The 219,561-nt window shown below is 44.0% G+C and overlaps 2 protein-coding genes, 1 long non-coding RNA gene and 1 pseudogene across 5 annotated transcripts; 1 reads left to right on the top strand and 3 right to left on the bottom strand.

The window, feature by feature from the left end:
* Positions 1-24,752: 24,752 nt before the first annotated feature.
* On the bottom strand, positions 24,753-163,492 carry Uggt1 (UDP-glucose glycoprotein glucosyltransferase 1). 2 transcript variants are annotated; one of them, XR_008219918.1, is made up of 42 exons: positions 163,260-163,492; positions 154,357-154,492; positions 149,139-149,221; positions 146,370-146,500; positions 131,024-131,136; positions 127,070-127,244; positions 121,347-121,443; positions 119,425-119,503; positions 118,255-118,355; positions 115,861-115,960; positions 114,733-114,793; positions 110,768-110,859; positions 107,993-108,143; positions 104,566-104,685; positions 99,313-99,398; positions 91,760-91,895; positions 89,577-89,708; positions 87,113-87,277; positions 82,283-82,403; positions 75,287-75,385; positions 74,488-74,511; positions 73,916-74,010; positions 70,784-70,990; positions 69,954-70,085; positions 69,256-69,386; positions 66,010-66,105; positions 61,875-61,977; positions 60,672-60,751; positions 59,663-59,852; positions 57,876-58,034; positions 57,166-57,251; positions 55,322-55,406; positions 53,487-53,575; positions 52,868-52,969; positions 51,626-51,710; positions 50,447-50,629; positions 44,254-44,414; positions 42,732-42,846; positions 33,275-33,391; positions 32,715-32,868; positions 25,397-29,573; positions 24,753-25,364 (listed from the first exon to the last, which is right to left on the bottom strand). XR_008219918.1 is itself a non-coding variant. In XM_052745175.1 (41 exons), the coding sequence occupies exons 1-41, from the start codon at positions 163,333-163,335 to the stop codon at positions 29,548-29,550; spliced, it is 4,674 nt and encodes a 1,557-aa protein (XP_052601135.1). In that variant the 5' UTR covers positions 163,336-163,492; the 3' UTR covers positions 24,753-29,547. The 2 variants fall into 2 exon arrangements, 1 of the variants encoding a protein (XP_052601135.1); XM_052745175.1 differs by having other exon boundaries at positions 24,753-29,573.
* LOC128114170 (RNA polymerase II elongation factor ELL2-like) lies at positions 79,812-81,966 on the bottom strand (annotated as a pseudogene).
* A 23,521-nt stretch (positions 163,493-187,013) lies between the features above and the next one.
* On the bottom strand, positions 187,014-195,057 carry Neurl3 (neuralized E3 ubiquitin protein ligase 3). The gene is made up of 4 exons (XM_052745174.1): positions 194,117-195,057; positions 189,531-190,019; positions 188,936-188,989; positions 187,014-187,602 (listed from the first exon to the last, which is right to left on the bottom strand). Exons 1-4 carry the CDS (start codon positions 194,142-194,144, stop codon positions 187,409-187,411), a joined length of 765 nt encoding a protein of 254 aa, XP_052601134.1. The 5' UTR covers positions 194,145-195,057; the 3' UTR covers positions 187,014-187,408.
* LOC128114850 (uncharacterized) lies at positions 191,127-197,948 on the top strand. 2 transcript variants are annotated; one of them, XR_008219917.1, is made up of 2 exons: positions 191,127-191,928; positions 195,051-197,948. It is a non-coding gene; the product is annotated as an uncharacterized LOC128114850 (long non-coding RNA). The 2 variants fall into 2 exon arrangements; XR_008219916.1 differs by having other exon boundaries at positions 192,156-197,948.
* The last annotated feature ends 21,613 nt before the right edge of the window (positions 197,949-219,561 follow it).

The raw sequence follows: 219,561 nt of genomic DNA, 5'->3' as shown, positions 1-219,561 counted from the left end.
TTTCTTCCCAGAGCATGGGTAGGAGGTTATTTACTGGAACAGGACAACTTCACAGTAGCTACATCTCTAAAGAAAATGTCACCCCCTCTGCCAGCAACCTTTAACTGCCAATAGCTAACAGTCCCTCAGAGAGGGGTGGGGCCTGGTGGTCTCCTTCCATCCATGATGAAGTGGTGATGGATGTCATTTTGTACAGGTCTTGTGCCGACAGCCACAGCTGCAGTGGGTTAATTCTGCTCATTAAAGCAAACAAGCAAACAAACAAATAAAATAAAGACATAATGCTTTGCGGCAGTTTTAAGCTCACAATAAAGTGAAGAGAGGGTAGTAAGTCTCCCCGAATCTGCTGGCCACCCCCACCCCTACCCCCCACCCACACCCCCACACCCCTACCCCACACCCCGTCTGCCTCCTACACGCCCCACAGGCTACCTGTTACAGCTGCTGAGCTCAAAAGGTGAGGTCATCAGCCAAGAATCCAGCCATCCTCTAGGGTTGAAGCTTGGTGCTGGGTCCTGTTGATATGTATCATAGGAAATGTTTTCGCTGTTGTCACAATCCCTAAGGCTCTGCCTCTTCCCCTCCACCCCATCCCTTGGCTGGCTGTCACCCATCTGTCATCCCTGAGCTCAGGTCTCCTTCTCCAGCATGTCTGCAGCCTGGCCAGCCCAGCCTCTCTCCTTTACTCTCTGCATTTAAGTTTCCTCCATGTCCTTGTTCTTGTGGATATGTTTATGTGTGTGCATATGCACATGTGCACACCTGTGGGGGTCAGAGGTCAGCCCTGGTGGTGGTCTTCAAGAACCAGCCACCTTATTTAGTCTTTCACTGAACCTGCAACTCATCAGTTAGGCTAGGCTGGCTGACCAGTGAGTTCCCAGCATTCACCTGCCCCTTCCTTCTCGGTGCTGGGATTACAAGCACACACCTCCACACCCAGCCCAGCTTTTGTTTTGTTTTGTTTTGCTTTGTTTTTCATGACAAGGTTTCTCTGTGTAACAGTCCTGGTTGTCCTGGAATTCACTTTTGTAGACCAGGCTGGCCTCAAACTCACAGAGATCCTCCTGCCTCTACCTCCTGAGTGCTGGGATTAAAGGCATGCACCACCACCACCACCTGGCTCACATTCAGCTTTTTTATGAGGGCTTGCGAATCTAACTCACTGAGCTGTCTCCCCGACCTCCTGCACATCTCTTTGTGGCTTCACTGCATATTTCTTTTGTGTGTGTTCGGTGATATTCCATTGTCTGGAATCACATAGCGTGTTCTTCCAGTCCTCAGCTGCAGAGCATCTCAGCGTTCCCAAGTCCTGACAGTAACAGGGACAGTTGGATTGGAAACGCTATGGCAGCATCAGTGCTGGTTCGGGACTTCTCATTCTTAGCCTTTTGATGTGATGAGTTCTATCACTTGGCCACTGGCGTTCACGGTGTGTGTTGGTATGGCTGGATTGACGTTCATGCTCTTAGTCGCCATTTCCATTTGTTCTCCTCAGTCTTCTTTCCTTTTTCTGCTCTCTCTCTCTCTCTCTCTCTCTCTCTCTCTCTCTCTCTCTCTCTCTCTCTCTCTCGTGTGTGTACCCACATGCACATGTTCCTGTGTGTAGAGGTCAGAGGACAACCTCTCACGCCAGTCCTCACCTCCCTCTTGTCTGAGGTAGGGTCTCACTGTGGAGACCAGGCTAGCTGGCCTACAGGCTTCCAGATATTAGAAAGAGGCAGGGGTCACAAGAGCTTAAGTATGTCCACAGGATTTTACTTCTGCTGAAGTGTTTGTAGTCGTGACAAGTTCTGGCAAGCACGCACATTAAGTGGGAATTCTGCTGGGTTTTGTTCCTCACGTGAGTGTTCTGTGCCTTTACTCTGCTCACATTATTAAACTGTTGGCTAATCCAGATGGTGTAGCACAGTGTAGGGAGTAGACATTTCTGGGGGCAGGCAAGACTCAGGAGAACCAAAACTTATATTCTCAGAACTAGAAACTAGAGATGTACGTGTGTGGAGGCAGTTTGCAAAATGGTGTTTTCCTGAGATGCAATCATCCTGGCTTAGCTAATCCTTAAGTTATTTTAATTATTTATTATTGTGGAATATTAGTTAAAGATGTGCTACATTCATTTATGCTGTGGAACAATATGTTTAATGGTGCAAAGATGTGTTTCATTCTTTTATGTTGCATTTGTTTAATTCTGTGAAGCTGTGTTACTGTGCCTGTCTAAAACACCTGATTGGTCTAATAAAGAGCTGAACAGCCAATAGCTAGGCAGGAGAGAGAAATAGGTGGGGCTGGCAGGCAGAGAGGATAAATAAGAAAAAAGAAGGAAGAGGAGAGAGAGAAGGAGAAGGAGAGAGGACACCAGGGGCCAGCCACCTAGTCACACTGAGTAAGAAGGAAGGAAAGATATATAGAATAAAGAAAGGTAAAAAGCCCAGAGGCAAAACACAGTCAAAGAGAAACAGGATAATTTAAGAAAAGCTGGCTAGAAACAAGCCAAGCTAAGCCCGGGCATTCATAAGTAAGAATAAGTCTCCATGCATTTATCTGGGAGCTGGGTGATTAGGCTCCCAAAGAGCAGAGAGTAAAAAAAAAACCAACAACAAGTTATTTAAATGTCTTATTACTTTTCTATTGCTGTGAAGAGAAACCACAGCCAAGACAGCTAATGAAAGAAAATGTTGATTGGGGCTCACAGTTCCAGAGGGTTAGAGTCCATGACCATCATGGAGGGGAGCATGGCAGCAGGCAGGCAGACATGATGCTGGAGCAGTCGCTGAGAGCTTGCATCCTGGTCCACAGGGACAAGGCAGAGAGAGAGAGAGAGCTAGTTGGAATAGTGTGGGACTTTTGAAACCACAAAGCCCACCTCCAGTGACACACCTGCTCCAGCAAGGCCACACCTCCTAATCCTTCCCAAACAATTCCACCAACTGGGGACCAAGCATTCAAATACATGAGCCTATGGGGGCCATTCTCATTCAAACCACTACCGTTCAGTGTTTTGTCTCCATGTACATCTGTGTATCATATGCATAGCTGGTACCCCAAGAGATCAGAGAAGGATGTCCAATTGTTGCTGGAGTTAGGGTTTCAGTGGGGTAGACTGCCTGCACAGGTGTCCGGCTTCTTTCCCAAGATGAACAAAGAGTTGACTGCCCAGGGGCCAAAAAAGAGAGACTCAGAAAAGGTGGAAATGGGGATTTTTTCAGGAAGAAGGCCAAGAGCAGAAGTCCCCCTGTTGGGAAGAGTGGGGACTTCAGAGCTAGAGGACTTGCAAGTGGTGTCTGAGCTGTTCTTTCAAGAAGCCTCCAGACCCTTCGGTCTCCTCTCTCATTTGCTGCTTCCTTTGTGCAAACTGAAAATAAGCTCCTTACAGACAGCATTGTTTGACTAAAATAGTCAGCAAAATACAAGTCATTGTCCAAAAAACGGCCTTGATTTGATCGATGGCCCTGGTTGATGGATGGCCTTGTTTGTCGAGCCCATTCCAGAGCTTGTGTGGGAGGTTACCTCCTTCCCTTCCCTTCCCTTCCCTTCCTGGTGGGAATGTTTTTCTCTTCCATATGAATATTATCTTTTCTCCTCTGACCTTTTGCTGACTCCTCACCCGATCCCCTGAGACTGGAGTTACAGACAGTGGTGAGCTGCCAGGTAGGTGCTGGAAAATGAATTTGAATCCTCTAGAAGAACACCTCTCAACTGCTGCGCCTTCTCTCCAGCCCCTCAGCTGACCTTCGGGTGCTTCTCACATGGGGATCCTCGTGTCTCTAACCCCCACCTTCTCGTAGGAATACTAGTACACATGCCGCCAGGCCCAGCTGTACCAGCTTCTGGGGAGTCAAACTTGGGTCATCACACTTGCTGGCAAATGCTTCCCCCACCAAGCCATTTCCCAAGCCCTCTTCTGTGGCTTTTAGCTGAGCACCGTTTCCCAGGCTGTATTTGGCCTTTTACCCTCTTGAAGAAAAGTTCCCAGTTTTCATAGCGTCTCAGTTCAGTCTTCGTTTATTTTCTGGTTACCGTGTCAGGGTCTTTTTGCCCAAGGACATGGAAACCCAAGTGCAGCGTGACACCTGCAGAACGGTTCCTTAAAAAGGACGAGGCCCCCTTTCCTCTGACCTACTGCCGAAAGTTCACACGACGGTTGGAACACTAACATCCAAGTTAAACAACCCAGCAGCCTAAGACCACAAAACCCACAAGACTGGAAGAAGCTGACACACCATGATTCAATACTAACCCTGAACTGTCTACTTCCAGATTACTGTATGTAATGCAGGAGACTTCTAGAATTCAGGGCTTTGTTCCTCACAACACAGTCATAGCTAAAAAAATTTTCTTTCATAAAGAAAAATTCAAGCCAGGTGTGGTGGCACACACCTTTAATCCCAGTACTTGAGAGGCAGAGGCAGACACATTTCTGTGAGTTGGAGGCCAGCCTGGTCTACAAAACAAGTGTCGGGACAGCCAAGGCTACACAGAGAAACCCTGTCTTGAAAAACAAAATAAAACAAAAAGATCCAGCCAAAAGGGAAGGATGAAAACAAGACACCTCCTTCAAGGCTCACCTCCACTGACTTACTTCCTCTAGCAGGGCTCCACTGCCTTGCATCCCGTTCAGCTCTGACCACATCAATGGGTTCATCTATTCCTGAAGCTAACACCTTTGTTACCCAGGCAACTGTCGGTGGTAGCATCACTTCTGGGGACCAGGCCTCTGATACAGGAACATTCATTTCAGTTCATGTTCTGAGTCAGGGTCTCACGAAACCCTGACTGGCCTTGAACTTGCTCGATGGCTAAGGATGACCTCAAACATTTGACTTCCCTGCTTATTCTCCAAGTGCAGGGGTTACAGGCATACAGTTTACCTGGGGCTCTGTACAGGCTGGTGGTTAGGAGATAGGGGCTGCACCTCGTTCTTGTATGGGGACTAATGCGTGTCTCCCGGAGGGAATCGATCTCATGAGAGCTGGTTGTTCTAGAGTGAGGCCACCCATGAGTTTGTCCCTTCTGCACACAGCCATGGCTCCACCATGCTGTCTGTCCTGCGGTCAGGGCCTGGCGCTCATCAGAGGTCAACCAGATGGGACCACTGATTTTGAATTTTCAATCTCTGAAAGTGTGACCTCGATAAACCTTGTTGGTATTTATGTGTGTCACCTCAACACAAAACAAATGAATAGAAAGAGCCAGTTAAGGTTAAATCAAGTCAGAAGGGGGCGGGCAAACCCAGGAAGGACCACTGTCCTCATAGGAGGAAGTGGGAAGGGGTTGTGCAGATGGATGGTTTAGTCTGTAGAACACTTGCCGTGTAAGCATGGTAACCTGAGTATGACCCCTGTATCCACGTAAAAGCCAGCTGTGGTGGTGTATGCTTGCAATCCCAGTACTAGGCAGGCAGAGACAGACAGAAGCCCTGGGTTCAGGAGCCAACCAGCCAGCCTAACTAGCAAACCCATAAAGAGACCCTCTCTCAAAAAAGATGGTAGAGAGCCAGTGAGAGGGCTCAGCAGGGAATGTTCGTGTCCCCAAGTCTGATGACCTGAGTTCCCTCGCCTGGGTTCACACACACACGGAGGAAGGAAGTGACCAGCTCCAGCAAGTCATCCGGTGACCTTCCAACTAGAACCATGACACACACGCACACACGCACAGAGTCTTCCTAGGTTGTAAGAGCGCTGACCTGATCAACTATAGCCTGCTAAATCATTGCAAACTTTGATGAGCCACACTGGTGGGTGGCGAGGAAGGTGAGGCCTAACTGGAAAGTAGGAAGTGGAGCTCAGTTGCAGAATGGAGGCCACTTGGCGGGCAGCATCCTTCAGCACTGTATTAGTTATTTTCCTGTTGCTGTGATCAAATACTTGGACAAAAAGCAACTTGGAAGAGAGAGGCCTTATCTTGGCCCAGGGTTCCAGAGGAGACACAGTCCATCTGTCACTGCAGGAAGGCACAATGACAAGCCTGAAGCCAGCCAGGCAGTCTGGAAGTAGAGAATGAGCCGGGCTGTAAACCCTCAAGGCCCACCCCCTGTGATGTCCTTCCTCCGCAAGACTCCCCAAACAGCGCCACCTGCTGGGAAACCAAACACATGTGCCTGTGGAGGACAAGTCCTATTCAAAGCCCAGGGGGTGCGGGGGGGGGGGGTGGGGGGGGTGGGGGTGGTGGTGGTGGTGATGATTTGGATTTTATTTTGTTGTGGGTGGGTTTGTTTGTTGGTTGGTCATTATTTGACAATGTTTCTAGCCCAGGCTGGACCAGAATCCCCTTTGTAGGTGAGGATCATCTTCCACTTCTGATCCTCCTGCCCCTCCCCCCTGAATGCTGGGACTATACAGACCTGGGTACGGGAGACTGAGCCAAGGGCTTCCTGGATCCAGTACTCTACCAACTGAGCCGCATTCCCAGCCCAGCGGCTGCAATTTAACCCAGACCCTCCCAGCGCCCCCTTTTTTTATCCCCTTCCTGTTTTCCAAGAAGACTCTGTTCTGCCACATGCTCCAGCTGCCACGAGGCTGCAGCCAAGCGCATGGGGCCAAGTGACCACAGAGTGAACCCTCTGAAAGGCTGAGTCACAGTCTTTCCTCTGCCTTCAGGTTGCTCCCATCAGGTGGCTCACAATGACGAGAACATAATTAATACGGTTTTAAAGAGGAGATTCACTGAGCGAGTTCCACTACAAAGGAAATTGGAATCTCACTGTGGAAATGGAGTCAAACTAAATGAGAAAAGCAGAGGCACTAGGCAAGAAGCCTGGAGCCACCTCTGGTGTTTCAGCAGAGGATGAAATGTGGGCAGGTGGATGGCGGAAAAGGACAGTCCTGGTACACACTGACTGGAGGCTGCTCACCCGGGGACACTGGACATGACTACTTAGAAGCAGGGTCTCCTGTGTGATTAGTTAAGTGAGCATATTTGACCTCAGATGGGTGCTAAGTTGGGAGAGAAAAACTATGGAAGCTGGCAGTTACTGCCAGTTCCTGGCTGCCTGGACTCCTTTAGCAATCAGTTTCTTGGGACAAAGGCTGGAGATTGTGGCCTGACTTCCTTCAAGTCTGATTTACAGAAGTCTGGAGAGAAAGGCAAAATCCTAGCTAACCAGCAGAACAGAACACTGGACCTAAGTAAGGTTCAATGGTGACAGGAAGTGAATCACGAGCTTGAGTTGCAAACTCCTTAGCTTCCTTTTTATTTATGCATTTTTATTTTTCTTTTAATGAGCAAGTGCCCCGAGGTCAGGAATTGGCCAGCTGTGGCTTGTCTAATCGGGACACTTCCAACACTGTGCTCCAGGGAACCACAGAGTGCCATGCTCCCTGACCCCTCTGTATAATCACAGCCTTGGCGCCTCTGCCTGGAGACACTCACTTCCCTCTTGACTACAATTGTTCAGCCACCCTGTCGTACAAGATCGTGACCGGCTCAGCACTCACTCCTGCAGCCCCTTAGCCACGACCCCATGTCAGTGACTGTTCTCACTGCCTTAAGAAAATGCCTGATAAAGGCAACTTTAAGGATGGGTTTATCTCAGCTCATGGTCTGAGGATACTGTCCATAATGATGGGGAAAGCAGGGTACCAGGAAGTGAGGCAGCAGCTCACATTGTATCAGCAATCAGGAAGCAGAGAGACGAATGCTGGGGCTCTGCTCACTTTTTCCTATTTATTCAGTGCAAGACCCCCCAGCCTGAGAATGATGCCACCTACCCCTGGAGTGACTCTATCTCCTAGATTACTAGCTTCCCTCTGTGCCCCTCCAATGGTCCTGTTACAACAGAGCCAGGCCAGGTTACTTTTTCAGTCGTGACCCTCCAGCATTCTCTATGTTGCTCAGTCTATGACTGTAAACCAAAGGCCCAACTATGGCCTATGAGGGGCCGTAGCAGCAGCTTGCACACTAGAGTTCATTGGAACACTTCCTCCCACATTTGCTATGACTCACAGCTGCCTGCTTGCTAATAGTGATCCATCTGGGACCACATCAGCTCTGGCCACAGAGATGCAAGCCGTTGCAGAGATAAGACAAAGCAGCTGCATGCTGCTAGTCAGGAACACACATCTTGGAGCAGGCCTTGCTGCCTAGGCCAGCCTTCTGGTGCCAGTGGCCCCAGCTGCCATCTAAGAGCAAGAGTAGCCTGCCCAGCTGAGCCTGTCCTGTGGGAGCTGGGCTTTTAAAGGGTTCCTATGAGGAGGAGAAAGGGATAAGAAACTTTTAGATAGAAAGATAGTGAAGAGGAGAAAGACAAAAGCATAGGATAGCTTCAGGAGGACCCGGATCAAAACCCAGTGGCCCCTTCTGCCTCTTCAAAATAGCTTTTTATAACAATGCTAGATCAATGCACACCCCACAGCCAAGTGTAGAACCTTCCAAACACCTGGTAACCATGCCTGTAGTCAAATCATCTCATTATGCAGCTTTGCTGGGTAAAGCAAGCTCAGATTCTCAGACCCTGAGTAAGTTCTCACTAGGAAACCTCTGTGGGTCTCTACAGCTCCCCCTTCTTAATATATTAAAGGGCCCCTCAGGCCCCTCAGATATACTGTGCCTGCCTTAGGACATCTTCTTCATTAATCAGCCTTACCCATCATGGAGATACACTTTCCATCAAGCATACTTTGCCTTAGGTTGGCAGTTAGCAAGAAGGGCTTTACCCATTTCTGACTACCAGCCTCTGGCAGGAGAAAGTACAGAGCTTAACTCAGCTCTGACTCAGGTCCCTACTAAGAGCATGCAGGTAGCTGGAACAACCACAGCAATCCCTATGGCTGCTACATCCCCCAATAAAGGAGTAGAGGATGACCAAGATGGAATGTCCTTTTTGAATGGGTCAACGATGTCTATAACAGCCTTAGCTGCACCAGGCCCCTTTTTAAATCAATAAACTCTTGATGCAACTGAATCAAACCTAAAGACTCCCTTAGCTTCACCAAACCATGGCTCATCAACATCAACAGGTTAACATAATTCTAGCATATTACTATACATATTTACAATTCTTACAAACTTACATTCAAAAGCAAACTCTCAATAGGACTATTTCTACTTTACAAACTTTAGCAAACATTCAAAAGTGATCTCTTAACAGAACTATTTACATTTTCTTCTAAGAAGACAGAGGGAACATGAATTGTGAGTCACCACAGTTAAAATTGTAGGTGAACTCAAAACTGTTTCATTTCTGAGGTTTGCAAAAGTTCAACAAAGTCAGTTCTAATAATAATCTTAAAGTTCCACTGATAGCCCAAGATCAGGGCCTGGCTCATCAGCCGCCCTGAAGTCCCTTTTAGCAGTCCAAGTCATAATGACTTTTAGGCAAACAGTTCCAAATATGAGGAGTCCTGAATTTGTTGCAGCTCCCCTGAATGCAACAACTCAGCTTAGTTCAAACAAGCATCTCTGAAGCTTCACTCTCAGCCACAAAAGCACTTTCAGTTAGCTTTCCCTAGGAGAGCTACCCTAGGGCAAAGGTGGAATTACCATACTGAGCTGCTGTAACTCTGAGAAAAGCTTTCTGCTCAGCTAGTAGGAATCAGCAACTGTCTCTTAAAGGAGCCACACATTGGTTTGCCACTAGCAAGCAGAAGTGGTATGGCTCTAGGCTACATTTTCACAGTCTGTACTTGTACTGAAAGATCAAGTGAGCTTTTGCACTTCTGTTCCACAGGAGGTTTCTATCCTCCCTGAGCTCGTCTTAAGACACCTGCATTACCATATAACAAGTGTACCACCCCAGTCAAACTCCCCACCTGGCACTGTCTGATGAGAATCCTTGAAACAAGAGCCTTTTCAGAGAGATCCTCTCCCAGATAGATCTCCTTTGTCCCTGCTTGTCCCCTCTCCCAAGATGCAGAGTCCCTAATGCTGCTGCCACTCCTGCTCAGGCCCTCTGCTAGCTGCTTCTCCAATACTAGCTTGAAGGGGAGACACAGGACTAGCCATGTTCTGGGAGGTTTTTGAACCAGGGCAATTACAGGTGACTTTGCCATTATGATAGATGACCCCCACCAGGTGAGTCTAATTCCACCTCTACAGAAGTAAGAAGAGTACCCCTCTGAGAAGGAGAGACCCGAAGAGCCTCCAGTTTTTGAGAAAGAGAAATTACTAAGCCTTTCAAGGTCTTCAGTTCCTCCCTTGTCTCATCCCAAGACTTCTGTTCCTTAAACTCAGCTTCATGGCCAAGAGGGAACAGATTCTGATTGAACTATTTTGTAAAAATGCCCCCATCTAGCCTCAGCTCTAGTGGAGCAGAGGGTTTTGTCTCAACTGTATCTGCCTCAGGGAAAATCCCCCCTGCTGCTCAGTACTCAGATCTAAACTGCCCCAAATTAGTGCCCACAGGCCAAAAGCTTTCACTGGAATCTTTTCTGGTCCATGTTCCTCATATTGTTGCATTTCACCCTAATTCTCCCCCATGAGTCTGCATCCAGAGTCCCATAGTCAGAAAACCAAGGGCACAGTTCCTCTATGAACTCCAAGAACCTCTGCACTCATGCTGTTCTATCTTAACTCCCCTAGTTTTCAAACTCTCTACAAGTGAAGATTCAAACATCTGATTACTATTTCCCTACCCCATTTTGACTTTTCTTTCTCTGACTGCTAAGTCCACAGTGGCTGCTTGTTCCTGAATGCTGTTTTCTGTGTGCCAGGTCTAGCGCTAGGGAAATTCTACTCTTACCCTAAATTCCTTCCTATTAAGCCTACGCAATATCCATATACCTAACCCTATATTTTTACCTAATTTAATAGATAGAAATTGAGAAAGAGAAAAAGAGAAACCTAGACAGAGAGAGATACTTACTGCAGCCTAACTTTTCTATGTACAGTTTTTACTCCTGAAGAATAAAATACCACCGCCTAATCCTTTTGTAACTCATAACCAGACACACCCAACTGCTTCCACGGTACTTCCTCTCTCACTTACTTCCTATGCACCTAAGTTCTGGTGTCATCTGTGGGAGGCCAGCTCCCACCTTTTAAAGAGTTCCTATGAGGAGGAGAAAGGGATAAGAAACTCTTAGATGAAAGACAGTGAAGAGGAGAAAGACAGAAACACAGGATAACTTCAGGAGGGTCTGGGTCAATACACAACAGTTTCATTTTTTATTGAAAAGGACTTTTTTATAATATGCCAAAGGGGAAAGGCAAAAGCCCTCCCCCTAGTAAGATCAAAGCACACCGCACAGCCAAGTATAGACCCTTCCAAACACCTGGTAACCACACATGTGGTCACATTAACCCCTTATGCAGCCCTGCTGGGTAAAGCAAGCTCAGATTCTCCGACCCTGAGTAAGTTCTCACTAGGAAACCTCTGTGGATCTCAACACTGCCCCAACAGTCTGGCACAGTATGACCACAGCACATAGCTGTTTTAGGCCACAGTTCATGTGTATATGCATGCATGTGCTTGCATGTGTGCACTTGTGTACATTTATGCGTGTCTGCATATATTTGCATGGGTAATTGCATCTACACATGCATGCATGCATGAGTGTGTTTATACATGCATGTGTATACATGTGTGTTTGCTAGAATGTGTATTTACATACATGTGTGTGCCTTTATGTGGTGGTGGTGAGGGTATGGGTCCTTACACTGCAAAATCCATGCTTTCCCCCTGAGCCTTACCCCGGCCATTGTCCTTTTTACTTGAATCCACACTACCCCTTCTATTTACCTGTTGGCTCTCCATGACCCTGAACTTTCTATCCTCCTGCCTCAGCCTCTCCATAGTGGGATTATAGGCCTGCAATTATGCACATCTTTACCTCTTTGTCTTAACATATCCCATAATAACAACTTAATTCAGGGACTACATACTGTCTATGATTTCCTCTATACTCACATAGTAATAGCAAAGCACACATGTGCATATTGGTACACGGACACACATGTAGAGGGTTTTGGTTTGGGTTACAAAGTAGGACCCTACGCCAAGGTCTTCTACTTCTTGATTTCCTCATTCAGGGATGCCTTGTAGAAAGCTCTATGGAACCCTCAGATCCCACCCCCTCCTGGTCTTTTCATGGCTGCATAATATTCCACGGCATTGGCAATAGTGATTTACTCATCCAGTTCTTGATAATGAGTTATCCTTAGCTATTAGTTTGGGGCAGGGATGAGTTAGGGTCAGAGCTTGGGCCCTGGCAGCCTCCCTAATAAGTCAGGTTTGGCCACTTGTTCTCAGAAAGTCAACTAAAGCCAGATGGTGGTGGCGCACGCCTTTACTCCCAGCACTTGGGAGTCAGAGGCAGGCAGACAGATCTCTGTGAGTTCGAGGCCAGCCTGGTTTACAGAGCAAGTTCTAGGACAGCCAGAACTGTTACTGTTACACAGAGAAAACCTGTCTGGTAAAAGAAAAGAAAAAAAAAAGGAAGAAAATAAAAGAAGGTCAATTAAATGAGAAACATTTATTCAATGTGGTCACATTGGTAAGAGGAACAAAGAGACCCAGTGAGAGTCCCATGTCCATATGTGGGATCCAGACAGGATGTTTAGGGTTAAATAGAGCAAGACGTAGTAGGGTCAAGACACGGCCCCGCCCACTATTGTCTCTGCTGCAGTCTTTCTTGCAAAGTGACCTGATAAACTGTAACTCTTTCAGAGGCAAATCGTCCTCTGGCTGGCCCAGGCCCCAGGCTTTTTCTTTTCCCAGCGTGAGATTCCTGGAGAAACTGCAGTTTCTGGGCGCCCCTTATCTCAACAATCTGGTAGCTGAAGGTCTTTAGCATAAGTTCGCTCCTGCCGGGACATCCCACCTGCCTCGCCTCCTTGGGCGTTGCATCCAGAAGCAGCTGCCCCACGGGAGCTGCTCTGTCTGAAGACAGATGCCCCTTCAATTTTAACAGGTGTTGCGGAGACACTTGCCAGGGCGTCCGACATCCAGCCAAGGCAAGACTTAGGCTAAAAACTGTCACTAGTTCAAGGGTCCCCCGCACTCGGCACAGCTCACTGCAACGCCCTCTACACAGCCGCCACTTGTCTCTATCACGTCCACCGGCGCAGCTAAACTCCAGGGCTCCTCAGCTCCGCTTCCATCTAAATAAAATCTCACCTGAATTTCCTTTGCTAGCTCCAGCAGGCTAAGGCAGGGAGGAGCACGCCGGCCGTCCACCCGTCCGGTTCCTACTTTTCCAACAGGGCCTGCCTGGCCACAGGCATGCATCCCGTCCTGAGGACAAATAATGCTTTATGTATGGGTCAGGGAGGGCCCACTAGGGAGGGCAGCCGAGGTGCCACATTTTCACTTAGCCCTAGTATCTAGTGTCTCAGAAAATGTCAGGCTTTAGGACCCAGGAAGCGACCAGAGGCAAATGTTAAGTAGTTTGGTCCACTGCACTTAGTGAACACATTGCTAAACTAATAACATCGTCCTAATAGGTGCGGAAGGAAGCCTTGGGCACAGCTGAAAGAGAGCTGACATGCCTGAGGCCTGAAGGATTTCTGAACCCGGACGCCTCCAGGCGTAGCGGAGCCGAGTGGACCCAGAAGCGCCGCAGTCAGCAAGGGGGGGACTGCGGAGGAGCAGCCGCTGGGAAGGGAAGAGGTGCCCTCCAGGCCCCAGCGGCTGCCAGGATGATCGGTCATCAGCATTAAAACCCAGAGGGCAGAATGCACTGTGAAGTGAGGAACAGGCCAGGCAGAGTCCAAGGTGACCAGGCAAAAAGCGAGTCCCGTGCTGGGTGGGACCACACCTGGCCGCAGCTGTGTGCAAGACCACACTCTCGCCCCCATGGTCCATGCGATGCTTGAGGCTGCCAGCCTCACTGAGGCAGGGGGCTGGGGACATGTAAAAGGTGATAGTATCTCCAAGCATCAGTATAAAAAGCCAACCACAGGAGAGGGCATAGAGAGACACTTTGAGGCTCAAGTGTGGAGTGGGGGTGGGGTAAGGAGATATTAGGGAAAGATGCCCTAACACAAAGGGCAGGACAAAGGGAGCTTGTCTGTCTGTCTGTCTGTCGTCTGTCTATGTGGGTTTGTGACATGGCTCAGCCAGTAAAGGTACTTGCCACCAAGACTGACAACCCTGAGTTCAATTCCTGGGACCCACACTCCTAAGGAGTGTGAGAACCAGCCTTGGCAAATTGTTCTCTGACCTCTACATACATGCTGCGATCCATGGCGTGCACACACACTGCCCCTCACACAAATGTAATTTAATTTTTAAAATTATTTTTTAACTTTTATTTTATGTGTACGAATATTCCGCTTACATATATGTCTGTGTATTACTTGTGTGAAGTGTCCGCGGATGACCGAAGAAGGCACCTGATCCCCTAGAACTGAAGTTACAGACAGTGTAGAGCCACCAAGTGGGTGCTGGGATTTGAACCCTAGACCTCCAGAAAAGCAGTCAGCATTTTCAACCACTGAACGATCTCTCCAGCCCCCTCGTTTTTGTTTTTTTTAAATAATTGTCTGTATTAAAATTAAGTTCTAGTAGGGAGCGATAATGGATGCCGGAAAGGAGGGCCAGCTAGATGTTCCCCAGGTGAAAGGGCTTCCTGTGCAAGCCTGAGAAGCTGGTTTTGGTCCCGGGGCTCACAGTGGAAAGGAAGGACCATCTCTAACAGCAGTCCTCTCTCCTCCACACGCTTACCTCGGGTGGCATTGTGTGCCTGCGTACACACCACACACACACACACACACACACACACACACGCACACACACACACACATCCATGTATACACCATAGTAATCAAAGAAGGGGCATAAGCCTGGATATTGATCTCTTATCAAGGACGTGATTTATGAGTATTTTTTTTCTGATTCAGTTCCTCTCAAGCTGGTGCCCTTTTGATGTATTATGTTCTTTCCCGTTTTTTATGTTAATGGGTTTTTTGTTTTGTTTTGTTTTGGTTTGGTTTTTCATTTTTGCTTTTGTTTGTGGGCTCCCTTTCTGGGGTGAGTGGATGTGTGTATGTTGTGTCTCCCCAGGAAAAGTCTGCCACACAACAGCCTGACAACTGGGGTTTCCGTATGGTGCAAGGACAGAAACGACACCCACAAGTTGTCCTGGCCACACACGGGCCACGATACACATGTACCCCACACATGAGCACACCCACACACAAACCTATCAACTAAGCAGAGATGTGAGAGTTTATTTCAGGGTTCTGTGTTCCTTACAAAAAGAGGAGGAGCATCAGAAGGTCTATGGAAAGACAGAGCCAAGGGTAGACCTCGAGAGACCTTCCTTCACCTGGCTCCCCATTCTACTTTGCAATGATGCTGTCATCTTATGAGTCCGTGGAGGGGTTCGTTTGCTCATGGTGTCAGAGACCTCACAGCCTAAGCGTCTCTGGAAACGCATTCACAGGTGAACAAAAGCCTGTGCTTCACCAATCTATCAGGTGTCTCAGTTTCTTTTCCTGTTACTGAGATAAAATAACCCGACAAAAGCAATTTGGGGGAGAGAGGGTTTCTTCAGCTCAAAATTCCACCTGAGAGCCCATCGCGGTGGCGGGAACTTCAAGCAACTGGTCGTGTCACATCCACAGCGTGGAGCAGAGAATGAGGAATTCATTCGTGCCCTTATGCTTGTCCTCAGCTAACTCTTTTTCATTCAGTTGAAGACCTCGACCTCACCCCTGAAACGGTGTCACCCACATTCAGGGAGGACCTCCCACCTCAATTCACTCAATTAAGAGAATCCCTCACAACCTCTCGTACAGGTTAACGTCATCACATAACCCCTCACTGAGACTGATTCTAGATTGAGTTGACTATTATAACTAACCACATACTAGGTGTTTGGTTTTTTTTTAATACTAACCACATACTAGGTGTGTTTTGTGTGTGTGTATGTGTGTATGAGCACCCTCATAAGTGCATGTATGGAGACTCAAGTGTGGGTATGTTGGGGAGGGGGCCAGACAACTTTATGGAGTGGTTCCTCCCCTCCTACCTTTCCATGGGTTCCAGAGATCAAATTCCGGTCTCAGGCTTGCACAACAGTGCTTTTACTCACTGAGTCATTGGTCCTCCTGCATGCTTCGTAATCCAATCAAAATTACCCATCATGGAAACATTTCGATGAGGATTTTTGCATTATTTTAAGATACACTGGTTCAATCTTCTTTGTGATAGGTCCTGCCTGATTCTCTCTCTCTCTCTCTCTCTCTCTCTCTCTCTCTCTCAGTTTTGATAGTTTTCGTATTTATAGGAATTTGTTTCTGCAACTGTCGGTGTATAAACTTTTTTTGGTCAGGGAGGGGAGTTTCAAGACAGAGTTTCTCTGTGTAACAGCCCTGGCTGTCCTGGAACTTGCTTTGTAGCCCAGACTGGCCTCAAATTCTCAGAGATCCGCTTGCCTCTGCCTCCCAAGTGCTGGGATTAAAGGCATGCAGTTTATACTTCTTTAAAAAGTAGGTGGTAGGAATTGGAGAGCTGGCTCAGCGGTGAATTTGCTGCTCTTCCAGGGCACTGGAGTTAGTTCCCAGTGGTGGGTGGTTCACAACTTCCTGTTACCTCCAGCTTCAGAGGGTCTAATGCCCTCTTCTGGCTTTCATGGGTACTACTCTCATGCATGGCATACAGTCCCACATACATACACAGATACATAATAAAAAATAAATCTTTTAAAAATAGGTGGTAATGTCTCCATTTCTACTTTTGATAATTTGAATATTCTCTCTCTCTCTCTCTCTCTCTCTCTCTCTCTCTCCACACCCCCATTACTCTACTAAGGGCTTCTCAATTTTGTTGATACTTTCTAAGAAGTAATTTTGGTTTTATTGATGTTTATTCCTCCCTTTGGCATTTTATAATTATTTCATTAAGATTGTCAACTGAGTAACGAACTTGAGACTTTTATCTTCCAAGCTGAGGACTGACTCCAGAGACTCGTACCTGCCAGGCAAGTGCTCTGCCGCTGAGACCCACCAGCTCTCTTCATTTTTAACATAGGCATTTATGTCTATCTGTTTTGTTAATCCCAGAGATGGGAAGAGAAAGACCACAGACCCAAATCATCACGGCCAAATCAATTAAAGCAGGAAATGAATTAAAGCAAGCTTTTTTATTTCATGTTCACGGACTGCCTCCCCCTAAGGCAGGGTTCAAGAGGTCAGCATTGGATGTGAGGACGACAAGACTTTTATGGCTCAGGGGTAGGGGTTTTCCAAACGGGGGATTTGGATGGTAAAATAGGTGGGGTTACAAAACATAAGCATCCTGAAAGAAAGACTTGGTTGCAAGGTGGGCCTAACAAGGTAGTCATAACAACAGGTACTCATAACAACCTTTTGAAACAAAGGTAGGGTTGCAAGATGGTTATAAACAACTTTTTTTTGTTGTTGTTGTTTTTTGTTTTTTTTGTTTTTCGAGACAGGGTTTCTCTGTGTAGCTTTGCGCCTTTCCTGGAACTCACTTGGTAGCCCAGGCTGGCCTCGAACTCACAGAGATCCGCCTGGCTCTGCCTCCCTAAACAACTTTTTGAAACCAAGACATGGCTGCTGTTTCCTGGAACAGAAAGTACAGAACTATTTGTAGTTCAGGTTACAGGTGGGGCATGGCCCAGTCCTTGAGAAGCAGAGGTTTAATCATAAACAGGAATGAACCTAGTTTGCTTTTACTATAAGATGGCTTTTAAGCCTAAGATGGACGCGGGCTGGTTCATTTTCCCTCTTAGAGATGCATTCTAAGAGTTTCACATGCTGTATTTTCATTTTAAATATATCAAAGTATTTCCAAATTTCCCTTTTGATTTTTTTTTTATTTGTTGGAAAAGAATATGTTGTTGCTCGGTGCTCAGGATGTATCCTGAAGTCCCAGCTGGTAAGGAAACTGAGGCAGGAGGACCACTCCAAAGACAACACAGAGACTAATTAAGTAACCTGGAGCTTTTCTTGGATTGTGGTACCCAACCCCCCTCTCCTAACAATGCACTTGGGAGCCTAGCTCCGTCTGCATTGACTATATGCACACACAGCCCCCTCCAAACGATGAACCTGGCTTCTTCAGAACCTCCTTGAGCACACACCTTCAAAAAGCTATATGTACTCTCTGAAAAATAGTACAGATTTCTCACTCCTAATGCAATCAAGTTTGGACAGTTTCTAGTTAACTTTCTTCTCAGTGTAAACAGTGGGAAGAAGAGAAGGGCTGGGTTCCAGAGCGTGTACAGTGAGCCACACTGTGTCTGTCAAGTGAATGTTGAGGTAGATTCCCCCTATCTACCATCCTATGCCTGTGTGTAATTGTCATGAATATGATTAAAATAATATGCATTATGAGAAGGAGCACTGCAGTATGAAAAATGAATATGTGACCTAGTCTATCAGTCAAACTAAGGAGTCACCCAAACTCCACCCTTTAGTAACTATCCCCTCCTTCCTAGACCCCCAGACAAAGAGGGCCTGGGCTGCAGCTCCGGCCCGTGAGTGCCCTCACCCACAGGACCCATCGGTCTTGATAGCCCGACTGTAACTTTCACTCTTGCTTACCTTGAATAAAGCTCTTTTGCTGCTTCTACAAACCTTCACGGGCCCTTATGTCCAGTACTTTGGATAAGTGGCCAAGACCCTAGAAACTTCGGCTCTGACCACGGGCATTAGCTTCAGTCCAGGATGTCAAGGGCAGTCAGAGTAAGGTAGAAAAGGAACCATCTCAAAACAGATCATAATAATTTTCACTTTGGGTTGAAACTTCCAGTTTTCCTTCTATTGTTGATTTCTAGTTCCATTCCATTTTGATTGAAATATACTTCACATAATTTCAATTCTTGTTTTGTTTGGCTGAGACAAGACCTGGTGTATTCCGGGCTAGCCTTAAACTTGCTCAATAGCCATAGCTGACCTTAAAAATGCCGGATCCTCTTGCCTCTACTTCCCCAAGCACTGACATTATAGGTGTACACAACCACACTTGGCTGATTTGGTGTTGGGGATGGAACTCAAAACTCCATGCATGTTCCGCAAGCATAGTATTAACCATGCCACAGATCAGTCAGTTCAACTTTTTGAAATGCACAGAACCTTTAGAATTTGAAGAGATGTTCAGTGGTTAAGTGCACTGGCTGCTCTTGCAGAGGACCCAGGTTCAGTCCACCACATCCATCTGGCAGTTCACACTGTCTGTGACTCCAGTTCCAGGGCATCTGATGCCCTATCTGGCCTCTTTGGGTACTGTTCTGGATACTTGTGTGTCAACTTGACACAAGCTAAAGTCATCTGAGAGGAGGGAACCTCAAGCATTAAGAAAATGCTTCCATAAGATTGGGCTGTAGACAAGCCACTAATATATTTTCTTTAGTGATTAATGGAGGAGGGCCCCGCCCATTGTGGCTGGTGCCATCCCTGGGCTGGTGATCCTGGGTTCTATATTAAAGCAGGCTGAGCAAGCTATGAGGAGCAAGCCAGTAAGCAGCAACCGTCCATGGCCTCTGCATCAGCTCCTGGCTCCAGGTTCCTGCCCTGTGTGAGTTCCTGTCCTGACTTCCTTTGATGATGAGCTGTGATGTGGAAGCATACGCTGAATAAACCCTTTCCTCTCCAAGTTGCTTTGGTCATGGCATTTTATCACAGCAATAAAAATCCTAAGAGAAGTACTGCACATACATGTGGAACATACATATAAGTGGGCAAACCATTCATACATAAACTAAAAAATAAGTCTTAAACACACACACACACACACACACACACACACACACACACACACACACACACACACGTTCTGAGAAGCAGAGGGCTCTGTGTTTGCTCTGTCTAAGTAGCTTTTACTCAGTCCTTCTGGACCCAATAGACCGTCTACAGATCTTCCGCCTGGATATTCTACTCAGTTTTGAAAATAGGATATTGAAGTACTCAGTTATTATTCAACTCTGTCTCCCTTGGATTCTGTTCATTTTTTGCTCTGTATATTTTGGTGCTCTGCTGTTAGGGGTAAATCTATGACCTCACACATGCTAGGCAAGCATTTGGCTGCTGCTCACACCCTCCAGCCAGTTGAATTTTTTAACTATACCATTTGATTCCTTTATTTCCTTTCCTGTAAATTCTTTTGGGGTTGTTTTTATTCTTTTTCAAGACAGGGCCCTACTTGTGCAGCTGCCTTGAACTCACTACGTAGCTGAAGATGGCCTTGAACTCACACTTCTCCCCCATGCCTCCACCTCTCAAGTGCTGATATCACAGCAGTGTACCACCATATCCAACTCCTTCACTGTATATTTTATCACTTCATTCCCCTCCTCCTTTCTGTTTACAACAGGGTCTCACTCCAGCCCCAACTGGCTCAAACGTGAAAGCGTCCTGCCTTAGCCTCCTAATGCTGGCCCTGCAGGCCTGCCCCACCAAGCTGGGCTCATCTCTCTAGACCTTCCGACAGATGGCATCAGAGCATGGCACTGCCATCATTGGTGGTACTGTTGAACAAAGGTAAGTGCCTTTGGTTTCTCAGGGTCCAGCCAAAACCTGCTAAAATACACCAAGCTACATTTTTTCGGGTCACCAGTGTCCACTCCAGCACCAGAATGCAGACCAATGTCCCTGCACCTACAAGGCATTCGAGACTAAGGTAGATCCTTGCACCCCTCTCACAGAAAATGTCAGGAGTGTTTTGGGGTGGGGTACAATATTTGTTGCGTGGCATGGTGACATGAGTTCAAATCCCCTTTGCACGTGTAAAGGCTGACTCAGTCTGGAACTCAGTGCTCTGATGGGGATATGTGAGAGAGAGAGAGAGATAAGAGAATCCTGAGAAGTTCCTGGTCCAGCAAGCAGCAGCAGCAACAGAGTGTCTCAAATGAGGAAGAAGGTGACGGACAAGACTCAAGGTCGTCCTCTGACCTCCACATGGATGTGCACATACAAATGAGCGCGCGCGCACACACACACACACACACACACACACACACACACACACACACACACGCAGAAACACAGAAAAAAGAGAGAAAGCAAAGCATTACCAGTCTATCCTTTCACGAAGCTCCCCCTAGTGGTCACCAGCGCAGGAGCCGCTCCAGCGCTGCACTTGAGTCCCCTTATCTTGCCTGGTCAGCAGGTGGTGCAGCACACTGAGCACCCTGGGATTTTTCACGCTTGTATATGGCAGATCATCACTCCACGCATTTTTGGTTTTTAATTTTATGTGTATGAGTGTTTTGCCTGCATGTATGTCTGTGTGCCACGTGTATACCTGGTTCCAGCGGAGGCCAGGAGAAGGCATCAGATTCTCCGGAAAGTGTGAGCCACGATGTGGGTGCTGGGAATCGAACTGAGGACCTCTGGAAGAGCAGCCAGCGCTCTTAACCACTGAGCCATCTCTTCAGCTTCCTCCTCCACATATTTTTAACATGTCACAGGTGACATGTAATGACCCAGTGAGATCATACTGTCTGTGGTGCTGACTTTGTCTTGGGCTGTTAAAGTACACTCTAATTTTTGCACAATCACAAAATCACCTAACAACTTTTTTTTTTTTTGAGACAGCATCTGGCCTTGAACTCGCTATATAGCTGAGGCTGACCCTAAACTTCTGATCATCCTGCCTCCACACCCAGAGTGTTGGCTAGGATTGCAGATGTGCACTACCACACCTGGTATGTATGTGCCGAGGAACAAGTCCAGGGCCTTGTGTATACGAGGTAAGCACCCAGGCATCTGAGAGGTAATTTTTCAGAACGTATCCTCATTCTTTTTTTTTTTTTTTTTTTAGGTTTTTCGAGACAGGGTTTCTCTGTGTAGCTTTTGGTGCCTGTCCTGGAACTCGCTCTGTAGTCCAGGCTGGCCTCAAACTCACAGAGATCCACCTGCCTCTGCCACCCAGGCACTGGGATTAAAGGCGTGCACCTGGAGTATCCTTATTCTTAAGCAGCATCCAATTTCTAATGAATTCTTGATAATTTAACTTTTATCATCATAAACTACACCTGCTCTGGTATTATTTGCAGTCTCGAAACAGAGTTCACTCTATTTTAACAGAGCCATACACCGGCTTCCTTATTATTAGTGGGACAGTATCTTCCTATGTAACCCAGGCTGTCCTCAAATTCATGACTCCCCCCTCCCCTTTGCCTCAGATACCTAAGTACTGAGATTCTGGGTGTGTGCCACTCTGTGTCATATATTTTTTTTCCAACATATTTTCATTAATATTCTTCTTTAAAATGTACCTATTTATATATGAGTGCACATGTGTCCGTGTGTGCATGTGTGTCTATCTGTGTCTGTGTGTCTGTGGGCTCCTGTGGAAGTCAGAGGACAACCTTTGGGCTTGCTGGCTGCCAGGCCCATCTGCAATGTGGGACCCCAGAATCAAATCAGGTTTGGCGGCAAGCATCTTACCCACTGAGCCACCTCACTGGCCTAATATCCATCTTTAGCAAACTGATTCTCAGAACCCAGTCTGGAAATGTTGTTTCTAATCAGTGTTTAAGACCAGTAACACGTAATGCAATTTTAATTTTTTTTTCATTTTAATGGTTACTATTTAACTATTTGTTTCCAATTCTTTCCCTTTGTTCTTTTGCTTCTTTTTTTTTCATGCCTATTATTTTTGTTTGGAATTTAGAATATTTTATTTTTATTTTAAAGTATGCGCACGTGTGTGCAGGTCCCCTCGGGTCCAGGAGAGGGCACTGATCTCGTGAAGCTGGAGTTACAGGTGGTTATGTACTGCCTACATGTGGGTGATGGCAATCAAATGTAGGTCCCATGCAAGAGCATTGGCCACTCTACAGTTGCTGAGCTCTCTCTCCAGCCTTTGGGGATGGGGAGGAGTCACCAAAGCCCTTTGACCTAGGACATGGAACTGGAAAGATGAGTTTCCCCTGTGGGTTTCAGTCTTTGTATTTTCTGACCATGCTGATCCCTCCTTCTAAAACAGTAATGTATGTTCTGTACCACCATCTGTTGGAAGTTATAACCTGCCTTTGATTTCACAGGGGGTGGGTTACACATTGCCTTGTGTCTCAGAAGAGACTTTCAAACAATGCTGAGACTGTTCTGTCTATGGGGACTTCTAAAGTTGAGCTACATGCATTTTGCACTTTGATGTGAGGCTATGGGGCCAGGGGATGGAATGTGGTGGTTGGAATGGGACCCCACAATCAGTCTCTGTTTGGTGATGCTGTCCAGGGAGTCTTATGATTGGGGTCTTGTGGGAGGAAGTGCCACTGAAGGCGGGCTTTGAGAGTTTAAAGGCTTGCACCATTTTTAGTTCTTGCTCTGTGTTTCCTGTCTGCAGCTAAAGATGCGAGTCCTCAGCTTCCGCTGCAGCTGCTGCTTGTGGCCATGCTTCCCTGCCATGACAGACTCGTACCCCTATTGAACAGCAAGCCCAAACAAACGCTTCCTTTTAGAAGTTGCTTCTATCACAGCAATAGAAAAGTAACTAATACACATGATAAAATACCAAACAATGTCTTCAAACAAATTTACAATTTATTATCAATAAATGTCTGGTGTATGTACCTATTTTCAATACCCAGGGCCAAATAAATATTTCTCGGAGGAAAAGTCTAGAATGAAAAAAGTTTGAGAAGCTCTGAGTTAGAGGCAAGTTAGAGTAATGGAGGATGCCAATCAGAGGATGGACTTCCAGCTGGAAGACCCATCTCTGAGGTCTAATGGTGATAGGGGTGACAGGTATCATACACTCATGGTAATCATCAATATATTTGTATTTCAAATCTTCACACTGTGGACCCTGAGTACACGTACATTTATAAATTAAAACTTTAGGATAAAAATATAAAAGTAGAACACATTAAGAGTAGTAAGGGGGGCTGGAGAGATGGCTCAGAGGTTAAGAGCACCAACTGCTCTTCCAGAGGTGCTGAGTTCAATTCCCAGCACCCACATGGTGGCTCACAACCATCTCTAATGAGATCTGGCGCCCTCCTCTGTGTACATAATAAATAAATAAATCTTTAAAAAAAAGTAGTAAGGAATCAAGTTCAGCCCAAGAGGCCGAGCCGGGCCGACTCCTACCTAGCTAGGGATTGCTAACTAGCTTACGCGCTGAGTTCTATACTATGAGAACTTGTCTCAAACAGAAAAGTAGATGACTCTCAAGGAATAGCAGGTGAGGGTGTCCTTACACACACACACACACACACACACACACCCCAAACAAAAACCCAGGTCAAGTCGGAATCCAATTTAAAGGTCCAGGACTCTCCTATTCCCAGATGAGTCTCAGCCCGACTGCTCAGTGTGATGCACACATACTCCCGAGTTCCCAGAGTTCCCAGAGCAACACAGGAGCGCTCCCACTTCCATGCTGGGAGCTTCTCTTTGAGCATCATTCCCTGTAGAAGCTGCTTCTGCCCTCCAAATCTCTCTTCCTCACAGGCACCAGGTCCTCTTGATCGCCACCTCAGCAAGGACACTTGGCACACCAGTCTGAAGTGTGCACCGATTACGGAGTGGCATGATGTGCTCAGAGAACGGGCAGGGGGCAGAACCCACATGGCTCCTGAGGAACTCAGTGAGGAGGTCTGCCAGCACTCTGAGGCTTCACCCCTCTGCCTCTCATGGCCGGCACTGCCAAGGCTGCTTGTCATCCAGAGCGTTAGGGGCAGGTCCCAGAGTTGGGGGCCTGGCTGCTGGGCCAGGATCTGAAGGACTAGCTATGGCCAGATCATCAGGGTTTGTGACCTCTGACAGGTGAAGGGTTAGACTGTCCTCTACCAATCTACCCTTCCCACTCCCCCCCCCCCCTCTCTCTCTCTCACACACACACACACACACACACACACACACACACACACACACACAGAGCTTAATGACAACCACACAACTAAAGAGAGGAGAAGTTTATTGTGTTGAGCAGAGCTTACTCTCATGGTAACACCAGCATTCCTTTGGACTAAAGACATTCACGGACATTAACCTCACACCATGCGAGGTGTTGGCTTGAATGGAAAAGGAGGACACGGTTTCTTTAAAAACCGAAGCTTTGTCTCCATTTTCCCATTTCTGGCTGGAAAACAGAGTGCTTGGTGGTCTTTTGTTCCAAAGTGCCAACCTTCAGGTAGTGCATCTGGTTAAGGGAACGGTGCCCGTTCCTCGGCTGAGCTCAACGGGGACAAGTAAGGCAGCGCAGAGAGCATGGGGGGGGGGGGGGGGGAGCATGGCTCCAAGCCCTGCCCAGGAGTCACAGCCTCCACACTGCTGGGGACCCAGGAGTCACAGCCCTCCACACTGCTGGGGACCCAGGAGTCACAGCCCCCTACACTGCTGGGGACCCAGGAGTCACAGCCCCCTACACTGCTGGGGACCCAGGAGTCACAGCCCCCTACACTGCTGGGGACCCAGGAGTCACAGCCCCCTACACTGCTGGGGACCCAGGAGTCACAGTCCTCTACACTGCTGGGGACCCAGGAGTCACAGCCCTCTACACTGCTGGGGACCTGGAGTCACAGCCCTCCACACTGCTGGGGACCCAGGAGTCACAGCCCTCTACACTGCTGGGGACCTGGAGTCACAGCCCTCCACACTGCTGGGGACCCAGGAGACTCAGGAGGGATCTCCTGCTTTCTGTCCCCAACGTCCTGGACTTCCCTGTAGCATGCTGATGCTTGGCGCTGACTCTATCACATGCTGCCCTCAGTGACACGCAAGGAGAGTCCCTACCCAGTTCACAGACTCACCACTCCTATGGAACACAGAAGGGCCCTTTCTGCTGTTACATGGAAAGACAAAATACCAGCAATGAATGGGAAACGAGAAAGAACCTTCCAGACAGTTGGACATTTCAGTAACTTCCTGAGTGACAATGTTTAATGTGCTTGAACTCATCCGGCATGTGAGAAGTCCTCATTAAGACTTTCTCCGTTACCTTAAGGCAGAGAAAACAGGAGCTCATGAAATTCAACAACAAAAAATGCTTTCTAAACAAGAAACATGATGAGCCATTGGATCGGCTGGTCATCACACAATAGTCCCAGAAAGTCAAGTGTGCAACAACTCACTAAAAAGACGGAGCCCTGAAAGTCACATTTAGGAATTGTGCATAAATCATAATCCATATCACCAGGACATTTCCCACTGGACAGCTTTTCGTGAAATCTATCCAGCAAAGTGGATCAGAGCTCCCTCTCAACTCCTCAGGCAAATCATGTCTTTTAATCATGCAGGTCTAAGAAGAACAATTTCAGAAAAAGATTTAGTCATGGAGGAGACAGGGACAAGAGGAGTGACGTCGCACTCCTGACCATGTGAGGGCTGCCTGACCCGGTCTAAATTACTGTCAAGTTTACTTCCTGTTTTCTTCTCCCTTCTTTACAACCGGGCTCTTTACTACGGTGCATCATTCATGGACTCAGCCTAAAACCAGGTAACATACATCAGGCAGAGCCTTACCAAGGTTCAGAACATAAAGTTTCCAGGCGAGCAGAGGAAATCCAGCTCTGCCATGGAGCCTGCTTCTGACCAGATAGGCCCAGCACAATGCACGTGTACCTGGAGACAAAACATGTTCAATCGGAAACGTAGCTTCTGCCAGACTATCAATGTCAACTACCTTATGAAACCAACACACCATCCCTCTCAACTTCTGACTAAACCCAGGATGCTGGAAAGCTGTGCCTGAAAGCTCCAGATGCCCAGCAAGCGCCACTTTCCACAGAACAGAGACTGACTCACACTGGTGCATCTAATTCTGACATGTCACAGTTCACACGACCCTACTGGTTCAGAAAAGAATCTTTCTACTACTATATGACAAGAGGTTAAAAACAAAAACAAAAACCAACCAACCAATAAACAAACAAACAAACAAAAAATTATATATACCCATGCCAAGAACAACAGTGAACTTTCCAGAAGCTTGGACAATCTGTGTGATCAGTTTTTTCCTGCTTCTTGGAAAATATTTCACCTCTCTTTTCAGTTACAGTATGCTTTTTTCATGGTGGAGATATCTGATGAAACCAACAGAGACACCCTTCCTGGGGCACTTAATAGTAGCATCACTTATGGGGCTTTTGCTTCATTTGTAGAGATGATCAATCCACAGAAAGCAAGGACCAAGCTGACAAAGGACAGGCTTGGACAACTTCAGAAGCAAGCTGGGTCTGACCTACCTACCCAGCATCAACTATTAATGTGACTTACGTCAGGGAGGTGACACACGAGGGCCGAAGGATCACAGAGGGCATGATCTGCACCTTCCTTTTCCACAGAGGATGCACTAATGACTTGGTAGAAAGAAGGAAACTGGCCAGGCAGTGGTGGCGCATCTCTGTGAGTTTGAGGCTAGCCTGGTCTACAGAGTGAGTTCCAGGACAGCCAGGACTACACAGAGAAACCCTGTCTGGAAAAAAGGAAACTGGCCACTAGGACCAACATTTAAAAGCACATCCCTGTAACCTGACTATTTCCTGCTCATCACAGGCTCCCAGGACACTGGGAACACTGTTTCTGCCTACAGTTGAGGACGGCAGCAGTGGTATCCCTGAAAGCTTAATGCATGTGGACATGAAGCCTGAACGGAGGCTGGCTCTAAGTTAACTTTAGGACTCGAAAATGGGGAGGAAATTTATTACTTGATGTATGTGTGGTGAAGTTTTCATTTTAAACATTCATGTTGTAATGTACAGTGTGTTGATGTCATGTGCTAGCTAAGAAGCTGGCTATGGGACATGTTTATCTCAAAGTGTCTCACAAGGCTCTTTGTCTGGGGATGTGAGCCCCTCTAACTTTATGACAAAACAGTTCAATAGTTCAAGAGTCAAAATATGACATCCTTGAACACAGCTGGGAGCAATTCATCCCCAGACACCTTCCCAAGGTCAGAGGACTCAGCCACTGCTTGGCCCCGCTATGGAAGTGCCACAGTGGGTAGGGAGGCTGCAAGCTTGGAGAAAGGGAACTCCAGCTGACTGTTTCAGCTTCCCTGGCTGGTTTCTGCAGGATGTTGTGAGCACCGAATTTGATGATGGTATTTTTAGTTTTGCTATTTGTTCTTTTACTTGGAAGCCTTACCTGAGGGAACACTCTGCTCTGCTCAAGATGCTCACTGGGGAACTCTAGCTGGCTGAGTTAAGGGGTTTCTTCGGGCTGCGTGGGTTTCGATGATGTTTTGCTGTCTCTCACTATTTATTACTTAGTAACTGCCCATTCAAATTCCAGCTATGGCTACTGTAGGTCATTCTTCCTTGAAAACACACGTATTACCTAGCTTAGATGGGCAAGGTCTTATCCATGTGCACTCACTCATCATATTCACTTTTGCTTCTTCTTTTTTGAGGTGGGGATGCAATGCTGGGATGGAACACAGGGCCTTGAGCCACACCCCAGCTCCCTTCTTATTTTAAAGGCAGGTTAAAGAGGGAAGAACAGCCCATGACTGAGGCAGGCCAGTGCCAGCAACACTCTGTAACTCTTCACTGAAGATGCCCAAATCCTGGACAGCCAGGTTAACAACATGTCCCAGGCTCACAGCCCAGGCTGCTCCTGACAAGGTGAGACTGGGCTGTGGCTGTGGACACACACAACGCAGCAGTGACCTTAGAACTGGACCAGGCCTTGGGCAAGTCTCAAAAGCCAAAGGCAACCCACAGAGCCAAAGTAAAAGGGAAAAAGACAGAGCACAGGAAACTGAGTTCCAGAGACAGCCATTCCTGGTCATTGGTCTGAGAGCATCTGGGGAAGAAAAGACCAAGGACAGTCTCCTGGGTCTGAGAGAAGACTGGACAAGGGCAAGGGCAGACAGCATGGTGGTCATCCAGATGGAGGCCGAGTACACAGAGATGGACCACTGAGGGAGGGACTCAGTACGCCTGTGCCCAGCCAGGAAATTCAGAACCAACCGTTTTTTAGAAAGTAGGAAGAAAAAGCAAACATTTTCATAAATATAAAAATTGTTTACAAAACAATTATGTAGAAAGTTCACTGGTAATAGAATAAAGCTTCCGTTAAATTCAGCCACACAGATTGGAAGAGAATGGCCAATTTCTGTCTTCTTCCTTTGACACCAGAAAACTCTCCTCTGCCTGTCGTTTCCACCACCCCAGTTCTCCTGAAGACTGATTTCTTAGCAACTGAGCCAACCCTGAAGCCACATGATTATCGGTTGGGCTCAATTCCACAGTGAGCCTGATACCGGGGGAGAGAATGTGGGGCACGGGATGTGAGAAGTGTATTGGCATAGACCTTGAGGCTTGGACCTTGGATGAAGCATCTGCCCACCTGACCTGGTACAGGGTGGGCATCTGCAGTGCAGCAGGGCTGCAGGTAAACTGAGGTAAGGAAGGACATGGTGGCTTTTCTGGCAGCTTCGGAGCCAGTGCAGCAATGTGTGCTCTTGCGGGTGGGCACAAAGGACGTGGCTTCTCTCAGTTGCTGCCACCATTTCTCCCTCTGGTGTGCAGACAGTCCCAGAAGATCAGCCACTTGTCTTCCTCTGAGGTACAAATCCAACAGAGCCTTAGCCCCAAAGATGCGGCACCCCCTAGGGTGCAGTAGTCTAAATCAATAGGTGTGGTACACCTGCCCCATCGGTTTATCAGCAGTTGTATCGACAGATCAGAAAAAACTAGCATTTAGTACAAAAACTGTCAGATGGTGGGATTTCCTATCTTCTTCCAGAGATCATAATTCTTCATGTTTCTGAGATCCTATGGAAAAGAACAAAATATAAGACTTAAGTGTGAGCATCGTCCACAGCACATTCCACTGTATGTCTCAGATGGAGTTATAGGAGCTTGGGGCTTGGTATTTTGTATTAAGGTTTGAAAGCAAACATAAGAGAAAGAACACATATTTAGTTTTAAGAACCACTGACTGGCACTGTGGCTACACTGTTTCACCAGGGCAGTACTGGCTCTCAGCCAACCTACTTTCCAGAGCTCTTCTGCACTTGTACATTTATTCGTGTGTCTGGGTAGCTGTTTTCTTTGATCCTTAAACTGTTTTAATGTTACTAATTGATATGTAACAGTAAAGTAAGTTTCTTCATGTGGATTTTTTCCCTTGTATTGAACTATTTAAGATGCATTCTTTTTTTTTTTTTTTTTGGTTTTTTCGAGACAGGGTTTCTCTGTGTAGCTTTGCGCCTTTCCTGGAACTCACTTGGTAGCCCAGGCTGGCCTCGAACTCACAGAGATCCGCCTGGCTCTGCCTCCCGAGTGCTGGGATTAAAGGCGTGCGCCACCACCGCCCGGCCTTAAGATGCATTCTTAACAGAGGAATTGCTGAAGACAGAATCATTTTCTTTCATAGTATATTTTATTTATTACCATTATTGTGTGCACATTCCATGGTGCACATGTGTAGGTCAGAGGACAACTGTGTGAGGACAATAAAAACTCCTTCACTTTTACATGGGTTCTGGGTTCAGACTCAGGTCATCATCAGGCTGTGTCCGCTGTGCACCTTGCCCACTGAGCCCAGTGCACAGGACTTTAGAGCCTCTTGGTAACAGATCTATACAGATCTATACAGCTTCAGCAAGGCTCCTGCACCAGAGTCTCACCAGTGTCTCCTTATGCGCAGCATTATCAATAAGTACATCGGCTTTTTTTGATATAGCAGACACTAATGGTGACTCTAACTTGACTTCTGTCTCCTTCCTATACATCGGCCTTTTTTGATATAGCAGACACTAATGGTGACTCTAACTTGACTTCTGTGCTTTTGAACCATCTCTCCCGCTGCAAATGTGGGTTACACAGTTATGGTGACTGTGTAACCTTCTAGCTATGATTCTTACTACCCTGGCAGTCTCCAGAATAGACTGTCAAGTCACTCAAGACCTAAGCTCTGCATTTGCTTCTTAGGATAAGTTTAAAGTAGGAGAAATATTAAGATCCAGAGCCCAATTTATTCACTGTTTTTTTGGCTGGTCTCAAACTCACTATGTGGCTAAAAAATGAGTTTAACTCTTGATCCTCTCGCTTCTTAGCCTTGAGTAAACTGTTAAGACTTGTATGGGCTGGGCGGGCGGTAGTGCATGCCTTTAATTCCAGCACTCAGGAGGCAGAGGCAGAGGCAGGCCTACCTCTGTGAGTACAAAGCCAGCCTGGTCTATAGCGAGAGATCCAGGACAGGCACCAAAACTACACGGATAAACCCTGTCTCAAAAAAAAGAAAAAAAAAAAAAAAAAAAGACTGGTATGGATGGGCAAAGGCACTAAACATTTATTTGTAAGTTTTAGTAGCTTCCAAAACAAAACACCTAATTTGACTGGTAAACAATATAAAAGTATTTTGTACAGAGATCCATGTCTAGCCTTGGAAGTGGTAGGGATGGTACCCAGGGTCTTACACATGCTAGGTAAGTGTTCTACCACTGAACTACATATCCAGCCTTCATAAAGACTTGAAAAAAGCTTTCAGCTTGCTGCTACCCAATTAAAATAACATTGCATGTGTGTTTGGTTTTTTAAATTTGTTTTTTTTTTTTTAAGATTTATTTATTATGTACACAGTATTCTGTCTGCATGTATGCCTGCTGGCCAGAAGAGGGTGCCAGATCTCATTACAGATAGCTGTGAGCCACCATGTGGTTGCTGGGAATTGAACTCAGGACCTTTGGAAGAGCAGCTAGTGCCCTTAACCACTGAGCCATCTCTCCAGCCCATTGTTTGTTGTTTTGAGACAGGATCTCACTATGTTTCCTTGACTGGCCTGGACTCACTACGTAATTAGGCTGACCTCAAACTCAGAGATCCACCTCTCTCTGTCTCCATAGTGTGTGGTGATATTGTGTTCCCCAAAATATTGTGCACCCTAATAAACTTATCTGGGGTCAGAGAACAGAACAGTCACTAGATATAGAGGCCAGAAAATGGTGGCGCACACGCCTTTAATCCTATCACTTGGGAGGCAGAGATCCATTCGGATCTCTGTGAGTTTAAAGCCACATTGGAAACAGCCAGGCATGGTGACTCACGCTTTTAATCCCAGGAAGTGAGCCTTTAATCCCAGGAAGTGATGGCAGAAAGCAGAAAGGTATATAAGGCGTGAGGACCAGGAACTAGGCTGGTTAAGCTTTTAGGTTTTTGAGCAGCACAGTTCAGTTGAGATCCATTTGGATGAGGACTCAAAGGCTTTCAGTCTGAGGAAACAGGATCAGCTGAGAAACTGGCAAGGTGAGGTGGCTGTGGCTTGTTCTACTTCTCTGATCTTCCAGCATTCACCCCAATACCTGGCACCGGGTTTGTTTTTATTACTAAGACCTTTAAGATTCGTGCTACAACAATGCTGAGATTGAGGCATGTGCTGCCATGCCCAGTGATGTGTGCCCCCCTCTAAATAATAAATGAACGAATTATGAAGTTGTAGTAAAATGATATGAAAGTTGAAATTTTATGTAAAAAAGACTGGTATCTTTTATCTTCAATTTAAATACACTCCATCCTCACTCCAATATGCCTGTTTTATACTATTTACTTTCAAATAAATATATATTTTGTCTTGACCTAAATTTATTCATTGTCTAGTACCATGGCAGATTTAATGACCACACACACACACACACACTAAAAAATACACGTATTAAAAATTTCTTTAAAAAGCATCTCTTCTTCCTTTGACCAAAACAAGAAAGTGTGTATATGTGCTGAGTGGAGGACTGCAAAACTTCATTGAGAGTGCTATTTTGAGGGCTGGCCGAAGGGGCAAAATGAAAAACAGAACTTAGTTGAGGTCAAGATCAAGGGAAAGGCATCCCTCTCCCCCTTATATTCCTTATTCTGTTGTCCTGACAACGGATGGGAAACAAGGAGTTACTTATCCACAGCCAGGCTCACACTCACCTTCCTGCGTCTTCTCCTCACGAAGGGTCCCCATCTCCTTCTCCTCCTGGAAGAGGAGCTGCAGCTGCTTGATCTCCTGATCATAGTCCTGCCACTCGGGGACGATCCGCACGGCAGCCTCCAGTTTGGGCTCCTTAGTCATGGGATTATTACACTGAAACACAACACACACACAGCTCAGCGGAGCCACAGCAAAGGCACACTGTACAGATTCAAAGGGGCGTCCAGAGGGCATGGGGAGACTGAGGCAAGAGGAGCGGGACTTCCAGGTTAGGCCAGCTCACAGTGAGATACTCTCAGACCCAGAAGGCAGCAAAGGTTCCAGGCTAAAGGAAAACCTTCCAGGCACAGGGACGGAATGGAAGACAAGTAGTGACTCAGCAGAAAGCGCCTCTGCCAGTGCACAGGGACCTGGCTTCCTGCGGCAAGCGGAGAAGAGCCTGCTGAAATGACCAGGACATGCTGTGCAGCTCCAACCCCAACTCAGACAGAGTCAAGTGGACCCAGCACCAGCAAGCACCCAGGCACTGTCACGGGTCACAGCAGGGAAGGCCGCTCACCAGGTCAATCGTCTTTGCCCTCTTCTTAGAAGCATCATCGCACCACGTTTCACACCAAAGCCACTCTTGAGGGAGAGATTTGATTGGCACCTGATGAATCATGTTATTGGGTAAATCCTGTTGGGTAAAGAAAATAAAACACAAGGATCAAAAACTCAGAAAGAAATTTAAATAAGCAACCAAAAAAGTGTTAGCTTAAAATTCAACCAGAGGACTGGAGTCCAGTTCCCAGAACCCAAGGTGGGCAGCTCACAACCACCTGTAACTTCAGCTCTGGTGATCTGATGCCCCTTTCTGGCCTCTGCAGGCACCCACACACATATGCACATACCCACACTCAGACATGCACACACGTAAATAAAAGTCAAAAACAAAAACAAAAAACTTACAAAAACAAACAATAACACTACCTCAACTGGGGGCCCAAGGAGGGAACTACGAAGTTAAGAGCATTAGCAGCTTTTACAGAGAACCCAAGTTGGTTCCCACCAACTGTATGGCAGCTCACAACCATCTGTATCTCCAGTTCCAGGGGACCTCATGCCCTCTTATGGCCTCCTCCAGTACTGGGCAAACATATGGTACATATACACCCATGTAGGCAAACACTTATACACATAAAAAACCAAAAACAACACAAACAAAATTCAACTACACTTTCCTGTATGAAGGTAAATTTAAAAAAAAAAAAAAAAATCCTATTCTTTTGTTTTTGTTGAGACAGTATCTCACTTGCCCAGGCTGGTCTGGGCCTTGTGAAGTCCTCCTGCCTGGCCTCTCATGTGTTGAGATTACAGTTGTGAATCCCCATGCCTGGCCTCTGTTCACTTCTGAAGTTCAACTGGGGAGAAGAGATAGTTCTCAAAATTTATACTTTTCAGAAGAGAAGCTCCTGTCTGAGCTCTGCTCCCAAATGCAGGATCCCATTATGTCTCCCACAATAAAATGTTCCATTATCCTAACACGCTGGAAAAAATCCAACATATCAATGAAATAAAATGCACACAAATGATTGACTATGGTGCTTGTAAAGAATGATGTAGTGTAGTCAACTGAGTGTAGTGGTATACAACTGCAATCCTAGCACTCTGGAGGCAAAGGCAGAAGAGCTGACAGTCACTGAGTTCCAGGCCAGCCTGGCCATGTGAGAGATCCTGTCTTCAAACAAGAGCAAGTCAGACCAAACAGTATATTGCAAGCAACAACCACTCACACCCTTGTGTTACATGGGACAAGATAAATGATTCCTATGGTGGTCTGAATGAGAATGCCCACACAGGCTCATAGGTTTGAATACTTGATCCCCAGTTGGTGGAACTGTTCCCACAAACCGTATGGCAGCTCACGACCGACCGTCTGTATTGGGAAGGATTAGGAGGTGTGGCCTTGTTGGAGGAGGTGTGTTCCTGAGGGCAGCTTTGAGGTTTCAAAAGACTCACACCAGTGTCTCTTCCTCCCACTTGTAGTCAAGATGTGAGCTCTCAGCTGTTCCTGCCACCATGGTTTTTGCCCCACCATCAAGGACTCTAACCCTCTGAAAATGTAGGCCTAATTAAACGCTTATCAATTGCCTTGGTCATGGTGCTTTGTCACAGAAAAAGAAAAGTAACTGAGACAATCCCCTTTACAAACCTGTCAACAAAGTAAACATTAAACTTAAATTATCAAATATCAATCTTGATGTATCCGAGTTTAGTTTTAGACACTGCTGCACTGGAACTACTGCAATACACAGAACAGTGTGTCCACTTAATTTTATATTCTGCGGGAAGGGCAAATTCTACCTCTGAAATGGTAGACAAGGTAAATGAGACTAACTTGAATCCTGAAGACAATTGAGAAGCTCAGTGATATTATGAAAAACACATGCTTAAGGCTGAGAGTGTGGTTCAGTGAAGTGTGTGTTCTGTGTAAATGAGGCCTAGTTCAATCACTATTACCACCACCACCCAAAACAAAAGAAAAGCATATGCATGAAGGCATCAAAGAGCAAATGAGAGAATAAATTATTAGGCCTGAGAACAGTGGCCCAGAAAGAAAACTGCGGAATCTGGGGCTCTTTCTCTAGCATCACAAGCTGCTAAGTAATGCTTTCCAACGATTTCAACAACCAATCTACTTCAGTAACAAAGAGTCACATATAAAGCAAGGAGACTAGCTTTGGATACTAAAAGAACATACCCACAACTTCAGAGTGAACAATGGTGGTGGTCTGAACTAGAATTTCCCTCATCGGCTCAGGTACTTGCACACCACGATCCCCAGTTGATGGGGCTGTATGGGAAGGTGTGGCCTCTCTGGAGGAAGTACATCAGTAGAGGGAGGCTTTGAGAGTGCACTGCCCAGCCCCACTCTTTGCTTGGAGTTTGCAATTGAAAGTGTGAGCTCTCAGCTTCCTGGTCTGAGAGCCTATTGTCATGCCTCCCCCACCATTGTGGACTCTCCCTTAGGAACTAGAAGCCCAAATTAACTCTTCCTTAAGTTGCTCTTGGTCATGGTGTTCTATCATGGCCACAGAAAAGTACTGTATATATCAACTAACAGGCCCACCAAAGGCTGTAGATCAAATCACAGAGAGCCTAAAACTGGACTCAAATAATCCTGGATAGCAGAACTACTAGGCTCCTGACAAGAAGGAATAAAATCTGTCAGAAGATACTATTCTTAACTTCAAATTTCTACAAATAACATTACTAAAACAACATCTCAGACACTGCAGAAAATAAACAGAAATATTGGGGGAGCCACAGCCCCAACTGGACATCTCTTGTCACCAAATGAAGCTTCTAGTACTGAGGGTGGGTTACATCTAATTGAGTTGTTAGCCAAAGAAGTCCAATAGGAACCCCAAACAACCCAGGCTGTTGTCAAGACTATAGGTTGCTCTCCACAAACTGTCAGTAAGACCCTATTGCTGAAGACAACACCCAACTTGTTAAACATGGAGACGTCGAGTTGGTGCATATGTAGAGCCTTCACCCCTAAATGCTCGCATCTGTGGTATAGGAAGGTATTCTGCATGCTACCAAAGGAGAAATGAAAACACCAGCCAGCCACAAACACTCTGCTCTACAATGGTGTCCTGCCTGCAAGATATGCTAGTGCACTGGTGGCCCAAAGCCTGTGGGAGTAACAAACCAATATCTGGTTTGACTTAAGGCCCACTCCACAAGATGGAACCCATACCCAACACTGCCTGGGTGACCAAGAACCTGAGACTAGATAGCGAAGGGATCTAGGCAAAACCAAATACTACTGTCCTTTAAAAACAAAAAACATGGCAATAAAATGATTCCTAATGGCATTCTGTTGCACTCATAGATCAGTGCCTTGCTCAGCCATCATCAGAGAAGCTTCCTCCTGCAGCAGATGGGAACAAATACAGAGACCCACAGCCAGACATTACGCAGAGTGGGAGCCCTTGGAACACTGAGCCTTAAAGGGGATGTCTCCACCAAATCCCTCCCACTTAGGGCTTAGGGAACTCCAAGGCAGAGGAGGAGGAAAAAGTGTAAGAGCCAGAGGAGATGGAGGACACCAAGAAGACAAGGCCCTCTAAATCAACAGGATCACCTCACACATGAACTCACAGAGACTGAAGCAGCTCGCACAGGGCTTGCATAGGTGTGCACCAGCTGAGGTTCTAGGACTGAAAGGAAAAGTGGAAACATGCCCCCATCCTAGCCCAGAAGCTATCTCCAACTGATATCCACTTGCAAATGAAATTTTAGTTTTCTCCAAGGAAGTCTCACTGGGGAAATAAACTCTCTATACCCACCCCACCCCCACCCCTACCCACCCCCGCCGAGTCAAGGTTTCTCTGTGTAGCTTTGGAGCCTGTCCTGGACTCGCTCTGTAGCCCAGGCTGGCCTCGAACTCACAGAGATCCACCTGCCTCTGCCTCCCGAGTGCTGGGATTAAAGGCGTGAGCAACCATTGCCAGGCTTAAACTCTCTACTCTTAAGGGTAGGCAGTATGCCCTGAAGGAGATGGCCAACAGAAAATGAACTCATTGGCATCTTTGGAGGTTCCTTGTTTCATAATATGATGTCAGGGCTTTTTCTTTTTAATTTTATTTTACTTTTTATTTTGTATATATATATACACACACAAATACATATACATACACACACACACATTTTAACCCCACAGGTCCTTTGCATATATACTTTGACTTCCAGTTTAGTGTTTTTATGAAATTATTGAATGTCAAATGAGTCTCTAACTCTTGTGCCTTTTCTTGGGCTCTTTTCCTTCTGTTTGTTTTGTCCAATTTCAATGTGTTAGTTTTTTGTTTTATCTGTTTACATTTTATTTTATTATTATCCTGTTTATTTTCTAATGAGAGACAGAAAGTGAGGGGATTCAGATGTGAGGGAGGTAGGGAGGAAGTGGGAGAAACAGAGGGATTGGAAACTGCAATCAGGATATAGCGTGTGAGGGGAAAATCTATTTTCAATAAAAGAAAAAAAAAACAGCTGAGAGAAAACATAAACAAAAAAATGACAAATAAGACCCACAGTAGCTGTATAGATGAGAGCTAGCAGGTGGTAAAAAGACTTTAAAGTCAATATGGTCACTCTACATAAGCCTATTTTAAAAAATAAAGGGTAGACAATTTCAGCACAGAACTGAAAACAAAAAATATTAAAATGGAGACAAACCAAAACATCTTAATTCAAATTAAGAGCAAACAGAAGGCTAAACCAATTAGATAGGAAACCCCAGGAACAAAGACAAAAGACTAAAATAGAGGATTAAACCCGAGAGAGCACTGGATAAAGGAGGTGGCTGCAGGAAGAACTCTGCAGGGTACTGCTTAAAGAGAGCCGAAGAATGCCTGGCGGTGGTGGCGCACGCCTTTAATCCCAGCACTCGGGAGGCAGAGCCAGGTGGATCTCTGTGAGTTCGAGGCCAGCCTGGTCTCCAAAGCGAGTACCAGGAAAGGCGCAAAGCTACACAGAGAAACCCTGTCTCGAAAAACCAAAAAAAAAAAAAAGAGCCGAAGAATAAAGTCACAAATTAGAGGAAAACCCACAAACCCTGCTAACACCTAGCAAGAAAGACCAAAATGAACACACAAGTGTCCAGTAGAGGGTCTGTCAAAACTAAGTATGAAGTATGGCTATGGGGGCACATGCCTGTACACTGAGCACACGGGAAACTGAGGCAGGGGGATCACTGTTGGAAGACTGCAGGCCAGCCTCAACTACAGTGTGAGAGAGACCCTGTCTTAAAAAATCAAAACCCGCCGGGCGGTGGTGGCACACACCTTTAATCCCAGCACTCAGGAGGCAGAGGCAGGCAGATCTCTGTGAGTTCAAGGCCAGCCTGGGCTACAGAGCGAGATCCAGGAAAGGCGTAAAGCTACATAGAGAAACCCTGCCTCGAAAAACCAAAAATAAATAAATAAATAAATAAAATAAAATCAATAAATCAAAACCCACAACCAGCTGGGTGGCTACTTCGTTGCAATACAAATCCTTTTTTTTTTTTTAAAGGATTACAAGATTGTTTTATTAGACCTGAAGACTTGCAGTAGATGGAATGTTCAGTTTGAATTTCTGAACACAGAAGCAGAAGCCCTGCCTCGGCAACTCTGGGAATTGTACGCAATACAAATCTTAAACACAGCAAGAAACTAAACATAAAATAAAATCATCAGGGCAGCAGGTAACAGCTCAACTGAAACATCAGAAACCAAAAGACCGTGAAAGAGAAACGGCATGAAAACTTCTAAAAGAAATAACTGCCGGACTGGAGAGCTGGCTCAGAGGTTAAGAGCACTGGCTGTTCTTCCAGAGGACCTGAGTTCAACTAGCAGCCACATGGTGGCTCACAACCATCTGTAATGAGATCTGGTGTCCTTCTGGTGTGCAGGCAGACATGCAGACTGAACACTGTATACATAATAATAAATAAATCTTAAAAAAAAGAAGAAGAACTGCCAAGTGGCCAGTTTAAATTCACTGAATATATACTTCAAGTATAGGGAACTGGGGGTATAGTTCAGTGGTGGAGGGCTGCCTAGCAATATGAGGTCCTGGGTTAAATCCATAGAATGATGCCCTTCCCAAAAGAAATGAGTATAAATATGAAAGAATGAAGATGGACCCCTACCTTACACTATCTGCAAATCAACCAAACTGTAGCAAAGACCTCAAAGTGTAAAACTCTCGAAGAAAGCACAGGGGAACCCCTAGGATGGTGGACTTGTGTATGGACTCCAGCGTAGGACAGCAGAAAAGCACAGGTAACAAGAAAGGGAGAATGGGAGGAAATGTTAGCCTCTTATCTGGTGATGAATTACTGTTCATAACACACAAAGAACTCTTGAAACTTAGTAACAAATAACTCTAAAATGGGCAACTGGCTGAAACAGCCCTTTTCCACATATAACATATAAATGACCACACAGAAAGACAGCAACATCATCTGTCAAAAAAGAAAAGAAAAAAAAGAAACCACAATGAGAACCAAGCATGGAAACCCAAGCTTATAATCAAAACACAAGGAAGACTGGACAGGAAGACCACGGAGTTTGAGGCTAGCCTGGACCACAGATTCCCCCACACACTAAGAGTCTCCTTCAGGTCCACTAGGCCAGCCATTTTTTAAATTTACTTTGTGTATGCGCGTGTTTGTGCGCATGCGTTTGCACCATGTGTAGAGGTCAGAGGACAAATTGCAAAAGCCAGGTGTCTCTTTTCACTACATGGGATCTGGGGCTCAAACTCCGTCAAGTATGGTGGTGGCAAGCACCTTTACCTGCTTTGCCATTTTGTTGACCCTGTTTTCTTTTTTTTGAGAGAGCCCGGCTATCCAGTCCTGGCTGCTCCAGAACTCCCTATACAGATTGAAATGGCCTGGAACTTGCAGTGACCCTCTTGTCTCTGCTTCTGGAGCTCTGGGGCCACAGTGTGCAACCACACCTGGCCAGGGTAACTTTTAAGAAATAAGTTAGAGCCGGGCGGTGGTGGCGCACGCCTTTAATCCCAGCACTCGGGAGGCAGAGCCAGGCGGATCTCTGTGAGTTCGAGGCCAGCCTGGTCTCCAAAGCGAGTTCCAGGAAAGGCGCAAAGCTACACAGAGAAACCCTGTCTCGAAAAACCAAAAAAAAAAAAAAAAAAAAAAAAAGAAATAAGTTAGAAATGCAGATAGGGCCAGAGATGGCTCTGTGAGAGAAGGCACTTGCTGCCAGACCTGACAACCCGAACCGGATCTCTGAGAAAACAAGTTCTTACGGTTGCCATCTAACTTCCACATGAATGTTATGACGTGAGTGTGCACCTGAGAATCTGCAGCAAATGGAGTCCTGTGCATAACTAACTGGAATGTAAAATGTGCCAGCATTGTGACAAGTTTGGTGGCTCCTCAAACAGTAAATACTGAGTGCTGGTATGAACCAGCACTTCTACTTCTTGGCATCTACCTGAAAGGACTGAAAGAAAGAACTCATGTACTTGTCTAATAATGTCCACAGTAATTGCATACACCCGTCAGTGCGGAAATAAGTCAAATACCCCTAGACAGATAACTTTAAACATATACTATTAAAGTGACACACTAGAAAAATAAAGTAAATGTAGGATTGAAGAAAAGAAAAGATGCAATACAATGGTACAAGGAATAAACAGGAAATATCAGGTGTATATTCTGCCTCACTAACAATTACAGCAAACACAAATGGATTGAATTCTCCAATTGGAAGCTATGATGGGAACTCAGCTCACCTAGAGTAAACAGACTGACCATGAAGTATTGATCAAAACATAAGCAATAACATTTCTCACAGTGCTGATGGAAGAGCCAACTAGAATCACACTAAAAAGCTGTTTGAGTGGCTGGAGAAATGGCTCAGTGGTTAACAGTAGCGGCTACTCTTCCAGAGGACCTGAGTTTGGTTCCTAGCACCCATGCTGGGTGGCTCACAACTGCCTATAACTTCAGCCCCAGAGATCTGACACCTTCTTCTGACCTCTGAGGGCTGTACTCTCATGCACATACCGCCCTCGTATTTTATATATATATATATAAAATTATCTAGAAATGGTAGTACAGACACAAATAATGGATGACCTAGTACTCCCACCTAGAGACACATATGCATACACAAGTGCTCACAGTGGCATTATCCACATAAGTAAAAGACTGAAAATACGCCAGGCTTGGGAGGTATGAGTTTGCAGTGCCAGCTTCTCAGGAGGCTTAGGCAAAAGGACTCCTTGCATCTAGGAGTTCAAGGGTAGTTTGGAGAACATATCTCAAAACCTTTTGTTTTGTTTTGAAACAGGATTTCTCTTTGCAGCCCTGGCTGTCCTGGAACTCAATATACAGGCCAGGCTGGCTTCTGTCTCCAGAATGCTAGAACTGAAAGTGTGCTCCACCATGCCCAACTAAAAGGAAAGAAGAGAACAAGAGAAGGAGGAAGGGAGAAATGCAAATGAAGAACAGCTAAGTAAAATGCATAACAAAACTGCAAACAAACAAAAAACAAAAAAAAAACCCCAAAACAACAACAACAACAAAACACGTGAGTAGAAGGACCACACTCCAAGACAAGATAAGAGGACAAGAGAAAACAGAAGCACATGACCTAGGCAGGACCACAGGCTCAGACTGAGTCTACGGAGAAGCAAGTGGACTGACTCCCGTCAGAGTCAGGGGGAAGGGAGCAGTGTGATGGCAGTAATGATGTACTCCTGAGTAAGGTTCTGGTTATGGACTTTGCTTTGTAGTGACTCCTTGATATACTCTATGATGTAGATTTTAATGGATAATAAACAACTAAAAAATTTCAAGAAAGGTAGGTGGATCAAGACCAGCCTTGTCTACAAGTCAAGTGATACCTAGTCTTAAAACAAGGAAGGAAGGAAGAGAGGGAGGGAGGGAGAGATTGATTGACAGTAGATATCTAAAAATACCTAAAACTATAATTTGGGGCTGGAGAGAAGGCTCAGAGGGTAGGAACACTGGCTGCTCTTCCACAGGACCCAGTGTGGTACCTGACAACTGTCTGTTACCCCAGTTCCAGGGGATCAGATTTCCTCTTCTGGACTGAGTGTACTGCACACACGGTACATAGACATACATGCAGGTAAAACACCCATATACATAAAAAAATAAAATAAAAAACAAACCCAAATAACATAAACCCATAACTTTACTTCTGAAAATGCTTGCTATGTGAAATTGTTATTCAGCAAACCTTCCTAAAAGTTTCTGACCTGGGGAGGAAGGTCAGGGTTAGGAAAAGTTTAATACTATATTATGTAAATGCCAAGCTATTTGACAGTCTCAGTTCTCTTGAGATCAGATATAAATCACACACACACACACACACACACACACACACACACACACACACACACTTTCCATGAACAAACAGTTCAGTTCTAAAAGAGTACTGAGACACAAAATGGCATGACTGTATGTGAAACAGTCAACGGTCACTTACTTGATCAAGATTTGAAAGACTGTTGGGATCTTGACTCAGACCTTGGTACTGTCCCCTGAGTCTGTCACCAGCAGCTATTTTCCGAAACTTCTTCAGATCCACAACATACAATGCGCTGAGCAGAGGAGAGACATGTGTTACAGCCAAACCATGGATTTATGTCAACAACAAACCAAACTGAACGACAGGTCATGAGCCAGACGCTGCAAGTGTCACTGAGAGGGTGAACTGGAGGATGGCAGCAGAGGAGTGTGCATCCTTCAGAGAGGACACGTCCTGAAGGCCATGCTCTGCTGTAAGAGCTCACTCTAGCTAGCCTTTTATTTTGTTGTCTTACAAGGAAATTAATTCCTGAGGTAAGATTTCTAGCTAACTCAGAAGGTTTAGTAATAAAAATCATTGAAACTGATAAATAATAACGCTTTACCAAAGCTATCCTGATGATCTCTTAAATGGGGGTGGAGGCAGTGTTATAATTTTTTCAGGCCAGGAAACAAAGTATAAACTGAAATCACTGTACTTCATCATTCTTCATCTCTGTATGTGTTTTTTTGTTTTTTGTTTTTTTTTTTTTAAAGGATTTATTTAGGGAGCAAGAGACTTGACTCAGAGTGAAAAACACTGTCTACTCTTCCAGAGGACCAGGGTTTGGTTCCCAACATTCACATAGTGGCTCACAACCACCTGTAACTCCAGTTTCAGAGGATCTGACATCTTCTAGCCTTCATGCAGACAAAACACTTATACACATAAAATAAGTACATCTTTTCTTTTTAAAATTCATTTTTACATGTAGGGGTGTTTTAACTGCATCTATGTCTGTGTATCAAATGCATGCAGTACCTACACAGGCCAAAGGCCCGAAGATGCCTTGGAACTGGAGTTATAGACAGTGGTGTGCCACACGCGAGTGCTGGGAACTGAACCGAGGCCCAGTGGAAGAGCAGCCAGTGCTGTTCACCTCGGAGCTGTCTGTCTCTCCAGCCCTGTATTATTTCTTGTATGTGCCCTAGCCTCCAAATCTTCCAAACACACTTCTTCCAGAAGATATGGGTTGCCCATTAGAAATAATAAATGCATATATTGGTTGTTGGTGGTAGGTATTTTGTTTTGTTTTGTTTTTTTTGAGACAGGGTCTCACTTTGTAGCTCTGGCTATCCTGGAACTCACTCTGTAGACCAGGCTGGCCTCAAACACATACAGAGATCTGCCTGCCCTGCCTCCCCAGTGCTGGGATTAAAGGCATGTGCTACCATGCCCAGCCTATACACTGACCCAAGAAGTTACAAATATGCTTGAAATAGACAAAACAAAATGTATTTCATAAATTATGCATCAGGACACACTGTAACAGGGAAACTATGAACAACACACTGCAGTATACGCAGCTAAGCAAAGGAATAAAGTCTCTCTTTATAACACGACATTCTTAGAATTTAAGAATTTTTCTTTAAGCCATACTAATATACTATCTATTCACTGATTCAGCAAAGTTGAATTGTAGGGAGCACTCTTTCAGTACCTGATATGATACTTCCGACCAGCCAAATGACTGGCCCAGTACCCTGACTTCCAGAACCGGTAGCCATCCATTTCTCTTCTGCTATCGCAGAAAGGCGTGTAGCCGTAAGGGGCGCCATCCAAATTGAAATCCCTTAACTCTTTCAGATCTGTTCGTACAATCTGCAGTAAAGAAAGTCAAAATACTTGTTAGCCAACATACAGATAACTCTAGGGCATTCCTGAAAGGAGAACACACTGCACAAGGCAGCAGGAAGGCAGCTCGATGAGTCACAGCACAGGCTCTAGAATACGAGCCTGGATTCCTCCACTGTCCGCTTTAATCTGAAACGGTCCCCACAGACTCGTGTTTTGAGCAGTTGGTCCCCAACTGGTGGGTGGGGCTCTTCTGAAGGCTGTGGAGCTTTTTTGGAGGTTGGGCCTGGCTGGTGAAAGGCTCTAGGGACAGGCCTTTGAAGCTTGCAGCCTGGCATTGCCCCAGCTTCTATTCTCTACCCCTGGTCTGCTGTCATAGAGACAAGCAGTCACAACAGGCACTCCTGCCCCCCTGGTCCATCATTTCCTTTCCCTGCCAGGCCAGGCTGTACCCTCTGAGACTACAAGCCCAGACAGAGCTCTCCTCCCTTGATCCGCTCCTGTCAGGGGTTTGGTCGGAGCAATGAGACAAGTATCTAGTACAGGAAACTGATACTGAGGCACACACTGGAGTGACAGAACCTGACCAGCGGCTTGCAGATCTCAAGCTGGTTTGTGGGAAGCATGTGGAGGAGTTTGCAGATGCAGGCTAGAGAAGCCCTACAGTGCCATAAGCAGAGCTTCGAGGGCCACTCTGGTGGGAGTGCCCAAGACCAGAATGTCAGACGTGTAGACAGTAAAGACTGTGCTGACGGGGGTTCAGATGGGAGTGAGGACCCTACGTTCAGACAAACTGAGTTAGGGTGAATTCAAAAGCAATGAACCTGTTTAACACGGAATTTCAAGACTGCCTTATTTTCAGGCTGTGGCTTGGTTAATAAGCTGCCTGCTTTGAGTCAGATGTCTAGTGAGGAGGATCAACAGGAGAAGAGAAGGCTAACAAAAGGCTAGTTTAGCAGTGAGGAGAAAGCAGCTGTAATTGTTAGAAAGATCGGCATCACCGTGGAGAAGGTATGACAGAGAAGTATCTGCAGCATTCCTGTCCTAAGAACCAAGCATCTCCCATGAACTTCATTTATCACCCGTGCCATAACACTTATCCTAGCTGGATGTGGCAGCACAGGCCTGGAGTCCTAGCATTCGAGAGGCAGAGGCAGAAGAACAACTTGGACATCAGAGAAAGGCTGCTCCAAATGTCAATGAAGGGACAGATGATAAAGTACCTAACATTTGGGCAGATAACTGGACACAGTGACCAAGTGATACTAAACATTCATTTTTTAATTCTTGGTATTTATGTTAAATGAACCAAGTAAAACACAGGACTGCACACACAATAGAGTAGCTGTATTTAAGACAAGATGAAAATGAGATGTGCCAGGAAGCCAAAGACTCAGGGCCAATCCTGAACTTAGGTGAGGCCTACTGGTGTATAGGGAGCTTCACATCTACAAACAGCTTCACAAGAAGCTGCGGATGCAGGGTGGGGACTGGACTGACTCCAAATTAGAACCACAAGCTTATCAGAAGTCTCACATCTTGCAGTGGCTTCAGTGGAAGCTGTGGACTCACAACAGGAACCAGATTTTACTCTGGGAGTTTCACAACTCACAGAGGAAGCTGCAGACCCAAGCAGGATGCCCCCACTCACATAGGACAGTACCTGACCCTCAGAGGAAGACTTTTGCTAGAGATCATGTCCCTACACACTTGTCCTACACAGAAGGAAACAATTTAGTCCTCTCCTGAACACCACAAACACCACCACTGAAAGAAGATAAAAGGTGATTTGAATTTAAACAATGAAAAATAGAAAAGAAAGGAAAACTCAACTAGTAAACTAACTCCAGATGTGTAAGGCCCAGGGCAGAAACAAAAACAAAACCAAGATAACAAGTCTCCTTCAAAGATTACTAATCCCATTGCTATAGCTCCTAATAAAGATGGCTAGGAAGAACTTACAAGCCAAAGAATTTAAGAGAATAAATATATCTATGTCCAAACAACTTAAAGACAAGAATACATTCTGAGAACAAAACAAAAAGAGCTGAATGAAATAAGGAAGTCAACCCAAGACATGAAAATTGAATTGGGAGATGGAAAGAGAGACAGAGACAAAGGGAAATGCTGAAGAAAAACCAAACTGATGCTGGAATAAAAAATTCAGTTAGCCAAATAAAGGCTCAGCTGGAAAGCCTCACAAACAGAATGGATCTTGTGGAAAACAGAGTGTCAGGGCATAAAGTCAAGACAGAGGAATCAAATCATGCAGCAAAGGTCAATGATAAATGGTTGGGGGAAGGGAGGGATGTAGCAGGAATCTTAAAAGTTCTTATTAATAAAATCAAACCTGAGGCCAGTTATTGGGGTGAACTCTGGAAGATCAGAGAGACAGAACAAGCCACAGCTAACCTCACCTGGCCAACTTCTCAGCTGATCTTGTTTCCTCAGACTGGAAGCCTCTGTGTCCCCATATCCAAATGGCTCCCAGCTGAACTGTGTTGCTCAAAACCTAAAAGCTTGAATGCTTAACCAGCCAAATGGTTCTAGTTTCTGGTCCTCATGCCTTATATACCTTTCTGCTTTCTACCACCACTCCCTGGGATTAAAGGCTTGCTTTCTGGGATTAAAGGCTTGAGTCACCATGCCTGGCCGTTTCCAATGTGGCCTTGAACTCACAGAGATCCAGAGGGATTTCTACCTCTGGAGTGCTAGGATTAAAGGTGTGAGTGCCATCATTTTCTAGCCTTTGTATCTAGTGGCTGTTCTGTCTCTGACCCCAGATAAGTTTATTAGGGTGCACAATATTTTGGGGAACACAATATCACCACAGAGGGAGTTCGATGGGAGAGATCTGGGACACCATGGAAAGACCAAAAGACCAAATCTTCTAATTACAGGCACAGAAGAAGCAGGATGCTATACCAAAAGCACCATGTTTTTAATAAAATCATAGAAGAAATTTCCCCAAATCTAGAGAAAAAGATGCCCAGCAGGCTATAAGAAGCTACAGAATTCCCAATTAGACAGGACCAGAAAAGAAACTCCCAACATATTATACCTAAAATACTAAAAACACAAAATAAAGAAAGGGTATTCAAAGCTTCAAGAGAGAAAGGTCGTGCTATCTATAAAGGCAGAACCATCAGAATAAGACCTGGTTATTCAACAGAAACACTTAAAGCCAAAAGGAAAGATATAGTCCAAGCTCTAAAAGAACACAACTGCCAACCAAGACTACTATACCCAGTAAAACTCTCTACTAAAATCGAAGGATAGTGGGATAGAGCTTAGTGGTTAAGAGCCCTGGCTATTCATCCGGAGGACCCAGGTGTGAGTCCCGACTCCCACATGGCAGCTCACAACTGTCCATAACTCAGGTTCCAGTGGATTCTCTGGAGAGTTGTACCAGAACTTCAAAGAACTAATACCAATACTATTCAAATTGTTCCATAAACTAGAAAAGGAAGTCTTCTGAGCTCTTTTTATGAAGGTAGTATTACCCTGACACCAAAATCAAATAAAGACAATCCACAACAACAAAAAGAAAATTACAGGCCAATCTCCTTGATAAACATAGATGTAAAAAAAAACGCAATAAAATCCTAACAGAATTCAACTTTACATTAAAAATATCATTCATCATGACCAAGTTGGCTTTATTTCAGTGAATGCAGGAGCGGCATATCAATAAGTAAGATTCATCACATTAATGGACTAGAGAACAGAAATCATGTTTCTCCCAATCAACACAGAAAAAGTTACTGATAAAAATCTAAGATTCCTTCATGATAAAAACCAAGGAAAGTCTAGGGATGGTGGGCTCATAGCTTAATATAATAAAAACTATATATATATAAAACCAACCTGAAGCCAACATCATACTAAATGGAGAAAATCTCAAAGCTTCTCCCTAAGATCAAAAACAAGACAAGGAACAAGTTCTACTTAATACAGTTCTTGAAGTCTTAGCTTAAACAATCTGACTAGAGAAGGAAATAAGAGGAATACAAATAGGAAAAGAAGTCACAGTATTTCTTTTTGAAGATGATAGTATTTTATACATAACAGATGCTAAAGACTCCAAGGAAGCTGTAGAGCTGACAAATACTTTCAGCAAAGTGACAGATTACAAAATCAACATTAAAAAAAAAAATCAGTAACCTTCCTATATTACAATAGCAGACTGAAAAAGAAACCAGGGAGATCACAGGCACAAGCAAACAAACAAAAACCATCTGGGAATAAACCGAACCAAGTAAACAAGAGACCACAATGAAAATTTTTAGACAACGAAGAAAGAAATCGAGGAAGGTAGAAGATAGAAAGATATCCCGTGCTTGTGGACTAGAGGAATTACTATTGTGAAAATGACCATCCAACCAAAAGCAGTCAACACACTCAAGTGCAATTCCAAAAACAATTCCAAGTCTACTCCTTGTAGATCGAAAAAACATCCAAGATAATTTATACAGAAGCACAAAAGACCAAGGATACCAAAGCAATCTTAATCAAACACAACAGTGCAGGAGGTATCACTGTGTCTGATTTTAAATTATACTAGTAATAAAAAGAACATGGAACTGACACAAAAGTAGACACACAGATCCATGGAATAGAACTGAGGACCCAGATATAAGTCCATATAACTAGTCTTGATTTTTGACAAAAGTATTAAAAAATACACAGTAGAGAAAAGACAATATCTTCAACAAATGGTACTGGGAAAACTGGAATTCAATATGAAACTAGATCCTTATCTCTCACTCTGCACAAACTAAACCCCAATTCGCCAAGAACCTCAACATAAGACCTGATTGACTCTGAAGTTGCCAGACAAAAAAGTAGGGAGCACACTTCAACTTACAGGCACAGGGAGGGTTTTCTGAATAAGACTCCAATAGCAGAGGAAATAAAGTATTCAGTCAACAAACAGGCTCTCATGACCTGAAACGCTTCTGCACAACAAGAGCAACTGTGAAGTGGGTGTATGCACACCCACAGAATGGAGACACTTCACCACTAGTGCAGTGGTGGCGTGACTGCTCTAGGGTAACTACGGGCTTTCTGACTGGATTTGAGGCTTGCACCACAGGAGGGAATTTCATACCTAGTATTGTAATCACGGCCAGAAATGCAGAACTGGGGAAGTCATAAGCCCTAGAGCAGAACCTGCTATTGCTATTTTCCTAAATAGTGATGCTCAAGGTACCTTCTAAACCTGCTCTGTCAGAGAAGCTTCTCTATGCAGTGGGCAGCAGAGAAATACATCACTGGTCAAAGTAATGAGAATAGAGACCGATTGCTCAATGCTAAACAGAATATCGGTATCATCTCCCCTATCTCCCAGCCCTAGTGAACACTGAGGTAGATGAAATGGACAGGATCTAAGAGTCTGAAGATGGGAAGAGTGCTGTGAAATGTCTTCTGGACATGACATGGTTATCATACCATAAACTCACAGTGGCTGTGGCTACCTGCACAAGACCTATACAAGGTCAAGCCAGGCAAAATGCAGTTGGATGGGTGAGATAATAAGCAGGCTCTACCCCTTACTGAGGCATTACTGCCACTGGGTAGTTGCTGAGGAGAATCATTCTTCTTTACAATATGGCTACTGATAGGATTCCCATGCTCCAGTAGATGAATCTATACCCAGGCACCTATGGGCTGCACTAATAGGACATAGTGAGTTAGTTACGGAGGGCATATATGATCAGGTATATATGATCAGGTATATATGATCAGGCATATATGATCAGGTATATATGATCAGGTATATATGATCAGGTATATATGATCAGGTATATATGATCATGTGACCGCATTTTATTGTATACATGCATGAAATGCTCAAGGAAAAAGATATTTAAAGGGAAATGAGCTGATGGAACTTAAATTTAAAAAGTGATAACATCTGGGTGATATCATTTAATATTTCTGAAATACTAATGCAAAATAAACAGGTACTTTTCCCTATCTGAAAATTGTTTTTAAAAAGGAAAAGAAAAGCTGACATATGTAACACAAACCATCAACACCTGGTGTTCAGAGCTCACCTGATCAGCATCTACAAATAGGAACTTGTCAACAACCAGTGGGAAAAGCACGTCCAGAAAGAGGATCTTGTAGCCCCAGATGATCCGCTGCTTCTCTGTCTGCTGATGAAGCCACCGCGGCCATTTGTACTGAACAAGTTCATACTGGAAATTGTATTTGCTGGCCATGTAAGGTATAAACTCCTATTTTTAGACACAGGGAACAATAATTATTCATTCTTGTTAAGAAAATTGATTCTTTAATGTAAGTTAACCACCATTATTACAGTACAACCAAAATACTTACACTAAAACAAGGTCTAGTAAGAAATTTGGCCTTAATTCACTTGACTCACAAGAGCACACATAAACTCTGGTCCAATCCCCATTTCTTGATGACGTCTAGTCACCACATGATGTGACAGAAACCTGCAGGTGAAGGCTTTTAGATTTATAACTCTGTATGTGGGTGCTTAAGACACATAAGCTCTAGGTTCATTTATCTAAATTTGATTTTAGCCAAACACTTTTGAGCTCGATAGTAAGATCTTCCCAAGGCTAAGTCTAACCCAGGGTATTACATGTAAGAGCCAAAACTCTTCAATTTCCTTTCCAATTAACAAGTAAGTCTTCCGTATCTAAGGCACTAGGACCTTCAGGAGATCAGAAGTAACTACTCATCCAAGATGAGTCACCACTGAATATAAAGTTGTTTTTTAAATACTATAGAAAAAAAAAAGGAGGATGCAAGAATACAAGTTAAGAAGGAGACTGTCCAAGTGTGGTTTTCCTTTGGCACAGAGGAAGCATCCCTTTCATTCCTTACTCATGAGAAAATTAATCATTCTCAAAACACACCATCACTGTACTTCTTAAACTAAGGCAAGACATGCATGCCTCCAAGGAAAGGGTTGTTATTTTGCTAAAACATTGTCTCTTAGAAAAGACAAAAACTCTCCTCCTATATTACCTAGCTTCAAACAGGCCACAACTTGGGGTTTAGCTTTACAAAAACTATTACCCCAAATAGAGCAACCTGGAAGAAAAAAAAAAAACCAATATATAGAAATAGACAATGAAATTAGGGTATTCTAATAAAATGGATAAAAAATAAGTGTACAGATAAAACAAAGGTAGAAAAGAATATGTTACAGTGTAAATATTCCCTTAACAAGGTTTTCTTTTTCCCCATGAACAAACCTTAAATGTGGGGGACAAATAATTCTTCAAGAACCAGAATTTCACAGGAGTTTTGGTATTCTTCAGCACTGATAGCATCATTATGCTGCCAAACAAAACAAATAATGATTTTCCAATGCTTTTTAACCTCAACAACATTAAGCAGAGAAAAATCACAAGATTGACAGCAGAGCTAACTCATGGTTCAATTAGGCAAAGAGACCTTCACTAATGGGACAGTGTACATACTGTATTATAAAGATGTCACTGAATGACAGAGACAAGGATTTCCCTGTAAGTATATTCCAAACAGAGAGAGGCAAATGCTAATTATGCTGCATGCTTAAATGAGCCACCTCATGAACTGGAGGTCATGGTCATGACTACATCATTCTCCAGACCCCTGTGCTCAGGCACAGCAACATCTGGTATTAAGCAAACAGTGAGTACATGCACAGCTTCTATCAGCCTAGACAGAGAGCCTCAAGAGGAAGGAGAGCAGGAAAGGGGAAGGGAAACCAGAGGGCATAGGCTCAGGATTCCCAGGCCAAGAAATGCAATGAAGTTATCACCACTGTTATTTTATTTAGCTATTGATTGGAAAAAGAATTGAAAATTACCCAAGTGACATTATTTTTATTATTTCCTTTACCAGATTATTTATAATGAAAACTAAAAGGAAAAGCAGCTCTGAATTGGGACAATGACCTTCAATTAACATGTCTTCAACACTGAGCTCCCCAGACAGTGACAAACTGATCCTGAGACTCTTCCCCCTCTCATAACCACATCAACAAGTTCAAGCAATGGCCTCTTCTGCTTTCAGCTGAATGACCTAGGCAATCCCCTTTCATTTCAGTCTCAGTTTTTCAAGCAAGGGTATTCTCACACAGAACTAAGCTTTGCCTCTAAAGCTGTGTGGGTCTGTAGAAGGTGGCCAAGTGTTACATGTTATGGTCTATTCTATGTCAATTCCCTGGGTTCTGGTTTAAGCAATATTTATGGTGAAGGAACTAACAATTGCCCATAAGGTGTGCATGGATACAAACAGTCTACAGTCTTGTAATATCAACACAGAGGCACTAACTATGTAGCTCAACTTCATGGAAGAACCAGATCAAAACAAATAGAGCTGTACATGGCAAGCTATCCATAGCCCTAGGAGTACTTCATATATATACACACAGTACAACAAGTAAAACCTTTCTCACAAAATAAGAATACTGTAACAAATTCATTTCTATACAAATCACGAAGACTAACCGAAGAAATCTTTCATAGAGATGACCAGATGCAACAGAGAAAATATTGATGATGTCATCTTTCTCTTGCTTTACTTCCTCAGTCTTCTGTCCTGAAAAGCCCCTGTAACAACAGAATTCAAAACAGAACCACTTACAACGCTGAGTAGACACAACCCTTCAGGAGAGGAAAGAGAGAGCACCTGTGTCTTCCTGCTCTAGAGGTAAGGCTTGTTGAAAGTACCATACAGAGAAGCTGGGAAGGGATGAAAAAAGGCCATCTTGCAAAGTAATAATGATGCTCATCAAAAGGCACCATATCATTTAGGAATCCATGGAACACAAGCTGCTCCAAAGACTGCAGTCTGTCCAATAGGAGGTCAGCAGAACAATGACCATCACCTCTCCCTGGATGGCCCCATCCATCAAGAGTGAAGAGTATGCAGCAGAAGTAAACTATGTGAAGAGCACTTCCCCTCTCTTAATCAAGTGGAAACACTCCCCTACTCCAGCTGAAAGGGGACACTCCAGCTGCATGAAGCAGGTCAGAAGCCCCAGAACATTACCAGACTCAAAAGGATGCATGGTCCACACCTCTCAGCTTCCCTTCAAAATCTTAACCCTTCATGATGCCGATTTACCATTTGAAGGAGTCCCAAAATCCGGCTTCGTTCTCACTCGTCCCATCACTCAACAAGTCTTCATTAACCATGTCTGCTTTCTTCTGAACCTGCAATTGTATATGACAGGTCTTACTTCTCCCAAGAGCACTATAGATAAGCACAAACCTGACTTGCACTGATGCACGTGGAGTACTGTCAAGAGGAAACAATCAACCAATTCTCCTATAGGAAAACTCCTTCCAGACTCTCAGTATCCAATGGGAGTATATTTATCAGAATGCCCACGTTAACACCTTCAGGGAGGAGCTAGCAATCTCTTTGAATTGAATAGCAATCAAGCTCAATTTGTACAATGAGCCAAAGACCAAATTCAGCTGCACAGAAACAGAGTGAGTAAACCCAGAAGACTCTTTCTTCTGGCTGACAACTTCTAGCTGGGAAGAACTCAGCCTTCAGGAGCTGCTGGGAGAGGCTTGCTGGGCCACAGCCCAATTTCAGGACTTATTACCACAAAGTATTCTCTGCAGCAGTCTTCTTTCTGTTCCGTGGCTGACTATAGGTTTTACCATGTACGACAGCTCCTTATCCTACAATCATTTCATTTTAAGACAAAGAACTTCAAAATGTTGAGGAGAGACAGCAACAAAAGACAGTAAATAAAATCACCTACTGCTTGTATTTTGTGTTTGTTTTTGGAGACAGGGTCTCATGTCACCCAAGGTGGCCTCAAATTCACTATGCAGTGCAAGCTAACACTGAACTCCTGATCCTTCTGCTTTTAACTCCCTAAGTATTGGGAGTGCCTATAAAAACTATAGTCTTACTTTGGATAGTCACTGGGAGTTCCCACAGTCTTATGAGAATAGAATGATCAATAACACTATGAATTGTGGATATAAAAATGTCAAAGCCAGGGCTAGAAAGATGGCTCAGTGGTTCAGAGCACATACTGCTCTTCCAGAGGACCCGAGTTCAGATCTCAGCACCCACACGGGGTAGCTCACAACTATCTGTAACTCCGGCTCCAAAGGATATCAATGCTCCCTCTTCTGGTCACAGGTACCTGCACGTGTGTGGCATACAGTCATACAAACACACTTACATATACATGAATAAATAAAGCTTTTAAAAAATGGCAAAGCTGGTCCAGGCAAGGTGGTAGATGCCTTTAACTCTAGCATTTGGGAGACAGTCAGACATATCTATGAGTTCAAGGCCAGTCTAGTGTACACAGCAAGTCCCAGGCCAATCAGGGCTACAGTGAGACCTTGTCTTAGAAAAAATAGGGGGCAGGGACAAAGTCTCTGAGGACATGCATGAAATGGGACTAGCATTGTTCTCTGAAATTACAATCTCTTGGCTGAAGAAAACCAGAAGTTTGTCTTCACAAAGACATATTCCTTAAGCAGCATCCCTAGAACTGTTAAAACAATACCAACAAACCCTCCAAATGGAATACTAGACTGACTTCAAAATGTAGTTGTCTTCCTTTATCTGCTGGGAAACATTCCAAGCCCCTAGTGGATGCATGAAATCTGAGACAGTAGAGAACCCTGAATATATACTATAGTTTGCTCATACTACTTACGATAAAGCTTAATCTGTAAATTAGGCAACATAAGATTCACAACAATGACAGTAAAATGGAATATAAAACAACCTTTTAATGAACCAATATGAATGTGCTCTCCTTAGAACAGGCACACAGGTGTCAGTATCTTCAGATAGTGGCTGACCGTGATCACTGAAGCCTTGCCACAGGAGGCACTGCTGTCTGTATCTTCCATGACAACGACTGAATGGGGCTATTTACCAACTATAAACAAGTGGCCGCCAAAGCAGAGCAAACTTACCTTCACTTTGATGATCTTGCTTTTGAAGTTATTGAGGATGACAACAACGTCATTTGCATCAGGAGGAGAATCTGTACCATCGTGGCTAAGAGAGAAAAATAAGACAGAGAATACAAATCACAATCCCCAAAGTGCAATAAATACCCAGACAACAGCTGTTTGTCTATCACCCTTATCATAGAAAATCTTTCTAAAAACCAACAGTTCCTAAAAGAGGAACTTTTTTAAGGACAAAGAAGTGTTCACGGAAATCTCCATCTCCAGGCTAACATGAACTGACTTCCTTCCAGAATCATCCTTCAGATTACCAGCAAACAGTGACAAGTTCTCAGGCAGGGTATGCACATGACAGATCATGAACAACCGTGTATGTTCCTAGGTCTGAGCACTCAGGTCCATCACTGGAGCCACTTCCACCTTGTAACTGGAACAGCTATGTGAAGAAATCTACTCTTGGCTGAATGTGGTGACTCACACCTGTAACCCCAGCAGGAAGCAGCATGGAGACCAACTTGAGAGCAAAGTCAGCCTAGGCTACAATGTGAGAAGAAACAACAAAATTCTACTCTCGCCTTCTGTTGCAAGGCAACACAACCAGTCAAGTTTAGAGCACAGACTCAATTCTGTATCTCTGGTAGAAGACCACAGTACAACCAGCTCTGCTTATAGACACAGGAGCAGTGAAGAACATTTGAAGTACTCTTTTCCTACTAATCATATTTTCCAGTCACTAAATATGAGGAAGTCACTGCATTTGCTGTCACTCAGCAGACAGCAGGGTTCTCAGGCAGGAGGAGGGGAGAAAGCTTAAGGAGAGAAGACTCCACAGACAGGGACTGTCCAATTGGGATGCACACAACCCTAGACAGCAGGAAGAGAGCATGGTACCACCACGCTGGGCAAGGAGGAAGATGGACAAGGGCACACAGAAGAAAGGGAACTCAGAAACATTACAATCTTGTGAAACCTCACCTAAAAAATAACTTCATCAGAGAAAAGCCTACTATTTACAATACAATACAAAACTCTCATAGGTACTGAGTAAGAAATCTGAACTAAACTGGTATGATGATGGCACATGCCTGCGGTCTCAGCTACTCAGGGGACTAAGACAGAAGAATGTTCACTTGAAACAAGTTCAAGCCTAGGCAAGAGAGCAAAAATTCTGCATCAAAACCAAAAACATTAATCCATACTGCTTCTTCATGTTCAAATAAACTCTGATGAAAACCATTCCCTACATAAACTGACACAGAACTTAGGACTAATTTAAACTGTGTTAAACAGAATAGAGACCACAACTTCTAAAATGGTGTTTGGGGATTTGTTCCGTAACTAATGGATGCAGTGAACTTTAAGCCAATTCCTGTCACTGACAGTATGTTCTAGGAGTACATCTATACAACCCCAGCCCAAGGACCAGGTTTGACAGTCAGACTTCATGGTCAAAGCTCATGTGTTCTATGCACATGTAAACTACTCAAGGTCAAGATATATACCTTCCCATCAATGCGCTAAACAGGGCCAAGCCCACTTAGTTTCCAAAAGTCAGACATCATCAAGTATCCAAAGCTGGTGCCTGCTGTCTGCATCACAGGGAAAGAATAACTTCATTCTGATACAGTGTTGACAAAGGGAAGCCAGTGGAGAACAAACCTCACTATAATCAGTATTTATAGCTCTTGTTATCCACTTGCCTCTAAAAGTTCACCCACACTGACGACACTGGAAAGCTCGGTTTGTTACACAGGACTATGAATTAAACACATGATGCCTGGGGTATGGCCAGATAACACCCGATTAGAGCTGAGTCTCTTAAAATGCAGTTGCACCATTTAACCTACCTGTAGATTCTATAGATATCATCAGAGCGCCCCTTCCTTAGTCTGAGAATCCAGGCTCCTGGGTTGGCTTTGAGCTGAAAATATCCCTAGGACACAAAGAAAGTAAAATTTCAATACTCTTTAAAACTTCAAGATGTTGTTCCTAACAGACACTTACTTTTTCTTTGGAAGTGTCAGATCATGTATGCACATGCCTACCTATCTATCTACCCACCTTTCTTTCTTTGTGGGGGGGTCGGGGCTGGGGGGTTGTACTGGGTATTGAACCCAGGGTCTTGCTCCCATGATAATTAAAAAAAAATTAAAGGTAGTTAACAAATCATAGAAAAGTAAAGCAAAAAAATAAAAAAAACCAATCAAATAAACCAGCTAAAGCTCTAGCAGCACAGAGCCTAAGAGCTCTAGCAGCCCAGAGCCAGTGAAGCCGAGAGGCCTGCCTGTTATGCTCCATGGAGGAGAAAGTGTGACGGGAACGTGCTGGGAACTTCCAATGATGGGAACTGCTAGCAGAGCTCTGCAGTATGTTTTGTTGTTTCCCCAGCATATACATGGAACTTCCAAGCTTAACAAAACCAGTGACTTTTCACTGACTACATTTAGTCCATTATTAATTCTTACTTCACTCCACAGTTCAGAATGTTAACTGTTCTGTCATAAATTATAGCATCTAAATTACCGTGACTGAAGCATCTCATAAACTGATTATTTACCAGATTGGCCATCACAATTGTGTCCACAATTGTTGGGTTGGCTGAAGTTCCTAACGTGAACTGTAGTCCTCGAGGGGGCTGGCCTGTGGTGATGTCATAGCAGTGACCTTCTAATAACAGGTATTCCAGCTCATACTCAGCAGCCACTACACTGTCCACCTGAAAGATCAAAATTAAACCACCTGAATATTATACATGCATACTCAAAATGCAATCTGCAGGGGTCGGGGGAGAGTTGAGTGGATAAAAGCTCTTGCCACTGAGGCTGATGGCTTGAGCTTGATCCCCGGATTCTACACAGTAGAGGGAGATCTGATATCCACAGCTGTTCCCTGACCTCCATGTATACAGCAAGGCACTCCCCAAACCCCAAATTAAATAAATAAATAAATGTTTTAAAAATATATATATACATCTTTTATGACTTTAAGACAGTCAAGAGCCGGGCGGTGGTGGCGCACGCCTTTAATCCCAGCACTCGGGAGGCAGAGCCAGGCAGATCTCTGTGAGTTCGAGGCCAGCCTGGGCTACCAAGTGAGTCCCAGGAAAGGCGCAAAGCTACAGAGAAACCCTGTCTCGAAAACCCCCCCCCCCAAAAAAAAAGACAGTCAAGAAAAGGCAAAACTTGATTTTAGAAAGTAGATCAATTCACTGATTGTGGTGGGGCCAGGGGGTAATCTACAAAGGGATAGCAAAGGGATTCTCAGGATAAAATGTTCTAGATCTTGATTGAGATAGTGGCTAATGACTATAATTATAAAAACTTGATTGGAGAGAGAAAGAGGGAAGATAACAAAGTCATTCCAAAAATACAGATGAGAGGATAAGATTCTACAAATTGTTGTGAAAAGCCCTAAATAAAGAAAAAGAATTTTATCCTATGGTAATAGATGGGTACAGCTTGAACACAATATCCACAGCACTATCCTCATAAAACCCAACAATAAAAACAACCCAGTGTTCATCTGTGCACAAGTACACAAAGTACACTATATCCAAACAATAGAATTCTATGTGGCAATCAAACTAAAGTACTGACAGGTCTTATCACATGCATGAACCTTGGAAAACAATTTGTCAAGTGAAACGTCAGTCACTAAAGACCACGTGTTGAATAACTACTCATACACAATGTCAGATAGGAAAGCTCATAGAAACAGAAAGTCCATTACTGCCAGGGGGAATAAGGGGTGAATGTTAATGAGTACTGTGATGATTAATCTTCATTGACAATTTGAATAGATTTAAAAGCATACTTCTGGGCATGGGTGAGGGCCTTCCCAGAGAAGCTCAATTCAGGAGGAAAGACCCACACTAAATGTGGAGCACTGTTCCATGGGCTGGGATCCTGAAATGAGTAAGAAATGAGTAAGAAAGCTACTTGAATTCTCCTTTCTCTGCTCTGGTTAGTGCCATAGACCAGATCACTTCCACTGCCACATCTTCCCTATCACAATGGACCCCACTCTTAGGAGTCAAAATACATCGTTCCTCTCTTACATGCCTTTCTGTCATGCATTTGGATGCAACAAGGAGAAAAGTAACTAATACAGACATGGAGCGGGTTCTGAGGGCGATGAAAGCCAACTAAATTGAGATAGCAAGGACAGCAGCACCCGTCTACACACATGTCAAAACTTTACTATACATGAAGGGCATTTGAATTAAGCTGCTGCTGTAAAAAGAGTACATTAGATGTGAGCAACGATGCCCACTATTCAGTTCAGGCAATCACCACTGACTGAATTACAAACAGATTTTATATTTGGAAACAATGATATTCTTACCTCTTCTAGATAAATATTATCAAGATCATATGGTGTTCTGACAGATTCTACCATCCAACTCTCAGGTGTGTTCAAATTCAAAGTGAAAAGCGGAGACTGTGGCATATCCAGAAACTTTGCTATTGGTCCCTTAGCAAAGCTGTTGTCTGCTGTGAAGGAAATCTCTGGTTCTAAGACATAACGGTAAAAGCTGAAAAGATAATAGGACTGTTAGGCTTTCTTGATGCAATCCCAGTCATAAGAGTCCACACAGGTTAACAAAAAACTAGATTTGGACAGTACCCTTCCAGATCAAGACATGACTAGGCCAAACCATCTTTTGGTCTAGCGATGCCTTCCAGGGTTGCTCTAGAGTTAAGAAAAGAGAGAGAGAGAGGGGAAGAATGCAGAAGATCACCCTTCCATGATCTCTTAAAAATCTGAGCCCTAAAGGGTACTTGTGTTCTCAGGCCATCACTGAAAACATTATGTGTGATAACTAAACAGTTCTTAATGTAAAGCTAACAGTGGAAGCAGGGGCTCTTCATTCTTTGTAAAACTGTTGGGATCCATCTAGATTCTAACTACAGAATTCTGTCCCTCATTGAGGACGACACTTCCCATAGCAAAGCATGTGCTAAGCTACCACTGTCGTTGTGACACTTCTTCCACAAATGGTCATCCCACAACCAAGCCTATCTACCTATCCACTTCCCCAGGATGCATGAGAATGAGTACAGTTAGCTACCTATGGCAGCTAATGGCTACAGTTCTTTTAAAGTGAGACGCAAATGTGCAAGTAGCTTGGATTAATACCACCTAAATGCTTTCCAAGCTCACACTATGTTCTCAGAATGTCTAATTAGAACAAATATAAATAACAAATAACAAATATGACATAACTCAACAGTCAGTAGATGTCCTTTCAAACACAATATCCACCTACCAGCCCACCTGATTCATCAGCATTTAGTAATACCTTTTAGATCTGGTACCACTTAAAAGAAGTGTTCCTTAAATGGCATTTTACCTTTTTAAAGGCATGTCCGAAAGTTTAGATTGGCAATTCATAAATACTCTTAGATTCATGTTAATCAGCTGAGTCAAAACCTAGAAAAGCAAACCAGATGACAAAATATTTAGATTTTCTCTTCAATAACGTATTATTTCACAGTTAGTTAGGAAACAAAACATTTTAACATCTCAAGAAGAGATATAAAGAGAACACCTGTCACTACATCTGCACTGGAGAAGTTTTGAAAATCAGAGCTCCAACGCAGAGTCTACCATACATACTCAAGGCATGGTTCCAATAAGAAGCCGGGAAGGGTGATGAGATGGATGAGCAAGGAAAGGTGCTTGCTGTCAAGCCTTATAACCCAAGTTTGATCCCTGAGACCCAAATGGCAGACAGAAAAAACTAACTTTTTGTTTGTTTGTTTGTTCTTTGAGACAGGGTAGTCCTTTGAAACAGGATAGCTCTGGCTATCCTGGAACTCTCTGTAGACCAAGCTGGCCTCGAACACACAGAGATCCACCTGTCTCTGCCTCCTAAGTGCTGGGATTAAAGGCATGCACCACCACACCCAGCCAGAATTGACTCTTGCAAGATGCCTTCTGATCTCTACCTATGTACTGTGACATTTGTGCATACAGACAAGATACACAGACTGAATGAATGAATGAATGGCTGTTGCAGATCACTGCTCCTCACACAAAGTTTAGCACTCAGTTGTGAGGAAAACAGTAGATAAATGATGAATATTTAGCTACAAAGGAAAACACAACAGCTCTTTGCTTCAATTCACATTAAAAAGCATGAAAAAGACGTATGTATTAACATCTACAGAGAAGAGTAGGTGATCATACTATCCTAAAAAAATCCCAGCTAGGGCTACTAGAGATATACTTCATTTGGGCAGAGTGCCCTCACAGCAAGTGTAAGGCTCAATGTTCAGAATCTAGAATACACACACACACACACACACCCTTAAATGAAATGTTAGGGTGCTGTATTGGTTAACATTTTAAAACATACATCAAAGTATAGCATCTTATACATATCTAAAATACATGATACAATCCATGAAGAAATGAGCCTTTATTAATCCTATGAAAACGATATTGTCCAACTCCTCTAGAAGATGTCTCAGGGACAAAGAAAGTACCCAGAAAATTATAGGGCCTATGACTACTTCATTAAAGATAAGAACCGCCTCCACAGCAGCCCTACCAGGAGCAAGGGGGCGAGCCTCTGTGCTTCTCTTGTGACAGGGTCAACAACAGCTACCACATCATAGTACGTCTCCCCTTCATTGGGCTTCAGTTTAATTGCACTGAAAAAAACCAAAAGAACAAAACTTTAGCACTGAGGAAACCAAGTTAAGTAGGGGTTGGGGGAGATATCAATATGGAATATCAATTCTTCAGCCCTCTTAGCATTTCAAAAACTATACAGATCAGAATCAACAAGCTAAAATGGTCATCACCTATGAGACTAAAGCTATAGAAGGAGCTATACCTAAGTGAGGCTTGTGATTGGTCCTTGTACGAGGCCTGTGATTGGGGAACAGAGCACAAGCATACCAAATCCCCGTTCTGGAGAGATAAGCGTACTCAGCCACCTTTTAGTCTGAAGAGATCTCTCCTGCTCACCACCACTAGCGTTACAGCAGTATGCCCCAGTAAAAGCTCTTACAAATGAAAATGCAAAGGGAAGAAAAGCAGGGACTCCCAAAGGATTAAAACTGCACCCAGTGGTCCAAAATCATGTATTACTTTGTTTGAAGTGGTCCAAGTTTTACAGTGCAAGAACTTTTGCCCCCCTGTGCTAACAGTACAACACAAAGTAGAATATAACCAGAAAACCAGGTAGCAATAGTTTAGATGCAGCTGGTGGTTATTTCAAATTAGATGCTTTGGAAACAGCCATTACTTCAATACAAGATAGTTCTTCTGCAGCTATTCTCAAAAAAAAAAAAAAAAAAAAAAAAAAAAAATCACCCCCATGGGTGCTCACAAGCATCCTGAACTCCAGTTCTAGGGGATCCAATGCCCTTTTCTGCTCTCCATGAACACTGCATGCACAGGTATATACATGGGCATACCGCCCATATGCAAAAAATTAAATTAATTTTTTAAGATCACACCTATATTCTATAACAAGGAAAGGAGGCAAGAAGACTCAAGGAAAGAACAGTCACATGAGAATGGCACAATATAAACCAACAACACCATGTACTTGATGTAGTGGTGAGAGAAAACTCTAGAATGCAGCCAAACATGACAGAAGATCATACATTCCCATTGAGTGAATAGAGCAAATATCCAAGAAAACTATGCCCTCCCAAAGTATGTTCACAGGAATCATTGGGGAATCTTACTAAGAGGCAGATACTGATACTAGAGGTCTGCTGTAAGGCTGAAGATCATTCAGCAGGCTCCTAGACAACACCCTGTTGCGGATGGTCTGAGGCCCACACTAAGGGCACATAGAATTGATGGCATAGTCTTTTTTTTATTTTCCTTATTTTGGTTTTTCAAGACAGGGTCTCACTGTGTAGCCCTGGCAATCCTAGCACTCACTCTGTGGAGCAGGCTGGCCTCGAACTCAGAAATCTACCTACCTCTGCCTCCTGAGTGCTAGGATTAAAGGAACACGTCCCATAGCCTGGCTGCATAGTTTTGTTTTGTTTTGTTTGTTCTGTTTTGTTTTGATTTGGTTTTGGTTTTTTGAGACAGGGTTTCTCTGTGTAGTTTTTTTGGTGCCTGTCCTGGATTTCGCTCTATAGACCAGGCTAGCCTCGAACTCACAGAGATCCGCCTGCTTCTACCTCCCAAGTGCTGGGATTAAAGGCATGTGCCACCACTGCCTGACTGTATAGTCATTTTTATTTGCTGCAGAAATGATAACTATTTTTTATGTAATAATTAAATGGGGTTAATTTGAATAAAGCAAGTTTCAGCATAATGAAAAATTAGAAACAAAGAAAGCTATGTGATAAGCTGAATGGATAAAACCTTTTAATAAAACAGAAAGGAGAAATTTTGATTTACAGGTATCAAATACTTAGCTAACATGACAGCAGTAAGAATTTCTATTGCATCATAACAGAATTTGTAACTATGGCAATTTTAATTATGTAAAACTCAAAGAGCTCACAGGGAAAAGGACGCTCTAGAGCGGGCTCAGGCTTCACTAAGGACCTACTGTCCTGGCTATGAAAGGCAGATGGGACAGCAGATCAATCACTGTCTCCTGTGCTGCTACCTACTTGTTTCTTACAGAGCACAGTGGAGAAGCGAAGAGGAGCATGTGCACAGCATGCTGCTAGTGGCAAACCCCTGGAAGGGGCCACACCGGCCTCCGCCCCCAGTGACACAGAAATCAGAAGGCGGCTGAAGACATAGCTCAAGGGCAGAGTGACTGTTTAGCACGCACAGGTACTAGATTAGAGAGCAGGGTAGGGGTGGGAGGGGGAAGATGGAGATACCAAGCAATCAATAAATGAGGAGACAAGGGCTTGGAGAGATAGCTTAGCAGTTAAGAGTGCATACTGCTTTTGAAAAGGACCTGAATTTGGTTCCCAGCTCCTACACCAGGTATCCCATAACTACCTACAACTCGAGCCCCAGGGGGTTATCCAACAGCCTGAGGCCTCCACAGGCACCTGCACACATGTGCACATATTCACACAGACATATAATTAAAAATAACAAAAGTAAAATTTTTTTTTTTTTTTTTTTTTTTTTTTGTTTTTGTTTTTCGAGACAGGATTTCTCTGTGTAGCTTTGCGCCTTTCCTGGAACTCACTTGGTAGTCCAGGCTGGCCTCGAACTCACAGAGATCCGCCTGGCTCTGCCTCCCGAGTGCTGGGGGGATTAAAGGCGTGCGCCACCACCGCCCGGCCAAAAGTAAAATTTTTAAATGAAAAGAAAGAGCTGGTGTTTTGAGTTTTCCAGAATAACAAACTATTCCAGTCTTAGGGGAATAACCCACATTGTGGGGTTCTAAAGACAATCTGCCTGGGCTCTTTAAAAAGGTCAATGCCATAAAAGAAAAAGGGGGCAGGCAGAGAACTCTTTTAGATTAAAAGAGATTAAAGAGATATGAGTAACTTCAATGTGTGGTCTGGGGACATCAGAGAAAATCTGAACAGAGATTATGTATTAGCATTACTGGATGAAGGTCACATTTCTCAGGTATGTTCATAGTACTGTGGATCAAGTCTCCACATACTGAACGCTTTAGACATGTTATATCATGTCAGCAATGAATTTTCAAATGCTAGAAAAAGAGATGTGAGTACAGGTAATATATGTAATACACAGATGTATGGTGATATTTTATTTGTACTGAAATGTGATTTTATTTGTATGTTAGCAAATAAAGTTGCCTGGGGGTCAGAGCTAATAGCAAGCCATAGCAGAGCTGGGCATTCATGGCGCACGCCTTTAATCCCAGCACTTGGTAGGCAGAGTTAGGTAGATCTCTGTGTGGTCAAGGATACAGCCAGCATTGGAGACACACGCCTTTAATCTCAATACCAACCATAGAAAACCTGGAGGTCTGTACAAACAGGCAATGACGAGGCAGTCATGTGGTTGGGTTTACAACCAATGAGAAGGCAGAACAGAAAGTTTATATAAGACAAACACTCAGGAAGTAGGTCTCTCTTGGCTAAAGAGGATCGCTGAAGCAGGAAGGGTAAGGCTCTTAGCTCTGACCTCTTGGGCTTTTATCTTTACATTGGCTCTGTGTTTCTTATTTAATAAGACGGTTGGTTACATCTACACAGATGCACACACTGAGTTACAGACATGTAGGTTACCAATAGGAGGTACCCAATAAGCATAAATATAGTTACAAATGCATGGTTATTCTTTGCAAGTCTTGCAACTTCATCCATGTTTGAAACTTCAAAACAAAAAACTGAAGAATAAAAAGACAGAGACATCTCCATATCCTAAATACATTTTTATTTATTGGAAACAATGTTTTTTTATAATAATAATAATAAACAAGAGACAAGTATTTACCTAGTATCTAAGCAATCTGGTTACTCCTGGATATCAGGTAATTCCAGCTGTTCTATTTCATTAATAGTTATTTTCATTAAAAAGATATAATCAGAATTACTTCAAGTTTATTTAGAAGTACCACCTTTCATGAAACTGAATTTTATATATGAAGCTTCATTTTATATGTGAACATTAACATACAAAGAAAACCACACACTAACTTCTCATTTCTCTAATGACATATAAGGTTTCTAAAACCTTATATGGAAAACAAAGAATATGAGACAAAGGAAAGCCTAAAAGTTTAATATTCAAGCATGTGCATAAATTCAACATTAATTCTATACCTGTGTTTGTCTTCAAAGAACTGGTAGTCGATCCTTGCCTCTCCTTTGGGTTGCGCTGACAGGAGAGCATCCACCTTCATTACCAAATCACTTGCCCTAAAAGATGGAGTTATGAAATCTTAGCATCACTTTATCTGCAGATTTTCTAATTATTGTTGAACACCATCAGTCCAAACACAGAATTAATGCCAACAAGGTGGTTTAAAAGAGGCATGAACTCAGTACCAAAAGGCATGATTCTGTGATTGGCTTGATCATCTCTGGAATGTTACTTTTCTCCACATATGAAGGACAGGTACTACCTACTTTACAAGGCTGCTGTAAATACCGTGTTAGCTAAACATACTGAGACCTAGCTCAGGGCCTGGTTTAAATAATGCTATTACTTTTTAGGATTACTGCAGCAAAATCTATTAACCACTAACCAGCTATTCAATATTGATGCTGGTTTCTGACTTCAATATTAGAATCAGCATTACAGTATGCAATTAAAAAAAGACCTGTGAACTGCCTAGTATTTCTGGGCTCATTTCTAGCACAGGGAAAAAATAAAACTGTAGTAATATATTTTTATGACAACATCTCTTGACCCCCAAGACTGAACTTTTGGCAAATCTCACAGCAAAGTTAATAATACCCCTTGAGGTCCTCTAAGACAAAGTGTGTAACCTAGTATCCTACTGTGCACTCAGCCCCTTCAGTTTAACCCGCCTTTAAGAGAACGGTGTAACCTTACTAGTCTTGAACTTCCTATGCAATCAGCTTTTACAACCTAAGCTAAGATATAGATTTACTCTTCTATGCCCTTGACCCAAAGGTAGGGGTAGGTATGTGTGTTATGTGTGTGTGTGTCATAGTAATCATTTGCTGAAACAGCTAACAGGTTGAAAGCAACCTTATACAACAAATATCTGACATAAATGTTGGAAACAACATGTGGATATAAGTTGAAAATATTTGCTTATAGTTTTCTATTCTGGATTGGTCAAGTTATCGCTTCCCTTACAAAACTCTTGTTAAAGATTTCTGTAAAGAATCTCATTCTTTCCCATGCCATACTTTCTGTGTTGCATAATAAATACAGAGCAAGCCTTTTGTCAGAGGAAGGTAGATAAAGGGACAAATAGAGACCACACACACACACACACACACACACACACACACACACACACACACACACACACGACAGACTACAGATGGATCAGTAACCACAAACTACATACAGAGAGATGGAAGATACAAGAAAAGAAGTGGAGAATTCAAGTTGGGCTCACCCTTGGTCAAATTAATCCAAGAAGTGCTTTGTTTTCATCCCTTAGTGCAACATCGATCCATTTTGGTGCCTCTGAGGTTCTTTAATGTGTTAACAGACATAAAACAAAACAAAACAAAAACTCCCTGTTTTATCTACCCCCTCTATTTAAAAAAATTTTAGTTACATTTATTTATTTGTGTGTATGTTCGTGTGCTCTCACATGTTGTGGATGTCAGAGAACACCTCAAGGAGCTGGTTATCTCTTTCTATCACATGGGTCCCAGGAACCAAACTGAGGTGGTCAGGTCTGGAGCAGGTACCTTTATTCACTGAGCCATCTTACTGGCCTGCTAACCCCTTCTAAGCTGATTTATAGGAGACCTTGAATTATCTATGTCATAAGCCTAGAGAAGCTAGACTGGAATACAATACCCCAGGTAAGCCATTCAAACCGCTGTGACAGACTTCAACTATAACAAAGTTTACACGTTTTCTCTTTGAACCAATCACATCATAAACTTCCACAATCAACTGTGAACACTTTTGGCACACAGAACAACTTCCTACACATCATAAAGCACCAAGATCAAAGAGTCCACAGCCAAGCTTCAGAAAGCTCTCACTATAACAGGGGACTACCCCAAAACACAGTGGCCCTGGAGATACTAAAACTGTGCAGCATCAGGGAAGTGTTTCACAAGCCAGACAAAAGGGCAACACTCAAAAGCAACTGAGGCTTTTTACCTTGACCTCAGCAGTGAGTCAGATGAAAAGAACTTTTTCTCAGTCTGGGGAAGTAGCTCAGTGGTAGAAAACTTTCCTAGTATATATGAGAATCTAGGTTCCACCATCCACAGCAGCACGCACGCGCACACACACACACACACACACACACACACACACAATCTATATCACATGACCAAGGGACTACTTTGGCAGCTATCAAAGACAACACATCACTAAAAGATGCAGTGTGACAGTACATGAAAAAGATGAAGGAAAAAAGGGAGATCTTCAATTTCTTTGTATACTCCAACTATGAATCAAATGGCATTATTCAAAGGGTCAAAGGGCAGCCAAAGGAAAGATAGGGAACTGACATCCAGAACATAAGGAATGCCCACAATTAAACAAGAAAACCAGAGAACCCGATTTAAAATGATGAAGACTGGAATAGACATTTCCCTAAAGATACTCAATGGCCAGTGTGGATGAGAACTCAAAGATACGATCAAACTATACCGAGTACCACACCATACCCATGAGGATGGCTACTACTTAAACAAACAAACAACAAAACAAAACAAAACAAAAAACCAGGAAGTGCTGGTGAGAATACAGAGACACTGAGACCAGCACGGTTGACAGGAATGGAAAGTGATGAGGCTACTATGGGAAATGGCATAGCAGGTCCTTATTAAACAAATATATCCCCAAATACAAATTCCAGTGACATCTAATGCAGAAAGGACTACTACAACCAGGGGCTTTTGTTACACAGCAAATATATGACCCACTCAATTTAATTCTTGGAAGTGAAACATGCTAAAAGACATTAGCTAATAAAAATACTAAGATAATTAAATCACAAGCCAGCAACATCTAACTTTTCATCCCTCTGCAAGAGAACAGCTTCAGCTCCCACACAGGAAGGTAAAGGAGAAGAAGCATTTGGTGTGCATTTCCTCCCAATACAAAGTCAGCGGACAGTCTCTACACATCCAATAGGGCCCTCTGTTTCTGCATATGTGTGAACTTTTTTCCAGATTCAAAATGGAGAAATAATTCAGAAACATAACTGTCAATTGGAGCATTATTACAGTAAAACTGGAAATAAACCCACTGACTTGGTAATATATTTGACAAAATATAGTCCTCACTTTGACCAATGAGGAGAAATTAATAAAAACTCTGTGACATGATCTAGCTTCTAATTAGAAAACCAGTTTTATCATTTATTATCTAACTAGTTACTAGTTATAAAAACTTACACATCTTCTTCTACACGAAGCTGTTGGATATGAGATTTTATTTTCTGTCCCGATGTTTTCAAGATGATATTTTCTAGGAGGTGGAAATCGTCTTGATTAAAGAGCTCACTCTCCTCCAGCGGCCCAATGATCTGTGAGGTAAAGAGTAGGGACAAGCTGCAGAGGGTGGTCACCAGTTGCTGTGAAGCTTCTGCTAGCCCTGGGATAGCTAACACTCCAAAGTCTGTAGCCCTGGGATAGCTAACACTCCAAAGCGTCTTACAACCCAGCCCTGGAGCACGTCTTAAAATGAATGAAGAATAAAAATAAAGCCTGAGAAACTCAGTTACTGTTTACCTGTTTGTTCGGCGGACAGTTAATTTCTAAGCAAACTGACGTGAAAGAGCAGGTCATCTGCATTAGTTCTCAGCACACAGCAGCAAGACCTACCTTACAGACTGCTACACTGACTTCTGTTCTGACAGCCCCACACTCACTACCTCCCTCATGGTCAAGACACAAATAAACCACAGGGGCCAACAGGGTCTGCATCAGAAGCACACTTTCTTGGAAAGACAGGACAGAGCTTTCTGCACTGGCACTCAGAAGCCTGTCAGCCAACAGGAGGGCAGCTCTAGCGCAGACCATAGACATCTCAAAGGAGAGAGACAGCTTAAAAACCTATTGAAGGCAAGCTTCGCAGCCCAGAAAGTTCTCACCCTTCCGTTGCTGATCACCACTCTCTGTCCCTTCTTCAGCTTCAGGACGTCCCTGCAGTACAGGGCATGAGACAAAATGAAATCCATCTTGGAAGACTCAAAGGCCTCTTTAAAAAGACTGACATCCATGCCCTAGGAAGTAATCAATTTTAAGGAAAGTCACAATTATTAAGCAAACATCATAAATGAATAATAACAATGAGTAAACTATAAAGTGCTTTTGTGAAAAGTAATAACCAAATTTCATAATTAACATTATAACATCTTAATTCTCCATTTTCTCTTCTTTCTTCCCTCTTCATAAACTGCTCATTCCCTTTTCCTATTTTCTACTGATTTGTTTACCTGGCAATCTATTCTCAATAACTTTATTTTGCATTTTTAAATCTTGGTAACCTCAGGTGACAGCCATTTCCTCTAACTGAAACTCAATATATGCATGGCTTTATAAGAAATTTTAAAACTACAAAAACACTGTCAAAAAATAAGTAACACTAGACAAATGAATAAACGCAGGCTTTTATCGGAAAAAAAAGAATGGCTGACTCTCTAACTCATAAACATCTTAAATTTGCTTTTTTGCTTAATATTGTCTTTTAAAGATCATACAAACAAAGCGGCACAAACTTGTATCCTACGCATTTTAAAACTAAAGCAAGTTTAAAAGTAAAGAGTAACATGACAGAATTATTTCTTAAGATTCTAATACAACGACAACAACAAATATCCTGAGACTTAGAAGCAATCACAAACCCAATTCTAACTAGTATACATCAGCCCAGGGGAGAAACATGAATGACCCGGCTAGCCTCAGAACCTGCGAGCCTTACCCCAACAGAGAATTCCCCGATGTCTACTCCTGCGGCCAGGGCCTCTGCCGTCTCCTCTTTGGCCATTTTGGTGATGAAGTTCTTAGCAGAGTTGGAGGTCTGTGTTTGGAGAGCTGCCCAGATTGCTCTGAAGATTGGAGTGTTCGAGTAACTTATCTCCTGGCTGGGATTATTGATCATACTTATCCTAACATTGTTACTGGTTTTCTATTTATAAAAAGGGAGAGAAGAATTATATGATACACGTTAAGAACTTCAAAAAGGCAACACTGACCAGGTATGGTGGTGCATGCATGTCTTTACTCTTTGCACTCAAGAGGCAGAGGCAGGCAGATAGATGTCTGAAAACCAGTCTGGGCTACACAGCCAGAGCAAAGTCACATGGTAAGACCCTGCCTCCAAGGGGGGATGGTGGTGCAGGGCACACAACATTAACATTAGTCATGCTCCATAATAGCAATATCTCTTCTAAACATCTTCAGTAGTTATCTGCAGTCAAAATAAAGTTCAGATGATATGTACGGTTAAGTCTGCCAAATGCAGTATGAACTGGCCCCAGACTTCCTCTCCAACTTCATTTCTATACACACCTGACATCAAGAGTGCTATGTTTCTTCAGTACATTTTATACTCTAACTGCATTCCATCTTTTCTAAAACTCAAACCTTTTTTCAGGTCCCTGCTCACCCATCTTCATTCACATGGCCTTCAGATACCAGCAGCAATGGAACTCCCCATGGGTAAAAGACAAACTATCTAACAAAACCAAAGCATGAATCCACACGGAAGAAGATGGAGGACCATAAAACCAAACAGGGCTTACATCAAGAATGTAAGCTAGCCAGTGATGTGACTTAGCCAATAAAGGTGCTTGTCGCCAATAAAGACCTGAGTTCAATCCCTATGACCCTTAGGGTGGAAGGAAAGTATTTTCTGCTGTGGATGATTGATTGATAAATAAAATGCTGATTGGCCAGTTATAGGCGGGACAAAGAGAGAGGAGAAGGCTGGGAAGTGGAAGGCTGAGGCAGAGAGACGCTGCCAGGCGCTGTAATGAGGAGCAGGATGTAAAGTACCAGTAAGCCACGAGCCACGTGGCAAGGTATAGATTAATAGAAATGGTTAATTTAAGATAGAAGAACTAGATAACAAGAAGCCTGCCACGCCGGGCGGGTGGTGGCACATGCCTTTAATCCCAGCACTCGGGAGGCAGAGCCAGGCGGATCTCTGTGAGTTCGAGGCCAGCCTGGGCTACCAAGCGAGTTCCAGGACAGGCGCAAAGCTACACAGAGAAACCCTGTCTCGAAAAGCCAAAAAAAAAAAAAAAAAAGAAGTCTGCCACTCATAAGTAATATAAGCGTCTGAGTGATTATTTTATAAGTGGGCTGTGGGACTGCGGGGACTTGGCGGGACCTAGAAAGAAACTCTCCAGCTACAACTTTCCCATAAGCTGTCCTCTAACTTCCACAAATGTACCATGCCATGTATGTAAGTATCTCTTCCCATAAATAAATTAAAATGTAGCAAAAAAAAAAAAAAAAAAAAAAGGAGGGGGGATCAGGAGCTGGAGAGATGGCTCAGCTGTTAAGACAACTTGCTGCTCTTTTAGAGAACTCTCATTTGGTTCCCAATACGCACATGACAGCTCACAGCTATCCCTAACAGTTCCGGGGGGCTCTGACGTTCTCTTTGGCCTTCTTGGGCTACAGACATGCATGTGCTGTGTGTGTGTGTGTGTGTGTGTGTGTGTGTGTGTGTGTACGTACATATAGGCACACACACACACACACACACACACACACACACACACACACACACACACGAAAAGAAATCATTTCTTGAAAAAGTCACTGAAATTAAAAAGTCAGCTCACAAAATGTTGAGTAAATGAAGCAGGTACAAGTCTACATTCCAAGATTTCATGATGCAAGTAGAGGGAGGGAAATAGTGGCTTGGGGGCCTTCAGTGACATCATTATTTTCTGATCTGGGTGGTGGACACAGGGACATACTTGCTTGTGACACCAAGTATATGAATACGTACTTCACCTCAATGAAAATATGTATTTAAGAGCTAGAATTCTCATTCCTGGTGTTCCCACCCTGGGACCATGTGAGGAGTTTCTCCCTTCACATTAGGGAGTGCTGGGTGTACATCATTATAAACTATCCTGACTCAACCATCAACTGACCACAGTATCCCATCCAGTGTCTTAAACAGTAAAGATCCTTGGCCCCACAGTGAAAATCCCTGGGTATTTACTTATTTCAGTCAGTCTTCTTGGGGCTCAGGTTAGAAAAGGACACAAAGAGAAATGTGACTTCTAGATGAAACTGCAAAGTGAAACAGGAAGAAGGACCTTTTGTTGTAGTTGTTGTTTGGGTTTTTTGTTTGTTTGTTTGTTTTTCGAGACAGGGTTTCTCTGTGTAGCTTTGCACCTTTCCTGGAATTCACTCTGTAGCCCAGGCTGTCCTCACAGAGATCCACCTGCCTCTGCCTCCCGAGTGCTGGGATTAAAGGCCACCACCACCACCTGGCAGGAAGAATCCACTTCTTCTCAACCACTCTGCATTGCAATGTCTCAACTCTTTTTTTTTTGCACCCCCCCCCCCCCCCCCGAGCTGAGGACCGAACCCACGCCTAGCAAGCGCTCTACCACTGAGCTAAATCCCCAATCCTCTCAACTCTTATTGTACACATACAAATTGACTGGCAGCAGTGATGTGAACACTCCTCTGGGAGCCTGCATCTACTTATGTGGAACACACACCACCTGCTGGCCTGGGAGCTCTCTTGATGTTGCAGTACATGGCAAGATCACTGCAGTAAGGACATGCACAGTCATGCAAGAAAATTCTACACTGAGAATTTCATTATGTTTTCTCTTAGAGAATCTACTCCCTCAAGTGAAGCTAGGCCCTGCAGTCTTTGAACTCTTTTCTTAGGAGCTGACAACTTTGAAGACACTATGCTCATTTCCCTCAGCACACCAAGAAACATTAGAAATGCCAGAATAACCACACTAGCACAGAGGTGATCACAAAGCCAATTGGAGCCTCAGAAACAAGCCAACAAAACCAAAATAAAATACTCCATAACGCCCCACCCCAGAATGAAATCTGAGAAACTTGCCTGATGTTTAATGGCATCATATAACAACTGCCGTCCAGAAGGGCTATCAAAATCCCCAACAATCCAAAAAGTCACTGGCCTAATAAAGGAATCATCTGCAGAAAAACAAAAACAACAAACTGACTAGAAGGAAAAAAAAAGATATTCTTTGTTTCAACATTAAAATTAGGCCAAATAATTTCTGAAAAACATGCAAAATGAAAAATAAGAAAATGACTGGTTTGATAGATACAGAGCAGAAGGTAGTGGAACTTCTCTACTAACAGAAGCAGAGCAATCTTCCAAGCAGCTCAATTAGAAACTAGGAACATGCATTGATTAACTGCCCTGTGGTCTGGGAATCTGTTAGCATAGACAATGAGACATGTGGGCAGCGCAATGTAGTATTTACTCATGTTAATTTACAACTTTCCGAAAGGACTGAAAACATTATATAGTGCATCTATACTCTACTGTTACCCACAGGATTCAGAAACATCACAATGAAATGTCAATAAATTCTGAATAACAACGGTCCTGAAACCATAAATTAATCATGAAAATGAAGGGAACATTCTGGAGTTTTGCGTTACCATAGATTTCCTTGGAGGACATTCCTGGACAGAGGCAAAGAAGAAAAGAGTAGAAGAAAAGAGAACGTCATTTGTGTAATGAAATGCCCATCAGAAGAGTCAGCAGATTACACGGGCTAACAAGGCTGTACTGCTTCCTGCTCTAGCTCCCACCATGCTCAAGCTCTGTCCTAGGACCCCTTAGAGACAAATTCTCTGAGAAACCCAGTGGACTAATGATGTGAACGTAACAGACCCAGGAATCCAGAGGGAAGATCGCAGCAGGGTAAACGGAGCTGTCCTAATGACAACTGGTGCTTTCTGGAGCAGCAAGTAGTATTAGAACGACTCTGGAAGGGTGATCGTGTCAACTCCGTCAGAGGGAAAGGACCTGTCTGCCACTGAGAACTGTCACTTTAGACAAGTGTAGCCTAAGTAACTCTGCATAAAATCACTTTAAAGAATTACACAAGGTTTTCTAGAATCCAGTTTATCCTATAAGTGCTACAATAAAATTAACTCTAAGATGTTATCGAAGAATCAGACAAAATCGTTTTCCTATGTTTTCCATTTTGAACTATGAAGGGCTTTTCCTATCAATTTTAATGATAAACATAAAATTTATAAAGAACATGCTTGAATTTTTAAACACATACATAGAATTACATTTTCAATATGTATTTTCTACATTTACATTATAAGAGAAAATTAATAAAAGGAATTATGGGATCTTTTCCCAAGACAGTAAGATGGAATTATATTTTCAGATACTAAGTAAAGAATGAATATGTTGGATCCCAGACTAGCTCAGATGGGTTACCTTTTTTTGTCAGATAGTTCATACTGTTGGCTATAGCAGCAGTCTTGCCTCTAGAGTCCAAGGAAGAAAATCTGGCAAAATCATCCACAAAAAAGTTATCTGGGGAAAAGAGAAAGAATTTAAACAGATGCATAATTAATAAACCTCAATGCAATTTACCATTTATATTCAATTGATAATCAGCTTTGAGCATAACAGAAGATGCATAAAATGCATGAGTAAAGTATATTAAGTGCTGCTTACTAGGAGGAAGTGGGTTGCTCTTGGAAGGGATACTGGTACCTGTCTTTTTGCTTCCCAGCCACCATAAGTAAGCAGAGCTTTCCCACTGCATGCTCGTGGCTCTAAAACAGAGACACCTGGTCATGGGATCCAATCTCTGAACCCCAACGCCAAACAAAACATTCCTCTTTTAAAGGTGATACTCTCAAGTAGTTTGTCACACAGCAATACAAATCTGACAAAGGCTTCTTAAAAAGGTCCCAAGACAGCAAAGGCCAGAGAAGCAGGCAGGATGACAGTGCCTCTTCACTGACCCCTGCCCTGGCTGAGTGACAGCCAGGAGACCTGCCACTGTAGCACAGAAAGAAATACAATCTAACACACGGCATTGTTGCCATGCTCCTTCAGCACTGTCACTCCAAAGACAACCTTTCACATTTTAAATTTATTTGTTTTGGATTTTCTTTTCCTTTGGTTTTTTGAGACAGGGTTTCTCCATGTAGTTTTGGTGCCTGTCCTGGATCTCGCTCTGTAGACCAGCCTGGCCTCGAACTCACAGAGATCCACCTGGCTCTGCCTCCCGAGTGCTGGGATCAAAGGCGTGCACCACCACCACCCCGCTTCTTTTCATTTTCTTAACTCTCAATCCTCTTGTCCTTTACCTAAGTGCCGGAATTATAGCATGTTCCACCACACTCATCCAGCCTAATACTCCAGCTTAATTAAAAATAATGAAGTTCTGTGTGGTGGTGCATGCACTTGGAAGGCAGAGGCAGGCACTTGCAAGGCAGAGGCACGCACAACTCTGTGGGTTCAAGGCCAACTTGGTCTATAAGTGGCAATTTCCAGGCCAGCTAGGACTATAAATGTGACCCTGTCTTAAGCACACACAGATACACACAGAGAGAGAGACAGAGAGACAGATAAACACAGACACAGAGAACAAAGACTTGGGACAAAACGTTGTGAGACTACTTGCCTCACACTACACTGACTTTTGAAGGTAACGCCTGGCCTGTGGAAGAACTACTCAGTTCACTGTCTGAACAGGTTCTTCACACCCAAATTTATGTGGTACTAGGGAACTGAACTTTGTAGTGCTTTGGGCATGCTAAACAAGCACTCTGATCGACTGAGCTATACCTGAACCCTTTATATCTACATTTTACTTCTGTTTACCTTTTCTTTCCTCCCTCCCCTGCCCAGTACCAGGAACTGAACTCCAGGCTTTGCATATACTAGGCAAGCAATTAATAGCTAAGCCAATCCAAAAAAACAATTTTTTTAAATTTTTATTTCTGAAACAGAGTCTCACTAAATTGCTTATGCTAGCCTTGAACTCATTATGTAGTTCAAGCAGGTCTCGAACTTAAAATCTTTCTGCCTCAGCCTCCCAAGTAGCTATGATTACAGTCTGCATATTTTCGTTATACTGATCTACAATAACAAAGACTTCACTTCATATGCCTTTCCTTCCCTACGGAAGGATCACAGCAGGCAAATCATGAGAAGTCTACCTTATTTCCAAGTGTCTGGTGAAATGCCATTGAGAGTCTGGAACAGACTGCTCATGTGTTCACCGTAACTCTTAAAAGCTAGAGTTCTGGAGAATACCCAAATGTCCATCAACTGATAGTACGGAACAGAATATTTAAGTAACTAAAAGAAATGAAATACTGATATGCTACAAGATGGATGAACTGTAGGAAAAGGCTGAAACATAAATGAGAAGCCATGCACAAAGGCTTCCCAGTTATATGGAATGTCCTGAATAGGGAAATCCACAAATCAGAAAGCAGATAGTAGACAGAAAGGAATGGGGGGGGTGGAATAATGACACAGGGAAACAGGTTTATACGGGTGATGATGTGTCTTAGTACTAGATAATATTGACAACAGCAAAACTTTTGAGAATGAATAAAAAACATCAAATCATGCATTTTTACAAGTTTAGTTTGGTGGGGCTGGAGAGATTGCTAAGAACAGTGACTGTTCCTCTGAAGGATCTGGGTTTGATCCCCAGCATCCACATGGTGGCTCACAATCATCTGTAACTCCAGTTCCTGGGGATCTTCTGGCCTCTGCAGGCACTGGCATGCACATGGTACACACACATACATGAAGGCAAACATCCATACACATAAAATTGGGGCTGGAGTTGTAACTAAGTGGTAAAGCACTATACTTTCTAGCATGCATACGACTCTAGAATGATTAAAGAGAGAATAAAACACAGGTTGTGTTTCATGGCACATGCATTATAGCACAACACCCCTACCCCTTTTGTAATATAGTAAGTTCCAGGGTAGTCTCAGACACACTATATATTGTTCAGTCTGGCCTCAAATTTGTAATCCCCTCCTCGGCTTCCCAAGTGCTAGCACTACAAGCATGTTCTACCCTGCCCAGAAGAAATGACTACTTTTTAAAAAGGTGTCGCTAGGGCTGCAGAGTAAGTCTAGTGGACATAGTCATTGGGTTCTTACTCGGTATTGATGCTACAATGAGAATGAGGAATAAAGAACTAGCTAGTGCTCTATGGCTATAAGGTGGCCAATACAGGTCCACTCTTATCATCTAATCTAATGGCATCATGTATTTGGCATTTAAATGGCACAAGATATTTTTTATGGTTCATAGGTTTTACCTAGAAAAAAATTAATCCCTATTTACTTACCTATTCGTTAGGATTCTGGAGTCAAACATCTTTATTAAAGATAGCACCAAAATTCTGGCAAACATTTCAGCAGATTTGTAAACACAATGCTTCTCTTTTTAACCAGAAGCATTTTGACAAGACAATACCATAAGACTAAACAAACTGAATCAATATTAGTTCAAAAATCCTTTTATTTTTGATCACATAACTTATGTTCCTACATGATCAAACAAATGATAGTTTAAATCAAGGTCGACAGATAAACTCCATGAAATGAAAGTTTGTGCTGTTTCATGAATCATAGTATGTTGTGGTTAAATATATCTATACTCTTTTTTATATTCCTGATATTCAGGATGAAAAAAATCTTTAAATATACATCTCATATAGGTAATAGCTTCTCTGCATATCTCTCTTCAAAAAATACCTTATAGTAGTATATAAATAGGTTGCCTACATATTCAATTTTATAATTTTGCCCCAAAACTATAGATGTTTCATTTTTAATAGCATATCAATTTTTATCCAACATTAATAAAGTTGACAAACTGTTCAAATGGAAATGCTTTTGTCTTCTATATAGAAGCAGCAATTGGACAGAAAAAGACAGACAATACCAGGAACAACCTAGGGGAACTCATCAGCTGTTTAACCTGAGACTGGGAGCAGCAGCTTCATACCTTCATGCAGCTCACATCCACAGCAGCTCTGCAGACATACAAGCTGAACACACACAATCCGACAGTGGTACGCCACCATGTGCTTCCCGTGGCTGTTGTCACTGGGAAGCAGTGTTCTATTGATTAACCACACTCTGTACATGACTTGCTAATACCTTAAGGCAGCCACTGCAACAGGGGTTGAATCTGCAGGGCAGCTTTAACAGTGTAGAGCAAGTCAGCCCATATGCATGAATGTGCATAGAAATCCACACACTCACACACTTCTATTTTTCAACTCTCCACAACATTTGTTTTGATTTTTTTCTTTTTTTGTATTTTGTGCAAATGTCTAAATATTTTACAATTTAAGGCAAAGAGTTTGCATTAAAAAGCATCAGAAAATAGGTTTTTGTTTATCCAAAAGCATTTTACTTTGCACATTAATGTCTTGTTTCAAACATGCCCAACTCTTAAGTGTGAACACCACATACCTGATATCTAAAAACTGATCTCTAATCACAAACACAAGTTTTCAATGAAAAGTTGATTTGAAGTAGATACTAGACTTCCCCAAATTCTTAAAACAACAACAACAACAATTGCTTCTATTAACAAACAAGTCTTGGGGTTGGAGGAAGTTCAGCTTCAAAATGCAAGGATGCAAAGTAAAATAGAGGGGAAATGTAAGCCAAGTTCACTAACACTGAAACTTTCAACAAGCTAAGTTTCCTCTTTTAGAATCTTAAATAAATAAGCTCTAGTTACTTCACATATTCTGGTCCAAGCAGAGTTCTAGTGCCAGGACTGTGCTTGCTGTTAGCCCAATTCCCTGAGCAGTCTTTTCATGTGAGCCAGCTTGTCATGAAGATACTCGAATCTGTGTAATTCTTCATGGTTAACTGGGACTGCCTGATCTTCCTAACTCTTGTGAGACCTTTTCAGGAACATTCTGGTACTCTTTTAAGCTCAGAGAAAGGCCTTTTCACTGTGCATCCATTTTGATAAATCTCCTAGTTACAGTCTCCATCCTGACACACAAAGCCCAGTATTCACCATACTCAGCATTGAAATCACCCTTGTAATTCCAGCGTTCCTCATAGGATACAACAGCAATATAGTTCCTGAGTAATCTGGGAGTTCAATTGTGGAAGAGGCTCCATGCAAGCAGTGCAACCTTCTTCAACTCATTCACTGGGATTAGGAGTGGAGTTACTCAGCTTGGCAGGTTCTTCTCTTTGATGGTCTTCCTCCAATGTCATGTTTTTTTATTTGGTCCTTTTCGTTATGGATTTTAGACTTCGTTTTAGACATTTTTTTTTTTTTTTTTTTTTTTTTTTGGTTTTTCGAGACAGGGTTTCTCTGTGTAGCTTTGCGCCTTTCCTGGAACTCACTTGGTAGTCCAGGCTGGCCTCGAACTCACAGAGATCCGCCTGCCTCTGCCTCCCGAGTGCTGGGATTAAAGGCGTGCGCCACCACCGCCCGGCCGTTTTAGACATTTTATGAAACACTAGATGGTTTTCTTCCATAGGCTTTGGATACTTTAACAGATCTGGAAGTTTCCACACAAGTCCTAAAGGTTTGTTTTTCTTGCTAGTCTTCGAAGATGCTACCATTTTGACTAAACTGTCAACTAGAAGTTCTTGAGTCCACTGGCCTTCTGGGAGCGCTTGGGGAATAGGAGTTGGAATTTCCAGTCTAAGGAGGAGTTGAGACAGGCAGGTGGGTTAGGTGCATGGGGATGGCAGCAGCTGCAGGGAGCAGTAGAAGGTTTGCAAAGATTTTTCACCAGTGAGATTCAAATGGTCACTTAATGCTTGATATCGGTGGGGCTCTTGCTAGTCAGGTAAGATATTCAAGCTTTCTTGTTCATTAAAGGATCAACGAAATCTGAATTCAAAGATTGTTTCTGAAAAGATGAAGCATCTCTGCTGGAACACATGGGAGATTCTGAATGGCTTGTGCCAGCACTCTGAGACAGACTAAGTTTTCTAGAGAGCATTATTAACTCCAATGACCGTCTGTCTGTCTGTCTGTATTCTGGCCAGTCTGCATGATGTTCCTTAAACAAATAATACTTTAAGGCATAGGAGAGGTCCTTAGGGTGCAGAGTAGACACCTGTTGCAGAAGTGCTCCCAAGGAGTTGTTGTTTTGACACCATCTTTCTGTAGTGGAGCAAGCAGTTTTTCTTGCAAGCTTTTAGCTCCAGTAAGTGAATGACCCTGTCCTTACATGGCACTGAGAAACACTGCTGCCACCAAGTATGTGACTTTTGGACTGTATTTGTGGGATTTACGGGAGTTGATATTTTCCTCTTGGGCACCCCCTCTGAGATGGCTTGGGGAACTTTCCAAGTTTGCACTATTTCCCTACGTAGAGTCCACAGGGTTTGATGATGTTTATGCTTTGGTAACGGGATTCCTCCCCTGCCTGGGTCATTCTTTCTCATGTCATTGAATAGGACTCATTTCCTGTACATGTAATTTATCCGGTATAAATGTGAAGCAGTTGAGCTGGGTGGCTTCAGAGCTGGAGAGTGTTCTATCAAAGCTCCCTCAGGGCTATTAGCCCACATTTCACAGAGATAGGGACTTCACTGAGGGACTGTGTTTAGGAAATTCTGACAAGCTAAAGAGACAAACACCCTTGGAGCCCTCAGAACTGAACTGAAGGTCAAAAAGAAATTCTTGTGGCTCTGCAAAGTCTCCAGTGCCCAGATCACGGTCTCTGTAAGTTTCTCAAGCTGCACTGTCCTGCCACAGCCACCCTAGCCCATAATACTGCTGCTCCTGCCAGAGCCCCGCACCCTACCTTAAACTCCCAGGAGTGCCACCCAGGCCCTAGCTCCTACAGTCACCTCCACAACTGTAGCCTTCCTGATGCAGATGTAATGTCACATACCATACCCAGCTAGACTTCCCTCTCTTTTTTAAAAAAGATTTATTTTTATTTTATGTGTACGAGTGTTTTGGTTGCATGTATGTTTGTTTATGTCTGGTACCTTTGGAGGCCAGAAGAGGGAGCTGGATCCCATACCCCAATCCTCTGCATAAGCAGCAAGATTTTTAAGCACTGAGCAATCTCTCTAGTCCCAGTACTTACCTTTTTTAGAGGGAAATTCCTGTGAGTTCAGAAGCATATATCACAATTTGGGTTATCATCTTAATATTATAATCTAATAAATATAAGAATATGAAGCACAGCCAGGCGGTGGTGGCGCACGCCTTTAATCCCAGTACTTGGGAGGCAGAGCCATGCGGATTTCTGTGAGTTCAAGGCCAGCCTAGTCTCCAAAGCGAGTTCCAGGAAAGGCACAAAGCTACACAGAGAAACCTGTCTCGAAAAAACAAAACACACACACACACACACACACACACACACACACACACACAAAACCAAAAAGAATGTAAGGCACAAATCCAAATGCTAAGAGTCGTTACTGAAATGCTCCTTACTGCTTGCCGTTAGGTCCAGATATTCTCGCTTAGCAGTCAAAATCCTAGAATTGATCCGTGGAACAACATTTGGCTGACTCATAATATACTCTACTACGTCTTGATCATGTGGCAGTTCACCCTGTATGAAAAAAGAAACAGAAGGGGCGGGAGTGTTAAAGGAATATCAGCAATAATAATTCACTAGAAATAAAGTTGGTAGCTTTGTAACAGCCTGTTATATGGTAGGAACTATAAGAGCCCAGTAATAGTGTAGACCTATACACATGGTATCTCTAACTCTATCACCACACAGGGGTGCTAGTAACATCCACTGAAAGACAGGAGGCTCAGGAACAAGAAAGCTAGGTCAGCTTTCCCATGGTGGGAGGCACACAACCCCTCCGTGAAGTCACTTCTCTCTGTTCACCTTTACATGGGTTCTAGGAAATCAAACTCAGATTGCTAGATGGCCCAGCAAGCTCCTGACCCACTGAGCCATTTTGTCAGCCCTTGAACTCATTTTTATGTGAGGCATAAAGTAAGGGCCAAATTTTGCTCTGTGGTTAAGTTGATACAGAGTTTTTTTTTCAGTATCATTTGTTTAAAAAGCCAGAAATAAATTTTTATTTATTTTTGGCTTTTCAAAACAGAGTTTCTCTGTGTAGGCCGAGCTGTCCTAGAACTTGCTCTATAGACCAGAACGTTCTTTAATGCAGGGATCTGCCTGCCTTTTGAGGCCTCCCAAGTACTGGGAAAAAAGGTGTGCGCCACCACACCTGGCCAGAAATAAATTTTTATCTATTTTTTTTGGGGGGGGAGGTGAGACAGGATTTCTCTGTGTAACAGTTCTGACTATCTTGGAACTCGTTTTGTAGACCAGACTGGTCTCAAACTCAGGGATCTGTCTGCCTTTTGAGGCCTTCCAAGTGTTGGGATTAAAGGTACACACCACCACTGCCCAGCCAGAAATAAATTTTTAAAATAAGTAGATTTGTTCTAAATGTCAATGTAGTCATACAAAAGTCTTCAGAGACTGGGTGTACTGGTACACACTGTTAATCCCAACTCTCAGGGTTAGATGGATCTCTAAGTTCATAGCCAGCCTGGGCTATCTAGCAAGTTCTAGGCCAGCCAGCGCTACACAGTGAGACCTTGTCTCAAAAATAATTATCAGGGCTGGTGAGATGGCTCAGTGGGTAAGGAGCTTGCTGGGCCAACACGGCAGCCAGAATTTGAATCCCCAGAACCCATGTAAAGGTGGAAAGATCTAAACTCCACAACTGTCCTTTGACTTCCACACATGTATTATGGCATGTACATCCCCCAAACAATAATAAATGTGAAAAAAAAGTATATTAACTCAAAATAGGTCAAAGGTATACCCTAAAGATTTGCAAGCATAAAGGTCTTAGAAGAAAACACCAGCACGGCAGCAGAAAAAAGGCCCAGCACTGGAGCAGTAGCTGAGAGCTTACATCCTTATCTACAGTAGGAGGCAGAAAGATAACTGGGAAAATGGAGTGGGCTTCTGAAATCAAAGCCCACCCCCAGTGACACTCCTCTTCCAATACCTTCTCCACATATCCCAATCCTTCCCCAATAGTTACACCAACTAGCAACCAAGCTTTCAAATATTTCAAACACCTATTGGGGCCATTCTCTTTCAAACCACCACAGCAGGTAGTAGATACAAGTTATAAAAGAGGATATAAAGCTAATAGTTTTTCTAGTTCTAATTCTATCTTGAATTTTTTTGGTGGATAAAAGCATAAAAACATATTCGAGGGGCTGGAGAGATGGCTCAGTGGTTAAAAGCACTGACTGTTCTTCCAGAGGACCTGGGTTCAATTCCCAGCACCCACATGGCAACTCACAACTGTCTGTAACTCCAGTTTCAGGGATTCTGACACCCTCACATAGACAAACATGCAGGCAAAATACCAATGCACATAAAATAAAAGTAATATTTAAAAAATTTTTTAAATATATATTTAATAGTGAAAGTGCAAAATCCAATGTGAAGCGCCATAGCTTCAGAATGGCTTCTAACTATATAAAAGTTCATTGAGATGTAGAATCTTTGGATCTGGTTGATTTTGGTGTGTGATATTCTTTACTTGCAAGTATTTAGTAATAAGATTTTTTAAAAATCAGCTTTTAAAATAACAAAAAATTCCAATATATTTCAACTTAGGGTTACAGGTATATCAATGTTATTTGATATTTAAAATACTATTTGAGGATGACATCAGAAGAAATAATAAAGTAAAAAATCTCCTAATCAAAGAAACTTTGAGATTACACACTCATACACCACCACTAACAACAACAACAAGTTTCCCAAAACTCAGAAAATTAACTAAAGGCTTGCAAAATTCTGAGGGACTTTTACTACAGAAAATGCCTGAATATTAGTAGGAAAGTGGTCTTTATGACATTTTAGCTTGCCCTATCATAGTCTACCTTTCTCTAACTCATAAAACCCTTAATAAAGCACCAGATCACCAAAAGAAGCAACACAGAGTTCCCAGGGTTCTCTTTATTTGAGCTGAGGAACATTTCAATAGCTTTTCCCCTGGGATATTTGCAAATGCAATCAGGATAAATTGTTTGACACCTCAGACAGCCTAAAACAAAGCTGGTCAAACACATAAAGAGCTGGAGAATGAGATGTTCCAGGAGACTATGAATTTCTGACAAAGTCTTCAGAGTCTGAAGCATGATGCCCAGAGTACTGCACATGCCCAGGAAAATCCATAGAAAGCTCCAGACTCTGATAACGAACGTTGATAACCTGAGCAAGCAATAACTGAAGCCAAGGCTGGGGTGTACCATAGTGTTTCCTTAGCATACACAAGGCCTGAGGGTTCAACCTCCAGCACCAAACACACAGACTAAGGCTAAGGACAGTGGTCAACAGCCTAACTGAGTACTCAAGCCAAGTCCCATTGTGAACACAGAGATACCTGGGAAAATACACTTAAGAAAATGTGTTCAGGCCGGGCGATGGTGGCGCACGCCTTTAATCCCAGCACTCGGGAGGCAGAGCCAGGCGGATCTCTGTGAGTTCGAGGCCAGCCTGGACTACCAAGTGAGTTCCAGGAAAGGCACAAAGCTACACAGAGAAACCCTGTCTCGAAAGACCAAAAAAAAAAAAAAAAGAAAAGAAAATGTGTTCACTTACTAGCTATTTAATAAGCTAAATAAGCAGATGCTGCAGAGTTCACACACAACAAAGAATCTACTTAAGAAAGTCATAATAAAACAAGCAACAGCTGTAACAACAACAGCACAAGAATGAACATCTCCCTTGTAGGGTGAAGGTTCAGGTTCAAAGCATTACTACAGCTAAAATGTCCAATTATAACAAAAAAATACTAAAATCATCAAAAAGAAAAAATATACATATACCCAAAACAACAACAAAAAACCAAGTAGCCAATATATACTGTCCTCATAAAAATCCAAACGGTAGACTTAAAACACAAAGAATTTAAATAATATAGTTTAAGTATACTCAAAGACCTAAAAGAAAGCAAGACTAAGAAACTCATTATTACCAAATAAATAATATCAATAAAAATATAAAAATATGTAAAAGGACCAATTAAAAAATTAGAGTTAAGAAAAATAACTGGTGGCACACACCTATAATCCTACTACTGATGGCAGAGGCAGGAGGATTGCCAGTTCTAGGACAGTCTGGGGTACACATGGAGACTTGGTCTCAAGAAACAAAACAAAAAAAGCAGGTCTAGTGGTACTCAGACCACTGAGGCTAGAGATAGGCAACTGGAGGCCAGCCTAGGCTAACACAAAAGCCCTATTTGAATATATACAAAGTGACTGATCCCTAGGAAAGAAAAGGGACACAAAACATTTGTTGTGATTACAGTCCCTGGAACCTCTTAGGCAGAAGCATCTTTGTTATTCACAGTGGGCCTCTCAGATCACATCAAACATAAGGTAACACATGGTAAGTTTAGGTTATGCTAACACAGTAACTCAGGTTTGGAGATAAGAGGACTGAAATATGAAGGAAGATTGTAGCAACCCGGGAGCAGCCAGACCCCTGCAATTCTATCTACAGAGATGTTTACAAGAGTCAAGTCCACAGAATGGAAGCCAGCTGCCAGTGGCTAAGAGAAGGACAAAATGGGATGTGACTCCAACTGGGGAGGGACTCTTCTGGCACTGACAATGCCATCTGCAACTAGAGGTGATAGCTGTACAGCTGTGTGTGTACTCAGGATCACGGACTTACACAAGAAGTGAAGTTGAGAGCTTGGGGTGTAGATCAGTGGTAAGTTTAACTACGCTAGTGTGCATGAGGCCCTGAGTTCCACTCTCAGCACTGCAAGTAAATAGATGAACAAAATAAAAACCAATAAAAAGTTGAGTTTTACATCATGTAAATTACCGCTCCATAACTATTAAGTATATTTATATAGAAGTAAAGCATCTTTCTAAAGTCAGAATTCCTTTTAAACAGAACAAATATCTCTTGGAAATTCCTATAATTTTAATCCTAAAACCAACAAGAGTTTTTATTTCAGTGTTTAAGGGTATTTTCCTCTGAATAAGACTTTCTGAGAATCCGCAAACCAATTACTAGTGGCCTGTAGAAAATAGCACAAATTTTTTTGTTTATTTTGTTTTTTGAGACATGATCTCATTCAGTAGCCCTGGCTGGCCTGAAACTCACAGAGATCCACCTGCCTCCTCCTGAGAACTGAGATTAAAGTCATGTGTCACGATGCCCTGCATAATACAGAATTTTACTGCCTACTAAGAAGCTACAAAGTATAAATCATTCGCTTTCAAAGTTGGCCTGAAAATATCACTCACCAAATACACCGCCCTCTGGAAGAAGGTAGTGGTCTCCAAGATCTTGTGCATTGTAATGGTTTCCAGCTCATCAGGATCTAGCTGTTCCTTTTCAAAGGGCATGCCATTGAACAAGACAACAGGCAGGGGACCAACACCAGTCTGCTCATAGTAGCCTCTCGCTTCCTAGAAAACAAAGGACAAAAAGAAAGCACATGTTCCTCCTCACGGAACACACAGAACAAAATATAGTTTCTTATATGCCTGTTTAAATTTTAAAAAAAGTTAACAGGGCTAGTGAGATGACTGAGTGCGTAAAGACACTTGCTGTGTAAGCCCAGTGACCTGAATTTGATCTCCAGAACCCATGCAACAGGCAACACAAAGTTGTCATCCGACCTCCACAAGCATGCACACAACGATAACAAATAAAAAATGAATTGTTAAAAAGAAAAAAAGAAGGGCTAGAGAGATGACTCAGTCCTTATGAGCATGTGCTGCTCTTGCAGAGCACCTGAGTTCCATTCCCAGCATCCACATGGTGGTTCACTACCTGTAACTGCAGTTCCTCTGAGTCAGACGCCTTCTATTGGCCTCAGTGGTCTCCAGCACACAAATGGAGCACATATATTCACAAATATACAAACAAATAAATAAACCTTTTAAAAAAAATAACAGAACATAGCAAAAGAAATGACTAAAGCTATTTCTTTCTTTTTTAAGTGGTATGGAAACCGGCCACTTTGTAAGTTAATTTTTAAGAAAGTGGTACCATAATTAATATCTTACTTGGTAAATGTGAAATTAAATTACTGAACTTTAAGAAACAAAACCTTTACAGACTAGGGACTGTGTAAATGTTTGTCTATGTGTGTGGACAGTCCTCCAGGCTTCTAAAACTGCATCATGCATACCATGCTCATCATTGTAAAACAAAACTTTCTGCAGTTATTGGGAGCAGATTCTCCACTCCCCAGTACACATTCACATTCAGCCAAGCAGACATGTCTTTACATTTGGACATTCAGGGGCTGCGGAGTCCTAACTGCTGCAGGAAGGAAGAGAAGGAAGATTTCAGAGCCCAGCTGCACAGCTGCTCCTGCTTTCTTCAGAGAAGAACTCTGAAGACCTCAGCGTCCACCTCCTAGCCAGGCTGTTCACTGAGAAGCAAACTGCTCTCAAGAACTGCCAGAGACAGACAGATCTTTCGGCTCCCTGTGCTCACAGCTTCTACCCCAGGCTGGAAACCCACTGCAGCCTGCCTCAAGGAGTCAGCTGCCATTGGCAGGCAGAGGGCTTCTTTCCACATCTTTCCACAGCAGGATGGGCTGTAAAAGGGAACTGATTCTTCCGTTCTTACAGTTGCTTCCAACCTCCAAAGACCTTGTTAACTAAGTTATTAACTTTTATAGCACTTTTTAAAAACCAAAGTACAGCAAAGTATTTCCTAATATTCTCACAGTATAAGAATAAATGTTTTGGTTGTAGGTATGTAAATATGTACAAACTGGTCACAAAGTACTTGGTTTTATATCACATGCCCCTCCCCCAGATAAAACTGAAGTCTTCTCTTCTTTCATCTTTATGTGAGTTGAGTTTGGAGGCTCAAACTCGGGTCACCAGGCTTGTATAGTAAGCATCTATACCAGTAAACAATCTCCCTGGCTCTAGTTATTACATTATTATTTCTTCTTCTTCTTTCTTCTTTCTTTTCTTCTTTCTTCCTCCTTCTTCTTCTTCTTTCTTCTTCCTTCTTCCTCCCTCCTCCTCCTCCTCCTCCTCCTCCTCCTTCTTCTTGTTATTGTTGTTTGAGAAAGAGTTTCTCTGTGTAGCCCTGGATGGTCTGTAATTTGCTCTGTAGACCAGGCTGGTCTTGAACTCAGGGATCACCTGTCTCTGCCTCCAGAGTGCTGGGATTAAAGGTATATACCACCACCACCCTGATAGTTAATATATTTCTTAAAACTGACACATCTGGAGCCTGAACAATGACATAAAGTCAAACGATACATATTGTGCCATACACTACCTCCTGGTTCTATACCTCCAATAGGTTTTATCCAGAACATACTTCATACAAGTACAACTACTGTATGATGAAAAAGTAATTGTTTTCCAATTTAAAAGTTAACATGAAAGTTAAAAAAAAAAGTACTATTTTCTGAAATAGAATCCCTTTCAAAGATTGACAAGTGAGGCCAGGTGTGGTAGCAACATGCCTTTAATCCCAGCACTCATAGGGTAGAGACAGCTGATCTCTATGAGCTCAAGGCCAGTCAAGGGCTACACAGTAAGATCCTGTCTCCAAAGGAGGGGGTGAGTGAGTGAGGGAGGTTGGGGACTAACAGTGGTCTACACTTTGAAATGCCAAGTACTGAGCACTTTCATCAACACCCCGTTATAGACACCATCCAACACAAAAAGGACAGTCCATGCTGCAGTCAAGTTAAAATACCAAGGAAATAAGTTCGAAAGAATGTGTTACCTTCCGGTTCTGATCGTAAGCAGAATCAATGCCCAGAATGCTATTCACTTCGACGTATGGGTATTTCTTCTGCAAGACACTGACCACGTGTTCAACTTTCACTTTTTCTCCAGTCCTTACCTTGTTATAGATCTAAAGAAAGAAAAATAGGTAACCAACTACACTTTTAAATCCAAATTTCAAATGTGATGAAATCTCTAACACATTAGAAAAATAAGACTATTTGTCTTAAAAAGCAAACTGGAACTTTTCAGCAACACTATCATTTCAATATTCCTCATAAGACACCTCTGATGAAGAACTGGAGACCTTTCTTTCTTTCTTTCTTTTTTAGGACAGAATACCATCATGAAGGTCTGGCTAGCTTGGAACTTGCTGTGTAGATCAGGCTGGCTTTGGATTCAAAGACGCCCCTGAGCGCTAGGATTAAAGATTTCTTGAAATGACCTTATCAGTTCATAAACACATTATATCCCAAAAGCGGGGGGGGGGGGGGGGGGGGGGGGGGGGGGGGGGGGGGGATGCTTTAAGAAGTATCAGAAGCCAGCTGTGGTAAAATATGCCTGAGAGAGCCAGCACGTAAGAAGCTGAGGGAAGTAGACGCAGAGTTTTAGGCTAACCTGGGCTATACAGAAAGACCGTATCTCAGAAGAAAAAAAAAAAAGCAACCAGGTGTGGTGCTGCACACCTAACACCCTGCACCGGGAGGTAAAGGCAGGAGAATCAAAAACCCAAGGTCATCTTGAACTACACAGTGTGTTCAAGGTTAGCCCCGGCTATAAGAGTGCCTAAAAAAGGAGAAGGCGGAGGAGGAGGAGGTGGAGGAGGAAAGGGAAGAGGGGACGAGGAGAAAGAAAAGGAGAAGATGAAAAGAAACCATAAGACAGTCTCAAAAGAAAAAAGACTGATAGTAGAGAACTCCACAGTGCCCAAAGGCATTAACTGATGATTTCATATAACCAAAGTGCAGAGTACTCTAACACACTAGCCTGACTCCTAAGGAACCACATCTAATGGCCAGCACTATGACTTAACAAACCTGACAACCAAGTTTGATCCACAGATCCTATGGTAGAAGGAGAGAATCCACTCAGAAGGTCATCCTCTGGACCTCCATACATGTATGGTAGCACACACATGTCCCCCCATAATAAATTCTAAACATTAAAATAAACACAGCAATCTATTACATTCACATCAGTGACTTAAAGTATAAGGAACCCTGAAATATAAAATCCAAGAGTTTACCATGGTCTCCTATTCCTTGTTCTCCCTCTCTGTTGTTGATCCAGCTGGGATCTCCCGCTCCCCCAAGCTCTCTTTCCCTCGACCCTCGCCCTTCACTACCCCCACTCATGTCCAGGCTGTTCATGTAGATCTCATTCCATTTCTCTTGCTAGAGAGGCCCACAGAAATCCACAAAGATACCCCCACAACAGACTGCTGGCAATGGTCGAGATACAGCCCGAACTGACCTACTCTGGTGATGGGATGGCCAAACACCCTAATGGTCGTGCTAGAAACCTCATCCAACTACTGAGGGATCTGGATGCAGAGATCCATGACTAGGCCCCGGGTGGATCTCTGGGAGTCCAATTAGCGAGAATGAGGAGGGTTTATATGAGCGAGAATTGTTGAGACCAAGGTTGGATAAAGCACAGGGACAAATAGCCAAACGAATGGAAACACATGAACTATGAACCAATGGCTGAGGGGTCACCAACTGGATCAGGCCCTCTGAGTGGGTGAGACAGTTGATTGGCCTGATCTGTGTGGGAGGCATCCAGGCAGTGGGACCGGGGGTCCTGTGCTCATTGCATGAGTCGGCTGTTTGAAACCTGGGGCCTATGCAGGATCGCTTGGCTCGGCCTGGGAGGAGGGGACTGGACCTGCCTGGAATGAGTCCACCAGGTTGATCTCAGTCTGTGGGGAAGGCTTTGCCCTGGAGGAGATGGGAATGGGGGGCGGGCTGGGGGGAAGGTGAGGGGAGCGGGAGGGGGGAGAACAAGGGAATCCATGGCTGATATGTAAAACTGAATTGTATTGCAAAATTAAAAAAAAAAAAAAAAATCCAAGAGTTTATGTAAGAACTTACTTTACCTTTTCTTTTTTCGGAAATAGAAAATGTTTTAGAGTAAGTTAACTTTTTTAAAAAGTATTTGCCATTTTGAACAAAAACATACGTGTGTGAGAGTCTGGAAGGCGTGATAACCATCCACTTCTTGGACAACATAATTATACGCTCTCAGAACAGCGACTCCAGCGTCTTGCATCCCATCAACATCTTCCGAGTCATTGACCACAAAGATAAAACCAATCCTGCAGAGAACAAAAAGTGCATCTTAAAGAAAGCAATCAGCTAGAGGCAGGTGGGGCCCCGCTGTCCATTCCTAACCAAGAAGGAAGCCCACATTCCACTCTAAACAGGGGTGGCAAAGGTACACACACCATTTAAAAAACAAAAGTAGGGTCACAAAACAGGTTAGGCTTTTCTACACTTAAAGCTGTTTCAGAGTCTTGAATAGATTTCTTTCTGACATGAAGAGTATTGCTACAGTGATAGGTAGAAACTCTGTTCTGCTTTTAAATTGGAGGACTGGAGAAATAGCTCAACTATTAAGAGCACTAGCTGCTCTTGCAGAGTACCTGGGTTCTGTTCCCAGCACCCACAATCAGATGGCTTGCAAGGGCCTCTAACACCAGTTTCAGAGCATCTGATGTCCAATTCTAGCCTTTGTGGGTACTGCATATGTGTGTGTGTGTGTGTATATATATATATATGTATGTATATGTATGTGTATGTGTGTGTGTGGTGCACATACAGACAAGCAGGCACATACACATAAAGAATAAATAAGTAAATTTAAAAAATCCAGAAATCGGGAGTTGAAAAAAATTTAAATATAACTAAAGCAATATAAAAAGAAGCCAGGATGGCAGTGATTGCCTTTAATCCCAGCACTCAGGAGGTAGAAACAGGTGGATCTCTGAGTTCAAGGCCAGCCTGGTCTATAAGCAGAGCTACATACATAGTGAGACCCTATCTTAAAAAAAAAAAAAAAACCCACACAGAACAAAAACAAAAAATACCTGCTTTGAAAAAAAAGAAAAACAACAACTATCAAGAGAAGGAAATGAAAAACCACAAACTAGCAGAAAATCCTTGAAAAACACACATCTGAAAAAGAACTAGTATCCAAAATATAAAAATGACTCTTGAAACTCAGTATTAAACAAACAACAACATTTAAAAATAGGCTAAAGAAGCTGGGCATGGTAGCACACATTTGTAATCCCAGCACTTGGGAATGCTGAGGCAGAAGGGCAATGTGTTTGAGGGTAACCCAAGCTACAAATTAAGTTTCAGGTCAACCTAGGCTACACGGCAAGGTCCTATCTTAAAAAAGTCCATATAAACAAACAAACAAAGAAGTTTTCTGATTAGATACTCACAAAATAAAACACTAAGATCCTATGCCCTTATACAGTTAAACAGTGGCCTATCGCTATACATCCACTGAAATGGCCAAACACTAAATGCTGATGAGAAGCAACAGGGATTCTCAATTCACTGCTAGGGAAAAGGCAAAATGGTGTAGACACCTTGGAAGTCACTTTGGCTGTTTCTTACAAAACTAAGCATATACTCACCACACAGTCCAGCAACCTTGCCAACAGAACTTTGTCCACATAAAAATCTGTACATGGATATTTATAAGCTTCAGTAATAACTGTTCAAATTTGCAGAAAGCAATATGCAGACTCTGGTTAGTTTTCATCACTTGACACAAATCTAACCGTATCTGGGAAGAGAGAATTCCAACTGAGGAACTGCCTCCATCATATTATCCTGTGTATGTCTTTAGGGTCTTTCCTTCATGAATGATTTATGTGGAAGGACCTGGCCTACTGTGGGTGGCGACCCCTGTTCCTCCATGTTCTCTGCTCCAGTTCCTGCCTGAACTTCTTCCTTGACTGTTCTTCATGCTGTACTGTAAGCTGTAAAATGAAATAAGCCCTTTCCTCCCTGAGTTGGCATGGTGACTATCACCACAGCAGAAAGCAAACTAAAACAGAAATTGGTACTAGGATCATTGGGCATTGCTGTGATAGACCTGGTCATGTGGATTTTGGAAGGCTTGTAGAAGTGCTTGGACCTCTGGACTGGAAAAGTCATTGAGTGTTCAAGTTTAATGGGCTATTCTGTGAAAGCTTGGAAGATAGGACCGTTGAAAGAAATGCCTGGCTATTGAAGTTTCAGAGAGAAGCAAAGACTGTCAGGGATATACATGTAAACATTCTGAATTAAGAATATGTAGTTTCTGATCAGCTAAAGAATCAGCTGTGATTAACAAGAGACCAGCACCACTGAAGTGAAATCTTGGCTTTCCTGGGACAATTAATGTTGATTATCTGAGGCTGAAAGATCAGCTGTGATTACAGGAGATCAGTAGCATTGAGGTAAACTCTTCAAAGTTTCTGAAGAGTCAGCATATAGAGGCTATGCTACAGAGGGGACCAAGGCTGCATCTCAAGCTGGCAGCCAAACAGAAGGATGTGTAAGAGTCTCACACGTGGCACTGGTTTTGAAGGTATGAACGGGTCATAGAGAGCAGCTGAGGCCTGGTGCTGGGAGAAGCTAGGAAAGGCCACTGGGTTAAGGTGCAGCCTCAATTGCAGTGAAGATCCCAGAGGTCATGACGAAGCTGAGGCTTGGCACTGTGGGAAGTTAAAAGGTCACTGGTGAAGATGCAGTCTCAGTTGCAATGACAACCTCAGGATTGAAGGGATAATGGAGAGAAGCTGAGGCTTGGAACCATGTGGCAGCAGGGTCAGGTCCCTGAAGAGAGGGTAGGAGAGGCCACTGAAAATGGTACACCCTCAGCTGCAGTAAAGACTCCAGCATATTGGAGATGACAGGTCTGTGGGAGGACGACTGAGGAAAGCAAGCATGAAGTGAAGCACACCTGAGTCTGTAACACAAGTTGTGTATTGTGGGTGGTGTCCCTAAACAGGTGGGGCTACCCAAGCCCTCTGGAGCTCAGAGAATCTTGAGTCCTAGGTTGACTGAGCTAGTTACACTGCTGGATTTGGGTTTTGTTTTGATCTGGTTCTTTCCTCTTGGAATAAGAAAAATGTACCTTATTTTTTTATTTTCTAGAAGCTCACAGTTGAGAGAGTTTGGATTTTTTAAGAGATGCTAGCTATCCTACAGTGAATGAATTTTTAAAAGTATTTTTAATTATGTATGTGTTTGTGTGTGGGCATGTGAACAACAGTGCGGGTGCCTGCAGAGGCTAGAGGTGTTAGAGCTGGAGTTACAGGGGAGTTACAACTCCCTGTCATGAATGCTGGCAATCAAACTTGGATCCTTTGGAAGAGTTGTATGTGGTCTTAACTGCTGAGATAGCTCTCTAGATCCTGAGACTAAACTTTTAAGGAAAGAATTTCCAAAGACGTAAGAATTTTTAAATGTTGGACTGTGCTTTATGTGATATTAATATTAACATGAGATCTTGAGGACAAAAAAAAAAAAGGTTATGACTTAATAGTGATGTAATTGTGTGTTAAGCTGACAAAGTGCCAGTTGTGTTGTAAGTTTTTATCAACTCAACAGAAACCTAGATATACCTGGGAAGAAAGAATCTCAGTTGAGGAATTACTTCAGTCAGATAATCCTTGAGCATGTCTAGGGGCATTTCCTTGACTCATGATTAATATGGGGGAGCCTAACCCACTCCAGGTAGTGCCCGCCTTGGTAAGTCATCCTGGGTTGTATAAGAAAGCAAACTGAGCAAGACTCCAGGAGCAAGCCAGTAGGCAGCATTCCTCCATGGCTTTTCTTTCAGTCCTTGCCTCCAGGTACCTGCCTGGAGTTTCTGCCCTGACTCCCTTTTCATAATGGACTGTAAACTATAAGATGAAATAAACACTTTTCTGCCCAAGTTGTTTCTGGAAGAAATATTGTTTATCACACCAACAGAAAGCAGACTAAAATAATGCCCTTCAAAGGTGAAAGGACAGACAAAATGTGGTATAATCACATAATGAAATATTACTCGGTGATTAAAAGAAATTAGGAGGCTGGGGGGTAGTAGTACATGCCATGGGAAGCTGAGGCAGGAGAATCAGGAGTTCTAGGCCAGCCTGGATTACATGGATGGATGGATGGATGGATGGATGGATGGATGGATGGATGAATGGATAATGGATAGAAATTTTGTATCAACTATCACAACTAAATAACCTGAATTATTTAGCACATTGCTAAATGAAACAAGTCAGTCTAAAAGGCTACATACTATATAGCTACAATTATATGGCATTCTGAAAAGGGTAGAAAACTATGAGGATAGTTAAAAAATCAGTTGTGTCCAAAGGTTCAAGTTAATGGAGGGAAGGGCAAACATAGAGCATAAAGGATTTTTTATTTATTTATTTATTTATTTTGGTTTTTCGAGACAGGGTTTCTCTGTGTAGCTTTGCGCCTTTCCTGGGACTCACTTGGTAGCCCAGGCTGGCCTCGAACTCACAGAGATTCGCCTGGCTCTGCCTCCCGAGTGCTGGGATTAAAGGCGTGCGCCACCACCACCTGGCGAGCATAGAGGATTTTTAGAGCAGTGATTTTAGTTGGTATGTATAATTTGAACAGTTAATATTCTACCTCTGTCAAAATCCAGAGCATGAGCAATATCAACAATGAACCATAATATATATGATAGAGTTACTTAAAGATATCAATCAATCAACATAGATTTCTGTGGCCCTAGAGATTAAACCTAGAATCTCACCCATGTTAGCCAAGTGCTCTACTACTGAGCTAAACCCCTCAGCCATTTAATCAACAGGATTTATTTTTTGCTTATTGATTTATGAGGTTTCTTTGAGACAGAGTATGTGTAACCTATATTGACCATACTATAAAGCCCAGGCTAGTCTCAAACTCTGCCTCCCAAGTCCTAGGAATTCAGGCCTGTGTCAACAGAATCATATAACTGGGCATCTTTCTTTTTTTGTTTCTCTTATTGTTTTTGGGACAGGGTCTAACTGTGTAGTTCTGGCTGTCCTGGAACTCACTTTGTAGACCAGGCTGTCCTTGAACTCAGAGAAACCTACCTGCCTCTGCCTCCCACATGCTGGGATTAATGACGTGCGCCACAATGCTAGGCTTGATAACTGGGCTTCTAAAAGGCAGTCTACTATAATACAATGGAATTTTATTCAGTCACAAAGAAAAGTAAAATTTGTACAAAATGGGTGGAGCTGAAGATAATGTTAAGCAAAATAAGCCAAACGCAGAAATAAACATGCATGCATATGCACACAGATGTATGCGCAGGTGTGTGCGTATGCACACACACTTGCGTGTACACACACACACACACACACACACAGATGGGAGCCAGACACATAAGAAAACATATATGTGTAAGAGAAGGCTAATCACAGTTGTCAGCTTGACACAACTGGCAAGAGAGAACCTCAATTGAGGAGCTGCCTGCTGGGCTGGACTGTGGACATATCTGTATGGCTTTTTGTGGTTGCTGATTGATACGGGAGGGTCCATCCCACTGTGAGTGGTAACTCGATAGGCAAGTGGGCTAGCTGATATAAAAAAGCCAGCTGAACAAGCCATAAGAATAGCACACCAGCAAGAAGCATTCTTACATGGTCTCTGCTTTAGTTTCTGCTATGGATTTCTGCCTTAGCTTCCCATGACGATGGACTGTAAAACTGAACTAAAGCCTTTCTTCCACAAGTAACTTTGGGTCATGGTGTTTTATCACAGTAACACAAACCAGAAGACACACACATACACAAGAATAACACAAGCAGAAGCAGAAGAAGAGAAGAGGGACACGGAAGAGTGATAGGGGTGAATATGAGCAAAGGATAGTGACATATTACATATGGAAATGTAAAAACTATGAACATATTTATCAACTAAGAACTGTTACTAGCAGGCCTGATGTGGAGGCACACACCTATAATCCCAGAACGATCTCACTGAGTTCTATGTCAGCCTGGTCTTCATAGTGAGACCCTATCTCAAAAAAAAAAAAAGTATCAGTTATCTAGTGATGTGTGTGTGTGTGTGTGTGTGTGTGTGTGTGTGTGTAGACAGAGAGATTTGTTTTCAAGTTAACTTGTTATCTTTTAAAACTTTACTTATGACATAAACCATGTAATTAGAAAAAGTAGACTAAACATCCTTATGTAGGCAAGTTGACACCTAATTACATCACCAGAATCTCATTATCTCTTTATAACTAAGTCCACTTCCCATCTCCAGTTTCTAGTTGGGCATCAGTTTTTTTTTGTTTTTGTTTTTTTTAGGTAAGGCAAAAACTTCAGGCTTTTGTGTCTCCTGGGTACCTCCCTTAATTAGATAGCCCCAGGAGTCCCTCAGGAGTATGCATCCTTTCCACAGCTTGTATCAGTCAGTGTCACAGGGCAGAACCACATTCCCCATACCAAGAGTAAAAAGTCAACCTATCTGCCATTCCCCTTCATGTGCCCAGGGCTCAAGTGCCTTCTTTCCCTACATCTGTCCTCAGCACAATTGTACAAATGTTTAGGGTCCACTGTGTACCATCAACCAACTGACATGTTCTCAGATTTCCTTTTAAACAAAAAATAGCTATGGTTGTAATTTAGCAATTTATTTCTCCATTTCCAGGTGGCATTCAAATTTTAATGAAAAATTTCATTGCACACAACAATCTCTGCTTTTCTGGTCCTCATAGTCCTCCTTTTCTTCAAAGCCCTTGGGAAACTCGGGTCCTCCCCACAGAGCTCCATGTTTCCTAAAGCACTTGATCAAACACATTCTTACAGAGAGTCAAGATATGCAAAAGCTTTGTTCCGAGAAGGCAAACAAGACAGATATCATTCATACCACAACTCAATGCTGGGCTGTGAACACATTGTAATGTTTCTTTTGTCCTTTAGTTTCTTCATTTTTAACAACTCAAATTTAAGGGAACATAGAGTTGCATGCCTTTAAGCCCAGCACTTGGGAGGCAGAGGCAGGTGGATCTCTGAGTTCAACACCAGCCTGGTCTATACAGTGAGTTCCAGGACAGTCAGAGTTACATTATGAGACCCTGTCTTGGAAAAAAATAAATACCTCAAATTCTATCAACATGTAAACTTACCAGAATTATTACAGACTGTAAGGGAAAGTATCTTAACACATATATATGTAACACACATATATGTATTGTTATATATATATATATATATATATATATATATATATATATATATAAAAAATTGTTTATGAAAAGAACAGGGGAAACCCAGCTACCTGGTGTCCAGTTGGTAGACCTGGCAACACAGCTACCATAGATGTATCTGTCTGTCTCTACAGAAAGCTACTTAACATTCTAAAGCATTTAGTCCTTGAAAGTCAAACAAAAGCCACTAGAAGCTCTCTGTTGAAATTAGAAACAGGCTTTTCTATGTGGACATGCATCCAGGAAAACGCCCTTCCAGTAGGAAGCAAGTGAAGACCACAAACTATTTTCACACAGCTAACTGTTAATAATTCAATGGTGGTAAGCTTCTATGTGTTGAGAATGAAATTCTTAGTCCCAAAAGACACAGGCATCTTACCAAGAAGAAGATAAAACTTCCATTAGTGACTCCGACTATTAATTATACTACAATTCAATGAAACCAGACATGTAACCCAAATAACAAACCAAACCTCAGCTAAATGACCCAGTGTTACCTTAATGGTATGTGATTGCTGAGGAACATCTCAGCTATGCTAATCAACTCAGCTGTGGTCTCATGTACAGGATCAACAATAAAAACCTGTCAGAGGAAAAAGAAAAAGAACCCATGAAATGGCATTCAAGCACTCCTGGGCCAAGAGAAATGACACAAATCATCATACATGAGGCCAATCTTTCCCCAAATACTACTGAACCACATATAAAGAGAGTTATGAATAAAAACAGCAGCTGCCACCCTCAACAGTCAAAGAATATGGTAGTGGGAAGAGACGTGATTTTTTTTTCCAGGGATTTGACTGGTGACATCCCATCAGTGTGCCAGACTACTGATGCCTGCCTATTCTACCACACCAAATAAATCTCAGTTTTATCAGCTCTCCCACCTTTTTGTTGTACTTGCTTCTATGGCTCCTGAATGAACAATTCATTGTGAACTCAATTTTTAAATTGTCGCAGTAGCGGTGATGTATAAACTCTTCAGTAAGTGCTAACCAGTTTGTATATGTTCTCTACATGATGAAGTTACTCAGGGTTGAGGCATGACTCATTTGGTCGAGTGTTCAGCAAGCATGCAAGAGGCTCTGGATTGGAACTCCAGCATGGTGATGCATACTGCAGTCCTAGCTCCTGGGAGGTGGAGGCAGGGGATCTGGAGTTCAAAGTCATCCTCAACTGTATGAGTTTAAAGGCCAGCCTGAGGTACGTGAAAATCATCTTAAAAAAAAAAAAAAACTTTTTAAAAACAAAAAATTAAAATTCACTCATATGGTAAGAAAGAGAAAGACCTGAATTTTGAAAGGACTGGCCAGATGGCTTAGTGCCGTGGTTCTCAACCTGCGGGTAGCTCCCCCTTGGGAGGGGGTCAAACATCCCTTTCACAGGGTCACCTAAGGTCATCAGAAAACACAGATATTTACATTACAATTCACAACAATAGCAAAACTACAGTTTATGAAGTAGCAATGAAATAGTTTTACGACTGGAGGTCAACACAGCACGAGGAACTGGGTTAAAGGGTCGCAGCATTAGGAAGATTAAGAACCACTGGCTTAGGGGGTCATGTGTTGCCAATTCTGAAAACAAGTCCACTCTCTGGTCCCATATAGTAGAAGGCAAAAACCAACTCCTGAAGCTTGTCCCTGACTTACGTGCGCACATGCGCACACAGAGAATTAATAGACGAAATAAAAAGCTATGATTGAAAGAGAGAGTACCGAGGGCTGATTCCCATACAAATCTCAAGGCAACCTTGGCTCCCCTGCCCCTCTTCTCCAGCTAAGAGGAAGAGACACGGAAATGACAGGAGAGAGATCTGCTAAGAAACCTCTCTCAGTCTCTTGAAAGCAGGGAAAGGAGGGGGGTGGGGGGGTGAGAAGGGGAATGAAAAGTTAAGAGGTTAAATGCATTACTAAATGTGAGGGATTAAGATATTAGAGCTTGCCGGGCGGTGGTGGCGCACGCCTTTAATCCCAGCACTCGGGAGGCAGAGCCAGGCGGATCTCTGTGAGTTCAAGGCCAGCCTGGGCTACAGAGCGAGATTCAGGAAAGGCGCAAAGCTACACAGAGGAACCCTGTCTTGAAAAACCAAAAAAAAAAAAAAAAAAAAAAAAAAGATAATAGAGCTCAGGAGGCCCTGCCTCTTCCTGAGGGGCTGGAAACAGTTAATGGCTGGTGCGGAAAGGACAGACATTTTCTTAAATAGGTAGCCACTGGAAAGCTGTCCATGCTCCAGTAAAAAATCTTTCATCTATGCTCCTCTAAGTAACCCTACATGCTGTCACCTTGACATAAGCTAGAGTCACTGGGAAGAAGGACCCTCAGTTGAGGAAAAGCCTCCATCAGACTGGTCTGTGGGCTAGTCCCTGGTGCATTTTCTTAATTAACGATTGATGGAGGTGGGTCCAGCACACTGTGGCAAGTGTTGCTGGTGTGAAACACAGCAGACTGAGCAAGCCATAGGAACAAGCTAGTAAGCAGCTGCTTCGGAGCTTCTATTTCAGTTTCTGTCTCCAGGCTCCTGCCCTGCCTCCCTCTCATGGCACACTGTAAGCTGTAAGAGGAAAGCAAACCTTCCTCACAACGTTGGTTTTGGTTACAGTCTCTATTAAAGTAATAGAAAGCAAACTAGGACAGAAATGGAGCTAAGACTGTGACAAATCTGACCATGCTGTTTTGGGGAAGACTGTGGAAGTGTTTGGAACTTTGGGCTGGAAAAGTGCTCAGACTTAAATGAGCCATTATGGGAGCTTGGAAATTTTCCTCAGGCCAGCACACAGACGGTATGGTCCAGAGGAGGCAAGGCTGAACTTCATGCTGGCAGTCAAACTTGTGCTGTTTAAGAGTATCCGACACAGTATTGGTTTTGAAGGCATGAAGAGGTCGTGAAGAGCAGCTGAAGACTGGCACCACAGGAGAGGTCAAGAGAAGCCACTGGTGAAGGTACAGCCTCAGCTGCAGGGAAACCCCAGTATTCAAGGGGGTCATAGAGAGAGGGTGAAGCTTATCATCATGTGCCAAGGTCAGAGTTCCTGAAGAGAGCCAAAGTGAGGCTACTGGTAAAGGTGCCTTGGAGAAAGCAGCATATTGGAGCTTTAAAGACAGTGAGACAGCCACCAAGAAGTGACAGCTGTGGAGTGGACAGGCCTGAGCCTACTAAACAAGGTGCAATGCTACAGACACACAGCTGGGGGAAGGGGGGGTAGCTGCCCACCCCTGGGAGCAGAGGGTCATGATAGCCCAGATACCAAGAACTACACTTGCACACTGCTGAACTTGGGGCTTGATGTGATTGTGACAAGAGTTTACTGTTGGAGACTTTGGACATTTAAAGATATGTTGGATATTCTAAGGAGAGCTCGAACTTTAAAGTGTTTGCATTCTTTAAAGACTGTGGTATGTTTAATAATGTGATATTAGTATTAACATAACATCTTGGGAACAGACAAGAAAGAAAAGCATATGGTTTAATGGTGATGTGTTTGTGTGCCAAGGCGATGACAGGCCAACTGTGTTGGTTACTGTTTTGTCAACTTGACAGAAGCTAGACTAACTAACTTTAGAAGAGGGACCCTCAACTGAAATAAATGCCTCCATCAGACTGGCCTGTAGGCAAATCTATGGGGCGTTTTCTTGATTTACGATTGATGTGGGAGAGCCTAGCCCACTGTGGGGGGTGCTGCCCTGCACAGGTGGTCTCAGGTTGTATAAGAAAACAGGCCGAGGGCTGGAGAGATGGCTCAGAGGTTAAGAGCACTGGCTGCTCTTCCAGAGGTCCTGAGTTCAATTCCCAGCAACCACATGGTGGCTCACAACCATCTGTAATGAGATCTGGTGCCCTCTTCTGGCCTGCAGGCAAACATGCTGTATACATAATAAATAAATAAATCTTTTAAAAAAAAAAAAAGAAAACAGGCCGAGCAAGTCATGGAGAGCAAGGCAGGAAGCAGCATTCCTCTGTGGTCTATTTCAGTTACTGCCTTGAGTTCCATTCACAGTGAACCACAAGCCATAAGAGGAAAGAAACTCTTTCCTTCCCAGTTGCATTCTGGTCATGGAGTTTATCACAGCAATAGGAAGCAAACTAGGGCGCTTTAATTAAACTCAATGGCTCACAGGAAAGAACAAGTGTGTGTGGGGGGGGTTAATACATCACACCAAGAGTACTAACATCAGGACCAAAATATCTCACAACCTCGAGAACTCAGTGAGAAGTACAACTACTTCCACTGAACCAGATACTGATGCACTTACTTCTCAAACGCAATGTCAAGTACCCCACTAGTTTTTATGTTGTCCTCCTTACTTTCACTTAATAAGTTCAAAAAAACCTTTTGAGACAATGATTAAGTTGTAACTTGAAATAAAAAGAAGTCTATTAACACATATACAAATGACATGACAGAAAAACAGTAGCCATGTATCTTTTGAGTTACAAAAAACAAAAAACAGAAAACCAACCACTCTCTTAAAACTTATACAGCACTTCTATAAACCTAAAATTTCTCTAGGAAAATAAAGTCTTAAAACATAAAACCAATTAGGGTGTTTGGCCATCCCATCACCAGAGTAGGTCAGTTCGGGCTGTCTCTCGACCACTGCCAGCAGTCTGTTGTGTGGGTATCTTTGTGGATTTCTGTGGGCCTCTCTAGCACTTTGCTTCTTCCTATTCTCATGTGGTCTTTATTTACCATGGTCTCCTATTCCTTGTTCTCCCTCTCTGTTGTTGATCCAGCTGGGATCTCCCGCTCCCCCAAGCTCTCTTTCCCTCAACCCTCGCCTTTCATTACCCCCACTCATGTCCAGGCTGTTCATGTAGATCTCATTCCATTTCTCTGTCATTGGGTGATCCCTGTATCTTTCTTGGGGTCCTGTTTTCCAGGTAGCCTCCCTGGTGATGTGAGTAGCAGACAAGTCATCCTTGTTTCATGTCTAGTATAGAAACCTCATCCAACTACTGAGGGATCTGGATGCAGAGATCCATGACTAGGCCCCGGGTGGATCTCTGGGAGTCCAATTAGCGAGAATGAGGAGGGTTTATATGAGCGAGAATTGTTGAGACCAAGGTTGGATAAAGCACAGGGACAAATAGCCAAATGAATGGAAACACATGAACTATGAACCAATGGCTGAGGGGTCCCCACTGGATCAGGCCCTCTGAATGGATGAGACAGTTGATTGGCTTGATCTGTTTGGGAGGCATCCAGGCAGTGGGACCAGATCTTGTGCTCATTGCATGAGTTGGCTGTTTGAAACCTGGGGCCTATGCAGGATTGTTTGGCTCGGCCTGGGAGGAGGGGACTAGACCTACCTGGACTGAGTCTACCAGGTTGACCTCAGTCTGTGGGGAAGGCTTTGCCCTGGAGGAGATGGGAATGGGGGGGGGGGGTGTTGGGGGGAAGGTGAGGGGGACGGGAGGGGGGAGAACAAGGGAATCCGTGGCTGATATGTAGAACTGAATTGTATTGCAAAATAAATTAATAAAAAAAAAAAAAACCTAAAAAAAAAAAAAAACCTTAAAAAAAAAAAAAAACATAAAACCATAAAGTGGCCCAGTGTGAACCTTCAGTTATGGATGAGGCACAGGGGTCACACAGCAACACAGGCTGTCACACTGCTGTAACATGAACATATTCTGTCTGAACACTGTGCAGATATAAAGAGAAAACTGAACATTCTACATATGATGGAAAAGAAGAGACAGAGCAAAGAGAAACAGTTACGGGGAAGTGGTAAGGAGTTTTACTTACCATGTTATGCAAGTTTTTCCTGATCTGCCGTATAACACCAGGAAAGGTGGGTCGAAGTAACTCTTGTAAACTAGACGGCCATGAATTGTATCGGCTATCAACCTCTAGGTTGTTCACCCACTTGAATAAAACAAAAAACACAACATGGTACATACACATTAGTCACTGATGAGAAAAAAAAAAGATAATTAATGAGACTTTAAGAATCACATAATAGATGGTCATGGTGGCACATGCCTGTAATCCCAGCACTCGGGAGTTAGAGATGGGAAAATCAGGTATTAAACTGTCCATGGCTATGTACAGTTTGGGCTATACAAGGCCTTGTCTCCACCAAATGCACAGGCATAAGAGATAAGACTACTCTTAATTATACTGAATAGAAAAATATATTGAATAGAAAAATGAATAACTACAACATAGCCATAAAATAGGTAAAATTATTTGCAGTTAACACAATCAACTAAAGACTAGTAGCAACAAATACAATTTTTAAAAAAAATCAAGCAAATGACAAGAAATGAGACAAGAATAAAAATAATAAAACTAAGCTTGACATGGTGACACACATCTTTAATCCCAGCACTCGGGAGACAGAGACAGGCAGATCTCCGAGAGTTTGAAGCTAGCCTGATCTCCAAAGTGAGTTCCAGGACAGCCAGGGCTGTTATACAGAGAAACCCTGTCTCAAAAATATATATATATAAATAATAATAATAATCATAAGTGATCAGTAAATACAACTTCAACCACAATCTGTGAAATGTAAACAAATCCACAAGAAAACTTCACATTCATTAAGTTAGTTTGTCAGTACCTGAGACTAGGCAAAAGCACACTGGAACCCTCAGGCTACAGTGGTGTCTGCCACTCATTTAAAGAAAGATACAATCAAATTGAAGACCTGACTAGAACCACTAAGTAGTCCACATGCAGGTATCCATTCCAATTGAATCTCACGTGTATGTGGAAGGAAAGGACACAGAGAGAGCCAATATGGCGGTATTAACAACAGTAGGAAGCTGAACAACACACCAACAGTAAGCACCTGCTGTTTGGATAAGGAAGAGCAGGGGACATACACAGGTATTTTCCTTGCTTGTGTGAGAGAGTGATCTGGAAGGGTACACAAGCAACTGCTCATGCTACCCACCCCAGGAGTTTGAAAGATGGCTGATGATACAACTTCTACTACATACCTTCTGTGCTGACTAGTCTTATGTCATCCTGACACAAGCTAGCTATCTGAGAGGAGAGACCCTCAATTGAGGAAACGTCTCTCCGTAAGATCCGGCTGAAAGGCATTTTCTTTTGAAAGGCATTTTCTTAAGTAGTGATTGATGGGGGAGGGCCCAGCCCATTGTAGGTGGTGCCACCCCTGGGCCATGGTCCTGGGTTCTGTAGGAAAGCAGGTTGAATAAGCCATGGGAGCAAGCCAATTAGCAGCACTCCTCCATGGCCCCTGCATCAGAGGAACCTCCAGGTTCCTGCCCTTTTTGAGTTCCTGACTTCCTTCAATGATGAATAGTGATTGTGGAAGTGTAAGCCAAATAAACCCTTTCCTCTCTAATTTGTTTTTTGGTCATGATGTTTCACTACAGCAACAGAAACCCTAAGACACCTTCAGTATATCTTAAATTTTCACTATAAAAGTATAAATGATGTTCTTTTAAAAGTAAGTAAAATATTTTTTTTAAAAAAAAATAGAACAGGAACTCTCACACAGTGTTGGTGTCTGGAACTCTCACTCTAGCCTAATGGACCTAATAAAGCTGAAGACCTTCCAATACCACCAAGTACTCCAGCTCTGATGATCTGTACCAGCCTCTCTAAAAGTCTTAAGAAAAATGTTAAGAAAAAAGATTTTCTAACAATGTGAATTTGTTTATTTGTTTTTGTTTGTTTGTTTGAGACAGGTCTCACTATGTAGCCCTGGCTGTCCTGAAATCCACTATGTAGACCAGGCTGGCCTCAAACCCACAGAGATCCTCCTGCCTCAGCCTCCTGAGTACTGGAATTAAAAGCATGTGGCACTATACCCAGCAATATGAATAATTTAAAACCACTATTAAAATGTTTTTAATTACATGATTTAAAGGGACTTTAATAATTATTTGCTATGAGTTCTCTGGGCCCTTGTCATCTTTACAAAGATGTGGAGAATGAAGGCCTAAAAGGTGGTCATAAAAATAAAATTGAGGTTATGGAATGAAAAAGAAATAGATATGAGACACCAACAGACACACCAAACTAAAATATTGAAAATCTCTAAAAGGAAATAAAGGCATAAAATTAGAGACAGGAAGGAATTGTCTGTAGGGAGAAAAGAGGTGTAATAGGAAGGAATACAAAGAGCTTCAACTGAAACATTCTTCCCTCCAAGAAAACAGCAGTTAGTACACAAACTGATTATTTAGAAAGAATGGTGATGAGCCATATGATTATCAATCTCTTTATTATGTTATTTTCTTTATTCTTTATAAGCAAAACTATTTTGTCAGAAATCAAACTATATACATCAAAATATGCAAGTGAGAATGTAAGTAAAGAGAATCTGCAAACAGGCAGGTCCAAGCTCTACATCTATAAATACACTGGGCTGCTCTGGTGGTTATCCTGGGATATATGTGGCCGATAGGCTGCAGGATACACATGCTGATTCACAGTATAGTATCTCTCTTCCAATAAAACGCCTCTAAAATAAATGTAGGACAGAAACCAAGGGGGGGAAAAAGATAATGTGCCACATTCCCCACATTCTTTTTACAGATGACAGAGACGCAGAAATCACACAGCCAATAGTAAGGTCCCTATAAATAAGGTTACTGATTGGAAAAATATGTTCTAATAGTTTTAAGTTATGCATGTTGTCATAAAGTCGCAGAAAACGTAGACACAATTGGGAAAATACAAATCCTCTTTCCCAAGATGTTCATCTGAATCTTGTGAATACAATACAATGGAGAGAATGCTAATATTTTTAAGTTTTTATTATTTTTTAATTATCTGATTTTTTTGTGTGGGTATATGCACATGAGGACAGGTACCCACAGAGGTTAGTCCTGATCCCCTTAGAGTTAGAGTTATAGGTGACTAAAATACCAGATGTGGGTGTTCAGGACTGAACTTGGGAACTCTGCTGGAGAAGTATATGCTCTTAACTGCTGAGCCACCTCTCCAGCCCTGAAAAGAATACTTCTTACTCACAATGGTCAGAAAACAACTTTTTAGACCATGTGAAAACCTATCTTATGCTCAGCATGGTGGCGCATGCCTTTAATCCCAGACAGACAGACAGACAGACAGAGCCTATCTTATTACAAAAACAGTCTCACATAAGCACTTGTAAATCTTTGATAAAACACAAATTAGAAAGCTGTAAGGTGCCCGGGCAGAGGCCTCAGGACCACTCCAAATGAATACTCACTGAAATAGCAGGACTCCTGATGTCTACTGCATAGTCAGTCTCAGAGGGCTGGATGTTGAGCTTCAAAATATTATGTAGAGAGAGGCCTTCTATTCCTAGGCTGTGCAGACCCTCCATTACCCGGGCTTCATTCCTCAATGTATCAAACAGACTGCAGGAAAAACCAAGGTGTCTAATTAAGTGTTGGAGATTATGCCAGATTAGAGTACCTGCCTAGCATATGAGGCCCTGGATCCAATTCACAACATACAACACATGCACACAGCCTGATAGTATTTGTTAGAAAAAAAAAAACCTTAAGAAAGCCTCAACATGAAAATTTTCTATCAGTTCAAAATTCAATGCTAAAGCAAACCGACTGAAGATCCAAAAATGGAGCTCTTCCCCTTGTTTCCTCTACAGACTACACGGACAGTGGCAGGACGTGCTCTCCTGGTCGTTTGTTTAAGTTCTCAGTAGGTGTGTAGGTTGTCTCTCAGTATAAACTTAGATTATTACCTCTTCATGTACACAATGAAATAGCCCTCAATTTATAATGTATAGTGCATGTGAGTGGGGGAGTGTGTATGCATGTGTTCATATGTGCACACTTGTGAGTGAACATGGAGGCCAGCGGTCGGTGTCACTGCTCTCCACTTTATTCTCTGAAGCAGAATCTCTCACTGATCCTGGAGCTTCCTGATCCATCAAGACTACTGGAAGAATGCTCCATGGATCCTCGTCTCCACCTCGCCATCAGCAGGATTACAGGTGTGTGACACAAAACCTAGCACTTTACCTAAGACCTAACATTTCACGACTAAGTCATCTCCTTAGCCCTACACCACATGCTTTACTTGTCTGTTTGGTGTTGTTGTTTAAATAATTTACCTATTTACTAATTACTGGGTGTGCTGTGTGTGAGACATGTGTGCATGCTTCTGCATGAGTGTGAGATCAGAAGACTTTGTGGATTCAGTTCTCTCCTTCCACTTTCACGTGGGTTCCAGGGATTGAACTCGGGTTGTGAGGCTTGCACTACCAAGTGCAAGTGACTTGACCTGCTGAGATATTTCACAGGCCTTATTTATTCATTTATATTTTTTACTGTGAGCAGTACATGTGTGTGTACACATGTAGTTTACATGTTTGCAAATGTACCCATGTGTGGGTAGAGTCCAGAGGTCCACATCAGGTGACTGTTTTTCATGACAGGGTCTCTTCACTCAACTTACAGCTTCAGAGATCAGCCTGTTTCCACCCAACCAGTGCCAGAGTTTCGGGAGTGTGCACTATGCTTGGCTTGTGGGTGAAGGGATCTGAACTCAGGTTCTCATGTTTGCATACAAGCACTTACCAACTAAGCCAGCTTCCTAACCCACCTACTTTAAAAGAAGAGTTAATCTGTATTATATTTTTCATAACGGCAAATGAATCCATAATTATCTTAAAATTTAAAAACCCACAAAAGAGCACATTATATCTTTAATATCAGAGTCAGTTAGCACAGGCTCTCTCTCTCTCTCTCTCTCTCTCACACACACACACACACACACACACACCACACACATAAACACACACGATGATGTTGACAATGGAAAAGTCTTCTGGGAACAAAGAGATGAGAAACTAACAAGATGGCAGGAACTCTACTTTTTAGTTACTATACTCTGTATTATTTAAGATTGTAACAATCAATGTCTTAGTTTGTAGTAATCTGAATGATAGACTGTTTTTAATAAATCACTCAATAAAGTCACATGATGAAATAAATAATAAAATATTCATATTCATTTTACTGACTTATCACTAGGTCTGTGATACAACAAATGGGTATAAAGTTTACCTCAATTAATTCACACAGTAATATTGTGAAACTACTTCTCCTAAAGCATTAACAACTGCATTTATTTTTACTATTATAAAGCCATAGTGACAGGGACTAGAGAGATGGCTCAGTGGTTAAGAGCACTGGCTGCTCTTCCAGAGGACCTAGGTTCAATTCCTAGCACGCACATGCCAGCTCAAGACTATTTATAACTCCAGTTCCAGAGGTTCCAACACCCTCACACTGACATACACACAGGCAAAACACTAATGAACATAATATAAAAATATTTAAAAAGCCACAGTGACAACTGTACTGCTATTAATTCCATGGATAAAATCTGAATTCTACTTGTCCACTGCCCCCAAATGCAGGATGACAGTTTAGACTCCACTGGTCTTTAATTACATTTTAAGAACAATAACAAAAAACAAGTATTGGAAACCACATGTTGAGGTACACATCTGTAATTCCAGCATTTGCCAGGTGGAGGCAGAAGGTTCAGTCAAGATCATCTTCACAAAGTTGGAAGGCCAGCCTGAGCTACTAAGAGCCTGTCTCAAAAACAAAACACAATTTTTTAAAAAGTAAATGTTCAAAAAAATTTTAAAAAGTAATGCTTTGTGGGACAGGAGACAGCACTGTGATTACACCTACTTCACATTTCTCAGAAGCAAAGGAACTCCGCTCTTTTCTATGCTTCTATAGTTAACAGGAAAACTACAACCTCAAAGATACATCTTTTAAAATATTCAAGGCTTGCACACGCACTGTTCAACAGGACAGTGACAAATCATGCTGCCTACCCCAGTGCATCACAGCAGGGGCCGCCTCCACTAAGCCTCATAAGCTATGAGCCTTTGCTCAGGCTACACCAAGGAGAAACATGAACATGAACATGTCAGTTATACAACCTTACAGATAGAGAAAGGGGGGAGGGGAGAATAAAAAGTGTCTATTAGCCATACCTGAATATATCCTGGGTATCTAAATCAATATGAAGTCCATTGATGAAGAGAGCTGAATCTCCAGGCTGCAATCCTATAGTTCCCTTGAAATACTGAAAACACACACACAAATAGCAGTGAGAGTACATTTAGCAAAGCTTGTTGTTCCTAGGCTTCCTTACCCACACAAATCTTAACATTCTGGGGCTCGGTAAGATTCCCTTCTGTACTCTTCCATGGACCCTTCTGAGCATCCATTATAGTGAATGAAGATGCTGCTTTGCTGGGCCTCTACCTCTTTTCCTTTCCTTCTTCCTTCATTCTGATGATGACACAACTACTTCTAGAATATTGAGCATGCAAGGATGCCAAGTGCTAAGAGTCACTTATCAAAAAAGAAAACAGAGTAGCCGAGAAGGTGGCTCAGTGGTTAAAGTGCTTGCCATGCAAGAGAGAGGACTGGAGTTCAGATCCCCAGAGCCCACCCAGGCAGGCAGGCATGGTGATCCACCCATAACCTCAGCACTCTGGAAGAGATGAGATTCCCAAGGAAAAGCTGACTAGCTAGACTAGCTGAATGTGTGAGTCCTAGGTTCAGTCAGAGACCCTGCCTCAGTAAATAAAGTAGAGAGCAATTCAGGAAGACACCTAGCATCATACACTCAAATGCATGTGTACCCACAAAAATGTGTTCCACACACATGCAAACACATACGAATACACACACATCACACACAATAGAATATAAATAGGACTAATTGAACAAATGTTATCTCTATACAATTTTTAAAATAACATGTTTCTTCCTGGCCCACAATACAGTAAGATATTTATTCTTTTGGGTTCCTTTTCCAATAATTCTCTGAACTGACTACAAAGAACGAAAGCTTATAGCTCTGCTTATACAGGACACCAAGGGACTGTACACATTTGTTCACTTCTTTAGTAACAAAGAAACTGAATTATCTCCTTAATATTGAAGGCAGAAGAAAGTAAGCCTGTCTATAATTGGGGTCACAGGAAGATTCTCCCTTCTATCCATCTGTCAAGTTACATAGGCTCTGGAATTTTCCTAACCTCTGTTTGCAAGGGCCAGATTAAAGTGCATAGCTTTGCTTTTCTATGCTTCTGTTGCCTTCCTGATTGTGATGCCAACCAAGGCTGGGCTGGCAACCAGCACAAGGCCCCCGTGATGAAATACAGGGCTGAAAGAAGGCTTTCTAAACATCATGCCCACCCCAGCCTTTAAACTAAAGCACACAAGAAACTGGGCTGTTGTACTGAAGGAAACGCCCCCTCCAGCTGCCTAGGCCAGCAAGGCCTGGTCAGTGGAGTACTTCGTTACTGTGCCCCATAGAGTGGCAGTTCAGTACACTGGTGACCGTGCTGCCCAGTACCTGCCAGAAACACTGATGTGACTGCATTCTGACACTTGGGTTGAATACTACTCTTCTTGTATATCCTACACCACAGGAGGGCTAGACAATACAGTGGAGTACAAAAGGAAGCAAGCAGACACCAAGGACAGAGATACCGCTTACTAACCCTAAGAAGCACCTTCACTTTCCAGTAATCAATGACTAAGGAAAGTATACTTGTCAGCTCCAGCATTGCATGGGAAAACCAAAGAGTGAGGAAGCTGTGTCTCATGCTTCACAGACATGGCAGCATTAAACAGAAAACAAGATGGAGGATAATACAAAAATGTGGAAAACACACATCTATGTATGTAACAATGAAAAAAAAAGCCATAAATCTGAAAAAAACAAGGAGGGGTATACGGAAGGGAAGAAAGGAAAGGAGAAAATGATGCAGTTATATTATAATATCAAAAAATAAAATATATTTTTAAATATGAAAAACAATGAACCCCCTTAAAAACAAATAACCCAACAACAACAAAAACAAAACAAAACAAAAAAACCCGAGAAGATAACGGAGAGCTGAAGCAACTAAGAACTGAAATTTCAAGCCAGGGGGATGGCTGGGCAGGTAGAAAGAAGCACTAGCCCTTCAAGCCAGCTCCAGCCATTCCCTGGAGTCCATGTAAAAAGCAAGATGTGGTAGGGCACATCTATAAACACAGCACTCCTAGAGCGCGACAAGAGGTGGAGACAGAACTGCCAGGAAGCGTGAGGCCAGCTAGCCTGGAGTGCACAGTACAGCAGCAGCAGCAACAAAGACTCTGCCCCAGCAAGGGAGGAGGCTCGCACTGACTCCTGAAAGTTATCCTCTGACCTCCATAGGAGAGCCTGGATATACTCACATGTACACAGAAGCGCATGCAAGCACACGCACACACCATGGTTGTGAGCCACCATGTGGCTGCTGGGAGTTGAACTCAGGACCTCTGGAAGGGCAGCCAGTGCTCTTAACCTCTGAGCCATCTCTCCAGCCCCCTTGGAATTTTCTTAATGGGGCAGTTTCATGCCCACTCTCCTGGGCCTAAGAGGGTAAGAAAATCTAACCCTGAGTTTGTAAATGTCATCCAGCGTAACTCACATTTATTTCTAGACTTGGGACACAAGTGAGTTCACTTTGTGAAAACTCATCACACTAGATGTAAGATGTTGAGCACTTGTACTTCATCTTTATACATTTTTATATGTATGTATTCATGCATTTTTAAATAAAGCGTTTTACTCAAAAAGATTAAGAATCCAAGAGATACTAATATAGCTCACATAATTTAATATTATGCCTCCCCTGGCATGGGTAACTGTCAGAACATGGTCCAAGAATGGAATCGTGAGAGGCAAATTCTGAGTGCTTGTGAGAAATCTCCAAGAAATAAGACGAGAGTCTTGTGACCTCAGTTTCTTCAAAAACAGAATTGTTCTTAGAGTGTATTTTCAAGCCTGTCCCAGGTATAGCAGATATGAGTGCATTTACTTCAGATTATTCGTTACCACTGGCTATTTTTATTTGTCTAAATGCCTCTATGGAAAAACATGTTTTTGTCACATGCGGCTTGCCCTTGTGATTGGACACTTGACTCTTCTTAACCCTCGAGGTATATACTGTCTAATGCTCTGAAAAAAGTTGGCTATTACATGAGACTTTAGTCTGCTTCACTTTTAGGCTCCACTCCCCAGGTCCCACCACCTTTAGAGCAAACCATAAAATTAAACAGGGAAGCATAAAATTAAAGAAATCCCATGCTAGCTTCAAGCTCACTATGTAGCCAAGGATGGCCTTAAAGGTCCAGTTCTCCTGCCTCTACTTCCCACATACAGGGATTACAGGTGTGCAGTACCACACCTGGTAATGTTTTTAACTTAATAAATTCATGTGAAATATTTGGTTTCTTTCTCAAATCTATTTAATTAACTAACAACCTACATATAATGAAATATGGGAGTAAATTGGGTGTGGTGGCACACGCCTTAATCCTAGCACTTGGGAGGCAGAGGGAGGTGAATCTCTGAGCCAACCTGGTCTATATAATGAGTTTCAGGACAGCCAGGTATACACAGAGAAACCCTGTCTCAAAAAGTCAAGAGAAAAATTTTAAAAGGTTAATTGAACACAAGGTTTTCCCCCTATTCCCAACAACTCTAGTGAAATGTCTGTAAGGAGACAGGCCTTTTCTGTTATGAATCCATATGATAAAGAGCACAGACAGAAAAAGGCCAATGGAATCTGGAAGCAGAAGGGATAAGAGCGTCTTGGCAGTCTCCAGAAGCTACATGTGGGGCTGATATGAATGAAGGACAAGAACCCAGCTACTCTGTGGAGTGCATCAAAGGCAGGAATGAAAAAGGTTTAAGGAAAAATTACTTAAACAAGAGGTCCAGACTCCCTGTTGACCCCACCCCCACCCAAGTCAGTCTCCCTTTAAAGAAAAAAGCCACCAACTTTGATATATATAATAATCACTGTATTACTAAAAGTAATACTGTTAGATGCCACTGATTTAATTCAAGTTTCTTCATTGTCTTTAAGAAACAGCACAGGACAGAACGTTTTCTACCAGTTACTAATACCTTCTGGTTCTCTTCCACTTCCGTTCGAAGTTGTGAACTCACAGCTGTTTTTGTTATTGCTCTATAAAACAAAAATATGATCAGTGCTTAGCTTAGCATTCCATATAAAGGCTTCCAATTTCCCTATTCTTAAACACGAAACATATGGTTCAATAAACTATAAAGATAGGAACTAAGTAAACATCACAGCTCTACAACTGGCAAGTGTATTTCACAGACGTACAGATTTCCATTACTGCAAGACAGAAGAACAAAGGCAAGCTGCACAGTGCCAGTACACGCAGCAGGTCCAGTTGCTTCCAAGGTCTTACTCGACTGTGTGGCCCTACTCCTTAAGTGACATTGACTGCCCACAGATAGACAGCATTTAATGCACTAAAGCAGATTGCTGGTCCTACTAAATCCTTCTGGTGCAGGCTGAACCCTACATGTCAATCTTCCAGAAGCATAATGGATTAAGAAATCTTATATAGGCACACTACACAATAAAAAAGGAACTTTACTTATAAAATCCTCAGCCTAGAACTAAGCCAGTGCTTTTTAGTAATTTGAGACAAAGATTAGCAATGACATCTGTTAAAAGTTTCTAAGAATTTGGCTTTTAAATAATGTTGCCGTGCATTCACAGGACAGAGAGTAACATTACAGAATAGACAGTAATGTCAGGTAATTCAGAATATTGTTACTATGAAAGATCAGTCTCTCTGAGCCTCAGTTTCTCTACAAGGATCCTGATCATCCACATCCCTTTCTCTTCCTCTTCTTTTCGGCAGTACTGAGGATTAAACCTGGGGCCTTACTCATATGAGGCCAAGTGGTCTACCATGGAGTCTTAGGCAAAGCCCTTCTTCATCAGGATTCAAAAATGGCAGTCTGGGCCAGACTCTGGATTAGCTGATCTGGCCTAAGTGGGACAGTGCCAACAACATCCAGATCTCTCTCTTCAACCACACAACCAATGGTCTTGTCATCTTCTTAGAAAGAGGACACTAGTCACAACAGTAGTTACAAACAGGTTTCATTTCAAAGCATTTTTACATTTTAGTTACATCATGTTCTATGTAAACATAAAAGTAACTGGGAATAATGTTAAGGAGAGGGATGTACCAAAACCTTACTAGATGTTACCTGGCTTTGGTAGGAAAATTCTGACTAATATCCTTCATCACCACCAAAGCTAACTCCACAGGAGCAGCCAGGATGCGGGCAGCAGTCTGGAAACTGAGATCTGCAACAATGCGAAGTGTCATGTTAGAACATATGAATCTAAAGTAATGACAGTAGACCAAAATCCCCAATTCTACCCACAATTCCCTGACAGTGAAGAATGCCTTAGAATGCAACCATTCCACAGAGTGCCCGTGGTTTATTTGAGATCTCATTCACTTCATGGACCCCTGGAGTTTTTACCCAGTTATTTATGATCTACATCCATAAAATCCTAGGGCGCAAGCTAACACATTTAGCAGAAGCAAACTGGGGCCCAAATCCTGGTGTCTTCTAGATTTACAATATAATCACAAAATACAGGATTAAGATATTTATCAAATTACCTTGGGAAAAATATCTTGAGAATAGTTTGAAACATTTTTAGAACAGAAAAGTACACATATATCGTATGTACCCTTATGTGCCTTTACCATTCTACAGATACTCAGTTTAAGACGTGTACAAATGCATACAGGAGACCCGCTAGATGGCTCAGTGAGTAAAGGTTCTTGCTGCCTACAATTGCAAGTCTGATTAGTTGGATTCAATTTCTTGGAACCCAAATAAAGATGGGAAACCAAACTCCACAGTGGTGTCCTCTAATCACCACATGGGCACCATGGCACACCAGCCTACACATGCACAATGATAATAAATAAATTTTAAAATGCATGCAAGACTGTAGTAGAGTGCATTTCCAATATGTGAGGCCTTAGATCAAACCATCAGCACTATTTTAAAAAAGTACAAATCTAAAATTAGAAACTGACACTTAGATTTTTAAACTGTATGAATAAAGGAATAAAAAATGCAGCTATATATTTGTAGTAATATTATGTATCTGATTCCAAAAAGATTTGTAAGTATCAATGCAACCTAGTATCTGTTTAAAGAGGATTTCCTTTCTTCTCTTAACCATTGTCTTTAAAATCTGCAGTACTCAAATCTTCAAATTATAGGTATGGATGAGAAAAGAATCCCAGATCAATGGCACAGACCAGATCTTCAACAAGATCATAGAAGAAAACTTCCCTAAACTAAGGAAAGAGATAGACACAAATACAAGAAGTACACAGAACAACAAAAAGACAAGACCAGAAAACAAACTCCATGGCATATCATAGTTAAAGCACTGAGTACATATAGAACCAATAGCATTGAAAGCTACAAGAGAAAAAAATCCAAGCCACATATAAAGGAAATCCATCAGAATAACAGCTGACTTCTCAGCAGAAACTTTGAAAGCCAGAAGATCCTGGAGCAATGCAAAGTTCTAAGAGGCCATGGATGGCAAGCTAGACTACTATGTCCAGCCAAAGTATCTGCCATAGTTGAAGGAGAAAGAAAAACTTTCCGTGACATAAAAAGGCTAAGAATTTACAAAAGAATTTACAAAACAAACCCTAAAGATAATCTTGGAAGCAGTAATGTCAGACTGAAGGGAGAAATAATGATACCTAGGAGTCTGTAGAAAGAAAATAAATGATGCCATAATTAATGAAACAAAAAGTACAACTGTGCCGGGCGGTGGTGGCGCACGCCTTTAATCCCAGCACTCGGGAGGCAGAGCCAGGCGGATCTCTGTAAGTTCAAGGCCAGCCTGGACTACCAAGTGAGTTCCAGGAAAGGCGCAAAGCTACACAGAGAAACCCTGTCTCGAAAAACCAGAAAAAAAAAAAAAAAAAAGTACAACTGAGAACATAAACTTTTCGGGGAAAAAAATGACTGTAATCAACACACACCTTTCAATAATAACTTTAAATACATATAAGTATGTGTAAGTATATATGAACATATAAAAAAAATCACAATCTGTGGAACTCTCAGAATCTTGTAAATTTCAATCAAACTCTGCAACCCCCACACCACCACCACCAAGACAAGGTTTCATTCTATAGCACAAGCTGGCCTAGAACTCACGACAATCACCTTTCCTAAAACATAAGTACTGGGATTACAGGCACAGTACAAATCCTAGTTAATGTGGTGCTGGGAATCAACCCAGGGCTCTGTGCATGCTAGACAAGCTCTAACAACTGAGCTATATTCCTAGCCCAAGTTCTGCTCTTTTTTTTTTTTTGTTTTTTTGTTTTTTTGTTTTTTTTCGAGACAAGGTTTCTCTGTGTAGTTTTGGTGCCTGTCCTGGATCTCACTCTGTAGCCCAGGCTGGCCTCAAACTCAGAGATCCACCTGGCTCTGCCTCCCGAGTGCTGGGAATAAAGGCATGTGCCACCTCTGCCCAGTAAGTTCTGCTTTTTTTAATACCACAAAGTATACTGACAAAACTGTCAGTGACCTCTGGGTCTCCATTACCTTGCAGCTGCCAAACTTTCAAGGGTGCCATTTCATTGGTGCTCTCCACAAGATGCTTTCGGAATTCTTTCAATTGTCCTTCCAAGGTGGGATACAGTTCTCTGACAGAAACAGAGTTGGGTTGGTTATTTTCGTTGTGTTCTCTCAGAGTACACTTAGTGAAGGACTCTGATTTTATATTCACAAATTTCCCCTCCAAAACCTAAGAAGATTTCTTCAGTTTGGGCAAGACTTTAAGGCACAACAACTGTCCTCTGAAAGTAAGTTACCCCTGTATATTCTACATGACTCTACAGCAATTTAACTGGAAATGAAAACATTAATGCCTAAACTGGAAACCTGGTTAGACCATGTCATTCAGCCAAACGGCATAGCTGAAGCACATGAAAATGAGCCTAGCATATGTTATTTATTGTCATCTCTTTCTATTTTTTTCCCCTTTGGTTTCGAGACAGGGTTTCTCTGTGTAGTTTTGGTGCCTGTCCTGGAACTCACTCTGTAGACCAGGCTGGCCTCGAACTCACAGAGATCTGCCTGCCTCTGCCTCCCATGTGCTGGGATTAAAGGCGTGCAACACCACCACCTGGATCAATTTTTTTTTTTAAAGGCAGCACACCACAGATGTTCTAACTGAAATTCCCACACAGAGCAGAACTCAGGCTCTGAAAAATTTATCTAGTCGCCAAAGTTCAGAATGATTTTCTGCTATAAATTATAATGTTTTTACAAAATTGTTTGTGAAATTATGAAAGAAATTCCGTTATTAAAAATCATCTGCTGCCAGGCATAACTGCCATACACCTTTGATCTGCACCCAGGAGGCAGAGGCAGGTGGATCTCTGTGAGGTTGAGAGTAGCCTGATCTACATAGAGAATTCCAGGCCAACCAGGGCTACAAAGTAAGACCCTCCTCAAAGGTACCAACAACAAAAACACACTTCCTGTTGGCTGACAGAATGTATTTCTGCTGTGTGTTTTTAAAGTCTTTTCAGGTTCTGCTTAGCTTTGGAGAATGACCCTGGTCACTCTAATTTAAATGACCAACTTTACTATAAATGAAATGGGTTTTCTCCACTGTCGACTACATACATAAAGTGTTAGGATAGCCATAATTCAATGAGAAAGGCACCAGGAATGCAAGGAGGCATCTGCCAACATGAATTAACATACCTTAATTTTCCAAAGAGAAAGCCCTGAACTTCATCAATGGGATCATTTTCACCAATGACTGTGGTATTCACGTCAGTTCCTATAAAGACATAGTAAAGACATGTCTAGTAACTCAGAATACAAATAAAATGTTAACTTCACAAAGTCTGAATGCTAAAAAGAATGTCAAGTCGGGTAGTGGTGGCGCACGCCTTTAATCCCAGCACTCGGAAGGCAGAGCCAGGCGGATCTCTGTGAGTTCGAGGCCAGCCTGGTCTCCAAAGCGAGTTCCAGGAAAGGCGCAAAGCTACACAGAGAAACCCTGTCTCGAAAAACCAAAAAATAAATAAATAAATAAAAAGAATGTCAAATGCTTCAATTAACATTTCACTATAGGCTTTAAACCAACAGTGTTTTAATATTTCTTCTGTTCCTGGACAAAATAAGAATGTATTTTTCTCTAAAGCCTTAGAAAATTTTACATTAAAATTTTCAAGGGGCTGGAGAGACGGCTCAGAGGTTAAGAGCACTGGCTGCTCTTCCAGAGGACCCGGGTTCAATTCACAGCACCCACATGGCTACTCACAACTGTCTATAACTCCAGTTCCAGGGGATCTGACACTTTCATACCAATGCACATAAAATAATTAAATTATTAAAAAAATAATTTTAAAAAATTTCAAAATTAATAGATTTAAATATTACAAAAGACTTCTCACAGTTAAATTATGAAGAATTTAAAGTTAGAAAATCCTAAATATCATTATTTTCCATTTGTTTTACTATTCAAATCAATCATTTTTCTGTTTAAAATGAACTTAGAAAATATAATAGCACACACCATAGTTCCAGCTATTCGGAAAGCTGAGACTGGAGAACCAAATTCAAGACTTGCCTGAACAATTTAGTGTGCCTGGGTAACTTAGTGAAAGCCTGTCTCAAAAGAAACAAACAAACAAAAACATTAAAAAGAACTGTGGATGTAGCTCAGTGGGAGTGTACAGAGTACTTGTATAATATATACAAGACTCTGAGTTCAATACCACATAGTGCAAAAAATATAGAACAAAAGGTGAGTTTTAAAGAAAAAAAAAGGCAGCAGGTAAAACTTGTGGTTGAAAAAATAATTAAGGGCTAGGTGTGATGGTACACTCCTTTAGTCCTAGCACTTGGGAAACAGAGGCAGGAAGATCTCAGTGAGTTCAAGACCTCCTGCTTTACATAGTGAGCTCCAAGACAGCCACGGCTACAGAGCTAGGCCCTGTCTCAAAACAGAAAAAGAAAAAGCAAAAGGAAAAGGAAAAAAAGAAAAGAAAAAATTAACTCAAAACCACATAGTATTATGGCAGGAAGAACCCAGAGTCAACTGTTCCAAGAGCAAAAAATAATAAAAACACGAAAGTATCCATTAAGTCTGGGATATTTAAATTTTCATATTTGAATCACATATTAACACCTATTTATGATGCACATAACATCAACAACAGCTGATAATCCTTACTACATCATTTTATGCAAAAAAAACAAAACAAAACCCTATACTAAACTTTTTGAGCTTTTTGTTTTTGTTTATCCTTGTTTTTATTGTTTTGGGGACAGGGACTTGCTACTCAGGCCAGGTATGCCTTGAACTATAATCCTCCTGCTTTGGTGCTAAGATTGTAAGCATGCACAATATCCACTCCAAATTCGTGACTTACATTATCTTTCTTACTTCTCCTAAATACTTGAAAAATAAGGTATCATTGTCTACATATTACAGAGTATAAAAATCAGGACCAGGAAAATGTGTTGAAGGTCATTTACTCAGATGTAACACAATCAATATGCAAATACTGGCTCATCACACTCCTAAACCTATTCTTTTTCGATATGGGAAGCAATTCCTCATTAATTCATATTTGAAGACAAGAGAACACACTGGTCTTATTTTACAAATTCACCTTTCACCTGAGTATCATCCTTGGCCTTGTACTCCGTGCTCTTAATTGCCAGTTCCACACCATAGCCAGAAAGGTGAACTGGCTCCTTCCTGGGATTCTGCAAATAGAGCAAGAATTCCACCATCACCACCTAGCTCATTATGAGGTACAACAGGTCCCTTCCTTGCTAGAATGTCTCTTGGTTTCGTCCCTGCTCAGGTCATGTTTAAGTAGCCACATCAGTGAAACTTCATGGAAGAGTGCACAATTGATTATCTAATACCAAGTGGCCAGCCCTGAACTACATACGTACAAGTAACATTATATGGACTGAGAAAGTTGTGGGTGTGCATATATATGTGTGTTTATATACAACTGTATGTTTGACAACACAAGAAAAACGGGGATGAATTTGAACCAGACCAAGGTGGGGTATGATCTAATTATACTATAATCTCAAAAAAACTAAAAAATTATTTAGAAATTGAAATATAGTTATTATTTATTCAAGAGAGTTCAGTGAATATCAACAGTAATAGAAGTACTTGCCTACCATGAAAACATTCATCCTGTTTCTGAATAAAATCAATCTATAATTTGTTTCCCTCTTTAGGAAACCCTAGACTCCTTTATATTTTGAATCTTGCCACAACTATGGGAATGAAAATTTCAAGGTAGAAACAAACCTAAGGATATATGAAAAGCCTTATGGAAACCCACTACTCTAAAGCTAATTAAAAAGTATGTATTGTGGGACTGCAGAGCTGGCTCAGTGGTTAAGAGCACTAGCTGTCCTTGCAGAGAACCTGGGTTCAGTTCTCAGCACCCACATAAAACATTCTGTAACTCCAGTTCTAGGGGACTTCTATATCCTGCAAGCACCAGGCACATGCATAGTATACATACTGCACACATGTATGTATATGTATGTATGCAGGCATTCACACATTCACATAAAATAAAAATATATATGTGTCTTTTAAATGGAGGTACCCTGCATGGGTGGACAATGCTGCTCCAAGAAGATACTGGTTATTAAATAAAAATCCCTGTGCCAGGCATGGGATACCTCTCTACGTGTTATTCCTCAGGGTGGCCCCAGAGGCCCCCTAAACAATACAAGCTACCACCACTGCTCTTGGTTGCCTATTGTAACTAGGTATAAAATGCTATTGCTAAAGACAGCAGACACGTTGGTTGCAGGACATAGAAAAAATTAATTCTGGAACTGACCAGTAAGCTTCCCCGCTGCTGGCTAGATCTCACAGTGCTGGAAGGTGCTATGGAGGCCACTAGAGAAGAAAAGACATCAATGGTCTTAGCTGGCGCTAGAGCCTACATGCTACAATACTGACTGCCAGGCAAGACATACCCACTGGTACAATAATGGCAAGACTGTTATGGGGGTAATTTACTGCTTGCTCATTGGACTCAAAATACTTACACCACAGGAGAGAATGAATCCCTGTACACCTGGTCAAAATCCAATGGCTGGGTATGTCATAGGCCCTAAGGGGGAACCTATTATTGCTGTTTTGCTTAATGGTCATATCAAACCGACTTTTACATATTTATATTTAAGTATTTATGTTTATACCCATAGATTAATGCTACTCTCAACTGTGGTCAAAAAAGCTTCTTTTTGCAGTAGACATCAGTTAATAACAGAGACTCCTAACTACTTAAAGTGCTGAGAATGAGTGACTGTGGGTGCTTAGCCTTATACAAGCCATCTGTACTAACTATCCTCCCCAAGGCTCAAGAGCAGTATAGATGGAGACAGAAAGAATGTAAGAAGGGAGCCAGGAGGTGGTGGCGCACACCTTTAATCCTAGCACTTGGGAGGTAGAGGCAGGCGGATCTTTGTGAGTTCGAGGCCAGCCTGGTCTACAGAGTGAGATCCAGGAAAGGCACAAAGCTACACAGAGAAACCCTGTCTGGAAAAACCAAAAAAAAAAAAAAAAAAAAAAAAAAAAAAAAAAAAAAAAGAAGACGACTGTAAGAAGGGAAAGAATGCTATGGAATGTTTTCTGCCCATGGCACAGCTGCTACACTCATGAACTCATGCAGTGGGGTTAACTACAGAAGATCTGCACAAGATCAAGACAGTCAAGACGGAGGAGGGCTCAATTCCTAACTGCTTGCTGAGAAGCTACTGTCCTTGATGGCTGCTGGGAAAGAGTGACTTTCCTTTGGAGGGATAGCCACTGGTAGGTCTCCCATGCTCCAGTGCATGGCCCCAGAACCATGCACATATGAGCAGTACTTGTTGGGAGCCATGTGGCCTAGTTTCCGACCAGCATATGAGTGCTTGTCCAACGAGTCTCCAGATGAGGCAAAAGCCCCCAGGGACAGTCTCACTCAGCAAGGACCAGTGGACTTCAGGACAGCGCAGAGTACTGCTAGGACGATTCGTATTACACGCTCTCTTCTCTCTCATAATATTGATGATTCTCTTGGTGGTTTTAGTGTCATTTTGTCAATCATGCATGGGACAGATGAGATCATTCCTGGAAACTCCATTTTTTTCTTGACTATTTCCCTTAAAATTCTTTCGGAGCTGATGCTTCTCAGGTTTCTTGTCTGGGGGTGCCAGCTGTCACTCCAGACCCCAGGAGCTGTTCTGATTTAGTGCTGACAGGACTGGAGGCAAACACCCTATTTCTGTAAGCATGTTTTGAACGAAATTGTTGTTCTTGAAAATGTGTGCCTTAGTCAATCACATTTTAATTTTGTAAAGACAGGGTGTACCTGGCTTGATATTTGGCCAAGCTAGCAAAATGGTTTAAAGATGTTTTGATGTAAAAGTTGAGAAAAAAAATATTTGACATATTTGTTTTTGCCAGAGGTTAACAGTTGATGTTGGGAAAAACTTGTTTGTTAGCATAGAAAAACATGCTTGTTTTTGATGTATAATGAAGATGGCTGGAGCTATTTGGGGCCAGTCACTTGCGTGAAACTCATCTGGTAGTCAGACAGTTCATTTCTTCATGCTGACACCCCTTCCCCATCTCAGGACCAGAACCCAGGCTGCAGCAAGCACTAACTGGACTTAGTGGGTTATTTTTAAAATAAAATAAATAAATAAAGAGGAGGACATGTAGACAGGAGGAGGGTGTTTAGTGGGGAGTTGGAGAAGAGAAGTAGGAAGTTATAATCAAAGTACATCATTTACATAAATAAAATTCTCAAAGAATAAAAATACTATAGTTTAGGGGGCTGGAGAGATGGCTCAGCGGTTAAGAGCACTGGCTGTACTTCCAGAGGTCCTGAGTTCAATTCCCAGCAACCACGTGGTGGCTCACAACCATCCGTAATGAGATCTAGTGCCCTCTTCTGGCCTGCAGGTGTATATGCAGACAGAACACTGTATACATAATAAATAAATCTTTAAAAAAAAAAAAAAAAAAAAAAATACTATAGTTTAAAAAAATCCATTCCAAAACCTACAGAACAAGGAGAAAACTGGTGAGACCCCAGACACGAACAGTTTGTTGAGACTGTGTGCGTATGTGTGTGTGTTTACTGTACTTGAATGCTTCTGGTGGGAGCTGGAGAGATGGCTCAGCAGTTAAATGCACTGGCTGTTATGGAATAATCTTTTTGTACACTGTGTCTTTGCTAAGGCGCCTTCTGATTGGTTTAATAAAGAGCTAAATGGCCAATAGCTAGGCAGGAAGAGGTTAGGCAGGACTTCCCGGCAGAAAGAAAACAGGAGATGAATCTAGGCACGGGGAAGACTCCAGAGGACATGAAGAGGAAACAGGAGGTGCAAGACATAAGAGAGGTAAAAAGCCATGAGGCAAAACATAGATTAATATAAATGGGTTAATTTAAATTATAAGAGCTAGTAGGACAAGCCTAAGCTATAGGCCAAGCTTTCATAATTAATATTAAGTCTCTGTGTCACGATTTGGGAGCTGGCGGTCTAAGAAAGTCTGCTAAAACTGGCTGCTCTTCCAGAGGACCTGTATTCAATTCTCAACACCCACATAGCATCTTACAACTGTGTGTAATTCCAGGGGCTCTGGCACTCTGCTCTGGCCTCCACAGGCAGCAGGTATGAAAGTGGTGCACAGCGACCCCAGGAGCTGTTCTGATTTAGTGCTGACAGGACTGGAGGCAAACACCCTATTTCTGTAAGTATGTTTTGAACGAAATTGTTGTTCTTGAAAATGTGTGCCTTGTTCAGGGAGACCATGGAGACCCCATCCAGAGAACACTAACCAGTGTCCAATCTACAAAGAGGAGGGTCAATACAAAGGAAAGATTTCCTCACTGCTTCCAAGCAAAGCCATGGTCAAGCAGGCCTCTGACTTAGGCTCACATCCATTAATTAACTGGTAAAGAAGGAGCTAGAAGTTTCTCTCAAGCCCAAGTGACCTACGAACTAGATCCAATGGGGCCAGGTCAATCTCCAGGCCAAAGGGCCAGTTGCAGGATATTTGTACACTGTGTGAAGATGTATTGCTGTAATTGGTTTAATGAAAAGCTGAACGTCAGGCAGGAGAGGTTAGGCAGGACTTCCAGGGAGACAGAAGAATTCAGGGGGATGATTTAGGCATGCAAGAGACGTCAGCAAGACATGGAGCAAGTTGGACGTACAGAATGGAGAAGTAAAAAGCCACATGGAAGAATGTAGATTAATAGAAAAAGGTCAATTTAAGTCATAAGTGAGTTGGGATCAAGCTTAAGCTAAAGACTAAGCTTTTATAATTAATAATAAGTCTCCATATCATTATGTGGGGGCTAGCAGTCCAAAGAAAGTCTGACGAGAAAGACCAACAACAGACCACCCTTGTACTACGGGCTTACCTCACTCAGACTTACTGGGTCAGCTATCACTAAAAAAGGACCCCTTCCCTATAGCAGTTTCTTACTTTAAGATAGGATGGAAAGAGAGCCAACACCACCTTCCTAATGAGTTTGAAAAAGAGAATGTTTAAAATAAGAAGAGGGACTTGTAAGAAACAGTTAATATTAGTCTTTTCCATCACACATGGTAAAACTTGTAACTATAACAAAGATTTAAATATCTACTTCACCTTGTAAGACTTTTAAGAACATGTTTAATCCACCCACTACCACCTCTAACCAGGTTTACACAAAAGCCCTGCTTTCTTGGAACTTAAGTGACTAAAGTGGCTGACCTCTTAGAACCAGCCAACTGGGAAAGATTGTTAGATGGGACCTCAGCCATTGGTGAAGAGACAGTCATGACCTGCATTAGAACAAAAGGGACATTTCCTGCCCCAGTACGCTTACTCTTCTGCTTCTGTGAGGAGCACACCCTCTTGATCAAGAGTCAAGATTTTGTCAAGACACGAGAGAGAGAGAGAGAGAGAGAGAGAGAGAGAGATCAAAAAGAAAATGTAGAGGGTGAAGACAGACTCCTACAAGAGAACACAATTGCACATGCACACCCCCACAAACACATATTCAAATACACATAGAGAATTCAGTAATCAATTCTAGCTAGGATGGTACAGACCCGTGACCACAGCTAGTAGAGAGAGGCTGAGAGGGAGGGAAGAGAGAAGGGGAGGGAAGGAGAGAACGGTAGAAAGAAAGCTGAGTGAGAGTGCAAAGAGAGAAATAGATATCTAATAAAAAGTATTGGATTTCCCCCCCAAAAAGTAGTTCAAAATAAATTATTTTTTAAAGAGGGAAAGAATCAACTCATGTTCTAAGGTCATTTTAGACAAATTAATATTCAAGAAATTATAAAGTAAGTCAATACTTACAGATATATAATGTCTGAATACATAATTAATTTTGCCTTCCTTGCTTTTTGATTTAAGTTGGTGGTGAATATTAGAAAATTCTTCATGGCCAATCTCAGAGTAAAAAATCACCACTGGACTTTCAGGATTTGATGAAGGATATCTGTGATCTCCTTTGAACAATAAAGGTTTAGGCCTGGAAATAAACATTAAAAGCTCAAAATTTTTAATTAAAAAATTTTTAAACAGCCGGGCGGTGGTGGCGCACGCCTTTAATCCCAGCACTCGGGAGGCAGAGCCAGGCGGATCTCTGTGAGTTCGAGGCCAGCCTGGGCTACCGAGTGAGTTCCAGGAAAGGCGCAAAGCTACACAGAGAAACCCTGTCTCGAAAAACCAAAAAAAAAAAAAAAAAAAAAAATTTAAACAAAAACCAGGACAATTTTGACAATGACTTTGAAAACTTGGTCAAGATTTTAAATATCTTAATATAAAGGGCATCACAGTCTTGATCAGTTTTTTCACTTTGAATACTGTCAAGTATACATTTTATTCATTCATGACCATGAAAACTAAATTATATGAATATTAACTATGAAATACTGACTTGGGTTAAATTTTTTTTTTTTTGGTTTTTCGAGACAGGGTTTCTCTGTGTAGCATTGCACCTTTCCTGGAACTCACTCTGTAGCCCAGGCTGGCCTCGAACTCACGGAGATCCGCCTGCCTCTGCCTCCCGAGTGCTGGGATTAAAGGCGTGCGCCACCACTGCCCAGCTGGGTTAAATATTATTATCAATTCCTAAAAAAGGGAAAGGAAGCCAGGATGCATACCAATTCTCACAGCACTAAAGCTGCAGAATATTTTTCTATCATGTGGAGTATGACTGCAATTTTATCTGAAAATATAAGGGCAAATAAGGTGAGCAGCAGATGCTAACTTTGAGCATGTAACTGTAAGCTACAGCAAGTCTCCCTTCTCTGCCCTGTTTGCTAGTGATCGTCCTACTAATGAATTCCACTTTTCAGTTTTCCTCTTTTTAAGCTCATCAAAATACAAACAAAAAAGCCAAAACCACCACACTTCTTAACATTGGCATCAAGACATTAAAAATTCTGATCTCCTGTGGTGGTTTGAGTGAAAAATGCCTCTTACAGGCTCGTGGGTTTGAATACTTGGTCCCCAACTGGTGGCACTGTTTGGAGGGAAGTTATGAAGCTTTGGAACACAGAGACCACCACAGGGGACAGGCTTTTAGAGTTCATAGTCTTGACACACTCCAGCTCCTGCTCTCTGTTCCCTGAGTGCGAATAAGATGTGATCTCTCGGCTTCCTGTTCCTGCCACCATGCTTGCCATCCCTGTCATGATGGACATCGAGCCTCCTGAAATTGTGCTTAGTTTTTTGTCAACTTGACATAAGCTAGAGTTATCTGGAAAAGGGAAACCTCAACTGAGAAAATCCCCCATCAGATTGACCTATAGGCAAGTCTACAGAGCATTTTCTTGATTAATGATTGATGGAGGAGGGCCCAGCACACTATGGGCAGTGCCACCCTTGATGGTCTGGGTTATACAAGAAAGCAGGCTGAGCAAACTAGCATACAACGTTCCTGCATGGTTTCTGCTCCAGTTCCTGCTTCCAGGTTCCTGCCTTTCTTTCCCCTGATAAGACTATAAGCCAAATAAACCCTTCTTTTCCAAAATTGCTTTTGGTCCTGGTGTTTTATCACAGCAATAAAAAGTAGGACAGAAATCTTATGCCAAAATAAATGCTTCATTAACTTGCCTTTATTAATGGTATTCTATCACAGCAACAAAAAAAGTAACACACCCACCAATCCCTATTATAATAAACTATTCAACAGAAGGCAAACACATAAAATATGTTCTTTATAGCAGGAAAGTTCCAAAAATTGGAAATGTCAAAAACCACCAGTAGGATATTTTTACATAAGACAATATGTAGATGTTAAAAAACCGGGCGGTGGTGGCGCACGCCTTTAATCCCAGCACTCAGGAGGCAGAGCCAGGCGGATCTCTGTGAGTTCGAGGCCAGCCTGGACTACCAAGTGAGTTCCAGGAAAGGCGCAAAGCTACACAGAGAAACCCTGTCTCGAAAAAAAAAAAAAAAAAATACTGAAGTGCACATACATGCACTAAATATTTATTTCAACAGAAATAAACCTACCTACTTATACAAATTTAAAACCATAAAAAAGCCTAACAGGATACTATTAAAAGATAGACTATTAAAAGTAGTTCCAACCTCTCAGAAGGAGAGGCACCACTCTTTACATAGGTCTGCATTATTACTCTAACAAACCAAAAATTTGAAGGAACTACAAAGTCACTAATTATGTTTCACTCAAGAAAGCATCACTCGGGGCTGGAGAGATGGCTCAGTGGTTAAGAGCACTGACTGCTCTTCCAGAGGTCCTGAGTTCAATTCCCAGCAACGACATGGTGGCTCATAACCACCTGTAATGAGATCTGGTGCCCTCTCCTGGCCTGCAAGGACACATGCAGACAGAACACTGTATATTTAATAAATAAAAATAAATCTTAAAAAGAAAAAAGCTCTTTAAAAAAAGTATTATATTGAGGCAGAGCCAGGCGGATCTCTGTGAGTTTGAGGCCTCCAAAGCGAGTCCTAGGAAAGGCACAAAGCTACACAGAGAAACCCTGTCTCAAAAGAAAAAAAGAAAAAAAAAAAAAAAAAAAAAAGCATCACTCTACCATGTGGCCACTCTCAAAAGTCCATCCATACCTTGACTCTGAGCTGCCTGCAACATACAGTGAGTTTATTGGTTGTCATCTTGAATAAGAGCTATTAATGCCATTTGTTGGGCAGAAGATAGTACTGGTCTGACAATGTCACTACACAAGACTTATACAACCAAAAATCCCATTAACATTTCTGGTAGAGCGAGCCATCATCACAGTACATTAGAGCAGGTACAGAGAGGCTGCTGCTCCAGCCAGCCACCAAATATGTACTGATTTTAAGTGCCCTCTCCAGGGGACCTTAGCCTCTTTAGGCAAAGAAAACTGATGCATCCATTATTCAAATCAAGCTTTTAATTATCTTTTAAATATTTTCTATTGTTGGTAATAATATCCTAAAACATCATTATCATTAATATCTGCCACTTCAGGTGCTGGCTTTTGTACATACAGTAATATTAAGAAACTAATGACAGGGCTGGAGAGATGGCTCAGAGGTTAAGAGCACTGGCTGCTCTTCCAGAGGTCCTGAGTTCAATTCCCAGCAACCATATGGTGGCTCACAACCATCTGTAATGAGATCTGGTGCCCTCTTCTGGCATGCTGGCATACATGCAGGCAGGACACTGTATACATAATAAATAAATAAATCTTAAAAAAAAAAAAGAAACTAATGACAAAGTCTATATAATCTCTCAGAAAAAAAATCATTATCCAATAAACAGGAATGTCAAATGCTTCTAATTTTGAAACAACAGAAAACAAAGTAATTTACCTAATTTTACAAAACTATTTTAAGTAATGGAGCTAATGTTCATACCTGGTCAGTCCCTAGCCATACTAATAGTACATATATAGATCAGATAAGAAAATCAGAGGAGTCTGATTTTCTGATGATATATATAACATTCATAACCCTAGAACTTGGGAGCTCAGGGCAGGAAGATTGCAAATTCAAGACCACACTGGGCTACAAATCAATACCTTTTCTCAACAAACAAACAAACAAACAAACAGACAAAAAAAAAATATGCCTTTAATCCCAGCACCCTGGAGGAAAGGCAGGTCAATCTTTGTGAGTTTTGAGGCCAGCCTGGTCTACATTTCAAGTTCTAGGTCAGCCAGAACTATATACTGAGACTCTATCTGAAACAAACAAAGAAGAAAACTAAACAAAACTCAACTCCGAGAGGACACACAAGAGAAAAGGCTCAGGCCGTGAACCACACTGAAATGAAGAAATACAACCTACCTGTCGGGCGCAGTTAGTAAAAGGGTTTCCAGAGTATCAAAATCACAGGTCTGCTCCCCATGTACTGAGAAGAACGACTTACATCCTTCTGGTGGAGGCTCATCAACTGCTATCTGTCAGGAAGGCAAAATACACAGTTCTACTCAAAGATCAGACAGAAATCTATGTTTTAGTGAACGTGTGACTAAATGATAATCCACCAGAATCCACCATCACTAAAAGCAGAAACTACCATCTGCTGAACAGCCACTGTGGGCCAAGGTGGTAAGAACACTCCAAGCCAGAACTCTGGCTGGCTATGATACTCAGTTCCTCCCATTTCAGTCCAGGTCAGTACTAGTATTAAAATTCCACAACAGAAAGTTAAAATCCTCTCTATATCAGACGATTGTCAAAAGATACCTAGGAATCTGGGGTATACCTTCAAAACACTCTTAGCTCAAAATGGCAGGGGTTTTGTAAGTGTGCACATGTACGTGTACATGTGCATGTTGATGTCAGCAGTTACCATGGAGTGTCTTTTCTAGATTACTCTTCAAATTTATTTTTTTGAGACAGGTTCTTTCACTGAACCTGAAGCTCAGCAATTCACCTAGGATGAACAGACGGTGGACTTTAGGGGTCTCCCTGTGTCCCCCACCTCCTAGCCCTGGGGTTACAAGTGTAAGCTACCATACCCAGACAGAAAGGCAGTTTACCAACTGAGTCAACCCTTCAGCCCCTTCCAGTGCCAACTGACCACCTAAGCTCAGGGGTCCACACGGTGGAAGGAGACGACTGCTATAAGCTGTCCTCTGATCCACAGCATACCATGGCACATGCACATACGTATGCACACTAGATAACTAAATAAATTAGTGTAAGAAACAGTTCAATGTCAACTCTCAAGAGTACAGTGCATGGCACTGAGTGCGGAGACATGCCAGAACGATAGAAAGGGGCCAACAGAAGGGAGGTGAGACAGAATAACAAACCAGAGATGAACGGGTGGTGTTGAAACACCGGGAAGAGAAAAGTCTACGCAGGTGACAAGGTCAGAAAATCGGGAAGAGGGTGAAAGGAAAAAGGGGTAATCAAAACTAAGGAAATATATAATAAGCCATATGGAAACTGTGAACATACAAGCTTATTTAAAAACTATATTTTTTTAAAAAAAGAATCAAAATGGAGGTGCCCTTCATGGATGGATAGTGCTTCTACCAGAAGTCTTCGGTTATTAAACAAAAATTCCAGTGCTGGGTGTGGGCTACCTCCCTGTGAGTTACTGACCAGAAAGCACAAGAGCCCTTCCCTCCAAACAATATAGGCTATTGCCAATGCTCTTGGCCCCACCAGATCTTGACAGTAGCATTCTATCACAGGAGTTGGAGAGATGGCCCAATGGTTAAGAATCCAAACTGCTCTTGCAGAGAACCCAAATTTAATTATTAGCACCTACATAAAACAGCTCACAACCACCTATAACTCAAGCTCCAGGGTAAGCTGACAATTCTGTCACCATGGAAACCTATATTCATGTGTACCCACATAATTTAAAATTATAAAAAAAAATCCTATTTCTAAACATTGTTTGATCACAGGACATACATAATTAAACTGGAGCTAAGCTAGAAGCTGTCTCCCTACAGGCTAGCCTTCCTTCATACTGCTAGAATATACTATGCAGGCTGCTAAGAAAGAAAAGTCATTAACAGTCTCACTCAGATGTGAATTTTGGGGGCTACAATAATGACCTGCAAGGCAAGATGGGCCCACTGGTGGCATGGATGTCATGAGTAATTAACTACTTTCTGATTGACTGAACCTGAGGCCTGCTCCATAGGCTAAGATAAACCTGGTCAAGAGCACATGGAGTGAGGGTTGGGGGGAACCCTAGGAAACAACCTAATACTACATCTACTACTACTACTTTGACTGTGTCATCAGACAGCTTTCTAAATACTTAGTCATGGTTATAGTCACAGATTAGTGGTGTGTCCAAGCCTTTGCTGGAGATGCTCCTAACTGCACTGAAATAGCAGTTTCCACAGAAAACCATAACTGGCCCCAGTGCCAAGAATAAGGGATGTGAGAGGACTCAGCCCTAAATGGGACAACTATTATCACCTCCTCCAAAGATCAAAGAACAGCGCAGAAAGAATGTAAGAGCCAGAGGCTGGGGAGAGGTGCAGGAAAAAGACATCTTCTGAACATACAGCAGCTTCACTCAAACTCACGCAGCTGTGGTTATCTGCACACAGTCTATACAAGATTAGGTCCTTCAAACTGCATCATGGACAGAAAGAGCCTCACCCCTCACTCCCAGGACTATTGGCAGTTAAAGGTTGCTGGCAGAGGGGGTGACATTTTCTTTAATGATATAGCTACTGTGAAGTTGCCCTGTTCCAGTAAATAACCCCCAACCTATGCTCTGGGAAAAAACTCCAAGTTCAGCGGGCCACATACAAAAACAAGATGTGGAATTAACAGGGAAATTTGTTGAGGAGTGTTCCATATGGAGAAGGAGAATAAAAAGGGGAAATGGAGGTTAAAACAAAAAAAAAAAAACCTAAATTCATTATAAATGTGTGAAACTAGGGCTGCAGAGATGTCTCAGAGGTTAAGAGCACTTCCTCTCTCAGAGAGCCCAGGTTCAATTCTCAGCACTCACATGGCAGTTCACAACCACATATAAATTTAGTTCTAGAGGACCTAACACCTTCCTGTAACCTCTATAGGAACCTGACATGTACATGGTACACAGATATATACATACATATATATATATATGTATGTATGTATGTGAGTAAAACATTCATATACATAAAATAAATGTCAAAAATAAAATGCCAAGGTAGAACTATGCTGTCCAAATTAAAGATGATATGTAAATTAATAGGAAGCTCCTCATTTACCTAAGAATTATATAGAATCTAAAGAAACAAGGCAGGCACAATGGCTCACATCTGCAGTCTCAGTAATCAGAGGGCAGAGGCAAGAATATTGTAAGTCCAAGGATAGCGTAGAAACAAGGAAGTAGGGATCCTGAAAACAGCAAAGCTAAAGAACAGACAATAAGTTTTCACTGGGAAGTATGGTAGGTAGGCCAATGGCTTCTGTCCAAGCTAGCACCAGGAAAGTACCAGGCACCCACAGCAAGTCAAGACTCCCTTCTAGGACAAGGCCCCACATTAAGGAGAAACTTCTTAAAGTAGAAAACTTCAGTAGGACAATGGAAGAAAAAGTCCAAATAAAAGTGTAAGAGTGGGACCTGGAAAGACGGCTCAATGGTTAAGAGCATTGATTGTTCTTCTGGAGGACCAGGGTTCAATTCCCAGCACCCACATGGCAACTAACATCTGTCTGTAATTCCAAGATCTGACCTTACATAGACATACATGCAGGCAAAACACCAATGCAAATAAAATAAAAATAAATTTTTAAAAAAAGTGCAGGATGATGGAGCCAGAGAGATGGCTCTGGAGTTAAGAGTACATATTGCTCTTGCAGAGGATCTGAGGGTGGTTCCCAGCACCAAGATGTCACATGGCTCACAAGCATACACTCACACACAGACACACACATGCACACATAATTTAAAAATAAAAGTAAATCTTTTTTCTTCTCTTTTTCTTTTTTTTTTTTTTAGATACAAGAGAATAAGCAGGAAATCTCAGTAACATACTAATGTATTTCCTTAGCACTGCAGAAATCCAACAGAAGAGGGAGCTATGTCAACCTCTAACAGGTAAGGAAAATTAATCACACATTAAAATGAATATAAATCTCTAGAGGGCTGAGTAATGGGTAAAGCATGAGGGCCAGAGTTCAGATTCCCAGGACCCACCTAAAGAGCCATGTGGACAAAATGGCTCACCTGTAAGCCCGTGTGGGAAAGGTAGTGACAGAAAGGTCCCGAACAAGCTAGCCAGTCAGACTAGCCAAAATGGCCAGCTCCAAGTTCGTAAGCCACTTGACTGGTACAGAAGGTGAGTGTGATTACAGAAGACTCCTGACATCGACCTCAGACACTCATCCACTCACACATACAGAAGCAAAAAGTCTCTACTTCAAAACCCATACTAGGGCTGGAGAGATGGCTCAGAGGTTAAGAGCACTGGCTGTTCTTCCAGAGGTCCTGAGTTCAATTCCCAGCAACCACAAGGTGGTTCACAACCATCTACAATGAGATCTGGTGCCCTCTTCTGGCCTGCAGGCCGAACACTCACTATATACGTAATAAATAAATAAATCTTTAAAAAAAATTACTAAACTAAGTAATTATTAAAAGAAATAAAAAGGACCAGAAATAGCATCTGTATATACCAGTTTCACATACAATAGACATTACATTAGGCACAGAAATCATCTGCAATCAGCCCAAATTTGCAGCCACACGCCACATGTGGCTTCTCAACACTTGAAATACAGCTAGTGCAACTCAAGTAAAGTTTGTGTTTGACTTGAATAGATTTATATTGAAATAGCCTCACCTCTCCAGGAGATAAACAGTAAAGTGCATTGCTTCAGTCGATGAAACCACATCATAAATATACAGCCAGAGTAAAGATAAAAAATGCAATCTAGCCAGGTAGTGGTGGTGGTGGTGGTGGTGGTGGTGGTGGTGGTGGTGGCACACACCTTTAATCCCAGCACTTGGGAGGCTGAGGCAGGTAGAGCTCTGTGAGTTCCAGGCCACCCTGGGCTACAGAGTGAGTTCCAGGAAAGGCACAAAGCTACACAGAGAAACCCTGTCTCAAAAAAAAAAAAAAAAAAAAAAAAAAAAAAATGCAATCTATAGCCAGGTAATGGTGGTGCACAACTTTAATCCTGGCATTTGGGAAGCAGAGGCAGGGGGATCTCTGAGTTCAAGGCCAGTCAGGGCTATACAAAGAAACCCTGTCTCAAACAAACAAACAAACAAAAAGAAATCTATGGGCTGGAAAGATGGCTCACTGGCTCACCAAACGACATTTGGCTCCTAGCACCCATAACACGTGGCTCACAACTGCCTGCAACCCCACCTGAAGGGCATATGATACCTTCTGCTGGACTCCACAGCTACCTGCACCCTCATGCACATTACAACACAAACACACACGACAAAAAAAATTTTTTTTTCTTAATGCAACCTATTAGCCAGACTTTTAATTCCAGTTTCTTGAGTGATTGTGGCAAGAGGATAACAAGTTCAAGACTAGCCTGGGCAACATAGTGAGTTCAAGGTTAGCCTAAGCAACTCAGTGAAACCCTGTTTGAAAATTAAGAAGGCTGGGGATATACCTCAGTGCTAGAGCATTTGCCTAGAATGAGCCACAACTTAGGTTCAGTTTCCATTACAAAGAAACTGAAAGAAAGAAAGAAAGAAAGAAAGAAAGAAAGAAAGAAAGAAAGAAAGAAAGAGAGAGAAACAAAAAGAAAGAAAGAAAGAAAATGGATTATATTTAATATACTAAAGGGAAAAATGCAAATCCATCACATTTCACAATGATTTCTTGTGTATGACAACAGACAGTACAGGCAACCACAACAACAAAGACTAGAAACCAGACATGGTGGTGGATACCTGTTACACCATCACGAGGGTGGTTGAGGCAGGACATCTAGAGAGTTCTAGGATGGTTTGGCTACATAACTGAACCGATGTTTTTGAAAGAAAGAAAGACAGAGAGAGAGAAAAGAAGAAGAAGGAGGAGGAGGAGGAGGAGGAGGAGGAAGAAGAAGAAGAAGAAGAAGAAGAAGGAGGAGGGAAGGAAGGAAGGAAGGAAGGAAGGAAGGAAGGAAGGAAGGAAGGAAGGAAGGAAGGGAAGAAAAGGAAAAGAGGAAGAAATAGAAGGAAAATGTGATGACACAACTCACCCATCAGTGTCCAATATAAAATAAGGAACTGTTGAGGAAGATGTAGGGAAATTAGAACCCTTGTGCATTATGAGTGGGAAGTAAAAATGGGGCAGTCACTGTACACAACAGCTTAGTGCTTCATTAAAATATTAAATACAGGGGCCTAGGGATATAGTTCAACCATAGAGCACCTGCTTAGCATGTGCAAAGTCCCAGGTTCAATCCCCAACCCTGCCAATAAAAGGTAAACCACAGAATTACCACATGGCCCATGTATCCCACACTTACATACAAAAGCAAAAGAACTGAAAGCAGACACTCAACCAGACACACAAACGCCCGTTCTCTACAGCAGTGCTACTGAAAAGAGCCAAAAGGTAGAGACAACCCAAATGTCAGCTAGGGAAAGAATGAATAAACAAAATGGGATATCCACATACAATGGAATATTATCCAGCAAAAAATAACAGTGAGAACCTAGTACACGCTACACATGGAGGAACATGAATAACTGCTTCATGAAACGAACAGGAAAGGACAAACACTGTAAGACTGCACTCATATGAGGTACCGACAATGGGTGTAGTCACAGAAGGAGAAAGAATTCTAGTTGCTAGGGGTGACAGGGGAAGAACGGAAATAAGGAGAGTTAACGTTCTGTAGATTCCTGCAGTTTCAGCTTCGCAATATGAAAAAGCTCTGAAGCGCAAGCATGATGGGGCAACACGTGCAAATTCAGCCCTAGAGAATAGGAGGCGAGGCCGAAAGAGTTCAAGCTCAGTGGCAGCTATACAGCCAACCAAGTTCAAGGCCAGTGTATCAGTTCCTTTTCGATTTCGGTGACAAAACACCACAAGCAAGGCAACTTATAAAAGACAGTGTTTAATTGGGCTTCTGGTTTCAGAGGGTTGGAGCCCACGAAGGCAGAGCAAAGGCATGATGGCAGGAATAGCTGAGAGCTCACATCTCGATCCACAAGCAGTAGACAGAGAAAACTAACTGGAAATGGTCTTTTGAAACCTCAAAGTTCACCCCCCAATGACACACTTCCTTCAACAAGAACAGAACCCCTAATCCTTCCCAAACACTTCTACTAACTGGTGATCAAATATTCAAACATATGAGCGAGCCTATGAGGGCCATTCTCATTCGAACAACTGCAGCCAGGCTGGGCTACAAAAGACATCTTGTCTCAAAAATCCAAGAAAATTCTGAAGATGAATAAATATACTTAATATCATTGAACTGTGTATTTAAAAACAGTTAAGATAATGTTGTCCAGGACTACCCTCCAAGCCAAACAACTGCCATCTTATAGCATTCAGCTGTGCCCACCTGCAAAAGATCATCCCAGCTGCATTGACTGTTTACACCCCGTCACAGACGTGTGGGGAGGTTCCTGAGACCCTTACCAGAGTATTCAGCCACTCCCTACCACCTTTTGTATACAGCTCAGCCCTAACTGCACATGACTTTGGGAGAGGATAGAGTAGGGAAGATTGGGGGTAGGAGATCTCATCTATGCAGTTATGGGGAAGCCATCATCCCTGATGTTAAAGACTTTCCTGTGTGACCTTCTGAAGTAAAATCACCCACAACTCTGTAGGCAACCTCTCACATGCTAGCCCAGACTACTATACCCAGGAAAACTATCAATCACAATCTATGAAGAAAGAAACACATTCCACAATAAAACAATTTTAAGTAATGTTTATCAGTTCTACAAAAGGCACTAGAAAGAAAGGGTCAGTCTAAAGAGGCTAAACACACTGAAGAAGACACAAGGAATAAATAATCCCAGAACATTAAATCAAGGGGGTGGGGCTACACTATAACAACAAAACAAATGGAATCAATAAACATTCCTCATTTATAAACTCTCAGTATCAATAAATTGATTGTACAAGGTCCTTGTGCTCACAGATAAGCATTAGGGAAACCAGGAATGTCAATCATCAGGGTTCATCTTCAAAGGAGATACATAACCTGTCTTCCACGCAGAAGGCTGTGAATGGATGTAATTAACAGCCTGACTACCTTAGACTCATGCTTTTCTCAGTCATTCTCTGCTGTGAGATGGTCTGTATGTCAAGTGTGTTGCTGATTGGTCAATAAATAAATCACTGATTGGCCAGTGGCCAGGCAGGAAGCATAGGCGGGACAAGGAGAAGAATAAAGCTGGGAAGTGGAAGGCTGAGTCAGAGACACTGCCAGCCGCCATGATGACAAACAGCATGTGAAGATGCCGGTAAGCCACAAACCACGTGGCAACTTATAGATTAATAGAAATGGGTTAATTCAAGATAGAAGAAGTAGATAACAAGAAGTCTGCCACAGCCATACAGTTTATAAGTAGATAACAAGAAGCCTGCCACGGCCATACAGTTTATAAGCAATATAAGTCTCTGTGTTTACTTGGTTGGGTCTGAGCGGCTGTGGGACTGGCGGGTGACAAAGATTTGTCCTGACTGTGGGCAAGGCAGGAAAACTCTAGCTACATAACCTGTCTTCCACGCAGAAGGCTGTGAATGGATGTGATTAACAGCCTTGACTACCTTAGACTCGTGCTTTTCTCAGTCATTCTCCCGAGATCTTTATCTTGAGCATTGTTTCTCAGTCAATAGAGCTCACCCTTATGGGAGATGTCACATATACTTTATAGCTTCGTGACCTCTGCACTATCTGCATGACCAAGACCACCCCCAGATTCTCCCCAGACCCTCAAGCTATAGAACTCATCTTTATAGAAGGGGTCACATGTACTTTGCAAAGAGTTTCAATGCAGTCAGGACTTAAGCTTTATTATGCACATGGGATTGAGTTCATTGCCATCAGGAAACTTTTTTTTTTCCCAAAATTGTACTGTGCTAAACTGTGCCTAAAAATAAACCGCCTGGTATCAGGCTCTAGGACCCAACCCCAGATACTGAGTCGTACTGAGCCAGATCTCCATGGATCATTACTCTGCCGGCCCTGCTGTTTACAAACACCCCCATAGTCAATGGTCTCAAGTCTCCGATAAAAATACACAAAGTGACAAGACTGGATTAGAAAACAGGTTCCATCTTTCTGTTGCACCCAAGAAACATACCTCACCATCAAAAATAGACATCAAGCCGGGCAGTGATGGCACATGCCTTTAATCCTAGCACTCGGATGGCAGAGGCAGACAGATCTCTGAGTTCAAGCCCAGTCTATGGACTACAAAGCAAGTTCCAGGATAGCCTAGGCTACACAGAGAAACCCTGTCTCAGAAAGAAAAAGAAAAAAGAATAGACATCAAATCAGGGGGAAAGATGGAAAAGGTATTCAAGCAAATGGAACCAAGAAGCAAACAGGTGTAACTATCATAATATCTGACAAAACAGACTTCAAACCAAAACTAATCAGAAGAGATAGAAAGGACAATACATGCTCATTAAAGAAAAGATACGGTAGAAGGGTATTACCATTCTAAACATCTAGGCACCAAACACAAGGCCACCCAAGTTCATAAAAGAAACACCACAACAGCTTAAACCACATAATGACCCTTTGACAGATAGTGGGTGACTTTAACCCACATCTTGTCAATAGACAGATCATCCACACAAAAAACAGAAAGGCTGAAGATAAATAACATACATCAAATGGGTCTAACAGGCATCTACAGAGCATTCCACTCAAATACGGAAGAATATACTTTCTTCTCAGCAGCCCATGGAACATTCCCAAAATTGGCCCCGTATTAGGACATAAAGCAATTTCCAACAGATATAAAAAGCTCCAGAAAAACAAAAAAGAAATACCCAAGAGTAGATGGGAAGAAATAATCAAAATCAGGGCTAAAATAAATGAAATAGAAACAACCAAAAAATACAAAGAATCAGTAAAATGAAGAGTTCATTCTTTAAGAAAATCAATAAGATTCTATATTCCAACAAACAGGAAATCCTAAAAAAAAAAAAAAAAAAAGCTTAATGAATTTCTTGATATTTATAACCTACCACAAGTTAAATTAAGATGAAATGAACAATTTTAAGAGACCCATAGCCCCTAGTGGAAAAGTAAAAGTTTCCTAAATTAAAAAAGCCCAGGGCCAGACAGATTAGGGATTGAATTCTACCAGAATTTCAAAAAAGAATTAATTCCAATACTCCTCAAACTATTCCACAAAATAGAAACTGAAGGAACATTTCCTAATTCTTCTTATAAAACCACTATTACACTGATACCAAAACCACACAATGACACAACAAAAAGAGAACAAGTACAGATTAAAATCCCTAAAGAACAAAGATGCAAAAATTCTCAATAAAATACTTGCAAACTGAATTCAAGAACACATCAAATGGATTATCTACCATAATCAAGTTGGCTTCATCTCAGAGATACACAAGTCAATAAGAGAAATTGATCACACAAACAGACTGAAAGACAAAAACTACATGATTATCTCATCAGAAGCAGAAAGGGCCTTTGACAAAATCCAATATCCCTTCATATAAAAGTCCTGGAGAGATCAGGGACACAAGGGACATACCTCAACATAACAAAGGCAACTTACTGGAAGCCCACAGCCAACATCATCCTAAACAGAGAAACTCAAAGCATTTCTACTAAAATCAAGAATAAGACGAGGATGTCCACTCTCCACATCTATTCAGTATGGTACATGAAGTCTCAGCTTAGCTAGAGCAACGACAACTGAAGGAGATAAGAGGATACAAACAGAAAAAGTCAAAGTGCCCTGACTTACAGATGATACGATTTTATACATAAAAGACCCTAAAGATTCCACCAGGAAACTTCTACAGCTGATAAACATCTTCAGCAAAATAGTAAGACATAAAAATGAACACACAAAAATCACTAGCTTTCCTATAGACAAATGTACTGAGAAAGACATCAGGGAAGCAGTACCATTCACTATTGCTCACCAAAAACAAGAAAAGAAAGGAAAAGAAAAGAAGAAGAAAAAGAAAAAGAAGAAAAAGAAAAAGCAACATATCTTGGGGTAACTCTAACCAAGCAGTGATAGACTTGTTAGTAAAAACTTTAAGGCATTGACAAGGGACACCTTTAAATGAGAGTAAAGTGGCAGCCTATAGAATGGGAAAAAAATCTTTACCAAGTTCATATCTGATAGAGTAGTATCTAGAATGTATAAAGGTCTAGAAAGACTGAACATCAAGAAAAAAATAATCCAATTCAATAATGGGATACAAAGCCAGCAAAGTGGTGCACACCTTTAATCCTAGCACTCAGGAGGCAGAGGCAGGTGGATTTCTGTCAGTTCAAGACTGGGCTAGTCTACATAGTGAGTTCCAGGACAGCCAGAGCTACATAAAGAGACCCTGTCTCAAAAAAACAAAAACAAAAACAATGGAGATATGGAACTAAACAGTTGACAAAAGTTGAAACACATATGTTGAGAAACTCTAAAATAATGTTCAACATCCTTAGTCATCAGGGAAATACAAATAAAATCGTCAGAATGGCCATAATCAATAAAACAAATGACAGCACATACTGGTGAAGGTGCAGATAAAGGGCAATATTCATCCTTTACTGGTAGAAGTGTAACTTGGTACAGCCACTACGGAAATCAGTGTGGCAGTTCCACAGGAAGCTGGAAAATCACCTCAAGATCAAGCTATACCACTTGGGAATATACCCAAAGGACTCTACATTCTACTAAGAAATAAATATGCTCATGTATGGTGCTATTTTATTTGTACTGAAATGTGATTTTAATTGTATGTTAATAAATAAAGTTGCCCAGGGTCAGAGCTATTAGAGCCATAGCAAAAGCTGGGCGTTGGTGGTGCACGCCTTTAATCCCAGCACTTGGTAGGCAGAGCTAGGTAGATCTCTGTGTGTTCAAGGATACAGCCAGCATTGGAGACACACGCCTTTAATCTCACTACCATAGAAGACCTGGAGGGCTGTACATACAGGCAGTGACAAGGCAGTCATGTGTTTGGGTTTACAACCAATGAGAAGGCAGAACAGAAAGTCTATATAAAACAAACAGACAGGAAGTAGGTCTCTTTCGGAGAGGTCTCTTGGCTAAAGAGGCTAACTTCAGCAGGAAGGGTAAGGCTCTTAGCTCTGATCTCTTGGCTTTCTTCTTTGCATTGGTTCTATGTTTCTTATTTAATAAGACGGTTGGTTACATCTACACTCATGCATGTTCATTGCTGCTCTATTCATAATAGCCAGAAATTAAAAACAGTCCATCAACTGATCACTGGATAATGAAAATGTAGTACATTTACACAATAGAATATCATTCAGCTGTTAAGAAAAATCAAATTAGGAAATTCGCAGGTAAATGGATAGAGCTAGAAGCATCATCCTGAGTGAGGTAACCCAGGCCCCAAAAGACAAATAATGCAGATTTTCTCTTTTATGTGGACATTAGCTTTCAAGCTTTAGGTATGTATGTTTCAATCCTAATAACCACAGAAATGAGGTAACTACTGAGGGACCAGCAGGGAGATGCAGATCTTCTAAGGAACAGGAAACAGAATATAGAGTTATAAAGGGAAATCAGAATAGGAGGATTAAATGAGGAGGGGAATGGAAGGGCAGGGTAAAGGAGGAAAAACAGGGAGGGACAACTAACACTAAAGGTCTTTTGTAAAGCCATATGGAAACCCACTATTGTAAAACTTCCTAAAATATATATGAAAGAAATGTAAGTGAAGTCGCCATATAATGAGGGAGACATGTGCCAACTAGACACCTTATGCCACCAAGTAGAACCTCCAGTGCCAGGAATGGGTTACATCTTATTGAGTTGTTGGCCAAAGGGGTGCCATAGACACCCCTGACGCAACATCACACCAAGGTTATTGGTTACGCTCCATAACCTGACGGTAAGGCCCTACTGCTGAAGACACAACTTACTTAAGTCATCAAACAGGAAGAAATTGAACTAGGAGCTTCACCCTTACTGACTAGTGTTCACGATGATGAAGGTACTTTGCATGCTACTGGAGGAGAAAATAAATCATCAATTTCACCAAGCAACAAACCCTGTAATCTCCAACAAAGACCTGGCCACAAAATATACTGATGTAATAGTGAAAAGTATTATGGATTAACCAACCATTTTTTGATTGGATTAAAGGTCCACTGATGAGATGAAACCCATACAAGACAATGCTAAAGTGGCCAGAACCTGAGACTAAATTGGTAGGTCATGGGCCTAGGAGAAAACATACTACTATTCCACTAAAGGAACATAGCAATAAAATTACTTCTCATGACATATTGCTATAACCATAGGGCAGAGTATCACTCACTCAATCCTCATCAGAAGCTTCTTCTTGCAGTTGATGATAACTAACAACGAGATCCACAACTGGACAATGTGCAGAGTGAGAGACTTCGGAGCACTCAGCTCTAAATGGGGTGTCTTTACCAAACCCCTCCCCTCAAGGCTCAAGGATCTATGTGGAAGAAGAGGCAGAGGTGGTGGATAACACCAAGGAAACAGGGTCTTCCAGACTGATAAGCATAAGAACCCAGAGATTGTAACATCATGCATAAGACCTGCACAGGTTCAAAGCAGACAAAATCCCAGCACTAAGAAGGGGATGTGTACACAAAGTCCCACCCTAACCAAGAATCTATTTGCAACTGATTATCTGCTGGGAATGGGATAATCATCTTTCTCCAGTGGGGTATCACTGGGTATATTTCCATACTCCAGAGCAAGTCCCATGCCCAGGAGTAGTTGGCCAACACAAAACGAACTCCATGGGTTTTTTGTTGGATTTTTGTTTGTTTTAATATTTTGTCATAACTGAATTCTCTTTTATAGTTTGATTTTCTATTTTTTGTGTAGTGGGTGGCTTGTTGTTTTTCCTTTTTTATTTGTTTCTTTTTTGAGAGAGAGAGAACATGAAGTTGGGTGGGTAGGGAACTTGGGGGATCTGGGAGGAATTGGGAGAGTGGAAAGAGAATATGATCAATTATATGAAAAATGTTTAAATAAAAAATTTAGGAATTAGAAAGAAACAGAGGGGAAGGAAGAAGAAAGGAAAGGAGGAGGGCAAGAGTCTGAGGAAAGGAGGAAAAGAGAAAAAGAAAAGCAAACAGACATTTCAGTCCTGATGAGTGACTAGAACATTACCTATAGACGTGTCTAAGGAAAGCAATGGAATTCTGATTGAGTCTCTAGACCCAGCTACCTGGTTAAAGGAAACAGGAGATAGAGGAACAAGCTAGTCTGCACATAAATGTGTGATAACAAAACTGAGTGCATGAGAAGTATGATGCAGTCCATGGGATACACCAGGAAAAGAAAAGAGGAGCTGGGTTAGCAATAACACCTATAATCCCAACACTTGGGAGGCTGGAGGAGGACTGAGAATTCAAAGGTAGCCTGTGCTACAAAGACTAAAGCTATTTCAAAAAAACAGACCAAATAACAACAAAAACAATCAAGAGACCCTCTCACAAAATATTAAAATTTTCTAACACAGGACAAAATTTAAACTCTATTGGGTGCAGACGCACTCTTGGGCAATAAAATAATTTAAAAACAAAACTACAGGGGGTGATTGGGACAAGAAGTGGCAGCATGGCTTCTTTGGGAGGACAAACTGCAGCTATGACAGAGACAGCACATGGAGGACTTCCAAGACAGTAAGTGAAAATCGCTGCTTAGCCTGGTGAAGGTTACAAAGGTGCTCACTTCACAGTAACCTGTCGTATGAGTCATCTGTTGTGGGTGGTTTTCTGTATCTGCTCTGTTTTATAGTACAGGATGGTTTTTAAATTAACATTTCTTTCATACAAATGTCTAACTGATATATACACATCTGATTCTCTCTTGTGTTCCCCTTTCAAAATCCAAACGAGACCCCTGCAGTGACATTCTGAAGGCTTCTTGATGTTGCTATGCTCCTCTTTTTCTTTTTCCTTTCCATTTATCCACAGAAGATCCCAGATCACTTTACTAAAATGCTTCTCTAAACATTCCCTTGGTGTTGCCTGACACTTCCTGTTTCTTGTGTCTCCTGCTTTTAAATCCAAAGGTTGTGATCAGATTCAGGTTCACTGGTTTAGCAAGATTACATCTTCCAGACTGTGTTGCATAATAGCATCTGGCTGTCACTTTTCCTGTGACAATATTCTTTTCATTTCTCACATGAAAGTAAATGTACATCATTCCTTAAAAATTTCCACATCCAAATCCAACCCCGGTGCAAGAAAAATGAAAAGTTATATATCTGTGATTGGTAAGGAGAGGTGCTCAGTAGTTGGATTTACTTATTTGCCTAGCATGTCCAAGGCCCTGTGTTCCATCTCCAAAACCAGAGACAGAGAGGAACACCTGCAATTTAAAGACTTTAATGATTGAAAAACATCAGTTTTGTTCATTATTTAAAAATAAATCATAAATCCCAGAAAATGTCAGATGAAGAAAATGGTAACTGTGAGTCAATCCCAAGAGAACTACAATCAACTGAATCACCATGTCACACCCCCTACAAAACACTGTCTGCTGGATACAATGATGTCTTGTTACCTGTTGGAAGGCTTGAATTGAGGCCGAGTAGGAACGAAGAGAGAGACAAAATTTCAACAAATTCTGCTGCAAAGGAGACAGAAACTGAAACGCAGCTTCCAATATCGCATCATAATAGGAATGATCAGTATCTGTCAAAGAAGCACATTAACCAGAACAATCGCATGACTGCAAATAACCAAACAAGACAGTTTATAAAGCACAGAACAAACACAGATGACAAACTGCTCCCATCTCAAGTGACTAAAATTACCTGAGGTCCACAATACAGATAGACACTTCTTTCCTTCCTCTGAACTACTCCGCTTGCCTGGACTGCTACTTTCCTACTTGCCAGGATGACTTACTCCTGGAAGAATTCAGCTATGAAATCAGTCACTTAGGAAAGGAGACTTCCTCTCTATTCTATGCTTCCACAGACCAATTATATCACTGCTTGGGTCCAAGAATATTTGTCTGGCACATCATTTATTAAAGTACTTATTTACTGACTTTGGGCACCCACAGAAAGAGGCAATGATTTATATCTTTGTACTCTCAGAACCTAGATTGTGCTCTCTACTCAAATAACTAAATAAAACACTAAGGAGTACAACAGATATTAAAGAACATTGATAGTACCATAATATTTAGAAGGAAAAGACATCTGTGTACTAGTATGAATAAATCCTCTAATAAATGAAAAGCAAAATTACAAAACATAGCAGTCATTTTTGCCAAAGACTGTGATATAAATGTGTGTGTGTGTGTGTGTGTGTGTGTGTGTGTGTGTGTGTGTGGTCAAAAAAACCATTACGGAATAAATGTTAAATGGTTTTTAAAAGCAAGCAAAAAAATAAAATAAAATACAAGAAATAGAGACAGGGAAGAGTATCCAACTTTTTATTTAGTTTTGACTACAGCATGAGTTATATGAGTCATTCAAAAAATAAAATCTTCAATAGGAAAAATATTAACTTTGGCATGTGTGGTGTATACTCATGTATATGTGTGAACACACTTGTGTCAAGTGGACATGAACATGACTACATGTGTATGCAGACCCATTATACCAAGCGTCTTCCTTGATCTCAGTCTCTTGTTGAGGCAAGCTCTCTCACTGAGCCCGGAGCCTGCCAATTGCAGCTAGTCTACCCGCCAGCCTGATCCAGGTATCCCCTCTCTCTGGCTCCTGAGTGCTCAGTTGACAGTGGCTATCACATCTGCCTAGCTTTTAAATGGTCTGTGATCTAATGCTGGCCCTCCCGCTTACACATGGTGTGCTTTATCCTCTGAGTTATTTCCCTAGTCCTAATATTTATACTTTTAAAAACAGAATATGAAAGGTTCCATATCACATTAGCATCATCTTACATGGAAAAAGAAAACAGGAAGAAATACCTCAAAATGGTCCCAGAAATTAATAATGCCAATCTTTAGATAGCAGAACTATGAATAATAAAATATTTGGCATACTTTTATAATCACTTCTAATAATTCACATCCTTGTAACATTAACCAAGAATATGTATCATTTATATTGAAATTTCATTTTAAATGTTAAGACTTGAGGTTTTATTTTAAAACCATATTGATAAATTTATTACATGAAATCATAAAATTCTTTAAGATTTATTATTTTTAATTATGTGTTTGTCTGTGTGCTGGTACATACACATGACTGCCCTCAGAGCCAGAGGCATCAGATTCCCTTGGAGCTAGAGTTACAGGCAGTTGTGAACTGCTGGATATGGGAGCTGGGAATTGAACTCAGGTCACCTGAAAAGCATACACACTCTTAACCACTGAGCCATGTCTCCAGCTCTGTGAAATAATCTGTTATAAACCATTCTTGTTCACTCTAACTTACACAATGACTACAACGTATAGATGCTTTGTCACTGTGTAATCAAGAAAGTACACTTCCACACATTATGACAACTAAGGTCACTGGGTGGCATCTTCTGGCACCACTCTCATGTATGTGCTGCATCCCTGACCAGAACATCATTGGCTAGATGGCTATCACTACACTCCTCTATTAGCATCTTTGACTAGCAATGTCTACAACCTATTTAACATCTTTTATGTTAGAAAATGTTCAAGAAAGCACACCATCCATAAACTACAACTGAGCGATACAATATACATCTTAATTTGACATCTTGACACTCAAGTATTCAGTGGCCAGTAGACATAATGGAAAACATACTAGGTGGCACTAATTTAATGATAACACACTTAATACAAATAGATGAGCTGTATAATTAGTTCATAACAAAAGGAAGAGAGAATCAATGAAACACATAAAGTTAATACTGAATGATCTAAAATAAAATGTACTTCCACTAAGTAGTCCCAAAGCACATTAATAAAAGAGCACAACAGAGCAAAAGCAATGGGAAGAAAGGCATTATTTGCAGTCAAAGTTACAAACTGCACACACACAAAAATAATGATTTGTGGTGTCTGCCAACAGCCCCAAGTATTCAAGAGGTTGAAGCAATAGGACTGTGTAATCAGCCTGGTCACAAAGCAGGCTGATTTTCGTTTCTTGAAAAGGACAATAGAAACGTATTGGTTTAAGTCAGTAGGGGTTTGGGAATAGCTCAGTGGCAGAGCATAGCTTCCCACGCACTGTTTTCAATCGTCCTACCATGACAACTCTAGTCATTAAAGAAAATAATATTTTCCATTAACTGTCATGTTACATATACTATACAAAGGAGACCATTTTTTTGAACATTTTCCCAGACCACAAAGTCAAACAAGTATTTGCTTCAATTTTACCGTGATGATCTGATGATCCAATATTTTGACTGGCTTCTACAAAACTCCAAAATTTCTCTTGACTGTCTTCTGCTAAGAACTCACTGGGAGAAAAGTAGGAGATATCAGCAATGAGACAATAAAATCTTCCATCACAAGCTATATTACTAGAAAGAATAAAAGGGGATTTACATTCCCAAATGTGTGCAGTTTGGCTTTTAATATATATACATGTATACACAAACATATATATGTATATATATATTATATATCTTTATGTATAATGTGTATTTTCTTAATGAAAATAACCTTCATTATTTCATATTAGCTATCAATAACAGCTTAATAACTTGTTCACTCTTTAGCTATTTCTTAAGAAACCTAGAACAGGGCTGGAGAGATGGCTCAGAGGTTAAGAGCACTGCTTGTTCTTCCAAAGGTCCTGAGTTCAATTCCCAGCAACCACATGGTGGCTCACAACCATCTGTAGTGAGATCTGGCGCCCTCTTCTGGCCTGCAGGGATATGTTCAGGCAGAACTGTATACATAATAAATAAATCTTTTAAAAAAAAAAAAAAAAAAAAAAGAAACCTAGAACAATAAAGATGTTATGCCGGGCGGTGGTGGCGCACGCCTTTAATCCCAGCACTCGGGAGGCAGAGCCAGGCGGATCTCTGTGAGTTCGAGGCCAGCCTGGGCTACCAAGTGAGTTCCAGGAAAGGCGCAAAGCTACACAGAGAAACCCTGTCTCGAAAAAACCAAAAAAAAAAAAAAAAAAAAAAGATGTTATAATAGGGAGCCCTAATATACAATGACTTATGAAGTCCATTAGCAGAACTCATCAGCAATGAAAGCAGGAAGAATCGGCCATTCTAGCGATAGTTCTGCCCACATCCGTTCTGAAAGATCTTACAAAGAGCAAACATGTTTACCCTAAGGTTCTCCCACAGTAAACACGAATCCTAAAAAATTTCTTGAAGAATAAAGGCATATCTTTTAATGTCTAAAAAAACCAAATTTTCAAGATCACCAATTTTTTTAGCTTAAATTAGTACACATCTAACAAAATCAAACCTAAGAATTATCATCTCTTTTAGCTTTACACTATTATCCTAAACAATGGTCTTTCTGAATTTCCTTTCACTCAAGTATAAAGCTCCTGAAATAAAATGCATTTAATGTGCAAATGAATGATTCACGTAAACTAGTAACTGTCACTTGAAGCCCAGGGCTAATATGGTGGTTATCGCTCACTGTCTTAAAGCAAACTACAGATCTAGATCTCAGCTTACCTAGCCAAAGGAAGACTTACGCATTATTTGCCAACACTGAGGTGTGCAACTCTCACTCTACTCCACAGTTAAACACAGAAATATGGGAAAATAAGTTACAATTCCTGGTAATGTGCAGCTTCTCTAGAAATAGGTTTCAAAACTTTCCCACTATTATTAATGTGTCAGATTTGGTGCCTCCATGAGTCTTACTTTTCTAGGCTGTCTAGCAACTGACATAAACACTAGACTCACCTTAGAATAGCTTACACTCTAAGAAAACAGGTACTGAGATGTCATGCTATGCAAATGAACACCAATTCATGAACTAAGGGGAGGATGACTTACTCACCAGTGGTAGACCAAAACAAGGACTCACTCGGGCTAAATATGCTTTTCATATAATCATAAACAATTTTCTTGAAACATATATTTTTTTTTTAATTTATTTATTTGTTATGTATACAACATTCTGCCTCCATGTATCCTTGCACGTCAGAAGAGGGCACCAGATCTCATTATAGATGGCTGTGAGCCACCATGTGGGTGCTGGGAATTGAACTCAGGACCTCTGGAAGAGCAGTCAGTGCTCTTAACCTCTGAGCCATCTCTCCAGCCCGAAACATATTTTTTATCCTATTTCAGAGATCTAAGATTGTGGTCTTAAAAAAACAACTAATTCCATTGAAATAATCCAGCAGAAAAGAGAATAATAGAAGACATTATTACAAGAAATAATGCTATTTTTTGTGTAGTATAATTACTTTTTAGCTTTGTATTCCTATGCCAGTGATTAAAAGTATCTGTGGATTTGCTATAAAACATTTCAGTTGGGGAAGAGGGCAGTACTAGTTACTGCACTCACATTGGTTTTTTTGCTCTTTGATACTGGGTGTGTAACTTAGGGTCTCCAACAATCTAGAGAAGCACCTACTTACAGAGCCACATCCAACCCCAATCACTGTTAAAATGAGTCATGTGTACAGAAGAACCATTTCTTTATTGGTAAATACTTTTAAAATGTCATAATACAAAGTTGTTCATCTACAGAAAACAAACAAAAAAAATGTAGCAACCATATTCCACATTTCCATTGTTACTGTGGAGATCAGCTAAGTCTTACACAGGACTAGACAAGGAAGGAAGGAATGCTTAAGGACTCTGTTCTCTGACAATGCACTTGGCATATTCACTCAAGTATAAGACCTCACAGCCACCCTCGATTACAACCACTTTCCAAATGGGGAAGCTGCTAAGAACTTGCTAAAGTTTTTCATCTATGAAAAAGGGAGCTAACTGGGCTTGGTGACTCATGCCTATAATCCCAATAATTATTACTGAGAGGCAGAGGCAGGAAGATCACAAGTTGGAGGTTAGCTTAGTCTCTACATAGCAAGACTCTGTGTGTGTGTGTGTGTGTGTGTGTGTGTGTGTGTATCTCATACACACAGTGAGAGATAGAGTGTATGTTCCTACAAGCAACCTGATTTTCCTCCAGAATCTGTAAATCTGGTAGTGATCTTGTTTCCTTAGACTAGAAGTCAATATAAATTCAAGTAGATTTGATTTATAACTCTATCATTCTACATTCCTTAGCTATTTTAATATCTATTTCTATTAGTAACTATAACTGCTCAAAACATTCAAGAGTTTTACTTCAGTTAAATATATACATAAATATTTAGATATATATAGAGATATATATTTAGTATACATAGAGATATATGGATATATATATACATATGACTTCATGAGCAATCACAGAGCTAAAAATCCCTTCATAATCATCAGGCACAATCTAAAAATATACACAGGAATGTTTTTAGTCCCTTAGGACTAGATGCAAGGAAAACAAGGTCTGTAACAGCTACATGGTACACAGAGCTCTTCACCCTCATCCACAGAGACAGTGTCGAAATCCATCATCATAGACATGAGGGAAGAATGGTGGCCTCAGCTAGCTCCAGAACAGTGGTTCTCAATCTTACTAATGCTGCAACCCTTTAATACAGTTCCTCATGTTGTGGTGACCTCAACCATAAAGTTATTTTCATTGCTACCATTTTGTTACTGTTATGAATCGTAATGTAAATATTTTCCAATGGTCTGTGAAAGGGTCATTCAAAGCCAGAAAGAGGGGTTCAATCCACAGGTTGAGAACCACTGCTCTGGAGGGAACTGCAGAGTGATACAAATACACAAGGCTTCTTTTGGAGGTGCCTACAAGGCCCATTACCTTGACTACCTGTTTGCAAACACCTATTGGAGAAGAGGCCTAAAAGTAACAACTCAAAATGGCAAATTGCCAGAGACACCATGAAATGGGGAGATGTTTGTGACGGGGAAGTTGATGATGCAAACATCAAAGACTATATACTCAACTATGGTCAAAGAAACTGGACAAAAATTGAGGAATTAGAACTGATAGTATTAGACATGCTTTCTCAACTCCATCATGGGTATGTACCACAAAAATCTTCTAGGGGTTGAAGATACAGCTCTAATGTTAAGAGTGCTTGCCTAAACTGGGCGGCAGTGGCACACGCCTTTAATCCCAGTGCTCCGAAGGCAGAGCCAGAGGATCTCTGTGAGTTCAAGGCCAGCCTGGTCTACAGAGTGAGTTCCAGGACAGGTACCAAAACTACAAAGAGAAACACTGTCTCGGAAAAAAAAAAAAAAGAGTGCTTGCCTAGCATGCATGAAATCCTTGGTTCATTATCCCCAGTATTACATACACCAGGCATGACAGCACATGGCTCTAATCCCAACACTGAGTAGGTGGAAGCAAGATCAGAAGTTTAAGGTCATCCTTGGCTACACAGCAAGTTTGAGGCAAGTTCAGGATCCATGAGACCCTGTCTTTTAAACAAAACAACAACAAAAAACCACGGATTACTAAAAAACCATTTAGTACATTTTTATCAATTTAAGACTTAATTATTTTATAATTAAAGTACGGCCTGATTGTTTGTGACAGAGAATCGTTATGTAGCCCAGTCTGGCCTCAAACACACAGTTCTCCTACCTTAACCCCTCCATATACTGGATTTACAGGTATATACCATCATGCTTGGCTATAATTATTTTTGGAGGGGAGGGGCAGCATTAAGGATTGAACCTAGGGCTTCACAGTTGGCAGGCAAGCAAGCATACTACCATTAAGTTATACTCCCCATCTTTTATTGCTGTTACTGCTGGATGATGATGATGTTTTCAGACAGTGTCTGGATAACATCCCCAGGTGGCCTTAAACTTCCCATCCTTCACCTGGGCAGCTGGTGCTACAGATATGTCACCATCCCCAGCTTTAAGATAACTCTTTTTTATCACAGTCTCATGTATCCCAGGCTGGTGTTGAATTCTCTATATACTAAAGGATGACCTTGAACTCCTGATCTGCCTGCCTCAACCTCTCAAATGCTGGGATTAAAGGCCTGTGCTCCTCACCCTATGAGTTTATGTAGTGCCAAGGAACCAATATAGTTACACAAGGAAATACTACATAGTACAAAAACAAAAACAAAAAAAAACCCTTTAAATGTGTATAAACGTTGATACAAATTAGTAAGATCTGACTTAGTACAAAAGTAAGTAAAAATAATAATACTAATAACCTCCAAATTTAAGGAAGTACTCAGATTTGGGAGACTACAATGTAGAACAGGACTACCTTAAAACAAGTAGACTTGTAACTTCTTCAGCTCCCTCCTCCTCCTCCACCCCCCATTCTCTTACCCTAGGGTCTTGTTCTTAAGAGCAAAGTTCCTAAACCTGCCTGAGGATCAGTCCTGTGCAGCTGGCAGGCAGAGTCTGCATCCTTGGAGCCCTTACACCGTACAGAGCACAATGGGTGTTGTAAGGGACACTTACCACACAAATGAAAGTAAGCTCACTACTGAGTATTCATTTACTACCAGACCACCCTAAGTTTATACTATTCCATTATACAGAAGAGAATACCCCCTTACCTGGCTTCCAATAGTAGTGGAGAAGAAAACCACTTCGTGGTAAGAGAGGTTGTAATGGCTTTTGAATTGGCCTCTGCTAAGGAAAACAGGCACAGTGAAGCCAGCGCAATCACAAGTCCCATGTTGTAACAGAGCCCTACAAAGGGAAAAAGAGAAAGCAATGTTAAAATTTCACAAGGAAGCAAAAAACAACATTAATACTTAGGGACACAAAGTAACAGTGCAGGTACACAAACAAAATGCTTCTGCAACCAACAGCCTTAACACCTTGATGGCCCAAAGACCGCGCTGAGTACCTGGGACAAGGAAAGCTAGGGAGTGAAAGTTGGCTACAATCTTTCCTATGGGGTGCCATTTCCCTTCCTGAAGGGTGGTACTACAGAGGTCACACAGCAGGCTGCATGCAACTTCATAAAGTATGAGGAAAAACAAAGCTAAGACAGATGAAGTATGAATGACTAGTAGTGCTATAGGCGGAATCCTAATCTACAAAAAAAAAAGGGGGGGCAGTAATATTGCAGTCATAACCCCTCTACATCAGAATGACTTGGAGATAGAGTCTTTACAAGGTGGCAAAATTTTGGTCATCAGGACAGTCATTAGTACAGTAATCTAGTATCACTAGTGTTAAAAAACGGAGAGGGGTGGACAGACCCAGAGTACCTGTGAAGAGAAAAGTAAACACTGGAACTATACAGCAAGTCGAGGAGTTATCTGGGGGTCTGATGCTACTAGAGACTGAAATAGGCAGGCAAAAGTCCCCACCCTCCTGCAGTTTTGGAGGGAATATGGTGCTGCCACACCTCACATGAGAACTTGTAGCCTAAAACCGGAAGACAATGAAGTCTGCTGTCAGGAGCCACCCAGTTTACGGCCCTACATTTTGTTAGCTCTAGGAAATAATGCAGTGAGTTTCAAACGTAACAAACTCAAAGACTGGATCAGCGATGGGCAAAGACTTCAGTAGTGTCTCATGCCATCTGCTCCCATCTACAAAGTAGGGAATCCAAGTTCCTAGGTAACAGCATAGAGCCTCCTAGCTCCCATCAGCAGCCTCTCCAAGCAAACTGACATTCTCAGAGACAGCATCCAGACCACTGCAGAAAATGTCGTCAGTTACTGATTGACCTCAGTTTTCATGCTAGAAACCTACCAACAGAACTTCCTTAATCAGACACACTCACCCTCCCCCAAGCTATAGAGAGATCGGCATCCTCAGTCTAGAACTGTAGCTCAGTGGTAGAACACTTGCCTAGTACAGCACGATGCCCATTCCACAACAGTGCCACAAAAAGCAAAGCAAAGCCAGGCCAGGTGACTCAAGACTATAATCTTAACTACTCAGGAAGCTGGGGTGAAATTAGGATTAGAGTTTAAGACTAGCCTGGGAAATATGAGATGGGCAAGATGAGATCTCTTCTAAATTGAAAAAAAAGAAATAGCATCTAACTTTGGATGGGACACATAAGGATGAGAAGATGTACTACACATTCTGTGCTTCTAAATGTTAGGCTCTGGCAGGCCCATCCTGGTCACACCCATTTCTTGATATTGGTTATAAAAATCTATTAATGAGATGGACACAAAAGATATTGAGTGAGTCCAAGAGGATCTACTTTTTTACTGATATCATTTATGTTAAGAGCCTACCTTACACAATGCATAAAGATTGAAAAATAACTGAAGCAAAATAAATAATAGAAATAGAAAAGTATCTTTAAGAATCGTGTTAAGTTTAAGCACTGCCAACTTCTCTACAAATACACAAAACAACAAACAAAAACTTGAATATTCCATGAGTAAATAAAGCACTCAGTCCTAAATGGGATGTCTTCATCAAATCCTCTCCTCAGAGCTCAGGGAGCTAGCTAGGCAGAAAGATTCTAAGAGCTAGAGGCAATGACTGACTCCAAGAAAACAGTATCCTCCAGACACAAAAGGACTAATGCACATAGGAATTCAGAGATAATGGCAGTACACACATGGCCTGCACAGCTTCAAGCCAGACTGTGTTCCAGCACTGACAGAGGGAAGTGGACACAGTCTCTCATCCCTAACCAAGGAGCTATCTGCAACTGACACCCACTTGCCAAGGAAAAATGAAACCTTGAGTCTACCTGGGTATACAGATCACCTCATGGTAAACCCCATGCCCAGCAGTAAAGTTAACTCAAAACAAACTCAATAGTGTTTTTATAGACCTTTTGTCAAGTTGCTATATTTGGATATTTTTTGTCTTTTTCTTTTTTTGGAGCTGAGGACCAAACTCACGGCCTTACGCTTGCTAAATCCCCAACCCAATATTTTTTGTCTTATTGGTCTTTTGCTTGTGTATTTTGATTTCCATTTTCTGTACTTTTTGCATGTAGGGGGTGAAAGCTTCTTGTTTGTGGTTTTTTTTTTGTTTGTTTGTTTGCTTGTTTGTTTTTTTTTTTAAGAGAGATAGAGCCAGGTGGTGGTAGCATACGCCTTTAATCCCAACACTCAGGAGGCAGAGGCAGGTAGATCTGAGTTGGAGGCCAGCCTGGTCTACCTAGAGAGTTCCAGGACAGCCAGGGCCACACAGAGAAACTCTGTCTCAGAAAAAAAAGAAAAAGAAAAAAATATTTTTCAAAAAAAGGAAAGAACACATTTACCAAACCCAATCTCAAATTACACTATGGAGCTACACTGAGAAAGAGAGGCTGGTCCTGGTACATGTAGACAGGTAGACCAGTGGAACAGAGGACCTGAAACAAAGTTATGACCAAGCTATACCCACTTAAATTTTGACTGAAGAGACAAAAACATATACTGGGAAAAGGACAGCTTATTCAACAAACAGTGCTGGCAAAACTGGGTTCCACCTACAGAAGACAAAATAAGATTACCTTTCACCTTGTACAAAAATCATTCGAAATCAATCAACCTTAAGTTAAAACCCGAAACTTCTGGAAGAAAACAGGGGATACTGGTCAAGATATGGGGACAGGCAAGAGTTTTTTTAAATAGGACACCAGTAGCATAGAAACTAACTCCAAGTATTGGACTAGACAAAAATCAAGTTTCTGTACAACAAAGGAAATAATCAGCAAAGCAAACAGCCCACAGAATGGGGAAAAAAAAAAATATCAGCCACCCTTCACACAAGGGGCAAATATCCAGAACTGACAAAGAATTACAGAAATTAAATAGCAAGGAAATAAAACTGCCAACCAACAAATGGGTAAATAAAATGAGTGAATAGATGGTTTTCAAAAAAAGAAACACAAATGGCCAATAATTATTTCTCAAAATGTTCAATATCCCTAGCCATCAGGGAAATACAAATTCAAACTACTTTGAGACAATACCTCACCCAGTTGGATGGCTATCATCAACAAATCTGACAACAAATGTTGGAAAAGATGTAGTAAGAAAGAACCCTTAGTCACTGTTGGTGAGGATGCTAATTAATATAGCCATTGTGGAAATCGGTTTGGAGATTTCCCAAAATAATTAAAAATATAACTACCTTACAACCTAGCTATTTCACTCCTGGGTATATATCCAGAGCACTCCAGACCCTGGCATAGAAATATTTGTGCCCCCACACTTACTGCTGCTTTATTCAATATAAAATATCAGAATCAACCTAGTTGTCCATCAATAGACGGAAAATGAAAATTTTACACACACACACACACACACACACACACACAAATATTATTCAGCTGTAAAGCAAAACTAATTGTGGTTGATATATTGTGCACCCCAATAAACTTATCTGGGGGTCAGAGAACAAAACAGCCACTATATTAAACATAGAGGTTAGGCAGTGGTAGCATTCCAGATGGATCTCTGTGAGTTCAAGGCCATACTGGAAACAGAGCCAGGCATGGTGGCACACACCTTTAATCCCAGCACTTGAGATCTCATGTCTTGCTTGGGAAAGACACATGCCTTTAATCCCAGGAAGTGATGGTAGGAAGCAGAGAGGTATATAAGGCGTGAGGAACAGGAACTAGAGGTCTTTTTAAGCTTTTAGGCTTTTAGCAGCAGTTCAGCTGAGATCCATTTGGGTGAGGACTTAGAGGCTTCCAGTTTGAGGAAACAAGTCAGCGAAGAAGTTGACAAGGTGAGGTTGGATGTGGCTTGTTCTGTTTCTCTGATCTTTCAGTGTTCACCCCAATACCTGGCTCCGGGTTTGCTTTTATTAATAAGACCTTTAAGATTCATGTTACATGTAATCACAAAGTTTTCAAGAAAATGGATGGAATTAGATGTATAATATTAACTAAGGTCACACAATCAGACAGAAAAATAAAAAAGCCCACATTGCCTCCCCAATAATGCAGAACCTAGCCAAAACATACGTATATATGCAATCAAATGTACGGTGGGTAGAGTATAACATGTAGAAAAGAGAAGGGCTGGGGAAGGACTAAATGCAGGGAACAGCCAGGATCTGTGAAAGAGGCTATGGAGCTCCAAGTGCTTTACATACATCATGTCACCTGTCCTTCACAACGCCCAAAAGACGCAAGTTTCTGAGTGTAGCAGCCATGTCTACTTTGTTAACCACAGCAGGACACCGGGCACCGCAGTAGTTATTCCACAGATGTGCTTTATGAAGGAAGTGTCACCATTGCCATTAGAAATAAGAAAGCTCGGAACGGTGACATTAGTGATGCTGGAGAATCAAGTAGCAAAGTGCAGAACCTTGCTTTGTTCTATTAGTGGGTTTGTTTTCTGAGACAAAGTCTTATTCTGTAACCCAGGCTGCTTGGAACTGGGGAGCTTCCTGCTTCTGAGTCCTGGGATTTTAAATGTGCACCACTGTGCTTGGCAGTTTTTAATATTCTACACTATCGTGCTATTTCCCTTGGTTCTTTGGCTTTAGGAGAGGTAAGGATTCATTCTCTGCAGGCTACAACTGAGCAAAGTACGTTATTTCAAGAACCTTAGTTCAAGAGTTTTTCTAAGTCAGGCATGCCACATGCCTTTAATCCCAGCACTCAGAAGGCAGACAGGCAGACCCTGAGTTCAAGGCCAGCATGATCTTCACAGTGAGTTAGTTCCAGGACAGCCAGGGTTACAGAGAGAGACTCTGTCTCAAAAAAAAAAAAAAAAGAAAAAAGAAAAAGTTTTTGTTTTTGTTTTTAATGGGCAAGTGTTTGAAAGGAACAATGTAAATCTGAAGGGAATAAAACTGGCCCCAGAGAAATCCACCCAACCAACTTCACAGGTCCATACTCATGGTGACTTAAGGGACTAAAAGTGAGCTCCTCAACACAGGGAGTTTTGCCTGTGATGGACACCATGTCTAGCATGAAGCCTGGAACACGGGAGACACTAAAAATGAAATAAAAACAGGCTTCCTTCATAAAGGGATTAAGAAAACAACAGAGAAGAGGTGAGACACCAAGAGTCATTATGATTTACAAAGATCAGGACCACATGGCTAGTGCACACAGCACTTGAAGGGGACTTATATTAATATAGATAGGCAGGGAAAGCAAAGGCAGGCTTCTAAAATGGTGGCTTCTTGTTTCTGGAAGACATTTCAAGGGGAACAGCTGGAAGGCATGGGAGTAGGTATCTCCAATAGGAGAAAGAGGACACAGGAACCCTATAAAACACCCAAGCCAGCAGCAAGAGAGCAGATTTCCAGCCTTTGGACATCTCCCATCCCAAAGGAATAGAGTGGTTACTTCATCCTTGACAACAGTTGTCACCCTGGTTGTACACTCAGGAGGCAGAGGCAGACAGATCTCTAAGTTCAAAGCTAGCCTGGTCTACATGGTGAGTTCTAGGCCAACCAAGGATATACAGTAAGACACTATCTCAAAAACATTTCTTAAAAAGTAATCAAATAAAGCCAGGCAGTGGTGGCACATGCCTTCAATTCCAGCACTCAGAAACAGAGGCAGGAGGATCTCTATGAGTTCAAGGCCACATTGGTCTACACAGTGAGTTCCAGGACAGTCATGGCTACATAATGAAACCCCGTCTTGAAAAACAAACAAACAAACAAACAAACAAGGTAATTAAATAAAGTAGAGAGTAACTAAGGAAAACTCTTTTATATATGTGTTCATTTTTATTTCTAAGAATATTTTTATTTTAAAAGATTTTTTTTTTATGTGTATTGGTATTTTGCCTGCCTGCCTGTATGTGTACTATTTGTGCCTGGTGCCTGAGGAGGCCAGAAGAGGGTGTCAGACCCTCCAGAACTGAAGTTATAGATGGTTGTGAGCCATTATGTGGGTGCCAGAAATCAAAGATGGGTCTTCTGGAAGAATAGCCAGTGTCTTAACCACTGAGCCATCTCTCCAGCCCCCTGGGGAAGAGTCTCAACCATGACCTCAGGCCTCTACATACTGGTAAATGTACCTCCCAAACACACACAAGAAAAAGCAAAATGGAAAAGACAAGATTGTAAGAAGGATAAAAGGAAAGGCTACATACCCAGAGGTATGACTGTTAATATATTTTAAAGATTTATTATTTGTACTTACATGTATATATGTGAGCTGCATGCATTTATATACATCATGTGTGCACAGGTGCCCAAAGAGACCAGAAGGCATTAGATTTCCTGGAACTACAGTTACAGGGGGTTGTAAGCTGTCTGTTATGGGTGCAGAGAGCAGAACTCGGGTCCCCTGCCAGGACAATAAATAATCTAAACTGCTGCCATCATCTCTCCAACCTATCCTGTAATACTTCTTCAGAGAAAGTATAGACCCTTGAGAAGTACAGCACCACTGGAGATGGGAACAAGATAAAGGCTACACATTAAAGAGCAGCTTTGACAACCTGACCCCACACTTGACCTCCTAAGTGAGGCCAGAGGGAAGATTTGTCCAGAGAAACAAACAGGTAAGAACTTCACTGAAGCACTCCTTTGTTTGAAGATGCTTTCATTTTTATTAAGTTCCACTAGCATTCTAACCCTAGTGGTCCTTACGTGTTGCTTATAAAGATGAATATTCCAATGCTGGCGGCATGATGGACAGACAGCAAGCATTCTAACAAGTTCTAGGGCCGAGTCTATTATCAACCATCTATGAGCTTCCAGAGCATTTAAACTAAAGCTTGCTCGCTGATCCACAGTCAAATATAAAAACTCTAAGTAACAGGTGTACATGTCGAATGTTTTCACATTCTGGAAAGCAGAATAGGCATGAGTCATTCCTAAGTAATCACCAAATTCCTTCCTTCTCTATCAAGACAGGTTCTTGTTACGACCCATGCTGGCCTCTAACTTGCTGTGGAGCGAGCGACAACCTTGAATTCCAAATCCTACTGCCTCTACCTCCCTCCCAAGTGCTGGGATCAAAGGCATGCACCACCACAGACCTAGTTTGCTTCATCTTTTTTAAACTAAAGAGTTAACAAACTCTTTAAAAAGAAAAAATGAAAAAGAAAAATCTGCAGTCTGCAAGTCTACAGACTGAATTTCAACATGTTCAATAGTAGCAAAGAAAAATAAGAGGAAGCATCCAATCCAAGTGAGAAGAAATTAACTAAACTTGACGCATTTATACCTAATAACCATTTGCTGTGGATCGCATAAACTTGATTCCAACTCCAAGTAGTTACTATTCATCTAAATGATGACTAGATCCCTGCAAAGAAATTCTAACTGAAATTTCTCCATAGCACCATCTATTCCCTTCTCGTTAAATGTGCGCTGAGACACCCTGTTACTATACAAAGTATGTTTACTTCCTTTAATAAAGTTTTAGGCCAAGGAGACAGTTCCATGAATAAAGGCCCTTGCTACACAAGCCTGGTGACCTGAGTTCAATCAGTGTCCTCTGATCTCCACATGCACACCATGACATTGCACACCGACTCTGTCTCTGTCTGTCTCTCTCACTCACAGAAGGAAGTTCTAGCAAGTGAGTAGAGCAGTGGGTAAAGGCTCTTGTCGTGCAAGCCTGGTGACCTGAGTTTGACCCCTGAAACCCACACAGAGGTGGGTGGAGAGAACTAATTCCACAAAATTGTCCTGCACACGCAGAACAAAAACTAAGTAAATAAAATAAAACTTTTAATTTAAAAAAGAAGAGTTTCAGCTAAGTTTACCAAAAGCAAAGTAAGCCAAATGGAAAGGCTACAATCTGCTCCAGTTTGGTACAGTTAACTGACTCTGCAAAATGTCTTCAAGCAAGCCCAGCTAGTCTGGGATACTTGAGATCCTATCTCCAAAGGGGGAGGGGGAGCAAATAAATAAAAATATGTCTTCATGTGTTTGCCAGTATACAAGATATATCTAGGGAAGAAAGAACTTTATACTAAAAGAGGCTTGCAAGTACACAGATGTTTCCAAGGCACGGTTAAGGGTTAGATCCCAGGTCTCAGAACAAGCAAAACATGCTCCTTCTCCAACCTGGCAACAAATGCAGAACAAGAGAGAGTTCTGCCGAGCAACGAGAAGAGTCCATAACGTAATGGAGATGCACGCATATCTTCTGCTGGCAGGTCACAGGCTAAAAGTGAAGCGGATCGTCCAATTTTATTCCAAGAGATCTTATCACTCACAGAAAAACGACAACCAAGATGCATCACCCGATTTCATTTAGGGAAAACAGAAACCCATAAAGAAAACAACTGGTTCTCCAGAGTTATGCAAAGTGCCGGCTCTCAACCTACTTAGGGTCAGGCTTGGTCTAATCTAAACTCCTTGGGGCACTTCCTCCTCCTCCTCCACTTCAAACCGAATCAGGGCTGCTGGGGAGAGCCCGCCGCCGCCGCCGCCACTCGCACAGAACAGCAGACCGCTGGGGACAACTTGAGGCGCTCGCAAAGAGAGCACTGGAGGAGAAGCCGAGTCGGGGGAGACGAGGAAGTCCAAGGTGACTCGGACTCACGGTCGCCTCCCGCTCTGGCCCCTCTCCCTGGTTCCGAGGCCTCCCCCACGCCACCCGAGGTACCTGTCACCCGCCGCGCAGCTGAGGCACCCGCGGCTTTCGCATCCCCCCGGCTGCCCATGCCCGGGCTGCGCTTCATCCACTCTAGTGCCAGCAACGACGCCCGGGCAGGGCGGGACAGCGGCGACCTCGGCGGAGGCTGCGCCAGTGAGAAACCGACACGCGCCTTTCCCGCCGCTCCTCACAAGCCGGTTTCTCAAAGCAGTCACCCAGTTGCCAGCCACCCCTGCACTTCCGCTTCCTAGAGGCGAAGGCAGGACAACTTCCGGCTATAGAGTGCGGGCTGGAGTTTGCCAGAGCGGTCCTGCGGCCGCCATATTGCCAGCCGAAACCTCGCCCCTCTTGCCGGCCCCTCCCCTCTCTGGGTGGATCGGGTGAGCGAGCCTTCCAGCCTCTTGCTTTTAAGGTCCTGGCAAGAGTCTAGTTAGTCCACGTGGCTGAGCTCCAAGGCTTCGCCCGAAGGTGCTGGCAGATAGTATTTCAACCTTTGTTTTTCAGATTTTTATCATTTATCCCCCTCAAGTTAAATAAATGTGCAGTTAAAACCGGGAGGCAAAGGCAGGGGGATCTCTGTGAGTTCAAGGCCAGCCAGGACTATGTGGAGAGACCTTGTCTCACAAGAAAAAAAAAAAAGTTATAAGTTTGTTTCATAGTATGTGATGTTAGTTAATGCAGAGACCCATAATTGTTCAGAGTGCTGAGAATAAATGATTGTTGACTTCTCAGCCCTGAATAAAGAAAGCATCTATATCACCGCCTCCCAAGACACAAGGAGCATCAGAAGAGAGCCGAGAAAACGAGTACACGCTCTTGCTGCCAAGCTCAGTCCCCAGAATGCACAAAAACTCCAGGCATGGGCTGCGGAGATGACTCGGTGGATAGAGTGGCTGCCGCCCAGGTATGGAGACCAGAGTTCAGATCCCCCAGGACCCTCCTCATAAAAGAGTAGCTGCCTGTAATCCCAGCTCTCAGGAAGGCAGAGATAATTTCCCCGGCAAGGTGGCTAACTAGACTAACCAGAATTACTGAGCTCCAAGTTCTCAAGGATTCTACCTCAATAAATAGAGAGTGGTTAGGGAGAATACTCAGTTACCCAGTGTCGATTGAGCACACACACACACACACACACACACACACACACACACGCGCGCGCGCGCGCGCGCACCCCCCCCCCCCCCCCACACACACACACAAAGCCTAGTATACTTGAGCCAGAGACAGTTAGATCCTTGGGGCTTGCTGGCCACCAGCCTCTGGGCTGCATGGGTGAGTTCCAGACTAGTGACAGACTCAGAAAATCAAAATGGCTAGTGTCCTGAGAACTGACACCTGAGGTTACCTCTGGCTTCCACACCCACATGCATACATGTGCACCAACCTGGAGACACGCACGCATACAGAGAGAGAGATGTAAAGCACTGATCCTTACTCAGTATCTGCTCTCTGGTTTGGAGAGCAGCACTTTGTCCTCTGAAATCAGTTCTATAGGTTTTTATTTTTATTGTCTGTTTCTTGTTGTGAGGGCAGAAGAGACATCTGAGCCTCTTAAAGGTAGAGCAGAAACCAGAAGTCCGAGACTCACTTAAGGTGAGTTTGTGACAGAACTTGGGTCTCTAGATGACCAGTTGTAGCATGAATCTTAAAAAGTTCTCAGCCGGGCGGTGGTGGCGCAAGCCTTTAATCCCAGCACTCGGGAGGCAGAGCCAGGCGGATCTCTGTGAGTTCGAGGCCAGCCTGGGCTACAAAGTGAGTTCCAGGAAAGGCGCAAAGCTACACAGAGAAACCCTGTCTCGAAAAACCAAAAAAAAAAAAAAAAAAAAGTTCTTATTAATAAAAACAAACCTGGAGCCAGGTACTGGGGTCAATGCTGGAAAACCAGAGACACAGAACAAGCCACAGCCTCACCTCGCCAATTCCTCAGCTGATCCTGTTTCCTCAGACTGGAAGCCTCTGAGTCTTCATCCAGAATGAATCTCAGCTGAACTGCTACTCAAACGTCTAAAAGCTTAACCAGGCTAGTTCCTGGTTTTCGTGCCTTATATACCTTTCTGCTTTCTGCCCTTACTTCCTGGGATTAAAGGCGCAAGTCACCATGCCTGGCTCTTTCCAATGTGGCTTTGAACTCACAGAGATCCGGATGGATCTCTGCCTCCAGAAGGTGTGAGTGCCACCATGTCTTTCTGGCCTCTATGTCTGTCTAGTGGCTGTTCTGTTCTCTGAGCCCAGATAAATTTATTAGGGTGCACGATATATTGAGGAACACAATATCACCACAACCAGTGCTGTTCCATAGAAGTAAAGTATCAGCCAGGGCAGATGAGATGGCTCAGCAGGCCAAAGGACCAACAAGTCTACAGACTGGAGTTGGATACCTACCCATGGTAGAAAAAGAACCAACTCCCAGAAGTTGTCCTGTCTTCTGATCTCCACATGCACACCAAGGCACAAATGCACATGCACACAAACAAATGTAAAGTGTGGGCCACATGTACAGTTTCATTTTTCCTTGTTAGTAGTTTCTGATGACGAGGATTAAAATCCATGGCTCCATGCATGCAATGCACGTGCTTTACTACTGAGTGATTACGCCCTAGCCCATATGCAGTTTAAAATACTCTAGGGGTTGAAAGAGAGGGCTCAGCGGCACTTGCTGCTCTTGCAGAAGACCTGCATTCAGTTCCCAGCACCCACATGATGGTTCATAACCATCCTTAATTCCAGTTCCAGGGGATCTGGCAGCCTCTTCTGACCTCTGCAGGCACCAGGCATGTACATGGTCTACATACATGCATATAGGCAAAATACTCACACACATAAAATAAAACTTTTAAAAATTAAAGTATGTCAGTAGCCACTTTATTTCTATGTACTAGGATTAAAGGTATGAACCACCCTGCCCAACCCCATAACCATTTTTTTTAAATACAAGAAGGTCCTGGGGAGATAACTCAATCTCTAAAATGTTGATCAAACAACCATTAGGACCTGAGTTCAACCCTAAGCACCCATATAAAAAAGCTTGTTATGGGATGTCCCAGAAACCCCATCCAACAAAGCAGGCTATTGCCAGTGTACTGGTTGTCCACCAGAATTTGATGGTAAGACCCTGTTGCTAAAGATACTACACACTTTAGCCACAGGGCATGAGAAATCAAATGGGTACTGGCAGAGAAGCTTCTCCTTGGTGACTAGCTTTCATAGTACAGGAAGATGGTATGCAGGCTGTGGGGAGGAAAAGGTCATCAACAGTCTTAGCCAGCTGTGAAGCCTGTGAGGTACAGTAATGACCAGAAATGTAAGATCTGCCTGTGGATGCAGTAGTGGCATGAGCTATAGGGGTAACCAAGTGCTTTCTGATTGGATTTAAGGCTCACTCCACAGTAGAAAATAGAATGTTGACATTGTAAATCTGACTGAGTGCTGTGGGATGTTCTGTATGGCAAATGTGTTGCTCTGATTGGTCAATAAATAAAACACTGATTGGCCAGTGGCTAGACAGGAGGTATAGGTGGGACTAACAGAGAGGAGAAAAGAAAGAACAGGAAGGCAGAAGGAGACACTGCCAGCTGCCACGATGACAAACAGCATGTGAAGATGCCGGTAAGCCACGAGCCACGTGGCAAGGTATAGATTTATGGAAATGGATTAATTTAAGCTGTAAGAACTGTTAGCAAGAAGCCTGCCACGGTCATACAGTTTGTAACCAATATAAGTCTCTGTGTTTACTTGGTTGGGTCTGAGCAGCTGTGGGACTGGCAGGTGAGAGAGATTTGTCCTGACTGTGGGCCAGGCAGGAAAACTCTAGCTACAACTGAGACCCATGACTGGGGAACTCATGGGCCCTAGGGGTTAACTCACTACTGTTATTTTGATAAATGAACAGAATACCAAAGTGCTCACCAGTCAGACTATTTACTAACTGCTGCCTTGCTGCTTTTCATCATCAGTTAACAGCAATAATAAACAAAGCTCTTTGTGTATCTGACTCCTTGAACACTCAGGGCCACCATGGTGTTCTTCCATACCTCAGATTGCCATGTTTCTTTACCCACAATCCCTCATACTATTCATCCCAGCCTCTGTTAACATTGTCTCTTCCAAGGACATTTCCTGACCACAGCATTCAAAGTCCAGTCCCTCAGCCATACCCTCGCTCCCTCATCTACCTGATGCCTCCCCACAACTTTATATTTATAAAGAATATCCATCCCTTGTTAGACAATGCTCAACCAGAACCTACTGAACAATTCTAGCCACAACTTCCTGCTCTGACTGTGGAGACACACTCTGCTGTGGTAGCCTGCTACTGCTGCTCTCCTCTGGTTGGCCTGTGGACAAAGGACATACCTTGATAATGACTCTTGAGCTGCTGGGGAAAAGAACATTGAATCCCAGCTCCAGAAACTCTGTTTCTCATGCAGAAAGCTAAGACTTCGGCTGATTGCGTGCACCTTTTCTCCTAAGAGTGGGTTTAAGGGTTGTCAGATTCAGGACTGCAGATGTAGCTCAGTTGGTAGAAGGCTTGCCTAGCACACAGGAAGCCATGTGTTTGATACCCAGTACCACAAAAACTGTTTATGGTGACACACACCTATAATCATAGCATTTGGGAGGTAGAACCTGGAGGATCGGAAGTTCAGGGTCATCTTTGGCCATATAATGAGTTGGAGGCCAGCCTAGGCCAATAGTAGAGAAATAGAAGGGAGGTACACTCAGGCAGATCTTAGGACCAGAAATTTGGTTCATAAATGTTTTCATTCATCCATTCATTTCTTCCTTGAGAAAGGGTCTCATTATGTAGCCATGGCTGGCCTGGAACTCACTATGTAAACCTGGCTGTTCTCAAATTTGTAGAGATCTGCTACTTTGGCCTCCTGAGTGCTGAGATTAAAGGTGTGCACTACCATGACTGTTGAGGTTGTTTATTTATTTATATATTATTCTCTGACAATTTTATTCATGTATATCCATTGTTTCACCCTCTATTACTCTCCCTCATTCCCTCCCCACTACCAAGTACCCCTCCTATTTTCATGTCTTGTCTTTGTTTTGTAGTTTTGTGACCACTCGGTTTCATTAGGGTTGCTTGCATAAGCGTAGGCTGGGGATGGTTATTTACTGGAGCATGAGCAACTTACTGTTGGCTAGACCATTGAAGATCACTTACCTCCTTCTATCAGCAACTATTAATACCAGTAGCTTCTCAGAGATGGGTGAGTCGATCAACTGTCTTGGAGGCTCTAGTGTGCAGGTCTTGTGCTAGGTACCCACAGCTGCTGCGAGTTCATGAGTGCAGCAGCGACATCACGTCTGGAAGACAGCATTGCATGGCGCTCCTCCCATTCCCTGGCTCTTCCATTCTTCATCCCATCTTCTGCAGTGTTCTTCTCTAAGCCAGGGAGGATTGTTAAACAGATAATCTGCTCTGGGCAAAGTGTTCAACAGCACCTTCTTTCCAGTCCTTTCAAATGTCAAAAGGATTTTGTTTTCAAGATTGGAGGCAGGGTATCAAACCTGCAGAATGAGTGCCATGATTTGGACAGGGTTTCAGTGTTTCTCCAGAAAAATTTTATGTCTTCAAACCGTGATCCTCACTTGGTGATTTTTTTTCAGGTTTTACTTTTATTTATGTGCATATGTGTTTGTCTGAGTGTATGCACCATGTGTACATGTGCCCACACAGACCAGAAGATGGCATTATACCCCCCTGAAACCAGAGTTACAGACAGTGGTGAGCTACCTGACATGAGTACTGGGAACGAACTCAGGTTGTCTGCTAGAAGTGTTCTGAATTGCTGAACTATCTCTCCAGCACCCCCACCCCCAAAGCTGGTGATTTTGAGATGGTAAACTTTGGAGATGTGGAGCCTCGTGGAACAGGATTGGGTGTTTGGAGTCACTGCCCTTGGAAAGAATTTTTATTGTCTCACAAAGTGAATTTGTTCTGCCAAGAGTGAGTTGTAAGAATGGTAAACCTGGCCCCTGAAGCCTCTTGCTGCCAGTCATACCATGTGACTGTTTCCAAGTTACAAAACTACTAGGTAAAACAGCCTCTTTTCTCATAAAATACCTAGTCCTGGACATTTTGTCATGACAACCGAAGTCATACTCAAACTAACAAATCTGAAGGATGCTAGATTCACTGTTGAGATAATTCTATAATGATGAACTCAAATGTGTTATATGAGACTTGAAGGAAGGATAAAGTTTTCAGCAAATTGGTTGTAGAAAGCAAAGTATGGTATTAATGAGCAGCCAAATGGAAAAAGAGAATATATTAGTTACTTCTTGTTGCTGTGATAAACACACACATACACACACACACACACACACACACACACACACACACACACACACCATGACCAAGAACAACTTACAGAAGGAAGAGTTTATTCTGACTTACAGTTCCAGAGGGCGAGTCCAATCACCAAGCCCTACTGTTGTTAGTTCCCTACCTGGGGTGAATTAGACATTTGTTCCCAGGAACAGTGTCATAGACAGAGTTCCTGCTAGACTGAGATTGATTGACGCAATGTGAAAGAAAAGGGACACCGACATCTACAGAAGCAGATTTTCCTTCAATCAGAACAATGAAGGAACGTAGTGGTGCACACCTTTAATCCCAGCACTCAGGAGGCAGAAGCAGGTGGATCTCTGAAGTTCAAGGCCAGCCTGGTCTACATAGCAAGGTCCAGGACAGCCAGAGCTACATAGTAAGATCCTGTCTTGAAAAAAAAGAACAAGGGGTTGGGGATTTAGCTCAGTGGTAGAGCGCTTGCCTAGCAAGCGCAAGGCCCTGGGTTCAGTCCTCAGCTCTGAAAAAAAAAAAAAAAAAGAAAGAAAGAAAGAAAAAAGAACGAAAGAAAAGAACAATGAGCTGGGCAGTGGTGGTGCATGCCTTTAATCCCAAGACTTGAGTGGCAGAGGCAGGTGGAACTCCGAGTTCAAGGCCAGCCTGGTCTATAGAGCAAGTTCCAGGACAGCCAGGGCTACACAGAGAAACCCTGTCTCAAAAAAAAAAAAAAAAAAAAGAAAAAGAAAAAGAAAAAGAAGTGTTGCAGGTCTTTCTCTGTCCTGCCAGCCAGCTCCCAAATAACCACACAGAGACATATTTTAATTATTAAAACTTGGCCAGTAGCTTGGGCTTTTTTCTAACTAGCACTTATAACTTAAATTAACCCATTTCCATTAATTTACATGCTGCCACATTACCTCATCTTCTACTTGTCATGCTTCCCTCACATCTCCTCATGACTCTGCCTTTCTTTTTCCCAGAGTTCTCTCTCTGCCCTGAAGTCCTGCCTCTAACTCTTGCCTAGCTATGGACCATTCAGCTCTTTAATTTTTTAATTATTTATTTTTATTTTATATGCATTGGTGTTTTGTTTGCATGTTTGTCTGTGTGAGGGTGTCGGGTTCCCTGGAACTGGAGTTACAGACAGCTGTGAGCTGCCATGTGGGTGCTGGGAACCAAACCTGAGTCCTCTGGTAGAGCAGTCAGAGCTCTTAACCTCTGAGCCATCTCCCCAGCCCCTCAGCTCTTTATTATAATTACACCAATCACAGCAATACATTTTCACACAGCGTACAAGAATATTCTGCAACAAAAAAGGAACAGGACAATGAAAGACAGCAGGCTCTCCTCTCCTCTCTGAGGAAGTAGAGAGTGTGTGCCAAGGTGCAGAGGACTTGGGTTTTTTATAGGGCAGAAAAGGGAACTTTGCGGGAGAAGATTCCATCTGCAGATCTGTTTCCCTGTGGTCTCAAAGTTATAAATACCAGCGAGATTGGTATGTTGACTTCTTATCAGGAGCTTCCTGAATTCTGTCTGCAAATGTTATCAGTGTGTCCTGCCGAGACTTTCCCAGCTCACCTGAGGCTTTTAGGTCATTAGCCCTTAGTTGCATTCCTAGGATCCACCTCATAAATAGGTTGGGGGTGCACAGTACTCAGGAGGATCAGGAGTTCAAAGTCATCCTTGGCTATGTAATGAGTTCAGGGTCAGACTGGAATACATGAGACCTTCTCTCAAAAACTAAAATAGGGAGCTGGAGAGATGATCCCCAATACCCACATGGGGGCATACAACCATCCATAACTCCAGTTCCTGGAGATCTGATCTGATGGCTTCTTCTGGCCTTTGCAGGCACCAGGCACACACATGATTCACATACATACATGCAATCAAAAGACTCAAACATATAAAATAAATCTTAAAAGAATGAAAAGGTCAGTACTAACCATTGCCCTATAGACTACCTTACTTTTCTTTTTCAAACTCGAACTTAAAATCCTTCTGCTTCAACCCCTCAAGTGCTGTGATTAAAGGAACACTTGACTTCACCTGGCTCAGATACCGGATTCAGATGTGAGACTGTGCTTTCCATTAGTCCTACATGTGAGGTTTTGATGCAAACAGGGGGGACAGTGTGCTACCTCACACATTTTTGTGAACATACGGGCAGTCCCGGGTGTGACAGAGCCAAGATGGGTTTCCTCCCTGGAGGGGAGCAGAGGTGCTGAGAAGCAGAAGTAGGAGGGCTCAGCTCTGTGCTTTACATCATGTGAGTGCACATCACGTTTTAGGGAGCATTGGTTAGCGCCTGGGAAATAGGAGCACTGTCTGGCCTCTTAATTAGAACTTGGATGAGGCCCTGTTAAATTAATGATGGAAAAGAAGGCTCCCAAGCTGGACCTTGGACACAGCTGGAAGTGTCAGTCTCACACCTGGTGCTTGCAGAGACTGATGGGCCTGCTGGGAAGCCACCTGGGTAATTAGCTGAATAAACAAAGCACCCAGGTCCCTTGAGACCCTGAAGTCCCTTATAGCAACTTAGTGATGTTAAAATCGTGCGTGTTTGGACTTCTGGCTGTAGCTGAAGAGCACGGTGCTTGCTTAGCCTGGGTGAAACCTTGGGTCTTCTGCACAAGGATGGTGTGTGTGTGTGTGGGGGGGGGGGTGATTTCTCTGGAAGAAGGAAGCAGCTGAGGATAGCTATGAATTTGGGCCTACACAAAATTGTAAACTTACTTAAAACATTATGCAGGGGTTTCTTTTGACATTTACTCTTTAGTTCATTTCTTTTATGTATGTTCTTGCCTGTGATATTTGCGCATGGGTGGAGGTCAGAGGACAGCTCATGGGAGTCAGTTCTCTCCTTCCTATGTGGGTCCAGGGCTCTAACTCAGATCAACAGGGTTGGTGGCAAGTGTCTTCACTCTCTGAGCCATCTCACCAGCCCTTGATTGATTGGTTGATTGATTGATTGGTTGATTGATTGATTGATTGATTGATTTGAGACAGGGTCTCACTGTGTAGCTCTGTCTGGCCTGGAACTAGTTATGTAGACCAGGCTGGCCTCAAACTCAAAAAAATCTGTGTCTGTGCCTCCAGAGTGCTGGGATTACAGGCATGCACCACTAAGCCTGGCCCCGATATTATTTTGCTTTTTCATGGAATGTATTTTTCTTGCATAGTTGTTAACAAAAAAAAGTTGCAGAACTCAGTGCTGTCCCTTTTTTTTTCCAGGTGCATGTATCTAGGTGGAAGAGCTGAGAAAAGCTAATAATCAGTATCTTGGAGTGATTCCTCTGGAATCCCTTGAGACAGGGACTGTTTTTCTAACTAGCAGACATTTGTGATGGGAAGGTTGGGCATGCTGATAGGCACAGATCTGACAGAAAGTCCCTTTGAAACATTGCTTTGTATAAAAAGGTAGACAGAATTTAGTACAACAAATAAAGATGAGCTTCTGTAAACTAATTAGATTTTTTTTTTTTTTTTTTGGTTTTTCGAGACAGGGTTTCTCTGTGTAGCTTTGCGCCTTTCCTGGAACTCACTTGGTAGCCCAGGCTGGCCTCGAACTCACAGAGATCCGCCTGGCTCTGCCTCCCAAGTGCTGGGATTAAAGGCGTGCACCACCACCGCCCGGCAACTAATTAGATTTTAATGTAGCTTTTATTTGGGGAGTTCTTTTATATCCCAGGCTAATTTCTAACTTGCCTTCATCTGTCTCCCAAGTGCTAGGATTACAGGCATGTGCTACCACTTTGGTTTTATGTGATGGTGGGTAGGTATCAAATTCAGGGCTTTTTGCACACCATGCAAGCATTCTACCAACGGAGCTACATCCCAGCACTTAGTGTAATTTTGGAGAAATTTTTCCTTCTTCAAGAATGCATACTGAAGTTTTAGACCCTCAGGTTTGGAGTGGCGCCTCTGTCTGCCTGCACTGCTCTCCAGTGGTCCAGGAAAAAAAAAAAACTTCAGCGAATGCATGCACGCACACATAATCACACACACGCATGGGGCTAGGCAAGGACACCAAGCCCAAGTGTGAGCTGCAGATATTGCTCAACTGGTAGCATGCCTAACAAGCATGATGTCCTGGTCCTACCCTCAGCCCAGCATAGAACAGGCCTGGTGGCATATACCTGTAAATCCCAGCGCTGGAGACGTGGGAGCAGGACCAGACGTTCAAAGTCACCCTTGCTTAGTCTAGATAGTTGTATAAGGCCAGACTCTGTCTCAATGCAAACAAATTGGAAAAGAAAAGAAAGCAGGTGTGCAAAACATTTAATTATTGGATCTGTGACTGTGACAGTTGAGCAGGTGAAAATGTTTGCCATTCAAGACTGAGGACCTGATTTAATCCCCAGAACCCACAGCAGAAGAGAATTGACTCCTCAGAGTTGTCCTCTATCCTCCACAGGAGTACCACTGGCACTCACACACACACACACAGAGTAGTAATAATAAACAAATACAATTTTAAGAAATGTTCAATCTAAGTGGAGTATAACTTTCATTACATTCTACGAGTCTTCCGAGTCTTCTGTAATGTTTGAAATGTTTAGAAATAAGTTGGAGGGGAAAATGACATATGAAAAGGCTTCTAACACTCAGCTTAAAGAAGTTAAACCCGAACAATACAGGATATTGTCTGTCTAGAGAGAAGCCTGGGGGAGACTTCTGGCCTCAGACTGGCTGCTTTCTAGATACACTCACTGTCCTGTTTCCCCAAATCTGGGGACTCCATGAAGGGAGTGCTTGGTACTCAGGATGAGGCAAAAGACAGCTTCAGCAGTTAAAAGTCTCTCTGGCTGTGACCACCAATTAGATAAATATGGGCGGCAGTAAAGACTGAGGGAGACCAGCCAGTCTCCACCCAGTAGGGCATTCCTGGCCAGGAGATGCCTCAGTGGATAGTGTGCTTGATGCACACGCGTGAAATCCTAAGATTGGATCCCAGCACCCATTTAAAAGCCAGGCATGTTGCATGCCTGTAGCCCCAGCCCTCGGGGAGAGAAGGGCACTTCCTGGGGGCTTGCTGGCCTTGCCAGTCTAACTGAAACAACAGATTTTAGATTTAGTGAGACTGCTTCAATATAAATAAATAAAAGTGTAAAGTGAGTGAAGATGATACCTGACATCCACCTCCGGCCTCTACACATGCATGGCCACCCATGAGTACACCTGTGTGCCCGTATCCCCACACAAACCAAGTTAACTGGTTGATTAAAATGGGTTTTCTTACCTAGAGGTTACCAGGGAACATCACTGAATGTTCTCAATGAATGCTGGTGATTCAGGGTGCTCATTTTACATCTATGGTTCACTGATTATAATCCTCTGATGATGTATGGCTCCTCCAGAACGTGTGGCCTTACTTTTGTGGGTTACCAAACCACATTTAGGATCCTGGCTGAGAGATGATGGCTCCTGGTCCGTGTTCCTGGGGCTCCCCCTAGAGGCTAGAGTGAGGCACTGACACAGGGGTAGGGAAGAACCCAGCTGCACAGGGTTCTTTCCCTGCATAACATCTGCAGTGAGTGGAGCTGTTTGGGGGACAGGGGGGATTTAGTAGTAGTCCTTACCTGACACCTGAAGGCAATATTGTCTGTTCTTGTGGGAGTTTATAATTCCTCCAGGTACTGGTCAGGTACCTAAACGGGAGTGCTGCGTGCGTGGGAACATCAATGTTCACCACAGGAAAGAGATTCTGGGCAACACAATATGAAGCAAAGTTGAAGTTTATTAAAAGATTTGTTTGTTTGTTTATAATTCCTCCAGGTACTGGTCAGGTACCTAAACAGAAGTGCTGCGTGCATGGGAACATCAAGGGAGTGACCATCTTCAGTGTGAATTGCAGATGGGTGTGCACAGATGTGCAGTGGAACACGAGAGATTCTGTACGGCCATCGACAGTACAGAGTGGACACCAGAAAGGTAGAAACGGTCTCTTCTATTTGGAAGACTTTGTACGGGGCTACAAATTCTGTTCCTGAGCTCGCTCACTCTCCTCCCTCTCTCTGCCCCTCCCTCTCTCCCCATGTGGAGGGGGAGGGGGCACACAGTCACAGGTGCCGTGGCACACATGTGGAGGTCAGAGGACAACCTCGGGTGTCAGGCCTCAACTCCAGCTTCTCGAAAAAGCCTTCATTGTTTGCCACTGTGTACACCAGGCTAGCTGGCTTCTGAGCTCCTGGGGATTCTTCTGTGCCCATCTCCCGTTCTCCCATGAGTGTCATTCCAGATGAGTGCACCACTGCAGCCAGCTTTACGTGGATTCCAGGGAAAGGAACTCAGGTCATTACACTTAGGAGACACACGTTTTATCCACTGAGCCATTCCCCCAGCCTTTGAGTCCATAGCAAACCGTCAGCGGCAGCTTGCTGAAGAGTTAGTTCCCTTAATCCTTTAGGGACTTCAACTCAGTTAAAACGGGATCCTTGACTTCACCACAGGAAAGAGATTCTGGGCAACACAGTATGAAGCAAAGTTGGAGTTTATTAAAAGTTTTGTTTGTTTGTTTTTGAGACAGCGTCTCTAACTGAACCTGAGGGCTATCAAATTGACTAGGCTTGCTGGCCAGCAAGCTTCACTGATGCTCCTGTCTTGGCTCCCTGCCCCCACCCGCACCAGGGTTACAAGCGTGGGCAACCATGCTTGATTTTGACATGGATGCTGGGGACTGACTTCCAGGTCTTCTTGCTTGCACAACAAGATCTTTAAGCCTGGTTTGGTTTGGTTTGGCTTGGTTTTGAGAGAGGGTTTTACTGTTAGCGTTGGCTGACATGGAACTCACTATGTAGATCAGGCTGGCCTCAAACTTATAAGAGATCCACCTGCCTCTGCCTTCTGAGTGCTGGGATTAAAGGTGTGTGCCGACCCCGCCCCCATCGAGATATATATATATATAAAATCTTCAACTTTTATTTATATGGGTGTTTTGCCTAAATGTATGTATGTACACCATGTGCATGCATCATGTCCTCTGAGGTCAGAAAATGGCATTGAATCCTCTGAAACTTAGAATTTCAGATGGTTGTGAACTACTTTGTTGGATTCTAGGAACCAAGCTTAGGTCCTATGCAAGAGCAACAAGTTCTCTTAACTACTGAGTCACCTCTCCAGTGCCACATTAAGGCACTTAAACCTAGATCGTTTTTGTTTTCTTTTGAGAAAGGGTCTCACTATGTAGCTCTGGTCATCCTGGAACTCACTCTGTAGACCAGGCTGGCCTTGAATTCACAGAAATCTGCCTGCCTGTGCCTCCTGAGTGCCGGGATTAAAGGTGTGTGCCACTACACCTGACTTTTAACCTAGATTTTAAACATAAGAATTAAGGGAAAGAGAGGTGCTTGGGAAGAAAGATATACCTTAAGCCCATTAGGTTTCTCATAGAGTCCCAGTTAAGTGTCCAAGCATTAGCCCTGGATACCATTTTGGTGGCTCTCGAAGGGTTGCCAAGAAACATTTATCTTTTCCCCCCTCTCGTCCTCTCCCTCTCTGCTGGATAAGTGAGTGTATAGCGTGGCTCTGGAGGTACCATGGGTGGGATTCCACTCAGATAAAACAAAACCAAGATCAACTAGGGTGGTACAAAAGGGCTTGGAACATAAATTTTGCTGTAAGTAGGGTTTCTGATGGAATCCTAAAAGTCATGGGTTTACATCTGGGAAACGAGAAAGGTCTAAAGGGCACTGGAATTCTTGATTCTCAGGTGGTGAGAAACTTCACCAGAAGCTTTTCCGAGGTGGGGAATCCTTTCTCTTCCCATGTCCCCAGAGTTTTCTGCCTTTCCATCCTGCCTCAAAACCATAAAGGGTCCATCCTGAAGCAAAGGGTCTCTCTTGGCTGGGTTTCTGGAACTCCAGATCTTGTCTCAACTATACTGAGGACTGCTGTGTGGCCTCAGGCAAGTCAGACACAACCTCTGAGCCTCACCTGCCACCACCTGCTGGGCTCCTTCTTCCTCAGATCTGAGAGAAGCTAGCTACCACAGAGGAGGTACCACCTCCAGGCACATGAGGAGACTTTTCCTCCCTTTTCTTCAAAGGGAAGGCACAGGAACACTGGTCAGTTGGTGTCTAGCTGGGAAGGAACATGGGACAGTAGCATGGATGGTCCCCATTCTGTTATGATATTGCACGCGGGGTGACCCCAGCTGGCCAGGGTATCCTGAGTGTGCCGGGAAACATGCTGGCATGCTGAGCAGATGCAGCGGTGGGCTGGCAGAAAACCCACACCATGCTGGCATGCTGACGGGGCGGCGATGGACAGTCATTCACGACCCAGACGCTGCATCAGGGCAGATGGTTTATTTATAATAGACGAAGAGAAAGGAAAGAGGGAGACAAGAGAGAGAAAGTGAGAGAGGGGGGGTTCAAGGGTGCACACCTCGTGGGAGGAAAAGCGGAAGAGAGAGAGGAAGGGAGAGGTTTTTCTTTAAAATGAGGCTTTTACGTCAGGATGCAGGGCGGTGCCAAGGAGCAGGTCAGAATACTAGCATTGGTTTCCAAGGGGCGGGTCAGAATATTAACGATTTCCTTTCAACCAGACTCAAGAATCTGGCCCGGCACTTCCATTCTTCCCTTGTGGATGTCTTCTAAACTGGACTTTTTAAGCAGTTTATCTGAAGTGGGACGCCTCTGCTGTGGCGCGGGGCTCCAGCTGGGGCTGAAAATCCCATGGGGCTAGGTTGTTATGGAGAGCAGGAGTTTTTAAGCAGGTCTGCCAAACACCTAGCTGAAACATGGGAATTTCCTCCATCTCCAGGAAAGCCCCTCAGCAGTCCCAGGACCCCGCCAGGTGGCTTCCTGCTCACACCACACTAACAGTCCTGCGTGGGGATTTTGCTTTCTCTCTGCCAAGTGTCCTCTAGAGAATGACTAACTAAACATTCCCTGTTCGCTTTGATTGGATGCCCTTCCATCCCAGCAACCTAGAAATCAAGCTGGCTTCCAGGAAAATGAACCTTACCGATGGCCCGCCTGTCGCCTAGCAGACGAAGTGAGTGAGCAGGCCTGGATGGGATTAGCACCCAGCTGTGGCACAACCTTGAAGCCTGGCTCTCCTGAAGACTGACAGGACAGCAGGCCCTGTGCTCCCGCTCCTGCTGCTTTGTCCAGGCTTGTCACTGAACTTGGGGACCACAGTCTGCACCCCAAGAATCCAAGTTTGGCCACTTATCCCCAAGAACCCAATTAGAACAGCCAAATTAACAGTAAAAGGCAGAAAGGGGATATTTACTCAATGTGGCCACACTGGGAATCATGTCCATTTTTGGGATCCTGAAATGAGATTGAAGTTTAAATAAAGGGCTAGGAATATGCACATCTAGGCAGTTTGGTTAAGGTGTAGTCCCACCTACCATCGACCCATCGTGTCTGGGCTCCCGTCTCATCATGTAAGATGGTCTGACAGATTGTTAGAACTGTGTGAAATATCTCTTCCTAGGATAAAAACTCCACCTCCCTGCCCCTGGCTTGGGCTTTTTCTTTTTCCTGGAGAAATTCTCATCTTGTGGGTCCTTTGTTTCAACACTCTGTCACATTGAGAGACACAAGTGTCTTGTTAGACTATCTTCAGTTCTGCCAGATAGGGTACAGGCTGACCGCCCTCCTTAAGATTCCCACATGACCCTGCCCTTCACCATCTCCAAACTTGCCACTGACTCTCTGAGGTGCCCCTTCCTCCCATCTCCATCTTCCTAGTAGCTGCACTGTACAGGACCCGTTTTCTGTCTTCCCAGGAGCTGTGATGTGCAGGGCCTGTTCTCTGTCTTCCCAGGAGCTGTGATGTGCAGGGCCTGTTCTCTGTCTTCCTAGGGGCTGTGCTGTGCAGGGCCTGTTCTCTGTCTTCCCAGGGGCTGTGCTGTGCAGGACCCGTTTTTTGTCTTCCCAGGAGCTGTGATGTGCAGGGCCTGTTCTCTGTCTTCCTAGGGGCTGTGCTGTGCAGGGCCTGTTCTCTGTCTTCCTAGGGGCTGTGCTGTGCAGGGCCTGTTCTCTGTCTTCCTAGGGGCTGTGCTGTGCAGGGCCTGTTCTCTGTCTTCCTAGGGGCTGTGCTGTGCAGGGCCTGTTCTCTGTCTTCCTAGGGGCTGTGCTGTGCAGGGCCTGTTCTCTGTCTTCCCAGGAGCTGTGATGTGCAGGACCCGTTTTTTGTCTTCCCAGGAGCTGTGATGTGCAGGACCCGTTTTCTGTCTTCCCAGGAGCTGTGATGTGCAGGGCCTGTTCTCTGTCTTCCTAGGGGCTGTGCTGTGCAGGACCCGTTTTCTGTCTTCCCAGGAGCTGTGATGTGCAGAGCCCGTTCTTGTATCACTCAGTTGCCCCCACTCCAGGATCCTCACTGCCTTCTTGATTTTCTTTGGTGTGCTCCTGTTTTTGTTTTCCCTACTCTTCATTCAGAGTATTGTGGAGGTTTTTGGTTTGGCTGATAAATTTTTTGTTGAGATGTAACTCACAGACCATAACCATCTTCTTAAAAATGTGAACTTTTCACAGCTGTCCAGTGGTTCTGCTTATGTAAGAAGCCAGCCGTCAGTCGGACAGCGGTGGTGCACACTTTTAATCCCAGTACTAGGGAGGCAGAGCCAGGTGGATCTCTGTGTGTTCGAGGCCAGCCTGGTCTACAGAGCGAGATCCAGGACAGGCACCAAAACTACACAGAGAAACCCTGTCTCAAAAAAAAACACGAAAAGAAAAAAAAAGAAGCCGACTGTGTTGTAGCTGTCTCAACCTTCTTTACGTTCTTAGGGATCATCTTTCCGGAAAGACGATCAATATTACTCGATGTTACTCTCAATGTTACTACTGCAGTTCTGTTTGTTTTAAGATTGATTGATTGTTTATGTATACAATGTTCTGCCTGCACGTATCCCTGCAGGCCAGAAGAGGGCACCAGATCTCATTACAGGTGGTTGTGAGCCACCATGTGGTTGCTGGGAATTGAACTCAGGATCTCTGGAAGAGCAGTCAGTGCTCTTAACCACTGAGCCATCTCTCCAGCCCCTGCAGTTCTGTTTTTTTAAACACTGGGTCCCAGGTGCCATCATCTTTTTAGTACTGACACCTCATGGTACTGTGTCACTTCATCCCAACCCCACTTCCACAATGACCAACGAAAACCCCTCTCCCCAGGCTATTGTATCTTGGGTCTCAAGCCAGACTTCCCCCATTCAGTCACAGAAACTATATATTTTTATTTTGTTTCAGCCTTACTGAACTATGATTGCCATTAAAAATTGTATATATTTAAGGTACACAAAGTAACGTTTCAGTATATGTATATATTATAAAAGAGTTGCCACAATCAAGCTAATTAGCCTTTCCATCGTTTCTCAGAGCTTCTGATTTGGGTTGGGATGAGAAGACGCAGGATCTATTCCCTTGGCAAATCGCATTCACATAATCCATCTTACTAACTGTAGTCCCCAGCCAGGCAGTGGTGGCACACGCCTTTAATCCCAGCACTCGGGAGGAAGAGGCAGGCGGATCTCTGTGAGTTCGAGGCCAGCCTGGGCTACAGCGCGAGCTCCAGGAAAGGCACCAAAACTACACAGAGAAACCCTGTCTCGAAAAAAAAAAACAAAAACAAACAAAAAAAAAAAAACAAAAAAAAAACTAACTGTAGTCCCGGCTGTGCTCTTGCCTTCCAGAGCTGACTTGGAATTCTCTTGGGAATTATTTGACCTAGTCTTGCTTATTCCACTTAGTGTTGAAATGGCAGTGATTCCCCCTTTCTTAGGGTTGAATAATAATAAACAAATAAAATTAAAAAATAATGAAATTCCCCCATCACGTTTTATCTATCCACTCACTTGTCAACGAGGCATTTAAGCTGTCCCTGTATTTTGACTACCGTGACTGGTGTTGTGATGGGCATGGCAGTGGAAAAAACATGCTTCCAAATAAATACTGGCTTATCAGCTTTGGATGCAGGCCCAGCAGAACTGCTGGGTCATGAGGTGGTTTTATTTTTGAGGAACCGCCATACTATTTACACCCCAGTGGCAATGAATAAGAGTTCTCATTTCTTCACATCCTCAAAAACACTTCCCTCCTGATTCCTTTGATAATGGCCGCCCTTACAGGTGTGAGCTGACATTTCATTGTGGTTTTGGTTTGCATCTTCCTGTCGTCAGTGAAGTTTTATTCTTTTTCATATCCTCATTGGCCATTTATAGGTTACTACGGTGTAAATGTGGTTTGTCCCCTCCAACACTCGTTTGAAATGGATTGCCACTGGGAGGTGGGGCCTTGCGGGAGATGTTGGGCCATGCCGGTTGAGAATGGATTAATGCCTCTGTGGAGGGATGGATTGACTCTCATAGGCATCTGCCCCCACTTGCAGACTGTATTGCAAGCTAGAATAGTTAGTAGGCCAGAAGGACTCAATGCGTTTTTGAATTATGATGTTTTCAACCTAGGCTGGGTCACTGAGCCAGAACCACATGGTAAGTGGAGGGGTGTCTGCATACTCCCACACGTCTTAAAGGAGATAAATATATCAGCTCCTGCCTGTTTTGTCTCTTTTCTACTGCAATCTAATTTAGTTTTACTTCTTTTGTTTTTGAGACAAGATCTCACTACATAGCCCAGGCTTGCCTCAAACTCACAATCCTCCTGCCTCAGCCTTGCTAGAGTTGCTGGTATGAGCCACCACGCCTGGCTTCAAATTATACTTTTATACTTCTTGTTTGGAGGTTTCCTGAGATGTCTGGAAATTTGTGGATATCTGCTCAGGTTCAAGACTAAAGCATAAACAAGCCACTTCAGCTTTAGCCCTGTGAGGCAGGACAAGGGACTTAAAGGGATCAAGCTGGATGACACCTGGGAATGACTTGATGCCAGTACTTTTAGATCTTTTCTTTTGGACTGCTAGTGTTCTAGAAAATGCTCCGTCAGTCTTCTACTTGGAGTTGTAAGTAGAGCCAGACATCTTGTTGTAAGAATGTTGTTAAAAAGAATGTAAGAAAAACATTCTTTTTAAAATGTTCATTTATTTTATTTTATGTATATGAGTGCTTTGCCTGCATGTATGAACCATGTGTGTGTGTGTGTGTGTGGTACTCACAAAGCATAGAAGAGGGCATCAGATCCCCTGGAAGGGAGTTACAGGCAGTGTGTCACCACGTGGGTGCTGGGTATCAGGTCCAGGTCCTCTATAAGAACAGCAAGTGCTCTTAACTGCTGGTTCATCTCTCCAGCCTGATGTCTCAGCCTCGAAGAAGGTGGAAGAAAAATGACTGGGCCTCAGCATTCAACATATAAATCCATGTAATTCAACAACTTTACATACATCCCTTCCCACTTCCTTTCCTCTTCCTACCTCCTTCCTGTATTCATTTATTCATTTATTGGAGACAAGTGTAGAGGTGGGTATTTTTGAGACAAGATCTTGCTAAGTAGCTCTGGTACCTGTTATGTACCCCAGGCTCGCTTTGAACCTAGAGCAATCCTCCTGCCTCAGCCTCTCAAGTTCTAGGATTATAGACATGAGCCCCGATTTGTAATTTCTTTCTGTGCCCGACGGGGCCTGGACTCTTCCAAACCAATGGCCTTCTGTTTTCGCCTCTCAGGAAGTCATGCTTCTCCGATCTTCCTTCAAGTGTCATCTCCCAGATCTCTATCTCCTTCTTTTTCAGTTCCTAGTGATCCGCTTTAGAACTCCTACACCATTCCCCTTGTCCCACTGTCTATATTTCATCCCTTAATCACCCCGCAGGGCAATCTAGACGACTCCGGACCGTTAACACATTTTTCTGCTGCGGCCTTTCCGCTCCTCACTTCAACTGACTAAGTTTTGGTTTCCAGTAATCAAGTGTGATCAAGTTTCTAATTCCCAAGACGTCTGGATTTTTCAGAGCATCTAATCACAGCTGTGGGAATGCCCAGGTCTGTCGCCCCTACAAGCTGTTTCTTCAGATATGAATGCATTCTGGGTAACCGGGTGCTTTTTCTCCCACCACATCCAAATGCTGGGCTTCTCTTGGTCGTGAGCTTACTCTTGCATCTGAGGTAGACTCATTGTTAGCCTCAGTGACCTCCTTCAAAGAGGGGAGGTGGCGACATGTAGCTATGATTCCTACAGTGTTTGGCTCAGTTTCTTTTCCAGTCTTCCTTTCAGATGCAACAAACAATTATCTTTTCTTTCAAAGTACGCCCCACTTCCTCCCTTACCAAACCACAAAAGTTATTTTTCAGTTTCTGACTGGCTCTAAGCCACCATTTCCGGACCGTACTTCCTCCTTACTCACACAGAAAACAACTTGCGCTTTAATTTTGTTTTTTTGTTTTCTTCATCTTACGTCGATTCTTTGATTAGCAACTCAGGTTTGGACTTTGTGGTTGGACCTCGACCAATGAGGAACAGTCCAGCTTCCCTTTTACGTCAGCGGTAAAACTGGAAGGACTCCGCATCCCTGTACATGTGCCGCCACGTTTGTGAGTAATCACTCTTGTGCAGAAGTAAGGACGCAGACCAGACACTTTAATTATGGTGGTGGTCTCTTCCTTTGTGACCTCGGAAATACTTCTAACGCTGTGATAAAAGACCCCAACCAAAGCAACTTAGGGGTTCTGGGTTACAGGCCATCATTTCCAGGAAGTCACAGTGGTACAGTTGGTCAAAGTGTGCCCGTAGTCAGGCAGCAGATCACTGAATGCCTGTGCTCTGGAGCTCCCTCTCCTTTTCAGTCCAGGGGCCCAGCTCATGACATGGCGCCACCCACATTCAAGGTGAATTCCCAACAGCAACTAACCCAACCAGGAAAATTCCTCACAGGCATGCCCACAGGCCAACCTAATGTAGACACTCCCTCGCTAAGACTCCCTTCCCAGGCGATTCCAGATTCTGCAAGCTGATTACAGTGGTTGCTGGGCAGAAGAAGCTTGGGAATGCATATAGGCTTGGGGATGCATATAGGCTTCCTGCCGCTGACCTTCAATCATCAGGCTGCCAGCGTTGCCTAGCTTCTCTGAACCAAGTTTACGCCTCTCCCCTGTTCCTGGCCCTGGGCAGACCCTCCATGACTTCCTGTTTGGCCAGAGGTTCCTATTTCGGACCTCCTCTGGCCACCAGCTTGTAAAAGTGGGTGTAGAGAGTTCTTCAAGCTGCTCATCTGTGGGAGCCCGTTCTCGGGTTCCTCGTGGCTTTACCCAGCAGGTCCGCATAGAGGATGATTAGACCACGGGCCTGAGTGCAGGTGTCTGAGATGGTCTGCACTTGGCTGTGCTGGGGGAGGAGGTCTTTTGCTCCACCCCTTGGCGTCTATAAAAACCCTGAGGCAGAGACAGTCGGCCCGTTGGAACAGGTTCCAGGCCCTCTCGAGGCTATCCTTTATTTTCTGTTTATGTCCGCAAGATTCTCCGCATAAATCCTTCTATCTAATATTTCCTGCTGCTCACACTCAAGAAAACTCTGGGGAACTGTGGGGGTGGTTGGGTAAACGCCCCACACTCATCTTTGCAGGAACCCCTTCATCCATAGTCGGCAAACTCGCCGTTTCAGTAAGTAGACGTGAGTGGGGTCGTTTCTTTGGTCCATCACCAGTGCCCTGTTGTGAGAATTATTTTTTCTAAAGCAAAGGTACTTCGCCTGGCAAGAACTCATATTTCCTGAATCTTCTTCACACCAATCAATCTGGTTGGATTGTGAAGTTGAGTTCCCACAAATGGGATGAAACCCAGTCCCCATCTACATCACAGAAAAAAGTGTTGGCCAGGTGTGTTACTAGCCTGGCTTGGACACTTGTGCACCCTTTCTGCAAAAATGATCACCTTGCTGAGATATTTTCATATTCTTTCTGTATATTCTCTTTTGAGACACTCAGATTGTTTTTCGGTTTTTTTGGGTTTTTTTTTTTGTTGTTGTTGTTGTTGTTTTCAAGACAGGGTTTCTCTGTGTAGCTTTGGCACCTGTCCTGGAACTCACTCTGTAGCCCAGGCTGGCCTCAAACTCAGAGATCCGCCTGCCTCTGCCTCCCAAGTGCTGGGATTAAGGGCACGTGCCACCACTGCCTGGCAATTGTTTCTAACATTAACTGTGGTGAAGAGATGAAAAGCCTCACATCGGTTGTCAGTCTGACCCATTTATTTTCTACCTTTTATCAGAGTTCTTGGTTCATGAGGTGTTTCCTACATAGTTTTCTGTGAAGCATATACATTTGTTTAGCTCATTCCCAGCAGTTTATAACTGGGAACAGAAGGGAGCAACCACATGTACCTGGTGGCTTTACGAATGAGTGAAAAGAATCGATTCAGGAACTGGCTCTCTGTAGGGAGTCAGGGAAAAGGGCCCGTGGTATAAACTGCAATTTTATCCCACTTAGGGTGGAGGCTCTAAGCTGAGGGGTGTGTGTGTGTGTGTGTTGCTGGAAATGGAATGCAGAGCCTTGACATGTGACACAGGCATTCTACCACTGAGCTACATCCTAGACATGGTTTCCTTCGGTTATCCGAACATAGTTGTAACAGCTGAATTAAAGTATTTGTCTAGTAAATCTAACACCGGGGCTCTCTCAAGGACTTTCTCCAGTAACCAATGACGCCCTAAACATAAGCCATACTTTCACTTATTTCAAGTTCTCACATATGAAAAAAAATGATCTCCGTAGATAATACAATTTGGTAGCTCTAAAGAATAAAGCACCTCCACCCCAAGGTTTTCTGTTCTTGCTGTTTTCTTGTCCTCGGTGGTGTGTGTTCGTTAGTTCTCCAGCTTTCTTGGGTAAACTCTGTAGAGTCATCACCCCTGTTACATGCCACCAACTGAAGTCTCAGTACAGATAGGTTACTGACCAGCTAATGACTGTGCAGAGATTTTTAAACAATACTCTGACCTAGTAAGTGTCTACACCTTGCCAAGGAACTCTGTCGGGGGCCGAGGCACCTTCAGTCCTGAGGCAGTTTACGGGTATACCTTAGCCTTCACCTCCTTTTTGCACAAGGCCTCAAGATCAGCCAGAATTGGGAGACTGGGGACTCTTCCAGGCCTTTCCTGAGCATGCACAAATCTTGAGATCCATAGAAACACATCAGAGATTTCCAAAAATCCTCTACAAAAATCTTATTTCTCAGAGACTCAAGTTTTTGGTTCCCTAGTCTCAATTTTAACAGTGTAAACTGACTACAATTAACATTTGACAAATGTGCTGGGCATAGGGGTTCCTCCATAGAGAGAACCCCAGGTTGGGGCTTCCTGGCCATTAATACCTGTCAGTGTCAGAGCATCCCGAAGTCCCCAGAACCCAGGCTGGCAGGGGCAAGGTCTGGTTGAGACTCAAAAGCTGAGAGTGTTGACCCAATCCCTGCTGTGTTCAGCAACAGAACCCATGGACCCGGGTGCCCAGATCTCTATGCAGTCCTTACTGTAAGATCAGTGTAGTCAGGGAGGGCAGGACAGCATGTCCCCAAATGCCCTAACCAGTCTGAGTGCCACCTCCTCCCACTGAGCACGGCAAAGGAGACAGTCAATACAAAAACAAACTTTATTTTGATTATCTCACAAATCGACAAGAAAATCACCATGTTCTGTGTCCCTGCTTCTGACGCTTCTGCCAGACACAGACCCGTCCCTTCACGTCCTCAGCTGTAACTTGAGGGCTCAGGCTGCCCCTGCTACACTGGGGGTTTCCCAAAGTGGCCAGAGAGATTTCTCTTTGCCATATCAACCTCTCCCGAACTTCTGGCTGAGGAAAGAGTCACTGAGCCTTCCTCAAGGCTAACAAGGCTTGCTGACCCAAGATCAGGCTTGGTGGCCTGTGACCACGCTCGCTGACCCACGTCTAGACAGAGGTTTCTCCTTTTGCAGGGGCCTGGCTCAGAGCCAGGTCCCGTCTGCCACCCACTCCAGGAAGCCCTCTCTCTCTTCAGGAGCCTTCTCCAGTCTTCGGCGAAGGTACTACAGCCACCTCCTCAATCTGCCATCGGCACATGGGGCACTTGGCCGTGTCTTTGAAGACATGCCAGGCACAGGCGCTGCAGAAGTGTGAGTGGCCGCAGGGCATGAGGCGGGTGTTGGCAGTGTTGTGGAAGCAGATGACACACTCCTCTCCTGATGTGACTGGAAAAGGAGACAGCATGGGTCAGGGGCACACATAGGGTAGGCCACCTACCTGCTCATGGTCTTACCACAGGGCAGGAAAGCTCAGTGTGCCAAGGAACTGTGCCCTGAGAATCCACTCAGTACAATCGAATGAAAACCAACAAAATACACCCAACCCCTTATCTTTGCTGTTGCCTCCCAATTTCAGCTACCTGTGGTCTGAAACTCTCAAATGGAAAGTTCTAGAAAAAAAAAAATCATGAGTACTAAATAATTGTTATTACTGTATGTCGTTACCATTGTTCTATTTTATTATTAGTTACAGACCAAGCAACCAATCAAACAGTAGTGATAAAAATGGGGACAAGGGGATCAGAAGTTCAAGGTCATCTTCAGTTACATATAGTGAGTTTGAGGCCAGCCTGGACTACATGAGACTGTCTCAAAAAAGAAAGAAAATAAGTAGGATGGGTATATAGCCGAGGTGTAGAGTCTTGCCTAATGCGTGAGACTCTATAGCACCTAGAGCAAGCCCTAGGTCTAGGTTTAGTCCCCAGTACAAGGGAGGGGGGAGATCAAACCAAACCCAACTCACATCCATCCCTACACTAATCATAAAGCTTTACCAATAAATAGAATATAAGGAAAGGAAAAAAAAACTTGCTAGATTCACATGGTATATGTGGGTGGGTTTCTTCCCAGTACTTTTTTTTTTTTTTGGGTAGCTGGAGATCCAAGTTTGATTCCCAGCATCTGCATGGCAGCTTTCAACTATCTTTAACTCCAGCTCCAGAGGATCCAGTTCCCTCTTACGACCTCTGAAGGCACCAGGCACATACATGGTATATACAATTTTTCTTTTAATTTTTTTTAAAGAAAATTTGAGAGCCAGGTCCCACGCCTCTAATCCCAGCATTCAGGAGGCAGAGGCCATCAGATCTCTGTGAGTTCCAGGGCAGCCTGGTCTACAGAGCTAGTTAGTTCCAGGACAGCCAAGGCTACACAAAGAAACCCTGTCTCAAAAAAAAACAGAAACAAAAACAAAAATCAAAAAAAAGAAAAAAAAATGAGATTAAACTAGGCTATAATCCCAGCATTTGAAAAAGTGTTTAGAGTAAATGTGAGGCTAGATTAGGTCACATGAGACTGTTCCAGAGAAGGGGGGTGTCTGCTCGTGAATACACTCTCCTAATTGGGAATGATCTAAAAGGCAGAAACATCACATTGTTTCTGGATCTCTAGCGGGCAGTGAACCGTGGAGGCCTCTCTCTGGTACCTAGAAAGATGGCTTTGAACAGCCTGACTTCCCAGCCACCTCCCTAGGTGCCAGAATGCTGGGAAGTCCGCTCACCTTCAGACTCTGGCACTGCCTCCCCGTTGATGATCCAGGCGTCAGCTTTGGGATCTAAGGCAGAAAAGGAGGTTCAGGACCAGCCCAGCAGCTCCAGGCGCACGCACGCACGCACGCACGCACGCACGCGCACACACACACACACACACACACACACGCAGTCCCTTCAGCAGCCACTGCCTTCCTCACTGCTGGTCTCAGCTGAGAGCTCTCACATCTTTGCTGGGTTTTTTTGTTTTGTTTTGTTTGTTTTTTGTTTTCTTGCTTTTCACCTGTGTATGGGTGAACTTCTGCTTAAGCAGCAAGGCCCCGTCTAAATGCTTTCTCCTTTGTGAAACGCGACCAGCCTTCTAACATTATTTAGGGCACTGGTCTTAAATCTTATCATCCTTTAGGACAAGGCTAAGCCTTTTGCCCATTTCAAGTCTCCGATGCCCATCCTTACACTGGGCCATGGACTGATAGCATTCTGAACTTGAAGGAATAAACAGTTCTACCAGGGCCTCTAGACTGGTGCGTGAAGCCACCTGGAATTCTGCCTCCATGCCACACACTCCAGAATCACAGTGTTCGGGGACCCCAAGGATTGCCTCACCCAGCAGCTCGATGGCTTTTGTAGTCCCGTACACATCCATCACCGCCCAGAGCGGGGCGCCCTGGACCAGCACGTCTTTGCGCAGCAAGAGGGGGCGGCCAGCGTTGACCTTGGCGAAGAGCCAGCCTCGACGGTTCACCCAGAAGCAGACCACATTCCCCGCACGAACGAAGCCCTCTGGAAGCAACGCTGCCCACGTGGGGCTCTGCTCCTCTAGGTCGGGGCACACGAAGGGTGGCAGGCAGGACGGGGCCACGTGCGCAGGGTCCAGGCGCGTGAAGCCCACGCGGAGGCCACCGCACCAGCCGTCCTCATGTCTCAGCACGCGCAGCGCTACACGCTCACCGGGCCACACTGGTCGCTGGCTGAACACGATGCCATCGTGGAACGTGGAGCGCCTACGCGCTGTGCTCCGCAGGTCATCCAGATGCACCTGCGCGCCGGTGGCATCCCCATGGAAACTAAGAGCCTCGCGGGGCACCTCAGCGTCTGTGGGGCAGAGCGAGTAGCCTGTCAGTGAGGGCCCATCCTAACCCACCAGTTCCCCCAGAAAACGACCAGCACCCTAGGCTACCCTGGCCTCCTCCTGGGGGCCACTTTGACTGCCCAAAGTTCCCTGGCACCACCTCCACTCCCCAAACCACCTCAAGCCTCAACCCACACGCACCAAGCCAGCCCACTCTACCTGCCCCGTCTGTTAACCTCCCCCCCCCCCCAGTCTCAGTCGCCCCTTCTGCCTGGAATGAAAATTAAAAGAACCTGTGTCTAAGTCCTGTCTAAACAGCCCTGAGCCATGGGTATTACTGGGATTGAATAGAAAAAGCAGCTTGCTTGGTGTGTTGGTGCTCTAATTCCAGCGCTGTGGAGGTGAAGGCAAGTTCCAGGCTTGCTTGGTCTAGTAAGTGGTTCCAGGCCAGGCCAGCCTGGGCTACGTAGACAGGGAACTGTTGTTAAACAAAATGAAACCAAACACTTAAGCATATGAACTTAGATGAGGTTTATTGGTTTTTGTTGTTGTTGTTGTTGTTTGGTTGGTTGGTTTTTGGTTTTGCAAGACAGGTTTCTCTGTATAGTCCTGGCTGCCCTGGAAGTCGCTCTGTAGACCAGGCTGGCCTCAAACTCACAGAGATCCACCTGCCTCTGCCTCCCGAATGCTGGCATTAAAGGCGTGCACCACCACTGCCTGGTTGAGGTTTATTGTTTTTATTTTTTAACACTTACTTCTTCATTGGGTGCAGGAGTACCAGGATGCATGGGTGGAAGTCAGAGGACAACCTGCAGAAGTCAGTTCTCTCCTTTACCTCGTAGGTTCGGGGGATTGAACTAAAGTCGTTCAGCTTGTCAGCAAGCACCTTTGCTGGCTGAGGCATCTCACCAGCCCCTAGATGAGATGCAATGCTCAAGGATTTTCAAATACCTAGCCTGGAGGAGCAGAGCTCGCTTGCTAACTTATGCATGCCCTCACCAGTGGCCCACGATGGCCATGCCTTCCTCTCTGCTTCTCTAACCTCCTTTTCCCACAGGTGAGCTGCATCAGCCCCACCCCACCCACCCCACCCCCAAAGTGACTTCCTGGTCCTGGGAGAGGGGAACCCAGCAGTTTCCCACAAGACAGGGGTACAAGTTGAGAAGGGTCTGTGGAGATGCCTCTGTTCAGCCAAGGTCTGAAGTGGGCTTTGGAACCAAGGGACTTCTCGCACAAAGGCACTTGGCGGCCAGGAGGGAAAGTTTCCTGCAGGGCAAACCTTCTTCTCAGCCCTGGCTCCAAGACAGCAGGGGTTGATCTGCTCACAGAGACCTGCCTTTCCTCTCTAAGTGGGGGAGAGGAGAGGAAGCCAGCTGACTGCTGGCTAAAAAAGAAAGATGAACTCAGTCTGAACTTGAGCCAGGCCCCGGAGAGAGCCCATCCCCCATCAGCTGGCTGTCTCCTGTTCCTCTTGCAGACCAGGGGCCTGCTTGTGGGAGCCTGATATAGGACTGAGGACTCCTGGGGCTACCACCAGGGCCCACCCCATCACTCAGCTGAGTCACAGCCACCACTGAAGTGAAGGACTCAGGAGAAGCCCAGGGGTAGGCTTGGTAAGGGACCTGAGCAATAGTCTGGACAAGAGTGGATGTTGGAGACAGTCACCTGCGACCCTGCTGCCGGAAGAAGCAAGGTGTGCTCTCCTGAGAGCCACAAGCTACAACTCTGGTCCACCACAAGAGCAGAAATAGAGCCAAGTTGGAGCCCCAGCCTCAACCACTACAGCCTCAGTGGAAAGGGTTCACATCCCCTTTGGGTCTGAGAACTTTGGACTGCTCATCTCAAAATGGTGGCCTGGCCAGTCCTCATCTGGCCACGTCCCATTCCCAGGAGGATAGAGGACTGGAAGGACTGTTCTGGGAGAGAGAGAAGGTCAGTTCACTGCCCCATCTACTTCCTAGAGGAGAAAACGGAGTCTGGCTGGTGGGGGGGTCAGTTCAGGAGGAAGGGGACTGCCCTAGGAATGGCCTCTGAGGGACGCAAGAGTCCCTTGGCACCCCAGGAAAAGAAAGCCTTGGTCCGGGTGGCAGCTTGAGTGGGCAAAGCTCCATCACCACTCCCAGCCTACAAGAGCTATGTTCTCATGTCCTGTGTTACAGGGGGAAGCTGAGGGGACAGAGCTGCCTCCATGGGTCCCTAGGTGACCAGAGCCCTTGAACCACCTTCTCTCAACTGCATGCTCAGGCCTCGTATCCCTACCTTCGGTAGCCTCTGGGTAACTCCCTGAGTGTGACTATCAGGAGGTGTCACCACAGGCAAGGAACAAGGGGCCTCTTGAGGCTTGGTCTCTCTATACTCTCTCTCTCTCTCTCTCTCTCTCTCTCTCTCTCTCTCTCTCTCTCTGATGGCTCGTGTTGGTTAATCACGGCCCACGGCCCAGGTTGAGCAGGGCTGAAAGCTACCCTAGCCCATTGAGTCTATAAAAGGCCTTCAGGACTTTGTCCCCGACAGGGGCTCCACCCTTTCCTTTACAATGAGCTCTGCTTCCTGACTTTAGAGCTGGGTCACCGTGGCACTAAAGGGGTAGACGCCATCTCCATTCTGCCTTGCCCCTTCCACAGAGCCTTGCAGGAATCCTCCCACCCTTGGACTAAGCAACCCGACAGATCGCACTGCTGGGTTGGGTGAGTGGCAGAGGTGGGCACAAGCTAAACACGGCTCTCTAATTAGCTCTGTCCCAGTTGGCAGGGTTGGCACAGGGTTCAGAGCACTCTCTACCAAGAGGTTACCATTCCTGTTCTGGGCCCCATGTTCAGGTCAGACCCTGAGGCTTCATGGAACAGAGTAAGAGGAGGACCCTCTTCAGTGACCCCACTTTTGTGTCCCCCACTGCTGTAGGGAAGGGGCTTTGCTGGCCTGGACCCAGACTGCTAGGAAGTTCGGGACACACAAGTCATGTCCTTAGGGGTCATCTCCAGCCCTGGGCAGATGAAGGCAAATTATAGTCTCTGCAGGCAAGGCTCCGGGAATTTTAGGAATGGATCGTCATCTGCCTGCTCCGTGATGGTGATGAAGATGATGGTCAGCATCTTCATCACCACCCCTCCAGCCACCAAGGCTTTTGGGGTGCCAGGCACCCACTCAGCCCTTTGCAGCCTCTGGTCCTTCTCTCTGCATCCTATATAGAAACACTCAGAGATTGTGTGGGGCTGGGGGGAGTCTCAGGAAAGGTCCCTTCTAGTCCTCCCAGCCCCAAGGAGACCGTGGGCTCAGCTATACACACACACACACACACACACACACACACACACACACACACACACACACACACACACCTGCACCTGTTATACTACATAGCTTTTGGCGTTACTGCCCTGCCTTGAATTCAAACACAGCTGCCCCAGCAGAGGTGGCTCCGGGTGGGGCTGTCCACTGTGAGTGAGCCTTGGATGCTTGCCATGGAGCCTAAGCAGGGGTTCTGCTCTGCCTGCGAGGCATCTCCAGGGTGCCTGGTCCCAGTCTCTGTGCTAAGACCTGGAATGCTATCTCCTGCCCACTCACCCAGGTCCTTCCACTGAGGGGCAACGTGACCACAGGTACAAGTAAGTGTCTCAGAGAAACTTCCTATCTCGTTACCATTTAGACCTCTGTATTTGGAGCCCTGAAGGCCATCAGGGCGGGTGGCATTGTCCCCAACCTTCAGATGAGAAAAACCAAGGGCACAGGGACAGAATGACTTGCCCCTGGTGCCATCTCTAATTTGGCAAAGCTGAAATCCCTCCTTTTCTACCGGGCCTCCGAAGCTCTCTCTACCCTTCTATCCACCTCAGTCCTGTTTCTCTCTTTGTGTCCGGTTCCTAGATGTACACTGCTTAGAGACAGCGGGTGGGGGAGGAGGGATGTTTATCTCTGCAGCCATCTTGGGTCTGAGTCACCCAACCTCCGCTGGATTCCCGGGAAGACCGGAAGCTCACTCCCTCGTGCAGATCTGGTCAGAAACCCACTCGAGGTGACGATGGCTCAGGGTCTCCCTTGTCCCCCTTCCAGACCTCTCCCACCTGTACTCCCTTGCAGTCTAGACTCCAGAAGTGAACTCAAGGCATACAGGAAGTCTACTTACTGGCCTCAGGACTGAGGCGGGCACCCATTAGCCTGGGCTCCTCCTGGGACACAAGTCCTTGGTTCTGGAGATGTCTGTGAAGGCCAGTGGTCAGGTTTATGAGACTCTGAAGGTTCCCTTTTTATAGGCTAGAGATCACGTTACAGGGTTGATGATTAATTAGATGCTGTCACGCATGACGATATCCGGGACTTTCCCCACGATGTCTCGTGGCTCACAGTAGACCTGCTGCAGCAAGCCGGCCTGAGAAAAGGAAACAGGGACTGTGACTGTGGCTCCAGCATAGGGTTCCTTCTCTCTGACTTCTAATCAGCCCTTGTCTGTGAATTACAACCACCCACAGCATGTTAGTAAACACCTGTGCCCACCCCTAACCCCCTGCAAAGACTCTGGTGCCCCTGGCCTGGGGGGAGACCTGGGCATCGGAAATTTCAAAGAGCATGCAGGAACTCCAGGATGCAGCCAGCATGGCTCACCATGGCAACCCCACATACAGAAGGTGCACAGCACTGCTGAAGTAGGTTAAACTGAATGAGCTAAATCCTGGGACCTGTGCAGTTGAGCCTGCCTGGTGGCGAGGCTGGTTTGGAGGTTTACAGATACTCTGCATCCCCCCCCACCCACACACACACATACACACATATCACCAGCTTGAGTCTCTCCTGAGACTCCAGATCAAGGCCACCGTCAGTGACTTCTTTGGACGCTTACAGAAATGAATAGTGCCGGGAGGTGGTGGCACACACCTTTAATCCCAGGACTTGGGAGGCAGAAGCAGGTAGATCACTATGAGTTCAAGGCCAGCCTGGTCTACAGAGCGAGTTCCAGGAGAGCCAGGGCTACACAGAGAAACCCTGTCTCCACTGAGGAGAGACGTGGAGACCCAGGTTGTGCCCACTGTGTTACCTTATTCAGATCCTTTCGTCTTCTTTAGCTCCGGGATACCCAAGTTATAAAATGGGAAACAGGAGGTACTGGTCTGAGGACCTCTTCCAGCCAGCAGCTGTGCCGAAGTGAGAAGTGGTGAGAAGATGGGTGACATCGGTAGCCCCGGATACCTCACACTTTGCTGTAACCTCTGGACTTCTCTTTTCCTGACACACCCTTGCTGAGTGCCCTTTGTCTCCACACTAGATGTATTTCTTCTGCCGAGGCCAGATGTAACTGCTCAAGAGTAAGTCCCAATCCCTTGAGCCGGAGGCCAGCGGATCCTAAAGGTTGCAGTTGGTCCAATGCCCTGGCTGGCCCAGTCCGAGAGGCTCAGGCTCCTGGCACCTCCTGGAAGGCACACCAGTCTCTGGGTAGTGCTGGCTGCTCTTCCTTTGCTGGGTCTTACCTGTGGCATTGGCTGCCTTGAGTGGCTGCCCAGGGCTGGAGCCAAGAGTTCCTTCCTGATAAACCACATTCCCCTACCAGAAGTACGTGCGGCATCTTATCAAAGTGCCCGCTCTGGGACTTTAGCCTTTATAGAAAATTACAGGGTTGGTTGTACACCAGCAGGCAGGTGGTGTGGCCCCATGGGCAGGACCTGTAGCCTGCTCAGGCCGGCAGCCAGCAGGTGGAAAGGCAGGCTAGTTCAGACACCCACGTCCAAGTGAATTTAGCTACTACACTAATGGGGTTCAGGACATCCATTCTAAACATTTGGGAAGTAGCAGGAAGGCCCCTCTCTTTTACTCCACCTTTCTCCCATGAAGCCAGCCCTGAGCCCCTCACTCTATGTTTACCGCTGACATCAGGACAGGGGAGAACCTGAACAGATTGTTCTTGCTAGGCCCCGCCCAGCTTATCACCATTTGTGAACACACACCCACCTTTGCCCCAGTGTTCTTCACTATAATAGTATTTACGGTCACTCTTGGGCTCAAGTGCAAACCAGCATGCAAACACACAGACTTCCCCCTTCTTTGGGTCTTTCTGATTTGAAACTAGGCTCCATACAGCCTCACCTTGAACTCACGACATAGTTGAGGATAACCTTAAACTCCCAATCCTCCTGCCTCCACTCTCCAATGCTGGGGATCTAAACTGGGGCTTGGAGGCTGGTGAGATGGCTTTCTGGGTGAAGACACATGCCTGACCACCCAGGTTCAATCCCAGGGACCCACATGGCGGAGGGAGAGAACAGACTGTCGAAAGTCGTCCCTCTGACCTTCACACATGTTCACGGCATGTACATATCCATACCCGCGAAAACAAATTCATTTAATTAAACAAAAATCACACACACACACACCAGGGCTTCATGCCTGTTGAGCAAAGTCACCCTACCAATTTACCTACATTCCCAGTCCTGTGTCTTCATTTTTCTTCTTTTGAAATACTATTTTATTTAGTCTTTGACAATTTCATACATGTATATAGTATAATTTTTTCAATGTTTCTTTTGTTTTGGTTTGTTTTTTGTTTTTCAAGACAGGGTTTCTCTGTGTAACTTTGGAACCTGTCTTGGAACTCGATCTGTAGACCAGCTCGCCTCAGACTCACAAGATCAGCCTGCCTCTGCCTCTCAAGTCCTGGGATTAAAGGCATGTGCCACCACCACTCGGCTATTTTTCAACCTTAAATTTTATTTTTATTATGTATATTGTATGTGTCTGTATGTACATTCACCTAAATGTGGGTGTCCTCGGAGGCCAGAAGATTTGGATCCACTTGGAGCTAAACTTACAGGTAGTTGTAAGATAACTCAGGTCCTCTGGAGAATCAATAAGCCTATGTATGATGTATTTTGATTATAATCACCCCATCTCTCTCTTGTCCCCTCCTACCCTATCTGGACCCTTTCTTCTTCCCAACGAGTCCCTCTCCAACTTTTTTTTTTTTTTTTTTTTTTTCGAGACAGGGTTTCTCTGTGTAGCTTTGCTCCTTTCCTGGAACTCACTTGGTAGCCCAGGCTGGCCTCGAACTCACAGAGATCCGCCTGCCTCTGCCTCCCGAGTGCTGGGATTAAAGGCATGTGCCACCACCGCCCCGGCCAACTTTTTTTTTTTTAATGACCCACTGAATTTAATTAAGCTTGCCAGCAGACATATGCATGGGTGTGGGTTACTGAATGGATCGAAGGCAATTTTCTGGTGGTTACACCCTGAACAAAGATGACTCCCCCTCCCTCAGTAATTACCAAGAACCCCTCAACTTGAGGTGGATCCTTGTATGCCCCTCCCCCATCTGGGTTTCTATTTCTGGAAGGCTCCAGGTACCATAAAACTTTACATCCATACTAAATGCTTGTGCTTTACCACAGAGGCGCCTGAGAACTCTTCACACCAGCCAAGTTGTGCAGTCAAGCCGAGGCGCCCATCAAGAGATGAGGGAAATGTGAGTCTGTGCAATGCAGTTTTCTTCAGCCGTAAAGAATGGAGTTCTGTCATTTGCAGGGAAAGGGCCAGAACTGGAGATCGCGTTAAGTGAAACAAGCCAGGCTCAGAAAGACAGACGTCATCAGTTTCCTCTCCTACAAAGAAAGCAAAATTTAAAAAGTACGGTGCATACTGCTAGGAGCTGTAGCTCGGTGATACAGTGCGTGCCCGGCATGCCTGAGGTCCTGGGTTCGATCCCTGGGATGGCAAAGGAAGGAAGGAAGACTTGAAAGTACAAGGGGCCCTTTGTGGGTGGAGCTTTGTCGACTGGAGACAGACTTCACTCCTTCTCCCAGGCTGGTTTGGAATTCACAGCCAGCTTCCTGCCTCGGTCTCCAAAGTTCTGGGGTCATAGGTGTGAGGCACCATGCTCAGCTGGAAGGAACTCTTTGGGAAGAGGCAGGGGATGGCAGTGGGAGTTAAATATGATCAAAGATGTTACAAATGTGTGTGAAAACGGCATGATGACATCATTGTTTTGTTCAGTGAATACATGCTAATAAGAAAGGCAGGTTCCTCCTCTTGTTAAGTGTGTCTTACCTAGCGAGGGTCTAGCCATAAATAACCCTTATGAAGGGAAGGACAGAGAATACTCTCCTAGACATTGCTGTTGTAAGTCCAATACTGTACTAGCCTGACAGTCCTTGTGGGGAAGTCCTCAGAAAGGGTCCATCTAGAACCACTTCCATTTCACAGAAGGGGAAACTGAGGCACAAGGAGCGTACACAGTTCCTGGAAGATTGCTCAGTGGGTAAAGGTGCTTGCTTGCCACATGACCCTAGCAACCTGAGCTCAATCTCCAGAACCCACACAAAGGTAGAAGGAGAAGATCAAGTCCAAAAGTTGTCCTCTGACCTACACACCCATACACATACATTGTGTGTGCACACTCAAACTGATTTTTTTTTAAAGTGAGTTCAAAGTCATCCTTGGACACATAGCAAGTTTGAGGTCAGCTTGGGCTACGTCAGACCCTGTCCAAAAAAAAAAAAAAAAAAGCGTCTGCCCTCACTGCCATGTAGCTATGCCCTCTTTCGTGGTTCCTTACTGGCTCTGTCAGTATTTAGCTGACTGGGCTGACACATAGTAGGAGTCTTACAAATAGCAGCTGATAGGCCACCTGAGTGCCCGCTAGAGGCCTCCCATGGTGTCCTATGTGCCACCATCCCAGCAAAGCCGTGCCTGGGAAGGCGTGCTCCCAGGACAGGACAGGCTCTGTACTCCAGGGTAACACTGGCCGTCTTAAAGAACTGCGGCAGTGACTGGGGCGGCCTCTGCTGGCTAGAGTCAGTATTGCAGGAGGCATCGAGGTCCTGTGAGCCTACAACCCTGGAACAGGGCCAGCAATTGCCAGAGCACCTTCTGAGACCTCCAAACCTCTTCTAGTCATCCTAAAGCTCCCCAACACTCCCCGTACCCAGAGCCAGCTTGTCACCTCATGGGGCCTCCTGGTGGCAGTCAGCCCTCAACTTGTCCAGCCCCGATCATGACAAAGGGCTCTTGTGTAGACCACCTCAGAGATGCCTCCTTCTCTGAGAAGGAGCTGGAGTGGTGAGCAAGCTGCAGATACGTGGGGGCCCAGGCCAGCCTGTGGTCCAGCAGAGGTAGGAGCCCTGCCTGAACTGGGACACTGGTGGGCAGCCCAGCTCCATCGGGCCCAGCCATCAGCATCCTAGGATCCCTGCATTATCACATAAGATGGTAGGGGTCTGCAATGCCAGAATGCTAGCTCCGTGAACAACCAAGGCCATAAACACAGAAGTGGCTAACAAGGATTTGCCAGCGGCAAACAGGGAGGTATAAAAGCCTCTTTGCCTATCTGGTGACCTGCCAAGAGATTGGGAGAGTAAAGGTGTTTGTGACCATGCTTGATGACTTGAATCCAATCCCGGAACTCACACGGTAGAAGAAGAGAACCATCTCTCACAAGTTATCCTCTGAATGCCACATGTGCACTGTAGCAACACACACACACACACACACACACACACACACACACACACACACACACACACGTAAAAGTTGCCCATCTGCAGCCTTGGCATGGTGGTGCATGCCTACAATCCTAGATAAAGGCAGGAGAATCATGAATTCAAGGCCAGCCTGGCCGTGTCTCAAAAAGGAGGAGGAATTTCACCTTCAGAGAATACATACAAACTTGTCATTGTTCCCTAAACAATAGAGTCTAACAACTATTTGCATGACATTTCCATAGCACTGGGTGTTCCAAAGCACTCCCAGATGGTTTGAAGTTTACCTTTCTCTGGATACATGTGTAGGTTGAACATTGACATACATAGGTTAAATTTAAGAACTAGGGCTAGGAGTGTGGCTCCTCCATTGGGGAAGCGCTTGCCTAGCATGCACAAAGCCCTGGGTTCTATCCCTAGCAACGTGGAAACCAGACGTGGTGGTATGTACCTGTGAACCCAGTCCTCAGGAAGTGGACACAGGAGGCTGTGTCCAAGGGCATCCTGAGCTACATACCAAGTCTGAGGCCAGCCTGGGCTACAGAAGATTTTGTTTCAAAAAGAAAAATAAGCTGTAAGTGATGCTCATTGTTGAACATCCATGGTTTTGGCATCCACATGGGTCCTAGAACTAGTCTCCATGGCAACCAAGGGATCACTGTACTATTATACAAAACACTATCACCTCAAGACTGTGAGGTAGATGTCAGGAAAGATCCAGAATATTCACACACACACACACACACACACACACACACACACACACACACACACACACACATACACACTTCTATTCACACAAAGTTTAGGTACCACCACTCTGATGCAAAAGTCAGGAGTGGGCGTCTCTAGACGTGTAGGAATGAAGAAATACCTCCAAGAACTGGGGTGGCTGTTATATAGTTGTGTGCACAGACAGACAGTGCCATCACTTGGATCCCCGAAGGGCACATAATCTAAATCTGCCTTGGTTTACGCCCCTTCCGTCCTGAAACTTCTGAAGGAGCGCAGGGAGGCACGCGAATGGCTTGGTCAGCACTGCCCCCTGGTGGAAACGAGAGGGACTGTGGGAAAAGATCCTGTCACCAAGGCTCCAAAGGTTCCCAGGCAACTCAGCTTGTCCCATGAGCATTCTAACAACACTGGGGGTCCACTGAGTCCTCCAAGTCAATAGCAAAAGCCCCCAGGCGTGTGTCAGTCAGCTGTTACTGGCAGTAGGGGCCAGGAGGGGTAGGCCAAAGCATGCTGACAAAGTAGCCAGTCACAGGGCTGGAAAATAGCTCAGCAGTGTGGAGCACTTACTGCTCTTGGAGAGGACCCGGGTTAGGTTCTCAGCACCCCTATGGCGGCTCACTACCGTCTGTAACTCCATTTCCAGGAGATCCAACACCCTCTTATGGCCTCCCTGGGTACCAAGCATGTTCACAGTACACAGACATGCGTGCAGCCAAAACATTCATATGTGTAAAATTTAAAAATTAATCCTTCTTTTAAAAAGTAACCAACTCCTAGTGAGGCCATGCAGCTGCCCCCCTTCCTAATACCCCAGTGAGAGAGAGAGAGAGAGAGAGAGAGAGAGAGAGAGAGAGAGAGAGAGAGAGAGTTTATTAGTCACCTACTGTGTGCCAAGCATTGTCCTAATTCTGAGTAACCAGAGATTAAGGAAAACCCAGTTATTGTCCATTGCCCACTCAGGTAAGCCTTGGCATTTAGGTAAGTACTACAAAATGGTCAAGCTGAGTGCCATGAGGGTTGTTATGTCCAGGGTGGTGGGGTGGTTTGAATGAGAGTGGCCCCCAGAAGCTCTTACATTTGAATGCTTGGTCCCTAGTTGGTGAAACTGTTTTGGGAAGGATTAGGAGGTGTGGCCTCATTGGAGAAAGTGTTCCCCTGCTGAAGGAGGCGTGTCATTGGGGGTGGGCTTAAAGATTTAAAATCCCCTATCATTCCTGTTACATCTCTTTCTCTCCTTCTGCCTCTGATTTGTGGATAAGATGTAAGCTCTCAGCTACTGCTCCGGCACCATGCCTGCCTGCTGCCACGCTCCCCAATACGATGGTCATACACCGACCCTCCAAAGCTAAGTGACTAAGTGACGCTGAACTGGATTTCCTTCTTGCCTCTCTTGGATCGGTTCTCTGCCAGCCTTAGCATTTGCAGAGACCCCCACAAGGAGTTCAACATCGTCCCTGGCTACACAGTGAGTTTGAGGCTAGTCCTAAGCTACATAAGACCCTGTCTCAAAAATGGAAAAAACAAAACATTTTTTAAGTTAAAAAAAATTAGGAAGGCTGGTCACAGTATATACTTGAAATTCTCAAACAGTAGACTTAAGCAACAGGATGGTGAGTTTAAGGCCAGCCTGGGCTACATAGAAAGACCTACCTCAAAAAACAAAGACAAAAAAGTAAGAGAAAAAGGATGCTTGCCGACAAAAACAAGGTCTGAAAGGTCTCCATACCCCAGGTTTCTCCGCCAATGCTATAAATCAGATTAGGCCAAATTAAACGTCCAGGTTTAATGAGCAAAGCACCCCTGGGTGATTCTCAGGGTGGGGGGAAAGCAGGAGAGAAATCACGTGGCAAGTCTAGGGGGACCGGGTCTTAAATACCCTGTAGGTGTGGTCTTGAGCATCTCCAGGGGAGGAGCCAACTCTTGGTGGGCTTTCTGGGGGGTGGGATCTGGAATGGGAGGAGTGGGCCACAGTGGAGCTTCCCAACAGGTTTATCATTCAAGATTCTCAATAAAAGAATTCCTATGGCTTATGGTGCCGATAAGAAGGATCTTTTCCTGTCACAAAATCACCTCAAAGTTAATCAAGTAAAAGATTTTTTTTTATTTAAATGAATTAAATGTATTCTTGTTACTTTTATTATTATTATTTGGTGTTTTTTTTTTCTGAGACAGGTCTTACGTAGCCCAGGCTGGCCCTCAAACTTGCTGTGTAGCTGAAAACAACTTTGAACTCCTATAATCCTGCCTAAGCCTCCCAAGTGCTGGGATTACAGGCGTGCACCACCATACCTGGTTTGATCACTTCTGAGATAGGTTTCTCTATGTCGCTCAGACTCCCTGGGAACTCATTATGTGACCCCAGGCTAGCCTCCAACTCTTATTCTCCTGCTTCAGCCTCCCAAGTGCTGGGATTACATCATGCCTGCCTTTCAACCATCTTATGGTAGTCTTAGATTCTGTGGGTCAGGAAGTCTCACAAGGTATGGCGGGACTTTGTTTTCTGATGTTCGGGGCCTCTGCTGCAGAGTCTTGAGTTTCTGGGGTCTCAAAGCACATGGAGGCTTCTTCAACCACATGTCTAGCACCTGAACTTGGATCTGAAAGACCATGCTGAACGGAGACTGTTGACAAATGGCCTATGCATGGGAGTGTCCAAAGCAAGAGTTCTAAGAAATCAGGGACAGCCACACAGCCTCAAAAATGACACAGTGCCCCTTCCACCACATCCGCTGACTCAAACGAGTCACCATGGTTAGCCTAGATGCTGGAGGAGAATCAGACTCTGTCTCGATAAAGAGTACCAAGGTCCCACTGCATGTGGGATGGGAGATGCAGTGGTCCCTATCTTGGGAGAATAGAGCCTGCCACCGTCAACAAAAACAGCCAGCAATGTTTAAGTATACAAAGGCATTGATTTTTATCAACAGTGATACTAAATAATTCACAACGGCAGAATCAGATTGAAACACGGTGCTAGATGACAATGTATAGACATGGGAGGAGGGTAACTGGGGCTGAAGCTTTTAAGACTCTTGCCGTTGCTCGGGAGGGGCACAAAGGATATTGATTAATTTTATCCCTCAGGACAGATATGCATGACAGAAATAGAACTTAGCCACCGAAAGCATCAACAGCCCGAGAAGAGGGCAGGAGGCAGATGGGGAGCCTCATCCCCACACGCAGCTCTCATTACACGCTCACTTTAGTCCAGAGTGCTCGGGACAGTCAGCCCTCTATACCTGAGTGTCTAGGTCCACAGAGTCAACCCCCTGCAGATGCAGAATATTCTAAAAAAGCAGAACTACTGATGGACAGCGCATGGGCTTTCTTCTTGTCACTGTCCCATAAACAGTGCAGCATCTGAATGATTTGCAGGCTGGAGAGCTAGCTCAGTGACGAAGAGCACTGGCTGTTCCTGCAGAGGACCCGGGCTTGATTCCCAGCACCCGCATGGTGGCTCACCACTGTCTGTAACTCAGTCATAGTTCCAGGAAATCCAACACCCTCTTCTGGCTTCTGCAGGCGATGTATGCACATGGTACACAGGCATACATGGGGTCAAAACATTCAAATAAAAAAAAACTTTTAAAGAATGGTTTTCCAGAGCATTGATATTGCACTAGGTATAATAAGTCATCTAGATGGTTTACAGTAGACAGGATGTGGGCTGGGGAGATGGTTCAGTGGGTTAAGTACTTGCCACATGTGCCGACCAGTTTTACGTCAACTTGATACAAGCTAGAGTCATCTGAGAGGAAGGAGCCTCAGTCAAGAAGATGCCTCCATGAGATCCAGCTGTAGACAATGCCTGCTGGACATTTTCTTTTCTTTTTTTAACTTTCCTTTTATTAATTCTGTGTGTCTTTTACATCATGCATCCTGATCCCACCCATCTCCCATACTCTCACATCTGTCCCTGCAACTCCCCCACACCCCCCCAAAACAAAACAAAACAAAATTTAAAAGAAAAAGGGGGCAGGGGAGGAAGAAAGGGAACATCTTGCCATGGAAGCTGCAGTGTGACACAGTGAATCACGCAGTAAACCCCTTTATCCATACATCTTTACATGCAGGCGTTCGTCATAAAGAATCATTAGTCTGGTTCGAGGCTCCTGGTCTCTGCTACACCACTGAGACTCTCCCTGCTACCCTGTGTCATGGAGATCCTGCAGCCCTGGGTCCGTTGGACCCCCACACCCCCACGCCATGCTCCAGCAAATCACAGATGGGGTGGATGTTGGGATGAGTCAATACTTAACCCTAGTTCTGGGCCTGGGTAGTTGCAGGGTTGATCAGCCCGCCGGCTCTCCCTTGTCCTCACCACCAGGGCGAGCTCTCCAGCATTGCCCTGGCCAGTTCACCCCTTGCACGGATGAGCAAGGAACAGTTCTCCTGCTTTCACACCCTCAGGGACGGTTCTCCCACACCTACACCACCTGGGCCAGCTCTACTGGGTTGTCCAGGCAGGGTACAGGGGCCACTCTCCCGAGTGCGGCAGCTGATGAGGGGTAGGGACAGCTCTCTCGATCTTATGACCTCAGGGCCAGCTCTCCCACCTGCCTCAGGTGTTGATGGGGGGAGAGCATCTCCCCCACCCCATGCTGCCACATGACAGATGAGTAGTGGGGATAGCTCTCCCATGCTCACAACTGTAGCATGAATCTTAAATGGTCTTATTAATAAAATCAAACTTGAAGCCAGGTATTGGGGTAAATGCTGGAAGATCAGAGAAGCAGAACAAGCCACAGCTTCCTCACCTCGCCAGTTCCTCTGCTGATCCTGTTTCCTCAGACTGGAAGCCTCTGAGTCCTCATCTGAATGAATCTCAGCTGAACTGCTGCTCAAAAGCCTAAAAGCTTAACCAACTCTAGTTCCTGGTTTTCATGCCTTACATACCTTTCTGCTTTCTGCCGTCACTTCCTGGGATTAAAGGTGTGAGTCACCATGCCTGGCTGTTTCCAGTGTGGCCTTGAACTCACAGAGATCCAGATGGATCTCTGTCTCCCAAGTGATAGGATTAAAGGCATGTGTGCCACCATTTTCTGGCCTCTGCATCTAGTGGCTGATCTGTTCTCTGACCCTAGATAAGTTTATTAGGGTGAACAATAAATATTTTGGGGACACAATATCACCACACACAACTTTGGGGCTGGCTCACCCCACACCTCCGCCAACAGGGTCAGCTCTACTGTGCTGCCAGGTGAGGTGCAGGGTCCACTTTCCTGAGTGCCACAGCTGGTGATGGGGGGGTCAGCTCCCTTGCCCACCACAGGTGGTAGGATCAGGGGAGGGGAAGGGCATCTTTCCCTCAGTTGGGCATTTTCTTAATTAGTAATTGATGGAGGAGGGTCTGGCCCATTGTGGGTGGGGCCACCCCAGGACTGATGGTCCTGGGTTCTATAAGAAAGCAGGCTGAGCAAGCCATGAGAGTAATCCAGTAAGCAGCACCCCTCCATGGCCTCTGCGTCAGTTCCTGCCTCCAGGTACCTGTCCACTTTGAGTTTCTGCTTGGCTTCCCTCAGTGGACTGTAACTCAGAATATGTAAGCCAAATAAAGTCTTTCTTCCCCAAACTTGCTTTTGGGTCATGGTTTTTCATCACAGTAGTTAGTCACCCTGACTAAGACATCACGCACTGTGAGGATCTGAGTTCGCATTCCCGGAACCCACAAAAAAGTTGGATGTGGTAGGGCCCGCATCTGTAATCCCAGGGCACCTATGGCAGGATGGGAATGGGAAACAGGAACAGCCTGTGGCCAGCTAGTCTAGCACATGCATCAGTCATGAGAATGTCTCAAACAGGGTAGAAGACAAGGGCTGATACCAGAGACTGTCCTTTGACCTCTGCACTCATACACAAACATACATGTGCGCGTGCACACACACACACACACACACACACACACACACACACACACCCCTCACACCCACACAAAAACATTTTTTGAAAAAGTACACAGGATGTACATAGGTTTTATGCATATGCCGTGCCCATTAAGGGACTTGAACTTCTATGGTCTTTTTTACTTTATTTATTTACTTTATGTATGAGTGCTTTGTCTGCATGTACACATTTATGCCAGAAGAGAATATCAGATCCCCCTAGAGATGGTTGTGAGCCACCATGTGGTTGCTGGGAATTGAACTCAGGACCTCTGGAAGAGCAGTCAGTGATCTCAACCACTGAGCCATCTCTCCAGCCCGGATTTGCTGTCTTAAGGGGTCCTGAGTATCCCCTCTCAGTGTCCCTCAAGGACACTGAAAGACAACTATATTTCCATTCTACAGATAGAGAACTAGAGGCCTGGAAAGTTGAGTGACAGGCCCTTGTGCCTTTTTGCTGAGGAGGAGACGGTACAGTCTGACTATGACCTAGCAGGTGTGTACATGTGTGGGGTGAGGCGCACATGCCCAAGCTAGGCGTCTGAGCACCGTCCTTCCCATCGATGGCTGCCTCCTCCTCCATCACAGCCGGCAGGAACTTGGGTTTGATTCCCAGCACCCATGTGGCAGCTTACAACCATCTATAACTTGGTGTCTCCTGAGATCCCCACGTGAGAGCAGCCTTTCAGCCTCTCAATCTAGGTCAGTCCAGGGACTAGACAGAGCAATCTCCCTGAGCCTGGCAGGGGCACAAGCTACTCAGGAGCTGAGAGGGAGAAATACTTAAGCCTAGGAATTTACACAATCTCCAAAAGAAAAATGAAGGACAAAGAGAAAGAGGTGGGGAGAGAGAGAAGGAGGGAAGGAAAGAAGGGAGGGAGGGAGAAAAGAGAAGGGGGGAAGAAAGCAGCTTCCCTTGGATGCATCAGGCTGAGACTCCAGCCCAGCTCCTCTTAGTCGGGGAGACCCCCTCCCCATCTCCTTCATGGGAAGAGTAGATCCTGGGCTAAGCTCAGAGGGCAGGTCAGGAATATGGTGAGACAGGATATGGTGAGTGCCAGGGAGATGGAGCCCAGGCTTGCCCTTCACCAACTGACCCTTTCCCAGGAGAAGCAACAAACACTGAGAACACACAGGCTCCAGACCCAGGGTCCTCAGCTCAGATGGTGCAAAGATTACCCTGACTTTTCCGAGACAGCAGAACTCGGTCTCCCTGAGAGGAGACTGGAGCAGATGGTCATTCGGTTCCGAGGACCCACTGCCAGCAGTGGAGACAGAGTGGTACTGGCTGTTCTGAAGTGAACCCAGCAGGCTAAGCAGGGCTCCTTCCTGTTATAACCTAGAGAGCTGGCACTGTGCACATTTGACAGATAAGGAAACTGAGGTTATTGAGGTTAGGTAACTTGACCAAGGTCACATATTTAGAAAGTGGTAGAACTTTTCAAAATACTAAGCTGGGGAAATGCCCATCATTTGTAGAAACGTTTTCAATAAAACCTAAGAACACCGGCTTCCAGTTAACCCTGCCTTACCCAGAAAAGCGAATTCCCCAGAACACCCTGCACAGCGTGTGTGTCTGCCAGCATGCACTTGATATTCTGATAAACAACAGAGCTCTCGGTAAACAGGGCCAACCACAGGAAGAAAAAATGTTCAGAAATCAGAAGTGGTGTTCTCTGGATTCACTGAGTGCTTGGAGATCCCCAGGGCTAGAGATGGGAGCTGCTGCATCCACTAGCCTGAGGGGCACAAGCTTCCAGTGTGTTCCTTGTCCAGCCTCTATAGCGCTCAAGAAGCTCAAAAAGCACCACATGCTCTGCCACACAATTACAGTGTGGCCTCCTACTCTATCTCAGATTTGGTTTCCCCATCAATGAAATCAGAGGGTAGCAGACTGCTTGGACAGAAAGCCCACGGATTTAGTTACTGATACGGAACTCTGGACCCTGGAAGCTTCTCCCCTCAGGAGTTCTTGGATCTTGAGAACCCCAGGGCAGAGCCTCATGGGAAGAAGGAAGGGGTCTTCTGAAGACTCTGGAGTCCAGCAGGAATCTCCCTGCCCAGCTCGCCATGGCTTCCTTGGCTGGACAACACAGCCTGGTATTCTTTTTTTTTTTTTCTTCCCCAAGACAGGGTTCCTCTGTGAAGCAGTCCTGGCTGTCCTGGAACTCACTCTGTAGACTAAGCTGGCCTCAAACTCACAGAGATCCGCCTGCCTCTGCCTCCCGAATGCTGGGATTCAAAGCGTGCGCCACCACCGCCCGGCTACAGCCTGGTATTCTTAGCCAGCCCTTATTTCCCTGCCTCCCCTTGACAGTGACAACGAACCTGAGATTGACTGCTCAGCAAAGAGGAAGGATGCTCTACCACACGGAGTGGGTCCGACTCATTAGCACACGCATCCACCTACCAGTGCGTGCACCTGCACCTCTCTCCCACTGGCCCAGTACTTTAAGGAGGATCTGAGGGACCCCAAGGCGCCAATCCTTTGGTCCAAGCTCTACTGCAGTATCCCTGTCATCGCTCACCGATAGACCCATATTTGTGCACCAGACCCAAGAGGCTCGCCAGAGCATGCCACCACGATGCAGAGCCAGCCACCTCCGCTTCCTGTCCCACCTTCAAGTCATCATTCAGTGTCTGAGAGGGAAGATGTTCCCCGCTGTCTCCTGGAGTCAAAGGTTCCCTTCGCCCTTGGGGTTAACAGGTGCCTCCTCACCCCCAAACCATCTATCACACTTTAGTGCAAGTATTAGGGGCTGCTCCAAGTGCCAGCACAGGGCACCGGTCCCTTTGATAGATCCAGGGCTATGTCCAGCCAGTCTTCCCTACCTAGAGCTCAGGATGAGGTTACAGATGAGTGTATTCTGTTCAGAGAGGCTCAGCTGACTCTGTATAGTTGTGCACGACCTTGACCACTATGTGCCTTTATTCTTGTATCTGTCAGGTACACACACCCTGTGGACAACACTGTGTCCCTGCCATTGTGTGTGTGTGTGTGTGTGTGTGTGTGTGTGTGTGTGTGTGTGTGTGTGGTGTGTGTGTGTGTGTGTGTGTGTGTGTGTGTGTGTGTGTGTGTGTGTGTAGGACTCTTCTGGGTGAGAGCAGCTGTGTGCCTGCCTGCCTACCTAGAAGTTCAAGACAGATCTTGCTTACAGGGTAAACTTTGTGCTGAGACAGCAGCCAGGCCCAGGCGGTCGTGCAGCAGGCCCCAGCCAGGTGTCCTGGGTAGCCAGGGAGATGAGGCAGCAGCATCTCTTCCTCACACCTGTCTCCAGGTCAAGATGAACTTGAGGCCAGCAGGGGCCCGAGCCAGAGAATTACTGACTCTGCAGAGCCTGGGACACCCCTCAAAAGCAAGAGACTACCTGCAGCAGAAGCCAGCCCTGCAGAGACCAGAATCCACACAAGTGACCTTCAGATAGGACAAGTTCCTGAGGGGAGCCCAGGAGATCCCTTCCTGCTACCCACCCACCCCACCCCACCTCACCCCCGCCTGCCCACCCACCCCCAAGTTCAACCTATGAGAATGAGATTAAAATAATAAATGTTGCTTGAATGTGAGATCAGTAAAAATTGTGTTAATTGTGACCTCTGAGTGAGGACCTGAATGATGGCTGGAGGACATGCACCACCAAGCCAAAGGGCCTGGAGCAGATTTCAGGGGCTTGTGGCAGGAAATGGTGAATGAACGCCTATTCTTTTCAGGCTGGCTTCAGGTATTTCCTATAAAAAGGCACGGGCAGCATCCAAGAGCAGCAGAGACACGACCTCCCGCCTGGACCTCCCGCCCCTCCAGGAACTCCAATGTCGGGCTTTCAGAAAAGCGTTCACTGTACCCCACTCAATGTTCAGGATGCTGCAAGCTGACAGAGAGAGAGAGAGGTAGGCAGGCACGGAGTCCTGTGATGGCCTACAGGGTTGCTTGAAATTCCTCGGGCCTCCAGGGAAGGGAGAGACAGTTCTGGATGCCCCAGGAACGCAGGATGCAAAGTCCTCCTTATCAGATCTTTGCGCCCCCCCCCCCCCACCCTTCCTGCCGCCTTTTGGGGGAGGAAAGAGGAACTGTGTGGGGCTTGGGGCTTTCAGCGACACCCGAGAGGCCCGCGACGTTCCCTCCCTGGAGCCCCTACCTTGCCATTATTTGGGCCTCAGAGAAATATTGGTGGCCTTGGCTAACCGAATTATTCTTTCGGTTTGAGCCAGCTCCTCTTTTTGACTCAGATCCGGAGCGGGGAAGGAAAGCGCTTTCCGAAAGTCCCGCAGGTCCTCCTGGCTGGGAGAAGCTGCCCGGTGCGCTGCGCTGTCACTCCTAGACCTGCTCACTGGTCCCTGTCACTGTCCCTGCAGCTCCCAAACCGGTATCCACGCAGCGGCTGGCGCCCAGAGCCGGAACCGGTGTCCCGGGTCATTGAGTACTGGGTGGAGGCTCGGTTGATCCAGCACATGCTTAAGTCACCCAAATAACGAAAGAAACACTCTTGTAAAGTATCTGATATTTCCCAACGAGTTTCGAATCGCACTCACAGGGGAAAAAAGTCAAAGCCTTCCTCACAGGCGACAGAGGGACATGGGAACTTTTGCAGCGGTTTGTGTGTGTGTGTGTGTTCCCTCCGGTGGTCTCTGGGGCCCCTGAGCCTCAGGGCCTCAGCAGGTCGCTAATATTTTTGAGTCCCCATCTCAAACCCCTGGAGACACAGGGCTGCCCAGCTGTTATTTTGCAGAATTTTTCTTGTATCAGCGGGCAGTTCTGCTTACTGTTCCTAGGACTGACTCACAAGGGGATGTGGGGATTTCTGAGCTGTTTCAAAATGTGCCCCGAATATTAGGGTGATCATGCAGCCCTTGTTTATTTAAAATTTAAGAAATAAAAAGCCCCAGCGCCAACAAATATGACACACGCATGCAGAAGCTGGGAGAGAGAGATAGGCAGAGGCCTTCCAGAACCTAACGACCTCTGTTGAAACTGGGTCCAGAACCCAGGTCTCCTGTGCACACACACCCCCATACCGTCTGCTTTGTCTTGGGCTGTGGGTGACAGCTACTATTTATATGAAATGCTTCCTTCTGCCTGGCTCACTGTTAAAGGCTTTATAAGAAATAGTTCTTCCAAGCTGAGCCTGGTGGTAGAGGTCTGTCATCCTAGATGCTGAGGCAGAAAGATTCTGAGCTTTTAGCCTTTGCCTGGATAACTTAGGAGGATATCTCAAAACAAAGACTAAGAGGGCTGGGGGTATAGCTAGGCAGGAAAACATTTGCCTAGTATACAAGAGGCCCCAGAGTTAAAAAAACAAACAAACCCTCATCGTCTCGTCGGGTGCTCCTCACAGCATTAGGCACACTATGGGCAATTGTATCACCACTGGGCCCTTCCTGTGTCCCCTCCTGTGTTATAGATGAAGGTGTTGAGCACAGGAAACCCAGCAGATTTAGAGTCCTTGGTTTTCTTGGGGAGAAGGATGCCCGCCATGGACCCTGAAAAGGCTGACGGGCCTCAGACTCAGTGGAGACAAGTGTAGAGGCAATCAGAATAAAGATCTGGGTCAGGGGGTGCACACCTCCATAGGAAGCTGAGTAGAGCCCAAGGAATCCTGCACAGCCCTTCCACCCAGCCTCCTGGAGCAGTGGGGACACCCAGTAAAGGGGTTCAAATGGGGCAGAGGGATGGAGTGACCACCAGGTAAGATTAGTCACCCAGACCTGGGACTCTGGGCCATGGGAGCTGATGTAGGGACTGTAGTATTAATATCCTGCCCTCAACAGCAAAGTGGCACCACTGGAGAGAGGTGCTAGATGTGCCAGGCAGAGAAGGAAAGGCGGTCAGTGGGACAGAAGAGGTCATGCCCCTCCGCCTTCCTCCCTGGCCGTCTATGAATTCCTCATCTAGGGGTCATTATTGAGCATACCACCACTTCCTCCTCAGTCTTTCATTTATTTACCAACCCCTGGGGTCTCCTCTGCTCAGTGTACAACTTCAGGCGAGCCAGTTCCCCTCAGAACCCGAGTTTTCTCTTCTGGAAAAAAAAAAAAAAAAGCAGAGACCTGGAGGCTCTGACGCTGCCGGAAGCATAGTTAGGCAACTCGGAGGGGCTGTTCCTAATGGAGAGACACCCCTGTAGCTGCCGGCCAGTCACATAATGGCTGGGGCAGTTCAGAGGAGCATGGCGTGGCCTGTATCACAGCTGAGGGGTAGGCTGGAAGCAATACGAGAGGGAGTGGACGCCTGCTTCAGACGGTGCCGTGAGAGTTCGCAGGGCAGACCCGGTAGAAACCAGCAAGTCTGGGAAGAAAGGGGTGAGCTCAGAAGGAATGGTATGTGTAAATGCTTGGTACGAGCAGAACACTCGGGGGACAGCCTCCCTATCTGGCCATATCACCAAATATGTCAGCGAGAGGTAGACACCAAGTCGCCACGATGCCTGGAACCATCCTTGATCCCAGATGGTTCAAAGAGAAGCCCTCTTCACATAGTCTCTGCCTTCATCTGGGGCCAGTACCCAGGCAGGCCTGAAAGAACTTGCTGGGACCAAGGAAAGTTATGGCAGTTAGGACAGAGCAGAGTCCCCCTAGGCCAGGACCTGGGTGAAGACTACAGAGCATAGGGTGGGCAGTTGAGAAGAAACAGGCTGGACAACTTTAGGATGTCCATGGAGGGTTAGGGTAGTGTAGTGGCCCTCTTTGAGAACTCACCTGTGATGGACAGTGAGTGTGTATATTTTTTTTTGTTTGTTTTTTGGGGGTTTTTTTGGTTGCGAACCTACCCTTTAACAGCTGAGCCATCTCTCCAGCCATAGCGTGTATGCTTTTTGAGCCTGTGTGAGCTGTAGGGTTCTCTGTACACACCTGCCTACACACACACACACACACACACACACACACACACACACACACACACACACGCACACACACGTCCATGCTAATTCGGTGCATGCACAAACTGGAAGACATAGAGTGAGGATGGGGAGCATGTGGCTGACAGAGGGAAAGAGAAGGGGCTTGAGGGGCACTAGGACCACTTAGACCTGGTGGGCTCTTCCGGCCCCGTGCTGCTTCACATAATGAGCACTCTTACAATGTCAGCAAGGGCTGTCCCCACCAGTGGCAGCCGCCAGCCGGATGATAGCAAGATAATGAAAGCAGAGACCAAGAGACCGCGTGGGTGGGTGGGGAGGGGTAGCTGTAGGAAGAGTGGGAAACGATGGGTCTTGTGTTTTTACACCAACGAAGCGGGGACCCCTCCAAGCCTGAAAGCCTAATTAAGTTTTTATATTCAAAAAGACCCCTTGAGCTCATTATCATCAGGTACGGTGGTGCACGCCTTTAGTCCCAGCAATTTAGGTGGCTGAGACGGGAAGATCAAAAGTTCGAGGCTATCCTGGGCTACATGAGACCTTAAAAATAAACAAATAAATAAAACCCCGTTTGAGGAACAAGTATTAGAGCAGCCTCTCTCCTGAAGGCCGGGCTCCCGGAAGGGAAGGGTTTAACAGGGACATGTCATCGCCTTCTCACCCAGTTCTCAGCATTTGGGACAGAACCTGGGACCCCACCAAGGGCCCAAGGGTTCTTCAAGCTATGACTTGAAATCTGGGAACCCTGATCTGGGGGAGGTGTCTCAGGACCCAACCCCACATCACTAAGGCCAGAGCCTAGGGACCACTCTGTCTAGGCCTCCCCTTGAGTGATCAGGGGACAGGGCTGAGTATGTGGCCAAGGCTTGGTCCCTGGTCCAAGAGCGAGGCACGCTGTCTGCCTGTCTGTCTCTGTCTCTGCCTCTGCGCCCCACTCCGTGTGTGTGTGTGTGGGGGGGGGGGTGAAGGTTTATTTCTTAAACACTCTGTTATGGTTTGGATTCAGTCTGAGAGTCCTCAAAGGTGGCATGTGCCGATATTTAATCACAATGTCAGTTATTGGGGGGTGCGAAAACAGTGGTGTCTACAGGGGCTGGACACTCAGTGGGGTGATTAGGGTTAAAGAAGATGTTAGGGTCTGGGGTGGGGTCCCTGTGGAGAGACCAGAGGAGACACACTCATGCTTTTGGTTTCTCACCATGTAATGTCCTCCGCCCCCTTGGGACTCGTCAGTAACAACTCATCACCAGGTGCTGGCCCTCAACCCCAGACCTTCAGAATCATGAGGCAATATGAACTCGACTTCTTCGTAACTCAGTCCCTTTGTGGTACAGTGTTAATGGAAACAGAGAAGAGGCCAATCCACACACAGAACCTGCCCTAGCAGAGGCTACTTCCACATAGCGAGCCAGCCTGACACCCCCCCCCCCCTCCCCGAAGGCCTATTTTAACCCTCACAGTAATCTTGCAAGTTAGAACCTCAGCCCAATTTCAGCCACGGGAAAACTGGTTAGAAAAGTCAGTCAGGCCACCTGCAAGTGAGGCCACCAGGACTGGAAAGTGTTCATGAGGTTCCAGAGACGGGAGAGCTTGCGGCCTGGATTGTCAAACAGTTTTTATAGTGCCTAGCTGGGTGTGCACTGGTGCATGGCTCTCATCTCAGCACTCAGGCTGAGGTACGAAGATCCAGCCTGGACTACAGAGTGAAAGCCTGCCTCGTTAAAATTAATTAATTTTTTTTTTTTTAAAAAAAGCCGAACTAAATTATTTTTTTTTTTTGTTTATTTATTTATTTGGTTTTTCGAGACAGGGTTTCTCTGTGTAGCTTTGTGCCTTTCCTGGAACTCACTTGGTAGCCCAGGCTGGCCTCGAACTCACAGAGATCCGCCTGGCTCTGCCTCCCGAGTGCTGGGATTAAAGGCGTGCGCCACCACCGCCCGGCCGAACTAAATTATTAAAAGGAATTTAGGACTGGGCTAGTCTTTCTAGCCTCGAGTATTACCTGGAACTAGAAGCCAAAGAAGTCTCTGGGTGTGTCAGGGACCTTGTGTGCCAAGGATTAGGGTTAGGACCATTGGGAGGTGAGACCAGACCTGTGCCTTGCTGTGACACAATTGGCGGTTAGCGGCTACGAAATTGGGGGGGGGGGCGGGAAGGGGGTACTGCTTCTGGATCACCCGCACTCCCCGGGTCATCATGGTTCTGAGGGTCCTCACCTCTCACAAGCCTAGTTGTGGCCCTAGACTGCTTAACACACGGCGGGTAGGGCCCAGAAGCCACTAGAAAGAAAGCGGGGAGCGTAAAGATGAAAACTAAGGCCACAACCACACGACAGAAAGTTTAGAGGGAGACCTTTCTCGTTCTCTAGCCCTTCACTGTGAACTTGCCCCTGAAGCTCTCCAGACATCAATTCTAGAATCCCGGGCTGGAGCAGCGAAGCACTGATGAACGAACCCAGCTCCGTCCCATCGCAGGGCGGCCAAACTTTCCCTGAGGCCCTTACCAGCAGGATAAACTGAGGCCTGGCTGGCTGCCCTCCTCCCCGCCCCCCATTCGCTGGTTCCTGCCCGGCCGGAGCCCAGCCTGGGCTGGCAGCGCCCAGGCACGCGGCTCAGCTCCGCTCCGCTCCCATGCCCGGGCAAGCCGAGCGCGGAGCCCGCCAGCCGCTCCCGCTCCTAGCGCGGCTGCCCGGGCCCGGAGCCCGCCTCTCCCATTCTGATGTAAGCTGATATTTTAATTCTCTTACAAGGAATGGTTGTTTAGAGAAATGACTTAACCGGATTACTCATCGTCGATAATGACTTGGCCCAGCTCCGAGGCTATTCCTAGACGTGACGCTGGAGGCTTTGATTCTCTCTCTCTTTACTTTTGCCCCCCTCCGCAACTCTCCCCCCCCCCCCCCCCCGCTTTCCCTCCCAATGCCAAGAAATTACAGTGTGAGCGGCGACTCCGCCCCTACACACCCCCCTCTAGCAAGGCATCCTGGGAGATGCAGTTCTCTCCTGACTCGGGGCGCACCCCCATTGCTTCCCATCCCTATGTGCTGCCCAGCAATGGGCAGGGTTAGATGGGAGCAGAAGTCACTTAAGTGAGACATGTTTCAATCTATCCATCTGTCAAATGGGAGGAACAGTCAAGAACATTCGAACAGGATTGACGGGCCCTCTGAGATCTTAAGTAAAAGTGGTACACCGACCTGAAATCTTTCTCCAATGCATTTTGTACTGACTCCCGGTCTAGATTTACCACTGTGTGACAAACTATGACACAAGCAACCAAGGTCTGGTTGCCCTGTTCCTAGGATCTCTGGCGCACAGTCAACCTTTCCTTACTCCTTCCAGATTGTGTCTACGCCCACGGACTTGTACAGCACCTGTCCTCCGTTCCTCGATGTCCCAAGAGTATTCTGGGGACAAATACAGTGCCTAGTTCATAGGGATCAGGTCAGGTGACATGTCGGGTAAGACACAGGGGTGGGGGTGGGGGGTCTGATGGAGATAATATGGTGCTGATTCTTCAGCACCCCTGCTAGTCCAGGCTTTGGCACCTGGCTGTCTGTTAGTGGCTATGACTGTGTCTAACTTGGTGCCAGGGCACAGAAGGACTACATGACACATGTTGGTTGATTGTTTGGATGGATGGATGGATGGATGGATGGATGGATGGATGCATTGCACAGCAACATCCCCACCCTCCCTGATAAGGCACCTGTGGCTCTGTGAGGCCGAACAACTTGCACAAGGTTGTACATCTGGGCTGTGTATGAGTGCAGATGAAAACCCCAAATTCTTCCCTACCCCAGGAGGATTCAACTGGCACCTTTCAGGTGCAGGCAGTTTAGCATCTTGGGTTTCCGTTGGGTGGGGGGAGGGCTATAGAGCCCCCTACCCGGAAGCCAGCCCTAAAGAAACACAGGAAGCTGTTCCAGATTCAGCAGGGAGGTGCAGAGGGAGATTGGAGCACCAGCTTTTAAGCACCCTGGGGACAGTGACCATACCTCTCTCTTCTCCTAGGAAATTGTCCCTTGGTGATCTGGGACTCAACCCTATCCCAACACTGCCACCTTCCCAGTCCCTCATCCCCAGCCCATCCCCAAAGGCCAAAAGCTATTCTTGTCTCTTTCTAAAATACGCATTTGAAACCAATGAGCCCATTTTTTCCATTCCCGGGCTTGGGCCTGGTCTATTTCGAGCCTTTGTTGTTTTCCATGAGTTGCAAATGCCACTGTGAAGCAAGCCTTTCCTGGACAGCTAGCATGGGGTGTGGGGTGGGGGGTGGGGGGAGCAAAGCAGGGCCAACAGTTAAAAATACTCCCCCACTTCATTCCCCTTTGAAAACAAGGCCCCAGGGGGCATTTTGCAACTGCTGAGCCTGGGAACAGAGCAGAAACAGTGGGGAAGACAGGCTGCTTGTCCTGTTTTCTGAGCACACTGAACCGCTTTGAAGGTCTCCGATGAAGCGTGGCACCGACTTTCCTGTGTGATTTCCAGCAACTTGCTTACCCTCTCCAGGCCTGAAAGCTAAAGGATGAGACCCGCCCCCAAGGTCAGGTCCCCGGAGATGGACCAATGTGAGGTGATAGAAGGTAGGCTTAGCCCAGGCTCTCCCCAGAAGTGCTCTAAGAGAGCTAGAATTCTCTCAGCAAGATTGGGGGGGGTTGTGGGGGAGACTATTGAGAGATCACATAAGGCACAGACAGTAGCTGATGCTAATGGAGAAATGACCTGTGTTTTAACTGTAGACATCTCTATGACAAAAACAATCAGAATTGTATCAGCTAAAAACACACATTAAACAAAGTTACGTGTTTTACCATACCATGGATACAGGTATTTATGAAAATAAGTAGGGAACATTCTGAAAGACTATCCAATCTGATAAGGAGAGGGAGGGAACTGGATTTGGGGCAGGGCCAGAGAGGACTGATTTATTCTCAATGCTTTTTCCGGAAAGAATGTGTTTACACATTAGTGGTGTTTTGTTTTTCTTCTGGAGGCTGGCAGAGAGACAAGATACAGAGGGGCTAGTAACAGCTCACACTCTCCAGGGCTGCTACTCTGTAGAAGGTGGGTGATGGAGGAAGGCGGCCTTGAGCAGGGGGAGAGGCGTGGCTGGGGGGGAGAGGCTGGGGGAGAGGCATGTAAAAGGAAGCTTGAGCAACAGGGGTGTTTATGCTTTCAGGAAAGCAAATGGAGGTATCATTCCTCAGCATGATTTATTAGCTGTTGTAGATTACTTTTAGTTGCAAACAGTTGCCTCAGGAGACAATTAAATTTAGATCATATTGTTCTCAGGTTGCCCCAGACAGGTGTTGACTTGCTGAGCCTTTGCACAAACAGTCCTGTCTAAGAGTATGCTCTTCTGCCTGGATGGCAGGGTCCCTCTCTCCAGAGGTAGGATTAGCTGTGGTTTTGTGAGGTAGTGAGTGCCTCATTGATGCAAGTATCCAGTCAAGGAGGTAGCAGATGGCCTGTGACACTGTCACTCCTGTGACACTGAAGGCCGTATCCAGATCTCTATACCTAGCCTGGCATTGTGGCCGGTCCAATCAATCCTTACCCAATGGCTGCAGGTGGAACTAGAAGCCTGTGTGACGTTTCCAGGTGGTACCTCTTGGCAGATAGCATCTCTGCCAGTCTCAGATCTCTCGAGGCGGAGTGTGGCTTGTAATCTTGGATGTAGGAGGTACTGTTGCAGTCATTATTCTGGTGGTTATTCTGAGCAGTTAATAAATATTGACAACAATGTGTCTGTTACCAGATCTGCAAGCTCTGGCTGTTACAATTATCCCGCCAAGCCTAGTGTTGCCTGCCCCAGGCTGAGCTTGCAGATCTGCAACTCCAGAGCCCATGGGTAAGGGCCTGAGGGTCAGACTCACCAAATGCAGCCTGGTCCATTTGTTTCGTGTGAAGGGGAGCACTGAAATGTTGGAGCCCTCCTCATCTGTGCCCTTATTCCGGGGTTGAGCTCTAAGCCCCACCATTTACCAGCTCTATGAGCTAATGAATCTCCCAGGCCTGTTTTGCTCTATAAAATGAGGAGAATGATAGTGTGAAATGCACAGAGCTGTATGAGTATTATAATTAACGAACAGAATTTGATTCTGGGGATACCAACTACATACTAGGAACAGAGTTCAAGTCCAAGCTTTTCAGCAGCTGAGGCTTCTGTTTTTAAATCTCGAGTCTCAGCTTCATCTTCTATAACCCACACAGGTCCAACTGACTGCTCTGCCTTGTCTTGTCCCCACTCACCATAAACCTAACACCCTCGTCTCCCTTACTTCCTCTTTGCACAGTTCAGCTTGTGGCTGTCACTCTACATGACATATGTGGGCATGGGCACTACAGGCAGGCCTAGGACATTAAGCCTGGGCCACGGACTGGCCTCTGGTAGGTTAACAGTACTCACCTCTCTATGTAAAGCTGGATAAGATGGAACTGGCCAGGACCACTTCAGGTCCAAGTCAGAAGCACTTGGTTTAACCCCACCCAGTCTTTGGCACGCTGCAGAGAGCGGGCAGTTTTCTTTTCTTTTCTTTTTTTTTTTTTTTGGTTTTTCGAGACAGGGTTTCTCTGTGTAGCTTTGCGCCTTTCCTGGAACTCACAGAGATCCGCCTGGCTCTGCCTCCCGAGTACTGGGATT

The sequence above is a fragment of the Peromyscus californicus genome, unplaced genomic scaffold (assembly GCF_007827085.1).
Source record: "Peromyscus californicus insignis strain IS unplaced genomic scaffold, ASM782708v3 Scaffold_19__1_contigs__length_69161282, whole genome shotgun sequence".
NCBI lineage: Eukaryota > Metazoa > Chordata > Mammalia > Rodentia > Cricetidae > Peromyscus > Peromyscus californicus.
This window is presented reverse-complemented; position numbering and strand designations above follow the sequence as displayed.

Excerpts from the sequence above, each read along its gene's own strand:
- Uggt1 (XM_052745175.1), bottom strand. The coding sequence starts at position 163,335 with ATGAAGCGCAGCCCGGGCATGGGCAGCCGGGGGGATGCGAAAGCCGCG. Across the intron at positions 149,222-154,356 it reads CCACTACTATTGGAAGCCAG|TGAGTTCTTAGCAGAAGACA; the intron begins GTAAGGGGGTAT and ends CTTTTCTCCCAG. Across the intron at positions 104,686-107,992 it reads TCAGGAGTCCTGCTATTTCA|TGGGTGAACAACCTAGAGGT; the intron begins GTGAGTATTCAT and ends GTTTTATTCAAG.
- Neurl3 (XM_052745174.1), bottom strand. The coding sequence starts at position 194,144 with ATGGGTGCCCGCCTCAGTCCTGAGGCCA. Across the intron at positions 190,020-194,116 it reads CCGCCTCAGTCCTGAGGCCA|ACGCTGAGGTGCCCCGCGAG; the intron begins GTAAGTAGACTT and ends TCTGCCCCACAG. Across the intron at positions 187,603-188,935 it reads GGCAGTGCCAGAGTCTGAAG|TCACATCAGGAGAGGAGTGT; the intron begins GTGAGCGGACTT and ends CTCCTTTTCCAG.